Genomic DNA, 235,511 nt, shown 5'->3' with positions numbered 1-235,511 from the left:
TTCAGCGTATTTGTGCTTATTGAACACATCAACCCCACTACGTCCTACACTGAGAGAGCAGGCGATTTGTAGGCACTAGTATATTTTTATCTTATGAGTATATTTAATATAAACTAAAACTTCATTTCTCAGCCAGGCTATTCTTGGCCCTAGATCTGCCAGTCCCCTAAGAAAGTCTGCCCTTGAATTTGCTCCAAGGGTGAGGAAGAACAGATGTATGGGTGCTGGCTGATACCAAGCGGTCTGGAGGTGATTCCCAGCAGCCAGAAGCTTACCTACTTGCTACGGGAAGGCCAAACATGAGGGCTGGCATGAGAACCAAGAACAGGGCCCCTCCTGCCAGGATAGGGGGCTGCATTTCCTCCTCCCTGTCTTGGGTGGCATGAGACTGCTTCTACTTGTAGCAACTGAAAAGTCCTAAGTTCATAAAAACAATGAGCTAATGCAGGTGAGCCCTTGGAAGGAGCCATCTATTACTGTGGCTTTCTTTGACAGAAACTGATGCACGTCAGGAAATCTCCTCTGTTATCCCTCACTATCATCTGTTTGCTTGCTTGGGTTCTTCTTATGTCACCAATGAAGGGTGGCTTTAAAAACAACAAGGTGGATGGGACTGTCAGAGAAGTCTTTTCAGACACTGAGTTATTAGAGGTTATCTTGGCCTATAAGGCCACTGCAGTATGGGGTGCTGCGGCCACCCCGGTCCCTAATGAGTATCTACAATGCACAAGGTCATATCAAACAGTCACCTCTGTTTTGCTCGCTGTGCGGTAGTGATGGTGGTGTCCTGGAATATAATGCAGTTGTTCTACCGTGTTGTGCCGTCGGGAGGCAAATGCTTGGCGCTTGGCGGAGGTCGGGTTCATACCTAAGGTATTGTACAAGTTATTTGAGGCACTAGGATGGGAGTGCATTTTTGTCATCCTGTAGCGATCCAAGACGGGTGTTGATACAAAGACGTCTGTGTGTGACAATGCCCGTGACATAGACTGGTCGGGGTACCCCGACCGCTCCGGGGAGAGCAGGGGGTCTTGGGAGTGGAGGCGCTCGGCGGACAGAAGCTGCTCGTCTGAGAGGATCCGTTCATAGGACATGCTAAACTCCTCGGGCATGATCCTCTCAGGAGACAGCACCCTGTCCTGGGACATGGCCCGGATGGGACGGCGGGGCCTGTCCCTGTGGTTGGTTTGTTGAGACATTTTGATGACGTTGATAGGGAGCGTGCCCCGGGCTGCCAGGTCGGGCAGGTGTCTCCTCCTCATGTAGTATTCATCAGCCTCTTTGTCAGCTGTGGGAAAGGAAAGGAAACAGTCAGAAATGTCAGAGCGTTGTCCCGGGGGGTGAAAAGGGGCTGTTTGGAGCACACAGCCTTGGAGTGGCCTCCTGGTGAGACCAGCAGCTGGACCTGGGCATGGACACACACATCAGGGTGCTGTCTGCCGAGAGACACCAGCCCTGTGTGGGTTGTGTCGCCATGGGCTTATGGCAGAGCTATAAATTGCACGCAGACAGGTATGAGTCCCTGTGCAATGCATCGCACCTCACACCATGACACAACAGAGCTCATACACTGTTGAGTCCAGACTGCGGTTTCACATGATTTACACAAACGACGGGTTATGGAGAAACTATGTAATATCACCTTCACAATACACATACAAAGAAGGCACAGGGATAAAAAGAGCAAAAACTCTGCTGCAAGACAGCCTGGGCAATCATGAGGTGGGTCCCGCTTCCAGTCCTTAGAGTCTCTGTAGGCATTCAACAATAGTTAAACATGATGTGGAAATTTCCTATTTCCTCTGACATAGCCATAAATCTCAGGTTTTTTGTACCACATTGGCTGAAAAATGAAGAAAATTGGCTGACTGTCCCAGGAGGCAGAGTGCTTTTGGAGAAACCTTATGGTACGTGATTGGTGCTAACAACATCCCAGAGCTTTGCTCACAAGACAGCGGTTGCACATTGGTGCCTTCAGGTTCCAGCCAAACATGAGTGCTGCAAGCATCCTGTGCTGGATGGTCCCACTCACTAATTCCCTCGTCTCCTCTCCCACACATCCAGCACTCTATTCAGTGCCCCCTGGGCCCCACTTCTCATAGTCCTGTGAAGAGTGCACATAACCCAGAGGATCTGTAAGAAGGATGGTCGATCCCCTTGTCTTGGCATCCAAAAGTACAAGCTGAGAATGCGTGTGCTGAAATTCACAGCCTGTTGGCTCCCGCGCTGCTGCCAACCCCTTCTTCACAGCCTACACACCACTGAGGTGTGAGGATCACCCCAATCTCTCCTGTACTGACACGCTTGTTGCTGATGGGGTTTGCTCTCCAGAGTGTATATTGTAGGAATGAGTCTTTTTTTGACATCACAAACTTATTGGAAGAGCATCTCATTGCCAGTGTCAGATTGCAGCTCCTCTGGCCTCAAACTCGTGTCTACAAAATCACCTGCTAGGAAGCCTATGAAGGACAGAGGAAATTCCATATGGCCACAGTACTTTTAGAAATGTTTATTCTATAATCATAGACAGATTTGCCCACATGTAGTATGCACAGACTTGATAATGATGCTTGATGCTGACACTTGGTCTCTGCTCTGAGAAGTTCCACTGGATTCACCCAAGTGACTCAAAATACATGTAACTAAAGCAGAGAACATCCCAAATGGAGAAGTGCTTGGATGCTCACATTTGGCTGTGCTAATTGCCAGCGGAAGCTAAACCAGCTTATGTGAGATTCACTGTGGTCTGAGTCTGCTCGAGAGGTGGCAGAATCAGTTGATTAAAAGTGGTTTGATATTGGTCCTTGCTAATTTATAATTAAAAAATGCAGCATGCTCTGCACTTTTAAAAGTTTTGCCAATTAGGAACATTAAAAATAAGCTTCTCTTCCCTCTTCCATCCCTGCAAACAGTGTGGAAGTTTGCACAGCGTTTTGCTGGCAGTGGCTTAACCAGTCAGGGAACTGATTTCAACGGTGTTTCTAAGTCATTCAAGCCATCTCCTCCCATGATGCCGAGAGATGTGTAGATATTGGCACATGTATCACATACGTGCCTTCGTGCCGAGGAAGAAGCTCAGCACAGCTCTGTAACCGCAATATTTCTGCTCCCGGGGAAAGCAATGAAATGAATACAGCCCCAGGCTGTTGGGATTGGAGACACCAGGAGCTTCACCCACACGTGGGGGTGGGAAGTGTGGACATTTGGTTGCTAAAATCAAAATGTCTCCGGGGCCTGAAACCATCCACTCTGATTCATTTCGTCCTCATTGCACGGGCAGGCTTACTGGGACAGAGGGAGTCTGATACTGCTACCCCTTATCTTTGTATTGACACTCATGTGATAACTGACATTTGTAATTTTAGCCAAAATAAAACTAAAATCAAATATGTTTCTCCCTCATGGACATATTTAAAAGTTCAAAAATGTGTCCTAAGTGGATTCCAAAAGGCCAGAAATGATGAGTAGACAGAAAGAAATCACTAATGTATCGACTGACAGACCTTTTTTCACTAAGTCAATCTCCTACTTGTGGGGCTTCACTCATGCTTTAAAAAACTTGGAAGTAGAATTACTTGAAATTGCATAATATGGGCATTTTTCATTCATTTTTGTTTGTTTGTTTGGGTTTTTTTCCTTATTTTTAACCACCCTTTCTTTCCTCCTTTGGTAGTTTCTAAAAACATTGATCGGGGTTTGTGTCACCGAACTTCAGGAGTGTTTGAGTGCTCCATCTGACTTTAGGATAAGCCGATTTGCCCTCAGGCAGCTTTTCTGTTGTTTTCCCCATTTGGTGGCAGAGCACCAAATGAATCCTTCTGCTCCCACATCTCACCTCAACGTGTCTAAGCTGCTATTGCAGAAAGGCAGAGCACAGTTCACTGACACCGTAATTAGGGAAATGAGGTACATTTTCACTGTTTTGGGAAGAGACTGTGGAAAAGCCAAGGGTATTTTTATTCCCATGGCTGTATGTTACAATGGTTAAAAAATGTGCATACATGTAGGCATATAAGGCCATCCTAGTAATTTCTTTGCTTTTCTATCTCTGCAGTCCCAGTGCATTTCTTCATTGGGCTTGTCTCTCCTGTTTTAATGGGCTTTAGCATTTTCAAACTGCCCAGTCATTTGTGATGATTCTTTAGCCAACACCAAGTGGTTTAATAAGCCTGGAAATATTCACTTCCTTCCTGACTGACCTTTCTCACTTAGCTGGAAGCAGCAATTCCCTGGAGTGCTCGGTAGGACAGAATTAATACCACTGCTCTTGTTCAGCTGTGTGTCCCACATCCACCCACCAGTGCTTTGGCGCAGGGCTTCCCACAGAGGCGGCACCTGCCCATCAGAGATCTCCCCACCTGGCTTCTCAGGCAGCAAACCCAGATGGGCTTCCCGTTGGCTGTGCCTTCAGGCTCTACAGAGCGATTTAGGCTCTGCAGAGGGATCTGGACTGGCTGGATCGTTGGGCTGAGGTCTGTTGTACAAGGTTCAACAAGACCATGTGCCAGGTCCCACACTTGGGTCACAACAAACGCATGAACGCTACAGGCTCAGGGAAGAGCGGCTGGCAAGCTGCCTGGCAGAAAGGGATATGGGGGTGCTGGTCAACAGTGGCTGAACATGAGCCAGTGTGTGCCCAGGTGGCCAAGAGGCCACCAGCAACCTGTCTGGTACCAGCACTGTTGTGGCCATCAGGCCCAGGGCAGTGACCGTCCCTGTGCTGGGACCTGGGGAGCTATTACAAGTGCAAAAACCTAAGTTATTTGTCTAAATCAAGCAGTGTGATACATGGCTGCATCCTGAAAATGCTCACAGAAGCATACATACTACAAACCTATTTTCAGTCTGGAGAGAGCATTTGACCACACAAATATCACTTACTTCATAATCCCACCAAAGCTGAAGAATTTGCCATCAGCAAATGTGTTGGGCTGGAGCATTATGGGAAAGCTGGCAGAGCAAAGCAATACATAAAACAGCGAGGAAGAACAGATAGTAATTAGTGTGACCAGGGTAGTGAGCAACGTGCTGAAGTATCAGAGAGGCACCATGGATCAGTGATCGGCACGGGTCAGGACCAGATCCGGACACGTGCACCACGAGACACGGCAGATCCCAGCACCGCTCGGGGCAGGCACATTTGCTCCGACTGAAATAGATGCTCCCAACAATTTCAGCAGTTTTCTGTTGGCCTCAGTTTGTCAACTGGGTCCAGCTACCCCCATGGACGCTGAGATATCTGCCCTGGGTGTGCCAAGGTGAGCTCAGCCAGCTTGGCTCATCTCAGCTCAGGCAGAAGGAAAAAGGAGATACAAGGTGGAGTAGTGGGATGCAGCACAGCAAGGAGGTGTCAGTAAGCAAATAACATGTGCTCCCACAGTAATGAAGTGACTCTTCCTCTATACTCTTCCTTGATAAGAAGCGACAGCCAAAAGAATCATTACCACAGATGCCAACTTGGGTGGCACAACGACAGAGGGAAGAAGGTTATTGACTTAACGTTGTGCCCGCTGTGTCTTACAAGCAAATGAGATACAAAGGAAATGAAATGATCTGACACCTACTTAGTCTTTTCAGAGAAGAATATTTACTTGAGTTTGTCTTGACAGCAGACTCATAGGATGGTGGGAGGTGAGAGAGGTTCTGGAAGGACCGGGAGAAAGACAGATCATAGGGTTCGGTGGCAGAAGTAAGGATGTTGTTCATTCGTGGCTTGTCTGAAAAACAAACAAACAAACAAACAAAGAGAGAAAGACATGTCTACAGTGTGCATCAAACTGAGGTGAGATAGGCAAGCCATTCCTACGGTCTCCGGCAGGGAGAAGATCTGTATCATGTTGGACATGTTGAAGCAAAGCTAGAAGAGTGAAGCTTGCAGGGGTGATGGGACTGAGTTAGCTGAGTCAAAAGGCCAAGGAGGTGGCCAGTTCAGGTATAGTCTGAAAAGTAAATCAAAGGGCTAAGTTTTCTGATTCATCTGAGGAGCGGCAGACGCCCAGGCCTTGGGTTCACACATCCCTTTTGTACACACCTCTAAAGTGTGCTCATGGAGAGCAAAGCAACATGTGCTCAGTGTGCACTCGTGTGCCTCAAGACCCCTCTTACCTCCTTTGAACCGTGGACTTGTTGAGATCAAAGCACAGATTCTGCACAAAAGTAACAGAGCAGTAGGAGAATTTCACCTTGTCAAATGTGTTGTCTTTGTGCAGTGTCCAAACATTTGCTAACAACTTCTCCCAACTCAAAATTCATAACAAAATCCACCCAAGTAGAATGCAGATATTCCAGTAGACATTTTTCTAGACCTGAATCACAAAGTCAGCTCTTTAGCAAGAGTCAGGCCATTTCACCCCCTGTTGCCTTTCTCCTGCGTGGGGTCCTGTTTGCATTAGACAGCAGAACATCTTCCCCCTCTCCGAGTGCTCACATTTCACTGCGTTCTTGGTGCTCCCTGTTGCCTAGAAATGGACCCAGCAGTTCCCAAACGTGTCTGCACGTGGGGATGTAGACCTGCTTCCACAACTTTTCTCCCACTGTGACTTACCCTAGATATTTTAAACCTTCTGTCATCTACCCCTCATTGTACAACTTCTTCTCAAAGACAGGTAGGGACATTCTTGTCTTCTGACATAAACCTGCTCAAGATTTCCCAAAACCAGCACTCCTGTGCAGCTCTAGGCACAGTAATCTGCCCAGTGCTCAGTTCAGAGGCACCTGAGCCATTTGGGGTGTGACAGGGTATCTGAGACACAAAGAGCTGGAACAAGTGATGTGGGTCCTGCCAGAGACTTGATTCCACTCGTTTTTGGACACTTGAATTACAACCACCATGTAAAGAAAGCCCACAAGTGCTCCTTCCTGCCCCTGTCGTCACTGATTCTACACACTCTGCTGCTCCATGAGCTTCCCCACCATGAAGCCTCCTGCAGAACAAGCCACAGCAGTGTCCTCTTCCCCTGCTATGACCATGAGTGGAACAGCTGCCCCTCTCCTTGAGCACCTTCTGGTACCAGCCCTGGGTCCCCCATGCTGTGTGGTCCCCATCGCTGCCAGCACAGCCACTGAGGGCTGACACTGCCCAGCCAGGAGCAGGGACCGGCTCGGTTCAACCAACACCTCAGCTGGGCTCAGGGACTGGGTCAGTCACCCCACAGAGCAGGAACGGCCCCCACACTCCCACACAGCGGCATATTTTTTCCCCAGTTCTGAGAAATTATGAGACACTTTCTTACAGATTTTAACAATGGCGAAAATTTCCTCTTAACAATGCAATAACCATCTTGGTTAATAAACTGTTCTTTCCTATTTCGTATTTATGTCTCTGCACTCCTCAAATAGGGTTATTGTCTGGCTAAAAGAACATAGCCCCAAGTGAGCATATAGTTAATGTGTCATCTCTCTGAGAACATTATTTCCTTGCTGATGACTTCAATCCATGTCTAATAGACTGAATGCAGGATTAGGAAGTGCATGATATTCATCAGGGCGCTGGAAACAATTGATTAGATATTATCCAGTAAACAGAGACTATATCAGCATTGAAATTGTGTCCCCACTCGTATTTGTGCTTGTGTGGCAAGGACCCTGGGGTAACATCTCTCTGCAAATTTCTCAGCTAGAACCTGTATCTAATCTCCATTTTGCATGGAGGATTGGACATGCTGAAATAAGCCCAGTCATATGTATGGAATTTGTGTTCAGTGCCAAAGCGGGAACATTAATTGACTCTTTGCATGAGGTGTGTGAAATTAAGTGCCACACATTTATCTGCTGGGCTTGTGCAGAAGCAGTACACCTTCTTACTGCTTTTTCCATCCAGTCAGTCAGGAACAGACCATGATGATCTTGGTAAATGAGAAGTCACCTTGAAATCCACTGCCCATCATTCAGCAAAATAAGGGATAAACAGAAATGACCCAATATCATTTCAGATGTCTTTTTCATAATATACTTTGATGGTGAGATCAGAGAACTGAGAGTAAGGAGAAATATCTTGTACAATTTATATTTTGAGACCAGTTCAGAAGTTTCTTCGTAGTTCTTCATTCCTGCAATGTATTTGAGTTATGCTTTTATCTGGTCTCTCTACTTTTTGTTTGTTGGCTCCTGTGGAAGATGCAGGACACAATTAATTAACAAGACGTAAATGAAAAGGTTGTGTGCTGCTCTGTTCTCCAGCATTCCCACTCATTTCAGTCCAGCTCTACATTCTGCGCAGTGGGAGATGAGCACTGGAAAATGGACCATGTCTCCTGGTTACTAGGATTACCTTTGGAAGCCACTAACAGTTCACATTTGCCTCGCCACCTTCCTGCAACCCTGTGCCATTTTATACCCCTCCGATACCTCATGCATTCTGGGCACTATTTGCAAAGTTATTTGAAGAGGAACATGGAGGAGATAAGCTCACCCAGGGCACAGCACGTGCAGCAGATACGAGAACATCATCCAGCAAAGCAAGCACACCTTTTTACAGCCAAAGCAACATCTTAACATTCCGCCAGCGTCTCTTTGATGAACTGAGCAGGAGAGGGCTCAACTCTGCAGCATTTCTTCATCTCCTGAGCATCAGCGGTTTCATGGTTCTCCAACCGAGTGCAGTGTTGCTCCAGCCACGGGCAGGGCTGGTGGCTTGTGGCACAGCACTGCCAAAACTCACCACGCTGCACACTGTTGACACGATAAGCTCAGGAAGGGAGCGGGCATCTCTGTGGAGAGAGACTCATCCTTTGCAGCTCTAATGTCTCTTCTTGGACACCTACAAGCAAGAACTGTGCACTTCTTCTGCTTCATCAGCCAGAATTGTTGGGCCAGTCCAAACGCTGCTATATTTCCATGAGAACCAGTGAACTCATGGGCCAGGCTCAGAAAGGCTGCCCTGCTCCATTTGGACCAAACTCTTGCATGAAGACTGAAGAAGGTGGTGCCATGGGGTGGAGAGCTCTGCACCTGAGGAACCAGAGCACTGCCTGCCCTCCTGGGCAGCCAGAGGAACACGGTTCCAACCACCACCTTCTCAGGACATAAGGCCGGTGGCCAGCATGGCACCCACAGAACTTTACCCTGTGCACTGGGGATTGCGGTTACAACTGGTCTCTGGATGGACACACGGATTAACTTCTCTGCTTTGTGCAGGCGCTCGCCTGCTTTGGAATCTATGAAGGAAAGAAAGTCACTTTAAGTGGAGGGAGAGTCTCAATTCACTGTCAGCGCTTTGCAAACTCTCTGCAAGCACAGGGCTCAGAAACCGCCTCGGGATTACTGAAGTTGGAGGCTCGTGTTGTGGAGATGAGACCTGAAGTCTTCTTGAAGTGTCTTGTTCTTGGAAGACAGCTTATGTTTCAAAGTGTGTTTACATGAGGCATAGAACCTTTAATGTACAAGGACAGGAGCTGACGACACCCAAGACAGAATCACTGAATTTATGCAAAGTTTTAAACAAAGCTCGGGTGGCAAAAGAGATGTGCTCCATATTAGCATATGAGTCTGCACATATGTTGTGTGAATTTTGCAAGACATTTCAACAGATGCCTTTTAAAACATTCACCCAGAGAAAGCAAACAATGTCACCTAGGAGAAACTGATAGAACCGAGCCTTCTGCTGCTCAGCCGCAGCTCGGTGCAGCTCCAGCCCCTGTCACAGCACACACCGCCTTCTGCTCAGCCATTTGAAGGCCCAGACACAGTCTCCTCTGATTCCCATGCGAGCTCTTACCAAGGACCACATTCCGCAGGCAAATCTGGTTGTAGCTGATGACGTTTGGTAGCCTTCTCTGCCAATACTTAGCACCTCCTGAGCCATCCTGGAAGTGACATGCTGTTACACCAGGCAAAGAACTGATATTCACAGACTGAAATTAAAATTTATAACATAAATCTTCAGTGTTTGGGGGGGTAAAGTATTTGTGTTTTCATACTTATGTTTTTATGCTACAAACACTGATGTTAATAGTCCTTTGCATCTCTCATGAAGAGTCTCAGAGAGTTTTATACATTTCCAGGTCAGATTCTCTGTGGTGTAAATCAGCAGCTCTCCAGTGAACAGCTGCCCTCATTTATATGAGCTGGAGATGGGGGATTTTCAATGCAGTTAGTGATAAAAAACCTCTGCGTATCATTATGATGCTGGGATTAGGTCTTTCAGTGCTCCTGTCAGAGAACAGAACAGAAATCTGAAGGGGTAAGATGCAAAGAGGATGAGGCACAGCAGCACATTGCAAGGTGATGCTCTAAATGCTCCAATATACACATGCAGCATAATAATATACTTGAATTGTATCACCCAGGAGCTATTGACATGACGATGCTTCTGAGTACACAAAGTACTTAACTGCAGGTAGCACAGTCACACACTACAACATGGGATGAAAGGAATAATGTTGCCAATTAAAATCAAAGGAAAAAATACAGAAAGTCATATTGCACTTAGCAATCACAGCGAAAGGTAGATTAACTTCTCCTTGTGTTAGCTGCCTTTTCATGGGATGTAGAGAACACACGGCTCTGGCACCAGCATGTGGAACTGTGCAGAACCGGGACAAGGACTAATTTGTGCTGAACTTGAGATGATGTGATTGAAAACCATCAGCGTGCTAACTCCTTCCACCCGTTGGAAGCTGGCCAACGCATGCAGGGGAAGCTGTTTCAAAAAGGAAAATGAACCGGCGTGTTTCATCCCGGCACCAAACAACAAGGTGAGTAAGCCAAAACTAACTGAGAGACACAAATCATCCACCCTGAATGGGCTGGGTGACTGTCCCCCTCCAGCTCTTTGGGACGAGGGTGAGCCACAAGCCCCCCAGACAGGCTGAAGATGATGCAGGGACCACACAATGTTCTGGTGCAGCCATTGTGAGCTCCACAGCGATAGCACTTCTAGTAATGCCAACACCAAAACCCCCCTTCCTATCAGCAGTTTCACAGGCTCTGATTTTCATGGTGCTGTCATTTTGCCTCTTGAAATTTTGCTCTTTTTCACCAGTCTCACATGCACCAGGGATAAAGACGCTGCTTCCCTTTGCTTACGGGCCAAGATTTGCTTCTGCAAGAGGAACCTGAGGCCAATGTCAGAGCTTTTCAGCCCTTTGCTTCACACCTGCATTGCCACAGAGAGAATCTCCTTGGGTTCCTCATGGGCATGAGGCTGAAGACACAGTTACACAGCTGTGTTTTACTCCTCAAGCCTCAGCTTTTTATTTATGATAGTCACGTGCTGGGTGGAGCATGGGCCATGCCATGGGTGGCATAAGAGTATTAATCTGCAAATTAAGGCCTCCATAATCAGCAGGGTGGTTAACCCCGGAGCTGGGAGGCTATTTTAGCCCTGCCATAGTAAGGCCTTGAGAAAAGTGATTTCTTTGTCCAAACACACGATGTATTTAGTCTAAAAAGCAGACCAGTTGTTTCAACACTGAGTGCTTTAAAGGGAGGTACCACTGAAGTTGTTAATCTGCTCTCAGCCTCAGGGTTGCTCACTAAAGAAAGGTCGGTGCACGGTGACAAGTGACAAATGGCAACTTGTACGCGTGAAAAATCTGGCATTATGTTGTCCAGTCTGGTTCATCTCTCTCTCCACTTCCACCGAACCCCTGCTGCTCCACAGAAAGAGTCATGTATATAATGTGTCTGTTTGTTCTGTAGGTTGTATTTTGGAGGTCTGATTATCTTCTAATTTCCTTCCATATATTTCTACTGGGGATAAATCTAATTTAAACACTCCTTAATTGTTATAATTTTGTAAACAGTGTCTTAAACACAACAGACACAAAACTCTCAACAAATTGCTGGAGGAGATGTGACAGTATAGGGAATAATTTTCATATCTTCTGGGATTGTCCCAAATTGAAGCTTCTGGTCTGATGTTAGAAAATTGATGCAAGAAATATATCCCCCAAAGCCCTGTTACTGTGTGGGAGGAAGATGGCCTGGATTTCTGAAATGGAGAAAAAAAGAAAGAAGGCGGAAAAGAAGGAAAGAAGGAAAGAAGGAAAGAAAGAAGGAGGAGAGGAGAGAAAAAAAGAAGAAAAGAAGAAAAGAGAATAAGAGAAAAAAAAGAAGGGAAGGGAAGGGAAGGGAAGGGAAGGGAAGGGAAGAGAAGAGAAGAGAAGAGAAGAGAAGAGAAGAGAAGAGAAGAGAAGAGAAGAGAAGAGAAGAAGAGGAAAGGAAAAGAAAAAAGGAAAAAAAGAAAGAAATAAAGAGAAACAGGAAGGAAGGAAGGACGGAAGGGATATAAAAGAGACATGCACATACATGCATACATATGTAGCAGTTTGTTTGAAACTCACATGGGTACACCTATAAAAAGAAATTTGCCTCCATGAGAGCAAACCCAGACATCATCTATAGAAAACTGCCCGGACAAATGAAAAACTTGAGGCGAAGCCATTTGTTGTTTATGGTTGTTTACCAAGTATTTTCTGACATGACTATTAAATGCAATGAACTGACATAAAAATTATGATATGAACTTCCTACTAACTATATTATTTAGCAATGTGCTTGTTTTTTATATAGACATAAAAATGTTTATACAAGACTCTTTTGGTTAGCATAATTAAATATGCACTAAATGTAATGAGATTAAACTTCAGTAGCAGTAAAAAATAAAGTAATAAGCTTTATAGAAACTGAGCCCAGGTAGTCAACATGTATTTCTGTTATATCTAATGCTCCACTGTCCTAGTTCTTTTCTGTGCACAGTTTTTTCCCACATTTTAATGTTTTTATAGGAAAAGAAATTTATGTGTTTATTTTGTATAAAGACTGAATAGCTGAGCAAGATAAATTAATGTATCAGAAGGTTTACTTGCATTTCATAAGTTAAATTTAACTGTTCTTAGAAACTCGTACTTGAGCACTTACATTCACCTTTTAATTACAAAATCGCTACATTTACAAAATAGCTGTAGAATTCTTCATTTGCAGCTAAAATCTGCAGCTGATGTAAAACTGAAGCCTAGAGCTAAGGAAGCCTACACCAAAGTTCTGATTTCGGTGGAGCTGGGGTCTGAAGTCTGTCTCTGAAAGCAGAATTCAGGCTGAAGTTTCTAAGGAACTGTAGATACCTCTATAATGGGACATGCAGCATCCTAGAAGTGAATTGGCTGCACGAATAGACGGAAACCAGGAGAAAATCAATGACTTCTTTAAGATGTGGGATACTAAAAGTCACACGAGCTAATTCAACACCTCAGCACCAGCAGAGATTAAATCCTGGTGGTCCAGATGGCGGGTTGACAGACCTTCTTGCCTGTGGTCACTCCTCCTGATCGCCATTGGAAATTGTCTCCCCCAACACATCACACTTGCCAGCCAGGCAAGGAGAAAAGGGAGAGTTTCTTCTCACTCCCTGTTAACTGTGCAATGAACAGCTAATTAACTGATAACAGCCTGACAGAACGGATTATATGCGATCCCACCGCTAATTAGTGGTTATTGCTTCCTGCATCAGAAAGAGTTCGGTGTAATCACATCAGCAATCTCATGGCCTCACAATCCACTGCAATGGGCACGTCCTCTGCATGGACAAGAGTGGTGACCCCCAGGCCAGGTTAAAACAGAGTCTCAGGGTTTTAATTCTGGGAATCTGAAGTTGAAGCTGAACAGCTCAGAGACCTCAGGTCAAATCTGCTTTTTTTTCACGACCCCAACCTGACAGTGTTCAAGAAGAGACTGGACAACGTCCTCAGACACACGGGGTGACCTGTGGGGTGTCCTGTGCATGGACAGCAGTTGGACTCCATGATCCCTGTGAGTCCCAGCTCAGGACGTTCTATGGCTCTATGATTCTAGGTCTCCTGCAGAGCCCTGGGCCCCATGTCTGCACAGCCCGTGCTGCTCACATAGCGACGTGTGAGTTGGGAGACTCATTGTCATGGGAATTACAGGAGAAGGTAAGAAACCTACGAAGTTCCTGTGGTGGCAGGAGATGGGAGAGAGATCACCAGCCACAGCAGCCCCGTTCTCATCCGGACAGGTACTGCAGTCCGCAACAACTCACAATTCCCTTCACAAATGCGAGTCCGAGCGCATCCTCGCTGGGTGAGGCAGCCCCCGGGGAGCTGCTCCACGCATCGGAGGGATTTCTGCCCGTTGAGGCTCATGTGTGGCTTGTTTGGTGACAGGTCACCTACAACCCCTGCCCTGCTTGCTCTGTGCCAGTGGCCTGAGAACCTTTCTCTGCTTGTTTTGCTTCAGTTAACAGTGAACTGAACTCAGGCCACATGCAACATGGGGCAGCTCTGGAACCTCACACTGGCTTCTCGCCCTTCTTGGGCTCCTCGATGGTGTCACTGCATGGTGGGTGCAAGAGACAAGCTCACGGTCATGGTGCTCAGAAGGACAGCTCATGTCCACCTACAAATTTGCACAGTTACACACAAAAGGTGCACCATGTCACACCCAGGAAGAGAATTAAATTCAATCTGTGGATTTGCTGAATTATCTCAGAATTTCAGCAGTTAATTATGAATACTGCAGGCTCTTTTGATGCACTATTTGAAAGGTCCAAATATGTTTTTAGACTCACCAAGCAATGGCTCACCAGCAGCAGCACACATGAATATAATGAACATAAGTGCCTATGACCATATGGGTAACTTAGGAACAAAATATAACTCTGAATCATACAGTTCTTTATAGTCAGATCATTCAAGTCACTTTGTACCACCAAATTATTAAGATACAGTAAACACGAGCAATGAGTGGAGAAAAAAAGCAAAAGATCTGCTTTGATTTTTGTCTCTTGAGGACATAGAAAAGAAAAGCATCTGGCAGGTCCAGAAGGAAGTTCGATAACTGTTTTAGCAAATGTCGCTGCCTTAAGTTGTTGAATGCAATGGAGACCCAATGACGGAGCTACATTAAAGCTTCTGGGCAGAGACACAGTTACATGGGACTCATCTGGCTCTGCTGGGGTGGATCTCAGAACCCAGCACATGTTAGATTTGAAGAACAAGTAGACAGACCAGAAGACAATAAAATTTCAACCATATTACTTCACATTTTTTGTCTTTTTGTCATTGTTTCTCCTGTGTTTTTTGAGAGATGGAAAAAATAACCCTATTAATGTAGTCTTAGAAATAAAAGTAACTTGCGAGCTGAGGAGCTGCCGGATCCACCCCCTAGGAAGGACAAACACCAAAGATATGAGGTGACCTTTTCAAGGGCAGTCGTTCTCCCACCCTTCTTCATAGCAAAGCAGCATGGAAATTTCTATACTAGAACACACAACAGTCACAACTAATCAATTCCACAATAGTTATCAAGATGAAGTTTCAGAATTAAAAACAAACACCAAAACAAAAGGACTAACAAATACAGAGATTCAGAGCTGCAAGAAGAGAGGACGGATGTATGTTGAGATACACCCGTCACTTACTGGTTCCCCAGCAGAAAGAAGGTTCCAACTGCAATTGCTAGAGGAACATCTCACATTAAAAGGGCAAAGGGTGCAGGGAAGAGCAAGGACAAGACCAAGCAAGGTGGCAGCAGAAGGGGGAAGAAAGCAGAGAGGACCCGGAGGTTCATTCAGAGGCTGGACTGATTGCACAGAGACAGGGGGAACCACTGATTTGGGAGGCGGTGACTGGTCTGGATTCGGATGGGGCCGGGAGCTGCAGGTGATTTGGCTGGGTGGTCTGTGGTGGCTGCAATGCATGGGGACATGCTGCCCACAACCAACTGCTCCGCAAGGGCCAAGGCAATAGAAAAGAAGGGGGACATAGGGCAGAGGAGACAGAAGGGCTGGAGCAGAGAGGGGCAAGGTTTCTGGCCATGGAGAAGGTGAAGACACATCTCCAGGCTGGCATGAGATGGTGGAAACAAAGGGGGAAACAAAGGAGTGTCTTTTGAACTCTTAAAACTGGCTAAAGCATGACACGGGGCATCCCCAAGTTTATTAGGTTGAGAGGGCTGGATAGAGAGGTGCCAGTAAATGTGCTGAACCACGTAAGACAAATGAAAACCGTGGTCTTTCGGAGCCCTGCAAGAGCGCTGTCAGAAGGGGTATTAAGACTTATGAAGCTGTTTGGGTACGAAGACCAAACCCAGGGGAGCTTTGGAGGAGCTCTGGAGGGGCTGCTCGCACCCTTTAGAGGGGTGAGCAGACAGGTTTTATGGGGGGTGATAGGCTGCCCCAGACATCTCCTGAGATGTCACTGCTGAGGTTATGGGCATAGGTCAGTGCTGTATGACCCTGTGGTGGGTGTGGGGACATGGAGGTGCTCTGGGTTTCACACATTCCTAGGGTCAGAGAAACGTCACGTTTCCACAATAAAGGAGATTTGGAAGGGTGTGAGAGCAACCACTGGGACTGATTTAGAAAGAGGCACTATTGGTTATGGAAGTGGGCAGGGGGAGTCCTGAATCTCCCCATGGTCTCTACCTATCCTACATACTAGAAACTAGCGAGGCACCGTGCAGCTAATGAGGGGGTGCAGCAGGTTGTCCCGACCAGACCCAGGCGGGTTTGGGCTGGACAGCTTGGACTGAGCTGCCAACTCAGACTCTGCCCACATATCGTGACACCAACATCAAATAATCAGATTAGGAGCCCTTGCCCTGTGTTCACTGTTGTTCAGCCTACCCTAGAAACACGCACAAGCAGCACCATCGGTTGAGTGGCTTGGCCGACAAGATGCACTTATCCTTGGTTATCCTATGGCTAGTTAAATCTGAGAGCACCTTGCTGATGTGGAAGGGAGAAAGGAGCAATCAGACATGGGGAAACACAATTTTCATAGGTTGTTATACAAAACTGGGCCATATTTCATCGTGAGCACTTTTAAAAAATATGGTCCTATGTTTAATGTTAATGGAAACCACCATTCATGCATCATCACTATAGGAACATTTCTATTAACATTAAACATACTTTGATACCAGTAAATGTTACTGGCTAGCAGAGGAAAGTTACAACATGTGTAATTTTGCTCTTTGTTTTCTCTTACCATGTGTAGGTGTCTGGGTGGCACTGTTTAGTATCAGGTGATTATAATTTTGTTCTTGGTCATCTGAAATTCACAGAAAACAAAAAAAAATCCCTTTAAGAAACAGCTTAGCATACCCACTGATCTGCAGATGATAATTACAGCTCGCAGTATGCACAGGAAATCTCAGCATGATTAAAGAAAGGAGAAGAAAATGCTTAAGAAAGCAGAAGATTCTGTTATGTAGTTCACTTAAAATTCCAGATGCAAGAAGAACATGATAATGGGAAACGGTTCCGCTTCTGCTGAGCCTGCAAATTAGAGTTATCTGCCAAGGTAAGGAGCGTGTCCAGGCAGGAATAAAACCATAGCTGGTGCACCGACATCCCTGGGAGCTGCTGGAACCTCCACCGCTCCATCTCCATCCCATGGGGAGGTTTTCAGGACATCAGCCCCAACCACCTGAAAACAGACTCTCCCACCGTGACCGCAACCACAACAGCGACGTCCTGTGCGAGTACGGGGAAAGATCAAAGAAGTGGCCTCAGAAACGCAGGAGATAGAGTTAAATAGCTGCATGTCAACTGTATATCTCCCTCCCCTGAGATGTGAGAATCCTGTAAGACCTGATGCATTCGGCATTAAATGCACCACGCTGCAAAGTGGGAGGACAATCAACAGCAGAACGACTGCTACCACTGCCGTTAGTAACTACCCTTCGGGTTGGAAAACAACCTTCTTTCTTTCTCACTTTAATAAAAAACATTAGAAAAGTGACTGCGGGTAAACTTCTATCATCTTCAGTTCCCAGACAAGGCTTCAATACGGAAAGAACTCTTTGTCCGGATCTTTGTGACTCATCATGTAACTGTAGTATCGTAGGCTGAGAAGAGGTTTTTAAGAAATCTTCTTACACCTCATGCTCTCTCGGTGCAGGGTGGGCTAGGCTGATGTCTACTCTGCTATTCTTAAAAACCCCTCATTGACATTTCACTTTATTCCCAGAAGATCTGTCTCATTAGGTCCTTCTTACTGCTTTTTAGGCCAATTGCTTCTTTCCGGACTCCCAGGGATGTGGAGAAAAATCCCCTTTATTTCTGCAATTTCTTTATGACAAAGCTGTTCCTGCTCACTTAACTTCATTCTTCAAGCTAAACAACGCTGTTTCCTTTATGTTTCCCTAGAAAACTTGCTTTGCCTTGGGTGATTCTCATTCTAGCATCCTGTGTTTTCTCCAGTTAACCTAGAACCTTTCCAAGTCTGTAATGCGGTCTGGGACGTGTTTCCGAGCGGAGACCTCACCGGTACAGAGTGGAGCGGATGGATTTTTCTCAGCCATCTACTCTTGTTCACACAAACTCACATGATATTTTTCTTTTCATGGTTCATGCAAAGTTTGTGATCTTTTATGACTCTTCCAAAGAACTGCTACTTGTTCAATTGTTCTTCAACATACACAAGGCTTTTTAGTATTCCGGTTCAAGTCCAATACGCAGCATTTTTCTCCATTTAATCAATTTATTTTCAGTCTATTTCCCCAATTTGTCAAGAACATTTTAAATTCTAATCTCATCATCTAACAGACTTATGGTCGTCCAAGCTTCATATCATGTGCAAATTTAATAAGCAAATTCCTTTTCCACCAGGAACAACAAGACTAAATGCAGATCCATGTCAGTTCATCCCTCCACTGATGTCTATTCACTGTTTACGGCCAGCGAGCCATTATGGCATCTGCCCTACAGAAGTTCATTAAGGACATGCTTCTCTAATTAGTCTCACATTCCCAGAAACTGCTGAAAATCTTGCTAAGGTCATGATCCTTAACATAAGCCATTTCTCCCCGGCCACAAAACACAGTAAAACAAATAAAACTAAGATTAGCTTGACATGATTTGTTCCTGAGAAATCCATGTTGGCTGTTACTTTATCTCACTGACAACCCTGCACAGCCCGTGTACAGCCAGGATTCAAATCAGAGGTTATTCATTCCCATGAGAATAGACTGGGAACCTCCGTTTGGAAAACAGGCACTGATTACACACAGCCAGCTGAAAATATAGGAAGGATATTAGTCTGGCTACCAGTATGTGAGGAGCAAACCTTGAGAGGAGACCAGGTGCACATAGAAACCTCAAGTGCCCTTGAATAAGTGGCCCCCAAGAGCTCCTAAGTTCGAATGTTCCTGTGGATCAGCCACTGCTGTTTACCTGTAGCAGGCAAAAATCCTGCGGGAACTACTTTTGTAACCACTTTGGTTTCTCTTCCTCCATATAGTCTATTATCACTTTAACATGAAAAGCGGACCAAAGGATGGGTTGGACAAACTAAAAAATAGATATTTCTGGAATCCCCGCAACTGTCCAGAGGGATTTTCAGTGCTGTGGGATCAGATGGGACATTTTCCATCTAGTTTCCAACAAGCACAATACAAAATCCTGCTCACTCATTTCTGCATTAGGTTTTAACAGTTTCTGGAGTTCAAACAGGCCTTTTCAGTCATACGATATTAAAAGTGTGTGCGATGGTAAGTCTGATACACGCCTAAAAACACAATATACTTTCCAAAAAACACAATATACTTTACATCTTAGCTGAATCATCTGGATTCAACTCTTACAAGATTTCATATTTTTTGGTGGGACTAAGAAAACAATTTATTACTAGAAAATTCTTCCGCATGTAGATATTTCTGGATCTTGCGGCTTGTCAATCAGCAAATTGATTATTCTCTTTGATAATCTAAATATTCTGTGCTTCTGAAAAGTTGTGAGGTTAAGGCCTGGGGCAGTATGTACAGACTTAATCAGGTTCAATTCGTGACACTGTCAAGCAGAAATGTGGTTTGAATATTATTGCTAGCCTGGTGTTTGGTCGGTATGGCCAAGAACGGGGCTGCTGGGACAAAGAGCTTCGGAGCAGTCTCCTCTGCGGGGAATTTTTAGGCCTTTTGGTTGCAAGGGCAGCTGTTACGTATGGTGTATACCAGGGATGTCTGTGTCCTGAAACAAACATCTCTCTTACAGATGTTTTCCTGTTGTCAAGTTCATAAAATCACAGAATCGCTGAGGCTGGAGACACCTCTGGAGATCATCTGATCCAACCCTCTGCTCAACGCAGGGTCAGCGAGAACGGGATGCCCAGGACCATGTTCATTAGGGTTCTGAGTGTCTTGGAAGGATGGAGACTCCAAATCCTCTCTGCAAACCCTCTTCCAGTGTTCAGTCACATGCACAGTAAGAAAGCTTTTTCTTGTTTTTTAATTCAAATTTTCTGTGTTACAATTAGTGCTTATTGCCTCTTGTCCCATCACTGGGCACCGCTGGTAAGAGCCTCGCTCCATCTGCTTTCCTTACCTACCAGTTACTTACATACACTGGTCCCCTGAGCTTCTCCTCTCCAGGCTGAAAAGACCCAGCTCTCAGCCTCTCCTATTCCAACAGATGGTCTGGTCCCTTATACATCTTCCTGGCTCTTCACTGGCCCCACTCTAGTTTATCCATACCACTCCCATACTGGGGAGCCCATCACTGGTCCCAGCACTACAGAGGTTTCTCACCAGTACGAGCAGAGGGAAAGACCTGCTGGCAACATCCCTACAAATGCATCCAGGATGCTGGTGGCCTCCTTTGCCACAAGGACACACCAATAGCTCGTGTTCAGCTTGGTGTCCATCACGTATTTTATCAGTTATTTTACCCACCATTTATTACCTTATTTACAGGTTATTAGATCTCTTTTTGAAAGTTGCAAACTAGGCAGTGAGTAATGAGCCTGCTGTAGTTTTTGATGCCTCTCCTTGACATTTGCAGACGGTAAGTTCATTGCGCACGGGTGAATTGCTATACAAACACTTCTCTCCTGAAAGCCTCAGAAAGTGAGACATTTCCCCAGGAGGTCTCCATCCTTCCACGTGCTTTGTACAGCAGCCCGTGGTTCCTGTGCTGGTCCCTCTGGGTTTCAGCCTGGTGTAGCACCGCAGTCATGCAGAATAGCTAAGGACAGCAAGGACTGCCAGCCTGGTGACGGCAAAGATAATCTACAGATCGAATCACAGAAAACATCCAAACTGTTTGTCCTCTTCTCAACTTGTGTTGCTTACACATTACAGAGCTGGCAGATAAAAGGTTACACAGAGATGAAGACACTTGTGCGTGTGAAATGCAAGAATTTAAAACAGCAGCAGACGTAATTTAACACAGTAATTGTTCCAGAAGAGAAACAACAGAGGTTTCTCTCTCCTGAAAACACAGAGCACTCCAATTCAGTCATTTACTCTCACAACCCCACTACTGTGTGAAATTGTGTCTTCACTAAGGACAACTCCATCTGCATCTGCATGAATAGGAATATTGTCTTCTGATTCTGATCAGCTTTCCATTTCACCTGAAATACCTGATATACTTTATCTTTACCCTTCCCTTCCCTTCCCTTCCCTTCCCTCTTTTCCCTCTAAAAAACTCAGATGCTTTGAGGCTACTGCTTAAGAAATGGCATCCAAAATAGACTCTGAAATACTGGCATTTTCATGTGGCTGAGCTAATCAGGCATCTGAATGCAGCACTGGTCTTCATTTACCACTTCTGTAGCCTATTGTAAACACTTTCTAAGCAATAAAATGCTTTAAAATTATGGCTGAGCCTTCCTGTGGCTCTCCAGGTTTAACAAGATAATGCTGTTAATTGTGAAGTGCCAGTTAGGCAGCAGCATATCTATCAGAGAGACAAGGATCTGAGTTCAAATCTATTTACTAGGAAACTCCGTTAGGGAAATAAAGTATTCACAGTGCCCTGAACTGTCAGACCACAATGCAGAATTTCGGAGCACAGCTGGAGGAGTGATCAGATACAATAACCAGCAGAAAGAATGAGACATTTTACTGGCAGAAGGGCAACCAGTGCTCCCAGCCCTTTTGCATCCCAGAGAAGACACATGGACAGACAGGGGCTTTAAGAACTTCAGGTTTCTTTCCAAAGGAAATGAGTTCACATAGTAAGAACAGAACAAAACGCTGCATCCACCAGTAAGTATCTGTGTTAGCTTAGAGTAGAATGAAAACAACCCCCAGGCTGGCTGCAGCTCACAGAAGTAGGGCAGCCCCATCTCCCGCCCTGACCGTGTCCCTGCGGAGCTGGTACAGCTCCACGAGCCCTGGAGAAGTGGCCCAGCTGAACATGCAGCACACACAATCAGAGTGGTCCCCAACCAGGCTCCCTGCACCCCACAGCCACCAGAGCCAGCACCCATGGGCACTAGCACCCTATTTCTGCTGGTGGAAGGGACCCTGAAAAAGAGAAAACTTCCAAGTTCAGTGCCTAGGAAAGCAAATGAGCCCTTGCTGTCCCTCTTCTCCCTGTCACTTTGTCACATTCCTCCATGTCTCTCCATGGAGGTGACACTCAGATGGGCTGGAAGCCCAACACCGTCAGACCAGGTGTCTCCTGAAGGAAGAGGTGGTTTCTGCTGGACCTGGAGTCAGGCTTAGGCAGCTGTGTGAGACGGGTTCAGGTGATCTAAATTTCTCCAAAAATTTCTCTCCCTCGTGTTCCCAGCCTGTGTTTGAAGGCAGAGAGGAACCCAAGGGAATGGCAGAAGATGTGCCAGGGAGGGTCAGTGGGACATGAGGAAAAGGTTCTTCACCCAGAGGGGCTGGACACTGAACAGGCTCCCCAGGGAGGTGTCACGGCCCCAACCTGACAGTGTTCAAGAAGAGACTGGACAACGTCCTCAGACACACGGGGTGACCTGTGGGGTTGTCATTGCAGGGACAGGAGTTGGACTCCATGATCCTTAGGGGTCCCTTCCAGCTCAGGACATTCTGTGATTCTATGATCCCCCTAATAACTCCTGAAATTTCTCTGAGAGTGCACGTGCGTTTTTGAAAATACTTAGTCTAGTGTCAGTTGTGGCATCCACTGATTGATTTTGAGAAGCTCAAGCATCTTTTCCACAGAGGGTGATAAAACATGACGCTATAATCTTCCCAGTGAATATGGAGAGTGCTTTATGGTCCTGCAACACCTGAGTGACTTCGGTGCTGGGGCAACACCAGCTCTCTCAGAGGCCTCTGGGCAATGGTCACCGTGCGTGCCAGAGCGAGTCAGGATCTGGCGCTGGGGACCTCCAAACACCCCGATGGGCAACTGAGATCAGAGCTCTGCGGGTGGGATGGTGCTGGACAGCCCTTCATCCCGATCTCCGTGAGCCGGGTCTCCCCGTCTGCTGCGCTCTGTATCTCAGCATTGCAAGGAGCAATTCTTCCCGTGGTCAGAACAAACAGTGCCGATGTGCAGCACAAATCGCCACCTGAATCTTCTGTCTCAAGGTGCAAAAGCCAAGATAACTGGTGAAGAAAACTTTAAATACCCCCCAAGGGGTTCCCATTACACTTCTTATCCAGGAGATCCTTTCAAGAAACAATCTTTTTGTGTAAAGACTTAACCTTTCCTTTGGCACTTGGCTTTAGCCTTCTCTAGGGTATATTATTTTCAGTCTCAGGGATTTTGCATGCGTTTATTGTTAATAAAAACTAGATTTATTGTGTTCTATAATGGAAAAAAATATCAAGTGTCAGAACATTGAAAGAAAACACTGTATTTTCCAGGCTGTCTTTCCTAACAAAGTTCCTTATAAAAACTGCAAAGCAAGGGTATTTTTTATATATGCCAGCTATATTACAGATATATGTTAGTTCTGACAGTCATGCAATATTTCGCATGAGTTTTATTAAAGTACTGGGAACTGCTCTGAAATCTATAGTCAACAGGACAAAAGAAATGGACTAAACAGGAGCCTATGCAATACAATTCCTCGCCTCCTGCCCCTCTGCTGGTTCAGCACTCGCCTGCCTTCAGCCTTACTCCTCAGCTGAGATCTTCAGAGAAGGATGGAACAAGCAGTTTACTTTTCTGATGACAAGATAACTGTTTGGCATCCGCACTAATGAAGAGAAAATCCTTTTCAAGGGCTAATCTTCCAGAGTACTTAAATACGACAAAACCCTTTAGGCTTTAGGAACTGAAAGAAATGCAGATCCCGAAGGCAAGGAGGAAAGTAGACCAAAAACTGATGATGAGAACATAAACACTTTCGGCATAAAGCTACTCGTTTATCATCCGCCTGCCTCCCTCTGGCATTTTCCATTTGCAATTTGTAGTCAGAGGGGAAACCTTAAGCAAATGTCCTTTAACTGCTGCTCTGGTCAGCCAGAGCTGAGCAGGGGCCTGGGCGAGGGGAGCGGGCACCCACCCTTTGCTGTACAAAGCCTTTTCCCATCAGTTTGGGTGCGAGATGGTGGCAGATGGCAGCTCCCAGCTCCGGGACCATCCCAAGGAACCAGGGAGGCTGAAGCCACCATCCCCGTTCAGGGACGTCGGCCCAGCCGGTGCCTTATCGGAGGTGATGAGCGTCTGAGTCCTTAGCCTAATAGACTGTTAAATCCCAGCTGCCTTTCAAGTGCTCTAGCCAATAACTAATTATTTTATACTTTTATGCTGTGAATATCCTGCTTGCAGAATATTTCTGCACCTGGCTAACGATACCCAAACCAAGTGACCCCTAAAAAAGGGCCTGTAACAAGGGGCGCACAAGACAAAAATTAAGCTACTAGTAAAGTCAGTATGTCAGTCATTAAAGTGGTTGGAAATGCCAGATTAAAGGCTGTCTCCAAACCCTTAATTTGATATTCATTATGTCAGGTTTTTGTTCTAACATTCCAGCCTATTTTTCAACTGTAATCCTGTGAGTCATTCATTGAACAGGATGCTTGGGGAATAAGGCAGCTATTCAAGAGTTATTTTAATCCTCATTAAGCGGTGAATGGCCCTGTTCTTTAGTATCCCATGCCATCCAAATCCTGCGCTGATTATGGAACTGTTATTTTCCATGCAGGCTTTCCTCTCGCACTCGTCGAAGCCTCACAAACAGCTTCGAGACACCCATTGCAGGTAGGGTGGGTCTGTCAGCCCCAGCTGAGCCTGAGAGCCATTGCACTTGCATCTGCAAGGCTTTATTACTTTTGAGGAACAGCTGTGGAACACTCAGGTCAGATTTTTCAGATCACACAGGGGATTTTTTAATAGGATTTTGCAAGCATAAATCAGATGTTAATTAATTATACCGCTTTTGTGGGGAAGGTAAGGCAGGTGCAACTGTTCCTGGTTTACATGTTGGGAAGATGATGAAGGCGGGTGGAATCACTCCACTGTGGCCACACAGTAACATGAGGAGGACTGGAAATGCTCCCCCAGCCCAGCTGAACCCCAGGCTTGTCACTGTCCATCACAACCCTCCGGCCACCGCAGCCAGGGCACGTTCTGCCTGGTCTGGCTGCGGCAGCACTTCTGAAAATCACAGAATCACACAGGATCCCAGCAGGGTTGGGCTGAAGGGACCTTTGGAGATCCCCCAGTCCAACCCCCCTGCTAACACAGGGTCACCAGAGCAGATCACACAGGGTCACGTCCAGGAGGGTTTTGAATGTCTCCAGAGAAGCAGACTCCACAAGCTCTTGTTTCAAACACCTGCAACAATCACGTCACAGGTGTTTGAAACTTAAGAAATGAAGAAACCAAAACAGCTCTGAAAAGGTCTGACTGACTGACTGGCTCAGCTTCCTCCAGGCCCTATGAGGCAGACCCCGTTGTCTCACCCATGAGTGTAATGCGTACAAACTAGAGCACAGGAGGTTCCACTTGAATATGAGAAACAACTTCTTCCTGGTGAGGGTGGCAGAGCCTGGCCCAGGCTGCCCAGGGGGGTTGTGGAGTCTCCTTCTGTGCAGACATTCCAACCCGCCTGGACACCTTCCTGTGTAACCTCATCTGGGTGTTCCTGCTCCATGGGGGGATTGCACTGGATGAGCTTTCCAGGTCCCTTCTAACCCCTGACACTCTGGGATTCTGTGAGTGTCCCAGCATCCCCTGACAGAGGGTCTTCTCCTGCCCACCCCTCTGGGCAGCATCCCCGATGGCAGCCGCAGCCGTCACGGCTGGTCGGTGTGTGCTGGCTCAGCATGCTCAGGCAGGAGGCCGGTGCTTCCCGCAGCTGGAGCTGCTGCAGAGCTGCTGGCGGGATTCGCACTGTGGACCCGTCTGCAGGAGCTCCCGGCAGAGGCGAGAGACAGGTCTGGTTCACCTGCACACACTCCACTCCTGGAGCTGTCGCCGGCCGCCCCGGGCTCCTCTCACCGTGGGGTTACTACCAGAGTCCTCGCCGTGCAGCGGCTGACCCAGCGCTACGCTGGCCAAGGAGCGCTTAAGGCATCTATTTTATTTGGAACATATCCACTGATAAAACAAAAACTGTAAGAGTTAACATTTCACAGAAAACTTCAACTCAATCATTTGCTAGTTTTTGACCTCTTGTTTTTACAGCTTAAATTAAAGTTTTTCTAAATCCTAAGTACATGTATGGGCTCCCTATTAGTACATGGGGAGAGCTTAGTCTACCCAAGGAAGGAAGGAAATGGCAGAAACCATTGCTCTGGATTAAGTACTTGCTCTAACTGAGCAAGCTCCTGATGGAAACCATGATTTTACTGTTGGGTTGTTATGAACAGTGTTCCTTATCACTAGGGTTTTTTTTTTAATGTGAGTGTACATGTGTATCTACAGGACAGTAACATATGAGTGCATGTGCTGTATGTACATAGAAGGTGACGCATACATGTATGTACAACCTGGTCCTGATGGCAGGAAAGTAGAACATATGTGAGGACAGAGGTCATTTCACTTCTTTATCTTTGTGTGTTTGCAAAGGGCAGGTATGTGCATTGCAGCCGCTCCACAGCAATCGAGTACTGTTCATTTGTTATTTTAAGGCTGCAGGAGATGGGGATTGAAATGAACTGTAAGAAATCAAGGGGGAGGTGAATGTACAGCTGCAGGTGGAAAATAACTGCAATGGGTGTTAAAGTTCTGGAGGTTATGTCTGAGCGCTTCAGAAAACCAGCACGGCCCACAGAGCTATGCCAGGAAACAGGTGGAGGATAATCTTTCTCCACCAAACCTCTCAGTAAAAATAGGCAGCATGAGGAGGACTGTCCTGTGCAAGAGGGCTTCAAGTTCTCTCACAAAAACATACCTCCTCTTGAAAAACATGCACTAACTCACACACTCATCCACAGTGGATGCTCTCCCACCCACCCACACCTTCTATCCAGGGATGGAACAAGTACCATGTAAACCATGCCCAGTTAGACCTTCCTGCACACAAGGATATTCCTCCTCCACACTGTGTGTATGCAGCTACTCACTGACTCTTTGTGAAGCACCAATGTGCCAAACTGCAAACAAACTGTCTGCAAGAGCTTGGTACAAGGAAAATGCAGCTTTTGTTTTCAAGCAACGACAGCTGAAAAGTGCACCCACAGAAAGCCAAAACTACACCAAGAGTATTTCCCAGTCTTGGCTAAAATGTTATTTTAGAAAACAGCAACACCGCAGTGAAGATAAAGGTTACACCGACCTCCGAATATCTTTCTCCAAGGAAACTGATGCCTTTTGAGGCATCTTTGGAAAGGTTGCTTTATTGATGAAGAATTGGTTTTTCCTCCATGCACATAGCAGAGTACAAGGTCTATGAAAAGAGCAACTTTTCCGATGCTAACAGAACCCTGTCAGACTCACCAGCAGGAGGCTCTGGAAAAGCAGCATATTCTATATGGGCATTTCTTTAGAGATCAATAACTACAATGACCCCAACCCCAAGTGGGAATGTTTGAACTCACTGTTGATCTGGAGTTCAAAATCTCTTCATAGCATTTCATTCTTTTTTCACTCTGATTTTCATTGTTTAATTTACTTAATGCTGCACATTCTCACACATTCCAGCATAAATCAGGAAAAAATGAGGAGTGGTAAAATGAATAGAAGAAATGAAATGCAGATGAAGAGAAAGAGCAAGGACTTGGGAGAGAAAACTGTGCAGCTGGTGGCAAACCCCACAGGACAAACGTAGCCGGCACTGACAGTCGGTGCCGGGGATCCCCTCTGCGCTTGAGAACTCCACATTGACTCTCCAAACACAGAATAATGAGATAAGTACGGGCTGGTTGTGTCACAATTCAAACAGCTGAGCGGGCTGCGTGACTAACGTTAGCCCGCAATGCACAAACAGCATCTGGGGGAGCAGTCCTGGATGCTAACCTTCGCAAACACGTTTGAAATGCGCACATCACGGTGGAAACATATGGTCAGAATAGAACAAAATGTGTCCTTTAAAGGGCATTTCTGAAGATGAAGTTGATTTTGGAAGATAGAAATAGTATGGGTTTCCAAAGCAGGATTAGTTAAACGCAATCTTTTGTGGAACGCCGCCAGCTATTGCACATTCAGAGTGCAGAGATAATTATGCTAATACCTTCAGAGGAAACACATGGTCTTTTTAACCCCGTGGTACTCTCAGGAAGGGGAAGGAAAGGGAACACGAAGTCCTCCCCCTGTTCTTCCCTCTTTCATGAAGTATAAAGAGAAAGAAAAAGTGAGGATGAAATCACCCCAGTGAGTTTAGTGGGCAGAAGTGAAAGACCCTTATTCGCTGCTGTACCTTCTGGAACAGCCGGGGTGCCTGGCTGTCCCGTCTTACTCTCTTTTTATATGGAGGAGACACAGGATTTAGCAGAAAGCTAAAAGCAGAAGCCTCCTTGGTCATTACACTCCAAGCACAATTCACAGAAACAAATTATCCTCTGGATGCGAGTGGGCTGCGGAGCAGAACACAGTCCAGACCGGCTTCGCCAGCCTCTGCTCCAGCTCAGAGTGGTAAATGTGCCACTTTATAACCAACGTGGTGATCAAGATAAGCAGATTCATAACTTGTCAATGGAGTTTAAATCATCCTCAACTCACAGAAATTCACTTGCTCCGAATCTGAAACTGCTGGAGAGAGTCCAGCGCAGCCACCAAGACGCTGAAGGGAGTGGAGCATCTCCCGTGTGAGGAAAGGCTGAGGGAGCTGGGGCTCTGGAGCTGGACAAGAGGACACTGAGGGGGGACTCATTCCTGGGGATCAATATGGAAAGGGGAATGTCAGGAGGATGGAGCCAGGCTCTTCTGGTGACAACCAGTGATAGGACAAGGGGCAATGGGTTCAAACTGGAACACAAGAGGTTCCACTTAAATATGAGAAGAAACTTCTTCCCGGTGAGGGTGGCAGAGCCTGGCCCAGGCTGCCCAGGGAGGTTGTGGAGTCTCCTTCTGTGCAGACATTCCAACCCGCCTGGACACCTTCCTGTGTAACCTCATCTGGGTGTTCCTGCTCCATGGGGGGATTGCACTGGATGAGCTTTCCAGGTCCTTTCCAACCCCTGACATTCTGGGATTCTGTGGACCAGCCAGCAAGACGTGATCACCCTCAAGGCGTTTGGACAGAGAATCAGGGACTTGCTCTTTGTATCACACAGCTCTGCTGGGGGACGGGAGCAAGAACATGCATGTCACGATTGTTTGCAGTTTATGTCGTTCTTCTGCTGATTTCTGGCATTTTCTCTTCCTAGATGCAGGACTTGTTTGCATGCTTGTTAACTGCTAAACATGGCTTTGGGCCAGTACTTTATAGACAATTAAGATCCAGATATAAGCTAATGCTGATCATATTCTTAACTTTAAGCATATAAGTGAAGTCACTAGCACTAATCAAGCACTTAAAATGAACCATGGGCATAAGTGCTTTATTAAGGCAAAAAGAAAGTGGCACTACGTTAAGGAATAACTAAAAGCTCTATTTAAATCTATCCCTAATCCTAGATGCAATTAAGCAGATGGTTAACTTTAAGCATCTGATTAAGTCCAACTGAAGTCACATTAAACAGTGGCTTTCAAAATAGCACTTCTGTAGAAATAACTGCATATGACAGTGTCAAAATCTACCTTTTTACTATTAATGACCTCTTCTGTTCTTGCAGTGTTTCCATTCCAGCAGATTTGACGCTGGAGAAGGTGCCGCATCCTCTGCAGGAGCTGAGCACAGATGTACTGACTGACCCCCAGCAGCACTATGTTCCTCATATGAAACACAGATCCTTGGATACTTTATGCATGCTTATTATTTTATATATTTTTAAAATAAATATTTAATTAAGAAGCCCTTTTCCATATGTTGTAATTAGAAATTTTCTGCTTGGCCAATTCAAAACCAGCTGACGAACTACTAATTTATTTTCAATTTATTTTTTGGTATGTTTGTAAGTCTCAGAGCAACTAATTTCTCATTTTAAATGAGAAAAATCTGGATGTGTTTAGAAGAATATGCTTTTTTCTTTTGATTCTATTTCTGTATGTCTGACACTGGCCTTACACAGACTAGTCCAGGAAACCTGCCTTGATTTCAGTGTACCGAATTGCTTGGCACATCGAACAGTCTCTAAATATTTAATCTGCCTGTACTGACTATAAATCACAGTATTTATCATATATTTAGGTTTGCTCAAACAGGTCTTATTTTGGGAAAATCCCTGATAACTACCGAAGCAACATCTTCCAAACTAGCGCTGCTACTCCTGGTACATGTTGTCATAGAAAATGAGCACTCCCTGAAACAAATGCTTGTGTGGTCAATTGTCCCAGTTTTAGCAAGTGTAGTATTTTATTATAAACCTTTAAAGCCCCAGGTTCTTGAATCATCTGATTAGGTAGGAACTTCATCTGTCTTTTCATTAAAGGGAGATCACTGCCTCCTTTATTGTGAAGGAGAGGCAGCAACAGCACTTTGCACCTCGAAGGCCCTGAAGGCAAAAGGCAAACAAAAGACACCCACATTCATTTGTTTTGAATCTGTGCTTTTTAATCCAACCTCAGTTTTGTTTTCAGAGATTGATTGTAGTTTCTTTAACATGTGTAGCTGGCAATAGTGAAGCTCCCCTGATAACGTATGCAATATTTACTACCTTCCTGTGTTGAAACCTGGCAATATGGCAGAGTATAATATTTATAGCACTGTGAACTCCTCTCCTGTAGGTAAAGCAATTCCTGTTTATTTACTCACTCACTGCCTTCCATGGGAATATTAATGTTAGCAAATCTGATGCTCAGCTATGCTTGCAGGAACATAACATAAAATAATAATTAGAAAAAGCTATTTTGTAAATTTTATTTCTACACCAAACTCACCGAGGCCAAGCAAAGCAGTTCTGTGGTTCTATTAACTGGATGTTAGTGGGCGATGCCACTGCAGGAGGCGGCTTTGCTCCCTCCTCAGCCATGTGATGCTCCTGCCTCTCCTGTGCCTGCATTAATGTATAGGTGATTTTCCTTTCCAAGGCAGTTTCTAGCCAGATCAGGTTCCTGATCTCACTTTCTGTACAGATGGGAGGCAGGTGAGCAGGGGGAGATGGGAATAAGGATGCAACCGCCCTTTCGAGGTCAATGACGTTTACATCAGATTGAATGGACGGGGGCAATGTACTAAGTGACTGGTTTATTCAGGAGTTCAGGTCCAAATGTGAAGCTGCTATAGGAACAAATCCTCCACAAGCACATGACCTGTGTCTTCAGAGTAAAGATCACAACCACATTTCAATATGTAAAATTATGTTTGTCCAAGCAAGACAGTTTTCTCTGTAAAACCCTCCAGTTTGATAACTGCTCAAGAACCACCCTGTAGCTGGAGGAAAATCTGGACTCAGCTGGGCCAAAGCATTTCAGATAAAGCCAAGGAGTCCGGCTGCATCCTTCTGAATCCGGCAAGCAGTGCTGTCTGCAGCCTTTGGGTCAGATACCCCTGACATGGGCTCCCTGGCAACCGCTGACACTGCTCATTGCGAGGGCTGGGCCCGGACAGCGAAGACGTGAAACAGAAGACAAAGCAAGCTGAGCTACAGATGGAGTCAGTCAAGGTGTGAGGGATGGTAGGGGGGCTGGACTCAATGATCTTGAGGGTCTCTTCCAACCGAAATGATTCTACGATTCTATGACTGCAAAAGGCTGGTTACAAAATCACACTGACCACAGTTTCTCCCCGCTGTGCAAGCCCCTCTCTACAGCACTCATCCGAAAAAGTAGCATGCACTAAATTAAGGGTTGAATTCAAGTGAAATCATGCTTATCTGGAGTCATCCCATGGGCAGACATCTGGAGTGATATTTATCCAACAAATGTGGTTGTCTCCTCTGTGCTGGTCTGGACTCCTTGCAAGGTCCACAGAAGTGGCCACAGTAAGCCCATATTTCTCTGCATCCAAGATCCAAAGCAGGTCACCAAGCCAAGCCATAGGTATCTGGACAGCCCTCTCTCCCCCCGTTGACTCTTAAAGGCCTCTAGAGCTTGGGGGAAATCCCTTACCTATTTTTCAGTCCAAGAAACTGGCAGAAAGAAGTGGAGAAGTTCCCTGAATAGCAAAGTGGTTCCTGAAGGATATAATAATAGCGTGCAGGACATTTTCCCAATGCAGAGAAGGTGTTTTTCTTCTCCCTTGTCCCTGTTCTACTCTCCATCTGCTATCCCACTTCACCGCTGTGCTAAGTTGCTGTCCAGATGGTGCTGACACGCTGCGGTGTATGTAGCCCAGATGCAAAGCGTGTCCCTTGAGGAAGGTGACTCCCTCTGCACCAAGAGATCAGCTGCAAAACTTGCTGGGAGGCACTTCTGAAAGAGAACACAGGGCTCCTGGGCAGCCAGGGGGGAGCGGCCCAAGCAGGAGGGGTTGTTACCGAAAATCTCTGTACAGAATTGACAATCATTTTGAAACAATTCAAAAAAACTTTGAGCCAAATACTTGGTTATTACTCCAGGTCTTTGTCAAAGACCAGACAATTGTAGGTCACGAAAACCACGTGAGGGGGAAAGTGTGAGGTGCTCAGTGTGAACAGTGAGAGGAGGGGGACATCTCTTTGTCACCGATCACATGCAATATGCCATACAACGGTTGTGGATGCGCTCCAGTACAGCCCAGATGCCATTATTCTCTCCTCAGCTCTGCTGTCCAGGGCACTATCTGCTTATTCAGGCAGATCTCTCCAATGTACTGACACACAACTGATAACAAAACCACAGAACTGATAACAAAGCCGCGGACCTACCACCATGTTCCTCTGTGACCCTTCTCCCATCGCTTAGTTCTCATCATCCACCACTATCTCAGAGCTCGGAAAGCTCACGCTGCCCAAGCTTGTAACTCCAGCTGCTTTCCCTGTGCAAAACCTTTGAAAATCAGCGTGCTGGTGGCCAGTGCCACTTCACCTGCCATCTATAGGACACACCTGACTTGCTCACACCATGTGTTTTATGATGCCAACTTGACGCTGTCAAAAAGCGTTTTGAACATTCGCTGGGTGTTGAGTGCCCACCAGCCGGGCCCTCTCCATTCAACGGGCCAACAGCTACACTGGGGACAGCGCTCTTCCTTGCAGCTTTCTTTCCCAGGCTCTTTTCTGCACCATTTCCCTTTGGAGGAAAAGCTATATTTCTCCAAACTAGGGCAGGTAAAATTCTACCAAATACAAGGACAGCCTTGTTTCATGTGACCACTTGGCAATTCCATTCATAGCTTCTCCTCCCTTGAACGCTACTTTTGCTCAGCACCATATGTACTTATCCTGGTTTCTTTCACTCCGATCACCTCCAGATGCAGCTTCAGATGTAGGAAAGCCAGTTCCACTTGAGAAATGCAGTTTCTTGGGCTGAAACTCTGTGCTACAGCACGCCATTTATTATGTGAAACTCAGTGCTAAGGCAGCAGCTGGTGCAGGGGTGACCGATGTGGATTCTCTGTGTGTGGAGGGACTGAGCTGGTTCATGCTCTGATGGCACTCCTGGCTTTTTTCGCTCCTGCCGTCCTGTCTCCCTGCTCCTCCACACTGGCCCAGGCTGTGGGGAACGAGACCAGACTGGGGCACTGATCCACCAAAACCGGTTCTTTTTGTAGCTGGATGAGTCTGACATTTCATCTGACCATAGGACTGTGCAAAGGGGTGACAGGCAAGGCTGAAAGTGCATTTGTTTCATTAAGCATTGAAAACACACAGGTTTAGAAAAGTGAGGCTGCATAGATGGCTGTGAGCTGAAATCACCTGAACAATGGCCCTTCCTCAATTACAGGTCCACTTGACACAATCGGCTCTCATAAATACAAACATTTCCACTGTGATCATGTTTCATGGCTTCTGGATCAGGGTCCCAACACAGCCAGTGGCTGGTTTGCAGTGCAGAGCAGCCCTAATCCAGCTGCAGGTGCACAGCAAAGAAGTGTCCATTAGATGGCAAGCTCCTCTCTGCCGTGGACACACTCCAGCCATGTGTCTCTGCCCATCTGCTGCCTCAGGGCATCCTGGGGGAAGCAGAGCTGGTGGTACCATGAGCCAGGTGTGGCATGGCAAATTAGAAATAAAAAAACCCCAACAAAATAATAATAATAATTAAAAAAACACAACAAAAAAACAACAAACAAAACACCACCACACCAAATATTCCAAGGATTATATAGCAGTAAAACATTTGGACAGAAACGCAAAGTCAGCATCCTTGAAGGGAAGGAGCTGCCCCAGATCTGAGCCAACATCTGTTATAGGGGAGAGTATCTGGGCTCCAAGAGCCACTCCCCATCTGTTCCATGGTTTTCTTGCTCAGTTTTGTGCAGCGTTTCATCCGAGCTGTGATGGCCGAGAGCAGCTTCAGTGCAAACCCGCGGCCGGCCTGCTCCGTAAGGACCCTGCGAGGCCACCGCTGCCCCCTGCCATGGCCCTGCAGCCCTCCCTTGCAGGTGACACATCTTACATCGGCCATCTGACACCCAGAGCAATGCACTGACCATGCTCAGACCACCCCATGGCCAGACCTGGCCTGGCTGCCGGTTCCTGGGACATTCACACATTTCTACATTACTCTGCTGTGGCTGCTCCTCACCCATAAAACCCGGCGTGCTTTGCAAAGTAAACTGGGTATTGCTCCCCATGGGGTTACAAGCCCTGGGGGGGTCTGTGTTGTCCCCCAGCACTGGAATGCACTGAACACAGATGTTTCCTAGTGTTCTCCAGGCAGAGCAGCCCCACATTATTGTCCTCTCTGGGGCACCCCAAAACCCAGGAGGATGCTCTGGCAGCCTGCAGAGCAGTGGGCAGGATTCTCTGAGGACAGCCCTCAGATCAACGTCACCGACCCTGAAGTCCCTCCTAGGGAAAGGTGCCAGGGAGTTCTTTCAGCTGCGTTTAAAGAGGGTGACCTGTGTCCTCGTAAGCAGGAGCACAATTGAAAAGCACTGATGTAATTGCTGTCTTTTCCATCAGGGAAAGTTCATTGAAAGTCTGGTCTCGTCTCTCCCTCCTCCTCCCAAATCTTTCCCAAGAGGGATGTTGGGAGAGACATCTGCAGCCCTGACATCCAGGAATGAGAGTCCCCCGGTGCAGTGCAGTCCCTCCAAAACACTTCGGCTGTGCCGAAGTCCTACCGAGAAGGACTTTGAAGGACTTTGCACAAACCCTGGCTGTGGGCTGAGCTGGTGAACACGAGCAGAGCCCGGAGCACGCTGCGTGGCAGCAGCGTCACAGGAAAGGTTCTGCCTGGGGTCAGTGGTCAGAGCAAAGGGGTTACGTTGCGGATCAGGGGTTCTAGGACATGTGCTGTCCCCACAAAGTGGTCCTGGGACCCTGTGACTTGCTCTGCTGGGGTGCAGGTTGACCCCTGGGTCCTGCATGCTCTGCAAACCATCAGCACTGCTGCCTGCCTTGCGCAGGTTGAAAGAAGACGATTTTCTAAGCATCCTTGGGATCACAGCCCAGCCTCTGCATCCACAGACTTTGCAGCTTCTAATTCTTCTTACTTAAAATGTCACTGAGCTTTTTTGCAGTTTAATATTTTGATCAGGCTTATTTGCTTTGAAAGGCTACGGTGGTGACTCACTGCGATTTGGGAATCTCTCTTGCCAGTCCCCACCTGCGCACACGCAGCTAATAAGGATCCCGGTTTTCATTCCACCCTGCTCCTTCTGCCGCTCTCAGCTCTGCCAGCAGCCTGACAGCTGCCAGTGTTTCCCTTCGGAGAGACCCGCTCCCCGCCGAGCGCTGGCGGCAGGAGGGACAAGACAAGGACCGGGGGAACATCCTTCTGCAAACTTCCTCTTGGCAAGGCAACACGCAATTATCCACGAGTCAGCTTTCATTGCGCAGCAGCCCTCCTCCGAGCACAGAACCTGTATGTGGCAGGGAAAGACTCCGAGGGGGAAAGCTGCACTACCAGACCCAGACACCTTGAGAGACGGACAGCAGTGTCCCAACAGCCACCCTGCCGGTCCCTGTCCTGCTGAGTCAGCACCAGCTGCCCAGCTAGTAGCACAACCCCAAGGGGCTTTCCCTTCCACATATCATCTTCCCTGCTCTTAGGGAGTTGGGGGCTGCTTCTGAATTCCGAGCCCAAGATTTTAACACGCCTTCCAATTCTGGGTGGCAATTGTGGATTTATTAATTTAGAAAGTTATTACTATTTACTAATGGCAATAGACCCCAGTTCCTGCTGTTAGTGTAATTTTACTTTATTCTTTTTAAACTCCCCTGACTTTGGGCCTCACATGTATTTGGATAAAAAGAACTATAAGATTTGAACTATTTTCCTTTTAATGCTAATGAATACCTCTAGTGCGAAAGAACAATGAGAGAGGAACAGATACAAGATCAGACAGATCTGATCACAAATATGTTTGGGCTGGAAATTAGGAGAAGGTCCTGAACAAGCCACCAAGCGAGGTTCTGAAACCCACAAGATAAGAGGAAAATAGGTCTTTGAAGTGGGAGATGGCAGGAAAATGAGGTGGTTGCCTGTGATAGCCCCAGTGACCCCTCCCCACCCTGACAATCCTTTTGAGTCCCGTGACCTGGGACAGTGTCACAGAGGTGGGATCCCTGCACTGGGCCCCAGGGTGGGCTCTGGCACCTCTCAGGGCTGCTGGCTGGGGCAGGCTGAGAACAGACCCTTGGCTGAGACTCAGGATTCTTCCTATTTCTTCTCTCCTGTATATTTTGCATTCTGCAAGTGAAGCAATGAATCGTGATTCATTAGCTCCTGACCAGAATGCAAAGGCTGGGTCTGGCAGTAATAAAAGCACCATAATCCCGTTGAGATGCTCCTTCCCATGCCGGAGCGGTGCGGTGCTGGGGCCACGATGCTGCGCTCCTCCCCAGGATCACAGCGCAGCTCGGCTCTGTGCCACGGCCGGTTCAGACCCCTGAGCATGGCGGGTGCTGGTGAACAAGTGAATGAATGCAGCATCTTACAAGGAAATTTAGCACACTTGAAAAAAAAAATAAATCGCTTTAAATCTTTCACCTCCACCACCGACGTGCAGCTGCGCTGGGCTGGGACACCGCAGCCGTTCCACAGTTCATGACAATGCTAAAAACGGATGAGTGGGATTATAGTGACTGGGAGTACAGTTTGCTTCAGGACACAACTGCCGAGGTGTCGCTGCAGATGGCAACTCCCCAGACTCTTGGGAGGCAGGAGGGTGATATGGACTAAGAGCAGCATTTGCAAGTCTCACTATGAATGATGCTTGAGACAAGAATTTCTCATGCAGGAGCATAACCTGGCTCTAGAAGATTTTGTCTAGTCTTTCTCTCTTCTGTCTCCCCTCCCCCTGTTCTCATCTCTCTCCCACTTTGCAAAAGAGCCTTTTTTTCTCCAGTATAATGTGGATTGCAGGCAATAGAGAGAAAAGCAGCGAAGCAAAGCTGCAGGCTAACAAGTACCGGCTGGGCTGACGTGTGATCTGGCCCATGGTAGTAGGTGTCAGGACTTGTCCTCTCCACTCCATCATCTCCCCACCCCTGTGCATTGAGCAGCCGGGTAGATCATGGTATAGAGCTGCACCAGTGCTTAGGACAAAATCCTCATTTCATGGGGAGGTCAGGCTTGCTGGCTTGGGCAAGGCTGGTTAGGCTGAGCTTTAGGGAGCTGAGCTGCAAGGTGAAGTGAAGAGAGGTGATGGACCTAGGAGGGAGATCCAAGGGCTGAGTTCCACAGGGAACTCCTCAGGTGTTGGAGGGGATCAGGCTGGGGGTCCAGGCAGGGACTCCTTGGTGGAAAGTGGAGCACAGAACTAACAACACTAAGGGCAATTTTTCTGACAACAGAGGTGTAATAAGCTGCTTTCAAGAGGTAAGTTAGAAGTAGAGGTCAACATTCTCTGAGGAAAGGATCTGTGGACTGGGAACCAGTGTTCTGGGGAAGAAGAAGGGCCTGTGGAAAAGATAAGAGAAGGTGGTTGTCCTTGGACAAGGTTTCATGGTGCTGGGCCCATCAGCGCCAGCAAGTCTCCAGCTGCCCAGGAAAGCAGCGCAGCAACAGAACCAGCCTTGGGGGCTGCTGTGAATGGCACAAGTTGAGCCTGCTGCCTAGTAAACAGCACATAACCTGTGAATGCAGCATGAAGCCAGATCAGGAGCTATAAAAAAAAGTATAAATTGCATGTTCTCTGCCCTCAGCCATCCATCTCAGACCTCTGCCAGAAGTGCCTGCCCAACAGGGTAAAGGGATGTGCAGCCAGGTCATCACACGACATCTGCTTATGCTCGGAAAGCTTTGGGTTTTGCTGCCCCTCAACTTGCACGGCCATAGGGAACTGCCTAAGCATTTACAGCATCTCCGCTTAAAGCCGCTAGATGAAACAATTCATATTCACAGATACTCCCTGAGGCTGAGCAGAGAACAACCATCTTTTGAATTATTTGAGTTTTTCAAAATTGGATTTTGTTCCCTCATAGGGAAAGAGTTACCTACTGACAGAACCCTCAATACATGTCTGCAGCAATGATATAGGAAACAGGACAATGAAATATAGAATCTTAGATTGTCTTAGGTTGGAAGACACCTTAAAGATGACCTGATTCTGAACCCCCGCTACCATGGGCAGAGACACCTTCTACTAGAGCAGGTTGCTCAAAGCTCCGTCCAGCCTGGCCTTGAACATTTCCAGGGACAGGGCATCCACAGCTTCTCTGGGCAGCCTGTGCCAGGGCCTCACCACCCCCATAGGAAAGAATTTCTTTCTTATACCTAATCTAAATCTCCCCTCTTTCAGCTCAAGGCCATTACCATTGTCCTATCACTACATGCCCTTGTAAAAAGTCCCTCTCCAGCTTTCTTGTCAAAAGTCCCCATTAGGCAATGGAAGGCTGCTATAAGGTCTCCCCAGAGCCTTCTGTTCTCCAGGCTGAACAACCCCAAGTCTCTCAACCTACCTTAATTGGAGGGGTGCTCCAGCCCTCTAATCATCTTTGTGGTCTCCTCTGGACTCACTCCAACATGCCCATGTCCATCTTTACACTGGAGGTCTCAGAGCTGTACACAGCACTGCAGGGGGTCTCACTAGAGCAGAGCAAAAGGGCAGAATCCCCTCCCTTGGCCTACTGGTCACACTCCTTTTGACACAGCCCAGGACACAGCTGGCTTTCTAGGCAGCAAGTGCACATTGCTGGATATTGAGTTTCCCAACATCCAACACCACCAAGTCTTTCTCCTCAGGACTGCTCCAAATCCATTCTCCTCCCAGCCTGTATTTATGCTTGGGATTACCCTGACACAGGTGCAGGACCTTGCACTTGGCCTCGTTTAACTTCATGAGGTTCACATGGGCTGACCTCTCCAGCCTGTCAACAGCTGAAAGTAAAGCTCTCCCCCAGCTCCCAGTCCTGCCCAGCAAGCTGTCAAGGCTGCTCCCACCCTGCAGTGGGACATCAGGGGAGCAGAGCCCAAATCACCTCGAACTGGCTCCCAAAGGCCTTCCAGCTCATGGCAGTGCCAGTGGGTCACAGGAGCTGTGGCTCCCTCCTCAAGAATCTTTTTGCCCAGAGCCTCAGCTTCTCTCCATCTGGTATAGTGGAGGCCCCAGCTGGCTCTGTCTGCTCGCCTGGTCAGTCCATGGTTGTGCAGCAGGAACATTGCCTGCCCTTGGGGCCAGCGACGTGGCAGCCCTGCTGCTGTACTGCCATGTCCCCCAAAGAGTCGTTACTCGCTCTGTGCTAATGGGCCTGAGGACTCTGCAGCTGCCGTGTCCCGTCTGCTAGCATAGAGACACCAACAGTAGAAAAATGGGTTCTGGGGAGCAGAAAGGCTTAGGGTGTATCTATGGTGAAGGTAGATGTGACAATTCTCTTTCGGGAATCTTGAAAAAAGTCCTTCAGTTCCAGCAGGACAAAGAACTGCTGGAGAGAGTCCAGCGCGGCCACCAAGATGCTGAAGGGAGTGGAGCATCTCCCGTGTGAGGAAAGGCTGAGGGAGCTGGGGCTCTGGAGCTGGACAAGAGGAGACTGAGGGGTGACTCATTCATGGGGATCAATATGGAAAGGGTGAGTGTCAGGAGGATGGAGCCAGGCTCTTCTGGTGACAACCAATGGTAGGACAAAAGGCAATGGGTACAAACTAGAACACAGGAGGTTTCACTTAAATATGAGAAGAAACTTCTTCCTGGTGAGGGTGGCAGAGCCTGGCCCAGGCTGCCCAGGGGGGTTGTGGAGTCTCCTTCTGTGCAGACATTCCAACCCGCCTGGACACCTTCCTGTGTAACCTCATCTGGATGTTCCTGCTCCATGGGGGGATTGCACTGGATGAGCTTTCCAGGGCCCTTCCAACCCCTGACACTCTGGGATTCTTGGTTCTGTGAGCACTCTGGGAGGTTCAGTGGGGATGCAGCCACCAGCTCAGGAGGGCTCTGCCAGGGGCTCAGGCTTCCAGGGTCAAAGCAAGGGCTGTGATACCGTGTTCCCCCCACAGTGTCACACCATGGCTGTGGCTGCACCGCTGCAATGTCAGTACTGCTGGGGGGACAGAAATGAGGAGAGGAGGCAGCCTGCAAGCTCCACCATCAGCACTCACTGGCAACATAAAATGGAGGCAGGTGAAGTGTCCTCTTGACCAAACGGAGATGCAAACAGCTTTCTGGCAGCACCTGTTTCCTCTCCACCTCCCTAAAAGATTATTCACCATCCTGTTACGAGTACAAGGCAGTGTCCAGAAAGCTTAGCCATTTTACTGTAGCACAGCAGCAGCATGTGGCTCTGCACAGGGGACTTTATTCAGCAATGTCACCTCTGGACGCAGCCTGAGAGTGCAGAGAGGGGACATGATGAGGCAGGGCCTGGGGTCTGTTCTGCAGAGCAGCAGCCACCTGCAGGGAAAATGACTATGGAAGAGCTCTCTCAAGGGAGTGCCAGTGGCTTAAAAAAACAACCAACCAACCAAAAAAAACCCCACACTAAACCAAAACAAAACCCCACAAACAAAAAACCACAACTCACAGGGAGTCCTGAATATTTCCTGCTCACTTTCTGTCCTGCAGCATCCGTGCCAGGGGACTGTGCCTGCTCAGGAGCCTCTGCTCAGTGCTCGCTGTACAGCAGCAGCTCTGGTTTGCAGGAGAGATCTCAAGGGGTGGCTTCCTGGAGAGCAGAAGGTCCTCTCTGCAGCGGAGCTGCTCCTGGCGGGACATGGTCCAAAGCCATAAGGGACCATTGCAGTCAATGCTGAGCATCCAGGCCAGGGTCTCTGGGCCTGATCCAGAGTCTGGGATGAAGGAGGAAGGTCCCATCACTCATTGAAGAAAGCTGTAAAGCAGCAGTCCCCCTGAATATCTGCTTTGTGCTGAAGCCTCTGAAGACATGAACCTCCTCCTGTGAAGGGTCCTGAGATAACATGCGGTTTCTGACAGAGCTCACTCCCACTGGAGCTCAGTGAGTGTTTGGAAGACAAAACAGCTGTTTGGTGAGGCTGCTTGTTGAATCAAGACAAAGGCAGCTCTGTCCCAAGGGTGTGGATGAAGACACTAAGGACTATTTCAGTCTATACCATACAGTAAAATGCAGTCCTGTGTCTGGCTCTTCTCACTTTGCACAGCATTCCATGGAGCTCAGAACAACCCTTTCGTGTCAAGCCAAACTCCTGGCAGGCTCACAGGGGACTTCAGCATGGAAGATAGGGTTTCCATGCATGAGCATCTTCCCATGTAGAGCACGCTCCACTAGAGCTCATATAACTGTCACAGCACGGATCGACATCCCTGCTTGCACAGAGAAGCATCTTTGGGCACCTGTCATCTGTTTTCTCCTGTCGTTAACACCAGCTCTTTGCTGCACAGGCAAACTGTGCCACTGGCCCGCCAGCCCTGCCCAGCACGCTCCACAGGAGCGTGTCCCCTCATGGGAGCAACAAGACAGCCTGGGAAAACCAAAACTCTGTTCCTAACTGCTGTGCAAAGTGGCACAAGTGCCGCTGGAGGCTGCGGTGTGTGGCTGGATGTGACACTGCCAGGGGCCCGCAGTCCCCACCTGAGCTGGGCAGCCTCTGCTTCCCCGGGTGCTGCTGCTTTCAGCAGACCGGAGCTGGAGAATCGGGTCCCTGATGAGCTCTGCATTTCCGAGTCCTGTAGCAATTCCCATCTGTCAGCGACAGCCATGTCCTGTCTCTGCCTGTCTCTCTCTAGTCACTCGTGAATTAGAAGTCCTTTCTGCACTTTGCACACTGCAGTCGGGAGCTGCATCTGCCGAGCGCCGGTGCTGAGGCAGGTTCTGCTCACAGCGCTCCCCCAGCGGCTCTGGAGGAGGGACAGTTTATTCAGAGTGCAGAGACATCAATATTTCAAAGCTCCTAATGCAATCTCTCCATGAACTCTCTCTGCTGCTCTCCTGTGCAGACCTCTTGCTGGATGAATCATTAGCAGGGAAACCAGACAGGACTCTGCAGTGTTCTCTGACAGCAGAGACCAGTGACATGGTCTGTACTATGTGCTTCCCAGAGCCATATTGCCCCTTTTCCCTTGGTACCAGATCCCTTTCTGGAGTGCAGCACTGTGTCTAAAGCTCAGCAGTCCCACCGACACCTTTCATGATCTATTCACATCATTTCCTCAGTTCACACATTATGTTGCCCATGATATGTCCTTTCCCACACAACACGTACAAGGCTGCTGTCCGATGCACCCATCCTGCACACACCTTATGATCTACCACCTGTGACACAAAGTTCTTATCACCATCCACCAAGTGTCTTTGGCCCTTGACGCCCCCCCAGACATGCCCAGTTCACATCACCTGATGTCTTCTTCCTCCCCTTCCACACTATTTTTCACTGAATGTGCTTAGGAAGGTGTCTCTGCCTTTGGGCAAGTTGAAGGTGGTCAAAGCCAAAATATAAAGACATGCATTTCCAGCCAAGATATCTCCAGGACAGAGGGACAAAAGGTTCTTACAGCTCTGTCATTTGTAGCGTAGATGGCAGCATATGACTGTGCTTCCAGCAGGACTTTGGATGATGGGCAACTTGTTCTGACAATACTGGAGACAGGGTGACTCAACTGCTCTGCTGGGCATGGCCAAAGTTCAACTCCAGGATTTTGAAAGGAACCAAGACCTGCACATGCAGAGGATTCTGCTCAGCACGGACCAGGCTGGTCCTGACCACTGGGTATGAAGAGATGGGAACCAGGCAGCCCTTTGCCGAGCAGGTCCCCTTGTACTCCAGGAATAAGTGCACAGTTACGTCCCCGTTGCAATCTCGGTTTTGTCATAGGTTTTGTACAATTGTTTTATTTCCTGGTTATGCTGTGTTCTGAACACTAAAGGGTGCCAGCAGCTGCATCCCAGGACTCCGTGGCCACATCCTGCTTATGTTATTCTTACAGGCATCAGCAGATGGAGGCTGATTTCCGAGGCACACAGTCAATGTGGCAAAACATAGACAGATATTACTTCCATGTAAAAAATAGAGCTGTTGCTCAGCCCTGAGTACAGTTCTCTTCCTTTCTCCTTGTCCTCTTAGCTACTTGGACCTCTTGAACCAAACTTTCAAAGAAGAGAACAATTAGTCCCTGCTAAACTTCCCTGCAGCCTCAATATTACCCTGGTGGGAAATGCAGGGACGATATTGGGAGGGCAATCCCTGCACTCCTACCAACCCATTTAGGTTTGCAATCAGTGCCAGCGATCAGGGCCTCTTTCCCTGAGGACAGCAAGCCTCAGAGACATAATTTCATGCTCTTGCTGTCAGCTGCCTTGCACAATTTATCTTCTCATTACCTCTTTAACAGCACTGACTGATCGAGGAAAATAACTCTTGTGATGGAGACATTGGCTTTGGAAATAAAGCAGAAAGTAATATTACTTTGCAGCAATATATATGCTAAGTTTCTGTAGCCAGTGCCTAGAAGAGATTGGGAAGGTGGAGGACAACTGGTTCCCAGTGTCCAGTGAGCTGCTGGTATTCAAAGATATTTCTCTCTGGCTTGTATGATCTCACCATAAGGCAAGTGGCCTTTTCATAGGAGCAAAAGCTGGTTGGCTGGAGAGAAGGGCTGATCTGAAACCAGTACCAGGCAGCACTTGCATTCCACAGGTTGCCATGTTATGGCAAATATTTCTTAGAGGATTCTGGTCTTTTGGGTACTCCCTAGATACCCTGCAGCCCTCTAAGTGGGACTAGGGGCCCACTGTGACCTCCAAGGAAGAACTGAGAAGAAAAGACCCTAAGAGAAGAATATCAGATACAGATGACTTGGCAAAAGAAGCAAGCATATAGCTCACGCCATATGCAGAAAGACCACTCTAGGTGGGATGGCTTTCTCCACATTCATTTACAGCCGCAAGATTCATCTGGAAACCTGCAGTGATGGAGGGAGCTTAATGTGTTGCTTTCTCAATCGATTCTGCCACTACCAAAGTCCCTACTCAGCCTTGCAGTTTCTTCTCTTCGTAAACCCCCAGCTTTCCACAAACACACAGAAACTCCTGCAAAGGTCAGTTCTGAGCAGCGCTGTAGCGTGTCATGGTAACTCTGGCTGTAGTTGTGGGTTTTTGTGAGGGCTTTCCGGTTGGATTCCTTCTCCAAGGGTGCACTGCTTTCTCCCTCTTACTGAGCCAGCCTGCACACCACAGCAGGAACCAAAAACGCTTTGATTCTGCAGGCACTCTGGTTTCAGAAAAAGCCTCAGCATTTTCCCTGGGCATCAGACACTTCTTATGGTAAATTTGACTTACTTTGCTGTGAATTCAGCTGCCAATGAAAACAATTTTACAAGTATTTTGAACAACTCAGTGCACATCAGCCAGGGGGAGTCGGGCTCTGCTCCCCAGGAACAAGCGCCAGGACCAGAGGAAACGGCCTCAAGTTGAGCCAGGGGAGGGTGAGGTTGGATCTGGGGAACAATTTCTTCTCCAAAGGGTTGTGGGGCATTGGAACAGGCTGCCCAGGGCAGTGCTGGAGTCACCATCCCTGGAGGGTTGGACAGATGGATATGAGGTTCTCAGGGACATGGGGTAGTGCCAGAGCCAGGTTAAGGTTGGACTCGATGATCCTGAGGGTCTCTTCCAACCAAAATGGTTCTATGATCTAGAACTAAGCCATTTCTTTTTCAGGAGAGTGAGGTCTGTACCACTCGCTACTTTGTGCATTGAAACCTGGATTAGTTATTACCTTTGCATGATGTTAGTGTAAAGAACAGCCAGTCAATTCCAGGGCCCAGGGCTGTGCAATAACAACCTTCCAGGCTAAACAGGTGAGACAGATGATGGGTACTTTAGCAATGAGCACGTGAACAGCCTCCAAAATGTTTATGAGTCCTGAGTCCAGCAGGTGCTCTGCTAGGCCAGCATCTAGGCCACAGGAACGGAGAGCTTGAGAAGCACTCCTGCCAGGAGGGATAAGCCCAGCTGTTGTACTGCCCTGTGTCTGAAAAGGGCATTGCCTCGGTCCCTCCAGCTGCCTTTTTTTTTTAGGATGAAAAAACACACTGAATAAAATATAGGCACATCAGCAAAGATGCTGTTGGTGTAGGAGTTCCCCCATCCCCACTCGGTCCCAGCTCTCTGCGCTCGTTTGGCTATATTTGCTTCCACATGTTCCCCACACGCTGGTGTGTTTCTCTCCCTGCAGTAAGATGGGAGCTGTCACAAATCATAACAGCGTGCTCATCTCCATACCTCCCTGCATCCCTTGCGGGGCTGATGGCATTGCCTGTCACTCCACAGGAGTTCACCCAGGCAGACCCTTCGGATTTCCCTGCGCTGAGCCGCTGCGCAGCTGCTGAAGGCGCTGGGTGCTGTGGAGACCCCAGGGCTGGAAAAGGTTGGTGCAGTTTGTTCACTGGAGTGGAAAAGGTTGGTGCAGTGAAAAGTGTCTCAGCCTCCCCAGATGGCTGTGACAACAGCTAAGGGCTGATCCAAACATACTCACTGTCCCCACTGCTTTCACACTCCATATCTAGTCCCTGCACAGGAGACTGCAAGAGAAGAGGAGCTTTGCCACCTTGGCGTGGTCTCAGACTCTGGAGGGTTTAATGCAGGCTGGGCAAAGGTCTCCTCTGTCCAGTCTGCCAGCAGTTATCCCAAGCTCAGTTCCTCCCAAGTGTATCATAGTTGTTATCTGAGAGGCTGGTGCAGCCAGGGAGGTGGGCAGGGAATGCCCCCAACTCCCCACCCAGGGCAGAGTCCCCACATCTGGCTGGGGGGGCAGCCTCTGGAATAAGGAGACCACGCACAGCTGCCCTCCCTGAGCTGAGCTGCTGCTCCTTGGGACGGAACCATTACCGCTCTACTCCTTGCCTCAACTATCTTGAAAACAAAGTCTGCAGGGATCAAATGTAGCTTGTGCTAGAGGGTCTGGGGTGTCCTCCCAGGTCTGGTGACCCAGTTCAGCTCCTGGTGCAGGAGCTGGGTCTGAATCCTTGACCAGCGCCTCCAGCATGATCTTGCCCATTAACTCTGCGTAAACAAACAATCACTTATAACGTCAGGGAAAATAATCTCACTCATAATCACTGATTAGAGATGTTTGCTTATGGCTGGATATTTATAGCCTTCAAGAGGTAAATGTCACCCTCATTGCCTGCATGGGAGATACTGTTTAATTAGCAATCACAGCCTCTGGGCTGCTGCTGTTTGGAATGGGAGATGAGTGCTGCTGTGCTTTATTTACCCTTCCTCCTTCTTCTCCTGTTCCTGTTCAGGAGTGAGACGTGGACTTTCCTACCCGCAGTTGCTCTCGGACCCACAGAGCGAGCAGGGCACTGCTCTGAGATCCTCTCCGCCAGGATCTGTTTCTCACACATAACAACCACAGCCGTCTCGCTCAGTGTCTGGCTGGGATTTACTCTGCATTCACGACCACTGTGCCTCAAGTTGCTCAGCCACAGCACTCCAGCAATGTTATCCTTTCTAAGGACATTTTGGGAAGAGGGTGGAAGACATATGAAAAACAGTAAGTTCATACTGATGGCAACGCCTCAACCTTCCCAAATCTGGGGTAGAATTAAAGGCTATTAGTGCCTTAAAAAAGTCCAGCCTAAGCCATCTGAGACAAGTGGTTAGACCAGATTGCAGAGGAGAACGAACTGGAGCAAACTTTGCTCGAAGGAAACCAGTTTTGAGCTGGGCTCTGCAACCCCATGCTAATGTAGGGAGCACAGGGACTGAGGGAGTATGGTTTAAAGCCACAAACAAAAGCAGAGGTACCTGAGCTCCACACACATCTAGAGAGTTTGACAAGATCTACAAGGGTGGGTATGAAGGACCTTCAAAGTCCCAGGATAATCCCAGTTTGCAGGTGGGCACTTGCACTTTGCACTCGAGCTTTGGGTGGGATCAGTAGTGAACAGGACATGCTTATGGACCTTTTTCCAGCACACTTGATTTGCTGTCCTTGGTGTTTGTTGAACACCCTCAGAACTACTCAAATCATCCAGGAGCCTCCAAAGACACAGCCTGTGATTATCTCATCTCTGCGGACAGGGAGGTTGTCCATGCTCTGACAAACCAAACTCTGGAGCAGCGATCTGTCAGGAGGACTCTGCTTCACTCTCACACCATGGCAGGCCATTGCTTCCCTTGGTACTGCTGGGAGAAGATATTGGAGGCAAGCAAAAAGACACTCAAAGGGAGTGTGGTTTTGGTTGGTTGGTTTTGGTTGTTTTGTTTTGTTTTTCCTTTGGTCTAGAGTAACTAAATATGTCTTCCCATGCTTCTTCTGCCCAGACTGCAAGCTAGTGACAGAAGTGTCCTCACGGCATCCTTATTATTAGCAACGTCTCCTACGAGCCAGACCCAGAAAGGCCACAGTATGTGGCAGCGATGAATGGGAAGTCCATGCCACGCTGTTAGCCATCAGGACAACTGCGCTCAGCACCAAGGAGACTCTGCTCCTTCAGTGGAGAGGCGGTGAGCTCATTTGCAGGGGTGTGCAAGGGCCTTCTGCTGGGAAACAGGTTCGCGAGACAAGAGCATGGCTGTGCGGCACAAAGCAGCTGACCCGCCAACATCACCACGCTGCTGTAGCCCAAATCTGGGCTGAGCTGTGATTGCCACAGTACAGAGACACTGCTCCAACACACCTGCCTACAAAACCTTTGCTGAAGGAGCTGAGAGCTGTCCCACCTTTACAAGTGATGCACAGGCAGTGTGGCCATCATCCTGGCACTGTTTCTGTGGGACATCGCAGGGCTGCACAAGTGCGATGCACAGACCTTATATTTAGGTTCTGAGTTGCTAGAACAGCCCTTTAGTTGTACATTTTCTTCTGAGAAAAGCCTTTCTTGTCTATACCTTCCCAAGTAGCTGCTTTCAGTGTAACTTGAGTCACTGCCTCATTTGCTTTGCATTCCCAGACTACCTACCCAGGAGACTGGGAGGAGTGTATCTGAAACCATTTACACTGGATTGAGATTTATTAGGCAGTTTTATGAGGCTGTGAGTCCTGCACCCACCTCCTCAGCTAACACACGCTCTTCCGGCACACAGCACAGCCTTCCCCTGCTCAGATCAGGCTCTGACTTGACTACACAAAATGAATCTGCCCTCCGAGTGCTCTCATCCAGACCAAAACATGTAGGGAAAAGCACTGTTTCCTTCCTAGCAGTCACGCTCAGTGCTATAAAGCACGGAGATCTCATGTGGTATGGAAGTCCCAGGCCCTTTGTGGCAGGCACAAACATTATACATTGATATCTACCACTGATTGTTCTATGAATGGTCTGAAATTAATTTATTTCACAAACAGTTGACATTTAAGAATGTGCTGGGCAAAGATGTGCAAGGGAGAGCTGACTTTGAGCTTTTCCCATGGATTGTAAGTCTGGATATTTGCAGGATTTGCCTCCCATAACTTCAGCCATCTGGGAGCCAGGTGAGTTGCCTGGGCTCTGGGTTGTCAAAGGAGATGCCTGTTCTTCTTTCTGACACCATTTTGAAGAGCCAGGATGAAGAGAGGATGACATAGGCCTGGGAGAAGGGAGCAAGTGGAGCCTTTGTCTGGTCCGCATCGCGCTCTCCATCCCTGCAGCCGGGCATGCGAGCACTAGAACTGCACTTGGTTTGCACTACACATCTACTCTTTTGCTAGGCTGCAGCATATCTGAGAAAGTAATTCTACCTTTCTATGTAGAAAGTGTCTGTTACAATGTTGCACCTATTGAAAAACATGATCTTACTTCATGCATTTGCTGTGCTAATCCTGGACACAGATCATTTGACCTGGTGTGGTCACTTGTGCCAGCACTTCAGCTGGGGCGCTGCTCAGGATGTAACACCTGAGAAGGAAAGCAGCCAACGGGGAGATGAGCAGCAAGACTTGGGGAAGAGATCGATAGCATTCCAGCAGCTCACAAGTGGGTCAACAGCACAGCTAAACACAGACATATAGAACCTTCTCCAGGCGGGCTGGGGGCTATGGTTAACCTGCCAGGCTGTCCACTGGGGAAGGTCTCACTTATTTCTTTATGCAGACAATTAATTACAATCTATCAGAACAATACAGATCGAGACACCTGTAAGCCTGCATTGGTATGCGTAAAACACGCTTGGTACAACGCAGAGCGCTGCGGGTGAATTTGGGTGTAACGGCAGCTCCGTGCCCAGCTGTGCTTTTAGCAGGTTCGGGGTGGGAAGCAGCACAAAACTGTGCAGCGGATGCCCTACGAGACAGAGCACCAGAGAAGCGGGAGCTAAAAGCCACAGGGAGCTTTTGAGTGATACAGCCCTGAGTGCCAAAATGCCACTTCTCTCTATTTACTAATGCATTTGGGTGTCTCTCGGTAGACAACAGTTGCCTTGTGTCTCTTAAACATGCTCTATTAACTGCCATCACATTTTATCACTCCTCTGGCAATATCCAGCAACACCTCTATAATTTATTGTCATTAGTTTTATTCACAACCATCACAGAGGTCATAGCATGGGGGGAGAAGAGCACTTCATCCATTTCACCACTAAACACGCTGGAATAATAGCTTTTCAAATGGCTGATGTTAGATAGCTATGAAAAGATAACGAATAATGAGGAATAAGGGAACTGACCTTTTTTCAACAAGAGGTTCTTTCAGCATCATGATACTGGGAAGTTGGGTGAAATGAACCCTGACTTCCAAGACGGTGCTTTCTGACACCTCTGATGCAGAAATCTGTCCCCGAGCTGCTTCGCTCGGGCTCCCTGTACAGGCTGGAGGAGAAACGGGAAGCATTTCTTTCACATATATGTGTTGAATTGTACCTCAGAAATGCCCATTTCTTTCTGGTGATTCTGAAGAGAACCTGAAGGGATCATCTCAGGTGGAGGTACCTGCATGTGGCCAGATGTTTCCTATACAGACAGCCTGTACTTAGTGGCTCACAAGCTCAGAGGAACGGAAATGGGCTTTGCACACTCTTCCAGTTGCTTTACCACTCCGGTTGACTCAATTTAATCTGCAAAGGGGCCCTGCAGAACTCACTTTCCAACACGGGGACTGTGGAGTTTACTGTAGACATCTTTCCAGATCGTGGACTGAGTTTTTTATATAGAAAACAGGCCACAGAGGGGGATACGTAGGGAGCTGCATCCTAGGATATAGTCAGGATGCAGCTGGATTCACACCCAGACCTAACAGCCAAGCAACATGTCCAGGCCACACTGCTGAAATGATTGCTATGTGGTCCAGGTCAGAATAAAAATCCTAAAGGTCCTGCATGTGAGTAAAACCTGGAATTTCCATCACAGGCAAAATTCCAGATGGTGACTTCTTCTTTCTGTCCCCCCACCTCCTACCCTCCCACAAAGGCCTGGAGAAGACAGGAATATGCAGGACACAAAATTGTACAGATTTTTTCTACAGAATGTAAGAAAAGGTGAAGATAATGTTTCTGATAACCTTGATCATGCAATGGATATTTCTGAGGTTTGTATAGCTCTGTGAAACTTTCCCCTTCCCAAAGCTGACGGTGCTTCAACCGAAGGACTGGATCAAAAAATCTCAAGAATTGGTGTAGTTCACAAGCTGAGAAACAATAGGCATTTCAGCAAGACAGACTCAATGTTGCAATGGAAAACTCCAAAGTGGCCACCAGCAGTTACACCCAGAGAAGGACACAGAGAGTCCTGGGTCACCGAGGCTCCTCCACAAACAGCTTCTGCTGCAATTTGCTTTGGAAGAATGTTTCTTCCAATTTTGATTTCTCTGGTCCTCAAGATTGTCTGGTTCTTGCCACAATACACAGATTTTGGCTGGATTTACAGTGCTGCTCAAGCACTTGAGCTTTACATATTTTTATTGAGATTTGCAATAAAAATATTTAGTGGGATGGGTCTTAAACCTCGTCCTTTAGAAGGCCTGGCAACCTCCTTCCAGCCTGACTTTTCCTCTTTGACACAAGCCCTTTGCTGTCCTGTCATTATGCAGTTCCTCCTTTCCCTTCTAGTTCTTCTGTAATGCTCATTTTTTCTCTAGCATCACTAATCAGGTCCTCATGTGACACCATATCAAATGCTTTCTGAAAGTCCACAAAGATGGTATCTAGCATGCTGCTTTTGTCTAAAAGCTTCATTACCTTATCAGAGAAAGATATCGGATTAGCCTGCCATAATCTCCTTTGGATAAAGCCATGCTTCATTCTAGCCCATTTCCCACTTACATCCGTGCCTTTAATTGCTTCTGCCTTCAAAATATCTTTCAAAGCTTGCATCAAGCTGAGTGCATCTTTCAGGCTCCAAATCATGTTGTTTGCCCTTTCCATATCAGGACCCTATGACCACGGTGGACGACACCTGTTTTGTCCCCAGCAAGGGTACATCCGAGTGGAGTGTGTCACCTTCTGGGCTGTGGGGCTTGGGGTCAGGAGGGGGAATCAAACCTGCCAGAATTTAACCAGAGAGCACTGACTGCTGGGAACAGGCTCACAGACAGACCTGGGATATGGCACCGAGATATGAGCAGAGGGTCCCTTAGAGGGTCCCTTAGAGGGACTGTGTAAAGTTTGCCACTTCTTTCAGGCGACTGGACTGAATGGGTCTAACAGAATGGACCCATGTGCTGCTCAAAACCCCCCAATTTAGTTGTCTTGCAAGCTGTTTGTCTGATTTGGCCAAGGAAGGAAATGTCTAAGGAGACCCACCTCAGAGCTGTGGACGGGTAGGGGACACAACAGCAAACCGCCATTCTTCACACCTGTAGCAACTGGCCCGATGTGGGATATTTAGAACCCCCGCGGTCATCAGTGCTGCTGCTTGTTTCAGAACCTGCGGTGAAACGTCTGGTCCTTCCTTGGGTTGTGCATTAGCAACCTCTGCTTGGTGACACTTGCTCTGTCTCTGTCCTTGTGTTCCTCCTGTCCACCCTGCTTCTGATAACCTGGTCAACATCCGCCTCATTAAAAATGGAAGGCAAGCCCCCTTTTTATTATGGAGTCTTACTGAGTAAGGCTTTAATTTAGCACCCCCCTCATTTTGCAGTAGCCTCACATATTCCCTTCTCATCCTCATTTCATTTACATAACCAAAGAGATTTTTTCTCTTTGGGTTAGCATGTAACTCACTTTGACACTTGACAGTCCTTCCTTCATCATGATGCTTTTTGACCTCTAAGATGTGCTATTTTGCTGATCAATCTCTTTTAGCTTTTTCCCCTGGAAAAATAGAAAAAAAAAGGTTTTCATTCCCCTCCTTCTTCTCCTGCCGTAACTCTCAAACTCAATGGCCAGTTTCAACCCCACCTCACAGGATGGTAGAAGGACCTATGATAATTAAGATTCTGTGCGTATATGAGAGAGATTCAAATTAGTGTCTCTGCTGAGGGAAAAGGAGGCACCTCTCAGCTGTTATATCTTCCATTTGGCAGCTGCCTTCTTGTCAGCCAGCACGTGTCCCCAGCCAGCCCGCGTCCTGCAGAGCAGCACGTGTGAGCTGCAGAGCACCCAGTTATGCAGAGTCCTGCTGCGTGGGAATGGGATAAGTGGTCTGGGAGAGCTTGTTTGAGGCTTTGCGGCTGGGATTCCTGTTGTTGTTTTGTTGGTTTTATTTGGGTATCATAGAACCATACAATGTCCTGAGCTGGAAGGGACCCCCAAGGATCATGGAGTCCAACTCCTGTCCCTGCACAGGACACCCCACAGGTCACACTGTGTGTCTGAGGACGTTGTCCAGTCTCTTCTTGAACACTGTCAGGTTGGGGCCGTGACACCTCCCTGGGGAGCCTGTTCAGTGTCCAGCCCCTCTGGGTGAAGAACCTTTTCCTCATGTCCCACTGACCCTCCCTGGCACATCTTCTGCCATTCCCTGGGCTCTGTCACTGTCACAGAGAAGAGCTCAGTGCAGGAAACAGAACATATATCCACAAGCTACTACTCTTTCCTGGTTGCACTGCTTAGAGAATAAGTTCCTCTCCTTCCTTCCAGGCTTGGTTTATTCCTAATATGTCTTTTCTAAACTCAGTTCATTGTGGAGCCCTCTTCCCTGAAAACCTTGCCTGGATACAGCCTCCTAATGGTTTATTAGTGGAATTTGCTATCCTGCATCTGAACTGAAGTCTTAGGGCTCTTCAGGCCTTGCTAAATGCTGCCCTAAATTTATAAGAGATTTCCTTATTGAACTGAAGAATTTTACCCACAGATCCAACCTTTCTCCTATTATTTCATTTCAGTTGAAAACGTTCATGATCATTTCACGCAAGGTCATTTAGTTCAACCTGCTCTTTGTAACGCCTCACAACTGCACAGTATGTTTCCTCCTGCTTATGGAGTAACTATATGGTAAGGAAGCTTATGAATTACCATGTCCAAGATAGCAGAGATCTACCACTCTGAGTTGCTCTTGTTGAGTAAATTATTATCTAGGAAACTAAGATCCCTCTATGATGACAAAATTCCTCAACTAATACTCCATAAATTTTATCCATTTCCAGACCAAATCCTGCAAGCCTTCATCTCATTATAAACACTTCTCCAACAGAACTTCTTTCACCTTTCTGTCCCAGATTAGGAATGGCCACGCCAGACTCTGGTTGATGTGGTCTCCACACTATTCTCATCAATCCAAGCCCAAGAACCAGTTTCAATTACTGATCCACCATGTTTGTTAACCATCAGCTCCAATTTCACATCTTCACAATATCTAGGTTTTTGTTTTACTCTGTTGCTGCTCTCCCCACATTAACACTCCAGTCCTTTTATACTGATCCATTTTGGTGCTCTGACTACTACTCAGAGTCCTGCTGGCTTGTATTTGTCCTTTCCTCACTGCACATACTTTCCTAACTAGGATTCCTGCTGTCTCTGATCACCAGACCTCCCTCCCCTCGCCCAGATTTCTCCCTTCAGTTTTCCTCAATGATACCGGCTTTCTCCTCAAGTGAAGCCCATGCTATGCGCAGTATTTTCTTCTGGGAGTTCCTTCCAGGGGATGAACATCTTAGCACCATCTTTTACATCTTTTAACCATCATTCTTTTGTCCTTTTTTTGTTTCTCCCCTTAGGAGATCATACAAATCCCACAGAAGGTTACAGAAAGTTTTCCCTCATCTGGCAGCTGTCTCCTTTATGTATTTAATTGGATATGCACCAATCTCATTTGCCTTCATAAAAAGGGCGATCTGGCTACTTCATTACAGTCCCAGATGCTTTTCAGTGCTATATTTACATCACATTCCCTTCAACCAGAAGTTCTTAAGGAGTCCCTGACCACGTACACGTTTTTACTGTTCTTTGCATGTTTCCAGTCCTCTTCCTTTATCTTCTGTCTGAGAACACTCTCCTTTCTGCTTTCCTATTTCATTATCTGTTTCGCTTGGACTCCAACTCTTCTGGCTTTCACTGCCCTCTTTTATTTTTAAAGGGTGAGGTGCTCCTCCCCACTCCACAGTCACCCCATCTACATTTGTGCTGATTTCTTTTGCATATTCATTGCTGCTGTAAATCCACTCCTTAGATCTGTTTCTTTACCAGCATCTGGCCTCCTCCTCTGCTATTTGGCCCCAAATTCTCCGGATCACCTTATTTCAGCAAATTTTGGTTTTCTTGGACGGTCATTTCCACCCTGTATGTCATTCCCATTTAAAATTCATCATCCGGCCTGTTTGTTTTCAGCCCTGGTCTTTCACCAGCTCAGTATGTATCTGACCTAGAGAAGTACCCTTCAAGTGCAATATGTGTCCAGCCCTCCTTTGTAGTGCCTACCCTTCCTCTGAACACTGATTCTGCTTTAACCCATCACCATTGCCTCATCTCTTCTGCTTTAGTCTATGGGATACAGACTTCCCCAAGTCCTCTGAGTGTTTGACTTTCCACATTCTTTTTCCAGTGCCAACCTCAACCCAGCATTTTGGCTGGTCCGTAACTCAGTGTTCAGTGCTCCATGTAATACTTCGCCCACATCAATAACACATCCTTCACACTCATTAACTGATTATATAGTGGCCTTTTCCCATTAGGGACAATTTCAGTGCCAATATCTAGTTTTGGGGTCATGGTACAACCTTTTTAATTGCATTGTGTACAGATGACGGTCTATAAATTGAAGGCAGGACATAACAAGGTTGTGACAACAAAACAGCTGTGTTAACCTTAGCTTTACCACACGCTGTAAGCTACAGAGAAAAAGCTGAAAAAAGAGCTTCTATTAAAGGGTGTTGTCAAATATCATGGAATTCTGGCTTTGGAGGACTTCATCTGATTGGATTCGTCTCATTCTGGGCAACTGCTTGGACTTGACTGGCAATTAAACTGAAGTCCACTTCTACACCATATGGCAAATTACTTGGATCATTCTTCATCATTCTTCTATTTCTCAGAGTTGTATGGAGGACAATTCTCTCCAAACAGTGCCTCCAAAAAGCAACATTTTAAAGACTGCACCTGGAAGAGTGTAACTTGCACATCAAGTAGAAAAGGAATTTGTAGTAGGAAGTTTCTCCTTCCTGCAGCTATTCTGTATGAATGGCTTTCCAGCCTCCCTGGCAATCTGGGCTTGTTAACGTACGGACACATAGGAGAAAAGCACAGCGCACTCGGGAGAGTTAAAAGCCTCAGAGTACAAGTAACTGTCAGATATTTGCACCCTTAACTGTGGGCTAATGAAGTCCTTTGCCTGCAAAGGGAGCAAAAATCTGAGTCAGGCCTCGCTAATCGTTCCATTATCAGTGCACAGATCAGCAGCTGCTCTCTCCACCTCCCTTTTGATATCCAGCCAGCTATTTAGGGAGGCTCTGACACACTGAAATCAGGCCTGTCGTGCTGCTGTGGGATGAGCTGAACATCCTGCAAGAGCTGCCTCAGCTGACGGTGACTGTGCTGGCTGAAGGCCCCGGCGCACCCAGCAGCACCAGGCAGGGAGGCAGCGCCGGCTGCCAGGCTGAGAGCCGGGAAAGACAGAGACAAAGCAGAGACCACTGCACGGATTCATAGAATCATAGAATGGCCTGAGCTGGAAGGACCCCGAAGGAATGTTGAGTCCAACTCCTGTCCCTGCAATGACAACCCCACAGGTCACACCGTGTGTCTGAGGACGTTGTCCAGTCTCTTCTTGAACACTGTCAGGTTGGGGCCATGACACCTCCATGGGGAGCCTGTTCAGTGTCCAGCCCCTCTGGGTGAAGAACCTTTTCCTCATGTCCCACTGACCCTCCCTGGCACATCTTCTGCCATTCCCTGGGCTCTGTCACTGTCACAGAGAAGAGCTCAGCCCTGCCCCTCCTGCTCCTGCTGAGGAACCTGCAGCCCATGAGCTCTGCCCTCAGTCTGCTCTGCTCCAGCTGAACAAACCCAGGGACTTCAGCTGCTCCTCACACGGTTTCCCCTCCAAACCTTCACCAAGTTCATGTCCCTCCTCTGGATACTCTCCAGCAGCTTTATCTCCTTTTCTCCTGTGTCCCCAGCCCTGCACACAGTAAATGCTCCAGGTGAGGCTGCCCCTCCGCAGAGCAGAGTGAGACAGTCCCCTCCCTGCCTGGCTGGCCGTGCTGTGTATTTTCCATATATATCGGCCTAATTTACATTCAGGGTTTTCAGCCTGGGATCCCTTATGGGCACAAGTGTATGGATCTTTTGTGCAGAGGATCTGGTGCTCTGATCAGTGTTGTGCCAGTCATGCCTGTTGCAAGCAACTAGTTTCCTTCCTTTGCTTTAATTTTTTAAATAGGTGTCAAAATTGGTGAACAGAAGTTGGGCTTGTACCACCCAGCCTTCCATCAAAGCTTCAAATCCTCGCTTAAGGGGTAAGCAACATCAAATGATTATAAAATGCCTCTGGTTGATACCAGACAAGCCCTCAGAGAATGGATCTTACTATTTACTCCTTTGGCAAATACTTTCTTGATGTTTGGTGCATTTCAGCAAGCAAAGAAAGGTGAGAGATGTGCCAGCACCTGCAGCAAGCCTGCAGTTTGTGAAGAACTGGGAAGTTATGCAGATTCAAGAGGGAAGCTGAGGCCCTTGTGATGGAGACTTGTGGGCTGTAATTATTTCCCAATTGGTAATTCGGATGTGTTGCCTTGGAAAGCAGCAGATGGTAATTACGTTCCATTAGATGTTTGTATTTACTGTGGAGCTGTTTCAGTCCTTTCAGCATGGGGTGGAGCTGGGGCCTCGCTGAATGGGCTGGCTGACACGCTCACCAGGCGTCGGAGCCGTCGCAATGGTGGATGTTTTTTGGGGAAGCACATGAATGTTTCCAGCAGGCAAGACAGGCAGGGGCAGGAGCCACCCCCGAGACTGGTGTTCAGGGTCCAGTCGAGGGTTTCCTTGGGAGGAAAAGCAAAAAATCGCAGTGAAGCACAAAAAGGCTGAAGCATGAGAAGCCCTCCTTTCCGGCTGGGGACACGTGAAACCCTGTCTTGGGGAGTCTGCTCCTCTTGGCTCCCATATTAACATGCCCTTCCCATTCTTCATGAGCTTCACAGACCTGCATTCTTACCATCCTGGTTAATGTACCAGTGTAAGATACGGTCCTGTTCTATTGCTTCTCTCCATGGCACAGACTTTAGGTGTCTGGCACTTTCCAGGCAGCACTCAGCCTTTCCTGTGCTCTCAAAGTGGACTGTCTTGCTACAGGGGCAAGAGTTTTGTAGAGTTTCTGTTCTGGAAGTATAAAGTCTTTATGTCCTCATTTTCAGACATCTTCCAGCTGGAAGCCTAATGTGGCAGTGGAGCTTCTCAGATACCTTCTCACAATGCAGGGACTCCCCAAAAGAGCTTTCCTCAGTGTGGAAGGCTCTGCTTCAGAAGACACGTCAAAGTCTGTGTTTAAGGATCTGAACCTGTGAAAGGTTCAGTAGGACTTTCCTACCTTTCACACCCTTTCTTCTGCATCTTAGCCAGGGAAATTCAGCCCAGATTGACTATGACTACATCACAACTCTCAACTTCTGCTGTACCATGGTCCACTTGCCATTTAGCTGCAGATGTAACAACAGCCAGAAAGGGCAGGTCTATACTGACCTCAGCACGATCCAAAAGGTTCATTAAATAAGGCTAAGATTTTTATACAACATGCCTCTAATTGAATGAGTGACTGTTGTTCAGGCCTGAGAATGCAGCAGAGGGCATGTGAAGAGTCGAGGGCAGTGTCAGAGACAGTAGGAAACAGTGAGGGGGAGCACGCTTGGGAAAATACTCCAAGAACCTCAAAGGAAATAGCACAGATTGCAAACACTTGTTATGAAGGGAAAGATGGGCAGTGATTACAGGTGAGCAAAACTTAGAGTAGAAGGGGACAGCAAATTTGACACAAACCTGCATATAGACCCTGTGAAAGAATCGCCTATAGATCTGGAGGCAACAGAGACAGCAGGAGCCCTGCACATGCAGGGGAGAGCAGCAGGAGACCTGGGTATGTCATCCCCACAAGGTCATGGAGAAAGCAGAACAGAACAGCTATAAAATGATTGAAGGACAAGCTAAATAGGAAAGATTAAAGGAACTAAATTATGCATGGCTTGGCCAAACAGTGATTAAATAACCATGCAAGGAGCAGAACTGTCGAGTGTAGCCTGATGAGGGACAGCCTGAAGCTGAAAGGTGAGACTGAGAGTGGAAAATGGAGATTGTGCAACTTTTCTAAGGAAAGTTCTAATACTGCTTAATGCTATATTTCTGAAGGGTGGTGGAAATCCAGCTGTTTAAAACAGCACTTGACAAAATGCTGGAGGACATGCACAGCAGCAGAGAGAAACAACGCTGGTGGAGATTGGGTGGGCTGTGGCTTGGTCTGGCCTGATCTTGAATGCCTCCAGGGATGGAGAATTCTTTGTGAAACAGATATATAAACACCAATTTCTGATGGCTCACAGTGATCCCTACATTCTTGAATAAACTGCTGGAGTGGCAATGAAAGGTCCTTTTCCTAGGGAGACCTTTTGAGGGGCACTGGTCAGATGCAACATGTCCTGAGGTCCATTATCTTGAGTATTGTGTGTGGTATTCAGCCCCCATGAACAGAGTCATTGGTCTTTTTGGGATGTAGTCTAGAAATGAAGAGGACTGGAAGGCCTGTGGAGATCCTTTAACAATAAGCTTTCTAAGTGTAAAATATTATTTTCATCCACGATAATTATTAGAATAATAAAGATCTCATTACAGAACCAGCATGACTATTCTCAGGTAATGCATTGAGGCCTCCTTGGGAAATGCATCAGTATAAGATATGCTGATGTTGCCTTCTAGCAGATACATTTGAACAACCTGTGCTAATTAACATTAATAAATATACACTAAAAGCATAACTGCAAAGCAGGTTACAGCACTCAGTTTTGGCTACTGACTGAAAATTGTACCACCAGGTAGAATTTTCTGCTAACTTTCATTACAAATCTTCAAGGGACTTTTATTATTTATGTCTGCAATCAACATAATATTTGGCTTCTGCCATGGGCCGTACCTACCCAGCTCATGCAGTTATTGGTAACCATTAATGCAGCATCCAGAGGCCTCACAATCTGTTGTGTATACAAACATAAACCAGACATGAGTTGTTTTTCTGATGGACACAAAGGCCTAAATTCGATAGTATGTTTAGGTATTACTTCCTCACTAGAGATTTAGGCTGTATAATAGACAAGCATTGCTCACCCAATGCTAATCAAGAATGCTGCCTGATTTATACCTCTGCTGTCCCACCGCACATCACAGGTACTGGACATATCAGACCTAACTTGTGTCAAAGCCACCAAGCCCAGAGGAGCGCTCTTGGCGTCTCGCTCCAGCAGAGATTTTAATGGCTGAGGCTCTGTATGGATCAAAGCACAAATGTGCCCTGGGGTAGGTGCTCATTTCTAACCACATGGGTACAGATGTCCCATCAACATCCTTTTCTCACCCCTTTCTCTCTGTTTCAGCCCAAGCTGCCTGCTCAGGTTACAAGCTCTCCTGGGCTGTGGATACTGCCAGAAACATCCAAACCTGGGCTGCCCACAGGACCTGAGTGATGGGAATTAACAAATCAGGGGCATTCTGCTTTACTGAAGTTACACAAAACCTAATAATGGAAAAAAAGGCATGACCCACTGGCACACAGATGGCACTCTAGAAAGAAAGAGTTATTTCAAAGGCAGGATACATACTGGTTGCCACAAAAATACCAGTTCTCCCCTATAGAGTGACAATCCCCCTTAAGACCAACTCCTTTAACAGGCTGAGCATGAAGGTCACTCACATCCCAGATTATCTGCTCTTTCCAAGTGTCAGACCAGCACCAACTGTCCTGCATCAGCTCCACAGACCAGCTGCTCCAGCTCCCAGGGTGCTCCCAAACTGCTTGGTACTGGGCAGACACCGATGCCCTTTCCATCATGATCACAAAGAGCATATTTCCTATTTGAGCCAAAAAAACCCATTAGACTTTTGGGCAGTCTCAGCTTCTCTAATAAGCATCAGGAGTGGATGCTGAAGGGAGTGGAGCATCTCCCGTGTGAGGAAAGGCTGAGGGAGCTGGGGCTCTGGAGCTGGACAAGAGGAGACTGAGGGGGGACTCATTCATGGGGATCAATATGGAAAGGGTGAGTGTCAGGAGGATGGAGCCAGGCTCTGCTCGGTGACAACCAGTGACAGGACAAGGGGCAATGGGTTCAAACTGGAACACAGGAGGTTCCGCTTAAATATGAAAAGAAACTTCTTCATGGTGAGGGTGGCAGAGCCTGGCCCAGGCTGCCCAGGGGGGTTGTGGAGTCTCCTTCTCTGCAGACATTCCAACCCGCCTGGGCACCTTCCTGTGTAACCTCATCTGGGTGTTCCTGCTCCATGGGGGGATTGCACTGGATGAGCTTTCCAGGTCCCTTCAGCCCCTGACATTCTGGGATTCTGTGACTTCTCCGCACAGCATTTTGCAAAATTACCTTGGGAAATGATGTTTTCATAATTTGAAAAACAACCCAGCTACTCTTCCCTGTAGCTCTGGAAAGTATGAATTAAAATGTCTTCCCTTCCTCTCCAGCAGCATCACCTGTTGTAATGGTTTGGTGAAATGGGCATGGTGCTGAGCAATAAACCACCCCTCCGGCGCAGACCTCTCCATTCTACCTCACTTGCTCCAGCCCCACTGCTCTGGGATGCTCAGCAACGTCATCATGCCCACCTTGTGTCCTGACTGGTGGAATGAGCATGGATAGTCATGGCATCACAGCCCCATCGTGTCCTCACAGCTGGAATGAGCATGCACAGGCTCTGATGTGTTTACATTAAACCTTATTCCTCTGCAGTGACACTGTCACCTCCATATACAAAGACTGAGATGCAGGGGCTGATGCTGAGGATTAGCTAAACTGTGTGTGCCAGGAGACATAATCCAGGCCTGAGTCCTGGGCTGGCACTTGGATCTCTCCACAGCAGCAGAGAGTTATGCTTAGACAAACAGCTGTATGAAAAGAGATTTCTGGTTGAGGTGTCCAGCAGTGACAGTTCAAACTACAAGTGGCCCTTTATGCTCCCACTATTTTCTTGGGCCAAGATTGATGGCCATTTGCAGAACAAATTCATTGTTCTCCTGATAGTGCCAATTTCTCTTCACTGACTAAAGAGGGAGCCTCTGCACCTCACATCCAACATGCTCCTGAGTGAGACACTTCAAGTAAAAGCTTGAAATTGGTCTTGATGAACTTCTGACTCTCCGTGTGAACTTTTGTTGAATGAAGACCCAAGAGGTGAAACAGCACAGGAGAGCATCTGCCGGGGCAGTAACAGATCACTGGTGACAGGCTGAGCACCAGCACTGCAAAAGAACACCCAGCAATGAGAATACTTCACTAAGAGTCTCAACATCACCGCTTGAAAAGGTCAGCCAGGCGGTGACCAGGGCTCACCTGTGCCGCTGGTAGTTATAGACACACGAGTGATATAATGATGATGAGGGAGGATATTGAAGCTGCCACAGCCCCCAGTGAGGTTTTAGTGGTGACTTGCCAGAAAGCTGAAGGTTGTGGGGTACTGTACTGTCAGTGCTGGGTCCGGTATTATTCAATATATTCATCAATGATTTGGACGAGGGAATAAAGTGACTATCAGCAAGTTTGCTGATGACACCAAGCTGGGAGGAGTGGCTGACACTGGAGTGTGCTGCCATCAGAGACCTGGACAGGCTGGAGAGTTGGGCAGGGAAAAATTTAATGAAATAGAACAAGGGCAAGTGTAGAGTCTTGAATCTGGGCAGGAACAACCCCAGGTTCCAGTGTAAGTTGGGGAATGACCTATTAGAGAGCAACGTAGGGGAAGGGGACCTGGGGGTCCTGGGGACAGCAGGATGACCATGAGCCAGCACTGGGACCTTGTGGCCAGGAAGCCAATGGTACCTGGGGTGGGTTAGAAGGGGGTGGTCAGTAGGTCAGAGAGGTTCTCCTGCCCCTCTGCTCTGCCCTGGGGAGACCACACCTGGAATCTTGTGTCCAGTTGTGGCCCCTCAGTTCCAGCAGGACAGGGAACTGCTGGAGAGAGTCCAGCGCAGGGCAACAAAGATGATGGAGGGAGTGGAGCATCTCCCGTGTGAGGAAAGGCTGAGGGAGCTGGGGCTCTGGAGCTGGACAAGAGGACACTGAGGGGTGACTCATTCCTGGGGATCAATATGGAAAGGGGGAGTGTCGGGAGGATGGAGCCAGGCTCTGCTCGGTGACAACCAGTGACAGGACAAGGGGCAATGGGTTCAAACTGGAACAAAAGAGGTTCCACTTAATTTTGAGAAGAAACTTCCTCCTGGTGAGGGTGGCAGAGCCTGGCCCAGGCTGCCCAGGGAGGTTGTGGAGTCTCCTTCTCTGCAGACATTCCAACCCGCCTGGACACCTTCCTGTGTAACCTCATCTGGGTGTTCCTGCTCCATGGGGGGATTGCACTGGATGAGCTTTCCAGGTCCCTTCCAACCCCTGACATCCTGGGATTCTGTGATTCTGTGTTGGACTGATCTTCCCACCACAGGAGCACAACAGGACAGAGTTTTCCTCTCGTCTGCTGCTGAGCAAGCCGAGCATTCGAACGCAAGGGAGCGCTCAGAATTGTTTTAATTCATAAATATCACAACAAAAAAAAATATAATTCATGTTAGAATAAAATACATTTTTGACACATGCTTTTTGACATCGATATTAAATGAGACATACATGCCTAACAACAAACACCACAATATTTTTCTCTGGAACTATCCTTTTTGACATACTTTGGTTAAGAAATGAGAGGCAACTGCGTTTGGGGAGCAGCACGTCTCCTCCTGACACAGTGGCTCACTAGGAAAGCTGCCTTGAAGCGCTTTGGTATCAAACATGGAGAAAGGAAAACAAAAATATCACTGTGGAAACTAATGATGAACTAATTTATCCAAGTTAAAGCAAAAGACTGTAAACAGTTCTATGCAGCTTAATGACAAAATGCTCCAATCCAATGCTGGTGTTAGAGTTTCATTCACAGCATCTTTTATTACAGAAAATATCCCCATGGGAGTATGGATGTGAATAAAACATTTCATTTTATAGCCATGGAAAGAGGAAAAAAACCCCAAACCTTTGAGAGGTTTAAAAGCTCTTTTATCATTATGCAATTGTTGTGCAGAGCTTTGGAAATCCTCTAGATTTAGAACAACTTTTGAATCATATATCATATATATGCAAGTCTCTTTGGAAAGGCGGACGAGGGGTGTCAATGAGTCCGGGGCAGGGAGCTGCCTGTGTCAGGGTCCTACAGGACAAATCTCAGATGCTAATTTTCCAATGAGCAGATGAAATTGCTAAGGAACCTCAGAGACTTATCGTAGAGTTACGCATCACCTTATAGCTCATGGGTCTTATAGCCCAAAGGACTTTTGTGTTTGTGCACAGGCACAGGCCAGGCAGCTCAAGCCCTCCTCGGGTTTGACATCTCCTTTGGTAAAACTGCAATGTGTGATAACTGGTCCCAGGGAGAAACAAAGCCTGCTGACATATTTGTGATATGGTTCCGAACCCAGAGGATTTCACAAGGTAAGCAGATATGGGGACAAGTCAATTGCTTTCCTGAGGGGAAAAAAAAAGGTGAACAGAAATGAGGAGTCAACATTCCCCAAAACCTTTTACACATCAAAGGACAGTCAGCTCAGAGAAGCTTAAGGATGCTTCATCTGCAGTTTCAGGCAGCAAGAATTCACAAAAAGCTGAAGCCCGGCCAGATTCCCTCAAAGAGAGATGGGGAGGAGAGAGGCAGCTCTTCCGATGTGCTTTGAAACTTCATTTACATTCAACAGCAGCGAGGAAACTATGAATATAAGTGGGCAGGGAACAGAGCAGCTTTCAGAGCTGGCCTCACCTCCTACAACTCTGATTTCCAGAAACGCAAGGACAGCAGGGAAAGCAGTTTGAGTAGTGGGGGAATTCCAAGATTGCACTTTTCTTATTACTTTCCTCTTTTACAACTGCACTTCCAATTTTGTAACCAGGAGCTTAATCTTCTTCATAACACAGATAAACTCAGGCAAGACTTCACTTGCCGTTCTGAGCAAGTACAGCTGGAGGGACTGTGCTTGTCTGGAAGCAAGTAAACCCATATACAGGTAAATTCCTGGGCTGTTGGACCCCGGAATGAATTAAGACATTTCAGGATATTGGGATGTTTCTCGCCAAGCTGCAAGGAACATCTGGCAGACTGCTGATCGCCAGCTGCAGGTCGTAGGACGGCTCCTGGGAGACATCTGCTGCCAAGCACGTATTGAAGGGACAATCTGTGTCACTAAGTGCCACCGATCATCATACCCTCGCTGCAGCAATGCAGCCGGCCAGGTGGGAAGAGCACAGCGTTTGGAAGAAGAGGGGCTATGGGTTACCTGTAAATATCCAGGGGGCTACTCAGGCTTCCTCAGAGCCTGACTTTAGCAATTTCTCAGGTAGAAGGGCTGGGCTGAGTCCCTAAGATCACAGAATCCCAGAATGTCAGGGGTTGGAAGGGACTTGGAAAGCTCATCCAGTGCAATCCCCCCATGGAGCAGGAACACCCAGACGATGGGCAGAGAGCATTTCTGAGCCAGCATTTATTTTTTCCCCCATTTCCTCTGTTTCAAGAGCAATGACTGAGCCCCCACACTGTAACATAAGCTTCTTTACAAGGACCTGTCTTTAAATTGCCCTATCTTCTTTTCAGCACTGCATTGCATGTTTTCATATCGAGGATTTGGAAGGTAATGCTGTCTAAACACTGCTCGCACTTCAACAACACCTTGTGGTGGCATTTTCCACTCAGGGAGGTAAAGATTAACATCTGCCTGGTTTTGTTCCACAGGACTGAGGCCAAAATGGTGGTGAGCTGCTCACCACAGCCCTGGCAGCCTCAATAACAGGAGCTGAGGGGAGACCTTCTGATTTCTGATCTGCCTAAAAGGAGCTTGGAGCCAGGGGGGGTCGGGCTCTGCTCCCCAGGAACAAGCGCCAGGAGCAGAGGAAACGGCCTCAAGTTGCGCCAGGGGAGGTTGAGGTTGGATCTTGGGAACAATTTCTTCCCCAAAGGGCTGTGGGGCATTGGAACAGGCTGCCCAGGGCAGTGCTGGAGTCACCATCCCTGGAGGGTTGAACAGACAGAGAAGAGGTTCTCAGGACATGGGTTAGTGCCAGGGGTGGGTTAACAGTTGGACTTGATGATTTTGAGGGTCTCTTCCAACCAAAATGATTCTGTGATTCTGTTCTATGATTCTAAGGAGCAAGTCTTTGATCCTCAAATGCATCCACAGACGTGCAGCTGCAGAGGTCCAGTTGTACCCCGTGCCGTGTTATCACTGGGTGGATTTTACTCCACCTGCCTGGAACAAAACCAGTTCTGGGACAGATCTAGAGGATATTTCACAGGACATGTCTATGCCTTGTGGTGGTCACATTGATGTGGCCATACCAGTTTGGTCATTGCAGGCTGGTGTCACTGTGTTTAGTGGGGGAAAAATCCTGCTGCCGTTTCTTGCAGGGACACAGTGGAAGGTTTCCATCTTCTGCTGGGTGTCCCAGAGTAGACCCTCGGGGTGCTTCCTCCTCCTAGGTCTTTCCTCTGTTCCTGTTGTTACTCCCCTAATACAAAATGAATGTGAAGATTTGAGTTCATTCGCTAACAGGCACAAACTTCTTCTCCATAAAACTAGTCTAGAACAACAAGGGTGATACTTCCGAAGATCCCTAGTGCAGATGCTGCAAGCCCTGGATGCTTAGGTGCTCCCAGAGGGTCACTCCACATTTCAACCCTCATGTAACCAGGAGCAGAATGCTCAACAGCCTGGAAATATCTACCTTTAGATCGGGCACAGTTTGTTTCTGCAAGCTCAAAAATACAAGTCAGCTCAGGTCAGAAAGTACCCCTGAATCGGGCTCCTCAATGCTGAACCATTCACTTTACTCTGTGGAAAACAGTGGAAGTGCTATCTGGAAAACTAAGAGTAGGCTGAAAAAAAAGGATTCCTTTTGAAGTTGTTCCCTGCTGTTCACAAGATATAGTCTGAGTAAGAGGAGGCAGCAAGCAGGGACCTTGCTATAGCTGCCAAGAAACAGCTTCCCTGGGGAGAAAAAGAGCTTATGACAAGTGACTCCTCGGCAGGAGATGCTGGGCTGCCAGGAGGGAGGCACCAAACCCCTTCCCTCCCGAGCCGGGATCAGTCCCGTGGGCCGAGCTCCCTCCGTCCCTGCGCGCTCCCAGCACACTGTGGCACCTCCTGCCTTTCACATTAAGGACTCGTAAGCAGGTTTTGTGCAGGCTGCAGAAAAGCTGGTCAGTCCGCTCCCGTGCTGGCGAATTCCAAGCGTACCGGGTTTCTTTCAGACACAGAAGACTCAGCTCTGATTTTCGAGTGAACAAATAGCATTTGAATTTGCCAGAGACTGACAGATGCACAGACTAGACTGAAAGCAAAACACAGACCCCATGTCCAGAAATTCTTGATCACAACAACATGTGCAGAGATCTGGTCTGTAAAACGTCAGGAAGAGCAGCCACGAACCCACGATTTACACTTCACAGGAAGTGTTGTTTTTTGGAAATCTGGTTTCTGATGGAACTAACGTCTTCCAAATCAGAAATTCAGAGAAAATTTCACTTTGGCAACAATAATATACCCGGTTAACTGAGCAGTATTTGTTCCTGCTTGCTGCTCAGTGTAATCTAGACAAGCTGCAGTGAAGCAGACAGAAATATCTCTTCTTCCCTTGGGTTCCCTGCTCAGCATCTCCAGCTAAATTCAGGCTCCTGGACGTTCATGTCCCTCCTTGCACAGACACCCTTGCAGCCCCTGTGTTGCTGGTTATCCTGGAGACACGGACGCTGAGACCCAGTCCTGACCCACTGCTGTGGGGCTCAAGAGACACACACCCTGCAATAAAGCCTTCCAGCATCGCACTGGTTTCCTCGGGGGTCCACCCAGGCTCACAGCACCTGGGATGACACTGGGAGGAGAAGCATTACCTGAGTTCTCCCTGCCAAATACTCCCTGCTTTCTTTTTTCATTCTAAGTCCTGGAGCTGCAAACCTGTGCCGGACAGTCAGAATCCCTGGAAACATTTGATTTCTACGTAAGTTTATTTAGGTCAGAAGTATCAAATTAAATGCTGGTGGATCGGATAATTATTTGATTCCTTCTGCAAGGCTTTATTTTACTGGGACATTTAGAACAGGGACTGGGATACCTCGGTCCGGTTCAGATTAGCGAGCTCGGCTGCCCCATATTTTCCTTGAGCTCCTTTGATGACCCACAGAAACAATGACTATCATCGCCTTTTTGTTTCTTTTTGGTGCTTAAGAGTTCCCACCATAAGATGGACACCATGAACTAGAGATCAGGGCTGAGCTGTGTGAGCCTACCAGTATTTTGCTATTCCTTCTGTTAAATCTCTTCAGTCTTCACCACCTTCTCTTTGAGCTTTGATGCCTGTGCACTCAACAGGCTCTCACTGAACATGAGGTGTAAGACCAGCCCAACCCAATTATCATCTTCTGATTCTGTTACTTCCCATTATCTTTGACATCTGGAATAACTGAAGCTTAGATTGATGGAATTGGGCTATCGCTTTCTTACAGGTTTATAGACTTTTTCTGATTTTCCTTTAAAACCTTCTTAACCCTAATCTAAAAGAATGACCTTTCCTATGGCAGAACAAGAATGCTGTTGGCCAGGTCACACCAGGATAGCTGGAGAAAGATATACTGTGTGCCTGGTGTTTCCAACATACAGCCAAGAACCTGCCTGCTTACAAAGTGAATGGTCCACAGAGTCCCGCGGTAGCACTGTCCTGAGTCACTGAGTCCACACGGTGCAGCACAAACCCTCACACCGACAGCCCAGCCCCAGGAGATGGAGAATCCTCTTGTTAGAGATAATGGTGTGAATGCAGAGCCAGTCTGCTCCCACAATGGAGCAGTGCCAGATAGCATGGAATCATAAAATCCCTCTGGTTGGAAGAGACCCTCAGGATCATCGAGTGCAACCTTAAGCTGACTCTGGCACTAATTCACATTCCTGAACCTCATCTCTGTGACTGTCCAACCCTCCAGGGACGGTGACTCCAGCACTGCCCTGGGCAGCCTGTTCCAATGCCCCACAGCCCTTTGGGGAAGAAATTGTTCCCCAGATCCAACCTCAACCTCCCCTGGCACAACTTGAGGCCATTTCCTCTGCTCCCGTCGCTTGTTCCTGGGGAGCAGAGCCCGAACCCCCCCGGCTCCAAGCTCCTTTCAGGCAGTTCAGAGATCAGAAGGTCTCCCCATAGCTCCTGTTCTCCAGCTGAACCCCCCAGGTCCCTCAGCCGCTCCTCACAAGGCTCTTTCTCCAGACCCCTGACCAGCAGTGAGCCCCTTGGGTTGTACACACAGGAATGCTGTAATTTTTGCAGTATCTTCTCCTGCACGTTGCTCATTCCAAAAGTCAGTAGGTGACATCAAACCCACAACAGAACTGAACCACTTAAGCTACACCAGACCCGTTCCACAGGGAGATGAGGTCAAGGAATGTGCAGGGCACAGGGGGAAAGAGGAGGAGAAATGAATTAGATGGTGGGCACCCTAACACCTGCAGGTGATGTTCAGTCATTGCCGGTGTGAGAAGAGAGCCCTTAATTAGTGACAAAGGGCAGGGGCACAGGACCCACAGCCAGCCTGGCTTTGGCTTTTGCCACACTGTCCCTAAGTGACCTTCTCCTCCCATTTGTTTCCCTCAGCACTTGAAAGCTGCTGCCTCTGGGTGAGAGGAATAACTGGACCTCCTGAGCTTTTATTCCTCTCTAGTAATGCCATTTGAAATTGTTGTTATTTCTAGCGTCAGATTACCTGGTAATCCTGATTCAGAGAGCGGCTGAAAGGCAGTGGTGTCCTGGGATGCTGTCTGGTGTATTCACCTGATTTCAGCTAGATAACTTAGCTGTTAATTAGTACTCAGTGCTAAATCCTCCATAATATCCTTTATCCAGGTTGGCTGTCAGGACATTTCATATGTGACACCACAATTTCTGTTGATGTACCACAGTTTCTTAAAGCGGATGAATAAGAAGCAGTATGAGAGAGGGGAAACACGCTAGGATGATCAATATAATCAATCCTATGTTTTGTGCCCACTGTCAAACGGTTGTGCTCAAAAGCAGGAGTGGGGAGGGACCCAGTATCTCACACAGCAAGTGAACCGGTTATTTGCACTACTATTATCTACCTGGCTAATTTATGTTAGTTAGGATACTAATTAACGTCAGTAAGGTATGAATTACTTTTGTAATTCTGTGGGCTGCACTGAACCTGATGGATCTTCGGAAGGATCCAGTTTTGAGCAAGATCTCTGCAGTTCATCTTCCCTCAGTGCTGTTAGACACGTAACCACTGGTAGGACCTGAAATAGCTGTGCTGGATGGCACCGTCAGCACCAACACGGAAATATTGCCAAAAACGTCCTGCCTGTATTTTGGAGTCGGATACTGCTCTATGCGAGACATCTACATTTGCTCTATACATTGCCGTATTTTTGCACCCAGTTTCCAGTGATTCTTTCCATTCACAATCCACACAAATAATTACACATATACATTCACTCACAGGAGCCCATTTTGTTGAAAATGTCTACATGTGAGATTGCAGTTCTCCCACACTCTAAAACTCTATATTTGTTCCAGCGCCTCTATTTATTCCTAGATACTTTTCTGTCAATCTCTATTTACGCTGCTTTAGTATTTTTCAAAACATTTAATTAAGTTTGCAATAAAGTTTGGAGTGTGAAAGAGACCAATATAATTTTCAGCAACACATATAGAGCCATCATCTGTTATTGGTGCTCTTTGCATGGCTATGATTCTCATAAAAAGTCATCCTAAACTCTGTATTTATTTTTACATGAGGTTACAGTAGAAAGAGTTAAGAAAACAGAAATAAATTGGATAGGGTAGGCAATGGGAGCTGGAAAAAATGATGAGAAAAAGGGACACAATATGCTACATCTCAGATATATCTTCCAGCAGTCGGACTAGCAAAACAGCCTGCAGATGTTTTCATCAGCCCTTGGGCAAAGGGGCAAACAACAAAGATCACCTTTGCCCACAGTGTTTCTAGCACAAATATTCCAATTAAGGAAATAAGAAAACAATCTTAAATATAGATAAATCCAAACTTGTGTAAACACTGAAAGGAATAATGAGTGCATAGTGTGGCAGTGGACACACTGCTCTGAAAGCTACACGCTGTACTATTGTCCAGTTCCTAAAATCCCAATTTTACAAAGATTTGGGCACTGGAAATAGAACAACAGGTCTATGCTCAAATATGCTCTCCTGAAAGTCACCATTCAGGATTCCACTTAACTCTCAATGTACCCGTAGCTCAATGTTTGCAGCTTCCACGTTCCTTGGAGAGCTCTTCCCCTGCTCCGCCTGTGCCCAACATGAGCATCACTTTGTCCCCCAAACTGCACAGAGCCAGTGCTGGACCAAAGTGATGCCCGAGACCTGTGAGCAGCTCCATGCAACAGGACATTCAGAATAAGGTGCTGGTGCCCCCTTCCCAGTTGGTCTTCTGAATCCACCCAAACCATCAGATTACAGACAACACCGAGCAGACAGAGCCTCCAAGCCTCCTGCTGAAGCTGCTATGTAAAAGCAGGGAAAAGTCAGGTTGTGCTGCAAGAGTGGAAGAAGGTAAGAAATATTTTGGACCCTAGTAGGAACAGCCCACTCCTGGGAAAGAGAAACCCTAATTCCAGGCTTTTGATCCATGAGACATTTTTCTCTCCTTGTCCAATGACTCAATAATGTGAAATATAGTCTACCTAAGGAGTTGATTTCACTGGCATTAGACAAGAGTTGGCTTAGGCGATGCTGAAAATAACATTGGGCATCGCCTTGCACTTGGCCTTGCTGAACTTCGTGAGGTTCGCATGGGCCAAGTCCTGCAGCGGTGCAGGCCCTGTGATGACATGACATCTCCCAGACAACCCATCTGCACCACCCAGCTCGGTGGCATCTGCAAACTTGTCACTAGCTCTGACTCTCCACTTTGTTAAACCTTCATGTTTACTTTCTTCACCAACATCTAAAGCTTCCCAAGGAGTCTGTATTGAATAAGAAGTGCAACTAGAATCACCCAGCTTCTTCCAACCATCCAGGTAAAAGAGAAGAAACCCCATTAAGAACACAGGCTGCAGGAAGGCCCGGCTGCAGGATGAGGTCTGGTTTTGCAGGACTGTCACTCCATTCCTGCACCCCAGAAAGCGACCTGTAGTAAATCTACCAGGCTGTTCAGCATGTCCTTTGCCAAAGCGACTGTGAAAGGTGACTTTGCAGGTCTGCAATCCCCTCAACACTAATCACTAATAAGGATTAATTATGAGAATAGTGTGATAGCAGGCATTGGAGCTTTATCATTTCCAAGTGGTTACAATTGTCGTCTCACCGTTAGCAGCTGCTTTGGCATGAGTCATGCAGGAAATACCATATGAAAGCACATGGAGCAGGTGTCCCTGAGTAAAAAACATTGTTTGGCTCCTATTCCTCTGGGAAACCTGCACCAGCAACAAGTATAAATCAGACAAACTGCCTAATAGGTTGTGCTATCAACAGAGAGAGCTGGAAGGGTTAAGGGACGGAAAATGCCAATAGTCACACGGCAGAACAATGTGTTGGAGATGTGGGATTCCATGGCAGAGCTTTTATCTCAGGCAAAGTAGTTTGGTATGGGGAGGCTCAAAAAGACAATGAGGATTTCTGGCACTGGTGAAGCAAGTCCACTTTGTGCGGGTTTACATTAAGCTGCTTGATAGTGACACAGTGGCCTTGGTATAGTGGGTGTCTCATATGGGAAAGGCAGTCATGGGTGAAGCGGAAAAATTTAGGGGGACCAAGGAGGAGCGAAATAATGCCAAGAGCTCTCCTTGTGGAGCTGGACAGCACAGTGAAAAAGGGCCGTGGCTCTCTCATGGATTCTCCACCCCAAGACCAACATGAACAGGTTGGCAAGAGGTCAGGGAAGAGCATCCTCAGTGGTGGTGCCCAGGGGGTTTGCACTGTGGAGGGTGGGTGGAGAAGTCACTTGTGCTTAATGAGACTCCTTAGCAAGGTCAAGAGGCAGAACTGATGGTGAACTGAGAGCAAGGAAGTTTAAAGAAAAACACTGACATTTGAAGAGGTGTAGGGGCATGTGTCATGGAAACTGTGAAAGACTTTGGGCCGACTGCAGCAAAACATGAGAGCACTGAGTGTCTCAAGAAAAGCATTTTGGTAGAATTGAAGAGGAACAAAGGATTATGAATGGATTACGGGTCACAGCAGTGCCTGCACTAGGTATTACCTGGGCAGACTGTAGGAGACACTTGCAGCCTCTGAACAGACAGATCCCCAAGCTTGCCAGAGACTGCAGAGGAGGCTGCAGGGTGTTGTCGATGCTGCCCTGCTGAGCCACCGTGTTCGGGACGGACAGATGCCGCAGGGCAGCTGCTGCTGTTGCAGCAGACCACATACAGACACCCGATCTACAGACAGTCATCTCCAGAGATGGAAAGAACAGCAAACCATGGGCGCCTTGAGTGTTTACCACGCGTACATGCTGGGGAGTTATTGACCATCCAGACCACTCTATTAATAGATTTCTTTTGTTCGGTGTTAATGGCATTTTGATGCACCATGCTGTTATACAAATTGAAAGCACTGGAAGGCAAGTTATCCATCAGAGGGCTGCCTGGATGCAAAGAGATAAACAATCCTACAATAGCAAAGAGCAGTCATCTTCAATGACAGGCCATTCTAAGGAACTGATCCTCAGCTGAGCTCAATTAATAAACGGGGTAAAATATATTATAGCTCCTCAATACTAAAAAACCACATTAATCCGCTGATTAACAATAAAGGATTTTTCACAATTCTTGGTGACTGCTAAAAATTTCCAACCATTTTTGCCTTGATTTCAATTTCTAGTGTATGAATAGAAAAAATCAATTCCAGCTTAAGGCTTATTAAAGTATTATTTTATCTGAAGATGTGATTAGACTGAAATGCACAAAGCCAGGGTTAGTGGTCTTGCTCCAGTAATGTCACCAGTTAATTAGAACCCCTTGTGATCTCATGGCTGTGCTGTCCTTCACTCCCAGCAGGACACACCTGCACAGCAGGCTCCATGAAGCAGTCCACCCATTAGTGACGTGCGCCTCACACTTCAAACCGCTGCTTGACTCTACTCATTCATGCATATTGTCCCAAAGTCTTGATTGCTTTCCAAAGATGTATTTCAGACTTAACAGTGCAATAGTTTTCACTTAGAAGCATGTAGTCAGAAATTCATTTGAGTTTTCAGTGTTATGGTCGTTGTTCTTCATGGGCACAGAACACAGAAGAAGGGCGAGGTGTTATCAAAGGGGAAGATGTTGTCTTACAAATCCTGAGCTGTCTGTAGGGCAGGTTGTGGCCTCTGGGTATGATGAGCAGAAGGAAGAGTCTGTGCAGCCACCAACCATTCTGCAGGGAGGGCCAGGGTGGGCAGAGCACTGTGGGATGGTCCCCAGCTCAGACTCGACTCTGCTCCCAGTGTAGGACGCTGCTAGAATAATCCTACTGGATTCTGTGCTCCGGTCAACTGTATCTGCACCTGTGCCCTTATCACCTCCCATCATGAGAAGCTCTGAGCTCATATATTCTCACTGATGTCTCCTCCCACACCTCTTGGGAGGAGAGATAGGACAGAATCACACAGAATCACAGAATGTTAGGGATTGGAAGGGACCTTGAAAGGCCAATGGTACATGGGATGGATTAGAAGGGGGTGGTCAGTAGGTCAGAGAGGTTCTCCTGCCCCTCTACTCTGCCCTGGGGAGACCACACCTGGAATATTGTGTCCAGTTGTGGCCCCTCAGTTCCAGCAGGTCAGGGAACTGCTGGAGAGAGTCCAGCGCAGCCACCAAGATGCTGAAGGGAGTGGAGCATCTCCCGTGTGAGGAAAGGCTGAGGGAGCTGGGGCTCTGGAGCTGGACAAGAGGACACTGAGGGGTGACTCATTCCTGGGGATCAATATGGAAAGGGGGAGTGTCAGGAGGATGGAGCCAGGCTCTGCTCGGTGACAACCAGTGACAGGACAAGGGGCAATGAGTGCAAACTGGAACACAGGAGGTTCCACTTAAATACAAGAAGAAACTTCTTCCTGGTGAGGGTGGCAGAGCCTGGCCCAGGCTGCCCAGGGAGGTTGTGGAGTCTCCTTCTCCGCAGACATTCAAACCCTCAAATCACAGAATCATTTAGGTTGGAAAAGACCTTTCAGATCATCGAGTCCGACTGTAAACCTAACACTACAAAGTCCAACACTAAACCATAACCCTAAATGCCACATGCTGACAAATAAACATGCAAACAGAAATCTACACCTGTATAAATCCTTGGCAAAGATTTCTCCTAATTCCATGAGAAATCACAGAATCAATGGCCAGCTGAAAGCTGCTAAGACTTTAATGCTTGGATGACCACAGAATTATGGGTTGTAGAGCCAAGTCCATGTTCAGCGAAAGCAATTTCCTGAGAGACAGTTACACCCATCGGGTGTAGGTGATGACCCAATGTAGCTAGTCCAACCACAGCAGTCTAAATGAAGACCAGTGCTCACGCTGGCCTCACTTTACAGTGTCAATGCTCGATGCCTTTTCCCCAGGTGGCTTCACTCAATATCACACCAACGAGAGAATGGCAAAGGTTAAGGACACTTACGCTATAGACAAAACAGCTCGTCATTCTGTGAGTTGGAACACGAAGCTGAAATCAAGCTGCTCCTTGGGTCCTACCCCTTGTCTGAGTTCAGAGAGCCTGCTCTCATATCAGCACTAACAGTGGCATTGAAGCAAAGAGCTCTGACTCTGCTCACGTGCCAGGGTTTCTCTGGTTTCCATAGAATTACACATCATGTAGTCAAAGGGACTAAAACCTGAATCAGTCGTATCATTTGGGACCAAAATAAGGTTTGACTCGAGTCCTCCTCCTGTTGCTAAACACTGTAGTCAAGTTCATCTCGACTTCCTACGTGTTCTTCATAAGAAATGTTAAGCCGGCTAAACTTTGATAAAATCTACATCTAAATAACAGTCTCCTCTGAAGTAAGAAGACTTATGCTGATGTGTGGAACTGGAATAAGATTGACATTTGGAGGATATGAAATCTTTTGGGAAGCCCTAAAATATCCCCTAAGTAGGTCAGCTCAGTGACCTGGATCTGTACTTTTAATACAGGAGTAGCCTATATTTTCTCAAACTGTTTGCTGAGGAACGAATGTTTTTTGGGCTATAGATTTATTTTTAGTAGTTATATGTGACCTTTGTAGAAGATCCTATAATAAGAACAACAATGAAGCTGGTCAGGGTGAGTCACTCCACACACTTTGATTTAGAGGTGATGAACACTTATCATTTAACCCCTGGTCATGTCTGGATGAAACTACCCTACATGCAGTTTTCACTTCAGGAATCAAGTCAAAACGTCCAAAAAAGATGCTTTTGTTGATGGCACCGAATACTCCTTGTCTTACAGGGTAACTGATAAACATCACTCAAAACAAGTTCTCTTAAGGAATCCCCAAAAAACCCTAAAAAGCTGGGCAAGGCCAGAGGTTCCCAACTGCCTTTCCAGGCCCAGCTCAGTGTTCAGCAGCCACCACCTAGGGGTTCTTCAACTCAACCCCAAAAGAAGTTCCTTCATTTCTGAGCTTTCCCCTTTCTAAAATGGAACTTGGCCATCTAAGTGTAGAAAGGACAGACTTTTCCTCCTCCTTTGGGATGCTTCTTACCCTGAACTATAAACCCTGGGTGAGAACTCCAATTCACACAACTATGGTAGAAACCACAGCCTAGAGTGGCAAGAGAAAGCTCTTATCCCTGTTTCAGCACAGCAATAACACATCCACCCTTCCCTCGGAGTAAGTCTGAGTTACCATATGCATCACTTTGGCGATCTAAATTCACATGGGGTTCATGGAAAATGAATATACATTTGAATATTCTTCAGGCAAAGGATGACATTAGTCACAAGATATTAAATAACAAATATGTGTAATGATAAATGTAATGGCTTCCCAAAGGACATGGTGGGGGCCTTTTTGCCTTTGGGATAATAGGGGTTATCCCTTTGCTAAGATAAAATGAAACATGTTGAAATGAGATGGAGTCGATCAGAACTAGCTGATTCTTTGAATGACATGAGTGCACTGACAGCTGCTCCCTATGCAGTCAATGAAGAACGAGACGTGTCTGCAAAGGACAATTCAGGTTTTGGGTGAGACGAGTCTCCCCCAGGTGTCAAGAAACAAGAGTCTGGTGAAGAAGCATCAGATCGAGCAAGCCCTGTAGTGGCCCCGGCTACATTTCCAGAGTGGGTCCAGAACACCTGTAGCCCTGCACTGTTCCAGCGTGACTCCACTTTGTCCTCTTCTTCATAATGACTTTTAGATGGGCCATCAGTTATCTGGAAAATGTAATCCTTCCTTGACTTGGAGGAAAAATGCTAATGCATTGATGTTTGTTAATAGAATACATTCAAAAAATAAATCAGGATGTTAAAGAGATATTAAATGGGAGAATGGTTTCCCTAACATTTTTAATGAGCAGAAAATTCGGAGTCTCTTTAAATGTCAATAACATTATGCAACCATCTGTGTACTTGACTTAAAGAAAATAAATTTATTTGTGTATTTGATAGAAATCTATCTTAAGATACTGCAACCAAGACATGCTGGCATCTCGGCTCTCTTTTTGATTGATCTGTGGAAAGACTGACAATGCAGGACCTGACAGGGGTGATAAGGTGTTTCTTCTTTCCCCTCCCCACCATCCTTTTTTAAGCTTTGCCCTCAGACTGCTTTTATCTTCAAAGTGTTGTGTAAATCCAGGGCAATGTCAGAACAGACTGGGTCCCGGGTAAACAAATGCAGCCAGGAGCCTGACTTCACTTATTTATGGCTAGAATATGCAGTTCTTGTATTCACGTTGGCAAGTCCTAACTAGAATGCTCTTGCTGATTCCAACTCAGGGAACCCCAAGGTGAATTGTAAAACTGAACCTTTGATAATATCATAGGTGAGCAGGTCATATCCATCACCTTCCATATTAGGGATGTCTATGTGTGCAACTTTGCTATTTTATTGAATCTATATGCCTGAATGAGGAATAATTGGCTCCAACAAGCACCATTTTCTAAGTAAAATGTAATAGGTACCGTAATCTGAAGGTGTAACATAAATTCACATCCTTCCTTAATATAACATTTTATCCTTAGGTATATTTCCATCTCCTTATGCACTGAGAAAACATGGAATAACCCTGCAGCTGTGAGCTGAGCCCCATGCAAAATGACTTTTATTCAGAGTATTTCTTGTTGTTGGGTCTTCCTGAGCCACTTATCTTGTGACCTCTGGTAGGTGACATGAAATCAGCATGGACATGTATGCCATATGGTGGAAGAGCCATAAGGAGCCATGACGGTTGCTGAAGATCTTGGCGCAGCGGACAGCTGTGCTTCTGGGACGCGTAACACAAACCGTGTGTGGAAATGTCTTCATTATCTCTCTCTGCTGAATCTCCACAAGGAACAAATTTTAGGCACTTTGAATTCAAGAGTTTCAGGTAAATGACATCTATTTATTTAAGTACATGATAAAATTTTGGGAATGAACTCAGTATAAGGGGGTATTTGAATTTAGCTGTAGTAGTAAATAGTTCTAATAATGCCCCAATAGCAATAATTTTGTTATATATTTCACAAACTCAAGGTTAACTGCTTCAGAAGCGCTTCGAATGGACAATTTCTCCTGCAGTTACTGTTGTGACTGCCTCATAACTGTATTGATAGGTATAACAATTACTTATTAGTCTCGAAAGCGGTGAGCAGTTCGAGCAGTAAACAGCAAATCTCTCACAATAATCTGCTGACTATTACCCTGCTGGAACATCTGGGAAAGTTCCCTTGAAAACTAATGCTGAATTCCAAACCCGCACCGTTCACTATGGTAAATGTGACGTTCAGCGTGCTGGACTCAGCCTCTGGAACCTAATTAATGAAAGAATAAAGGAAACGATAACAGTGGAAGTGGGATTACTAGTGTGAGCTTCCACCCTTATTCCTCTATGGTCATCCTAGAGAAATAATCTATTATTGGAGCAAAATACATGATACAGGCTTTCCAAATATTTCACTTTTGAACTATAGGATTTGGAGTCTGCTACAAAGAAAACATCTGACCAAACAGCTGCCAAAATTGCTGGGGAGATGACTACCCGATGATATTCAGCATCCCAAGAGCTCGAAGCATTCAGGACATTCTCATCTTCCAAATGACAAGGTGTTTTCTTCCACAGAGGTGACTGGAGATCTTTTAATTAAAATGAGAAGCAGAGGAATTAAAGCCTTATGGAGTCGTAAACCTCGCAGCTGCAGATCCAACAGCTGGTACATGAGGGACAGAGACATCAGCTGCCCAGGTTTACACCCGCCAGTGTCCTACGGTGTTCAGAACCAGATCAGATGATCTGGGGATGAGGCACCATCCTGCCAGTTATGGTCCTTGAAAAGTTCTACAGTGACCGAGTGTATTTTATCTCCCCTCCCATCCAGGATGGGCAGACTGGTCACTGTGCTACATACAACCATGACTGTTTGTACAAGTGCTGCCTTTACAGAAGGACCTTAACACCCACCAGGCCTTCAAAACCGAGGTCCTGCAGTTCCTGAACACCTTCATACTATAATTCCCCCCACAGACGAGCAGAGATGGCTGTGCAACTGCCACGTTCTTCTGAAGAATGGCCACTATAGCAAAATGTTGTGAGCTCCTCTCACAATCTGGCACTTGTCAGTGCTGTCATCATCTGCAGAGCACCATGTACGAGTTAGATCACAGAATCATAGAATGGCCTGAGCTGGAAGGACCCCCAAGGCTCATGGAGTCCAACTCCTGTCCCTGCAATGACAACCCCACAGGTCACACCGTGTGTCTGAGGACGTTGTCCAGTCTCTTCTTGAACACTGTCAGGTTGGGGCCGTGACACCTCCCTGGGGAGCCTGTTCAGTGTCCAGCCCCTCTGGGTGAAGAACCTTTTCCTCATGTCCCACTGACCCTCCCTGGCACATCTTCTGCCATTCCCTGGGCTCTGTTACTGTCACAGAGAAGAGCTCAGCCCTGCCCCTCCTGCTCCTGCTGAGGAACCTGCAGCCCATGAGCTCTGTCCTCAGTCTGCTCTGCTCCAGCTCAACAAATCCAGGGACTTCAGCTGCTCCTCACACGGTTTCCCCTCCAAACCTTCACCAAGTTCATGTCTCTCCTCTGGACACTCTCCAGTCGCTTTATCTCCTTTTCTCCTGTGTCCCAGCCCTGCACACAGTGAATGCTCCAGGTGAGGCCACTCTAGCGCAGAGCAGAGCGGGACAATGCCCTCCCTGCCCGGCTGGCCGTGCTGTGCTGGATGCACCAGGACACGGGTCCTTCTTGGTCCCACCCTTTTGTGTATGAGCTGGTGAAAGCTGTAGAAAGGCTCCTGCTGCAATGGGCAGGCAAGTCAGCTGCCCTATAGTGACAGGGCACTCTCCAGAGCAAGGAGACCCTTCCAACCCGCACAATCAGGGCTGGGTGGCCCAAGTCCCCTTGTGTTGTCTTTCCCCACCTGACCTCCATAAACACTCTGCCACTTTGCCAAGGAACTCTCCCCCTTTGTCATTTCTGAGCCAAGGTTTTAGGTTTTGCAGGCTGGAGGTATCACCCGGGTCCTTTTTCAGCTTCAGCATCAATATGCAAAACTATGGGTACACTGACAAACAAACTGTCTGAAGACAAAACCTCCACCGTCTTGTTTCATATTGTCCTTTACAATTCTGAATGTCCTAAGTTCATGCCGCTTACCCACGCAGTGTGAGACATGTTTGCCTAATGCAAACATATCCAACCCTACAAGCTTCCCTATCCAGCCACAGTGACGGCTGGTGGTGAGGAAGATTTTCTTTCAAACTAGTGCAAAACTCATGAAAATGCAATGGATCAAATGCCATTACTACAGAATTATATCCACTTGCTAGAAATCAAATATTTGCCCAATAGGACAGACACAACACGGTGCACAGTAAGATTGTGAGCAACTACATGCACGGTTTGTATAGCACTTACAGCTCTATATAAAAATAATAATAATAGCATTCTTTTGCCTGCCTTATTATGTCTCAGCTATTATATATACTAATGAGGATTTTCAGTTATATAAATGTAACACTTTCTCTACTAAGTATTTTATTTGTAGATTCTCTAATAAATCAATATTTTATGCAAAAAGAACCCTGAAAGTTAATGTTAGCAAAAAGTGCCTTATCATCCTCAGCAGCTCCCAAACCCTGCAATGCAGACTTTTATTATTTCTGTAAAAGACAAAAAAGGAAATCAATAGAGATTCCTCGTGCGTAATCCTCAGCAAGATTAGCACTTTGTCAACCTCTGCTATAATCTCCTGGAACGCAAAAAGAAGGGGACGGGGAGGGTGGCATGGGGGGAAGAAAAGAGGTTATGGGGATGTCAAGAAATGGGAATTTGGGGGTGTTCACTATGCTTCTGTTGAAGAAAAATATTTAAAAGGCAACTCTGGTCTTCCTAGCTTGGTGCTCAGAAATTATGGAGCTGCTGCTCCCAGCTGTTGAAATCTTAATGCATGGAACTGGAAGAGAAACCTTCCAAAAGCTGAGGGTATTTGGGTAAAATTTGCCACAAAAACATTCACAAATAAAGGATCAAGGGCTGCAAGGGAAGGACAGGGAGGGACAGTAATAGTTAAAACTGTGCACACGCAGGATGGAGTCTGTTACTTCCCCTACCACTGCAATCACCCATTAATTAAATTCACAGATGAGCTGCATGGAGTGGTAATGCAAACATGAGAAAGGAGGAGAAATACTATTAAACGATCAAGAGAGGCCAGAAACATAGGCAGAAAATCAGCAAGGAAGGTTGGACTCACAACAAACAATTCACTGGAAATAATCATGTTTCAGTTCAGACCAAAATGAAAATACATTGCAAAATCATGGCAAGAGATATGGGTGGGTGGCAACGCTCCTCACAAAGAGCTGGAAGCTGAACGGAGTGAGGTGCGGGGGGCATGGAGAGCAGGTCGCTGGTTGTATTAGCACATCCCCACCAGCTCCTCGTTCGCGGGTGCCCGGACAGCCAGTCCTGCCACCAGGGACGGTCCCTTTTCCAGGCACCAACCCCTAGAAAGTGCAGCCAGAGACAACCAACCTGAAGCTTCAACAAGCAGTTCAGCAGCTGTTTTCTGTTCAGCCAACTGAGATTCTACTGGGTTGAGCAGTGTCGTGGCCATTTGGTCCTGTCTTCTTAATGAAACCATCCCTGGCTCTTCCTCAGTTCCGCCTGACAGCAAAGAGTCAGGGGTTTTAATGCAATGGCTGATTTCAAGGCATGTTTTATTGAGAAAAATGGAAATAAACCTTCAGATTTTCCTTGCAGTCCTTCTCATGTGAACTTGCTTTCACTTATCGCTATCAAAACGGCCATCCAATAAAACCGAGCAATCTATTCCGTGAAAAAGAACTGCACGTTACCAGCAACTTTTAAATCTCTGAAGCTGGAGAAGGTAAATGCTTTTCATGTAGTTCCCGTTTCACTTGAAAAATGTAAAGCTTGATGAAAAACACTCAGAGAAAACTGAGGATACTTCATGAAGAATTTGCATTCTTGAGATCTTCACGAGTCACCCATTAGTTACAGACAGAAGATAATAGGCACTTTGAGGTAATCACATATCCAAGCCTAAAACTTCATTCCACACGTAGCATTAAGCTACAGCTTACAGCTGACTAATAGTATTTAATAAACATGACTTTTATTGTTATATGGAACTCATTTGTTCCATATAATAATGATAAAATGGAAAAAAATATGTATATTGGTTTTGCTTCTAATGTCTCTGCTCCAAAGACAGAGCTCAAGGATTAATACACTCTAAGAACTGCTGAAGCAACAGAAAATAGTCTCTATTTGAGATCTGAATTGCCAAAGAGAGGAGCTTCTATCTCTTCGCGGACTGTACAGAAGAATAAGCTGCTGACTATTAGACAGCCTCATGTCAGAGTAAATTCTCTTGTAAGTTTTGCTCTAGATCCCTGGAATTCCCCAGACCAACAAACCTTATTTATTAAGCTCCCGACACTGGGATTCTGGACTCCTTACATAAAACCAGCAATAAAATCTTCTAAAATCTCATTAAAAGATTAGCCTCCTATCACAAGCAGCTGGGACATTGCGAAGGAGTCTGCTGAGCTCCCAGGATGAGAAGGTGGAGTAAAGCCTGGGCAAAATTCTGCTCTCAGCACATTCCTTCCATAAATATTGTGCGGTTAGGATGAGACTCAGGAGGGATACCTATCACCAAATATTGGCTATCTAAAACCAGGAGTCTGTTCTCCTACAACCCCCTTCAGGTGGTAATTCTGATCTTAGATAAGAGGAATTGTACTTAGAAAGGTCCCATCTTTATTTCAGGGCTGATGAAGTCACCTTGGCTCCAGACTGAGACTCGACTGGGACCTCGGGCACATTAAACACATTTCTGGAGTTGAGTTGCGGTCGGTCTGACCCTGGTCACTGTCAATCACTGCACGGCTGTAGCTACATCAGGACAACTTTGTCTTTCTTAGAATCATAGACTCATAGAATAGTTTGGGTTGGAAGGGACCTTCAGAAGTCATCTAGGCCAACCCAATCTAACCTTGTCTTGAAAGCCTCGAGGGATGGAGGACCTCCGGACTTTATTGGTCCTATCGCTTTTCCTATCCTGCTTTTTCTCTCCCTGCCTGGGCTTAGCTATAGAAGAAACAATTTATTAGATCTGTCATCTCATCTCAGTTTACCTGATATGCGTGTGCTGGCTTTATATTCGAGATACTCAGTGCTGTCTGAATCCCTGGTTTCTTTCTGGAACAAAAGCCAATTTTCTCAAATCAAGAAATTATTCAACTCTAATATTCACAATTTTCACTTACTTCATGGCTGATTGATTTAAACTCAGAGGAAGAGCTGAGCTCTTTCACTGTGCTTGTTTGCACACATCTCCTGACGCATCACTTCAAAACTGCCCAGGAACCAAGTATTTAGAACATTGCGGTGCCTCAAGCTCAGCGGGGCGTTTCTACACCTTTTCAAACACTGGAACTTCATTGTCCTGTTCCAATACTAAAAAAGAAAGTCTTAAAACTAACTTCCTGTAAATTCAGCTCATAAAAGGCAGGTGACAGGAACACTGTGAAATTGAAGGAAAAGTGTTGTCGTAAGTACAACCAAAGAAATTGAATTCTACAGTTCGAGTAAATATCTGCAGGCACTTTCTTGTCATCTCGCATTACTCTGAGCTAAGTGGCACCTTGTCCTTTACTCGATTGGGCTGACTGGACGTTCTCTGGGGAGATGTGGTCACGTTTTCCAAACACACCATCAAGTTAAAGCCAGCTTTTGAACCTTATATAAGAGGATAAATCTGCTGTATTTCCCTTATTCTTAGCTATTTCCGTAAATAAACCATATTAAGAGCATTATTCCAGCAGCATACATGTTATTGTCATCTTCTTGGTAGGATGAACCACTATATGGCTGTTAAGAAATCTTAAAGTCTTTCGGATCATCTACAAACCCTTCAGATACAACGAGATTCATCCAGAAACTTGCGTTAATCATTGAAGTGTGTTCTGGTTTTTAACTGGATCATGACAAAGGTCCTATGAGTCCCCTCAATGATTGCTGGGACACACTAAGGCCACCAGGCACTCCTGGTATCACAAATACCACTGGCTATTTGAAGAACTTTATTAAGATAAATGAAAGGCGACATTCATGTGCCAGGTAGCTGGTTCTAATGGAGAGGATATCAAAAGGCTTAAGATAAGTCTTATAAGATAACCTTATCTTAAGATAACCTTGAAAGGATTGCCTCAAACTACTTCTCTTTGTGGCAAGTTTTCCATTGAAGAAAAGCTAATTTCATTGAAATCTGCATTTTAAAAAAAATAACAACAACCAAAACCAACCAACCAAACCAAAACAAACCAACCAACCAACCAAATCCACTAAAACAAAAAAAAACCCCAAACTTGATTAAGACTAAACATTTCTAATGTGGATCAGAAGGGTTATTTTGGTGTGTCACGTTTCTGGGAAAAGGGAAAAGAGACTCTTTGTGCACCCCAAAGATACATTTTAAGCAACCTGGGTGTAAGGAAGGGGGAAGCTATTGCTGATGAGAACGGGGACACAAATCCCAAACCAGTGGAAAGGCTGAACACTGGAGTCACTGGTCATCAGCTCAGGTGGGAATGAGGGCTGAGAACCAGTCACGAAAGACAAAGACAAGACTATATTTAACTTTGGGGCCTTACTAATTGATAAGAGAGATGAAATCAAGTTCATCACTAATATATAGAGAAAATAACTTGATGAACAATGCTGTGAGTGACAATTCTGTCAAGCATGAATCAACGTCAATCAAAACCAATTTATTGAGATGGATAATAAGCCAGTGGTACTGTCTTGTGTGGGTTTAGTAGGGAGGAACACACTGAATCATTGGTTGAAATGATGATATAGAATCGGAAAAACATCTCTTATAGATGGAAGGGCCAGTCAGCATGGTGCTGAAAGCCGTCTCTGTTTGCAACACTAAGAACTGGTTTTTACCACTCCCTGCCCCAGCCAGCAAACTAAGGCAGGACAGAAGCCACTCCAGAACCTGTGTGAATCCCACTAAAGACTTAGATCATCGATAACCTTGGGCTAGACCACATCATGCACATGACCCTACAGAAAACAGCCCTGTTCTCATCTCATAGCCCAGCAAGGCCAGAGTGCCTGGTCTAATTCCTTTCTTTTAAAGGATTGCTTTGGGGATGGAGAACTGTCCTTTGGTAACTCAGATTTTGGCCTTGATTCTGGAAGATGCCAAAAGCCTTCCTAGGTCATGGAAAATTCCTGTCAGACATATGCAAATAATTAATTTTACAGCTTGTAGCAAAGTATTTTATTGCTTGGATCAAGTTGGACTCAATGACCCTTGTGGGTTCCTTCCAACTCAGGATATTGCATGATTCTTTCAACCTTGGAAGACAGAGAAGTTGTCATGATAATATTGCCCTCGTGTCTCCCTCTACAGAAAGTTGGAGTGTTCATGATACCCAACTATCACAGCAGTGAGTTTTTGCTTGTAATTTGTTACTTGGTGAGCAAGGACATGATCCTCCCTGAGCTCAAAACACAAAGGACGTCCCTTTGAGTCTTAGTGGTTCATTACCCATCCCTCGGCTATGTTAATTGTACCAGAAGGAGCTGCCTAACTTCAAATGCAAAACCTCGTGTCTTCTGATGCTCCCTGAGCATCACGGATCCTGGGAGCTGCAAGAGATTTTGCCTCTTTCTTTCTCTCCCAAATTGCAATCACCTTGCATGTTTTGACAGAGCTTTTTTCCAGTCCTGGTGTAATGTGCATCTGCAACCCTGAAGAAGTGGGAAAGAACATGACTCATGCAGAAACCAGCGATCTGAAAACTATTGTTTGACATTTAAGTAGTTGGAAGTATATCCTCAAAATGACAGCATGGGCTTAAAAATTACAACTATCAAATTGCCTGAGAGGGCTGGCATATACATTGGCAGGGTTAGGCTGGGTGAACGGCCGTCTGGCAAAGCCTGTGTCTCCACGATGCATTCACTGATCGGGGGAAGCCTACGCTTTTAACTCCTGTGCCTAAACACTGACAAAGGCAAGCTGAGATTTGCCCACAATCACAGGACAGAAAAACCTGCACACTCCTGAGGTCGGCACATCAGGCGCCTGGGCCCTGCTGCACCCTGCCAGGTCCTGGGGATGGTTCTCCAGATCACAGAATCCCAGAATGTCAGACGTTGGAAGGGACCTGGAAAGCTCATCCAGTGCAATCCCCCCATGGAGCAGGAACACCCAGATGAGATTACACAGGAAGGTGTCCAGGCGGGTTGGAATGTCTGCACAGAAGGAGACTCCACAACCTCCCTGGGCAGCCTGGGCCAGGCTCTGACACCCTCACCAGGAACAAGTTTCTTCTCATATTTAAGTGGAACCTCCTGTGTTCCAGTTTGAACCCATTACCCCTTGTCCTGTCACTGGTTGTCACCGAGCAGAGCCTGGCTCCATCCTCCTGACACTCCCCCTTTCCATATTGATCCCCATGAATGAGTCCCCCTCAGTCTCCTCTTGTCCAGCTCCAGAGCCCCAGCTCCCTCAGCCTTTCCTCACACGGGAGATGCTCCACTCCCTTCAGCATCTTGGTGGCTGCGCTGGACTCTGTCCAGCAGTTCCCTGTCCTGCTGGAACTGAGGGGCCACAACTGGACACAATATTCCAGGTGTGGTCTCCCTCCAGGGCAGAGCAGAGGGGCAAGAGAACCTCCCTCTGCCTGAACAAATGAGACTCGAATCAGCCTTAACATGTTTGAACATGTGAAACACGCTGTCTGAATCAACAACGCCGCTGCACGCTGTGGATGAATTCAACCTGCTGCAGCGCCCCCCGTGCAGCGTGTGTGCAAAGCAGAGGTGTGATTTCTTCCTTTCATCTTCTTTAGGTGTTATTTCCTTAAACGTGTTTGAATCGTTCAGCCTGTCCTTCTGAAGCCAGACTGGCTCCTTCTGGCTTTTCATTTTCCGTGTCCCGCTGGTGGAACTGAAGCGGGATTTTTCTCCCCCGGCTGCTGCGCAGTGTGGTCACTGGGTCAATGAATTTGTGAAGATCTTGCTGGCAAGACTCCTCAAGACTCAAGCAGGGTGCAGTGGTGTTCTGTTCTCCTGTTCTGTTTGTTTGTTTGTTTAGGTTTGGCTTTTTTAAACTATTTTCTGTCCTTCTACCAGAGAAAAGGTGATTTGCACTTCCCAGCTAGTCTATCCCAATCAGACAGTTCTGCTGCGGTGTCTAATTGTTACCGCATTCGTATTTGCTCTAGGAAGCTTTGAGTTCAAAATGTCATTCATGTGGAAAAGAAAAGGGAATGTATTTGCAATTCTGCAGGCCCATACATGTCTCCAGTAAGAATCTGACCTTAATATAAAATGATCTCGCAGCCTATGCAAATGTAATGGACAGACAGCAATTCCCTTCTCGTTTCCCTAATGTGGACAAATCATGTGTTGCCCGATTAATGAATCTTTGTCCGCAGATAGTTTGCAGTGACACTGTGGAAGACAAATTAAATAAAAGCCCTGATCCAAGTGGAACAGGCTGCACATCACCTTATGTCTTGCTGCATGTTCTGGCAAGGGAGCAGGATCACCTGCGGCATCTCGCAGACGTGCAAAGCACCTTCTGGCCAGAGACGGCTGCAGGGACCATGTGTGGAGGTAGAGGTAGGCGAGGGAAGGACCGGTGCTGGCCCAGCACATGGGAGGAAATGTCACCCAGATGGCTCACGGAACAGCGCGGGATCACATCAGCGAAGTGAGCCTTCCCAGAAGCAGCTTTTCCTCAAAAAACATAGATGTCTTCAAACTAATGCTCTCGTGCGAACGTACCAGTGTCAACACATTCTTAATTGGGAAACATGTCTTGGCACCTCGATGGAATTTCTAGTGAAAAATCAGAGGGAAGGAGAGAGCTGAGACTTGAGCAGAGACCTTTTCCTCGAGCCTTGTGGGGAGGGCATCCGCCTCCTGTAAGCACAGGGAAGTTCAGCCTGCAGGCTCCAGTGTTTAAGATGTTTTTGTGTTTAAGTGTTGTGTTTAGGTGTTTAAGATGGTTTTGCTTGCTCAAGTGCAGCCGCGTCGCTTCGATACAGCAGGAGCCCTGGCTGGTACTAACCTTCCTCCCCATGGTGTTCTCTATCCTGAAGGTCTTGGTTCTGTCCTGCCACAGAGTTTCTGGACCAATTCAGAGAAGCACAGAATCTAGTCAGACTGGATCTCATAGAAAGGTACAAAGAAAGGCTGGTTTTGCAGGGAATAAGGGGTAAAACTGATACAAACGATTAGCCAAATGGGTTGCAGAGGGGTTAGTTTATAGCAGAAATCCTTGCTCCATGGTTTCAGCTAATACCTGCACACCCGTGTCTGCATGCTCGGGGTAATTCTTTTTGTCCCTTTATGGATCGACTTAATATCAAGCAGCCTCATTTCTTAAGCAGAACACTGATTTTTCAAAAATGTGAGGTTTTTTATTATGTACAAGTTAATGACTTGGCTTTGCTTGGGGCATTTTTAGCTTCAAAGAGGTATTCAAAATAATAATACGAACTGATTTGACAGGTAAATCATTGGTGCTACATCTGGGATTAATAATACTGGGGTTTTTGCTTGTAACCTCTTGCTCAGCTCCATGATTTCTCTATTATCTACTTGAAATACCAATCTAAGAACCTCTTGAGTTAATTATTTGTTTTTGTGTCTTGTAGAAATGACATTTTTGTTATCTGCTATGGTCAGACATGGATGCAGAACACAAACTCTGCTGGTGAATTCACACCCTTTCCAAAGACCTAAGTAGCCCAGCACTGAGGATTTAATAGGAAGCTGTTTTCCACTGGGCCAGAGCATTAGTCCTAGCGTGGGGTTAGGTTTATTGTACCGGGTTGGCCAGAGAGGTGGTAGATGAACCATCCCTGGAGACATCCCAGACCAGGCTGGACGGGGCTCTGAGCAACCTGAGCTGGTGAAGATGTCCCTGCTCATGGCAGGGAGGGCACTGGGTGATTTTTAAGGTCCCTTCAACCCAAATCTTTCTATGATTCCACCTCTACCTTGAGCTAGGGGCTGTATGTATTTCTTTCACCTGCTACAACAAGCAGTTTTGTGTATTTGGGATAACATTTAATGTTTTAAGTAACAAGTCAGCCTCATGGGCTCTGTGCAACAGGGTGACCTTCTCGATGAGAACATCCAGTGTGTTAATGCATAGGTCAGTCTAATCAGGGGCTGAGCAGCAGCCTGCAAGCCCACCTGGAACCCCAGTAAGCAGGAACCCATCTCAGCTCTAGCACTGCTCCCTCACGGCCTCACGTTTCTGTCACAACTGAGAACAGTCCTTGCCAGCCTGTTCCATGTCTGAGGCCAGTGAGCTTGAGATGGGTCCATCAGGGGACACTGTTCAACATTCCTCATTTACATTTCCCTCCATTTGCAATGCAGCCTTCCCTCTATTCCAGTTTAGCATTCCAGAAATATTATCATTTATGCAACCACATTTCTTTGATCTTAACCAGCTCACAAGATGCTTTGCCTTTGCAGTCTGTGAGGGGGAGCTGCAGGAGACAAGTTCAGGGGATGGACGTGCAACTTTTAGCAAACTGTGACAGCGGGTTCCTTCGCTGCAGCCATTGCTGAGTAGGTTACTTGATTCCTCTGAATAAGAACACGTAAACACCGGGCTTTCTGTCACTGGAAATGTGTGGCCCCTGGGGGAGGCCACAAACTGGTTAGGCTGACCTGCAGCATTTGAGTATTGCTCACCACAGGAATAGCAATTTTTCAAGGAAGGAGTCATGTATGTTTAATGAAAAGCCCTGAAGGGATTTGGGGTCATTCCACAGAATAAGTCCCAACCTGAGAATAAAAGGATTAATTCACTGAGGAGGAAGTCAGAACCTTTCACTGTAAGAGAGGGACCCTGCATTACCCCTAGAATGCTAATTAATTTGTTATAACTAGCTTGTCAAAACAGCGCTGTTAGACAGATTTTCAGACCCAAGAGTGGGCCAAGGTCAAGCATCATGAGCCGGGAATTTTGCACTTTGTTTGTGCAGAAGCTGCAGTGCAATAGGATTTGGTTCTGTACTAGTGGTGCCACACGTGCCATGTGGCTGAGCTGCTGTTAACCATGAATAGTCTGATGGAAGGCTGAGGGAGCTGGGGCTCTGGAGCTGGACAAGAGGAGACTGAGGGGGACTCATTCATGGGGATCAATACGGAAAGGGGGAGTGTCAGGAGGATGGAGCCAGGCTCTGCTGGTGACAATCAGTGATAGTACAAGGGGCAATGGGTTCAAACCGGAACACAAAAGGTTCCACTTATATATGAGAAGAAACTTCTTGATGGTGAGGGTGGCAGAGCCTGGCCCAGGCTGCCCAGGGGGGTTGTGGAGTCTCCTTCTCTGCAGACATTCCAACCCGCCTGGACACCTTCCTGTGTAACCTCATCTGGGTGTTCCTGCTCCATGGGGGGATTGCACTGGATGAGCCTTCCAGGTCCCTTCCAACCCCTGACATTCTGGGATTCTGTGACCAGTTCATAAAATCATAGAATCATTTTGGTTGGAAGAGTCCAACCATAACCTACTCCTGGCACTGCCCCATGTTCTGACAACCTCATCTCCGTCTGTTCAATCCCTCCAGGGATAGTGCCTCCACCACTGCCCTGGGCAGCCTGTTCTAGGTCATCACATTAATTCCAAGTTTTAGATCTAGTTTTGTGACATTTAAGAAAAAAAAAATAAATATGCAAGGAGGTTCACCTGACTATTTAAACCTTCGTTTATTCTATGGCATGTTCAACCATCACCCGTCCTCAGCGGCTGTCAGCCAGGATTGAGGTGGGATCACAGACTTAGCAAGCCGAGTTTAAGCTTGTGTTGGAAGAAGGCAAGATCTGATGTCTCCTTTCTTCAAGGTGTGTCTGGTTCAACAGAAGCTTTATTTACAACCTGTGTCTCACTTGTGCATTACATGGTCCACAGGAGTTGAGAATGAACTGACCCATGTTTTACTATCTCAAAATTATGAGACAGGTATCTATTGAACTATCTAAATATGTTTTGCTTAAATCCTTCCAGTTCAAGGACATATTCTTACGGTGAACTTAGAGCTATACTTCATGGCGGCTTCAGGGTAAACGTGAACATCCAAAGAAATTATAGCAAGGGCAAGGAAACAATTAATATTTTACTACTTTCTATAAGCCGAACAATTGCAATGGCAAGCTGGACCTCCAGACTTCTGGGCTGACTAAAGGACAAAGCAACTTCCATATGCAAAGCCATCCATGTGGTTTGGAAAGGAAGGCATGATCTACCGCGACGCAGAATTCCTGTTTTCTAAACATTGACCAGTATTGGCTGAAGAAGAAATTTAAGCAGGAGGGGTCTGAATCCGCCCTCACTATGGGATTTGTCCTAGACAGGACGTCACTGGTAACAGAAAGATTTCACATCAGACTTACTAACAAGTGCGGGGAATAATAATTGGCAATAATGTGGGGAAGTTATAACAAAATAAATAAATACAATATTAATGTTAATAGCAATAGCAATGTACACCAGATGTGCTGAAACTGAGATTGCCTGTGAGTCTGATTTGTGCTGATGCTCCGACCCAGCAGGAATGAACACTGGGGCTCAAGCCCATTTCACTTCATGCTGATGGGGATTTGCTCGTTTCTTCCTTTTGGGGTCTTTTTTTCAGCCTGATACTTAATAATGTGCTTAAATATGATCCGGTACTTTCCTGAGCCAACCCTGCTTTTGAGAGAGAACCCTTCTGCTGTCAAACTATCTCCCTAGATTGCACCCACAAGCCCAGTTGTTTGCAAAATTAGTCTCCATGCCACCTCAACACAAAGCTAAGACTGTGGAAAACGAACAAAACTAAATGCAAAACATTCCAAAAACTAATAATTGAGGGATTCTGCTTCAGCAAGGAGGAAGTGGTTTATCTGCCAAGATACGTTTTAGCAATAATGAGACTGTTTCTGCCACTTCCTATATGAGCCTGGTAATATATTCTAAATCCAGACCACTCCTCCAGACAGTATAGAGTCAGAATATTACACAGCTCAGTGAGAATTTGAATCCTAGGAATAAGAGATGCTAAATATTCATCTGGTGCCATCTAACTACTGCTGTGATCTCTGTTCAAATCCTTGAAGTCTAATTTTAATTAATAGGAGTTATTGCTTAATATTCAGCCTGAAATTTCATTGTGTTTCCCTCTTTCCTTTTTTTGAGGTTGCTGAATATTTATTTTACTTCCTGAATTTGCGTTAATTCAGGAAATGTTTTTCTCTTGAAATGAGGATGGTTGGGAGCTATGAGCATCAGTAAGATGGTGGAGCTGCCTCGGGAAGCCAGGCAAGAAGTGTCCCGTATTTTCCTTCTTTAGCAGCCCCAGAGCCCCCAGACTTGAATACCTCTTGAGTATCTTCTTAAATATCTCTGCATAGGATTGTCTGACACCAGTGGCAAACAGATAGTGACAATCTATAACAGAAGGTGAAGGAAGGAGCCTGGGAGGGTTTCCATAGTGACTAGTCCATCATCAGAGTCTGTGGGTGGAAATGAAATACCTGACATAGGGAGAGTTCCCCCCACTGTGAATCTCCCACAGTTATGCATGTGTTCAGGGAGCTCCAATATTGGGTGACAGAGGGAGAACTGCTGTGCAAAACAAGAGATCTTGTTTGCTGTATCTCCTCACATTTGAGCTCAGTTCCACCTCTGTAGAAAGGAAACATTGTCAGCGAACCAAGAAACTCTTAGAAGACTGATATTTTGATAGGCAAGAAATGCATCTGAATGGGTGAGGGGTGCAGGAGGCTTTGAGGCTTGGTCTGAGCTAAGTCCCTCTGTTAAAATAGGAAAAGCCTGAATCAGGAGTGCCTGGAAAGAGTCACGGTGACAAGCGAGAATGTCTGCTTACAGGCTCCTCAGAAGAGGAAAGGCTTCAGGAAAGATGATAATGTAGGGCCCACAATAACTGAAATCACCAGACCTGATCACAACAGGAGTCCCTCCAGCTTGGCTTTGTGTCCAAACAGGGACCAGGAACAGATGAGGAACCCCATGGTGGATAATTATCAAATAAAGTGCCTGGGGAAAATGTTCTCTGTGAGCTGCATCAGTCATTGGTGGTTGGCTTGTGCTCTGAAAGATAACAGATTATGACCCAAAAAATACTTCCCATGTGTACACACAAGCAAAGTGTGAAGTGGAGCTCACATAAGCTTCCCAAAGCAGTGTATAAATAGATATATGAATGGACATGTACTATATTTGAAAAACATATGTATGTAATGGAGTGCAGGCTGCTGGGCTAATAAAGGTCAGCCAGGTTTTCCCAATTGCCACGTTAATCACAGTGTGTACATGCGCAGGAGTCTGAACGCGCTCGACTTTCCCTCTTTCAGCTCTCGGTCCTTCCTGATCTCTGTTACCTGCATTTGGGGGTTTGCATGGAGTTTGTCCACAGAATCATTTTCTTTGACAGTCTTTTATCATAACTGTCCTACTCAAAACGCATCACCTGCAGGTGCTGTGATGGTGGGTGATGGGGACGGGGCCCGGCAGCCCAGAGGGGGTGACATTGTCCCGGGAGCGGGGACGAGCTCTTTCCGCACAGATCTCCGGGCAGACATTTTCAGCTGGGGCAAGTGATAGGAGTCTGTATTGACAGCCTGTCTCATGAAACATGATTTGCTCTTTCTTCTAGGTCTGTAAACCTGGATAGCTGCTACACCTTGGTCAATAAACCTTGATGTTTACCTCAATGATTGTCAATATTTATGCTGTTATAGCATGATTCAGGGCTCAATAATCCCGCGTTCTTCTGCAGCAGGAAGCTTTAGGTCTAAAACCAAGCAGGCCTTTCATGACAGATTTGTGCAGCACTAAACTCTGCGGGAGGCTCAGTAATGTAATACAGATATAAGCATACTCTATTTTGCAAATTCTCTGTTTGTAAAAATATTGTGCTTTATTGTACTACATCGCCTTTAATTCTAAGTTCACATCTTATCTAAACTTAGAGTTTGTTTCAGGGAGAGATAAGCACAGCATTTTCAAGGATTCGTCTTCGAAGCAAGTAATAAGCTCTCATTGCCTGAACAGTCCTCGAGGGAAACCACGTGTGCACGGGTCCTTTGCACAGTCAGACAAGAGGGCTGGACCTGGCAATGGCAGCCTGGAGGGAACAAGTCCTGCGTTACCTACAAGCAGCCTCTTGTACTTCCTTGGATCCCTGCAGTGCACAGGGAACTGAACAAAGCAGCGACTGGCATGTAATGGCACGTTAAATGGTCACAATCATTGTATCTGAGTAGGTCATGGTGGCTGAAGAGGCAGAACAGCAGACCCTGAGCTCAGCGTCCCGCAGGAAGGCTCATCACGCTGGGATTCGCTCCTTTGGCCCTTGGAACGCAGGGTGGAAGCAAAGAAGCAACACGGGACCATGAACCATCTTTTCCCTTCAAAATGTGTTCTTATCGCCAATTTCAGTTTTCTGACAAAATGGGATGTTTACTTTTTTTGCCCAGAAAATAACTTTCAAACTAAAGTCCCATTTCCAGCAGGAATCCACAGTTCCTATTACCTGTCCCTCTTGCTTCCCCTGTTTCTGAGTGGGTCGAGACACAGCAGAGCAGTCACGCTGAGCTGGGACCAGACTTGCCACCAGACTGGGACACCGTCCTCCTCCGTGTACTGGGAGAGGGGGGAAGCCTGCATTTTTCCTGGGACCATTCATGTAGCTGCTCCTTGATCCACAACATCCTATACAGAGATATGAAGGATCCTTGTCACACTGCTCATCCCTGCAGGTGTGACACAGGGTGTCACCTCCAGGACATCTCTTTATCTTTGGTAACAGCCCGACTTGAACAGAAATTCAGGAGGGCCAACAGCAGTTTTCCTCAGCACAGTTTGGTCTCAGCAGCCCTGCAGACATCCCAAAGCTCCTGTTTGTCCCATTCTGGCGGACCCTTGGAATTTTGCTGTGTTTTTGCAACATTCCTTTTTAACGTGTCTTCTTTCATCCCCTGGCTAATGAGACCACGTTCAGCACAGCAGGTAAGGCCACTCTCACCAGACATCGCAAGGATCTTTAAGCCGATGTGCAGGACGCCGTCGTAGCTCAGCTTTGCCTCACTGTTTTCTAGGACACCGAATAGCTGATAAGGTCACACAGCATAAGCCCAGTCTGTGGGTAGCCAAGCATGGAACCGCAGGTTTCAGGGACATAACCTGTTTATTCCCTATCTCTTGCTATTCTCCCCTTGTTCCTTCTCTGTTTGTTTTGACCCAAGAGGACAAAGGAAAGCACTTTATCTAAACTTCAAAACCAAAACGTTTAATTCACTCCTTAAGTGCCCTTGTCTGTGTGTTTCTGTTTCAGAACTTGGGTTGGGAGGGGAAGAGAAAATTTAAAAAAAGAGAAGCATTTCATTCTGGATTGACCCAAAAAAACCATTTTTTCAGTTCAGTCAGCAAACTAGATCATCAATTATTCAGCATGTTTCACATCAGCATGAGGAAGCCGGTGAAGTGCGGGGTCTGGGGAGGGTGTGGGAGACCAGCAAGGTAACTGGGGTGAGAAGATGACACGGGGAGGTGTGATCCCGCTCCGCACTGGGACCAGGTGGTCTCGCACAGCTTTGCAACGGGACTATTTTTAACCACTCCTCTCCTAATCTGGGCCAGGTAGCAGGTGAAAGAGATGGGGCGGGTGTGAGGTTCATGACGCTTCTGTTTGTGCCGCGACATTGGTTTGCTGCTCAAGGAGAAATTAATCCTGTAGCTGGCCTCCATAGGTTGAGGTCTCCATCTGCTAAACTGGCTGGTTGGTTATATAGACATAGAGACATTCGATGTGCCAAAGGAGCCACAGAAATGATGCGAGGCTGGAACAGCTCTGCTGGGAGGACAGGCTGAGAGAGCTGGGGGGTTCAGCTGGAGAAGAGAAGCTCCAGGGAGACTTTATTACAGCCTTTCCGTATTTAAAAGGGGCCAATAAGAAAGATGGGGACAGACTTTTGAGCAGGGCCTGTTGTGACAGGACAAGGGGTGATGGTTTAAACTAAAGGAGGGAGATTCAGGCTGGACATGAGGAAGGAATTGTTGGCCCTGAGGGTGGTGAGAGCCTGGCCCAGGTTGTCCAGAGAGGTGGTGGATGAACCATCCCTGGAGACATCCCAGGCCAGGCTGGACGGGGCTCTGAGCAACCTGAGCTGGTGCAGATGTCCCTGCTCATGGCAGGGGGGGCACTGGGGGAGCTGGGAATGTCCCTTCAACCCAAACCAGTCTGTGGTTCTATGATTCTATGATGATCTGTCTTTTTATATTACATCGAATGAACACTTTCTTCAAAATATGAAGCTGGGAGCCAAATTTTATGTCAATTTTTGACTTGACAGAATGATCTGTGTCTGATTGGCAAAGGTGTCCAAGAATACTGTGTTACAGGGAAAACAGATTTTTCTTGCAGAAGATGAGTTTTCCATCAGGAAATATCAGGGAGCAGTGAAACAAAATTCAAATCCAAATAATTTCCAATAATTCTTTTTTCCAATTTCTGAAAATCTTTGCTGGTTGAAAATTCAATTTTCCCTCCACATACAGCTATGGTGGAAATGTGCTGACCATCTGCCACTGTGACACCTTTACATGTCACCATCTATCATTTACATTTTAGCTCTGCAACCTGGAAATTAAATCAGAGACTCTGAGCACAACATTATATCCCTCTCAGTCCAAACTGATGGTTGCTTTGGGGGTCCATACCCCAAATCAAGAATGATTCATATGTTTTATCAGATGGTTTCAAGTATTCTAGGGGAATAGGAATGCAATTATTGGTAAAAATTTATCAGTCATTGACTGCAAAGAAATGACAGTTCCAGTCATTGCTTGTGGGAGTTTCTACTATCAAGTATACACCAGAAAGCCAAGGGGTGGTGGATAGTCCACTGCACCTTATTCAGTAGGTGACACTTCATAAATCTCATGGCAAGAGTTCTAATAATGGGAGATGTTGCTTTTCAGAATAGTCTGGCACAGGAATAAAGCAAGTTTAAGTATGCAGAAGCGTCAAAGCTGTTCCCACAAACATATTATTGACAATCTTGGGCACTCAACTGATCTCATTTAGGCCTGGAGAACTGCAGGTTTTTCTGCAAACAGACGTCAGGAGGGGGCAGGATGAGGTGCCTTGTACAGCACCCAGATGCTGGCTCCTGCATGGGGGGCCATGAATCCCCAGGGAGCCCCCCGGGGCGTCCCCAGCGAGAGGCGGCTCCATGGAGGGCTGGGAGGAGGATGAAGCAGCAGCTCGGTGGGAGAGTCCTCGGCTCTTTAACACGTACACAGGCGTGTGCTCTCGGCACAGCACCCGTGGAGATGCTGAGGATCTCACGGGCTTTGCGTTGGGATGTCCAAGCTCTGGCCGGGTTCCACAGACAGCACAAGTCACTGTCCCCAAAGCGGGGACGGGAAATGACAAGTGACAGCTCTCGGCATTGGTCCGTCACCTACATACCGCCTTCCACTTTTCACAAGAGAAGAACAAAACCAAGACCTTTGAATTCAAACCCCAACTTCTTAGTACAGAAATTAGACTTTTTTTTTTTTTTTTAAACTGGAGAACATACAGACTGAATGGCTAAAAATATCTTCAAACTATCAAGAATCCCCATTTTGGCATCTCCAACAAGGCACCATTATGTATATTTTTTTTCCCCCAACTTAAATGGCTTGAGAGTCAAGAGGATTTTATATTTCTTGGGGTTTTTTTCTCCCAGATTCATTAAAGATCAAGCTTTTTACAAAGTCCTACTTCTCTAGAAAGGAAACAAGCACACACCAACACCAGGAGCTGATCTGGGAATCCAGTTGAACTGCTATTTCTCAGGCATTCCATAGCAAGCTGTGTTAGAAAAATGTGTTCACAGCATCCCTTCCATATGAAGCACTTTGGATTCCTGTGCACATTGCCAGTGCAAAATCAATTTAAGACAACTTGCTTGCTTTTCCCTCCTGGCTTTAGTAGATCCTTGGAGTTATCTGAGTGTTTGGGCCATGGTGATCCAAATGTCACCTTTGGGGCTGGGCAGGGACAGTCACAGCAGACTTGGCCACTTTGCTGGGACCAAAACTCTCTCTGACCACAGTACCGGCCGGACAAAAAGAACAGAACTAGGCAAGAAGCGCCTTCCCATCCAATAACTCGCTGTGAATAGTTTTTCAACAAAATGAGACGGAAAACCAAAACCTGACTAGATGAATGGGAATCACAGAAAGACTCTTTTTCTCATGATGGGTTGGGGTATTTTCAGTTTCATTAAAACCCAGATATTGAGTATTTGAAAACAGACAAGATCGTTTGGCCACGAAAAACCATGCACGACCTACCAGATTTTGCCAAGGTTTTAGAGAAATGTAAAATCACCCCTCTCCATCTTTCTTATTCTCCTATTACAGACCAGGTACTAAAATAACACCTGTCCCAGAGAGGGCCCAACCTGTGCATCCTCTGGCCAGGGCAGACAAGAGGAGACTCTGCTGCTGGCAAGAGGACGGTGACAGTGCCAAACATCACAGTCCATCTCCTGGGTGTTCCTTCCTCACGAATCTCGCCCCCAGGACCAGACCAGCCTCTCACCCAAGTGATGGCACCAGCAGAAATCGTCCGTTCCGAAACAGTGAATGCAACTGTTGTTTTCAGATCTCCAAAGAGAAATGTCTCTTGTCTGGAGCAGTTTTCCTCTGCTATCACCATTAATCCTGTTAATAGAAATTGCATCAATAAACCCAACTCCTTTTGATGTCTTCCTCCCTAATCTTCATGGTGGATTACTGCAGTAGGTCACCTTGTATCCTCCCTTATCCCTGTTAGAGCATCCTCCTCTGAAATCTGTAATTATCTCTCTGAGATAATTGCCAAAATAATTTTCAGTCCTGGAGAGATCTTCAAAACCTACTTGTTTATGAAAGCAAATAATTCAGGTTAATCAAATATTGTGAGATTTCCACTCTGCCTGTCTAGGTATTTGCACATTTAAATCTGCACCTTGGCTGTTACACAACCGGCCCGAAAGGCCGTTGTTACAGGAGGGCAACTCGCCCACTTCAGTGCAAATCTCCGTCTCGGGAAAAGGCCCTTGTCACTGCTGGGTGGCTCCTGGTGAATGGAGGGTGTTTCTAGAGGAGGACTGGAGACAAGCTGGGCAAAGGAGTGCTGAGCGTTTCCAGCGCCCACAGAAACCAATAGACACGGCAGGTGCAGGAGTAACTGAAAGGGGCCGATAAGAAAGATGGGGACAGACTTTTGAGCAGGGCCTGTTGTGACAGGACAAGGGGTGATGGTTTAAACTAAAGGAGGGAGATTCAAGCTGGACACGAGGAAGGAATTGTTGTCCCTGAGGGTGGTGAGAGCCTGGCCCAGGTTGGCCAGAGAGGTGGTGGATGAACCATCCCTGGAGACATCCCAGGCCAGGCTGGACGGGGCTCTGAGCAACCTGAGCTGGTGCAGATGTCCCTGCTCATGGCAGGGGGGCACTGGGGGAGCTGGGAAGGTCCCTTCAACACAAACCATTCTGTGATTCTATGGTTTCTGGGACTATTGGCACATAGAGGAAAGATCAGAACCCTCTTCACCACCAGGCTGCCAGTCCAGTCCCATCACTAACCCACTCTGGATCACGGCCATACCCCTGTTTGGCTCCTGGAAACAAACAATTCCAGTCTGAGCCCCGCAAGGCAGGAGCAGCAGGTGTGAGAAATCACCGATGGTCATGAAAACTCCTGCTTTCCTGAGTCCTAAAAGAAATACTTGTCTATTAATGTGGCACAGATCTTGCCATCTGACCCCACACACCACTATTTTCTACTATAACATCTCAGGGTAGTTGTAGGGTTAGAACTAGAAAAAAATAGATATAATTTTTCTTTTTAGGAAATGGCAATTGATTTCCAGCGGAGCTTAACGGTTTTGCAATGATCTACAAAGTATGGGTTCAAATTACAGATGAAGCATTCCACATGCGCTTATTGTATCTTGTTATTTTTTAACACTTCAGTGATGCTGTTCAGCCATCTCCAAATTCCTCTGCCATCATTTGCTGGAGGTGACAAATGATGGCTTATTGAAATAATAACTATTTATGAAATAACATAATTTTAGCAAACCTGAATCACACAGTTAGAAGCAAACAATAATAAATTCTTTAAATGTATCTTCAGATGTTGGAAAAGATCTGTGTTTTTTTCCTTTTCATTCTAAATAATATGTTTCTGTCAAGGTTTAAGGCAAGGCGGCAATAAACCGTGGCAGATGCTCCTTGTTATCCCCGCACTTCCCGCCACCCCTTTCCTTTAGATTGGAAAGATGATAGGGAAGATAAGGGGAAAGGAAGAGAGACTTAGACTTCAAGTTGGAGAGTTTTAAAGGGTTTTACTAATGCTACTAATAAATAGAGAATATATACAAAATATACAAACCAAATCTCACAGAATCACAGAATCCCAGAATGTCAGGAGTTGGAAGGGACCTGGAAGGCTCATCCAGTGCAATCCCCCCATGGAGCAGGAACACCCAGATGAGGTTACACAGGAAGGTGTCCAGGCGGGTTGGAATGTCTGCAGAGAAGGAGACTCCACAGCCCCCCTGTGCAGCCTGGGCCAGGCTCTGCCACCCTCACCAAGAAGAAGTTTCTTCTCAAATTTAAGTGGGACCTCCTGTGTTCCAGTTTGAACCCATTGCCCCTTGTCATCACTGGTTGTCACCGAGCAGAGCCTGGCTCCATCCTCCTGACACTCACCCTTTATATATCTGTAAACATTAACCTGGATGTGGAGCTGTGTCACTCAGCAGCAGAGCTGGGGCTGCGGGGCTGGCGGCTCCAGCAGCTGCAGCTCAGGCCCCGGCAGTCACGGGCAGGACTGCACAGCAAACCGGAACCTGGGTGTGGGATGCAGGGCCTGAGCCCTGTGGATCACAGACAGACAGACAGACAGGGTCCTCTCTAGATACCGGCCATGGTCGAAGAGACCATGATCACCCTCTTATATAGGGGGTATGATGATTATAGGATGGAATACTTCTGTTGGTCAGTTCTAGTCGCCTGTCCCATCCACCCCTCCTCAAACACGCCCCCTCACAACGGAATGGGGGAAAACTTATCAGTCTGCCTTAGCTACCATAGCAATAAATCTAAACACGAGCTTCTTCAGCATTCCATTGGTCTCTTATTTGTACCGAGTGCAGCATCCGAGGAAAAACATGCAGGCTAAACCTCAGGAAAGTACAGGCACCTAGGAGAACTGAGCTGAAAGAAGAATCACTAAAAGAGAACCGGTCTTGTTTTTAACAAAACCGGGACGGTTTCAAAATGTCACTTACAGTCATACTACAGGAGAAGGAAATATCTCCAAAAATTGGAAGTGGAATGGAAATGTTGCAAGATCTGTCCCAAATTTCTGTTATCAGCTCGAGTGAACATCTTTTAAAACATATTTTTGTTTTCAGAAAGGAAAAACCATCACAATCTCAGCATGTCTCATCTGAATTTTGCTCTCAGCTTCACTTTCCTGCCTCATCTTTTCTCAAACCAGCCAAAACTGCAAGCAGGCAGCTCTGTGGCTGTGGTACCAGCAAGAGCAGCGACTCCAGCCCGGCTGCCCCACCACAGAACCCCACAATCCACAGCAACACACAGCAGCACTGCAACTGCTGCTCTAATTAAGACGCAATCATATAAACTCTGTTTTTATAACGCCTATAAAATTCCTTCTGGGAGTGGACTTGGCATCAGCGTGGGACCAATCTGCTGCTGTTTGTTCATTTTTTTATTGATTTGTCAAGAAAGTAATATACATCGTGTTCTAATTCTGCAATACCCTCGCTGTATAACTGAAGGAGGCACTTCTGGTCTAAGTCCCTATTTGCAAGCAATTATCTGTTGCTTTAAAAAATACGCCTTGTGAAATTGATTTTTCATGTCTCTCATGAGTGATGAAATATAAGTTTCGATAAAAAACCAGCATAATGACCAGTTCTGAGAGTCCCCAGTTAAAACGTTTTCTCTGCTCTTAGGTAACGCCAGTTTGGTGTTGCCAGGTGCAGCGAGTGTGGCGCTGCCACAAAGCTGGGTAGTTCAATAGAACAAATTAATGGTATTGAATCCAATGATTCCACCCAGTGAAATGCAGCATTATTTCCTGCTGCTTTTTAATACTCCATCTTCTAGCCTCTATCTGCTCCCAGAGTAACCCAGCTTTATTAACAAATAAAAGTTTTCAGTCCTGCTGGTTGGGGAAGATTAACATACAATAGGCACAAATTTAGCAGATTTACACAGTAAAAAAAAACCCCAACTTTTAAAATTTCATGAGTTTTGGAGAACAACTTTTTTATGTTTTAATGCTGGGAAAAGCAGTAACAGAAAGGTGTAATAATTTCTCTTTTTCTCCTTTCATTCCTCTTGCTCTGGCACCCTACACTGCGCCAGCCCTGCAGACTGGCCTAGCTAAGCCAGAGAGTTTTAACCACCATCCTTCACAGGGGTCTAATACCAAGTCCAGAGTCAAGCTTGTCATTACCTGTGTGAGGAAAGAAGGGACAGAAGTGACGTGACTGTTCCTGCACCACTCAGGACACATTGTTGGGCAACTGACACTTAGGCCACCCAGGATTATGGCTAGCCAATATGATTCCATTTTATTTTGGGGGCAAGTCACAATGACGCTGTGACAAGATGGAAATCATCCCAACTACAGGGGGACAGATCGTAATGACAGTATTTTGCAGTCCAAAGTGATGAAGGCGAAACGTGAATCAGACAGTGAACACACACAGGTCAGTACACGAGGTGGCTCAGTTTCTCCTACAGACTTTGGGACTCCCAGTCTCTGTCCCACCCCTTCACAATTCTCTCTGTGATTAAGGTTTTCCTAATATCCAATCTGAACCTTCCCTGGCGCAACCACGGGTACCAGCACCTAGTGCCATAGGGCAATAAATAATATGAGAATCTGCCTCCTTGATGCTCAGTGTAACTATTCAGCTTCACCTTGTTTAATCTGGTGCACAGAGACAGGGCAGTACATCATCTATAAACTCAGAGTCTGTGTGACCGATGTGAACCATTCCCGGGAGGAAAGTTATTTATATTATTTATAATAATAATATATTATAAGTAAATATCTAAAATATATGTAAATGGGTTATAATACTATTATTTACGTTTTCTCAGCACAGTGCTACTGTATTTTCTTCACATGAATCTCTGTTCCATCGTGCCTTAGCTCTGTGATTTGCTTCTTTCTCCAGGAAGCTTTGGCTTTGTTTCATTGGTGTGCACACTGGCTCTGGGACACCAAGTATTTGTTCCCAGATCTATTACAGAAACCTCTTCTGAGGCATCTTGTCTCAAATATGCTATATAAATAATTGGAATATGGTCATTTCTAATTCAACTAACCTGACGCTTCTTTTTTCACTCGCAGTCCAGGAGGAGGTTTTCTTCCAGGTAAACAATCCAAATGCAACAGGGTTTCAATATTACACAGTCCAGATCTATTTTGCCAGATATTTCTATAGCCTTTGATAAGATTCCAACCTTTGTGCCGTTACAGAAACATATAAGGTGAAAAGGAAGGGCTGTTTTCTGATCCGCGCATCAAAACTAAGTCTCTAAGAAATGCCAAATGACATGTTCTGCTGAAACATGAAACACCTTTGCTCCAAAGGCCCACCAGGTTTCTGAATACACTTTATAAAACAGAGCACTGGCCGTGGCCAGAGTTAATCCAGATGTGACCTTCCTTGAATAAACCCTATTGCCCTCCTTGGTTGGATGCAGATTAGCAGGACGCCACTCGGGCACAGGCCTCCATTAGCGGGCTTCCTTTTCACGTCTGAGTTTCTCCAGGAGCTCCTTGTTCATCTATGCAGCCTCTTGGTGTTTTCCCCTGACTTGCTCTTTGTTGGGCTGCAGCACTCCTGAGTTTGGAGGAGCTGATCCTTGAATATCAACCAGTTTTCTTGGGCCCGTCTTCCCTCCAGGTTGTCATCCCATGGCAGATCTACCAAGCAGATCTCTGAAGAGGTCAGATCTGCTCTCCTGAAGTCCAGGGTATTGCTGTGTGGTCTACACGCTGCCTTAAGGATCTCAAACTCTACCATCTCATGATCATTGCAGCCAAGGCTGCCCCTGGGCTTCACATTCCCCACTAGCCCTTCCTTGTTGGTGAGAGAAGGATCCAGCACAGCACCTCTCCTCACTGGCTGCTCTATCATTTGGAGAAGGATGTTCTCATCAATGCATTCCAGGATCCTTCTGGATTTCTTTCAGATATCCATTTCATCCTTCCCCAGCTTCCCATCACCAACACACGTGTGGGACCCTTTGTCACTCCCAGCAGCTCTCCCTGATGCACATCATCATGACCCGGTTCAAATGGCACAGAGTTAAGAGATTATGGATATCGAATTTAGAGGCACTAGCAAACTGCCCTGCCATGGATGCTGAACAGGTTTTCTGTTTGTAAGCACAGTTGGGGGCAAAATATTAGCTGAATATTTCTAACTGAAGCTGAGTGAACCAGTTCCCGGGAAGCAAAGGTGGTTAAAACTAGTAAAGATCACAACAGGAGTGCATGATGGAGCATTTTTGAAAGGGAAACAGACACTACAGATAAAAGGATTTGTATAGTAGGATTTGGGTTTAACTTTTGCTTTATACAAGTTTTTTACTCATGCTAAATCGAGTTAGCAGGATGGCATGCATAATACGATAGAGCATGCAAAATCAGGGAGGCTTGCAGCAACTGCATATAAGGGAGAGTGTTTTGTTCCCTGCATCTAATGAAGCGTTACTCTTGGCACAGCAGCGAGCAATAAATGAATTAGCGATGCTACAATCACTTGTGAATGCGCCTATCAAACCCAGCAAATTGCCTCGCATTTGGAGAATTAGATGGGTGGGGCTATTCCACATTGTGCTGCAAAGATTTGGAGACCTTGGGAACGTGGCAGTGAGAGCAGAGCAGTCCCTACAGCACAGTACAGCCCAGCCCGGCTCTCCATTCAGCTTAGAACATCTGCAGTCTAAATACTGCTAAATGAGCCTGTCCCATCTCCCGCTTTAAAGGCAGCTGTTTCTGCCGCTCAAGAAATCTGAGATTTGAACATCCATCCACTGATAGCGTTCTCTGAGTGGGGGATTATATTTCCCTGATGGGCAGGAGCAGGATTACACCGCACGATGTGCAGCACCTGTAGGAACAGCTTCATTATTCATCCAAGGGCAGAAAAGGAGCTCCCTTACCCCAGAGGAGACGAGATGAGGCTGCTGTGGGTGAGGCAGGTATGTGCAGCAGATCCTGGGGGGTCTGGGGGTCTCCAGAGTGTAGGCAGGAGAGACAGGGGTTTAGGATAGAACCCAGGGGAGCAGACAAAAAAGGAAGAGGAAGAAAGCGTTTTGTTTGTCAATATGAGGCAAGTTCAGGCTGACCACATCCATCCTTTTTAGTTGGTTAGTTTTTGGTTGTTTGGGGTTTTTTGGTTGGTTTGGGGTTTGTTTGTTTGTGTGCTTGTTTTTAATTCAAAACAATGGGACCATTTTCCCCGATATCTTTAGAATAAAGTGTTTTAACATTTGCTTAATTTGATCGCTTTGGTTTAAAGACAATGAAAACGAAAATATCTGAAGGTAATGCAAGTAATTTCAGCTGTCAACAGCTTCACATCGCTTTCCACTTTGACTGGTGAACCGAAATGACAGAGCTGTATCTCTTGCCTCTGTAGACTGGTGGGACAACGACCAACTACAGCCATTATATTGCACCATAAGGTCACTGCTGGTCATTGTGGCCCCTGCAGGACTCCTCCATGGCTGTCCTATCGCTCAGGGACACCTTGAGTGTTCCTTTCCTTCTTGTTCTTGTATGGGAGGCAATGGAAAAGGGCCAGGCTGAGGTCCAGTTCATGGCTCGGTTTTAGGCACCAAGTGTGCAAAATTCTGGGTCCCTTAAGGAGTAACCTCAGACCACTGATGCTCCATTCTTTTGGGTTTTATCCCAAACCGACTTTCTTAGGGTCATGCAGGAAGCCTTTCAACACTTCTATGACTCCGTTTTTCCTAAGCAGGAAATCTAGAAATTAACTTTTCAGTTCTTTTTAATGAAAAGCCAAGATCAGAGATAAAACCTATAATCATTGCCCTCTAAGAACTGAGCCTAAAAGCATGTCAAGTGTAATGAACCTCTCAGTCCCACCCCAAAACAGCAGAAGACACATGGGACGTCTAGAGGATTCTCAGCACTTTCCTTCACTGCAGCTGCATTTTATCCCTCCCACCAAAACTACTGGGAGTTAAGAGCACTGTCCTTCAAAACAAAAGGAGTTTTAAGAGACATTCACAGCAAAGATGTGCAGTTTGTCACACAATTGTTACCATATGGTGACTCTGTAAATCCAACACCAGTATGTTTGCCTTGTGGAGAAGGACACATCTGTCCCTTTTGCATAAGTGACCCAATTCACTAAGAATTTACCTGAATTCTGCCAGGCTGGAGTTATTTCCCTCCCAAGACGGGATGTCCGTGAATAATGAAAGGGGATGTACAGTCCCACGTCCAGAAGAATTAAGCAGAAAGGTTCAGGGTGGCACTGCAGGACCATTGTAGTCTTTGCAATGACAACAGCTTTATATACCGTGTTGTCTTTCTTAACTGAACTGACAGGCTAAAAACACTGTGCAGAAAACAACAGGAAGTACTGAAAGAGAAACACCAAGCCTGAATTTCTTACTTCAGTCCTTATCTCCAGTGATGTGAACCCAGCACTGCTCTGCCCTTGGGTTGTACAGACTCCTCATGCCAGTTAAAAGCTTTCCTGTGGTTCTAGACAGCTGGATGTATCTGAAGGCACCAAAATCCCCCAAGTCTGCCCTTCTCCATAGAAGCATGACTTGTTTTTCACGTCTAACAAAACAACTGAGTGATGGGACGTGTCCTCCTAAGGGGTAGAAACCCATGGAGTGAGTGGTAGATGCTGGACATGCAGCAAGTCGGAGCAGGACAACCCAGCACCTCCACATCCACACCACGGCAAACGCCTTTCACAGAATCCCAGGATGTCAGGGGTCGGAAGGGACCTGGAAAGCTCATCCAGTGCAATCCCCCCATGGAGCAGGAACACCCAGATGAGGTTACACAGGAAGGTGTCCAGGCAGGTTGGAACGTCTGCAGAGAAGGAGACTCCACAACCCCCCTGGGCAGCCTGGGCCAGGCTCTGCCACCCTCACCAGGAAGAAGTTTCTTCTCAAGTTTAAGTGGGACCTCCTGTGTTCCAGTTTGAACCCATTACCCCTTGTCCTTCCTGGACAATTCCCTGTCCTTCTGGAACTGAGGGGCCACAACTGGACACAATATTCCAGGTGTGGTCTCACCAGGGCAGAGTAGAGGGGCAGGAGAACCTCTCTGACCTACTGACCACCCCTCTTCTAATGCACCCTTTGGTTTCTTTCTGCAGTTTGGAAAGAACTGCAGGACACAGCTGCTGGGTTTACCTGTCCTCATGGGTCTGGGGGGCTCCATTTCCCAGGTAGCAAAATCAAATTGCCTGTCTGTCTTCTGACTCAGAAAGGGGGAGCACAGCCCCACGGTGCTGCGGCGGGACCGGGGCTGCTCAGGGAGCACGACAGCATCCTGAGAGCTGGTGTCAGCAACATTCGAGTCTGCAACATTCCACCCGAATGGAAAGCTGCCCATCCCCACAGCACAGCCTCTTTTCTCACACAGGTACAGTTGATTAGACTGTAAAACAAGGCGTCCCAAAGCCCCTGTCCTGCTTTTAGGACAAAGAGGCTGGGACATGTAGAGCAGAAATGACCCAGGTTCGGCACAGGGTTGGGATCAGGGCTATCCAGGCTCGTGGAGCAAGGACTGGAGATAGAGTAACAGCAGCAAAGGAGCTATGAAGCCCATACACAGAGATCTGTATCTCTAAATGCAAGAGTGTCTTCTATTCACTCTGACCCGGTCAGTGGTAATGTGAACCTTGCAATGAGAGAGAAATCAGGGGCGGAAGAATGCACCACATCTATCTGTGACACGTCGCACTCACGAATGTAATGAGTTCTGGGACAAAGCTCGTCATTAACAACCTGACAATAATTTTCTCTTTCTGCAGTCTCAGCACTGAAATCTGTTTTCCAGAATATGTCTGTTATCTAAGAACTCTAATACCAGACCAAGGTGCACTCACAACCCTCACACAACCTCCTGTTCTCAAGTCATGTCCTCTGTAATAAATCTTCAGGTCTCTCCAAGACCCAAACTTTACTTAATCTTTATTGAAAAGAGCTGGAAAGCTCTGAAACACCTATGGATCCCCCTTTGGCCGTGCTGACCATGCATTAACACGCAGATCCACATCACATCGAATCCACAGGATGGCTTCCTGGGTTCAGTGGCCTCTGGATCAGCCTCTTAATGAACAAATGAAGCAAATACTCCTCCAAAACACATTCTAAAACCTGACTGCCTTCCTAATGTTCAATTGTGAAACTTGGGATACTATTTATGGCTGGGATTCTTCCCACATATAATCATACTTTATTGTTTTCTAATGAAATGCACGATCTAGTTAAATGAACATGAATGGAAGCAACAGTGCTGTAGACAAGAAAGCAAGAGAGATATATAACTAATGTGATCATTGGAAAAAAAAAAGCTATGTGATATCATTCCATCAGTTATCAGACTCTAATAATTCTGTCACCAAGTAAATGAAAGCATTTTATCAATTAGTGCCAATTGTTTCCCCACAGAAAGCACTGAATACTGCTGAAAACCAAATCATAACTGCAGCAATATAGAAAGAGAAGGAGAGAAACACAGGAAAAGTCTGCAGCCAGGTACCCTACTGCAATGACAGTCACCTCACTGGGTTCCATCAACGATTCGCAGGATAAAGACTAGCAATAAAGAGCTTTTGTTAGAGCGATCCCGTGATTTGGGTTCAGAAGACCAACCTTCATCTCCTAACTGGCTGAGGTTTCCAGGTTGGCCGGATCACGGTCCGGTCTGGACCATCCAGCTCCACGAGGCTTCACCCCTGGGTGGAGGGACATGGCACCAGAGCGCCCCAGTGGGACAGTCGTGTTCTCTGGCTCTGTGAGGCCGGCGACCTCTTTACAATTCATCACATAAACAGCATTTCAGGGGTGTGAAAACCTGCAGTGTACAGCGACAGTGAGAGAAGGATGCTTCTCTCCTCTTTCCAAATGATAACGGCACAGATATCTGACCCACCCATCTGGGCTTCTCCTGAGTAGGTGGAAAAAAACACTTCCCTGAAGTGGCTTATCCACCCAATAAGTGATGTTCTTTGCTTCCTCTGTTGTCTGCAACTAACTTGATGTAATAACTGAGTTGCAATGCTGCCTCATTTTGAACAGATGCCCATCATGGAGAAGTCCTTGGGACCTCTTGCTCTAATGACTCCAGCCTTGCAGGAGGCCATGGGGAGCAGGGTCAGTCTGGCCACAGAGGGCTGTGCACCTCCCAGGAGGGGCAGAAGGGGCTACAGACTGGAACTAAGATTTGGGAATCCGTAAGTGCATATCCAACCACTTTAGGTCCCCTAGCAGGCACAGAGGGGCTGCAGCTACTCTCCCATACAGCCTGGAGTCACCATTAAGGAACTGGAGGGATGTTTTAAGCTGCTGGTGGGACTGCTGCCCCTGCAGAGACTTTAAACCCTTCATGGAGATGTTTGTGAACACTCAGCAAGAATCTGTCTATTCAGAAGGATTTTCTTTCCTCCTCTCAGGATGGGAGGCTGGTATTTGACTTCATTATCTCCTAACTTAAAGTTCAGGCCATCTGGCATCCCAGTGTGCAAACAATCTTGTAAATTAAAAGGAAAAATATGGTCATGATTCCCTTGTGGCTGCAGACATGCAAGCTATCGAATGATGTGCAAAATGTACTTAGAAAGACATAAAGTGAGTTCTCAACATCCCACCCCAGCAGGTAAAGCAGCGCTTTATGAATGAAGGTGACTTGAAATATAGCCATCCTTCTTCCTTTACGGTGCGTTTCCTTCACTAACTTATTGCATGGGCTGCCAAACCTCCCTGAGCGGGACACAGTGCTGGTGACTTTATGTCAAATCGTCATCATTTTGTAGAACTGTCCTTAGAGTTTTATGCCAGTCTTCTGAGATCGTTTCCAACAGGTTCACTCTTCAAGAGCTGATTTTGCTCTCTGCTGAACCCACAAAACTTTCTCCACTTCATTTTCTTTAATCTGGAAAACTTTCCTCATAAAAGCTTTTAAATTATCACCCTCTGTGCTCCTTTCTTCGAAGTCCTGCCTAGTATATTTGGTGCCATGCTGCATTTTTCACGAGACTCCTATTTTATTTAAGAGCTTTAGCAATTTCAAAAGATATATAAAGATGAAAGATCCTTGCATGTTTTAATGAACCTCAAAATGAGCTTTAGAACAATTTGATTAGAAAGCTCTCAAAACCCCAAGCACTCCCTCGGGACTGAGCCATAAAGAAGGTAATAATTAGCAAGATCAAATTTTACGATTACGTATTCCATAAATATATGTTTTACCCCTGGTACTCGGAGCCAGAGTCGTATAGGTAAAGGTCTGGAGAAGTGGAACAAGGTGAAGAACACAGCAGAATAGTTCATAATTAGAGGCTGGGCTGTACAGGACAGCGATGTCTTCCTTAGGGCCTTCGGGATCTCCAACCCCTAGTTCTGCCATTGTTATTCTATGCTTAGCATGCAGACACAGAAAATTCCCCCAGCCCTTTGTTCCGCATCAATCGCTGTTCCAATAAGTGTAAGGATCTGCGATGCTTCTGTGGCACTGCCATGAACAAGAAGCCTTAAGGCCAGAGCAGCTCTACAGGACAAGCTCTCGTGTGACCCACTGGACCACGAGAGACACCTCCAGCAGATGCTCTGGGTGCCAGTGTGCCCGGAGGAGCTGCCACCTCTGCACCATGGGTGGCCTCAGAGCTCTGTGCTGAGCCTGCCTAAGTCCACTTGTTTCATAGAACTGTAGAATCATTTTGGTTGGAAGAGATCATCGAGTCCCACCATAACCTAACTCTGGCACTAACCCATGTCCCTGAGAACCTCATCTACATGTCTACATCTACATGAATCACCATCCCCACAGGGATGGTGATTCAATGACTTTTCCGGGCAGCCATCTGTATCATCCTTCCACATGCCCACCATCCAGACAATGTGGAGAGCCACGGCCTGTCCTGCTCGGGCGGACCCTGACACTGCCTGGCTCAAGGACTCAGGCGACTTTTAGGCTGAGTCCAGGCTCTATCAGTGAGCTCTCCAACAGCAGAACAACATTCATGCGTGTGGGCAGCAGAGGGAAAGCAGCTCGAGAAGAGGTTCTGACAATTCTGCTGGCCCAGCTGGAGCGGGGACAGACAGCGCAGCACGAGCATGCACGTGGGAATTTCACTTGATATTAGCTGTTCCTCTAAGTATTGAAATGTCTCTTTCTACCATGCTATTGAATGTGTCACCGATGACAGCAGGTACCAGGACTGCAATAATTGCTGCCTTGAGGGAACTGCAGTTTCACCTTTGCTTCCCATGGAAACCTCTGGTGCTTTACAAACGCAGACCTGCAGCCATCACGCTAAGATGCAGCCGGGAAGAGCTCCATCCCCTGTGCCTGAGGCTGCATCTCCACTGCTGGTCTGCAGCATCGTCCCTACCCGTTCTGCATGGGTTGCTAACAGTGCCACTACCCCGGCTGCATACAAACCACCTTCCTGAGAAACAGCAGCCAAACCTGACACTTGTGCTGGTTACTTGGAGATAAAGCCCACCAGAGTATGTGTTTGCTTCAGAGTTTCGTGATGCTCGGATAGAGATTAATCAATCATGCCAACTCTTCAGCTTGCTCTGTAATTTAACCCCTCGCAGTGTTCTGTACTACTGCTACGATTTTGTGCAGTCCAGGTCACCTGTGGTTTAATACCCTGCCTGAGCTTTGTGGCATCAATTATTAATATTTTTAACTAGCTTTTCAATGGTTTGCTGCCTTGCTGTTCAGCTGATGGTGCCAAATAGCCTGTTAATGACTTGCATGCCTCTAGACCAGAATGACTAGCCTGTGTTTCCAGGTGTTCAGCAATTCGTGTGGAGCTCCAGGCTGGGTTACATCATGTGGGCAGCGAGAAGGTTTTTCTGATACAGGAATTTCTGGGTGTTTCGAGTCCACAGCCACAGGAAGGAGGGAGCCAGCAGGGTGCACAGAAATCATAGAATCATAGACTCATTTCAGTTGGAAGAGACCCTCAGGATCATAGGGTCCAAACATAACCTAACTCTAGCACTAACCTATGTCCCTAAGAACCTCATCTAAACACCTTTCAAACCCCTCCAGGGCTGGTGACTCCAGCACTGCCCTGGGCAGCCTGTTCCAATGCCCAACAGCCCTTTGGGAAGAAATTGTTCCCAGATCCAACCTCAACCTCCCCTGGCGCAACTTGAGGCCGTTTCCTCTGCTCTTGGTGCTTGTTCCTGGGGAGCAGAGCCCGACCCCCCCTGGCTCCAAGCTCCTTTCAGGCAGTTCAGAGATCAGAAGGTCTCCCCTCAGCTCCTGTTCTCCAGCTGAACCCCCCAGGTCCCTCAGCCGCTCCCATCACACTTGTGCTCCAGCTCCTCACCAGTTTCATCACCTCCTCTGCACTCTCGCTGGTACCTCAATGTCCTTCATATGATGAGGGGCCCAAACCTGAACACAGGATTCAAGGTGGGGCCTCACCAGTGCAAAAGCAGAACGACTGCTGCTTCCTGGGGCCTAAGGGAATTTCTTGTTAGGAGCTTTTGGCACAAAGTTCTCATTTTCCTTCCCTATTGACTACACTGGCACCTGCACACTTATAGCACAGATCTGTGAGAAACTGGGACGGCTTCATGTAGACAAAAAAGAGGCACTATTTCAAAAATAGGATGATCATTTTTTGCCATAAAAAGGCACCCAGCTCCATCTTGGGTTGTGCATGAAATTATATATATATTTTTTTTTTTCACTACCCCTCCTCCTCATCAGAAAAATCTCACCTCAGGCTATTTCGAAGCTCCAATATGTTGCTTTTCATTCATATTTTTCAATGTACTACTCAAACATGTACACTTCTGAAACTGTATATCTGAGATGTGTGAACTGCTCTCCACTGAAAGGAAAGCGTGAGATCCTGAAGACCATTTCCATTCGTCCTGTTTTGAGGTAAAGCAGTAAGAAAAACGCCTAAGGCATTCACAAAATCGGGGAAATATCACAGAATTCAGCAGTGTGCATGGGTATGTCAGGATGAGCTCTTTGAACCGCCTTGCAGCAGTTCATGACTTCCCCTAAGAGCACTGGGCATGGATTTGTTAACCTGCCATGAACAGGGGCAGAAAATAGGAATGTGTACATCTTCATTCCTTGGGATGCCACAGCAAATGAAACCAGGTTGCAATCCGCGCAAAGGGGCAGGCTCTGGATGGTATTGCTTTGAAGACAACCATGAGGTCCTGCTTGCACAGAGCATCAAGGGCTTGAGCAAACAGCCCCATCTCCGCCACTGAGAAAGATTTGTGCTGCCGCATTTAAGAGGAATCTGATCCCTTGTGTCCAAGACATGCCCTCTTATATGGAGCTCTGCAGGACAGTAGAGGATCAAGTTGGCATTGGGGCTTCAGAGGACTAATATCATAAATGGGGATGTAAAGAAAAGAGGAAAGATGGAAAAGCTGCTGTTGAATCCCAAACCATCACTAAGAGCAGTCTGGGAGAGCACTGGGGACCTGAGTGGGAGACAGAAGTAAAACTGAGGAACGAAACCTGGGAAAGCTTTGAGAAGGAGCAAAAGATGAGAGCAAGAAAGGAGCTGCCATACAGAACTGCGAGACGTCAGGGTCAAAGATGGCACTGATCAAAGTCTTATTTCTGCAGCTGCAGAGCTTGGACAGGTTTCCCCAGCTCTCCTTGTGCTTCTTACCACCAGCTGTGTGTTTGGACTGTCTGTTCAGCAGCCTGGGGTGTCTCTTTGTGCTGTGCATGTTCAGTGCCCAGTCCAGGCCCAGGTGGGGCCCCTCCATGCTGCAGTGACCATAGTAATTCCCCTACACACATCTCACAGAATCACAGCATCCCAGACTGGTTGGGCTGAAGGGACCTCTGCAGATCCCCCAGCCCAACCCCTGCTCACGCAGGGTCACAGAGCAGATCACACAGGTGGGGCCAGGGGGTTTGAATGTCTCAGAGAAGGAGACTCCACACCCGCTCTGGGCAGCCTGGGCCAGGCTCTGGCACCTCCCAGCAAACAAGGTTCTCCTCCTGTTCACATGGAGCCTCCTGTGTTTCAGTCTGTGCCCGTTGCCCCTCACCCTGGCGTTGGGCACCACTGAACAGAGTCTGGTCCATCCTCTGACACCCACCCTGAGATACTGATCTCATTGATCAGATCCCTCTCAGCTTCTCTTCTCCAGCTCAACAGCCCCAGCTCTCTCAGTCTCCTCCGGGCTCAGCCTGCTGAGCACGTTTGGAGGTCGCCCACATGGGATTTCTTCTGATCTCTGCTTGTTTAATGAGCCATTCTAGTTTCATAGCAGTTTTTCTTTTGCTGAGGCCACATCAGTATGAGGAGGAACACAATGCCTTTGTTAGCAGGGGTTGAAATTTCAGCCTGCTGCTCTCTAGGTCTCCAAAACATTTGGGGGACATTTCTACACAGCGTGCTAAACAGCCAGGTGTGTGCTGGTCCCTGGCACCAATCCATCTCCTTAAACAGCGTCATTTTCCACCTAATGCATTAAAAATACTTTTCTTAGCAATTTAAAAAGAATAGTCTAAAATACAGAACTATTTCTGTTACAGTAACTATGGTCTAGAATGAGCAGTGTTGCAAAGAGATGCATAGATTATAAGGCATGTAATCATCTTTAACCTTTCCTGCCTGTTAAATTGGTTCATTTCCTTTCATTCATATATCTGAATTACTTTTATGTAAATATATACTTTTCTTGGCTTCTTTTCATGCTTATTTTTTTTTTAAAAAACAAAAGCAGCAATTAAAGGATAATAAAGACATTACTAAGTAGATCATATGATGGTTTCCCTTTAGAAAGTGTTATCACATTGTGAGTCAAGGGACTTCAGCTACAGCATCTCAGACAGCGAATTAAATGTTTTGTAAGCTACTCGTATTAAATTTCCTGAATCTCCTATTAAATCCCCAGCATTTCATCTTCAGGAAAGGGAGGTTTGTAAGTATGGCACAAGACAAGAGAAAGAGTTTGGCCCAGGGCTGTGTTATCATAGTGTGTTTGGAGCAGGCAGAGCCCAGGGAATCACAAGCAGTCAGTGTGAAGACAGGGAATTTCAATAACAAAAGCAAGAATTTGAGGACCTTCCTGATTTCCAGTAGCAGCCCCCAGGGGATGGAGCAATTTAAAACCTAGTTTGACTCAGGAAGGAAAGCATCAGGAAAAGCCGCTCAGCTCGGACTGGGGGAGTGTGGGGCTGCTAACATACCTGTTGGTGTGGTCAGAAACAAGCACTGGAGGGGCCTTGTGTCCACATCCAGCACATGGCAATAGGGCAAACTGGAGAAGGGACCGGAGGGGACCAGGAGCTGGGATGCCTCCTCTCCCCTCTTGAGATGCTCTTTGCTTGATACCAGCACTTGGAGTCTGACGGTGCTGTTCGGTACAAGCTCCAAAATCTCCTTCCCCAGCGTTGTCCCTCTGAGAGGGGCCTCCAGGAGCTGCTGTCTGGCAGTGGCTTTGCTGTGACCTGCGCCTGCAGTGGGTGCACGGGCCGCATGCTAAACCGGGCGCCCTGGTCATCTCCGCAGGCTGCAAACCACAGCCAGGGCTGCATTCATCCGCCTCCCAGAGACAACCCGGCTCCCTTTTACCAGCACCGATGACATTCAGATGACCAAGATTTCCTCAGAAAACCCTGTCTATGCTGCTGCTTTTCCTTGCTTTGAAGAACCATTTCCTAACATGAATGCAAATGTTTTTCTTCTCCTTACAGCTCTGAGGACTCAGACACCTTCCTTGCCTCTCCCTGGGGCTGCCATTGTTCTGGGCAGCTGCTGCTGCCGTGGGTGAGTGCTGGCATTTCTCGCAGGCCTACGCTGCACAGAGTTTGCTGAAAGAAACCTTGGTCCACATGTCGTTGAGGGCTCTGTGCACGTGAGTCACAATGCCATATGTACACTGACAGCTGCCTCTGCTGCTTTGTGTCCATCCTCTTCCACACCCATGTCCTCAGCACCTCTGGGGGAAGTGAATCCCTTGTGAGTTGTTAACTGTGATCAGAGATGCCCGGCTCTCCTCACCGCTTTCTGTTCTGCAGCTGGAGTGGCTCAGCCCACTGAGGCAGGAAGGGTTATACTGAAAAATGCCTGTACGCTAGTGCTGTGGGTACTAGGACATGTACGTGATGTCTCTGTGGCAAAACCATTTTCCTTTGCCTGAGCTTTGGGAAATATTCAAACGTTTCTCTTCCGAATGCAGACCCTGCTCCCTAGAGCTAGTGGAAGCTGGTGGGATGCTGCTCCGCCAAGCAATCTGCTAAGGTACCCTTGTGAAGACATAGAGGAAGGAGGGGGCTGTGAAGAAGAAAGAAAAGAGGTTTTCCCCAAGCTGGCCAGAAATGTGGTGTTTGCAGAGGCAGCAGCTGGGCACTAATTGTTCATTTGACTTCTTCAAGCAATGTTCCCCACCGACACAATGGAAAGGCTCCCGAGGATGAGACAGAAACAATCAAAAGCTTTACACTGTTCCTCAAACCTCCGCCCTACTGAACACTCATTTATCACTGACATTAGTGTCCAGGCTGCTTGTCAGCTGAGGATGAACCTGATGAATCCTGTGCTGGCCACACTCGGGATACATTGGGGATAGGGTTTGGTGTTGACTCTCAGAAGTATCTCAGGAAGCATCCTGTGATGTGTGGTGTTCAGTCTCACCTCTCACCTTCCTAACACCCTGCAGCCTTCTGACCAGCCTCCTCCACAGCTGGGACTGATCCAGCACCATCCCTCCTTTCCATGGCAAGAGCACCCAGAGCTGTCAGCTTCACCAGGGCTACCACTTATTGACACCAACAGGGCTGATGTGTCCTGGGTCTGCAGCAGCCTTTAAAAACAAGCAGTCATGAGTGTGGGCAGGGCACAACTATTTAGACTCCTAATTAAAGGCCCTGTTTATGGCTGACCAGAGTCTCTTCTGTGCAGATACACCCATTAGAAATGCTAAGATCGCAATCTAAGAGCAGGTCCTGGCACTTATTTCCAAGAGGTATCAGGAAGGGTTTGGTGAATGTCACCCACTCAGTGCTGGTCGGACCCTCAGGTCGGCAGGACCAGCCCTGATTATGTGTTATTATAACCGGGAGGGCTTGTGTTAAATCACTGACGATGCTCATATGGGAAGCTGGCGGTCAGTCCTAGTTTGCTCAGTTACCAGGACATATTAATCTACAATATGGAGTGCTCCTCAGGCTCAGAGCTGGTGCTACCAGGCTACATAGCACAGCAAGGCCAGTTGCTATCAAATGTTTCACCTGTTTCTGACTCCCATTATTTCAAGGCACAGATATTTTAAGGCACATTTCTCCCCATAGTCCAGCTAACTCTTCTTTTCCCACTCACTGTTGGCATTAGCAGATAACAGATGTTCTTCAGCTCCAATGTTCTGTCAATGCTGATTTATGGGTTTGATTGGGAGCTACAGTGCAAGAATTGCTTGCCCTGGGGAAGTGGGAATGCAGGGTCTCTAAAACGTGAATGACAAAGGAGAAAGTGAAGACAGATTATTCACACGTGTCAAAATGCCACCCAAGGAAGAGATCATTCTAGCAAGTTGAAAGAAAGCAGAAAGCAGCATTTCTTCATGTAGTGCCTAATTAAACTATGGAACTCACTGCCACGGGAAGGGAATAAAATAATTTAAAAAAAAAAAGGAAATTTAAAAGCAGGTTAGACATGCAAATAATGACACGACAGTCCAGGTACAATGCCAGCTGTGGAAATCTCCAAAAGTCTTGTTATTGGGAGGGGTAGGAGGACCGCAGAGACAGGTAAAAGATAACTCTGTGCTTCCATGAGCCTTACACTTTCTTTCCTAAGCCTGTCTAAAAGGAGATATGGGGCTGGTGGGACTGGATAGGTCTACAGTAGATTTCTGCCCAAGGGGAACCACTCCTGTGCTACTAGGAAGCGGGACATATGGTGAGTGTACAAAAAGGGAAATGCTTCCTGTAACACCTCAGGAAAGCTCCGGTCTCTGGGTAGGTGGTTTGTGCTGACAGCAAGAGATCTAAATTTGGTGATAATTTCTATATAGAAATCACAGACCTGAAATTACCTTATGCTCACATTCTGGCATATATATATGATCCACACTGCAGTCAGAAGACAGTTACCTACAGCAAGCTTGTGGAAATGGTAACATGATGATTGTGTCTTGACATCCATTTACGGGCTGGAGTGGAGACTTGCAGAGCTAAAGGCAGCCTGGATGAGCAGGGCCATGATGAGAACATGGGGAGCTGGAGATGCTGCTGAGGGACAGCAGGTCCTCAAGAGCCTCAAGAGCCCTGGCAGTCCCTCCCCATTTACTCCACTGGTAGCAGCACAGGCAGGTGGACAAAGTGCCATTTAGACAATATTGTCTGACCAGTTTTGGTTACTAAATTGCACCATCCAGGCACTACTGAAACAACAGAGCCCCTCTGGGCATTCAGGTCTCCTAACCAGATTGAAACCTGGAAAGACAAAACCCACTCAGCTATAGTACATGAAAGCTGATATTGTTCCAGAAATGTTAACGTGGAAATGGTTGAAGGGGCCACTGAATAGTGGTGCTGCTTTTCTACACAAGATTTGGCTTGCAATGCTCATTCACCCTCCTGAAGCCCCTGTTGTGTGCAACTTGCCCCCAGACCCACGAGCTCCCCACGTCCCCTGCACGTGGCATTCACACACCCAGGATAGGGCAAAATTGGGACGTTAACTCCACTTTTTCACATGATAGTTTGCTGTATGACACAAATCATCCTTGTCATATTTGCAATAAACAATTTTTGCTACTTTTCAATAGCTATGCCAAAACCACCTAATCAATATCTCCAGCTGGGACTTGCTTAACAGCTCATCAGGCCATGCATCGTTATTGTTGTACAAGCTAACATGGACAGTGTCACTTCGATAACAATAGCCACAGAATATGTATGAATGCTGCTGAAGCGCCCTACTAATGAATGTCTCCAGGTTGGAAAGCAAATCACAGAGAGGAGAGACAGACAAGTGGATATTTAAAATATTCCCCAAAGTACTTAACAGTCATTGAAACAGCCATTGAATGGATGGTTATAAAGAAAAAGAAGCAAGTAATTAGGGGCTGTCGTGATGGGCTGGAGAAACGAGAGCAGGCTCCAGCGGCTGGCCTGTCCTAGGTTGAGATATGTAGATTTAATTGATTTTGCACATATTGGTACAGATTCACTTTTTCTGATCACCAAGACACTTCCAATAGCGGCCGGTTGGGGACTCACGACTGTCAAGCCCCGCACAGATGGTGTTTGGCTGGACTTCATTTACCCAAACACCAAACCTCTGCCAGCAGCTTGTGCAGACAAAGAGAGCTGCTTTCTGTCTAATTTGTCATTGTCCATCTGTGTTTCTGACGGTCGGTGTTGGGAGGATGGCAAATGGGTGCAAAGCTAGACTTCCTGAACAACGGAGCCGAAATCCATTTCGATTTCCACCTGCGTTAGGGGAAACTGGCAGGGAGCAAATCCCTATGGTCGTAGCGACTCAGCAGCGATGGAGGCGAGTGAAGGAGATGGCACCAGACTCTACTCATCAGTGCGCAGAAAACTGAAATACCATTTAAATTCCATTTAAACACAAGAAAAGCTTTTCTTCTTGCCATATCCCAAACCCAGCTGGACATAGCCCAGGGGAATCTGCGCTGAGCCACGGGGTGGGACTGTGTGGGCTCCAGAGGTTCCTCTAGTCCTAGTGATGCTGTGATGCTGTGGCTGGCAGGAAGCAGATAGCTATTAACAAATAATAATTAACCCAGGGTGATGAGTTTACCTAGAGCTTCTGTCAGAGAAGCCACATTGGTTACTGGGGCTGGACTAGGATCAAACTCTCCATTCCCTCTTATCTCCCACCTCCATTTATCATCTGACGGATGAGATTCGGGATTTCCAAGCATGATGGCTCACGGTGGTGATGCCAGCGAACAGAGCTGTGGAATTTTCCTAGCGCTCTAAAGCCCTGCTTGGCAGCCCTGGGGAGGTGATCCAGACACACTCCCCGTGCTCTGGGCTTCTCTGTGCCCAGGTTCTGCGCCGTCTATACAAAAAGAAGAAAAAAATAAGAAAGAAAAGGGAATAAAATCCCAGAAGGAGATGGAGGTGGGGCTATGGAAAGCTTCACATGCTTACCAAGCTCAGCCCTTGCTTAGACGCAGAGATTCTAACCTAAATTAATAGATCCTCTGGGGTCTGCAAAACTGGGCTAATATTTTGCAAGAATAGCTCTCCCCTGCCTCTTGCCCTCCAGTATGATGAAGACAAAACGCGTTCATTATTGCAGCATTTAACAGTGTGCAGTGTTTATGAAGAGGCTGGAGGATGTGAAGGAATCCAAACCAATTACATTAATCTCACAGCAAATAAAGCTGCAAATATTTACCTTCACTATACTGCTTTATCTTATTGGACAAGCTCTTGAATTAATCTGAAGCCAGTCCTTTAACCTTGCTCAATGGATTGCTCTTTCTGACATCAGGAGGTCACCTAGACTTAACTGTTGGTCTCCACAGGATGACACCAACTCATCTGTAAATCGCGCTTTGGGCAAATGAGCCTCATTTAAATCTCCTTCATCTATCGCGGTGTTTGTAAGCGCCGTTCTCCTGCCTCCATCGAGTCCCTTGGTGCTTCAGCGTGATCCTGCAGAGCAAGAGGCATGCAGAGCAACCCAAGCAAATGATTAACGAACAACACAGCAATGATGAGATTTTTTGCAAGACCTTATTCCTGGAATAATGTCAGTTCCCCACTATGAAGCCTTTTCTCACAGGAACCCATTGATACAGGCAAAACTCTCCTTAAAACGTCGGCCTCAGGTAGGTGCCCAGTCTACTACAAATAAACCTGGTCTAGAAAGCTCCAGCGCTTTCTTTTTTCTTTCTTTTTTCTTTTCTCATGTGACAACAAATTCAGTATTTAGTGGCTTCATCAAATATAACAAATCAGCAAGCACTGGAGGGTGTTAGTAGCAAATGAACGTGTTGGTCCCCACAGACCACACTAGGGACAGACAGGGTTGGTCCGTTGTGTAAAACAGCCAACTTATTTCTTGTTTTACCTACACTTTTCCATCACAATCCCTCCTCAAACTGCAGCTCCTTCACTTTACCAATCCGTATAATCCCAGTTTTCCAAGCTCATTTTAACCCAGTGACCAGCAGTGACTTTCTGCTCTACCCAAAAAAGTGGTGCCGGGTGTGCTCAGTCCCAGCAGCGCTTGGCAGAACATGCACCATCAGATAAAGCTCTGCAGAAATCCAGCTGCGTGGGTTTGGAGCCCACCTGTAAGTAATATTCAGGAAAGGAGTTCTCTTATGTGAAGTTATTTCTATGTCTTTCCTAAATGGCAGATCAGTAACTATAATTTATCCCATTACCAGTGAATGTCCCCAGGCTTTCTTTTGATCTTAGACCAAGGAGTCTCAGGACTGGTCTGGATTTGCCTCCACCTGAGCTGGTTTTGTCTTATTCTAGCTGTTATAAAAGTGCAGAAACTATGACTTAGTAAACTTGGCCTGGGTAAGCTCTGCTCAGGGATCAGTCTGTGACAATGGCTTGATGAAGCCAAGTAGCCCATGGTGGCAGCCAACAGCTCTCTGTGTTACTGGAGCCTGGGGAGGCTCCTGGGCAACTGTCAAGAGTTAGCTGGGTGTGGGTGAGGAGGAATGAGGTTTTCATAAGAAAAATGTATAAAAATAGTCAGAAGCAGACCCAAAGCAAGGAGGGAAAAACTGCCAGCACCACCGAACTCCTCCCAGAAAAGGACTAAGGATGCTAAAGACTTCTCGCAACCTCTCCTGCTCTCTTGGGGAAAGCAGGACCTGTTGGTTTTAGGACCTAGAAGGACATGTGAAGGGTGAGCACAGCTCCAGAGGACAGAGGTATGTACAGTTTTAACTGTTCTATTTATTAGGCTTTTCTCTACTGTTTAGACATTTTTAACAAGTGGGTCCAGGCAGGTTTGAATGTCTCAGAGAAGGAGACTCCACACTCGCTCTGGGCAGCCTGGGCCAGGCTCTGGCACCTCCCAGCAAACAAGTTTCTCCTCCTGTTCACGTGGAGCCTCCTGTGTTTCAGTCTGTGCCTGTTGCCCCTCACCCTGGTGTTGGGCACCACTGAACAGAGTCTGGTCCATCCTTTTCACATCCACCCTTGAGCAACTTGTTGATGCTTGTTCCAAGCCTGATGACACTGGCTGCCACCTACCACTTCATAACATGGGCGAGAGGAGATACTGCATGAGCAGTATCCCTTCCCTTCCTACACCTCATTCTTCAACATCCTTTTAGAACTGCACTTGCACTTAATTTCCTTGCTCTTGCAGATGATCAGGCAATATAAAGAAAGAGAACCAGCTTTGCAAAAACCACTCCCCGGATTTGTTTCCGATCTTACTGACTTCAAGGATTGTCCAAGTGTGAAAACATCACCGCTGAGGAGATACTAGTGATTTATACTATTGAAAGAATGATCTCGTTCCCTCTGCCAGTGGGTCAGGGGAACCACTGGCCATGCCTCGCACATCACCCGTATCTCATGGTTCCGTGCTGAACCCCCACATGGATCCAGCTCAGCCTGAACGGGCACTGGCAAACCCACCGCTCCCCACAGCCGAGCGAGTCTGAAACGCTCCGCAACCCCAACACGCTCAGCGACTCCAACACGTGGCCAAGAAGGAGCTCTGAGAAGTGGCAAAGGAACAGGAGCTGGAGAGCTGAGGGGCAAGTGGGAGGAAATGCATTTGGGATTTAAAAAGCCCTAGGAAGGATCTTTGTTAAACCCAGAGGAGCTGGCAGGGTCCTGGCTATTTTCAACACCTTGCAAGTCCTTGAATTATTTGGAAAACACGCAGAATCAGAAATATTTTATTAACTCGCCTTAGTTTTGCTGAACTATCTGTTTAAGGAAACAAAAAGCAAACAAGCGATTCCCTCCACTCCACATGAAATGTTTCACTTTGACGTCTTTCAAGGGAAATCATTTATATTTTCACTCAGAGCCAGCTCGTTATGAAACATCTTTCAATTGTCATTTAAAGGCAAATCTTGAATTTGAAATGAAACACATTGTTGAACGCAAGACAAGAGACTTCCAGCTGGAAGGGAGCAGCCGATTGCTTGCCAGGGAGCAGGAGCCCCCAGCACAGGGTTGGCATCCTTGTTCTGCCCCCGCACACAGGGAAACGCCAGTTCGGAAGCAGCACCCGCGGCCCGACGAACAACCACAACGTGCATCTCGCTTCAACACCCGGACTTTACGGATGCATCAGTATCCGAGAAGAGATTAAATACAACAGGGAAATTGCACAAAGCAATAACAAAGGCGGGACACCGTAATAAGCCTGAGTTCTGGGTCATTAATTCCTTGTTATCTGGCTGCACTCAGATGCTCTGCGGATACACTTTGCTGCCCTTTATTTTACTGAACCCAAACCTTACCCTGAGGTTCCCTTTTGCTGTTTATATCAAAAGGCATGTTGGCGTGATATTCCCAGTGAGCTCTGTATTTGGTGGGATTCCTTATACGTCATATATGTTTGATGAGAACAAGACGTGGGCTCAGCTGCTTCCCTAAGCCAAGGGGTCAGCAGCACCTGCAACAGGCCGAGCCCCAACACGTCAGCCCGCGAGAGAGAAAAACACCAGCGGGATCCCAAGATCGCCCCTGGAAACAGAACTATAAAGCAAGAAGCAGAAATTCTGCATTATTCCATTTTAAAGAGCCTGTTGTATTTCAGGAGGTAAAACACCCTCGTAGGAGCGGGGGAAGAGAAATGCAACCGCATTTCTGCCACCAAGGCTTAAACAGACGCTAAGAAGCGGCTGATCATGCTGAACACCCACAGCAGCTCTTTCCCCACCTGGATCAGAGAAGACGCTGCTTCTTTAGTTTCAATTGCTGCATAAAGAGCCAACTCTAATTTCACCTCCTTCTTCAGAGATGTTGCTGTGCATTTCTGAGTCTGCGTTTTGCTGCACGGAGCCTGAGCAGCTCTGGAAACTCCTGATTCACACTTTAAAGAAAACATAATTTAAAAAAAAGAAAGAAAACAAAAGAGAAAAAAGGAGAAGAAATAAAAAAAAAAATGCAGCTTCTTTTTAGAATGACTTTACTTTTCAATTGTCCAATATCTGTATTTTATGTACTAAAAAATGCAATTCATTCAACCATCATAAAATTTCTCAAGAGCCCTTTGGGACCCCACTCGTTTGGATTTGGCCAGATCTAGCCAATGAATTTCGGTTCTACAATGCAGGCTTGTTTGTTTTGCTGTTCATTCGAGGAAGGACAACTGATCAATTGTTTTAATTTTAAATCAGAGAGCTAATATCTGACTTTGGCTTCCCTTGTGGTCTTCCAGTTAGTGCCTCTGAGCTGCAAAGATCCCTTTGGATTATTCTTTTCTGTAGCTAATTCGCTTACCCCATATGAAGAATATCAGCTCTCCTTTCCCCATTAGATTGGAGAAGATGCAGTTTTCTTATTTTTAATTATATTCCTTCAAAAAAAGCCCTAAAGAGTAACATGTAAGTCTATAGCGACTCCAAAGACTGAGGGCAGGCGAGCTGTTTTTGAGGTTTTGTGATCTTTACGCTTCCATTGACTTGCTCTCCCCGTTACCACAGTATTTCTATTTCAATGACCACACCAGCACAGATCGTGGAACCAAGATTGCGGAACGCGCTGTTTGCTGGAACCCTCTGCTCATCCATCCCTCCCCTTATCATTTTCCCGTTTTCTCCATATTTCTCGTTATGGTTGTGCTTCACCTGCTGTTGGAAGCCTTGGGTGTCCCTTCACCTCCTTCTCTTCCTCCTCCTGCTCTTTATCCCCATCTAAATCTCTTAGAAACCAGTCATCTCTGCATTCACACCCAGATTCTGCCCCAAATCTCACATACCTTTCACTAGCTACTCTACAGATAGGAAATTGGGGTCTGAGTTGAGGGTCACCTTCCCCTCCTTTTTCTTTTTCATGAGCCTCCAAATGGTATTTTTTGGAAATAAGGATGTTCTGCATAAATAAACTTGTTGAGGTTTGTTTGCCCTGTTCCTCCTTCAGAATCAATTATTTTTGCAGTTCTTATTTGTTCGCAGATTTATCGCTTCGATTTCTTACCACATATTGATATCCCCAATTCTGGTCTCTCCGGTTACCCCGAATGGTGCTAAATTACATTTGTACTTTGTGGGTCAGAGGCTCCAGCTCCGATCCCTGCGGCAGCCCCAGAAAGAACGACGTTGTGATTTCATTTTCAGTTCTGCAGATCAGCTCTGGTCCAGCCTGCCCTTCCCTCGCCGCTTTAGGTCTGGTCTAATTCCAGTTCCCGCAGCTCCGCTCTGTTCCCACTGACACGCTCATTTTGTGAGCTTAATTTAACTGGAGCTGATGCTCCATAGATCATTCTGCAGCCAGAGCACATTGTGCTCTGCAGGCCTGCTGATCCTCACCAGATAAACCAAGCAGGCTGGGCCGTGGCACACAAGACCATCAGGGATTCCAGATCCTCCAGAATATATAGCATGATATAAAAATAAGAATCTCCTGATGAATTTGTGAGTATGGCAGGATAAACAAAACGTTCCCTTCTCCCTGTAAAAATGCAATATTTCCTATTGTGATTTGCACGTGAAACTCTGGGGCCAAACTTAAACTTGAGGATGATTAGTCTCAATTAAAAATTCATTGGTAAGTGGAGATTGTTTTCAATGTTAACATATCAGGTGTTACTAAAATTTCTTCGGTCACAATCCCTGAAGGTGCTAAGAAGGCATATAGATAAGGTTCTTAGGGACATGTTTTAGTGCCAGCATTAGGTTATGGTTGGACTCGATGATCCTGAGGGTCTCTTCCAACCACAATGATTCTATGATCCACTCAATGGCCTGGGTTAAGTCATCGATGGCTCATAGGAAAATGCAGTGGCCCTCAGGAGGTCACCCAGATCACCCCCTGTGTCCATCCTGACACATCTGCTTAGCCTGGATTTAAACACTTCAGAAGGCTGAGGAACCTGTTAAACTGTGGGTTCGACTGCTTGTGGATGCAGCTATTGCCCCTGCCACCTGTGCCAAATGAAGGGTGACAGCCATTGTGGGCATGTGAGAGCTCCGTGATTTCCATTGCAAAGGCTGTTCCACCATTCTGAAATTTTCTTTAATTCCAGTTTAGAATAAAAAAGAAAAATTGAAATCACCTTATGTCTTTTTTCCCCTCAAAAATGTTCTGGTTTTGGGTAATAAAAACATTTACTGATGTCAACTTGAAGCTAAAATCAATAAAAACTTGCAAAAAAGTCATCAGTCCAAATGTTTTTTCTTCCTATGCTTGAAAAGCTTCCTTAGTAAATAAATAAATCACAGAATCCCAGAATGTCAGGGGTTGGAAGGACCTGGAAAGCTCATCCAGTGCAATCCCCCCATGGAGCAGGAACACCCAGATGAGGTTACACAGGAAGGTGTCCAGGCGGGTTGGAATGTCTGCACAGAAGGAGACTCCACAACCCCCCTGGAGTTGCCTCCCTCTGGGGACAACAGGAGTCCTGAGGGGTTTGGAAAGGTGCAGCTGACATTTGTTTTAAGCTGTGCTTGACCTGTCTGGGAGACTTAGGCCACATCCTAGTCTAACAAGGCTGGGAAGACACGTCTGGCCTTGTAAATATAATATTTAAATGAAGAATCCAGCACATCTGGCAAATGCACATCTGGGTCTCATGCCACTTCTGTCCCATTAATTGCTCCAGCTCATGTCAACCACTATCGCCATGAAAAGTTGAGGGGGGAGTGAAAATCTAGTTATCTAATGGATTGCAGGATAAAGGCAAGCTAATCGCATCCATCTTGCTACTCAAAAATTCAGTGAATACCTGGCAAACGGAAGGTGATTAGGACACGGTAGAGCAGCCTCCTGCAGTGATGTGAGCACTGAACACAATAGAGATGATGCTGAGGATGACAGTAGCTTTCCTCTAGCCTCAGAACCGAGAGCTTTTTACCCAAGTGTGTATTCACTATAAGCCCGGTGAGACACAGAGAAACAGCAAAGGGGCCTGGGGCAAGAGCTGGAGTATTTGGGTTGCTCTCCACTGCACTGTCCTGTAGGCAGGCAGGCGGGAAGGCAGAAGAGATTAGATAGAGAAGAGATGTATTGTCTTCTTGTCTCTCCCTTTCTATGTCATTAATCAGCTTCTCAGATAATTTGTATATGGCATAACTTAAAGCAAAACAAAGCCTGCAGAATGATTTGTGCCCTTATGAATTCTTAATTCGAGCAGGACAGCAGATAACGTCTCTCAAAATGCCGCTAGTGTGCTTTACAGCAGCAGCCAATTAATTACTGCAGGGATGGTGTTTCAGAGCCACCTCATCTCTTAAATAAATCTTCTGTGTCCAGTGACAGGGAGAGTTCTTATTCCACAAGCATAACACAGAGGGACAGCTCTGCACTGGAAAAATAGCTTTGTCTACTGTAGGGGAGGTTTTGGGTGCCGGGAACAACCCAGCCAGACTCTTGATGAACACTTTCTGCCCACAGAATGACTGAATCCCAGAATGTCAGGGGTTGGAAGGGCCCTGGAAAGCTCATCCAGTGCAATCCCCCCATGGAGCAGGAACACCCAGATGAGGTTACACAGGAAGGTGTCCAGGCGGGTTGGAATGTCTGCAGAGAAGGAGACTCCACAACCTCCCTGGGCAGCCTGGGCCAGGCTCTGCCACCCTCACCATGAAGAAGTTTCTTCTCCAATTTAAGTGGAACCTCCTGTGTTCCAGCTTGAACCCATTACCCCTTGTCCTGTCACTGGTTGTCACCGAGCAGAGCCTGGCTCCATCCTCCTGACACTGCCCCTTTCCATATTGATCCCCATGAATGAGTCCCCCCTCAGTGTCCTCTTGTCCAGCTCCAGAGCCCCAGCTCCCTCAGCCTTTCCTCACACGGGAGATGCTCCACTCCCTTCAGCATCTTGGTGGCTGCGCTACACTCTCTCCAGCAGTTCCCTGTCCTGCTGGAACTGAGGGGCCCCATTAGATTTGTGTTGCGTGTCGCCTTGTTGGCCTTGTCCAGCATCCCTCCTCCATGTGTCGGGCTATGGACGGAACGGAGTTTGGTACTTGGCGCCACCTGAATTATTCACTGCTTTGTCCTGATGGTTGGATGATTGGGATTGGATCAGTGGGAAATCCTGTGTCTGGCTCCTAGGGGACCAAACACTGCACATCCGCTGTTAGCAGGACTAGAGGAAAGCTCAGCTCCAACCGAAGCATCAAAATACTGAGTGTCCTATTGATGCGTAATAGTTACTCCATCAGTATCATCTTTGGGTTAATACATTTTCATCATCTCAACAGAAATTAAAATCTTTGTTTAGGTTGACATCTGTTTATTCCATACCAACACATTAAGAACGTTCTGCCCTTGGCAATGAATGAAGCAAAGTATGTCGTGGGGTTTGGCTCGATTTCTAATCTTTGAAGTTAAGACAGGTATAGAAATCTGCAGTTTCCTCTGTAACGGTTTGTTCTAGCAAAAAAAAAAAGGAAGTTTGAATGTTATGCTCTGATTCTAATACAAAATTCTCTCTAAACCTATTGTAGACCAAAAAAACCCTTACTGCTGAAAGAAATGCTCAGCTTGGGGATTTTATAGGTTTTTCTTTAAGATACATATAGGGATTAATGAATAACCTCGCAGTGCCCTCAATGGCAGCTGGGTGCCCAACTGTATGTGGCGCCTTTGAAATGTTTCAAATGAACTGAGGTCACTGCAGTCAGTGGGAGTTGATCCACCCAACACTGGGATTGGAGCCGCAAGAAGAAAGATGACCGTGAATAACAATACGTACCAGCCGAAAAATCCACAGCCTTTCACCGGTGTGTTCTCATCTCTGGTTCTTTGTGCTCTTAGATGAATTATGTAAGCCTCATGAAAATCTTAAGTGGTTTATCTCTGCACCCACTTTCCTACAGAGTAAATTGCGAAACAGTGAGGTCAAAGCTGTAAGTCTTCTCCAGAGAGGGGCACGGGTTCCTGGGAGGCACAAGAAAAGCGCCCAGGGGTCCTGACTCGCTTCCAAATAAGAAGAACACGATAATGAATGGAAAGAAACAAGATCATAATAAATCTTGTTCTGAAGTCTTGAATAATGAAGCTTTATTGTAAATCCATCACAAAGAAACGTTAATATGGAGCCACCAAATAGGTCAGGTTAATTACATCATCTGAAAATGGTGTGATACCTCCAGCCTTCATCAAAAAAGTAATCAAATCCCCTGGGAGCGTGAGAGATGACTTTTTTTTAATTAGTTGAGCATTAATATCTTTGTGCTAATATTTCACGGTATTCCTCTAGCTTAGCCAGGATGATACATTTTACCTCCTGTTTGTCAAAATATGCCATTTAGGGCTGTTTTTCTGTGTGCCAATTTGCATCCTACATGGTTAGGCCATCATAATGTCATGGAAAACCTCTTCGCTTTGCTGCGAAAAGACATTTGAGGGACTTGCAGTGAGCTCCTTCCCTCCCATGTTCACAGCTCAGCTTCTGTTTGGCTTCCAAACCCTCCCCAATCCTGCATTTCCAGCAACACCCCCAAACCTGCAGAACCCTTGTGCTTCCCAGATGCAGGAGAACATGGCGCGTGTCCCAAGCAGAGATGCACCAGACAAGTACCAATATTTTTGTACCCAGCTGATGCCGTTTTAACTTGAAAACCCACTGGGAACATACCCACATCTTGCTTGAAACAGAGACACCGATGGCACTGTGCGGAGGACCAGCCTCAGCTCCCCTTGCTGAGCCTCCTTTGGTTTTTGTTTCAGATACAACCACCCAAACCAGGGATGGCCAGGAACAGGTTTTGAAGGGAAAACGTCTTTTCAAAAGGAACAAACATTCCCCTTGAGCAACTGAATTCCTTTTGAAACAGCCTCCTGGTAGGTTTCGTGTTTTGAAAACTTGAAACATTTTTCGCTTCTCAAAACAGAGGGTTTTTTTTTCTCACTTCTCATCCAAAAATACACTTTTCCCAGGAACTTTCATTATATTATTACAATATATTATCCACCCTTGTCTGTAAAATTTCAGTAAAGATATGTATTATTTAGCTATATTAAAATATCTATTTATACTTATTCAAGCAAATGGTATTGTCACCAGCCCTGCCGCACCTTCTCCAGCAGAGATTCCAGCAGACCCACACTCCCCAATAAGACGCTAATAGTGCCACTGAGGCTCCTGCACCCAAAATCGTTTGTTTAAGGCTTCGGTAACTGCTTTCAGCTCCACAGACTAATAATTGCCAGGCAGGAGAGCTGTGAGTCACCCGCCACTCTAATCCTGTGACCTGCAAAAGCACCTGGAGGAGGCAAAGGTTATTTAAGAAAGAAACATTGTTTTCTTTCCGGTTAAATCCGATTTCTTTGTGTCGCTTTGCCAATCAATGTGCAGTTGACTAAGGAGCGCGGAGTGTGACATACAGAAGTGGTAGGTGTTATTAGTAAGCGTATTAAAGTGACAAGAAAAACACAGGGCTCGGAGGCAGCTGAAAGGCACTTTGAAGCCTCACCGAGAAGAATGAACTGGTGACATATTCCTGCTTGACCCAGGGTTGTACAAATGAACCTTGGAAGCGCAAGGAGGGATGAGGAGCACAAGTCTAAGGTGGTTAGAGAGGAAGGCTGGAAAACTGGCCAAAAGGCTTTGGAAAGGCAGTAGGAACCTAAAAGGTTCTGTGGGAGGGAAAAAATAAAGAAGAAGAAGAAAAAGATTGCTTTCTATAAATAAATACGGGCAGGGAAAATGCTGGGGAGGGAGAAGATCTAACAGAAAAACTTGGCACAAGAACAAAAAGTATACGCTAGGCATAAATAAATTCAGAATGGAAAACTGAAGGAAGTTTTGAGCCATCAAAGGAACAAAATCTTGGAATGGAAGGAGCAGCAGGAGGAAGAGAAGGGACGGGGTGTGAGCTGAAGGGCAAGAGGAAGGCGGGAGCGGGAAACAGCTGCCCAGGCCCGCGGAGCCACCACGTCCTGAGTGGCCCAGACCCACTGAGACCACAGAATCACAGAATCCCAGAGTGTCAGGGGTTGGAAGGGACCTGGAAAGCTCATCCAGTGCAATCCCCCCATGGAGCAGGAACACCCAGATGAGGTTACACAGGAAGGTGTCCAGGCGGGTTGGAATGTCTGCACAGAAGGAGACTCCACAACCCCCCTGGGCAGCCTGGGCCAGGCTCTGCCACCCTCACCGGGTAGAAGTTTCTTCTCATATTTAAGTGGAACCTCTTGTGTTCCACTTTGAACCCATTACCCCTTGTCCTATCACTGGTTGTCACCGAGAAGAGCCTGGCTCCATCCTCCTGACACTCACCCTTTATGTACCTGTAAACATTAATGAGGTCACCCCTCAGTGTCCTCCCAGAATCCCAGACTGGTTGGGCTGAAGGGACCTCTGCAGATCCCCCTGTCCAACCCCCCTGCTAACGCAGGGTCACCTAGAGTAGAAGCATTTCAAATGGAAACACATTTCAAGCACAAAAATTGAAATCCTTGCATTCAAATTTGGAAAAGGAAACATTTGGACCCATTTTTCTTCACACTTCTCTCCCTCCTGCCCCAGGCTCCCAGACTCTTCTACCTGACCAGTGCCATTTCTCTCCATTAAAACTGATTTGCACAAAGCAGTTTTCCCAGCTCCCCAAAATAATTTCAGGCAGCTTGAAGACATGTCCTCCATTCTGTACAAGAATCATGAGCAGAGAATGATCCTGGGTTTATTTTTTAATTCTTTTTATCCTGATTTAGCTGTTGCTTGCAACAGCAATGAACATGCAAAGATTTGTATGAGATCCTCTCAAGCAGGGTGCAAAGGGAGTTTTTTTAAGCTTTTTAAATCTTATTTTTTAAATGTAGCTGCTTATGATTCATCAGAAGAACACAGACACCCAAAAACATCCATTCAGAGCTTAGACAGACATGGAATATCACTGGGTCAGGCATCTGCAGTTTAGGATCAAGCTTCCAGGGACTTGCAGATTAGGGATGCTGTGGACCGGCCCTTTTAGCAATAGAGCAAAACCAAACTCCAAACCCGAACAAAATGTTCACAGATCAGAAATAAAACTAAGGCCACTACCAAATGAGTCTGGAGGTGGCTGATTCGTTCAATTTTAAATGATACCGAATGCATGCCTGGCACCTGAAGACTCTGTTATTTCAAGTGCGCTTTGCTTTGCCAATGAAAACGAAAGGAAAATATTTGGAAGAAGCAGCACAGAGAGCATCTCAAAAAAGACTGAAGGGAAGTTTGTGTAACACTCAGTGAGAGACACCACTTGGCTTTTTGCTCAACCACACTGTAAGACTCATGCAGAGCCCAATAGTAGAGACTAGGTTAAATAAACCCCAGAATAATGCTGGGTGTTTACCACGGGACTGGTAAAATGTGTTGCTGTTCTGCATAAGAAAAGCCTCCTCTCTAAATGCGCAGGCAGTCGTCAGCTCGATTTACTGATACAAATAGGGCAGCTCAGAGTCAGAGCGAATACAGAAAATGTTTTCTTATATGCAAATGCGAGATCACATTATTTCATAGAAGTAGCTCTAACAGTTGATATTACTGAGTGTTTCCAGATCCTTGTTAAAGGAAAAAAAATAGAAAAAAAAAAAAAGAAAAAAGCTCATCTAATATTCCCAGATAAAAATGACATTAATTGAAAGTTTGATTCTATCCCCTAATGAATTTTCCTGTTGCATTGTAATTAATAACTACTTACATCTAAAGAACTTGGTATCCCTTCAAATTAGGGCATTACTTATAAATATGCTAATGCTTTAAGATTAGTTCTTACGAATGCCATACGTTGCCCTTATAAGGGCTGTCAGGGTGAGGGATGTGAAGAAATGCTTCATGGATGTTACAGCAACTGTTATTCAGGATACTGCAGAGGCAGCCAAGAACCTGGATCCATCCCTGCCAGGAGCCTCAGAAACCAAAAACCTCCACACAGATACTCATGGGGACTCAAATACACCAGGTCTTGCAGTAACCATCCCTGGGGCATGTTCAGAACCACCCTGAAATTGGGTATTTGTCTGATACCTGCCCCACTTTATCCTTTCCAGGCCTGGCGGGATGGATGGGGGCGGCTGTTCCAACCGCAGGGCACCCAGGCCAGGCCATCTGGGTCACCCTCAAGTCACCCCAGAGATGCTCCAGAGGGCAACCGGGTGGACGCTCTTTGGCCGTACGTGACCTCTAAACTTGTCCTTGAGGCTGCTCCTACCACACAGCAGCCACATTGCTTGGATGCTGCTTGTGACTCTTTAAAAAAGGGCTTCCAGGATATATATATATATATATTGGTTTTTTTCCTTGTTCCCGGTGAAGAAAGAAAAGCGAGTAAATGAAAACATTGCAAGAAACAAGCGGACACGTGCCGGCGCCTTCCTGCGCAGCGCCGCTGCCGCTGTTCCTGCTAACGCCACGCACACCCACGGCCAGGCTGGGGATGCTGCTCGCAGCACCGAGTGCAGGATCCAGGCCAGTTCCCATCAAAGTCAAGCTGATTAGTTTAATTAGCTTTGTTTCCTTCCAGCCCCCTGTCTCTTTACTCCACTTATTACAGCAACCGATTCAAATGTTAAGTCGTTAACCTCCATCACAACCCAATTAAAAAGCCCACCATAAAATACCATGTTTTTGCCATCTTGACTTGAAATACTTAATGCGAGTGGTAGAAAAATAACGACCATTCCCACTCATCATGCCTGTCTGTGGAACGTGGCACAGAATGGGGAACACTTGCTGTTTCGGGGTTGTCACCTACTGGTGACAGCGACCCTTTCTGTGCCCAGCACAGGCAGTGTGGGTATCTGGGGAGCCCTGGAGAACAAAGGGAAGAAGGGTGCAGAGGAGGCATGGATGAGCGGTCCCATCATGCCATGAATTACGTTTTAGTTTAAAAAAGCATGATGGCACATTTTTTCTACTGTCACCTGTACTCTCACGGGTCACTCCCGTAACCCAGAGGATGAAGGTCTTTTCTGAAATACCACTTGCTGTGAGCCTTGGGCTGCATTTAGAACTGCTCCTGTCCACCAGTACCTCTGGATTAGCCTCCTTCTCCTTCCACCACCCAGAAACCTCCAGAAATATTCCTCTGACATCAGCTTTCCTCTCTGCGATAGCTCAGAAACCCATCAAAGAGCTTTTTACAGCTTGGATTGAAATCCTTATCCCCCACCAGCACACACACACTCTCACGCTCTTGTATTTACAGATTACAAATTTTCTTTACAGGCACGAACTGCATACGTGCACATACAGATCTCAGCACAGCAGAATCCCGAGTGCCGTTGCTGGAGCAGCACGAACTGCTGCTGGTAACCATCGGTGTGTCGCTAGCTAGGGCGAAACTGCATCTTGTTCACCAGGCTGCAAAATCTAGGCAGTGGTATCTATAACAAGCTGGGTATGGATGTGTGCCAAGAGGTAGTAAACAAACTGGGAGCTCTGTTTTTCCTCTGGCTTTCACTCCAGAGCCTTGTCTGTCTGTGGAGGAGACTGCCCGGCTGCGCTGAGCAGATTTTTTGGATTCTAAACCCAACACTTTTTTGGGGGGAGATGAGGAGAGGTTGTAATTAACCCCGCTTTCTAGAGTGCCCGGTGCGCAGCAGGGAGCTGCACCAACTCTGGATTCAGGCCAAAGACAGTAAATGACACAAGAGCAAAGTTCAGAGCTGCCTTCAAATCTCATTCATATAATGAAAGCATGAAAGCAGATTCAAACGATGGATGAACAAGAAAAGCCAAACATATCGATCACTCTGTACATCGCTGGCAACCAGCTGTTCTGGCATCAGTCTCACAAGGGCTCTGCTGCAGTCAGACAAAAGATAATGAGGAGGAAACAGAGGAGCCTGAACCGGGTGGGTTTTATTCCTAGGGAGAAACCGTGCTTGTCCCAGCGTCACCTATGCTGGTCTGATAGACACAGTGCCTGTGTTTTCTGAGTGGTGGCCCCCGTCCAGCAGACAGACACTCGGCCGTGTGTCTGCAACCTGCTGCTCAGAGGCAGTGACGCCGTGTCCGTGCTGCAGGAAGCACCGTGGCTCCGGAGCTGCCCTGGCTGAGGGGCCCAAACGTGCGCGGCCTCTGCTCCCCTTGGGCTCTGCTCCATGATCCATGAAGCATTTGGCGTGCAAGGTAAGACAACGTTTCACATTAATTATTGTCTGTGCAATTAGGCAGAATGAGGTGGCTTCTGTGCCAGGGACAGCGGAGGCCTCTGCACGCTGGGGCCAGGCTGCTCCGGGCAGGGAGGCGGCACGGGGCTCGTCGCACGGAGCGGTGCCGGCGTGGGCAGGGATGCTGAAAGCACAGTGGGGGATGCCAGACAATTTAACCTCCGCTGTTTCGTCAGCCTCTTCATGCTGTTCCCCATCTCAGCCCAAACTCCTCGGGGTTTGCAAGCCGCACCCGCCCTCCCAGCCCTGCGGCGCCCTTCACTCAGCCCCCACATCTGGATGCACCCAGGGATGCTCCCAAACCTCTGCCCCACCTGTCTGCCTGGATAAGAAGGCAAAGCCCCTGTCAGGAGGAGTTGGTGGGCCTCAGATTGCCCCTGCACACCGTGCTCTGGGAACCCGGCCACAAGTCCCAGCAGCACCACGATCAGGGGAGGGCAACGACAGCAGATATCCACCCCGAGACCCGCTGGTCAGGAGGTCCTTGGCCTACCGGTTGCCAAAAGCACCAAATCCCCCTCACCGTGTGCCACAGCCCTACAGATGGAGGGCTGAACAGGACAGCCGGCTCCTGGAGGCTGCCCACCAGCTTTTCCCCTTCCCAAAGCCCCCTTTCGCTTGTTTATGTGGGGATCTGTACAGAGAAGGGAAGGAGAAAGCAAATCATGATGCTGTGACACAGCACTGCTCCTGCCCGGGTGTCCAAGCCTGCCTTTAGAAACACCAAAATAGAGAGACAAATAAAATAAGACAATGCAGAGTATCCCATCTGTGCCTACAGCTCTGGCCAAGCCCCTGCGCCTCCACTGTCCTCAGAGCCTGTTTCTAGGGCTTCACAGGCTCCTCCAGCTACTCCTTTGACCTTCAATCTGCAGATGGAGAAATCTCCTTCAGGGTCCATCCTCATCCCTTTGATCTGGTTCCCTACTTGCAAGGATGCCTCACAGCTTGTCACCCACATCCTGCTGGCCTCCCTGGGCCTTCCAGTCCTCTCTCTTTCTCAAGTAAGGGTTAAATAGCTTCCTGGCTCTGAATCACCCTCCTCCTATTCTCATACAGTTTCATATAATTTCATCTTGGGGAAAATGTGTGAGCTGCTTGTCCAGGTCCTGGGGATTCTCTGCAGCTGCTATAGGAAGCATGTTTTCATTCCGTGGGCACATAATACCCTTTCATAGAACGCTCTTCTCCGTCCTCACACTGCTTGGGGTTAGCTGTGCTTGGAGATGTCGTTTTCATTTGCGGGGGAACTTTGAAGGAGGATAATAACAGACAGGGAGGGGATGACGGGTCTGTGTTTAAGGAGCTGTTCTGGGGACCCGGTGCCAGCCTTTCAATGGGATGTCAGATGAATCCTCACCGCATGGACACTTGTTTTCCCTTTCTTTCAGCTTTTGGTACCTACAGATTAATTTGCAAAGCCCTTAGTTCTCACAGCTCTATCTCCATTGTGTGAGGTTGTTTTTTCACCCTGACTATTCTCCATCCAGGACAGGATGACTTTTTTCTTGGAGGTGCTCATTTCTCCCCATTAATCATACAGGCTGCCTACCCAAGTCAAGCAACTACGCGACAGCTAAGGCAGCGAGATGAACTCCACCTCGTGTGTCAGCCTAGGGATGGAAATCTCTTACTTTCTATGCTCTGCAACCTTACTGTCCTTTCCTGTCACTAAATGATTATCCCTTCAATGCCAGGGTTTTTCATCTCGCTGAGTGCAAATCATTGAACAGCACAGAGCTCGAAAAAACCCTACAGCCCAAAACAACACACAAAAAAAAAACCAAACAGAAAAACAAACAAGCCAAAAACCCTGAACAAAAAGAATGTTCAGCATTCTGGTCCAGAGTTGGAAGATTTTTAAAGAGAACAGAAACGCAGCTCACGTGAGGAGTGTCCTGTGTTTGATGTATCTACCGCAGTGACACTGACACATCCTGCGGTGACCGGGGGCCCAGGGGCTCGGGGAAGGTGGGAGAAGAAGGGCAGTGCTGGAGTTTGCCATGATTTTCTACACCTGATTTCACAGTAGAAAAGGCTCTGCAGTTCAGAGCTGCCCACAGCACTACTGCTGTGCACGGGATCGGGACACAGCCTGCGCGAGGAGCCCAGCAACCAAGCTGTGGTCCACGGGGAACTATTACTGTACGAGAATACAGGATCGCCTTATTTTGTTTCCTTTGTTATACGTGTTTCATCTATAGAATCCACCAATTATTATTAGCATTGATTAATTTACCACAACATTGCACATTTCTAAATTTGTCCAGATATGCTTTTCATCTCTAGACGTGCAGAAAGAAGAGTATACAGACATAAAAAGTGGTAAAATAAAACGAATCCTGGGAGAAATGTCACATAAAGCTTTGGAAATCATGCTTTTAAAAACACGAAATGGAATTAAGATTGAGGCTGTGCCTCAGCTCTACCTCCTGATGCCTTAAAGGTCAATGTCTCATTATTTTGACATATTTCTGTGTTGGTTTAATGTGCTGCGCGACGCAACTTCCATTATTCATACCAGCTAATGTATGGTAAATTACAGCATCTTGCTTTGGGTTTGGTGTGACTTAAAGGAGCCCAAAAGAACAGGTGATGCTGGAAGAAAATAAATTCCTATAGACTTTCTAACGCCTCTATTGAGAGCGACAGTAAATCAAGAGCTATTTTGATTGTAAAGAAGTCCCATGCACCTGGTGCCATTTTGTAGCTTCGGTTATCTACATAAATGTGGAAAAGAACAAATACTGGAGATCTCTTTCTAAGACCTCAAGAGCTAAGGCTCCCAGAGTGATAGGCCTTATTTTATTATCAGGATTCAGGAATATGGAAGTAATCACAAATTATAAAACTCTGAAATGTACTTATTACCGTAGAAACAAGATTTGATAATTAAAGAAAAACTGTGCCTCTAGTCCACTAACAGGCCTGGAAATACTCAGCTAGGAAGCTCTGAGTGCTTCATTCCCAATGATTTGGGCATAGTTCTCATAGCACTATGAGGTAATGGGATGACTTTGAACACTTGATCTTGCTACATCTGGAAAAGCCGCCTCTGGCACCAGACTGTGTCTGCATTAGATAAAAGTGCGAAGGAAGGAGAGAAGATCAAAGGCTCTGGAGGAAACACCTCGGTCTTCTTTCAGTCTCACACGTGTGGGGCTCCTTGCAGCCCTAGATGGTTAAAATGGTTTTTGTGTGAGATGCAAAGAACAAAGACGAGGATCGCAAAGGTGTGTGATAGACTTTGTGACATGATTACGCATCACACAGCTCCACCTTATCCCTGTAACTTGCGCAGACGTCATTTGGAAGACTAGAGGAGGGAGCAGAAGAGGCCATAAACGTCATTCTTTTTCATGCTTATCCCCGGTAAAAAACACTCGGTAAATAAGTAATCGGTCATTTCCTCTCTCCAGAGAAATCTGCATAAGAGAAACAGTCACAAAATAATTATGCCATATGAGCTGATAGAATGTGTCTTTTCTGGCAGAGGCTTACGAGCAGCTTCTGAGCCCACATGGGAACCTCACTGGCTTTTCAAACTCAAAAGGGACTTTGCTTAAGTTCATTTCCAAAGGAAACTGCTTCAGCTCATTATTTGCAGACAGCACCTGTCACATTTCTACGCCAGTGGATGCTGATCGTCCTCAAAGAACGTTGTACACATGTGCAGACTGCTGTGTGTTGAGAAAGGACTGCTATTATATCAATTTTCCACTTGAAAGCAGCAATAACAGCAAATAAAGCCTGAGCCACATGACTCTGTCGGATCTGGGGCGTTCGCCCCGAGGGAAAGGCGAGAACCGCGAGGGGAACGTGTGGAGAGATGTGGCGTGGGCCGTGTGTTACTGAGCACTCCCTGGTAACCCTGTGTGGTGCAGAGACAGGCGGGCAAAGCAGATCCAAGGAGATCTCAGCTGTGTCCTCTCATGGACCTGCTGAAGGAGCTTCTGCTCACTGCAGGGCTTGAGAGCCACGACCTGGCTGCAGCTGCTCTGTCCTGGGACAAAACCTGGCACAAAGCGCAGCTTCTGTGCGAATACACGATGTAAAGGACGTTTGAGGTGCCGTCTCCTGCGAAATCTGGAGGAGTTGAGTACATCAGCTCCTTTTCTAGGTCGGGATGAGGGATGTTTGCTGTGCTGTGTGTTCCCATCAGCAAGAGCAGCAGATACGTGGAAGCTGCAAGGAGAAGGGGTGCTGTTGACATCTCTCCTTCCCTCCACTTATCCTGGCAAATACCGCTTGGTTAGCAAGGTTCTGCTGCTGTACAAGCCCATATGCCATTCTGACAGCTGATAACGCGTTAGCTCCTATCAGGGTTCCCTTTCCCAACCCAACGGACTCGTTCCTTCACCCAGCTTTGTCAAACGGGCAATGCACAGCTCTGTGGCAAGTCCAGCACAACGTGCTTTCATCTGCTGGTAAGTCTGGCCCGCGCAGACTTTTTTCTAGGTTACTACAACAAACATTTGCCTGTAACAAGTAGGAAAGTACGGAAGGAACAGCAGCTGGTTGGTGTCATCCAGCTCTGAACAGCGGTCCCAGGATGTACCCTGTGCTGGATGACAGGTATCTGAGGACACAGCATTGAACCACAGAATGACTGAATCCCAGAATGTCAGGGGTTGGAAGGGACCTGGAAAGCTGCAATCCCCCCATGGAGCAGGAACACCCAGATGAGGTTACACAGGAAGGTGTCCAGGCGGGTTGGAATGTCTGCAGAGAAGGAGACTCCACAACCCCCCTGGGCAGCCTGGGCCAGGCTCTGCCACCCTCACCAGGAAGAAGTTTCTTCTCAAATTTAAGTGGAACCTCCTCTGTTCCAGTTTGAACTCATTACACATTGTCTTACCTCCTGACACTCCCCCTTTCCATATTGATCCCCATGAATGAGTCCCCCCTCAGTCTCCTCTTGTCCAGCTCCAGAGCCCCAGCTCCCTCAGCCTTTCCTCACATGGGAGATGCTCCACTCCCTTCAGCATCTTGGTGGCTGCGCTGGACTCTCTGCAGCAGTTCCCTGTCCTGCTGGAACTGAGGGGCCACAACTGGACACAATATTCCAGGCGTGGTCTTGCAAGGGCAGAGTAGAGGGGCAGGAGAACCTTTGATTCTGCCCAAGATCAGCAGGAGTTTTGCTGTGGAAGATGGGCCAGGCTTTTCTGAGGGACGGGGACAGGCCATCCAGAGCCGTCTGTGTCACTCACACCATGTGAGGGGTCAGGATGGATCAAATGGCAGTTCTTTTTCATAAGCTTAGAGCAGGTCTCCGAAGCAATTATACAGAATGACGACTTCAAAATAACGAAATCAAGTATTTTGCTGCATCCACATTTCTTTCTGTGGCATTTTCACAGGGAATCTCCACCAAATGCTGTCAGAGCTCATGGCGATAGATAGTACTAGGGCAGCAAGGCACATCTGTCAACACCGGGTTTATTTCTGAAGCCACTGGTTGCTCTCAAGATTGAGTTCTGGGGCTCCAGCCATACAGACTTCCCACAACACAGCCAGGAAATGCTGCAGCATAGTCAAACTTACATCCTCCCTTCAAGTTTTCCAGCAGGTTGGTGACTCCGGCACATGAAGAGGCATTTATTGCACGGCTGCTGCCACGTTTGTGCCCTGAGGTTCCTGCAAACAGGAGCGCGAATCCTGACTAGCCAGGGATTAAATCAGATCACAACACATGCAGCTTCTTTTGGTTGTGAGCACTGGGATTATTTCATCTCTAACGTAAACCACACACAAGTTATGTGTCTGCACTCACCTAGTTGCCTGAACTCCCTTATTTGGAGGAGGGAGGAATCACTCGTAGTTCATTCCATGAATTTGCGGTGGCTTTATCCCAGTGACTCGCAAGGAGACTGGGTGACTCCTGGGTCACTGAGGTTCAGCGCTGTGTCCTCCCTCCCTCGAGTGCTACAGTGAACAGAGCGATAAGGGGAAAATGTCGAGCAGCAAGTATTTCTTAGGCATGTCCTGACTTCTCTTACTAAGACCACTTCACCACGTGCTCCACGTTCTCTGAAACCTCGCCAGACTACTTCGGAGCCTTAGAGTACAGCTGGAGTTCATGGCAAATTCCACCCTGATTTTGGGGGAAGAAGGTTTCACCCTTGGTAACTCAACCCATCGCATCTGCACGTCTGCCATTCCAAGTCAATTCTCCAACTAAGGGTTTTGAGAAGCTGTAAAACGGGCAACAATCATCATCTTGGCTGCTCCCGCTTTCCAGGCCTTGGCAAGGAGGCACTTGTAGACACTGTGGAGAGGAGGCTGAGCAGCATCACCATCCGACAAGCTCCACGGCCTCCTCTTCGCGCTTGTTTCCAAGAATCTGTTTGCTTCCCCACCAGACAGACAATACAGGGAGTCGCCTGCGCCAGTCCTGCATCTAAAGGAAGAACAAAATGAACCCGTCTGCTTCCCTGGAAAGGATGCTCAGTGGTGAAAGTCAAAGCAAATCTGGGTGAATTCTGACCCAGTCAACCCGCAGCGCTTGTGTGGCATGTGAAAAATCCCCATCTTCCCCAGAGCAAGCCACAGATTTCTCAGTACAATCTCTGCAATTCAGACGTGTTTTCCCTATATAAGAAAAATCGGAGCTTTCACATAGAAGAGACATTTCAATTTTCGTCCGTTAAAATTTGGATTGTTGAAATAATGGTCCTGCGACAGGAGGAATGAAGCTTCCTCCTCGACTGCAAAGCCCAAACAAGCGACAGTCTGTCTCCTGCCTTCTTATCAAACCACTCAAACTGGGGGTTTTTTTGCCTTGAAATGCAGCAAAATGAATTTTGAAGAGCTGTCGATGAGATTACATGAAATGCCCCCTTCACAAGAAGCAGCTTAGAAATGAGCAAGATGGAATAGCTAAGAAAATCCAGCTGAATTTTTCACTGTTACCCCAGCAACTGCTCAGAGGGTAAATGAGCTCGCACAGCAAAGCGAGAGGTGTGAGGTTATGAAGAAACATCTCCGGGAAGGTGGTTGTGAGGAGCAACTAATCCCCCACATCTTGTGAGAAGGAAAAGAAACCGGACTTGAGGGAGATGCGCGGAGTCCTCGCAGGGTTCACCAGCGCTGTCTATGAATGGATCATCTACAGAGACGAACTCTCAGCATTTTGCTGTCGGCCTCGGGAGCTACGAGCCAACAAAACTTTCCCAATGTTCATTCTGGAGAAGCGTTTTTCAGGCACAGCGAACACGCAATTTTGAAAATGCTCATAGAATATCTTGAAAAGGTGACTTCGCTTGAAATGTAAAAAGTGTATCTCGGCGTTCACATACCGACGTATTTCACAAAGCGTTTCGAGTTCATTCAAAAAGCCTTAAATATCTGGGCTTTTTTAAGAATTGAAAATGTCTGATTCAGTTCTGTCAAAGCTAATATTTTCCATTCATTATCTTTTGCTTAACTTTTTGGGTAAAAATGTCATAATTCTGCTGGATTCTAATAGGAAGTGGCAGATTTCGAGAGCATATATGTATTTAAGGGAACAATAACTCCTCCTATGCTTTATTAGAATGTAAACAGCCGCTCCATATGCTGGATCTCCTCTGAAAGGGTTCAGATTGGAAATTAGATGGTATCTTTCAAGAATTCAGCCCAATCCCACCCTCACTAAAGCCAGTAGCAACTCTATTGCTGACTTCAGCTGGAAAGAAATGGGACTCTAGTTACTAGGATCTCCCACCAGAGTGGGTGCACTTGAACATCAGCATCCGCAGATCAGAATGCTTTGTCCCAAAGTGGACACCTCTTAAGGACACCGTTTGTACAGCTGTCCATCAGATGTTGCCATTGCAGAGCCATGCAGCAGGTATTTACGGGTGATACTTTCAGGGGGAAATGACGGGTCTCTCCTAGCCGGTGTTTTCGTGGCCTTGTTGCCTGTCAGAATTTAATATTGAGCAGAACCATATCCTTTTGGGAACTTCACGTCTCGGAGCGGAGCGTCAGGTGGCGCAGACCGAGCAGTTACCACTCGCAGCCAATTTACTGCAGCGAGATTTTGAAATAACTTGGTGACAACCTCCTAATGAAACTGGGGACAGGGCGGTTGGGAGGAGTGTTATTGATTGCGATTGCCCACTGCTTCCCATACATCATTTTAAACATTCACCTTTTGGAAAGTATGGCAAACAGCAAAATAAATGGAGGCTCTAATTCTGGTGTTTGAACCACATTCGGGAACATGCAGAGAAATTAGAGAGCCCAGGCTGTGTCTGGGGAAAATTCCACATCTGGAATATTGTGTCCAGTTGTGGCCCCTCAGTTCCAGCAGGACAGGGAACTGCTGGAGAGAGTCCAGCGCAGCCACCAAGATGCTGAAGGGAGTGGAGCATCTCCCGTGTGAGGAAAGGCTGAGGGAGCTGGGGCTCTGGAGCTGGACAAGAGGACACTGAGGGGTGACTCATTCATGGGGATCAATATGGAAAGGGGGAGTGTCAGGAGGATGGAGCCAGGCTCTGCTCGGTGACAACCAGTGATAGGACAAGGGGTAATGGGTTCAAACTGGAACACAGGAGGTTCCGCTTAAATATGAGAAGAAACTTCTTCATGGTGAGGGTGGCAGAGCCTGGCCCAGGCTGCCCAGGGAGGTTGTGGAGTCTCCTTCTCTGCAGACATTCCAGCCCGCCTGGACACCTTCCTGTGTAACCTCATCTGGGTGTTCCTGCTCCGGTGGGGGATTGCACTGGATGAGTTTTCCAGGTCCCTTCCAACCCCTGACATTCTGGGATTCTGTGATTGCTGACAAATTTTAAAGCCTTTCTGGGTGAGCATGGCTGTGCTGTGAAGGTGAAATCATCCAGACGTGGTTAGAGGTACCACCAGAGCATCCTTGCTGCTGCTGCTCTGTATTGCTGTGCCGCTCTCGCTCCGGCACTCAAGCACTTCCCAGAAACTGTAATGCCAGTGACAGATTTTCATTTTCAGCAGTAGTTTAAGCCATTTTTTTACAGCTTGAGATCTTTAAAAATTGTTTTTATGTGAAAGAATACATCTTTCGGGGACACAACATGTTGAGTGTAAAGGACTAAGTGAGTCACGGTGAGTATCTGCACGGGTCTGTGTGTGGTTCAGGAGGGATGAGGAAAGCAATGATGAAATAGCATCATTTCTATAGCTGTGTAGGAGCTGGTGTTGGCACAGCCATCAAGAATATTGGGAGTTCTACCAGTTCCTCGGGAAGGCTGGTAAAGTGACCTTGAATATCCTGAAGAGTGGGGGTTTGCTACTGAAGCTTCTGACAGGCAAAGATAATGCTGGTATGTCTTCTCTAATTAGATTTTTAAGTGCTTCAGGGTGAGGACTGACTTTTGACAGGGGACACTATAGCATCCAGCACAATGAAGCTCTGAAGCACGTCAGAGCATCTGGCTTTATTATCTGAATAACAACCAAAACATCAATGACATAAGATGAAAATGATACGATGGAAGAAGAAGTAATACTAGCAATGTGATAACAGCAATAATTACAGCCATGCTATTAGTTATAATTATCTGACGGTGTTCAGCAGGTCTGAGCAGAGTGCAGAAGGGGAATGTGCCCAAACTTAATGGGTCACTTGGCTGTCCAGGGAGGTTGTGGAGTCTCCTACTCTGGAGGCATTCAAGACCTGCCTGGACACCTTCCTGTGTAACCTCAGCTGAGTGTTCCTGCTCCATGGGGGGATTGCACTGGATGAGCTTTCCAGGTCCCTTCCAACCCCTGATTGGATTCTGGGATTCTGGGATTCATGGAGTATTTATCGCCAGCAGCTTTCCCTGTACAAACGTCACTAGACATCAAGGATAAAGTTAGCGTAGTCATGACCTGTAGATTTATTTAAAAGGGGTTCTTTTCAGGGGCCAAATTCTCAATCATTTTTACCCAGAGGAACTTGCATAGGGTCAGTGTGATGGTTCTCTGAGCAGGGAATGGGACATAAATTGAACTGTGCTCCTTGCTGTCAATAACACATTTGTCCTCCACAAAGCAGCCACGAGTCTTCATTTACATCTGACTCCCCCATTAAGTAGCCCAAACACCCAATATTTACTGAGGAATAGATGCACATGTGGGTGCCCAGTAAACATCTTCCTCAGCCCGTCTCCCTCATCTGTTTGTGCCTTAGGTGAACTTCACTGCCTTGAGATCAATGCATCAAAGATTCACCTTTAACAGTTCAACTTACTGAAGCTCTGCTGGTATTTCTGACAGTCCCTTTCCTCCTTGGCTGCACAAGGAGAGAGGAATCGGGGTGAACTAACAGCTTGTGCTGGGGCTCTGTAAGATGAGCTCCCCTAGGAAATCAAAGCATTTATGGGACAGGAAATAATATGGAGAGAGGTTTTCTCCTCCAGCAGAAAACTGAGACTTAGATGAAAGCCACACATTTTTAATGCAAATTATACTTCCAATATACTCTGAACATGTTCCTATTTCAGTGGTTTTATTCTCCACATTTCCTGGCTTTGTATTTTTATTCAGAAAATTGTACTTTTTTGTGTATGTTTGCCTATGTGTGTGAGTGAGGATGTTTTCTAAGAGGGGTTGTTCATTACTGTCAACCTCCTTTGCAATCCTATAATTTTGGCATAAGTTTGTTTTCCTTCAACACTAAATTGGTTTGACCCCAAATGAATATGGACAAAGGGTAACTTTGGGACCAAACCAAATGATGTTTCTGGAAATGGAGAGTGTATTAGTTATGTTAGGGGACAGATTCCCTGACAGGGACTTAAACTGAGCACTTAAGAACCATCTTCAGCATCTTCTCGTCTCTGCTGAGATCATGATTCAGACCACTTGAGCAGTATCTCTAGTGTGCAAACCCTCGGGGAGCAGAACTGGCTCCAAGGACAGCGCTTTGATGCACAGGTTAGAAAAGAATTCAGGTTTAATGATCTTGTCTCTGCCAGCCTACAGAAAATTGTCAAATAAGGTGACAAATGGGGGACAAAGATGACCATAAAATGCTCAAGCCACAGACAGCAGTGACCACACAAACACTTCGGTCAGACGGGGTCAAGCCATGGATCTCCCATTAGATTCACTCAGTCGATCCTCCATGTGCCCAGCAGGGAGATGCCTGTTTCACCTGCAACGCAGAATGTTGCCGCAGCCACACTGTATTTACCACTGTGATAAATTAGCCAAGCTTTCCACAGCTCATATTTGGGTTTTTGGGGCTTCATATCCTTGTCTCCCACAACCCTGCTCTGGTTTTGGGTACCAACCACTGTCCAAGGGTCACCAATAACTTCAGGTTCTCCTTCCAGCCCACACTTGGCTGGTGTTCACATTCAGTTGGCAATTCTTTTATTTTCGAGAAAGTCAAGTAGTAATGATGAGTGTCCATGCTGCTGCTATCAGGAAAGAACAGGAAAAAATCAATAATGAGAAGCTTAGGCTGCTGCTGCTTCACTGCTTGCCACCTTTACTTAAATTGTCAGTGAGGATGGCACTTGGCATCAAATGGGATGCCTAATTATATAGCCCAGTTTCAGCGTTTTCCCCGGGTAGAAGGGAGAGCGTGTGTCTGGGTTTCCTTACCCTGACCCAGCAGTGTCTTCCAAGCATCTTGGCGTTCAGATCACCCTGCCTGTCACCTTACTGCTCATTTTGAATGATGATATTGGCAGAAATAACCCTAATTTAGACATAAAATGCAATCAAACTGAAATTTTGACAGCTCCTGAGTAACTAAAAAGCACCTAGTGAAATTTTCAATAGTGCTCCGAAAATGCAGCCGTATGCTCTTTCAGCTACCTATGTCTTGAAAATCTGAGTGCTTTAAGCCAACTATATGTATTGCCTTTAAGTCCAGATGTTTGACATTTCTGAAGCTGAGATGAGGGAGAAGACTGTTCCGCGCCCCCTGTGAGGCCATGACCAGCTCCAGGGACATGCTGACCACTTCAGCAGTGTTATGATTCATTTTTGCATGCACCCTGTCTTCTGCTGCACCCCTCAATCCAAAATAAAGGCCACCAACGCAGCGTGTGCCCCTAGGGGCTTCTCGCAGAGTGTAACACAGATTATAGAATGTTCAGAGCTGGAAGGGCCCACCAGGATCATGGAGTCCAACTCCTGTCCCTGCAATGACAACCCCACAGGTCACACCGTGGGTCTGAGGACGTTGTCCAGTCTCTTCTTGAACACTGTCAGGTTGGGGCCGTGACACCTCCCTGGGGAGCCTGTTCAGTGTCCAGCCCCTCTGGGTGAAGAACCTTTTCCTCATGTCCCACTGACCCTCCCTGGCACATCTTCTGCCGTTCCCTCTGTAACAAAGAGGACTTTCACACCTCCAACCTCCAAATCTGTCTCAGGTGAGTTGAACTGCTGAGCAAAGCTGCTGGGCTCAGGTGGCTCAGACAGTGGAGCGTACACTCCGACAGTGCGTATGGGTAAGGATTTTCATCTATTCTTTCATTTTTTTATACAGGGTGCACTGGAGCAGGTTTTCTTGCCTTGTGGCACTGCTGGCAGAAAGGGGCAGAGCACCTTTGGATGCCCATCTCCCCCAAAGGACGCTGCTGTTCCTCCCGCACTGCCCCACCACCAGGTTCTGCTGTCACCTGCACATCCAGCCACACGTAACTACTGAGTTTGCTTACAGGTTGCACTAAACAGATGGTCAGTGCCAGGTAACGCATGTTCTGCTGTAAGGCTAATGCAGAGTATTACAACTCGGGGATGGCTCAGGGTTGATTTTCATCCATACAGCTTTGTAGGTACTTGTGTAGCTAAGTGACATTGAGCTGAGAAATCCATAAAGTTGAATGTCTTTGTAATCCATCTCGTGGAAGTGTTAATGTCATCTTTAGCTCTCATTTGTGCCAATTAGCCAAAGCCCCATGGAGGAGGACTAGATAGATAATTCCAGCTGGAGCTGGTGCGTCATGTGTGGTTGGTGCTGCGGGTCCTCGGCTCAGATCATCACTCACCCGCCCAGTCACAGGGGAACTCTGGTGATCCCATACAGATGACGCTTATTTAGTACCTTTGGTCTGCTGAAACTGGTCATAAATCAACTCCTTAATGAGGTGAAGATGCTGTTGGAAGCTACACAGCCACTCCAATAGGCTTTATTAGCTGGTAATTTCGTTGGGAGCCTTTCTAACTGGTTTACTTAATGGATGACCTTGCATGATTTATATATGCAGAAGTTGATCTGAGACAATGGATTCAAGACATTGCTAAGAGTATTTGGTTAACAGTCCATGGCAGCACCCAGGATGGATCATCTTTGTTCTCCCAGGACAAGTGATACTTCATGAAAGGGATTCTGCACTCACACAATATTTTTAAAGCAAATCCCAAACTTACAGCATCAGTGCTACACAGTCCCTCTCCCCTCCAGGAAACTGGGCAGCCCCAATAATATAGCTGGTATCAATTTAGCTTAAAGGTCAGTAATTCCAGTGGCACCTAGGGGATTCAAACACCCTGGCTGCCAGTGACACCACTAGGATGCAAATAACAGAAATCTTTATACATTCCTCCACGCTGTTTTTGCTCACAGCATGCACTAACAATCCTTCGTCTCCCTGTCTTTCAACCCAACTTCTTCTTTCCTAATTTAATGTATATATATGTATAATAATGCTAATAATAATAGTAATAGTTATAATAATAATAATAATAATAGCAACAATAACAACAATGAGTAATAGCTTTCTTTGACTGTATTCCTAGGCCTCACAAGTAGAAAAAGATGCAGCTTGCTGGACCTCCTGCTGTGGCAAACGGAAGGATGAAATCAAAGGTAAGGGTGCTGCACACACATTGTACTGGCAGACTGATTTATCTATTGGTCTTTGCCTCCACTCCACAGTAACTGTTTGAATTCAGCCAGTATCAGCACATCGAGCAGGCTTCAGGTCCCAGCCCTACTCTGAGCTGTACAGATGTGTGTAAATATCTTTACTTCTCCATGTCTGTCTCCTTGCTATAAAGGGGGTGATCAAACCAGCTTTTGCACAGCTGTATAAAATTCCCAGATGCCAAGGCACTGTTAGATGTATATTGTATATAAACTGTTTGTAGTATCAGCTTGCTCTCTCCTCCTTTCTTCCTCCCACTCTAGTGATGCAGCCTCACACTGTCCTCAATGTTCACATGCTGGAGAAAATAAAAAGCTGATTTTTCCAGTGAGTGTCAGCATAGATCAGAGGCTACAGTAACATCGTTAGCATGGACAGACAATAAATGAAGTCTGAAAGTTCAAGTAATTAATATCTGTCATTTAAAAATGTACCAGGCTAAATCTCAAGTTTGAAGGAAAAGATCAGAGCAAAAACCCAAGCTACCAAAGTAGAACAAACTGCTAGTAACAACCAGGTTGGAGGTTTTGTTTTTAATTCAAATAAACTTCCTTGACTATTTTTTCTTTTTATTGCATGGCAGGTTTGGGGTTGGTTTTGTTTTGTTTGTTTTTAGGAGGAAAAAGAAACTTTTCTAAATATTCTCCTGCCTGGAAGTTCCATTTCACCCCCCAGTGTGCCCGGCGCGGGGGAGCCTGGTGAAGATCTTTACACCCTTGTGCATCGCGCTGTTTTCTGCAGGTGCTCCCAGCCACGAACGCGGACGGATCCTCCTCTGCTGCTGCCCCTCAGGCCGCGGTCCCGGCAGGAAGGGGAAAGCGCAGGGAGATATCTTCACAGGATTCATAAATCGCTGTAGCTCTGTTTGCACCGCGGGGGCCATCGAAGCCCAATGAAACGCAGATTCCCTGTGCTCACTGTGTGAGGAAACGAACACTTTCACATTCCCTTTTTATTCTCCTAGATAATAACTCTTTTGTTTTAACGAATCCTTCACTTTCAGGGGTGATTAGATACTTTATCTGAATGAATCCTATTATTTAAAGCCTTTCCTGCCTGCTTCTCAGTGTGCATTCTGACTCATGTACCTATTTTCATGTAGAGATTATTTAGAGAAGGTATTTTTTTTTTCCCTTTTAAAAATAGCAGCAAGCAGGTTTTTGGACCAAACCTTATCTGTGTGTACGGCTGGTCATTGGTGCCCAGCTTAGCGACAAGAACGGATGCGAAAACGCCATCGCTAACGCTTGCTGATGATGTTCGACTGCTGCAGAAGAGGCTGCAATGGAAATATGGAGCCTAACTATGATGTTCGCAGGGCTTTGAGTATTACAAGATGCTAAACCACAAAGATACAGCCAAAACGCAGTAGCGCGTTGCCGCGCATCCTCAAGCTGGGATCTGCCTGATCAGACCATGGGAAGGGAGGAGGCTGCAGTCACAGTTAACCAGGAGCAGCGTGCCACGTTCTTTAATATAAATACCACTAACGTATGTGCATAGGATGCATTTTCATTGAGCTCCCCATGTACTACACACCCACACGCTCCGTGTGAAGCCGTTACGTCCACCTCATTCTCCCCGTTCAGCCCACACTCCTACTTAGCATGGTGCTCCCTGGCCAAGGTAATTTTAAACTCCTTACTAATCATCTCCTACAGCGCGATCCTGCATCTTCCTGACATACCTTTCTTCAAACCAGAATGTCGAGGCTCCGCTGCAAAAATAGCCGCGTGAACCTGGAGTCAACATCCAAAGAGATCTATTAAAGAAGCCAGATACAAAGAGATCGGGGAAGGAGAAGGAACAGGAGATGGTAATTTGTGTTCCCCTGACTGAGGGGATTTATCTGCATTTCTAGTTAATAAAAGACATTAATTGATTCACATTTTCTATGGCTGCACATAGCTATTTCTGGCTGGAAGGAGACACTCTGAAATGGAATGAGTCAGACCAGACCTGTTATGTCACTCTGGGACCCTGAAAGAATTGTTAATAGTTCTGAAAAAATCGAGTTGCTTCACATGGCTATTTTCTCCTCAGACATCAAAAGCAGAAGGAAAGTACAGTAATTCTGAAGACTGACTACTATTTTTTTTACATGGTCCTTTGCGTTTGACAAGTAGCGACAGGATAATCAAAGAGCTTTGCTCTCCGTGAGGCACTTGCGTAGAAATCTCGGTCGGATTTATCAGCCCAGCTACACGTAATCTCCAGAGACTCAGCTCTAAGCTCAGGAGAGTCCGAGCAGGTCACAGCTCCTCAATTCACTTCCTACAATTTCTTCCAGATTGACTTCACGAATCAAAAGATAGCGCTGAGTTTTACAGGAAGGAAAGTCTGTATTTTTTTTCTCTGAAAAATACAGAGAAAAACATTGTCCTTTCACCAAAGCCTTTTTCCCCACAAAGGCACCTGTTTCCCAGCCAGGAATAAGGCTCTTTATTCTAAAATGAAGTTGCACTGGCGAACAAACTGTTTGAAGTTCCTTTGTGTTCAGCGGGGGTTTGAGCGGTCGCTCAGGTGTCCCGTGTTCCCCTCTGGGTCAGCGTGTCCTGTGGGGTGACACCTCGAGGAGACAACAGCTGCTGTGACACACATGGCGGCTGCTGTGACACACATGGCGGCTCTGCCCAAGGACAGGAGACAATAAATCATGGGATGGAGACCAGCCAAGAGGCTGAGACGGTGGCCCAAAGTGACAAGGGACATGTAAGGAAGCCCACCTGTGCCTCCAGCCCTCTGACAGCATTTCCACGGTCAGTTTGAAACCGAGCAATACGTATGCTTTGTTTTTCACCAGAAGACCAAAAAATATCTGCGGAAAATGTTGACAAATTGAAAGCATTTGTCATTTCTGCTTCTGTTTCCGTGGTGATTAAGAAAAAAACAACCACCAGTATTTCCAACTAAGACAACAAAGCCTCCAGCTCACAGCCGCGTCCAGTCTGTCCTGATATTCGCCCTTGCTCTCGCCCCCACGCTTCAAACCAGCACAACGGTGGCAGGAGCTGTAAACTGGGCCTCCTGCTCATCTACAAAGCTGGAGCTTCTTTGCCCTTTTAACTAACTGGCCAGGGCTGTTCACGACAGGATAAACGTCTGTAACTAGCCTCAGCCTATTTAAAAAGTGATAGTTATGCTCTGTTGTCATGTCAGCTTTTGACAGGGAAAAACCATCACTGTCAGTGGTGATGATGAGACGTGCTCTCTGTTGTTTTCTCCAACCTTTTTGTGGTGTTGACATCTTAAACATTTGCAGTTCCTGGACATTAGAGGAGCCCATCAAGGGATTCAGCTCTGTGTTACAGATATGCAAAGCAGAAGCCTGGGTTTCTTCTGAACTTTCCTCCTACTGGGTGCTGAGACTAATTTAGCAGCATAGGGTTTGCAAATCTACGTGCAGCCCCGGCACAATAGCGGTAGCTGGCTTAAGGTGTGTGTGGGGGTGTAGAAGTGCAGTCATGTTAAAATCCTTACAGTTCCGACAAATCTGCCTCCAGCCACACTCACATTGTTGTCTTGCTTAAGGAAAAAGTGTGCTAGAGAAAAAGGATGGTAAATGGGCACCCTCAAAGCCTCTGCTGCCATGGAGCCTGTAGCGATGCGGCTTTGTGAGCGCCGCTGGTCGGACGAGCTGCTGGGCTGCAGTGTTTCAGTCCTCCTTCTCTGTACCAGAAAGAGGATGAGGGGTATTTGGAGAAAACCACCTTTTTGTGAGAGTGTTGCGTGTTGACAGACACAGAGAAAGAAATCTCAGCCTCCGAGTGCTCTGGCATCAGCACCCCCCTAAGCCCCGGTCTCTGTAGCCTTCTGGCTCCCAAACCCGAGGTCTCCTGCTTGCACATAGCAACCAGTCATTTTGCTGTCTTTTTATTCTGTATCAGTGAAGACTTGTGTTAAAACATCTGAGAATCCTTAAAGACAAGAAATCACTGTGGCAGAGCAAGGATTAATGCAAGGAAGATAAATACAGCTTGTGCTAGCTGGAGCTCTTGTACTTCAGAACGCAAATCGCAAAATGCGATGCCAAGCTACAAATCCAGGGTAGTCCTTCCATAATGCCACGTTCTTTAACTGTGACGCGCTGTGTTGTGACTCTACAGAGTCAGCTTCAACTGACACTGAAGTTCCGAGTTCGTTTGAAGCAGCAATGCTGCTGAAACGGTCACACCTCTCCTCCCCTTGCTCCCATGCCTGTCCTCAAGCCACCACAGCATCCGTGAGGACACGCGGTGAACCGGCCTGGCTGCAAAGCAGTCGGGCTTTGGTTCTGTCCAACTTCAATTCTCTAATCTGGCTCGTTGTGTGCTCACACCAGCGCTTGTGCCGACGCAAAAGAAGATGCGTCGAAAGGAAGGGAATGAATGGGCAGCTCTGACCTTTAAACCTCTTGCACTAAACCCACCCATGACTCACTTTCACCCTCTTGTCTTTGTGCTGATATTGTCATTTAGTTTACACGTTATTTTTCCTCTCAGCTATTAAGCCACCACTGTGATGAAGGATGATCCCATGTCTCCCAGTCTTCCTTTTCTGAGCTAAACAAGTTAAACTCCAGTCTCATCTTGCCTAGCAGGACAACCCCTCCCTAGAAAACCCTCCTTAAAGCACAGTTCTGTACCTGCTCCTGTATGAATTGAACCTCCTCGGACAGAAAGGGCAAAGAGAAGCTGCTCAGTGGCTCCTGCACCTCCTGTGGGTGATTTCTTATCCAGAGAGGACTAGATAACAGCTCAAAGGCACCATTTTTTGGTGCCTTCTTTCTGTTCCCCAGTGGATAGCCCATACCTATCCTGAGGGCTGGAGGCTTTTGGCCCTGAGTCTCTGATCAACTCAAGGACTATGTATTTAGCAGAAGGTGAGAGCTTCACCAATACTGCTCCCCAGCCCCAGAGATCTGGAACAGAAGGCTTTCTGGATGAGTCTGTCCTAAAGCCTGAACAACATCTCAGCATCCTCCAGAAAGAAAAATGTTTACTCCCTCCTGCACGAGCAAGTGACCAAAGGAGCACCCAGACACCACCACGTCATGAGGATAAGCCAGAGCCTGTTGTTTGGCGCAAGGGTAGACTGAGCAGGTCCCATTTCTGACCGTCTCATCCATGCTGCCCGGGTCATCCTGAGGGTGCCACAGTTTGAAAGTCACCTCAGCTTGTACTGCGCTCACAACTAATGGCATAGTCCGAGGTACCTACACTCACTCTATCTTCTTCTCCCAGCTGGTCTCCAGATTATTTCTATCAAACTGCCCTCCTGATTTATGTGTCATGCTTGATCCATGTTCCAGTCCTGTTTCTGCCTTTCCTTCCCCAACTTCAAGTTAAGATATTCATCCCAATTAATTTGATGGCTTTCTTGGGAAATATTGGTGGAGGGAAAGGCTTTGAAAATGGTAAAAATTCTGTCTGTGATGATTGCCATCCTCAGTTCAGTGTCTCTTGTGCACTTCCTCCTAAATATTTCAGGGTACTTCCGTCTTATCTGCATATGAAAGAGAAGTCAGCAGCTCTGAAAGGCTTGTTTAGAAAATCCAACTGCAGATATCTGTTTTGTTTTCACTGGCTCTATACAAACCCTTATTCACATCCAAGGGGTGAAAGCTCTGTAACGAGCATGATGCTGACAGTGTACAGCACCCCTGGCACCGGCAGGAAGGGCTCTCCTCGGTGGCACGGTGGAGGGAGATGCGTGGCGTGGACACGCTGTCCCTGCGGCTGCTGCCTGGCTCCCTGTCCCTGCTCTTGCACACAAAGGGTTTCACAGGATCGTCAGCCACTTCGGGGATCTTGACAAATAAGTCACGAAGCTCAAGATCTTCCAGAAGGCTTGTTTTGTAACTGAAGGAACGGCAGGGAAACAGGAAGGTAAGGTCTCAATGCAGTGCACTTGAGCATGTAATTCTGTGAATGGATGAAACAAAATGCCACCGTACACGTGTCTGCGCTGCACACGAGGGAGGCTGTGGGGATCTCAGACACCTCACCAGGGGCAGAAAAAGCCACTGGAACATGGGGCACAATCATTTTGCACAACCTCTTCCTATCACTCACCAAAAGGCAAGTGAGAATCAACGATACTTGACGCTGGGTGTTGCCTTGATGAGCCAGGGGAGGATGTGTCAGCGTCACCAAGATCTGGAGTCATGGGGCTATGTGCATGTTTATGTGGCAGATGCTGTGTCAGGAGGTACCACAAGACACAGAAGGGGCCTGGAAGCTGCCAAGCTACTGACAGGACCTTTCTCACTCTCTGCTTTGCTTTTGGAGGGCAGGGGTGGGCAGGCAGCAGCCTGGTACACTGGCTACCATGCTCCTCCGTAAGATAATTCATTTGCAGCAGGCAGGGATCAGAGCCTGCACAGCGCTTAAACATTTGAGAGAGAGACAAACAGTGTGGCTGATGCAAGACAAAGTGCTGTGTCCTTGTGGGCTCAAATCACTCTAACTTCTGTTGCACCTCTCATTCCAAAACAAAGGCCAGCAACACAGCGTGTGCCCTTAGCAGGTTTCACGCAGAGTGTAACCACCAGAGGAAAGGCTGCAGTGTCACCAAGCACAGCATCAAAGCTGTGTCTCCTCGCCAGAGGCCACAATGAAGCTGTGAGGGTCAGCTGTGGTGCCCCACCTCGTGCCATCTGCAAACATACCACGGTGAGTTGACTTTTCAGTTGTCACCCAACCTGTTCCATGCAGTCATTAATCACTTCTCACTTCCCTTAGTTGGAGTGTCCTGTTATTCCCTCAGGTCACACCAAACTGGAACAAAGGGAGGGTATTTCTGGTGCTCTGGGTACACAGCATTAAATTCTACAAGATCAAGAGTCACCAAGAGTCATCATCCCTGGAGGCACTTAAAAGACATATAGATGAGGTTCTTAGGGACATGGGTCAGTGCCAGAGTAAGGTTATGGTTGGACTTGATGATCTTGGTCTCTTCCAACCAAAATGATTCTGTGACTCCCTGCCCTGGATACTTAGGGGACAGCACGAACTCGAGGAGGTTTCCTCCAGTTCCAGTCATTTGAGGCACTTGAGCTTCACACCTGAACATTCATATTCCTTCTCTCTCTCTCCTCTTTTAAAACTTACAGTAATTTTCCTGTCTCACTGACGACAAAAGTACCATGACCTGTGCTTGGTGTCCTGCACACTCTCGATCTCAACAGCACCTTGTGACAGGGAGATCCACAGGTGAGTACTCACACTGGGTCAAAAAGCATTTCTTGCTCTCTGTTCTAAATTCAACATTTTTAATTCAACGCCTGTGAGTTGCCACAGGGAGGATGCGCAGTACTCGCCAAAATACCTTCTCTGTCCCAAATTCACTTTACAAACTTTTACCTGCAGCTCCCTCCAAGCACAGACACTTTGCCAGGCACTTTTAAAGTCTTTATTCATATTATACCTCCTAATAGAAACCTCAGGTTATTCTCATTGCCTATATTTGAACAGGCTCTATTTTTAGTTTCCTGGTTTAAAATGAATATGAGGACATGCCTTTTATAGACTGTATGCTCTCGGTAACCAAGCATATCTTAAATTAATAACAGTAACATATACTTTGGAATAAAACTTGTGTTACATTTTAAACAACTGAGGCAGAGTGATGACATAAAAAGAACAGATAAGAGTACAGCACCTTAATAAAATTTTGAAGGGCTATGCCTCCAACAAGGAACCTGTGAGTTGTGTGCACAGATATGGCTCCACATAAAGAGGAGATCTGCTCAGAAATACGATTGTGTAGGATGAGGGCCTTTACTCAGCAGATCTGCATCTCACTGTTGGCACTTTTTCTTATCGTAGCCAGGAAGGCAACCCCCGAGCCCAAGCTTCTCCTGCATCCATCACAGCACTTGAGCAAACCCCACCAGCAAAATCAAGACTCCTGGAGTCAGGCTTCAGTTTCCATCCTGAATAGAACACTTCTTTTTGTTCACATTATAAGCATATTTATTCCATGAATATCAGCTACTTTTAAAGAAAAGGGCTCTGACGTGTGCTTAATTCATTCCTTGTTCAGAAGGGGAAATGCAAACTGGGAAAGTAAACCCACCATTTTCTCAAGGGGCAGGTGTGCAGCAGCACTATGGTATGGGCTGCACTGCCATACAGAAGTTAATCTTCTGCAGCAGAGCCAAGCCAATGCCATCAAAATCAATTTAAAAATACCAGTCATTGGCAGAAAGTGGGTTTGGAATCAGCCCTTTAGTAGAGGAACTAGGCTGTCATCCAGAAACTCTATGTCAGCTATATGAATTACTGGCAAAAACCCCGTTTATCTATTCATTCACTTTATGCTAGGACTATCCAAGAGTCTGAAAAACTGCCATGACGAGATCCGTTCCTGCACAAACGCCTCCCGCTCCACGCACCTTGCTAGGAGCATTGTCTCAGCCTTTGCCTCCAGCCAGAATGCTGCTCCCTGTTCTGCAGCCACTAATTTAGGAGGAAATTCAGCGAAAAAAAGGTGCTTCTTGCTTTTCACCTGTCAGGCAAAGAATCGCAGGCTCAATGTAACCAGCAGCCTCAGAAACTGTCCCAGGCCTGCGTCCTGGCAGCTGCGCCCATGGGAGCACCAGCAGCAGAAAGGCCCTGCATGGGAACCATATCCTCATTGAGGAGAACCTCTGGAGAAATCATCATGAATGTCTTTACACAAGGAAATAAGGGCACACCGCTACAAAAAGTCATAGTGAGCATTTGTTTTCAGGAGTGTCATGGCCCCCGCGTGAGGGATTCGCGGACCCTGGGAGTTGTAAAGTCACTGCCTGAAGAGCGCAGGTGGCAGAATGGGTTTACTCCAGTTCTGAGGAGAAATGGAGATGCAGTCAGAAAGAGCTGTCCTAGAAGCGTTACGACTGCATTCTTCTCAACAGATGACAACTTCTAGAGCGCTTGCTCATGCCCTAAAAGCGAGGCAGAAGGAGGAGTGCAGGACTTGCTCTGGAAAGTCCAAGCGAGGAGAAAATGCTCTACTCATTGTGGGGGACTACGGTGGGTCCGTGGATTCCCTGACGGAAGGTATGGGAACTTGAAGATATTATGGCCTACCCGTGAGAAAGATGGGAGTAAAGGAGTATCTGGAGATGCTACGGAGGTACCTGTGAGAGAGAAGGGAGTAGAAGAATAACAGTGATGATAGCAAAAATAGCCAATGATATGTTACTGCTGTAGCTTGTAACCAATAATGAAGAAACACATTAATTGGCAAAACTGTATAAAAATGCACTTGTGGCAATAAATGGAGACTGTTGTTTGTACTTAAGAGCCTGGTCTATGGCGTTTGTCTGTCTCAACCACAACAACTCATCCTTCAGCCCACAGCCTCACTTCCCCACACAATCTGCTGTTATCTTAGGGTTTCTTGGAGAACTTGCTGGTCCTACCATCTCCTGAGAAGCTCCAGATAGAGAGCAATGTCCATCCCGAGGACAATGCCAGATGAGGGCTGCCCGTTCCCTCTGCTCGAGTCCCGAGGGGACTGTGGCACTGTGACTCAAGGGCCTGCCCGCTGCCATGGCAGCAGAAGCAATTCCTGCCACGGGGGGTGGTGAATTCATTTCAGCCTCAGCGCGCTTACAAAGGACATTGTAATGCAGTTACTCCCCTGATCTCTACCCTGCTCCTTGGGAACCCGGCGCTTTTTGTTCCTGGAGAACAGTAGCTTCTGGAGAACTTCCCTCGCCTACACAGCACAACCTCATTTCATTACCTAAACTCAGTCATGGAAATGTCAGGAAATCGCTGAGCTCTGTCTCTCCCTGTGTGCCCAAAAAGTATCTCAACAGTCAGAAATATTTTCTGGCTAAAGCAAGACCTTTCAGGCAGATGCCAGAGAGAAACTGCTCTTTCTCTGGAGCAAAAAAGTAAGTCTGGGCTGAACTGTGTAAACTTCTTAGCAGTTGCTCCAGTATCTACTGCAACAACCTATGAAGGAAGAGGCCTTAGACTTGTGAGTGCCGTGTCTCCCACAAGCCCAGGACTACCAGCAGTTATCCTGGCACACAGGGAAGAACAGGAGCAAGGCAATGGGTGTCCCATTCCTGCTGGTGACCTCAGCCTGTGGCATCAGGATCGATGACACATGAAGGCTCTCTCCACTGAGTAGAGAAGGATTTTGGTGCCCAGCTGAAAGCACAAGCCTGACTTTAAGCCAGAGAGGGAAGGAATCATCTGGCTACACTACAGACCTCTCAAGTGTCCTTGCAGCCCCATGAATGGAAGATTAATGGCTCAGTGACAAACGTCACCAGCATTAGTCACTATGAGACAATCTAAACGGAAGGAGGTTCTCAGTCTACGGGATCTGCCCTGTCCTGGAGGAGTAAAGCAGCCCTGCTGGGATGCAGCTGCACCTGGTAGGACAAGAAAAGGATGAAAACTTCTACATCTGCTGCCTCTGAACCAACAGAGCAATATGCTAACAGGAGTAAGCCCTACGCAACAGCGTATTACAGTTCAGCTTCTGTTCAGCTAAGGCTGGATTAAGGGCCCAACACACTAGAAGTCATAGATTTTGTGCTTAGGCTAAGTGAATTTTATTATCCTTTTGACTGCAAAACAGCTGTCGTCAGAAAGCCCTCATTCAGCTGTTTTACTCTGCACCTCTTGGAGCATGGACACTAGATCTGCAGCAAAGTCCTGGCAGTATTAAACAAAACTCGCTTTGGAATAATATGAAGAATTTCTCCAGCTGAGCAACAGAACAGGAACAAAATGATGAGAGAACCACAGGTCTGGAAAAGTAGGTCTGGGACAACAAAATGATGCTGTAAACTACAAAACTTAACTTTCCTACTTCAACAGCTGCTGCACACCTGTAAATCCAATACAAGATGGAATAAGACATCTGAGGCATGTGTCCCTCTGGTCTGTCCCTGTCTAGGAATTACGGTTCCCATCTTCAACCTGGGGCCTTTAGACACCACCACAATATAAACTTGTCACAGTCAGGGGCCTGCATGCTGTCAAGAGATGGAGATTAATGTATTTTGAAGAGCAGAAAAAGTCAATCAGTAACTTCAAGTCTGTCTCTCAATGACTGTCTGCAATTGCTTTTGTTGTATAAACTCCCTACAATTGTCCACAGCTTTATACTGACTATTAAAGGATGAACTGAAGCACCTAAGACCAAATAATTTCCCTCTGAGTGAGTACCATATCTACAAAGGAAACTTGGAAAGCAAACCTGTGTCTCCAAAGCCACTTCTCTGATGATGAGTCAATGTTCCTCCCAATGAGCTGTAGAAGAAAAACTGTATATAACATGTTGGTTTTGCTACGGCAGTAGATTTTTGGACGTGTCCAAGCTCTTCATCTGCTGAACTCTGCCCACAGGATTTGGTTGTTCTAGTGAAATCACAGACTCGCTTCAGAATTACAGATCCCTCTGCAAAGTTCCCTGTCTGCACCCAGGAATTTCCAATTTTTTTCAAAATATTTACATTTTTCATCTACAATCTGCAAACACGATTAGGACTGAATGCTGCCCTCCTGAAGAAACAGTGTGCCAACTCTAAGGGCAATGCTTAACATCAGTTAAAATTCCTGCTTGTGGAGATAACCAGCCTGAGATGCTCAGTGACGCTGTAGCAGGAAATTATAAGGTTTTTTTATACATCAGTTCTTGATAATAAATATAGAAAAAGACATTCTTCAAAGAGAGGTTCGTGGCACACAGCTGAAGCTCCCTGCTTCTCCTCCCAGCTTTTTACCAGCCTTCAGCTCAGTTTTCAAAGGTATCTGCCAAAACATCACGGAGAGTTGACAGACTGTCTGTGACAGGGCACCCGACAATAGGCAGGGCTTTTTTCTTCTCCTCTCAGCTATCGTAATTTATTTGATACACTGTTAACATACAGGAGAAATTAGAGAAATCCATTCTAGAGTACTAGATTATTGAAAACCATCCATGGGAACTTGAGTGCTGGATGCAAAGGAGTTTGTAGGACAAGGAAGCGAGCGGCAAAATAATTCACTGACCACAGACAGAGAATGAGCTGAGTGATAACTTCTGTGATTCACATTGACATGGAAACATAAGGTCCTCAGCAGTGGCAGTGATGAAGGTTAATCCCGAACTCCCAGGTCCGTACAGGGGACCACATGCTGAAGCCAGAAGCCAGAGATGCCCCATGACATTTTGCAAAGCACCAGGTGCAACTTTAGCCCCAATACTGCATGTTGCAGTATTAGTTGCCAAAACACATTGCTAATCCCAGCCTGAATGTGCACATGCAGAAAGGCACAGAGTGGCCTTTCCCTGGCTTGGACACGAGATTCTGGGTTTAACTGTCCCTCAGTGAGAAAGAACAGGCAATCCAGCCTGGCTGGTGTCCTCTCCTCCCACCTCAGTCCTGTCTGTGTCCTCCAGGAAGCATGTTTGATCAGGTCAAGAAAAAATGCCATCGGTTGCCTGAGGTGGTGAACAATATGATCTCCAAGCGACAACAAGTGTCTATTCACACGGCCAGTGAGGCTCCCGCAGAGGAACGTGGCTGTCGAGCTGCAGGGCCCAGTCTCCATTTAATAGCTGGCGACGGAGCAACCGTGGGCATCTTGCCACAGGAGGCTGAACCTCCTGGCTTTACAGTGATATTTGTGCTCCGTGCCCAGCTTGTGGTCATTTGTCTGCTGTTTTCTTAATAAGCTTGAGGAAGGTGCCCAGATCAGCTGCCAATCCTCCTTCTGCTCACTGCTCATAGTGTAGGACACACCAGCTCAGAAAGCCACGTTCCAAAAGCCTCTCCAGGTCGTGCTTTAAGCCAGGTTTGTGGCCAGTTCGTCTGAACTGAGTTTTTCTGAGGCACTTTTTGCCTCAGTCTTTAATAACCAGACCAGTTGTGCTCCAGGTACCCAGAGCCCTGAGCTGGAAGACAGGGATGGGGAGCAGAATTAAGCCCCAATAATCCAAGGGGAAATGGTTGGTGACCTGCTACACCACTTGGACACACACACAGGTCTATGGGATCCACCCAGCGGTGCTGAGGGAGCTGGTGGAGGTGATCATCAAAACACTTTCAATTATTTATCAGCAGTCCTGGCTAACTGGGGAGGTTCCAGTCAACTGGATGGTGGTAAATGTGACACCCATCTACAAGAAGGGCCGGAAGGAGGATCTGGGGAATTACAGGCCAAGCAATCAGGCCCAGTCAGCATGGGATTATGAAAGGGAGGTTCTGCTTGACCAACCTGATCTCCTTCTATGACGAGGTGACCCACTCAGTGGATGTTGTATACTTGGACTTTATTAAAGCCTTTGACACCATATCCTACAGCATTCTCCTGGAGAACCTGCAGTTTCTGGATGGTGGACTCTGCGATGGGTAAAGAGCTGGCTGGATAGTCAGGTCCAAAGGGTTGTGGTGAACAAAGCCAAATCCAGTTGGTGGCCTGTCATGAGTGGTGTCCCCAGGCTGAGGCCAATTGTATGAGGTTTAACAAGGCCAAGTGCCAGGTCCTGCACTTGGGTCATAAGAAACCCATGAACGCTATGGGCTCGGGGAAGAGCGGCTGGAAAGGGACCTGGGGCTGTTGGTGACAGTGGCTGAACATGAGCCAGCGTGTGCCCAGGTGGCCAAAAAGGCCACCAGCATCCTGGCTGGTATCAAGAACAGTGTGGCCATGAGGAATAAGGAAGTGATCGTCCCCCTCTACTTGATTCCTGGGATCAGTTTTGGGCCCCTCACACCAAGAAATCCCTTGAGGTGCTGGAGTGAGTTGAGAGAAGGGAACGGAGCTGGTGAGGGGCTGGAGCACAAGTGTGATGGGAGCGGCTGAGGGACCTGGGGGGTTCAGCTGGAGAACAGGAGCTGAGGGGAGACCTTCTGATCTCTGAACTGCCTGAGAGGAGCTTGGAGCCAGGGGGGGTCGGGCTCTGCTCCCCAGGAACAAGCGCCAGGACCAGAGGAAACGGCCTCAAGTTGCACCAGGGGAGGTTGAGGTTGGATCTGGGGAACAATTTCTTCCCCAAAGGGCTGTGGGGCATTGGAACAGGCTGCCCAGGGCAGTGCTGGAGTCACCATCCCTGGAGGGGTTCAACAGATGGAGATGAGGTTCTCAGGGACATGGGCCAATACCAGGGTGGATTATGGTTGGATTTGATGATCTTGAGGGTCTCTTCCAACCGAAATGATTCTGTGATTCTCTGACAGAAGGGCATGAACCTGTCACCTTAGTTATTTCAATGTACTTTGTAGAAGGTGACCACAGGGATTGATGTGGTTTTCTCATGTTCACCCCCTTCCCTCCCTACAGCAGTGGCATGACGCACAACTGCTGCAGGCATGGGTAAGGTTTCCATGACCTCCCCCTCTCCTCCCACTCAGCAATTCAGAGGGCTATGAAAAAAAAAGACCTGTCCAGACTCTCCTGAGAAATGGACAGTCGTGTCTGAAATCGATTAAATAATTCAGAGGGGACTGAAATGCCTTATTGCGTAATGGAATCTTTCTGCAAAGCTGTGAAGCAGTTTTTACATCCCAATGATCCTATTTTCATGTCAATACAATTAAGTGTCAGAATATGCAACAGTTGAAATTAATCTAGAATCAGAATGCAAGTGATCTTTAGCACGCACATAGCAAGACACCATCAAAATCATTAGATATTATCCGGAATGAACATAAAATGATTCATTCTGATGCAGCAGGCTGTGGTTTGACATCTCTCCATTGATACAAAATGTCTAACAAGTGTTTGATGAGAAAAGGGACTCAACCTAACCCTCCATTTCTGCATAATCTATTCATGGCATGTCACAGAAGCAGGTATGAAACAAAATGACCCTTAAACTTCTCTTTTTCCCTGTATTAATGAGTCTACTGCAAGCGTGGATTATTAATGACGGGGGTAGGCAGTAAATCCCATCTTGGAGCTGATTCACAGCGTGTTTTGTAGCCAGGCTGATGCTGACTGTGACAGAGGTAATCCAAGACCCCAAAATAACATGAGTATGAAGCAGAACTTTGGGAAAGAAACGGGAACATGAAGCTGCCAGCCAAGCGACAGGGAAGCAGCCACGACAAGCAGGGAACCAGGGAATCAGAATCCGCAAACTGCTCATGATGATGACATTAATAAATCTCTTTCCTCCCTCTGAATCACATGTACATGCCAATGGATCAGCAAAACTGCTGGCTCCTGAGTTGATGTTTGTAAAAGGGGCTCAGTTCAGGGTCTCCAAAGGGAACAGTGATGTGTGTAGAAGGGGAATACACACAACACGTACCAGGAGAGAAAGTGGGGTCAGCCAGTGTGAACACCCGATCCTGTTTTACCACGTTGTAGCACCTTTAGTCTGTACGCAGAGCTTGCAGCATGCTGAATATTATAAATCCACTGAGGTGTCTGCATAAAGATTAGTTTGCATACGGACATGCCATCTATAAAATACAGAGCCTGTCACAGATATTCTTCAGCTTGCAGAAAAATCAATGAAGGCGGGAAGAATGTGCTAATGAGGGACCATAACGGATGGGTAGATCAAGACATTTCAGGAAGGAAGTGACCTGATCCTCATATTGACACGGGACGTCCCACAGCTCTGTGATCATCAGCAAGAGTCACACAAACACGAACCTGGCAATTCTGTCTTGGGCAAACACAGACGTAGTTGTGAGTCATTTACTCTGTGTGTCCTCTCTCCATACAGAGGGAAGGCATCACCTTCCAGCGGGAGAAGTAGAGACACAGTGCTGGGAAAGCTTTGAAGCTCCCAGGGCAGAAAAAGATGTGAAAGTGGAGCTGCCGCCCAGCTCAGCTGGCTGAGACACCAAAGCAGCTCGGGAAGATCTCAGTTGCTAAGTATAATCTAGAGCTGCATTTGTCCTCTTCCATGTTTGCCTTTGCAGGAGGTCCTCTTATCAACAAACACCAATGTTAAACTGCCAGATCAAGCAAGTTGTTGCTTTACTCTTGGAACTTGTCTTGCAATAAGCCTGAGTGACCGTATGGACATCAGGCTCCCCATCTCCTGGTACTGGCCCACAGGGTGACTGTGGGAGCCCAGTGTGGGACTGGGAGTGGTCTGGATCTCCAGGAGGTGATCACTGACGAGGTGAAGGTCAGTGCTGAGGTATCTCCCCCAGCTCGTCAGAGCCCACAGACAGACAAGCGAGTGGGAAGGAGCTAGGGGAGGCAGCTGTTCCCTCAAGCCCTGGAGCTCTCCCTCCATCCTCACATCACCTTGTCTCCTCTCAATCTCACAACCCCCCGCATCTTCTCAACCTCAAACCCATGCTGTAGACATCGTCCACTGCTCTGGCACCAAGGGGTGTATGCTCTGTCTGTCCTCAAAGCAGCTCATGCACATGGCCTGGGAGAGAAAGGTGACCATTTCCTAAGGTGGGACTACATCAAGAATAATTTGATCCCTCTGAATATGCACAAAGAAAAGCTGCTACGTAGGAGATATTATCAACTGTATGAAAGCAAGAAGTCAGCAACAGCTGACCTCTCACTTTCCCTTCTGCCTGTGTGTGGATGCTGTGCATCATTTCAGGTAACAGGGAGTGGGATATTTATCAGGAGATGGCACAGGGTGAGGCTGTATCTGGGGATATGGTGTCTAGTTGGGTGTAAGCTCCTGCTAGAAGACATACACTGTGTTCCCACACACCAGACACATGTTCAACTGAAACCAGCTCAGGCTGGACAGCTGTCCCACCAAAAGAGTGCCCTGAACCCCTCAGAGGATGCACGAGTTACAACTGTGCTGCACAACAGCGAGAACAGAGCCCCAGGCAGGCAAATCCCACACTCAGGCTGTAAATCTTGCCACATCTGCACCAAATATCACAAGACAAAACGTGACCACGGGCAGCTTCTGTTGCTCAGTCACTGGGCTGGCTTCTCTACACCAACATCATTTTCACATTGCCCACACTGCAGGATGCTGGTGCAGCTCCAGAGATGCCAGCGGCAACATCGTCAGGCTTTAACAGCCACTTTATATGGTTCTTTCTTTTTCCTGCCTATTGGCACTGCTGGAGAACATCCTTAGTGCAAATTTTAGTGCGGTACTTGAAGAAAAGAGACTCCCGCGGATGCCCTGACTCAGAGCACATCTCGCAGAGAATCCAGGAATGGAAAGGATTTTCAGCCTTGAACCAACAGCGAGAGGTTCCGTTTCTGACAGTGTTCTTGGCTGGGCTCTAGAGAGACTTGACTCGTCCTAAGTTTTCCACACACACTTTTCAAGCTGCAGCCCGACCTCTGCACCTCGTCAAGGACGTGGCACAAATTTACAAGAAACTAGCAGATTTTAGGGCAAGTCCTGCTTTTCCCTATGAGATGACCCTGGAGTAGAGAAGCTTAAAATCCCGTATTCCTTCCGACTCATTTCCCTGACCCCTCGCACTCAGTTCAACCGGGAAATTATGCTTTTCCAGTGAAGTTGTCACTATTTATAATAAAGTTTCAGAGTTACCAGGAAAACAAATAAGTTGTTAATGATGAAGTGAGCTTATCATCTGCTCTATAGATTTGCTACCGCTGTCAGGTGAAACGCAAAGGGCCCAATTCCATTCGGAAACTATGCTCAAGGTCTGAGGGTGGTATGAAAAACTAATATAAAAAAAAAATATCACATTTTTCCCCTGCAAATTCAACAATCGTGATCTGGAGTAGTTTCAAGACTAGTTCACTCACTGGGGCTGAACACCCACATGGGTGCTTGCTCCATGCTGTGTCTCCCAAGTGTCTCTACATAAAGCTGAAGGCTACTACCACAGAATAAGATATCTAATTTGTAGCTATCTAGTGTTAATTGAGATCAGCCCTGCTGTGTGTCTCATCATGAGGACTTTCCACGGCCTGAAGACTTTGGATTCATTCCTAGATCATCATGGCAGACTGACAGTGCAGTCTTTAGCCATGGTTTGAAGAACACACTACGTAGTGATTTTATAGACTTAAATGCCAGGCGGTGATGCATTACCCAATGGAGTGTCATGTAAGAATCATAAATCACAATCTTGCCGGGGCTCGCGGATGTCAGACATGTGAATATGCTGAATTGGTATCCATGGTAGTTCAGCATGTCTCGCATCTTTGTCTTCTGCCCAAAATAGATTAGCTCCTAAATATTACTCAGCACTTGGAGTTCTGCCACAGCCCAGAAGACAGTTGAGAAAACACCAAAAATGCGTCTCCCAGTGCAAAGAAATATTGAGATAAACTTCATTGGCTTTGTTCAGTCTAAAAGCAAAACCCTCTTCCACAGTGGCATAACAACAAGGCAGTACGAGGTTATCTGGCTAACGGTAGTTGAGGCAGAGATTTTCACACATGCACTGGAACTGAAACAGAACAAAATCTGAGCATGAAGCTGCTCAGATAAAGCTCAGGACTGTAACCCTTGCGGGAGCACTCATCTCTCCTGTCCACACGTACAGCTGGGTTGCCACTTCAAACTGAACGCAAGAAATATACTGTGCAATATGTCCAGAAATAATCACATTATAGAGGGTACAATCCTAATGATTGAGCCCCTAAGTCATTTGTGACATCTAAAGTCCCTGGTTTCACAGCACTAACAGGCCATCAAATCGTATCGCAGACAAAGACAAATCTCCATTTTTGCACAAGCAAACAAGGCAGTTTCCCTGCAGAATGTGTTGGGATGTTAATCACTTGCAACAGTCATGAGTGGGCGTGTGAATTTACCATTAAAAAGTTAGAAGCTAACATTATGGTACTGTTCAAATAAAATGTGAATTTACAGGCAGCTGAAAATCAAATTCGAAGGCAAATCCATTCCTTTATGTCCACAAACAGATATAATTTCTTCAGACAATAAAAGCCTTTTTATTCAGTCTGAAAAGCACCAGCCTACCCGCCGGTTGCTGGAAAAGGGGGTTTATGAACAGCCTGGACTCCCACTGCCCGTTCTCCCACCTTCCCAGGGACAGGAAACATTCTCTGCAGGGCTCCCAGCAAAGCCAGTGGAAAACGTGTGAAAACCACTGCCCCGTCTTCAGAAGAACTGAGCCCCCAAGACTCTTCAATTAAAGATGGAAAGAAGGTTTTATTCTTATCTGGGAAGGAAATGGGAAAAGAATATTGTACAGAAAACTGCTTGAAGAGAATTCAAATGTCCGAGGCAAAGAGGCAGGTTTTATGGCCCTGCCCAGGGTTGTCCATGTGCTTGCTGAAGGCTACGAGGACACATCACCCTGCAGACCACATCTCCACAGGGGTACTCTGGCTACCTCACCCTAAAGATACGATCAGGCCCGATGGGATATGGCGTGACTGTAAAACTCCTTTTGGATGGGGAGGAGAGAGGGAGACCTTGTGTGAAACACCATCCATGAGTCCTTCTTTGGACCAGTTCGGTTCCCAGCCCACCTGAAGGTTCATGGTGGTTTTCTCTGCTTCCCTTCCACCGGTGCAGTGCCAGGCTGGAATCACAGGATATTGTATTACAAGTCCCACGGGTGCTGCCTCAGTCTCAGTAAACTTTATTTAAGCACACACAGACATACACAGACAATATACATATATTTGTTTCTTCTCTGACAGTTCTACAGGACCAACACTGCTTCGGATGACACTTAACGGAGAATTTGAAAAAGTGCAGGAAGTGTACGAAATAAAGAAAGGTCTTTTAATAATTCGTGAGTCATGGTCATCCACAGAAACAACACAGGTGCATTCAACCAGGCGAGCACATGGACACGTCTCCACATACAGTACATTGTGTCTATATAGGTATCTCCACATACATTGCATCTATAGAAATGTACAACAGTCTCAGAAGTCAGCAGGACACAAAACCAGACGAGCACCGGGACGGCACATGCTTTGCACTCCCCATGTCACAACCCACTGCCAGGGGGTGGTGTCAACGGAAAGTTGCTCCAAACATCGTCTCACCGTACACTATAACAACTCACCAAACACGCAACAACGGCATAGAACGAACATTCAGCTGGGGTTCTGGTGACCAGCGACTTGGAGTCACATCTCACAGCTTTTGTGTCACCACAACTCCTGGGATATACGGTTACTTATCTAATATAGCTACAACTGTCTCTCAACATATATTTTATATACAGTACATATACACAGAACATACATAGAGTAGTATATGTATATTTTTGTGATTTCACGTTTGTACATTATATCACAGATTATATGAACACATAAAAGATATGTTTTAGGACCTAAAAAGAAATCATTTTATAAAATATTCATAATACCCCCCCAAAAAAAGCCCGGAAGTCAAACAAAAGAAATCCAGAAACGCACTCTCGCAGTGTTCGCTGCCTGCCCTCGGACAGCATTGCGCTCCCTCCCTTTCCCTTTGTAAGTACATCAGCACAATGGTGGTTTGCAACCATGCACCCAGGAAAACAAAAAGCAGTATAAATTGTTGAACTGCACAGTCAGAGTGGAGGCTGGAGCCCGGCTGTCTGACTCCCCGCTCTCCCTCTGTCTCCCTTGCTAGGATTTAAAAGGTTCTGCCAGGAGCACAGTATTTTACCTGCAGCAATATTTGCTAGACTAAACCCACTGACTGCAGTCCAATACTGTTACCTCATAGCACTTAGAACCCGGCTTCTGAGTTATAGCTTTTTTTTTTTATTTAAAACAATTTTTCTATTTAGCAAAAAATTGTTTCCACTGTACCCTTCGTGTGTCCTCTTCCTAATGTGACAAACCCGGAGGAGATGAAATTATGGAGATCTGGTCCTCCACTTCGGTAAATATCCTTTCCATAGTGACCTGCCAAGGAAAAGAAAACAAAGAAGCCTTTATTTGCTGTCTCTCTGTGTGCATATATATATATCAACACACATATATGTTATATAGCCCCGCTCTCACCCTCATTTATGGGTACCAAGGCCACACCACATGGTTCCATTATCACTGGCAAGAAGAGGGTATAACAGAACGTATCAGTTATAGCAGCATCAAACTCTCATTGCTTTATGGGCAAAGATTTATGAAGAAGAACAATTGCATCTTTTGATAAGTGCCAAGGAATGCTCAGATTCTGAGAGGGGAACCACTGACATGCCAAATCAAACACCCCAATCTCTGAGACTCAGGTTTGCTAGAGCAGCACGGCCCAGGAACTGGTCTCACTCAAACCCTCCAGACTAAGGAGCTAAAGGAAATCAGAAGAGATGTGGCTTTGATTCGTCCCAATTCCAAACAGACCCCTGACAGCATTTGTGTCCCGTTGGTAGAGATTTTGTCTTAGCACAAAAGCAAAGGTGCAAATATCACTCTTGTCCAGGCTGGACCCAAGTCCCTATTAACAGTATGACAGAAAACTTTGATTTGCTCTGGTCCTTAAGCAGCATTCCTGGATAGTTTCTCAAGTGCAAGTCCCCTGCAGAAGACTGCAGGAGCTTTATCAGACCATGACAAAAGAGTAGGTTCAGAAGACACCCAGCTTTTTAATATTTTAATCTATTAATAAAGAAAAAGGCCTTCTGCCTCCCTGTTACCATGCAAAGCTCTGAAATGAGTACATAGATAATTTTTCAGATACTCTTTATCATCTCCTCCCTTTTTCATGTTGTTAATTTTTCTATTCCTTTTATTTTAGAAAGAGGCAAAGATAAGGGAGGTGGGGGGGTAGGAGGAAGGCAGCCGCAGGGGCTGGGAATGCAGCTCCCTCCCTGTTAAGTCTCTAGCTCCTCGGTTCCTTTCTGCACAAGCAGATGCGTCGCGGTTTGAGCCGCAGTGGCTGGGGGTCCAGCACGGCAGATGGTTCTGAGCAGCAGAGCTGAGTCAGGAGGCGATGGGGAGGCCCAAATGGGCATCAGGGATGCAGGTGGAAATGCAGCCCCGGGCCACGTTCTGGCTGGCTGGCATTGCCCCTGACAGATGCTACAGCCCTTGACTGTTTTTCAAACACTGAGACCAAATGCCGTTTGTTCTCACACACTTTCAGGCTCCCTGGCAACGCTGTGAAAACTGATAGGAACAGAGACTTTGAAATCTCATCAGTCTGCGAAGTTTTCCTCTTTTCATCTGGTCATTCTCAGCACGGTATCCCAGCAGCTGCGACTGGTTTTGCAGGCCATTACTCCTGTCGTCACAGTCCACCTTGCAGGTGGGCAGACTGAGGGTAAACGCCACCCTGAGGTCTAAATTGTCCCCAAATGTCCGCCTGTTCTGCCCTGCGATGGGTCTGAGCAGGCTCTAAACTCCACTGCCCGCTCAGGGAGGACACCGGGAGAGCCTAAAACTGACTTTGGCGCCACAAGAGCACGTTGAAGATCCTCAAAGGGGGCTGACGTGTGGCAGGCAGAAGATGCTGAGACTTGTAACAATGTTTATTCCTCCCTAATAGAAAGAGCATCCCACTCCCTTCCATCACCTATTTTTAATGGTCACCATCCCTGAGGTATTCATAAGGCACATAGACGAGGTTCTTAGCGACACGGGTTAGTGCCAGAGTCAGGTTATGGTTGGACTCAATGATCTTGAGGGCCTCTTCCAACCAAAATGATTTCATGATTCTATGATTTTTTCTTTCCAGTAAGCCGATATTTGCTCATATGCTGCCGATTGCTACACTCTCAGGGCCAGCTGCTCTAGAGACTGACCCTCCATCAGTGCCATAAATGTACCGTTAAACTTTAAACAAGGGTAAAAGAAACACACAAGTATGTGCTATTACCTCTAGCTCAAATCAGCTGTCTTTTCTATGTCCCTTTGGAGAATGGGTTTAAGACAGAGATCAAGAAGAGGAAGTATATACAAGAAAGAAAATGCAAACATTTACTGGCAGATTGAAGTTGATTCATCAGCCACTTGCTCTCTGAACCTTGCTCTGCCCCTTCATATATTACACAGAAGTTAAATTAAAACATTCCTGTGATAACAACCCATTAGCATTTGAACAGGAGTTTTGTTTCCCCATGAGAAACCTGAATTTTTAGACTTCAAGTGGTGTGAGTTTCTCCTTTTTACAGATACATTACAGAATGGTACATTTGTTTTACAGACATTTTTTTTATTCCTGATGACTTGTGATCATTTCTCTCGGCTTTGTGGCATAGAAAGGCAGCTTTTACTTTTCAGAAGAGCCTTGGGCGCTGCTGCTGGGCCACGCTCAGGTGCTGTTTTCCAAACAGACCTTTTCATAGAAAATCACTTCTTGACTGAGATGTTTCACACTGGAAGGGAACGCTCCCTTCCCAAAACACATGTACCCAGTAGCCAGAGCAGAGCTGAAGAAGCTCAAGCACAAGCAGACGAGGCCGCAGAGCAGTGGGAGTGCAGACAGGGCTATACCAGACCCGAAAACATCCCTGTTTCAGTCTCCACGGGGGCTGTTTCCCTCCTTCCTCCCTCCAGCTGTGCAGGGAGTCCTTCTGCAGCTGGTGGAGAGGGACCGGCCCTCACCAAAGGGGGTTCAGCCACAGCTCGGCTGTAGATAGAGACGTCTGTCTTGTGGGCAAGAAGGAGCCCCTGGAGCTTACCCAAGGTGTTTGCTTTTCCCAGGCTGGAGCCGGGCGTTTTGCTCTGTAACAGGGGAGCTAAAAATGGCCTGATTTCTTAAAAAACAAGTGTAAATGGACAGATTTTCAGACTTCCATTCCAGACAGAAGGGGTCTCTGAAACCCCACGGGGTTCCCCTGAGCCGGTGCTGGAGGCTGCACCAGCCCCATGCGGTATGTTCATTGCCCTGCGGGGCTGGGTGGTGACATGGAGCTGTTGCAGAACCCCGAGCACACAAAAAACGGAGGTCTCTCTGAGCTAAATCTGCTGTGTAAATGAGGTGGGGACAGTTTGACAGCTATCTTGTCCCTGCTGTCTGCGGGCATTAGTCACATCGCTCTCCCTCCTCCCACACGGGAGATCGCATCAGAGCAAAGCTGCCTTGTGGTGTTGTATTCCCTGCGAGCACACACAAGACATTCCACGCCAGGGAGCTGAAACCCAGGACCCAGAGGCAGCATCTGAGACATAAAAGAAGTCAGATAGAGCAAGATCAGCGTGGCGAGCGAGGCAGCTCAGCCCAGCACACTCCTGTCCTCAGGCTTCCAGCACACACATTCCCTCTTTTGCAGCTCCCGCTTTGGGTGGAATTAGCTGCCGTCTGCCAGTTTTCCATATCCAGGTATCCTAGCACGTGTTAACTCTCTCCTGGGCTTGCTGGTCGCTAAGATCACAACCAGTGTCCCCTACGCACTCCCCTGCATCCTGTGCCTGTGAATGAAGCACGCCGCACAGAAGCCACATTTGATGGAGATGGGGTCTGACAACACGCGCTACTTCCAAAGCAAAGCGGCTACCCACCTGCCTGATCTCACGGCACGGAACGTGCTGTCTTTTAATACAGTATTTCTATGGAGATTTTGTATCTCTAAGGTCTGTTTCTCATGGCAAGGATAAGATTTAAAATGCTGCCTCGGAGCACCGTGTCTGACTCTCTCGGAGAGACTTTTCCCTCTTCCTCATACTACTCGTATCCATGTGGTCCAATGCATATAAACCCTCAGACGCACACAGGCTCGCAGGCTTTTTCATTAAAAGAAATGAACAGGACTCCAGCAAGGTTGTGTGTTACTAAAGCAAATGAAGACTAACACTCACACAACTTAAAATTTCCAAAAGAAATTGAAACAATGCAAAAGATGACTATTTTTTTCCCTCTCCTTCGCTTATAAGGCACAGCAGAGGCAGAGAGTAGATGCCTGTCACAAAATAAAGGCATATTCTTTAGGGCATACAGCTCAAAGAGGGAACATTTCATTACAATGGCATCCTGCATAACACACATATGGAACAAACTCAGTCACAAACAGCAATTACAACCCCAGCTCTGATTTAACAGAATTATTAGAGCTGAACTAAAATGCTGTTATCTACCTCTTGGAAATGTTATTACTGAGTACGGATTACATCATCCTGAGATGGGCGACAGGGACTGCCATGGACAGCCTGATACACTCTGGGATTCTGACCTCATCCTTGCCCCAAATTTCCTTGAAAACAACAACAAAAACAATAAAAACCACTACACCCTAGAGGAGTCCCCACATCCAAACTCCTCAGCAGGAAAATGCTCAGACAGATTTCTGTGGAAACACAAACAAAACCAAAAACCAAACAAACTTATTAGGGGGAAGAAAACCCCTCATGGCCTACCTGCCTCTGAAGCTGCTCATCTGTGCTGGCGGGATTATTTTCGGAGTTATTTTACACATAACAGCAAACCAAGACAAAGACTGTGAGCTGCCAAAATGGCTGTAAGGTGTTTGCTGAGCTGCTCTACATCAGCCTGTCCTGTCAGTCCAACACAACCATCTCTGATTGCAAGGGCAGGCACCACTCAGACCCAAACCAAGGAATTCTTGGGGCTGGAGCGGCACAGGGCAGCCAGCGAGCACACAAACCAACCCAACTTGAGGAAAGTCTAATTGCAGAAATTGGTGGGTATCAGACATGGCTGCCAGCGACCCCGCTGAAGGAGGCGCTTGCACACAGGCCGGGTATTTTACCACAACATAGGGTGCAGATTAACAGAGATCACAGTTATAAGAAAGGACACCCAAGGGATGCCACTGAAACACTACTGTTTTCTTTCTTAAAAAAGCCCCAAACAAACCGGAGCCAGCTGGCACTTGTCAGAATGAAGGCCCAGTAAGGGCCTCTCACACACAGACTGTGTTTTTTCTGGTTTAATACCATAGAACTGCGATCACTGTCTATCCTGAACCTGCAAACGTACATACAAAAATAAAGAGCAGCTGGGAAGTGCTGAGCGGTGCTCAGGCTGAGCTGTCAGCACTGCATGGACAGACATGGACACATAGTCCCCCACATCAGTGCAGGGAACAATAATTTTCTATGCCCTACAGATTCTCCTCAGCTCAAACCACAGTGGTGGGCTAAGGAGAGGCGAGTTGCACTCGCCCTGTCGTAATAATGCGATAACCTACCCATAATTACACCTGCTTTCAAAATAACTGTCTCTCTTTACCTCTCATTTCCTCACACCAGGCCCTTGTCACGTCCTTCCCTGCTTCATCCCTCTTGTTCTCCATCCCACGAGACTGCTGACTGCAGAGACCCTCCTTAAACCAGCCCCCATGGGGCCACCTGTGCTGAGGAGATGACAGGGGTGGCCTTGTCCACCTCCTCGCCCGCCTCAGTGTCCACAGCCCAGCAGGAACCCCCCCAGGTCCCCAAGTTTTTTGTGATATTTTATAAAGAGAACAGACACCTCACCTGAGCAGACAGAGCCAGGTTGTGACAGGATGAACTGCCCTCCCTTCTCCATCATGGAAGAAGTAGACACATCTCCCTCTCCCTCTGGTGCTTGAGGCTGATGGCTGCTTTTGTTTGGCCTCGGGAGCCCTCTGGCCAGGGCCCTTAGGAGAAGGGTTAGGGGAAGGGAGTGCTGAGGCACCAGGGAGCCGCTGGGCGCCAGCGACCAGTGTGGGGGATGTTTGGAGGCTTCAGGGGCACCCACAGCCAGGGTGGGGTGCAGAGAAGCTTCCGGAATGCCCAGTCAGATCTGATCAGCCAATAGAAAACAGGACTCTCGACCCATTGTGGCGGGTCTCTCGGAGCACAGGAGAGATCCTCCCGCTGAGAGCCCCCCCGGGATGGAGACTGCGCTTGCTTTGCTGCCATGGGTGTGAGGAAAATTAACCCTCGCAGAATTCCAAGTGTATTTATACTTTCCGTACACATGTGCACGCGTACTTTCCGTGCTCAATATGAGCACATGTATAAATTAATCCTCGCATAATCGCGGGTGTATTTTCCTCCCGTGCTTCCACATAAGCACGTGTAATATTCCGTGCACACTTGCACGTGTATTAACCCTTGCAGGACTGCGAGTGTATTATAAATTTAGCCTCACAGGATTGCGAGTGTACACTTTCCATACTCAATACAAGTACATGCAACTCTTTAAAATAATCCCACACTGTGTTCAGGCAAGTGTGGACTCTGCCCGGTATTGTTTTGGTGAAGCCATGTGCGTGCACTCTGTGGACCTCCTGAATTATTAGTTGCTGCCCCTTCAGAATTTTGCTCAACTGATATCCGAACCTGTATTCAAGTCACTTTTGGAGTGCTAAACCCCTGTTTCTCACCGGTTTAATACAAGTTGTTTTGGACCCTGTTGTCCCTTAAACCAACCTCGGGGTGCCTCCGTGACACACGTCTAACCCACCAAGAGCCGGGCAGGCCTGTGCCACTGGGACCAGTTTGATCAGCTGGTCCGGGCCCCAGCAAGCTCTTGCCAATCTGACCACGCAGCGCATCAGAAAATGTGGTAAAAACTCTCACCAGGATCACTCCCAAGCCAAGGGGGCCTTTGGGTTCAAAACAGAACAAGAGGATCGTTCCAACTTGAAAAGTGGGAGATCCTTATTTTTCCTTTTCGTTTGTTTTAGTGTGACTTCAGTCTGATGAGCGTTCAGAGGGCATCTGCAGCGCATCATCCAGCCTTCTTTACAACCATGAGGGGCAAAAGCTTGCTATTCCTGACTGAATACTGGAGCGCTCAAGTAAAACTACTGGCCCCAAACTGGGCTTTATGGACAATGACGCATACTGGAACATTTCCCACAACATCGCAAGAACGGGGAACAGTTTCCTGGCACTGAGTTTGTGTCAGTCCAAACTGGCAACCCTGCCAAAAACATGCCCACTTACCGCACAGCACACCAAGCCAAGCCCAGTGCAGTTTGCTGCATGAGTCCGGGTCGTACTCATGTATCTTTCTGGCATTGGAAAAGATGTAGAAAGCGAAGCTAAAACCTGTGCCGGTTTTCCTGATAAGTGGCCAAGGGAACATCTTTTGTTAATTGTTTACTCCGTTAACAATTGTCCTTGATTTTGCAACCCCCCTGCAAGCTGTAACAAGCTGTAAGAGACTTCTGGAAATATCATGTTTAGATTCTGTTAACTTAAAAAAATGACTACGTGCAAGTAAAATACAGGACTGCAGGTCTAAAAGGTCTCGCTGGCAACACGCATCGGGGATGACAGAAATACAGTGATGAGTTCATATCCTGCTGAGACATCTAAATAAAAAACACTTTCAAAGCGAGAGGATTAAATTGATAGGAAAATAAAATACAGCACCTCTCCAAGGCTCCGGCTGCACGTGGTGGTTAGCAGAAAAACCTAATTAAGTACCTGGTTTGTGCAGAAAACAGCTCTGCTCCTGTGATCTGCTCCTCATCAGTGCATAGCTGAACTGAGTTACACGCGTGTGTCTTGAAGATTCCTCTAAAGCCCCACAAAAAGCAAATGTTTCATTCCCCAAAAGCCAAGAAGGAACTATCCTTTGCAGTACAGCAGAATAAAGAGACCCCATGGATGTTCCCCTTCATGCAATCAGGGATGAGGGGCTCACACAAACAGGCTTTCAGATTTCTGCCCTCATCATTCCTGTGCTGAATCACAGAATCCCAGAATGTCACGGGTTGAAGGGCCCTGGAAAGCTCATCCAGTGCAATCCCCCCATGGAGCAGGAACACCCAGATGAGGTTACACAGGAAGGTGTCCAGGCAGGTTGGAATGTCTGCAGAGAAGGAGACTCCACAACCCCCCTGGGCAGCCTGGGCCGGGCTCTGGCACCCTTACCATGAAGAAATTTCTTCTCAAATTTAAGTGGAACCTCTTGTGTTCCAGTTTGAACCCATTACCTGGCTCCATCCTCCTGACACTCACCCTTTATATATCTGTAAACATTAATGAGGTCACCCCTCTGTCTCCTCCAAGCTGAAGAGACCCAGCTCCCTCAGCTTTTCCTCATAAGGGAGATGCTCCACCAAAGCTATTCCCCTTCACATGGAAGGAAAAAAGAATGAAAATGGACTCTGATTTTTTTTCCCTTGAGGATATAAGGACCCTTTTCCATCCTGTGTGCCACCTACAGCAAAAGGTAAAACACAGTGAATGCACAAGCAAATAAAGACTGAGAAATACCTCCATAGAAAACTCACCCGGTTACAATCCTTGCCCAGTAAATACAAAAAAGCCACTACCAAACATATGAGTAACCGAACAGGTCTGGGGCTCCCATTCAGAGCAGTCTTAGATGCATAAAAGCCCAGTGTAACTGAAAATCAGTTTTCTCCCACTGGTAATAGGGGAAAGGGAGAAAAAGGTTCTTTCTGTTTGGTGGGTTTTGTTGGCTTTTGTTTGTTGGTTTGTTTTGTTTTTTGCTTTTACCAGCTTGTGAATCAGTTCACTTATCCCTAGTCCTCACACATTGTTGCTTTCCACATAACACCCTCTCAGGGAAACATAATAGAGACCGAGGACTGTTTTATCATCCTGAATTCTGTAGCAAGGAAACAATTACTGTGGGTTGATTTAAACTATTCTATACAAAGAGTATCAGTCACAATTAAATGCTGAAGGTTTTCACAGTAATGTGTATACAGTTTTATCCAGTTTTGTGGTTCACTCGACCACCCAGCTCTCAAAAGAAGGAGTTTTAATTACTTTCCTTGCCAACAAGCACTTGAGGCCGCGCCTCTTCATTCCCGGCAAGCACCTAAACACCAGGCTATGGCTTTTCTGATCCCTGCCAGGTGGGTCTTATATGGTGTAATATAACACAGGGAGTGTACTTGACCCCAGATCCCTGCATGCTGGCAGGCCTGTGAACCAGGGGAATTTGGTGACAGAAGTATTTATTTGTATGTAAACCAAGTCCCGCCTGAGGAAGGACCGCGCATCTCTCAGGCTTCAGCTCCTGTTTCCACCTACTTAACAGCAGTAAAAAAAAATAAAGAAATAAAAGAGGAAAACACAGACCCACAGCACTTCCCTGGAAGAAACGTCCAGGGAGCAGCTGCAGGGTGTGACAGAGCAGACGATGGGAGATGCACCATCAAAGCAGCCACTGTCTCCATGGCATTTCCTGAGCATCACAGACCCCATGGTGGCTGCCAGGGGTTTGCCCTCCTGTGTTTCAATGGTGTCTCTGTGGCAGCCCAATAAATACGACTTCTGCTATCACCACTGAAAACCCGCAGGGTTTATACTGACCCGCCAGCGTGGGGTCATGGGGCTGGTCTGGGCTTGCCCGGACCCAAGCAGCTTCTGGCTTGTTTGAGCTGTGACAGCAACACCGTGTCTGTCACCTACCCTGGCTGACATAGCCACGTTGTCCCTGGTGACAAACTGATGACCCAACCAGAGAGACGTGGGAAGAGTGAGCACAACCCCAGAGACCTAAGGTGAATATTAGTTTTATAGATCCATTTTAAAGGCAGAATAAATGAGCCTTTCTGTATTAACTTGAACTACAAGCACAAGCACTGTTGCACCTATTTCTTGTATTTTGAGTGTTAAAATGTTAAATAACTAACAGTACACTTCCAGCTCCACATGGGAGGTGAGCTCCCTTTGGCTATACAGTATTCTGAGAGCAACGCTGCATCTATGAAGTGTGATCATAAATCTGTTTCCCATCTCCCAATACTAATTCCCAGATCGGTATGGAAGAAATTTAAAAGTATCCAGCCAGAGAAACTGTCAGCTTAGATGCACATAAAATCTTTCGCTTGACGCATTTAGAGAAACCATCTTAATTAATTATCTCATAAATATCGTCTGCTCTCCCTGCAACGGTGTTAAATTCCATGGCACATGTGTTCTCTCCAGCAACGTGAGGCAGGTAAGGGCTGGCTCCACAAACCCGGGCCGCACAGCCCGTCCCACCGTGTCACACTACCCAGGGTTTAGATTGCGGGGTGACAATAAAACCCTGGCAGATGTATTGTTAGCCCCCTCTCCCCCGCCTTCAGCCCCTCTCTCTCCCCGCTTCCCACTCAGCACAGGTGATCGGGAGGGAAAGAAGGACAGAGAGAAGAGAGCTGGAAAAATTAAACATGGTTTACTAATGCTACTGATAAAATAGAGAAAATAATGCAAAATATACAAAACCCATCTTGAAAGTCCCAGCAACTGCAGAGCCAGCACCCGAAGTCCTGGACTGGATCCTGCAGCCAACCGGAGCTGGATTCAGTCTGTCACTGGGCCTCAGTTCGCAGGGACGACTCGCAAGGTCCTCTGCTAATGTCGCCATAAGGAAAAGGGACGAGATCCTGGTGATCTCCCACTTTTATATGAAGTATTCACGTGAATGGGATGTTATACTCCGTTGGTCAGTTTCTTGGTCACCTATTTCTCGTTGCCCCTCTGGCGAGATGTGAATCTGTCCTTATCAATAACCTCGCATTCCATTGCTATGTTTACCAAAACATGGATCTGGTTCTCCAGGAAAATGCGGCTAATATGAAGCTTTAGCTGACAGGCAAATTCACTAAAAGAGAAACTTGTTTTTAACAAAAACAGGACACACACACACTCCAGCAAAGCAGCGCAGGGTGAGACGCGCTCACTTTCTTCTGCACAAGCCCAATTTCTTACTTGCTGCCAGAGCTAAAGCCTTCATTTGCCAGGACAAATTTAGTACTCCTCCTCTCCGAGTGTCTCCTGCCATATTCCTGACCAAAGCCACGTTGGATGTCAGTCTGTGCGGGTGCAGCACCAACCACTGAAGCTGTTATACCTTTAAGCTTCTCACAATAAACTGGCGTTACTAAGAAGTCATAGCTTCAAAGAATGCATCTTGTGCTCGGCTTTTAATTGAGGTGACCAACAGAGGCGGCAGAGCTGCTAACCCAGGGTACGTCAAGCGACCTGGATGCTGGGTGTACTCATGACTCAGACACTTGGCTGTGTTAAGAGAAAGGGATGAATCTTTGTTTCCTGAGGACAACTTGCACGGACTGTCAGTTTGTGTAGAAACTAGAAATAAAGGAGGACTGATGGCAACACCTGCAGTGGTTAATAAACAAGGGATGAAAGAGAAGATTGTGCACAGGTGGCCTGATCCAGGGTCCTATTCTGACCTGAGGTCACTGCTCCTGCACCATTATTATTATATAATTTATAAAATTATGTATATAATTTGCTTTTCACATTCCTTCTCTAGAGGGTTTTGGCTTGCTTCCACTGGCCAGGGTACAAAGAAGAGAAAGCTGAACATTTACTCAACAATGTGGATGTTTTCACTCATTTCAGCTTGGAGATGGCATGGGCACCTTCAGCCCCAGTCACAGCTACACAGCCAAGGCCTCTCCTGTTTGCTGCCTTTCCTACAGGCTCCCCTTCCTCAAACCACCTTTCCACAGCCTTCCCACGGCAACAGCAGCAATTACCTACATGGAAAAGTTACCTGGGGGAAGTGTCGAGTGCTTTTCCAATCCTCTGTAATCTGATTCAGCAAGTGGAAGCAGTAGGAAAGAGTTACTGCTCTGTTACAAGCACTCAGAAAATTATGTCAAGAACCCATACACTAGAGAAACCCACTTCTGCAAAGGAGATGACTATGTTGCTACAAAATCACACTGAAAACGGGAGGTCTCCAGAGGATAAGAGAGATGGCATGATCTTTGAATCAAACTGCAAGGCTTCCCAGCCTCCTGTTGGGATTTTGTGTTGCATGGACTTCTACAACTTCAGCCCTTAATTTCCAAGTAATTGCATCTCTTGAGAGAGCTAAGTGAAACTGGTTTGCGCGTGAATGCTTAACTGACTTTAAAACAGCGGCTTTAATTTGATGCGAAGATATTAATTCCAGGAATCTTGAAAACGTCTGCATTTACAATAATCTTCTTGAATAAAGAAGCTACAAAACTTCAGATACAATCCCCAAATGCACTTGGCTTATAAAGTTACTTCTCAACAAACAGAATGTTTAGAAATACATGGTCCACGTGCACATTAACACTGCAGCCCGCATGTTGCGCAATGACTTTCAGGGAAGAAGGATGACGACGACTCATTTTTCCTTCTGGGTAGGGCACTAAAGGGAATGTACCTGATGCTGTCTGAAGTCTGAAGAGCTGAGTCCTTAAAGCACACGATCTCAGGAAATCTCTGAGACCAGGGATAAAACGAGAGGAAAGAATTGTATTAGTGTATTAGTCACCTTCTGAAGGGCCCGGTCCTAGCACTAGGAACAGAAAAGGCAGAGGATGTAAAACACAGGTTTGTCATTAGAGAATTTGTTATTAAAGTTTGGGGGTTTTTTTCCTGGTTAAGATGGGGGAAAAGCCCCATTTGAAAGCGTACAACTTACTGAGGAACCATATTGGACATGGAAATGGGAAGAATTTATGAGGGGAGACAAAGTGCTTGACCCAGTGGCATGAGGGATGAAACACCTTGCCCAGGTACACAAGAAATGCAAAATGGTTTTGGGAGCTCCATGCTCGTGTGCTGAGCCTGTGAATTCACAGCAGCTGGGCTATCTCTGCCCCAAGGGTAAACATGCACACAGACAACACTCCGAAGATGCTCTGCTCTCCAAGCCACATCTTGTCTTCTCACACGGAGCCCCAGAGCTTATTTTCTCACTGGTGTTAAGCCATCTGCACTAAGGTAAGAATACCTTTAGTCTGTTCCTGTCCATTCAAGGTATGGATATAAACAGATGAACTCTCCATTTGCCCTGGATCTTCTCTGAATTCAGTCACACCTTTAAAGTTATAGAGAAAAACAGACTGGCTAAAAGGAGAATGGCAAATGGTACAGTACAATGAGGACAGCAAGTTCCTATAGACTCCTGGTCTAAAATGGTTCTGTCATGAAACTCTTCTGTTGGTGCTTTATTTTCTTTATAAAAGAAGGCAAGCAAGCTAGAGGATTCCATATGGGAATACATATGATTCCAAAGAAGGACAATGAAGCTGCTGAAGGGTCTACAGAACAAGTCCTTGTTTGAGGGAACTGGGGTTGTTTATCCTTGAGAAATAAAGGGTCAGGGGAGACCTTCTCACTCTCTACAATGACTGGAAAGGAGATTGTAGCAAGGGAGGTGTCAGCCTCTTCTCCCAAGTAACAAGTGATAAGACAAAAGGAAATGGCTTCTTGTCACGTAGATGTGGTGCTTAGGGACATGGCTTAGTGGTGGACTTGGCAATGTTGAGTTAATGGTTGGACCTGATGATCTTAAAGATCTTTTCCAACCTAAACGATTCTATGATTCTATGAATCATCACCAGTTGCCCGTTTATTAATCACTGAAATCGCAGGACCATGGCCATGTCCAACCACACGGGACAGAGTCACTGGGACACATCTCGAGCACTTGGCAGCGCATCCAGGGCTTCCCGGTGCAGACACGTGTAGAAAGCTCACAAGCTCAGCAGGTTCTCTCCAGCAGGGAAAATGGGGGGAAGTGAATGTTTGGTAGAGTTGCAGGTGCATTAACAACCAGACATTTCTACCACCACTGAGGGCAGGATACATGAGACTGGTTTTGTTTTTAAAACCTCTTCTTTGTATTGAACCAACACGCATTATTTCAGGAGACTCTATCTCCCTCCCACAAGCTCCTCCTTATCTCTACTGGATTTTTGTTTCCTCTACTTGGTCCTGCACCAGGGGTGAAAACGTGTGTTCCTGGAGCGTGGAGGCTGTTTGTGCGGGACCAGGAGCCTGGGGCACACACAGCGAGCTCCGCGCGGTGCCATCCCACAGCCACCAGCACCATCTGCATCCTCAGCTCGCTGTGTAACAGGTGGCTGTGTTGACAATTCCTCAAGATTGCACATTCCTAGAGGTAGCTGGAAGTCGTACCGGCGCTGTCTGTTTACTTTCGTAAATGCTCATAAAGAGTGGCTTCTGGGTATTTGATCTGGTTTTATATGATAATTCCAGCGCTTGCTCATAAAGACCCCCATAGCTAGGAGGAATGTTGGTAAATAGCACTATGCAGAGCTCTACACTCCAGTAATATCCGCTTTTATTGGGGTTAGATATGCAGGAATATGACAGGGCGACATTCCCAAAGTACAGCGAAGCAATCTAATGGCACAACTTGTACTGTCGTTAATGAGAGACACAAGGCCACCAATTCCCCGTGTTGTGCTTTGAGATTGTGCCCTGGAGTGCCTTTTAACATGGGTTGCTCCAAGCCTAATCCACTTTCTGGTGACACTGTGTCTCTGAACGCCGTACGCAACCTCTGGAACCGAGCAGCTGCTCAGGAAGGGAACAGCATCATCGCCAGCCCAGCCGCGCCGCTTCTGCTGGAGATTTGCTGATCTAATTTAGAGAGGGCCTAATATTCCCCTTCTAATTAATTTGTTCTGTTCGCCTGTGACTGAACTGGCTTTTGTTCTTTGGGAGCGCCTCAAAAATTAGATGCAATACCTGATGGAATTTAATTATATAGGCTGGGAGAAAGTGATTAAGGGCAAAGGGAGGGCTGATCACACCGCGCACAGGCTTCAAGGGTATTAGCAGAAGGGAAGGTAGAGGCTGCTTTTTCTCAGCTGGAGGGAGAATACTAAGGAGTGATTGTCTCCAGTAAGAACTTTAAGGCTAGAGATAAACATTCTTTGATATCTGAATGCCTTTGCAAGGGTCAGATATGTATTACTAGTGCTGTTCAGATCTGTCTCCGATACCATTCCAGTGAAATTAGGTCTGCACACCCCCCTTGGCCTTGTGCTGCAGATCTTGATTCTGATGCTCTTTAATCCCCTCGGGAGCTGTGTGCTTCCATAGCAGGGAGAGCAGATTGGAAAAGGATCTGCCAAGGAGCTGAACACAAAGGTGTTTGCTCCCAATCTCTGCCAGGACAAGCCTGACCCACAGCCTGGGAGCCCCTCGACCACATATTCCCGTTCTCAGTGGGAGAACTGAGTTACCTGAGATGCTAAATGTGAAGGGGATTAAGGAGTGGGGCTCTTAGGCCAAACTTCAAAAAAAATTCTATAAAAACTGCAAAATTCTCTGGTCACCACAGCCATGCCAAAGTCTGCTTCACGGCATACGTATCACTCTTATTCAGAGAAAAGTAGCGGAATTGCATGAAAGGCTGGCTAAGGAAAGAAATAGCTAAGTGCAGAGAGGAGTGAAAGAACTGGGGAAAATAAGAATTCCTGATCACAAGAAACCATTCAGTTACACTCCTGGAAACTACTTACAGACACACAGCTGAAAGTACTCACTACTAACAGGACTAACCTGTGAAAAGCACAAAGAGCACATCCTGCATTTCAAGGTACTCAGACAGCACTGGAGTTCAGGCACCATGAGCCAGCACGTCCTGCACGGAGCTGGGCTCTGGAATGGTGGGGAGAGAGGTGGTCGGGGACCCAAGGTGTCCAGAAAGCCAGAGGCACCCTGAGTAATAACCCCATCAGCAGGGGTGCAGCCCTCTCCTGGGGCTCCGTGCTGACCTGGACAGGCCAAGGCAGTGACTTCAAAGGAAAGTCAGCGGGCAGGAAGGTGACAGTGAATATGTCTCTGCTCCCAGATCAACAGGAACCTCTTGCGAAGGGATGTATGTACAGGGACCTCCTGGGCTGTGCGTTCTTACTCTAACATCACCATTCAGGTAAGTCATAAAATGACTGTAAATGGAAGAAAATTGTGTCAAACTATTTTGCCTTAAACAAGCTGGTTAAAGCACTGTTACTGATCAGCCTGCAACATCCTAGGAAAGATCTTCCATACCAAATGTTCTACTTAGGAAACACTTAACGCATCCTCACTTGGGAATCAGCAGCAAGGGGTCAGGAGGAGCAATTTAGAATCTGACTTTGTTCCCGGCTCTCGCTCTGGTGCCGCAGGAGACACCAGCTACAGGGACAGTGACAAGGAAGCTCATGAGACTACAATTAACACTTTGAGACCACATCTGCCGTGGTGGAGCATCCTGTCCCTGTCCTGTTTAATGATCATTAGCAGTGGCTGGTTGAGAACAGTCCCTGTGCTAATGAGCACCTGAGGGCAGTGGCAGAGAAAAAGGACTTTCCTGCTGTGTGAGGAGCCCTGAGCAGAACAGCAGCACTTCTGCAGCACACAGCAAACACCGGCCTGCTCAGTAATTTGTTTCACAAACACCAGCCCTATCAGACTGTCTTTGACTGCTGGTGATAATGTTTGTTTGATTGAGGAGATGATGGAGGTCACTCAGAGCCCATTCTACTGCAAACCAGAGGCCTGCCTCCCCAAAACACCTTTGACTTACCAATAAACTCTCTCTAGTGACTCCCACAGCCCTTCAGGAGCTTTCTGCTGCTGCAGCCATTCTGCTGCTCTTATCCCAACCGGCTGGACACAGCAAGAGGAGCTGCCATTCTGCATCTGAGCTGAAAAGTGGACCAGCCCAGGCACAGCCATGTCTGTACATTCCCACACAAACATCATCTCCCAGCCAACAGAGAGGTCAAAGCCACCCCACCTGCTGAGCTAATTAAGCACAGCCCCACGGTCCAGAAGCGCCTGCAGTAAACGCTCCCGGGTTTGTATGGGAGAGGATTAGAAGCTGCTATGAGAACAGCCACGAATCAGGGAAAGGAAAAACAAAGGGAAAGGGAAAAGGTAAAAAAGAAAATGAAGCTCAAGAAAGAATAGACACTGAGAAACATACAAAACTGCTGCTCTTAAAGAGATTGTCACTTTCTGGTCCTACTCTAAGGGCAGGAGCCAGCATGGACAAGTCACAGTGCTCCATAGCTGGGATGTGGAGAGAGCAGCAAGGAAAACTACCCTTGGGGGCCCAGAGTATCCCGATAATATTGGATGCTAACCAAAGACTTCAGAAGTACAGAAGAGCTTGTGCTTTATAAACTTTCACCATGGGACAGAGCCATGATCTTCCTAGGAGGGCAGATTACCACCCGTTTGGCACTGGTTGGCTCTACGTCTTCTTGTGAAGGAGAAGGTGGCCATTGCCAGAGCCAAATGGGAAAGCAGATCTGAGCAGGCCGGAGCTGCCAATGGTCCCGTTGTGCTTTGGGAATACAGAAAGGAAAACATAATTTGATCTATAACTCTGCCATAGGCTCCTCACAAGAATTTCATGACTATACAGGTGGCTCAGGAGGGAGATCACCAGATACACCCATAGCTCAGCCCCTGGCCGTTCATGTTTGAAGGGAAATTGGGTTGATGAACTGCTTAAATTTGTGTATCTTGATTTCTGTATGTTACTCAAAGGAGAAGAAAGTGGGTAATCCGGGCCTTAATATGCAAATGCTGCTCAGCTGTAAGTGACAAGAGAACAGGGACAGAGCCTGGCTTACACATATCACAAAGATTCATAGCATCAGACCCTGCAATATTGATATGCAGATGCTGCAGGCCATTGATTATCCCCTAAAGCATGGAATAATTAGAGCTGTAGATATTGCATCATCATCATCACCAGAATTGTGTCTGAAAAGCAAAGAAAGTGCTGAGAAATACAGGCAGCTGCCTCCCCTGCAGCGCTGCAGCCACTGCAACAGCCCGTGCAGCACTCACTGCCCCCGGCACGTTCTCCAGCCCTGCTGCTGTGGGAGAACGAGTCCCTGCGGAGCCTTGGTCCTTTAGTGAGAACCGGCCAGTCACAAAGTGTGCTGTTCTGGTGAAAAAATGTCCCTTTCCTTGGGACGAAGCTCCTCGGCCCCCTGGGCACTCTGCTTCCAGGAAGCACAGAATCATAGAATCCCAGAATGTCAGGGGTTGGAAGGGACCTGGAAAGCTCATCCAGTGCAATCCCCCCATGGAGCAGGAACACCCAGATGAGGTTACACAGGAAGGTGTCCAGGCGGGTTGGAATGTCTGTGGAGAAGGAGACTCCACAACCTCCCTGGGCAGCCTGGGCCAGGCTCTGACATCCTCACCATGAAGAAGTTTCTTCTCAAATTTAAGTGGAACCTCTTGTGTTCCAGTTTGAACCCATTACCTGGCTCCATCCTCCTGACACTCCCCCTTTCCATATTGATCCCCAGGAATGAGTCACCCCTCAGTCTCCTCTTGTCCAGCTCCAAAGCCCCAGCTCCCTCAGCCTTTCCTCACACGGGAGATGCTCCACTCCCTTCAGCATCTTTATTGCCCTAATCAGTTCCCAGAATCAGTTCATTCCAAGAGCGACAATGAACCCTGAAGGACATAGACTCAACCAGGAAAGCTGGATGCAGATGGAGAGGTGAATTCCTGGTGCTGGCAAGGTGACTCCAATGTCACTGTCCCAAGGCTCAGTACAATGGGGATGGCAACGTGGTGCTCTCTGGTCTGTGCTGAGACTGAGCGTTTCTGTTCTCTCCTAACTCATCCTTCCCTCTCTCCTCAGTTTCAGACCTAGATTGTAAAAAACAGCAGGCAGTTCCACTGACTTTTCAGACTTGATCTCAGCAGATCGAAGAGCAGATCTGAACGATTCCCTCCCGTTTCTATCGTATAGCCAGGGAGCAGCAGGAAAGACAGAATGGAGAGACAAAAGAAAGGACGTGAGAAAGGAGAATGGTCAAAAAGAGATGAAGGCAAGAAAGAGAAGGAGATTGGTATTTTAATCAAAACCCCTTAACAGGAGCACTAATATCCACTCCTAGCAGGTTACAGACTGCCCTGGGCAGCTCCTGAAGGTAACAAGCCATAGGGAAGGGACATCTTAGAGCTCACAGGTGTGAAAGGCCATCACTAACCAACAGGGCAAAGGTGACAGATTATGGGAAGCGTCACACACCAAAACTCTAACTTTCCCATCATTATCCTGAGCTTTGTGGCTGTGGAATTGGTTTGGGTTGGTCAGAAGGTCAGACTGCCAGAGAGTTTTTTCATGCTGGTAGGAGCAAGATACGAGCAGGTATTTTTCCAGAAGTACAGCATGGGTTAGCGCCAGAGCTGGGTTATGGTTGGACTTGATGATCTTAAGAGTCTCTTCCAAGCAAAATGATTCTATGATTCTGTTATTCTGTGATTCATTTCAAAGTCCATGTCTAACACACCAGGCTTTTTTCAAGCCCGTGGCAGGCCTGGCACTATTTTGCAGGTGTTTGGACCACCAAAGCTATTACATCTCAGACACAGTGATTATTTTTCCTTCTGTCTTTAGGAAACAACAGACTTTTCACAAGATGCTGGCAGTTTCTTCTAGCAATCCATTTTGGCACTGCATTTCTCTCAGTTTCACAGGCAAGACCAGCTCTGTTTGCAGTATTCATTTCTTTCAGCCACACACAAAGCTGGCACATCGAACCCCACAGGTGCCTCGCACCTGTGACACTGCCAACACTGACTGAGTCACATCATCTGCCTCTGGACACCCTGTGCTATCCTTCAAACCGCTTAGAATTCAACACAACTGCCTTTTGAAGTTCAGAAAGACAACTGACAATTTCTAAAGTATCCCAAAATGTCACCATGAAGGAAGAGTCACAGTTTCTGTTGTATTTCTGATGTGATGCTCACACCGCAGCCCAAACCTTGAGGAAGGGCAAACTATAAAACCTTGGCCAGGTCTCACCTCTGCAGTGTAACGTCACCTGCTGTGACAAGCGATCTAACCGAGCTCTGAAGGAACGACACACGAGGCAAGTGAGCCCTCCGACCAGCCAGCTGTGCGCTGAACATCCAGCCCTCGAGGAAAGCAGAATGGTTTATCATTTCCAAATGAACGCCATAGCTTGACAGATGCCAGCTGCTGTAGGTGCCTCTGGTAAAACGAATTTGCTATTAGAAACTTCAGATGTGCCTGGGTGGAACGTCCTCCTTGCACACCCTGCTGTGCCGTGTGAGGGAAGCCTCGCATGGCCCGAACCCCTGGCTGTGCCTGGGCTGTTTGGGCTCAGGGATTTTCCCTGTTACAGAATCACAGAATCCCAGCCTGGTTGGGTTGAAGGGACCTCTGCAGATCCCCCAGTGCAACCCCTGCTCACGCAGGGTCACAGAGCAGATCACACAGGTGCGTCCAGGGGGTTTGAATGTCTCAGAGAAGGAGACTCCACACCCGCTCTGGGCAGCCTGGGCCAGGCTCTGGCACCTCCTAGCAAACAAGTTTCTGCTCCTGTTCAGATGGAGCCTCCTGCGTTTCAATCTGTGCCCGTTGCCCCTCACCCTGGCGTTGGGCACCACTGAACAGAGTCTGGTCCATCCTCTGACACCCACCCTGAGATACTGATCCCATTGATCAGATCCCTACATGCTGAACACCAGAGTTGAACTGGGGGAAGATACCAAGTGACTGTAACTCCTGAGAGACGCCCTTTGTTTTTCTGGGCTGGAGAGGTTATTCTGGTTGAGTTAAATAGGGATAGATGGACGGCAAGAAGCCAGGATACTTTCAAGGCACGGTTTAACTCCTGAAAGAGTGGCACAAAAGCAGTTATGCCATCCAACCTGGAGCCTCTCTTGGGCTGAGTTACACAAGGGCTGTGTGCCTGGCACAGGAGGGAGCAAGGAAGCACTCAGCTCCTCAAATGAGGAGAAACTTGTTTGCTGGGAGGTACGAGAGCCATCAAATCCAGGACACTTCAGACATTTCCTACAAGGGAGAAGCTTAAAGTCGGTGCTACAAAGAGTTTGTTCATCCACGTGAGAACGGTGGGTGGAGACGCTGCTCAGTGGGGGAGTGTGATGGAAGAGGATGCAGCAGTGGTGGCTGTGATGGAAGGAAAGCTGACAGCCTGGACTGGGCTGTGATGTTAGCCTGCTTGGCCCCTTTGGGCAAGCTGTGTCTCTGCCTGTGCTTCAGTTTGACAACTGGTAAATGGTGATAATACTTACTTTCTCAGTTGGGCTTTGGGAGCTTCTTTATAAATATTTATGAGGTGCTCTGTTTGTAACTGCGAGTAAATAAATGGGTATATGGAACTGACAGTCTCAGGATGCAAGTTGTTCTGTTTCACACACTTAAGTGTAGTCATTTATTGTTTCTGCTTTCATTTGGAAGCAAAGAAGTTAGCAACAACAGCTTCAAAAACTCACATCTCAAACTGAGCCCCAATTAAGAAAGAAAAGTCAGGACTTAAGAGGAGAATCCTGCTGATATTAGGAAAGACTGGAAAAAGCTCTTGTAGGTACTTCATGTGCCTAAGGATGTAGATAGGCGCCTCTTGAAGTCTATAGAAGTGCTGAAGAGTCTAGATCCTTTCTTAAAACAATTTGAGAGGGGACATCATGCTCAAATACTCAAAAGCATTTGAGATCTTAGCACCCACTCACTTCCCTGTGACATCTGTAGCAGGGTACCTTTGGGGACTTTCAGAGAACCCCCTTAGTTGTCTTTTTGCATCTTCCCATCTCCCTTTACCCTGATCAGCCATTATCCTTGTCCTTGTTTCCGAGTCAGCAGGCAACTGCTAGTGCATGATTCTAATAAATCCCTGGCTCATGTAATGGTGGAAGCCCTTGAGCATCAAATGCCTCCTGCTGTCGTTGCCTCAACACTGAGTCCAGCGATGGCCCTTCCACGGCACCCCTCACTATTTCCTCTACCAAAGCTCTTGCCATTTCACAAGGACCAGAAGAATAACTCTTCTTTGAAGGGAGCTGACCCGAGCAGTGTTCTCCTGTTCGCTCCCTCGCCCATCTGCAGTAACTCATACAGAACGCAAGCACAGAATTAAACACGCTGCTTCTGAACACGCTGTCTCCTACAAGACAGAGATCAACGCCAGGGCTCAGAAGACCTCTCTACTGTTTCTTGGCTTGACTTCATGATGGCTGGCTGACTTTGGGGATAAGCTTCATACCTCATCGTGACTCAGTTTCCCCATAAATTGTGGCTGCTGATTCTCTCCATCCTTAAGTACCTGGAAACACACTGAAAACAGCACTTGAAAGCAAGGAAGGGTTGTTCTGGAGGGAAAGTCAAAACTGCTTTAAAAACAGCTTTGGAATAAGGGGATGTTGGTCCTGTGTGATTGTCAGATTCTTTTATTGACTATCAGTTGACTATATTTTCATGTTTCCCTGAATTCCTGGACCTGGTCTGCTCTGCAGCTGCCCCTTGATGGTGGCTCCATCCTTTACTGCGAGAGCCTGTACTGACAAGCGATGGGTGACCACGGCACAGCCACGCGTTGACACACACGCTGCAAACTGCAGTAGCCAAGATGCTTCCGAGAAGTGGGATCCTACCAGAATTCCGAATCCCTAAGGAATCCCCCAGCCCACGAGTGTGGGAGGCGGTTTTCCCAAAGCAACTTGCTGCCAGGCCTGCTGTGTATTTTAATTGCTAATGTGAATGTGCGGCGTGTATCCCGATGGAGAGCTGGTAACACACTTGAGAGCTCGAGTTTAATAGGCTGAATGTAACACTGATGTCTCATGTGCATTTCATGCTTGACATTAGTTGCTCCAACAGGGTTTGGAGGTGTAAGTAGAGCAGTCCAGATCAAGCTAGAAATGTCTGAGCAGAAACAAAGTGAACCAAGCTCTACAACCAAGCCTAAAGCATACGGGGGATGTTATAAATAACGTTTTAGTGCATAAGAAAGAGAAAAACAAATGTAAGTTAAAAGAACTACTTAGAAGAAGACAAAGGACTGGGAAAGCTTCCTGGAGGTGTTTTAACGTAGGCTGGTGCTGAAAAATGAGGCTGAAGAAAACTGACAGAGGGGTGTCTTCTACTTAAATAACAAAATACCAGTAAATCAGTATGCACGGACAGCTGGAGGAGTGCAGCACTTCAGGGGTGTTTCAAGGAGGCAAACCTGGGGGTCTCCTGCCCGGCTGTGATGGGCCAGCGTGCTGAGCCTTATCCTGAGCCTTATCCTGAGCCTCATCCTGCCGCTGCCAAGAGTGGGGTTAACGCTTGCAGGATGCTGGAGGACAGGCACCCTATGGCGCTCAGCTTGCCTTGAGGTATCGTAGATGCTCCTCCTCCAGGGATCTAAAAGCTCTTTTAGGAGGAGTGACATGACACAGCTATTAAATCTTTGCCTCTCTCTTGTCCTTCCTGAGCTGCAGCCCTCGGGCATGGACACAGAAGAGCTCACGTCCATTAAGCCAAGCGGGAACACGGGATTTCAGTACCAGATTTCTGCTCTGAGATCCCTGCAGGTCTCAGAGGAGTTGTTCTATATCCACACTGTCATAAGCCCAAGTTCATGAGTTAGGCTATGGCTGGACTCCATGATGTCGAGGGTCTCTTCCAACCAGAATGATTCTGTGATTCTCTGAGCTGCTGTCAGCAGGAGCACAGCTTTGCCCTTGCTTCAAGCAAGCAAGCTCTTCACTGCAAGTCCCCTCCACCCAGCAGAGCTCCCTTTCTCTGGCCAGCCGGGATCTCCCCCTCTGCAGTGCAGCAGGATCTGCCCATCTGCCCCATGCAATACCAAACTCCGTGAGGGTACTATCACAATTTAAAAACATCTAGTGCAGCATTAAATGAATCTCCTGCAGTGTTTACTCAAGGAGAACACATGGCACAGCTGTACAGGTAAGTGTCCTGGTTTTGCTAAAAACAAGTTTCTCTTTTAGTGAATTTGCCTGTCAGCTAAAGCTTCATATGAGCTGCATTTTCCTGGAGAACCAGATCCATGTTTTCGTAAACATAGTGATGGAATGCGAGGTTATTGATAAGGACAGATTCACATCTCGCCAGAGGGGCAACGAGAAACAGGTGACGAAGAAACTGACCAATGGAGTATAACATCCCATTCATGTGAATACTTCATATAAAAGCGGGAGATCACCAGGATCTCGTCCCTTTTCCTTATGGCAACATTAGCAGAGGACCTTGCAAGTCATCCCTGCGAACTGAGGCCAGTGACAGACTGAATCCAGCTCTGGTTGGCTGCGGAGTCCAGTCCAGGACTTTGGGTGCTGGCTCTGCAGTTGCTGGGACTTTCCAGATTGGTTTAGTATATTTTGTATTATTTTCTCTATTCTTATTAGTAGCATTAGTAAAACATGTTTAATTTTTCCAGCTCTCTTCTCTCTGTCCTTTCCCTCCTGATCGCCTGTCTTGAGTGGGAAAGGGGGAGAGGGAGGGGCTGAAGGGGGAAGCGGGAGGAGAGGAGGTTAACAATACATCTGCCACATCTTTATTGTCACCTTGCAATTATAAACCCTCAACAGTAAGCCAGGCTCCATTTATATGACTGACCCTTTTCTGGAGCACCGTGCCCAGCCCCCAGGCCATGCTGGCCAGAGCTGGGCATCCCCATAGCTCTTTGTGTACTGTGCAAATAGTGACATTTGCGCCTCTGACCACACACGGCAGCCACAGCGGTGACTGCACCGGTAACTTCTGTCTCCTAGATGGCCACGCTCCACAAACCCAGCCCATCCCACCACCTGCATCCTTCTGTTCGGCTTAATGGGCAGCTAACAAAGAATGCCCCAGCAACAGCCTGTTTTACATTGGTGCAGGAATGCTTTACTGCCCATGCTGTCAGGAGATGTCACAGAGCTAAACTGCACAAGACAGCCACTGATGGATTATGGCACCCAAAATTAACAAGAGGGATATTTATATTTTCACTGCCGAAGCCTTGGAACGAGTCCCTTTCCGTTTGGCAGCACTCCCCCAGAACTGCATTAGAAAGCTGCTGAATGCTGAGGCAGATGCTTGCAGAAAGTGAGTGCTGGCTTCGTTTCCCAGGTACTTACTCTCACAGAGAGGAATTCAGCCAGGTGTTTCGATCTTTAAGGTGACACCATTATTTTTCTGCCTTTCTTGAGTGGAAGGAAGCTCAGCTTCGGCCCCTTTTACAAGCAGTTTTACTTGGGGATGACAATCTGCTTGGGCTGAGTCACTCTGAGTGTGTCTTTTTCTAGTCCTGGGTCAGATTTGCACATGATTTTGGTTGTCTCCTGTCAGGAGAAACTCTCTCAGAGCTCCTCGATGGCAAACTCTTAACAGGAAAGCATGTGGTGGCACAGGGAGCTCATCGCAATGCCATATGCAGAAGGATGCCAAGGTCAGTTTGTAAAGCGGGGGCTGGTTTATCAGCTCCCTGAGTCAGGCTCTGTTCAGCAGCTCAGTCTGCGTGATGTACCCTGGGCAGGGATGTGACACGTGTGAGCTTGTCCCTTGTGAACCAGGCTGGGACATGCAACTGCCACCACGGAACCAGCTCCTTCTTCGTAAGGGACGTGTTATCTTTCTCTGCCGCTGCTCAAAACAGCTCAGCAGGCGTTTTAGTTTTAACAAAGAACTGCAAGCAAGAATGGATTTAACCTGCGAATCTGCAGTTGGTGTCAGAAGCTCATCACCTTTGGGCCCCTCATCATAAGAAAGGCCTTGAGGTGCTGGAGCGAGTTGAGAGAAAGGAACGGAGCTGGTGAGGGGCTGGAGCACAAGTGTGATGGGAGCAGCTGAGGGTCCTGGGGGGTTCAACTGGAGAACAGGAGCTGAGGGGAGACCTTCTGATCTCTGAACTGCCTGAAAGGAGCTTGGAGCCAGGGGGGGTCGGGCTCTGCTCCCCAGGAACAAGTGATGGGACAAGAGGAAACGGCCTCAAGTTGCACCAGGGGAGGTTGAGGTTGGATCTGGGAACAATTTCTTCCCCAAAGGGCTGTCGGGCATCGGAACAGGCTGCCCAGGGCAGTGCTGGAGTCACCGTCCCTGGAGGGGTTTAAAAGGCATTTAGACAAGGTTCTCAGGGACATTGGTTAGTGCCAGAGTCAGGTTATGGTTGGACTCTATGATCCTGGGGGTCTCTTCCCACTGAAACAATTCTATGTTTCTACGATTCTAACCTCCCCCTGGCTCCAGGGGAGCAGGATGATGAGCAGCAGAAGCCACACACAGACCTGGTACGTGACCAGGGGGACTCTGTGCCCTGGTGGGCAGGACGACACTGTATCCACCTGCCCCGCAGCACTGGCATCGCTGTCTCCCGGCAGCCCGCTGGCAGCTGGCGAGCTGGCCTTCCGGGCACATACCACGCCACGGTGCTTTTTGGACTGTTTTCTATTTGGCTGAATTGCTAATGCCACAGTAATTAGTTAGGAAAATTCCTTAATCAAAATCACATTTGGGGAGGTAATGAGCAAATAGGTCAAGGAGAGCAGCGTGCCTTCTAAGCAGGAGCTGCTTCCCTGAGCATCTGCAGAGCTGGCTGCCCCGAAGGAGCATCGGGAAGGCCTGGGGGGCCAGGGCTGTGGTCCAAGGCATGTGTGAAGTGCAAACAGACAAACCACGCCTGCCCTCTGGGTGCTGGGTGCCCGGGGACACTGCTGTTCACGCCTCCTGGGAGGACACAGCCCAGCACAGCCCTGGTTGCTCAGTCTCCCAGGACCATATTGCTTTTAGGGAGATGCCCTTAGTCTCTGAATGGTTATGACCATCAACTTCAGCACCCAAAAGTCACAGGGAAACCTGGTTGATAGAAGCTGTGCTGGATTCTTGGAAGGGTGAGATCGAACAGACACTCGGGAGTGCAAAACATCACAAGTGCAGAATACATTTTCTCTGAGACTTCATATTTTTAACAACTACACACAAAGATGAGGTGGGCACTACTGAAACCTAAAAGCCCAGCTAGGTGTTCAGTATCCCTGGCGAGCTCCCTGTCAAACGCACAGCTTGCTGGCCTCCCTCCCGCTGATGTTGGAAATCGTTTCACTAGATTATCTTCAGACAGTTAAGTCCCTGCTGTCAGCCTCAGAGTTCAGAATAATCGTAGAATCATAGACGTCTCATAGGCTGAGGTTGGAAGGGACCTCTGGAGGCCATCTGGTCCAACCCTCTGCTCATGCAGGGCCACCTACTAACGCAGGCTGCGTTATGTCCATATAATTCCATAATAATTCCATATTTCCATAATATTCCATAATTCCATATCGCAAAACCTTTTGTGACCTCACTGTACATCTTTTTTAGATCAGTCAAAAATACACAAAAATGTCCCAAAGCAGATCTTCTAGCACTCTAACAATTTGCCCACTACAAAACCTTACTGTTTGTTCCTATCCACTGCTTTCTGTCATTTAATCACAGAATCCCAGAATGTCAGGGGTTGGAAGGGACCTGGAAAGCTCATCCGGTGCAATCCCCCCATGGAGCAGGAACACCCAGATGAGGTTACACAGGAAGGTGTCCAGGTGGGTTGGAATGTCTGCACAGAAGGAGACTCCACAACCCCCCTGGGCAGCCTGGGCCAGGCTCTGCCACCCTCACCGGGAAGAAGTTTCTTCTCAAATTTAAGTCTGTTATTAATTCTCAGAAGACCTTTCATCTTATCCCACAGTATTCTCAAGCACTGTTGATGAAAGACCCCGCTCACAGTATCCAAAGAAAAATGACTACACAGAATCACTTCCCTCCACACGTCAGTCGATGCCTTCATGGAGCGCTGGCAAACCCACCTTCCTTTCACAAAAACCACCTTAACGCTTCTCCTTTGTTTTACTGTCACCCCTCACAGCGCAGCTGCTCTGCCAGCTCCTCTTCCACAGCCCAGCATCGCCTCCAAAGCCTTTCTGAAGAGAAGCACCGACACTGGCCAGGCACAAAGGCTGATCGAACCATAATTTTCTAGCAGCCTGCCTAAAAATGTTCTCTCCTTTAGATCAAGACATCAGATTATACAAGAAAAAGTATAAGCATTTTTTCTGCGGCAAAGTCTCCTTTCATCTAGCATGGGAGCAATTCCTGAAGCGCACGTAACACTTGTCTGTGAGATGGAGCCTCCTCAAGCTTAGTTTTGTCCCAAAAAATAAGCGTACTTCCAGATTTGAGCCTCTGCAACTCTGGCAGTAGGGAGGAAATTATTTAAAAAAAAATAAATCTTTCTTTAGCTATAATAAAGGAATTGACAAAACTCACCAACAGAAAACCAAGAGCAAAAGCAAAAAGAATCCCCAAACCTACTAAAGCCAGATAAACCATATGCTTCCTCCTGGGAGATTAGAAAAATACCTGCAAAACCAAACTGAAGCTGCTTGTGGCCTTAAATACATTTCTGGAAAGCACAGATACTCCTTTGGGAGAAAGATCTGCTCTCCCTTCCCACTTCATCTTTGTCTTGGGGACGATTCACCTTCTCCAAAGTCACGGTAATGTCTGGACTTTGTCCCGCGTCTCCTGCCGACCCCTGAGCTAAACCAACGGCCCCAGTCAGGCACTGACGCGCCAATAACAAAGGTGCCGAGACACCAGCGCTAGTGTGAAAGGAGTCACTCTTTGAGCCACAGGATAATTTTGGTTGGAAGAGACACTCAAGGTCATTGAGTCCAACCATAACCTGACTCTGGCACTAACCCGTGTCCCTGAGGACCTCATGTCTGCATCTATTCAAGGGATGGTGACTCCACCACCGCCTTGGCCAGCATGCCCCACCGCTTTACAACCCTTTCTGGGAAGGGATTTTTCCCAATACCCAATCTGAACCTCCTCATGCGCAACTTGAGGCCGTGTCCTCTCCTCCTATCACTTGCTTGGAAGAGACCAACCCCCCCCAATGCCAGCGGTGTCTCCAAGCTGCATGGAGAGCCCAAAAGGTGTGAGCCTGGCCACAGCAACCTGTGCCACCATGCTCTATGACTCCGTCATCCACCTCATTAGAGACCCCAGTACCCGCTGTGGGGATCTGGGAAGGCTTACAAAAGGTTAGTGCTTGTCCCAGCCTCCACCTCCTGGTTTCTTGCCACAGATGCCCCCACCAGCAGGGCAGAGCTGTTTTTTTTCCTAATTGAAAGTGCCCCAGAAAAGCCCAAGTCCCTGATTTACGAAGGGCAGTGCAATTAGCCTCAGAAACAATTCAAGAGTGTAAATCAGGAAAGGGCTGGTTGGCAGCAGACAGTGAAACATTAATGATCTTACAGCTGCTCAAAGGTAAATATTTCATTAGCTCCACCAAGTATCATTCTGACAATTACATTAAACTGATGTTCACAGGTGTCACCCCGCTACTTAATACAAGGCTGGGACCATGTCAGTGTGAGCAGAACTAAATCCCCACCCAAGCGCCTGGGCAGTATCCCAAGATACTCTACAAAATAAAGGTTTGTCCCTAGTTTAGATGTGTGACTCTTTGCATCACAAAAAAGTCCAGAATCCTTGGAGGAGCGACTGCTCTTTAGTTGAGAAGTTGCAACTGCGTTTGTAGCAGACTCGTGAGGATGCTTGGCTGCTGCCTTTATCTCTGCATGGACCGGCCCCCCGACCCACGCCAGGGGCTACAGAGCTGCAGAACTTAGTCTGGTGGGCAACTACGTGCCCTCTCCAGCCATGGGCAGACAGCGTTGGTTTCCTTTTTGTCAGTCAAGAAGTTATTGCCCTGCTCAGATGAGAACGATCCCATGGGCAAAGGGTACACAGGTTATCTGCAGAGTTGGTGCTGGCTCTTCAGGGCTGGCACAAAGCACTGTCCTGGGTTAGCGTCAGTCTCCTGAAGGACAACATGAGAGATCTCCATGTGATCTCATGGATGTCAAGTGACAGCCACAGCGCTACGCAATCGCTCTCTTGCATGTCAAAATGCATCACAAAACTCAGGACAACTTGTCTAAGCCCTCACTACAACTCTCTCATCCACAAGTCATGAGAACTGCAAGGCTTGACCAGAACTCATTCTTATCTACCTGAATCCTTTGGTGGACAAGCCCACTCAGAACCATGTCAAGCAACTGGAGAGTGGAGATGAGTGGAGAGATAAGTGGAGTCATCAGTCCAGCTCCTAGTGCTGCCCCTGCCACAGCAGAGGGACTGAGGACAAAAAAGAAAGGGCAGGAAGGCAGGTATGACAGGAAGGCTCCTCTTCCACCTTAGCTCCTCCGGCCATGTCACACCTGAAGTCCTCTGGGGTCATTTCTGTGCGTCTCAGATGCTCATCAAGGAGGACAAGCCAGGTTCAGAAGAGAGAGGACATCAGCTAACTCTGAGCTGTGTGATTGTGCCAGTGCCAGGCACTGAAGCGATGCAATGAGGGCAGTCAGAAACCTGGAAGCTCGGGATGAGAACCTCTGAGATCCACAACAACCAACCCCGAGGCAGAAGTGGGACGCTTCAGAGACTGAGGTAGCTGGAGCTACCTAATTGTATTCTGTACATCAAGGGCCCTTTCAACCTCCCCTCCCCTGCCCTGCTTCCTGAACACTCAATATATTAATATTTAAGTAGGATTTAACAAAAAAACTTGTTCTGCTGAGCTGTGCAACCTGGATGCCATACTCACTGTCTGTGATCTCAGGCAGACTGCAGCACTTCGGTTCACTTAACTCTGCACTTAACCTGCACCATGGACACATCTCCACACCTTTCTTGCGTCCTTCCTGTAAGAGCCATAGCACTGCTTGCTATGAGGAGGATGGATGTCTGTGTACCTGAACTGTCAGTGCAGAATGCCTACAGGAATCTGGCACGTGGCCCAAGGAAGGATTGGGATTTCGGGTCCCTCTGGCAAGCCTGATGTACCCAGCGTAACAGCACCCAGTCTGTGGAGCCGGCTGAGAAACGCTTTCTCCGTAGGAGAAGCTGCGGATCCAGGGAGGAGAGACGTGAAATGAAAGGAAGCGCCACAGAGGCTGCATTACTGCGGCTGGGAGACACTGGGGAGACACATACAGATTTGGGGATTAGTATTTCTCTTCCTGCCTATTCAGAGGGGTCATTCCGAGCACCGGGACACTGCCGTGTGACCGGCAGCAATTGAACGCCTTGTGTGGGGTTTGCTTTACAGAGCAACTGTTATCACAGAAGTGATTTGACACTAGAAGATAGAGGTGTTGGCACAGCTGGCAAACCAGGGGCAGTTCTGGGGAGAGAGCTGCAAAAGGCCATCCACATATATTAGAATTATTTCCCTGGGAAGGATTTGATGAGATGTGAACTACATTATTTGTTAATGTTGCGGTACAGGGCCTTGTCCAAAGCCCAGGAGAGTCAGAAGGAATCTTTCCATTAACTTCTTTGATTGTAAGTGAGATTGTGACAGATGTACTCCCTTCTCCTTCCTCCTTAAATATTTTAAATCAAACAGAAAGAGCACTTAGATTTGTCCTTTTGTGGAGGAGGGCATCGCTCCTTTTTAGGTACACTCATATAAACAGCCACACGGGAGTCTTTCCAGGTACCTGCAACAAGTAAGATGGTCTGAGAATAATAAAGCTTCGGAGAAGAGGAAATGAGGCAAGACCCACTAAATTCCCAAGCTACACACATGGCTGACGTGCCAGAAGGAACAGGGACGGCACCAATGATAAAGCTGTTTGCAGCCAACAATACAAGCTGTCTTCAGATCTTTAGCATAAGCCAAACCTTCCTTCTGTCCTCCAAGCTAGAAAAGAAATGTCTCTTGCTGAAAGCCACAAGAAAACACCCCTGGCATATCCCAGAAGGTGGGAACACCCTGAAGATACAAGCGCTGTGAAGGAGAAGCCAAGCTGGCTCATGGAGAGAAACGTTGCTGAAAGACATGGGAAGGAGCTGTGCAGACTGTGCCTCAATCCTGGCCAAGCAGGGCTTGAGATAAGACAGTAAGAGACAACTGGCTAAGCCTTGCAGGATTTAGATGCCTGAAACAGAACACTAATCAGCTGGGCTTCCAGAGACTTGAGCAACATCCTCTGCTGGTAACTGCTCTCACTTCCCCTAGCCAGGGTCTGGCAACACCTCTGGATGTCCGATGAGCTATTCATTACATCCTCAAGGACTGATTAATGAGAAGTTAACCATGACTTCCCCAGTATCACCTTTATTCTCACATGTCTGAAAGGTGAGCTGGTAGTTTTCCATGACAAATTTGCAGGAATTAATTAGAGCTTTGCAGGGCCTGCGTGCCACTGCTCTTCATGGAGGCCGTGACCAGCCGCCAGCTCTGGAGCTCGTTCCTCCTCTGAAAATGGCAGGAACAAAGTACTCAGCCTTTGTTTCAGTACACTTTTGTGTCATTTTTAAAGTCAGCAAAGTCAACTGGGAAGCAAAGAAAGGAACCTGACAGTGATGAGAGCAGAGCATAGATTGAGTTGCATTATTTGGGCAGAGGTCCAAAAAGAGAGGAAGAAAAGTTTACTGATTATGGCATATTCTTAATGGTGCATTGCTTCCAGCGTTTCACCTCGGTTTACGCTTCTGTAGAGTGTGATAGGATCAGCAGTCACGAAATGGGAGAAGCTCAACACGTAGAACGTCGTTATAAAGATTTCATTCCTCACAGTGTCAAAAGCAACTAGTTGCATTGCTTTCTGGAGGCCAATTTAATTGTTGTCAATACCAGTTGCAAATTGGCTTTAACATTTTAAATTGATGTTTTCTGTAAAGTGCTCTGATTAATGGAAGAAAACATTGCGTTTCTGCCTTTCATCTGAAGACCTAATGCATTTTACAAACAATAATTGATCTAGCAAGACACATAGAGGCAAACAGGGAGAAGCAAACCTGCTACAGAAATGATTTTCCCCTTCCGCAGCACTCAGCAGAGCCGCAGAACGGCACAGGACACAACAGCTGGTTAGAGAGTGGGCTTAGCTGCGGTTTTTCCCCAAGGAAACTACTGAGCAGCTTAAAACTAAAACACCTTCACTGCAGGCAGAATCGTTTTCATTGGAAACTGCCGCCCTGGTGTAACATTGGAGTTCTGGATAATCCCAGACCTGCTGGCCCAAAGCTCAGCCCACTCCATCTCAAAGTGCACGTGGCCTTGAAGGTGCTGATCATCAATCCCAGGTGGACACCAAGTTCTCAGAGCACCCAAGCACAGGCTGTCCTGCACGCTCACTCACAGGCAACCCCTAAAGATCCTGCTCAAGCCTTGGGTTACGTGGCACACGACACACAGCTCGGCGTTACAAATTCAGCTCTGCCTAAACAGGGTAATCGCTCTCAGCCCTGCTCTGGATTGCACTCCTACATTTCATCATATGACCTCTTCCTGAGCTGATTTTGCTGGGTTAATGAGTCAAACCAGCCGATGGAAGAGTGTAACAGTAGTGGAGTCTGTGTGGAGAGCGGTGGTCACGGCAGAGGATGGGGGCAGAGGACTGAGACCTCTGTTTCAATGGCAGAAGAGCCATTAGGCTGACTCCACCACCTGTGAAACTGGAGCTGGAGGGGAAGAATGGGCAAGTTTGTATGTTCAAATCAAGACACAGGTCAGGGCTCAAAAAAAACCCTGCCAGGAAACAAAGGGCAACAAAGATGCTGAAGGGAGTGGAGCATCTCCCGTGTGAGGAAAGGCTGAGGGAGCTGGGGCTCTGGAGCTGGACAAGAGGAGACTGAGGGGGGACTCATTCATGGGGATCAATGTGGAAAGGGGGAGTGTCAGGAGGATGGAGCCAGGCTCTGCTTGGTGACAACCAGTGATAGGACAAGGGGCAATGGGTTCAAACTGGAACACAAAAGGTTCCACTCAAATATGAGAAGAAACTTCTTCTCAGGGAGGGTGTCAGAGCCTGGCCCAGGCTGCCCAAGGAGTTTGTGGAGTCTCCTTCTCTGCAGACATTCCAACCTGCCTGGACACCTTCCTGTGTAACCTCATCTGGGTGTTCCTGCTCCATGGGTGGATTGCACTGGATGAGCTTTCCAGGTCCCTTCCAATCCATAACATTCTGTGATTCTGAGGAGCATGACTGTCCTTGCCTCCTGCAGCCACAACCCCAGGTGACCTGCTGCCCTCCCATTTCTGGGGCTGAGCTTGTGCTGCCTCACCCCAAACCCCCAGCCCTGTTTTCCAGGTGCTCCCAGAGGATCTGAGCCTGAGCAGCTGGTGAGCACTGAGCTGGCAACACCTTCAGCTCAGACACCCAGCGCTCTTCATGGAAGCGAAACTGAGAAGAAACTTGTTTGAGGGTTCCCGAGCCCTGGCCCAGGCTGCCCAGAGTGGGTGTGGAGTCTCCTTCTCTGAGACATTCAAACCCCCTGGACCCACCTGTGTGATCTGCTCTGTGACCCTGCGTGAGCAGGGGTTGCACTGGGGGATCTGCAAAGGTCCCTTCAGCCCCAAACAATCTGTGGTTCTGTGATTCTGTGAAAGGAGCATCTCCCGGTCCTGCCCTTTCCCAGAGCACCCCCAGTTCTCCAGCACACCTGTCCCACCTGCTGTGACAGCCCTCTGCTCCCAGTCCCTTCCCAGATCTGGAGAGAGGACAGAGCACAGGGTGAGAGGAGCCATCTGAAGTAAACACCGTTCCTTCCCATCACCCCCAACGCAGACCTTGTGTGAGCATCACGAGACGAGGGCATGAGCTGCCCTCTCCCCTTAGGTCTTATGCTTCAAAACTGTTTCCATCTCTGCTTTTTATGTTTTGAGAACAGTATTTTTTTGCCATTCTCAATCCAGCTGTACAGATTCCAGAACTGGGAAAGCATCCAAATGTATCGGGTTGGACCTCTCCCCACCACATACACACACACACACACACACACAGCCTCCGTCCTCCGTAACTCCTTCTCACTGCTCCTGGTGTTACTGTCACTCTCCTGCATCCATCAGCCCCACATCCTGGGACCCCACAATCCCACCAGCCCCGGCATTTGCTCTTAAACCCAGCGACCACTACAAATATCACAGCCCGGTTCTGGGAAGGAGGCCCGATGCCAGAAAAGCTCGCTTCACTTCATTTCCACCCCCTCCATATGTTTCGTTGTATTGTTTGCAGCAGGCTGAGTTTCACTGTGAAGCTTTGTTTCAAAGTAAATCTATATGCTTAATCCTCCCTCCTGCTCACAACTTGCATTAGTCTCTCTTAAAAAAAAATGCTGTTACCATAGTAACCTCCAGTTTCTAGATATCGCTGTGGATGATAAGCGCTGCCGTGCCTGGCCTTGTGGCTCTGGGACTGCACTCTGTCGAATGAATGCTAAATTCCACCAAAACACTTTTAGCAGGCATCTGATATTTATCCTACAGCTCTGGATGTTGCTACTCTGTTGTGGCGATATGGCTCATGTGAGTATCAAGACCTTATACATGTGTATATGCACGCCTTTTCCACCTACCCATTTCCTTCCCTGCAATAGCCAGACTTCTTCTTTTTCTTCTTTTTTTTTCAAATTTTTCACTTGTTACATGTTTTGCCACCTACAGCCCTGACATCAGTCATGGGAGATATTTGGGCATGAGGCAAAAGAAACTGTTGCAAATGTTGTTGCTTTTCATTCTCCAGTAAGTTCACCCGTAAATATATTTGCAGCGGGGATATTTTGTTGTCTCGTGTGTCCTGTTAGCGGGGCATAGTTTTCCCATAGGTTCTCTTTCCACAGATTACCCTAAAACTCAAGAGCTCAGTAAAGCACTAGGGAGACCAGAATAAATCAATAACTGGAGGCAGAAGTAGGTGCAGCCCCAGTCTCGCCGGGCTGGACGCTGCACGGGGACCATGGGCCGTGCTTGTCACTAGTACTGAGCAGCATGTGTTAAGCTGCTCATGACTGAATACCCCCACAGCACTGGGTCCTAAACCTCTGGCAGCAACACAAGAGGGAGGCTGGATATCCAAACTGATAAGATTAGGAAAGGATAAGCAAAGAAATGTTTAGCGGTTAAAAAGATCCATTTGGAAGCAGGGCAATTGCTTTGTAGCTCGCTCACCTGACTTTCCAACCCATCCTGCTTGGTGTTAGGATGCAGGATTGAAGAGTCACATCTGTGCCCATGTGAAGGTGCAGGAGGAATCATCCCTGTGCATTCCGAGAAGGACTAAAGCACACACTGCAGCACCATCCCACAGGATCCCAGCCTGGTTGGGCTGAAGGGACCTCTGCAGATCCCCCAGTGCAACCCCTGCTCACGCAGGGTCACAGAGCAGATCACACAGGTGGGTCCAGGGGGTTTGAATGTCTCAGAGAAGGAGACTCCACACCCGCTCTGGGCAGCCTGGGCCAGGCTCTGGCACCTCCCAGCAAACAAGTTTCTGCTCATGTTCAGATGGAGCCTCCTGTGTTTCAGCCCGTGCCCGTTGCCCCTCACCCTGGCGTTGGGCACCACTGAACAGAGTCTGGTCCATCCTCTGACACCCACCCTGAGATACTGATCCCATTGATCAGATCCCTCTCAGCTTCTCTTCTCCAGTTGAACAGCCCCAGCTCTCTCAGTCTCTCCTCACATGAAAGATGCTCCAGACTCCTCAGCATCTTTGTAGCTGGACTCCCTCCAGTAATTCCTTGCCCATCTTAAACTGGGGAACCCTCTGAGAGGTGCTGATCTGAAGGGAAAGTAGTAGCCCCAGGCCAAAACTGCTCTCTTAGTACCTGGGCAAAGCGTATAAATTACTCAGGGACAGATATTTAGAGGGCTTCTGGTATTTATTGTGAAGTCAAGGGAAGCTCGTAACCCAAGTACCTTTTGACAGAAGGCACTTGCTTCTCTGTGTCCCATTTCCCTGCCTGTAGAACAGCGACTGGCAATGCCACAGAGGGAGGGCTTTAAAGGGCATCGGCTGCTCTGGTACTAGGGGTGAGTGAATATCGATGATATCTAACACTGTACAGCCTGCCTTAGGTCCTGCGTAAGTGAGGAACCCGGATCCTTCGCACCAAAGACAGCAGCTCATGTCCTGCCTCAGCCACCCTGCACAATTCCAGCAGCACCCACCCGGCCCCACTCTGTGCTGGACCCACCTCCCTTTTCAGCAATGGTATTTTGAACACAACGACACCAAGTAACTCTAACGCTCTATGTGTTCTGAGACAGAAAAATCTGACATTTGCTGCTGGCTCAGAAAACATATTAACCCATTTGGGATTTTCCTGGGAGGGAAAGCTGTGGGAAGCGTTGGGGCTCACTGTAACAGGGGTGTGCTTGGAGAAAAAGGCAGATGAAGTGGCACTGTATTGTCTTATCTTCTACAGATTCTAGAGGCAAAGCTGGTCTTGTTTCTTTCTTTCAAATGTCAGCGAAAGGCAACAGGATCACGGAGAAAAGAAAAACCCTGCCCCTGGAACTCTCTGGGTGTTTTCCAAGTGGTTTCCCTAATTCTTCACCCGCCTGCACCTTAACTAGTTTCTTACAACAGAGCACAGGGGCTGTAAAATGCTACTGCGGGGACTGGGGGATCATTTTACACCTGCTTTGTATTCCCCTGAACAGCTGTAAATGACAACACAAACTGTGAAGCAGCAGGGAATTCGAACGCCTTCGACATATATTTCTACACTGATCCTCGGTAAATTAATTCAAATAGTTGCTGGGGATTTGGGGGAGAAGCTGGAGAATTCAATGAATGAATAAGGGAAGTGATTTGAAGCAGAGGCCTGCTGGAGACCTGGAGGAGAGGAGAGAGAGGAAAGGGAGAAGGATGGATGGGGTCAAGGCATATATGACCTGGAGGAAATCTGAAAAGCCGACTGCCCGGGATGCCCCTGGGCTTTGGGAAAGGGCCAGAGCTGAGCCCGCAGCCCAGCGAGAGCAGGGCCAGGTGCTGTGATCTCCTCCCCACGCACTGATTAGGATGCAAGTCCTCCCCATGATGCTCTGCCTATATTTGGCTAGACACGTTAGCTACGACTTCCATAAAGATTAAAGGCCTCTCCTGCACTTCTTCACATTCAGAACAAGCTCAGAATACGCCTCTGGGTGGAAGGCAGTGCTGAAAACAGCACTTTGAATATGTACATCTCTGGAACATCCTGACTCAAATGGCTTATTAAAAGCCTTCCCCAGATATATCAGGCTAATCAGAGCGCTCGCCGGTGTTGTTTGCTGCATGTGAAGTGGTAATCCTGTCAATGAGATGTTCCTCACACCTGCAGGTGCCCCTGTCCCTAGTGCAGGTGAACAGCAGAAGATTTTTCACACTGGAAAATTATCTCAGCCTATGGTCAGCTCCTTGCTGGCACATGTGGAGCTGGTTTCAGGACCAGCGTATTCTGTTGGTCCGTCGATTTGATATTCTCAGAATTAAGAGGCCAAAAGACCAAAAAACTAGGCCAGAGCCTTTTCTCCAGCAAGTACAATGAAAGAGTCTTGTCCTTGCTCTTACAGCCTCCTGATCCTGGCAGCAGTCAGAAGCTGCACAATTCCAGGCACAGAGTTTTCCTACCTGCCTCGTGCTCAAGTAGGTGACATCTGGGGACCCTTCACTGCTGACAGCATTGCTCAGAGGCAGCAACGACATCCTTGTCCTGAACATATTTGGAGACATTCTCCTCTCACATACCTTCCCACATCTGTCTAATGGTCCTGAGTATCCCTTCTCTTACAGGTCGGCAATACTATCAAGGTCAGTTGTTGAAGAAGAGCCACTGTGGAAGAGCTAGAATGAGACTGAGCGAACAACGGCTCAATTTAGACCATGCGATGTCCTGGAGCATCATAGATTTGTACCAGCTGTGAGTCTGGGACACAAACCTCCCTGACCCATAAGGATTTACCCAAACCAAACCCATGCCCCATTGCTATGACAGTACAACACTGATTCACACCAGCCAAAGATCTGTTTCCAATTCTGACTTGGAGTCTTTTTTGGTCTGGTGTCTGTAAAACAGTAATGAAATGGCTTCCTGCATGACTGCTGGTCCTGAGCTGGTTGCCTCTCTGTCACCAAGGCAGTCAGAAAACTCACATCTGACAATTTCTGTGGGGACTGAATGGTGCAGATACTTTGCTCAGCCACATTTTGGGAAAAGCAAACCAGCTATTTGCATCTGAGTTCTAGAAAGCCTTCAGATACCCAAGGATGGTATTGGAGATAGTCATCTGAGTCAAGAATCCAGTCTTAATTTTTCCACTAACGCTATTGTCCATCAGCATCACCGTCACAGGGACTGCCCTCATCTTTTCTGACACATCAGTTGACTGTGGACATTGTGGGTTTGCCTCCAGCTCAGACTCTGTCTCTTGTGCCAAATGCAGCACCTTCCTCTATGGGAGCACATTGCTGCTTCTGTGTGACGTTTTCCAAGCCCACAGCCCACAGGAACTATCGACCTTTCTCCCATCTGTGCTCGTTCTTGTCTATGTTTGCTGGCCATCCACTGAGCAAATGAATGGCACTGACCTTCACAGCAGATGTCAGGATAGATAATGTGGCCAAGGAGAAAAGACAAGGGAAATATTGCTAGAGTTTTCATTTCAATACCCCTAAAGGTGCTACTGTGATAGAGACATTAAAAATGCCAATAGATAACTAGATGAGATGGATTTCCTGTAATCTCAGATTCATCATATTCTACCTGTTACGATACCAAGCAGTGAACTAACAAGAGGTCTGTGTGGGCTGGAGGACCGTTCCTGGCTACAGAGTGCGCTGTAGCTCATACTAATGAGGTGGTGCACAGCTGGAGAGGTGTCCTCTGACCTAAGCAATCTGTAGGCACAGCTTTCAGCTCTTCCTACCTGCACAGAGCCTCCCACCACCAAACCAGCAGCGCTGCCTAAGAGCAATGAGCTGAAACGTCAGTGGAAGTGAGGGTGAACTATCCCCTGACATTGCAAAAGAGCTTGATTCTCAGAGGAAAGCAAAAGTGGCAATAACCTCTGGAGAGATGCTCTTCAGACACTTGGGAAATGCATTCTGCTTCTGGTAAATAGCCAGCTCCCCCACCACCTGGGGAAGGTGGCTGTTGTAAAGCAGCAGGGTGAAGCCTTCTTGAAACCAGCTCTCTTGTCTGAGGAATGACAATTGTCTCCACGTCTGGGACAGAGAGACCTACTTCTCTTTTTCCCTTAAACAAGTTAGACCTGAGTTCTTCCATCTCAAACCTCAACAGAGAAACACAGACTAAACCAAACAGCAGGCCCTCCCGTCCCACTGCAGAGCTCAGAATGTCCTGAGAGCACCTCCTGGAAAGTGCTCGGGCAAGCACAGCGGGGACTTGGCCGTGATCCTGAACTCTCCCCGGGGCACCTGCAACAGCTGGAGACAGCACCCATGGCTCGGGGCACTGCCCCAGCCAGCCGTATCTTCCCATCTTCTGTGACCACCTGAGGGCTGCCCGAGTGCTTGCAGGAGCACGCGGGCCATGCACTCATCTCTCCACCAGGACACACCATGCACCACCCAGAAAATCCAGTGCTGCAGATGTGTCCTCAGCAGCACCTGCACACGCTGCTCTGTTCGGACTCTGCTGCCTCCAACTCAGAACACCTCTCATTTGTCACTGTCACCCACAATCATTTTGTTCACCGGCACCAAACAAGCCTAATGGAAAAATGAAGCTATGGTTTATTTAGCAAGACTTAAGGGCACCCTTCTAGTTATAAGTTTGGAAACAAAAGTTTCAAGTAAAACAAATAGAAAACTCAATTTCAGCCTGTGTGTAACAGCTATAGTCCTTTCTGGTTGCTTAACCTCCCAGACTCTGGAGTCCTGAGACAAACCACAGCCAGCAGACCTGATGCTTTTCAGATCAAAACAGCAAAACCCTACAGCTGTGGTCTTCTCAAGGCAATTTGCAGCACCAGTGAGCAGTTCTTTGCCTGCAACTTGCTACTACATATTCCTGCCGCTATTATTTTCACCCAGCTGTCCCCATTCCCCTCTTTTTATTTCTTTTCTTCCTCCCCTCCCCACAAAGCAAGTATTGATGGTGATTCCTCTTCCACTTCCACACTGGGGCTTGCCAGCTTTATTCTACTTTAACGTGCTATAACTCATTCTTCTTTTCCAACTTTTACTTCCCTCCCAACCTAAAAGGATTTAGCATTCACTTACACAATTTCCTGATTACAATTTCCTAATACAATACAATTTCCTAATCTGCAGATTAGCTGAGTGACAGACTATAGTTACAACAGAGCATTGCCCTATTCTGCAAATGAAACGGTATAAAAAAACATTAACTGTATAGCTCTTTTATGAGCTCGTGATCTTTTGTAAGTGATTAGCTTTCTGTCTCATATGATAGATGAGGACATGTTAATAACGGACACAACAGAGCCAGGAACAAGTTCTTTTGGGCAAGCTACAAGAGCAAGTTTTCCCTTCCCAGCTTTGGCAAGGGCTTGGTGTGACATTCGGTCCAACTGGCTGCCCTGCGACAGAAGTGACCAGCCAGCCCACAGCTGCCAGCGCCCCTGGGGACCTGTGCTGGGGGTCGAGTGTCTCTGCCCGAGGGATCTGCACAAACTGGAGAACTGGGCAACCACCAGCCACGTGATGTTTAACAAGAGCAAGTGCTGGATTTTGCACCTGGGACACGGCAACCCTGGCTGTACAGACAGACTGGGGGATGAGGTGCTGGAGAGCAGCTCCATGGAGAGCTCTGGGGGTTCTGGTCAATGGCAAGTTGAACATAAGCCAACAGTGTCCCTGGAGCCAAGAGGGACCCGTGTCCTGGACATTATTTCATTCCCAGCAGCAGGGGAGGCCCTGGAGAACACAGAGAACACGGTCACCCAGCCCTGTCTCCACAGGGTGATGCACGTTGCAGCAAAACCCTTCTACTAGTCACCACAAGGATGCGACAGGAACTGAACAGTCACTGCCCTCGGTCATGGGCTCTTTCCACAGAGAGCAGAGCACGTCCAGCCCGTGGGCTGTGGGGCAGCCGGAGCTCCCGCTGGCTTCGCTCAGAAGCTCCCCCAGCAGGGACCATTAGCAAAACCTTCCCTGATCGCCGGGTGACACAGGTCAGGAAACGCCACCCGGAAACTCAGACATGAAGCTGAACAGCTTGTGACGGAATGAGGGCATCTCTATGAGGCACCACATCCAGTTGTGACTGAGATATGGCAAGTGATGGCAAGCCCCACTCAACAAAGGTGGCCAGCAAACAGCGAGACGCGGCTTGTACAATTACCAGCACCCGAAGCGTTAAATAAATCACGACAACACATTTAACTAAGAGGATGGCATCCACGCGCCTCCGGGCAAATCAAGGCAAAAAGTAGGCAAATGATTTGACCAAATTCACCCAGCCAGCAGAAGCCAGAAAAAACATAAATAAATGTGTGTCCCAATTCCCAGGCCAATGGTTCTGGAGAACCTTGGGCCAGGGCCTTGACGCTCCCAGGATGTCTCTATGTCACCTTCCACATTGTCCTCTCAGCACATGCACACAGCTCACCTGAATAAATAAAGTGTCCCCAGTTACGTGGGTTTCTTTCTTCTCAGCTGCTGTGTGCAGAGAGCCCAATTATGCTTTATAGCGTATGCGTTTTGTTGGAAATACACAGGGTTCTAAGCTTAACGCAAGCATTTTGGTATAAGCTGAATTTATACCTGATTCTGAATTTTTAAAATACCTGGAGACAACAGCTACTGTAAAAACCTCCAAGAACCATCAACACTGATCCTCGCACTATCTGATTGCCTTTTAAAGCCGTTTTTTATTACCCTAATTTTAGGTCTACAAAATCCACTATCGTCAAGTGTGACGTTCTGCTGACTTCTAACAGTTGGGCCACCCCTGAAGAGCGAGCAGGAAAGCAGCACTTACCTGGGTTACTTTTGGAGGTGCGCACAGGGGTGTAGTGGTTTTTGGAAGATGTCCTGACTGGGGTGTTTTCTTTGGGGGAGGTATCTATGGCCGAGATAGTCTCTCTTTCACAGTGTGCTATTGGGATTGGTCCCTGCTGTCTTAAGATGTCAGCCAGAGCCCTGCGGAGACAGAAAGAGGGAACGAAACATATTTTCACACAGTAGCTAGAATGGCATTCGGTATTTTCACTTCCACGGTCGCTGTGTGAATAGCAGTAGTTGGATTTCTACTATAAACAGGAAAAAAAAAGGCAACAATAACAAACCAAAAAATATACAGCTTAAAAGCTCAGTTTCTTTTTGTGTGTCTGCTGCCTGTATTTATAGGTTCGCCTGGCTATTGTTTAGTTTATCATAGGATTGCGCTAATTCACTTCACCCCAGGGTTATGCTTTCTCTCCACCGTTTTCCTTGCGGTCAGTGGCAGCACAGATGAACTGTTCTCAGTAGCACAAAGCGCTGCCTTCAGACAGAGCCACCGTGAACACGCCAGAGCCCCAAGTCTCGGGCACTGTGATCTTGTATTTACTCAGTTTTATACCAAAACCACCCTGCCCAAGCCAAACTTCTTTAAGATTGAATCAAAACAGGAGTCTGGTCTCCACACTCCTTAAATCCTTGGGGTTTCTGCAAGAAGCTTGATACACAGCAGAGGTGCAAGTGGGATTCCTAAAGGAGAACCAGCACTCCAGAAGAACACGATTAAACAGTTTTCATGGGTTAATGTCAACACAGCCTTTCAGCTTTTCATCCTTTAGGGGTTTCTTTAATGGTGCTGAGGTCTCTCTGCTATTCCCCAAGAACATGAAATGTCACACAGTTCAGCTGTATCCAATGTTTTCCCCTTGGATAAGTGGATACTCAAAGACTTTTTTCCTCTGTGAACACCATGGACACAGGGGCACAATGACAGCGTGAAATGCACGGATTTTCTTAGTGCAGCCACGAGCTCTCTCTTGAGCCACAGGAAAAGGAGGAAAGGGGGTGGCTTGTGTGGATTATAAGGGACAGTGGTGGTTCAAAGACTATACAGTTTGAAAGGTTCTTTTCTCTTTCACAGAGGGAATATGCCCAATGTCACCTTGGGTACCAAACAAGATGTAAGAAGGAAAAATTTCTTCATTGCCTATTGATGAGAATGACGCTGGTGTTGCTCATATCTACTAGCATTCCTTAAACACTATATATTTGGTCTTTCCTCTGAAAAATAGTTTGGGACCTGAGTTCATTCCATTTTCCAAATAATTTCCTCTACAGACTGCTATCCCTGTGAATAATGAATTGCAACACCAATGTGTTCTACAAAAGAAACTCTTGGGAGAGGCTCCAGAAGAATCACAGAATCCCAGAATATCAGGGGTTGAAGGGACCTGGAAAGCTCATCCAGTGCAATCCCCCCATGGAGCAGGAACACCCAGATGAGGTTACACAGGAAGGTGTCCAGGCAGGTTGGAATGTCTGCAGAGAAGGAGACTCCACAACCCCCTGGGCAGCCTGGGCCAGGCTCTGCCACCCTCACCAGGAACAAGTTTCTTCTCCAATTTAAGTGGAACCTCCTGTGTTCCAGTTTGAACCCATTACCCCTTGTCCTATCACTGGTTGTCACCGAGAAGAGCCTGGCTCCATCCTCCTGACACTCACCCTTTAGATATCTGTAAACATTAATGAGGTCATTAAGAGGATTACATCAGTTCACAAACACCTTGTACAGAATATTTTTAACCTTCTTTGACTGCTTATTGTTTGTAGAGAGAGCAGGCATAGAGGCTATAATCTACCATATGAGATGTATATGTGCACAGATACCGACACGCATGGAGTGAAGGGCTTGTCACATGCAGGGACATGAAAGGAGAGATTTTTTAATATATTTTTTTGTGCTAAGATAGGATCAGAGAGTGATGAAGGTGGCAGCAATAAGAGATACTCAACCCTGTCCAAGTCAGGGCTCCTGTTTGCTCCTATGGTCATTCCTGGCTGAAGAAGAGGAGCTAGTATTCGGTGTTCTCCACAAGATGCTGAATTCCCATCGACTGACACAGACCTGTGGGTGCTCACCATTTTTTACCATCATGCCTGAGGTATCTCACACTGGTCACCAACTCACCGGCCATGCTTGAAATGCGGCCCCTTGCCTGAGGTTGTACAGAACACAAGTGGCAGAAAAAGGACCCTACGCTGGGCCCTGAGGTCCCTGCCCTGCACGACACCGCTCGGCTCCTCCTGAGCAGAGGATTCGTTCAACCACCGGCGACCCTGATGGCTTTTCTAGGCAAATACCTCCCCACCGCATTATAGTACCTGCTGATTGAGGAGGACGTGGGAAGCTAATGAGGTTTATCTATTTGGCACCAGCATCCGGTACATCCCGCTGCAGACAACACATTTTCTCAAGACAGCAGGTTGGCAGAACTGAGCCCTCAGTACATATCTCCAAGATATATTAAGCATCAGACGACCATTTAATGGTATCTGCAGTACAGGAATGCTAAGAGTCATTTTTCAATCACAGAGATTGTATTAGGACCATTATTTACTAGCCCATAGCGGCTTGGGCTCATTTTGAACACTTGTTGAAGACACTTTAAGTGTCAAAAGTGCAATCACTCAGAGCACAGAGGAAGAAGACAGCGTGGATAACACTAAAACACCATATACTGCTTAGATGAATATAACAGAGACAGCTGGGCAGGAGAGGTCAGGTCGGGGATGGTGTGAGCTGGGATGCGGTACAGAGGAACATAAGGAACTCAAAGACGAGGAAGCGGAGCTGGAGGTGCTGGTGGGATGCAAATGGAAGAGTACAAACCAGTCCAACCCAAAGCTGAGTTTGTTTAAGCTGACAAAGAGATACTAGGAGAGGTCCTATGTCCCACTAATGGGGAGTTGCAAAGGACACAGAGATAAGGCAAAGATGCTGTGATAAGGGCAATTCCACTGGTTATAAAAGAAAAAAAAGTCATGGTTGAATAGCAAAACACTGAACCAGGGACCCAGAGAGGCCCAGGGGTCTCCTTCCTTGGAGGTCTTCAAATTCAGCTGGGTAAGGCCCCAAACAACCTCCTCTACCACTGGTCTTGCTTTAAGCAGATGGCAGGGCGAGGGACATCCAGAGGTCCCTTCCAACCTAAATTCTGCTCGATTCTGAGTCTAGGACCACCCTACACTGCAGGTCACTTTGTTTCTCCTGATACTCTTGTCCTTTCTCCTGCTATTATTACTCTCTGAAAAGGGTTTGATATAGTCCAAAGAACAGAACTTCCCGACCTCCTGGATGGACACTTTACCTCCATTCACTAAAAATAATTGAGGCAATTAAAGCAATTATACTCTGGAACGACTGGACACAGTGGGAAGCGCCTCATCCTCTCAGTCATTACCTACCCAAAACCAAACCCTGAGCCTGCTGCCCTCCACGAGGACAAAAACTCCAGGATAACGTTTCAATTTGTGAACAGTTTCTCTGTCCCTTGGTTACAGCCAGGACCTGAACTCACTGATCCTCACCACAAACAAAATACGGCTCAGGTGATAAGAACCATTTTAATCCCTTCTTTGTTTTGCATCCTGAAGGAACAGCAATAAGAGCTTTTCTCTGGGTTAGATGCTGGTCACAACATCACAAGGACGTGATTTCTAGTTGTCTGCCAGCCCCATGGAAGGGAGGAGACCGGTGCTCCCAGATGAGCCGTAGAAATCATAGGTGATACTCAGGAAAGCGATGTCTGCCGTGTCAGACTATACATGGGGTAAACAAAATAACTATCAAAAGTGGACCTAGCTCCTAAGTGTATGGGTCTAAACCTGAGTTCAGCAGTGCTGAAGGTGTAATCTTCTTATGTCCTAAACACACCGAACTGTGTGTCCTGAGCGCTCGCTCTTTGTCCTCTTCTTTATTGTCTGCGGAGAGGAAAAAAGACTGTTCAGCACCAGCAGAGGTGGAGGAGAAAGTCAAACTTGGATCAACCTGGTTAGTTCCTTGCCAATTCAATCACATTGCTGTGTGTGATCCACTTTATTTCCATAGAGCACAGAGGGCTGAGTCCCACGCTGCTGGAAGGTCAGTCACTCTTAACTGAGGAAGGATTTGGTGAGTGTAAATCTCTTGGGTACAACTGTCTAACTGTCCACTGCAAAAGCTTCAGTAATAATAGAGAAATAGAGTCACTTGAAATCTTTGGGTCTTGTGTGTGCAGCCATTTGGGCACGATTAGTCTCAGGGATGTCAGCAGCATCCTCAACACCTGCACGAGGCGATGAGGCACTTCAGAAATCTTTCTATGACGACACATCTCTTATCTCAGGAAAACAAACCTCACTCGCTGGAACGTGTTACCTGTGGCAGCGGATGGAGTAGCCAGAGTTGCGTAACTGCACAATCGTAGCCTGAGATAACGATTGGTGACAGCTTTTTCATTAACGTCATTTATGTGAGAACGCTAAAGCCTCTTTCCACGTAAACCCAGAACAGACACATTGACATCAGGGATGTTGTTTGAGACCAAGGCTGGATTAGCAGCATGGGAGAAAAACCTACTGATGTCTTGCATGGTAGGACATCCCAAAGCAAAGCAGGGCAGGTCCGGCTCCCATGTATGTCAGCAGGGAAGGGGCTCGTGCAACACTGGATGCGGAAAGATAAAATCAACAGGCTTTGCTAAAGAGCAAAGAGAGTGAAGACAAGGCCACCTGGGAGAGGGGCAATGGCAGGGAGTGACAGAAACAGAACAAGAAAGTGAGCAGAATGGTATAAAGTGGAGGAAACAGACAGGAACAAACTGAATAAAGACAAGGTAGGGTGGGAAGTCCAGCAGATACGTGGAGGGTGTTCATCTCTCCGTCTTAGCACAGAGATGTGGGAGGGGAGAGAGGAGCTTTCTTGGTGCAATAGGGAAGTAAATAATCATTAATGAGTTTTCAGGCTCAAAGGAGTGATCTTTCCTCTCTATGTAGCGCTAGTGAGACACATCTAGAGTGCTGTGCCCAGTGCTGGGCTCCTCATGCGCATCACAGAGCGGGTCCACATGAGGGTCACAAAAGGACTTAGAGCATCTCATATATGGAGAGAGGCTGAGACTGCTGGGACTGTTCAACCTCGAGAACAAAAAGCTCAGGGGGATCTTATCGATGTGTTTCAACAACAGACAGGATGGTGTAAGGCAGATGGAGCCAGGCCCTTCTCAGCAGTGTCCAGTGACAGAACAAGAGGCAATGGGCACAAACTGAAATATGGGAAGTGCCACTTAAGCACAAGAAGAAACTCTTTTACACTGAGAGTGCTCAAACACTGAAACAGTGTCCCAGAAGGTCACAGAGTCTCCATCGTTGGTGACATTTATAACTGGCCACAGTCCTGGGCAGCCTGATCGAGCTGCCTCTGCTTGGAGTCTAGACTGGTTGACCTCCAGAAGTGCCCCCAACCTCAGCAACCCTGTGATTCTGTAGAGTTTTGTATAGCCAAACCAGATTGTCCAAGGAAGCCAAGGAAGCTCCATCTGAAAAAACACATCCCTGGCTATTTGGTGGTTCTTTTCAGGACCTGTCTGTGGAAACGCAAAACTCACGTCAGTGCCCCAGGACTGGCAAGGACTTTATGGACTGTATTTGATGGGGATATCTCCAGTCCACATGACCCTCTCCTCCTGGGCTGGAGAGAAAAAACCAACCCAAAACACACAGATCCTGGGAATATAGGGAGATGAGATTTTCAGCTCTAATTGACGGTATGAGTGTGGGCACAGGGATCCCTTCTACTGAAAACAAGGGGAGCTTTGGTGACAGCTTCAACAGGCCGGAATGTGGCCTATGGGACATAACATTGGAGTAGAGAGGTGACGGGAAGCGCTGACTATTTGCACACATGCAGAACATCCACCAATTGCCTTCTGAAAATCACCTCTCTTTGACACCTCATGTATGGGGTGTCACAAAACATAACTGGATGTTCAAAGTCCCTGTGAATTTGGGGAAGAATGGAAAAAGAATGACCAAATGGAACTGGCAGAACACAATAAAAAGAGCAGCGTCGGGGTGAACTAAAAGCCTGCTAAAAGCATAGCTGTGATGGAGTTTGTGGCAGAGCTCCAACCAGCTTCAGCACAGCCAGGATTTCACTACAAGTCCTTAAAAAAACAGAGTGAGGTTAAAGACTCCCCTGTGCTCTGTTAGTAACCCGCAAAGAACGAGGCAGTTCGGCTGAGAGGGGCGAGTTATCGACCGCAGAGCCAGCTCCCCGAGAACGAACAGGTCTCTCCAGGGAGCGGGATTTGTCACCAGCACGGCCGTGCATTATCTGTGGGTTTTCCGGCGCCTGTCCCCAGACCTGCCGCGCCCCTTGTGACATTCCACACACTGACCAGGGCCACGTGCTGCCCCTGACCCAGCGGGGACTGTGCTGTGGGTCAGACGGGCCCCACGCTGCAGCTCCTGCCAGCAGAGGGATGAGCACCCGTGTTGTCCCTGCTATGCGAGCTCTGAAACAGCAGACGGGAAGACCAGTGTCCACCTCCTTTCAGCAGCTGTCCCCATCTCCGCTGCCTCCTTGGCATCACCCACAGGGCATGTGTCTGGCCTCATGCTCTGATGGGGTTTAACTGGGGAATCAGAATCCCAGCCTGGTTGTGTTGAAGGGACCTCTGCAGATCCCCCAGTGCAACCCCTGCTCACACAGGGTCACAGAGCAGATCACACAGGTGGGTCCAGGGGGTTTGAATGTCTCAGAGAAGGAGACTCCACACCCGCTCTGGGCAGCCTGGGCCAGGCTCTGGCACCTCCCAGCAAACAAGTTTCTCCTCCTGTTCAGATGGAGCCTCCTGTGTTTCAGTCTGTGCCCGTTGCCCCTCACCCTGGCATTGGGCACCACTGAACAGAGTCTGGTCCATCCTCTGACACCCACCCTGAGATATTGATCCCATTGATCAGATCCCTCTCAGCTTCTCTTCTCCAGCTCAACAGCCCCAGCTCTCTCAGTCTCTCCCCATAAGATGCTCCAGACACAGGGCTTTAATTGATTACACAAACACCACTGCAGACTGATACATGGAGGGAACATGGGGACGCTGCTACCAACAAACCCCTCTGGCCAGCAGCACCTTCACATGGAAGCAGCTCTGCCACATTAGAGCTTGTTTCTGAAAGTGCTGGCACTTAGCAGCACCCTAGAGACCAACCAGTCCCGACTGAGCAAAGGAGAGAACTGGTCTCTGCAGCGGCCAGAAACAAAAGCAGCTGGTGCTTAAGAGCAGGGGTTTTTGAGAGGGGAACACTGGAAACAGGTTTTCACAGTAACCCCAGTGGGCGTGTGGTGGACACCTGTATACGAGTGTATATAGAAGAAGAGGTGAATGCACCCATGGAGTTAAGAAGAGAAAACAGACTAAGCATTAGGACACCCTTCCAAGAGAGCAGCATTTGTGCACCCACACCCAGCAGAAGTGAGGAAATGGTCTTTCTCAAGGCTACAAGGAAAAATCAGATGTCTTCTGAAAAATCCTTATGTCAATTATGAGAATTATTTTTCAACTCCTGGCATCTAGTCCAGCTTTAATGACAAATATCACTGAAAGCTTAATTATGGACATACTAAGGACCAGATTGTTACCTCAGATGATGGCAGCAGGATGAGGCTTGGCAATTTCCTGACTCACTCTTCTTGGTGAACTCAAAACTAACACATAGGTGACAATTATATGCATGTATGTGGAAAACATATTTCAGCTGAAACAGAAGTAGTATAAGAGTTAATCTGTCGCTGTGAGCTCATCATCTCTCCCGTCTCTATAACATGAGGTGGAAGCAGCAACTGGAAAGTAAAGCTCTTGTCTTTGGGACAGGTTGTTTAGGTTATGTAGCAATAGTAAATACCAGCAGAGCTTAAAGTGCACATCTTACACAAGTACTTTATACATCTAACACTAATACACAAATTGAATGCTGTGATGTGCACAAGGAATTTACTACAATCACTAAACTCACAACAACTAATGCTATTCCTTTGAACAACTACACAGCAGGTCCAGAAGAGAAACTGTCACATAAAGATCCTGCAATTAAAAAGTTAAAATCAAGCTTTCCAACCGATGTTTCTTTGCAGAGAGTGGCCAGAGCAAAGGGTCAAGATCCACCTCTAAACCAGGATTTCAGGCGAGTGGCACGAAGCAGCAGCTCCAGGTCCCAGCACCCCGAGGTGCCGCAGCCCCGCAAGCCAAGGCCAGGCTGCCACCTGCTGTACTGTCACCACGGCTCCGCAGCAGCCGCGTCTCCCTCGCCCGCTCCCCCCAACCCGCCTGCGTGCCCTCGCGCTTGAGCCAGCGAAGGGAGGCTCTTCTCACAGTGACCCACCCCGCAAACAAAGCGCGAGCGCTGGGGAGATCTGGAGGCAGCGCTGCTGCGCAGAAAAGGAACCGAGCGCTGGTCTTGATCGTGGGAAGAAGATCAAATATAAATAGAAGGTCTTGCTAGGTATTTGACAGGCATGAAAGCCTGCAGGAATGAGGCTAAGAGCTCGGCTGGTACAGTTTTTTAGGCTGCTCTTGTTTGCGCTGGGGTATCTGCATGCGCAAAGCCTGAAACAGCGCTTGGAAACACACGAGTGCACGCAAAGTTTCACGTACGAGGTATCTATTTTGCACCAAATCCTATGTTGTGAACACAACTAAGAGACTTTAAACTTACTGAAGAAAATTATACTCTCTCTTGAAGAGCCCTGTGACTGCAACAAGGAGCTGAACTACTGCAAAATCTTTATTGTGAAAGGATTCCAGGCTTATCAGGCTGGGTAATGAGACATTTGAGACCTTCATGCAACACAGCACACACAGATCTAAGGAAATACAGATTGCCCATGCGAGTAGGGGCAAAGGCAAGAAAAAAGAACCATGATCTCATTTTCCTGCTAAGTTTCAGATCTTCTTGTGTGCAACAGAAGTTTTAAAAGATGTCTGATCTCCAAAGACATGCGGATCAACTGTTAGTTAAGGATATAAGAGCTTACAAAACTAAAAGAAACAGAAGTTCAGAGATAGACTGGATTCCCTTGACACCTTACGAAGGAGGGTTACTCATAGAAAAAGTTAATTAGAAAGAAGAAAAATATCAAATAAATGGGAATTAGAGACACTGAAATGATTTGGCGAGGGCAGGATGGTTTCTGAGAACAGGCTTTCTTACTGGGAGAAGTTCAAAAAGAACAGAGAAGACCTGGAAGCAGCCACTGGAAGTCAAGCAGCCTCTGTGGTGTTCGCAAAGCCAGTCTCTTTATAAAACAGATTCAGAGAGGAAAGCATGGCAAAAAAAGCAGTTACCAAAGCGTGCAGTGACCAGAGGTTCAGACTGAAGCTTCCCCACTACATGTAAGTGAAGCAAAAGGAGAAATCTTTTGTACAGGTACACGCACACAGACACAAACCCTGCCTTGGTCTGGCCAGCTGGGAATGGGCAATCCGTCCATGCAAACTGGACAGGGTCTGGGTCTCCTCCCTGCACTGGAGTTACCCCGCAGTACTGGTTTGAAAGAGAAGAACTAGTCATGAGTAACTTCCCTGAGGCCACAAAATTGTGCCCCCTTCTGTTTTACCTTAAGTGAGACACGTGCTTGTGGAGCTCTGTTCTGCGGCTACGAGAGGGACGGGGCACTTCAGAGAACAGACTCAGAAACTATCAGGAATAAACAACACAAAGCCGGGCAAAGAACAGATGGAAGGCACGTGAGTCAGATGAATGAGACAGAGTGGAGTAAAAAATAAATAATAAATAGAATAAAATGGCAAAGCATAAAAAATCCGTGGAAAGAGAAAGCAAGCAGTGACAGCAACCAAGAAAGCCAATCTTCTGCATGGTCCCTATGGGCAGGTGTGTGTTCGCAGCGCTCTCTCCCTGCCCTGGGGAGGGATGAGGTTGGATTGTTTGGCCCAAGGAGCACACACTAGCAGACAGCAGAATGGAATGGGCCAGCTGTAAGCGCAACCTGAGAAACACGGTCTAGAGAGGCAGTTTCCACAAGCTCCACCGAGAGCCGAGGGGCTGAACCAGCCGCCCTCCCCAGGGCCCCAGGGCTGCGAGAGATGCAGCCTGTAGGAACAGAAATCCTCCTCTGTTTTAAGCCAGCATCATGCAAAAAGCAGCGCACGCAGCCTTCCCAGAGCTGTGGACAAATAGATCCATTGCCTCTGATTTCTGTTGAAATTCAGAGCTGCAGAGTAAAAACAGCAAGAGGTTGAGCAGTTTAACTGTGGGCTCTATATGGGAAAAGGATGTTCATTTGTAAAAAAGAAAAAAAAGTCAGTTATTATTCACAGAGCAGAGGATGCAAAGGAAGAACCCAAAGAAAAGAGCAGCACAAATACCTTTCCTCTTTGTAGCAACAAAGACGCCCCAGGAGTTGGGCAACGTGAAACACTCTGAGCAAAAGGTGCTTGTTTCCCTTCTCCCTTTCAAAAGCCAAAATACTCCTCAGACACGCTCCATGCAGGGACGGGTACAGAAGGCGGACACAGAGCCCGTATGCTGGGAAAAATCACGGTGCTGCTTCTCGGCAGCTACACAAGACAAGCTGAGCTGCCCCGGGGCCGGCGCTGCCACCGTGTCCCTGTCTCGCGAGTCACGGTCCAGCTGCCCGTGCAGCAAACAATCCGTAACAGTCCAAACTATAAACAGTTCATTCCAATTTGTGCATTCCTGCCTCGGCAGACAGCGCAACGCTGACTGTTGCTGAGGGCTAAACAGAGGTCACAGAGCGATACTACCAGCAGTGAATTATTCATGTGCTGTAGCATGGGGGTCACACCCATGGGGAGAGAATATTCTGGGTCACCCCTCCTTGCTATGGAAAAACACACCCAGCTTCGAAAACAAACAGCTGATACTCCTTGTTCACTGTCAGATTCCCTAACTCACTCCCATCCTGAAAGAAAATACTCTGCCCACTTAAGAAATGCTTGAGCCAAAAAAGCCCTGACAAAGGGAAGAAAAGAACCCCCCCTCACAAAGGCAGTCAGAGAACAACAGCAGGCAAAACGCTGCTGGGTATAACGCTCAGAAATCAGCCCCAGTTTCTACCTGGAGCCCAGGGTTCATTAGTTCCAGCTGTGTAACTCACAGGCAAGATGCTGACAAGAGGTATTCATGTATGGTCAGGCTGAAAGCTCATATAATCATTTAAAAAAACCAGCTAAGTTTAAAACATTACAAATGTTTCTGTAAAATATATTTTAGCTCCTGTTTTTCTAAGCACTTCCACTTACTGCTCTTAGAAATGAACTTAAGCACCAGTTCCTGGCACTGCTCGGCTCAGGATCACAGCGCTGCCTCTGCCTTAAAGGTGCGTGGAAGTGCCTGAGAACAAGAGCGGATCCTCAGCTCTCAGATGCACACGCGTATCTCGGTGTGCAGACATCCCTTCATTCCACATGAGAGCCAGCGTTCTCCTGGGAATCTGTAAACCCTCCTTTCCATCAAAAGACATAAAATGAACCCTGCCTCTGTGAAAACGTTCTAAGTGAGTTAATAAGGATTTTCTGTAAAAGCTGGATGAGAATTTAACAGAGAAATAACATCTACACGTAGCACTGCTAACCGACCATTTACGACGAAATAAAATGTAAAGTGTGATCTTGTTTACGGTGAAGTGCAGGAAAGCCTTGCTCAATCTTCCCTGGGTGTGAGATATTGCTCACGATGGGCTGTTTCTAGCCTACCAGAATATTTCTGTTTATACTGTTGTTCTCCCCATCCCAGACGTTTTGGTGGGATGCACACTGAGATTTGTCATCACTATAGTGAATTATTCTGGATGCTACACTTAAGTCCAATTGACACAATCTGAAATAGATAGTAATATCTGACTACATTCTGATTTTCTCCTCCCTTGTTACTCAGCAGCAGTTTCAGAGAGGAAGACAAACCATTCCACTCCTCGTATTTACATTCTGCTTAGAGAGCTGATCGCATTTTTCCTCAGATCAATGCAGACCCCGTCTGCTGGAGATATACTTCACAATATTTAAACCACCATGCAACACTGATCAAGTTCAGGTAACACAGCTCTGAAAGGTATAATCTTTTACCAGCTACCATATTATAGAAGTCAATCAACTCCTTAAAACGCTCTGAAAGTCAAGCTTCCCAAGCACTCAATCTGCCATTCATACTTCTGCACACAGGTGAATCATTTTACCAGAACTTATCTAAATAAAGAAAAGCAAGCATCAAAGAAATGAAAACATCAGGAATAATTCAGACAAGTCTGGCAACACTGTCTGTGATTTCAAAGGGTGTAAGATCCAACCCCGTAGCACTCTGGAGCTGGAGAAAAAGTAACATCTGGGCACCCGAGCCAGATTATAAAATTCAGTGTAAAGACAAGGCCCAGAAAAAGTTGCCTTGAAGCCAAAAGATCTGGGGAGTTTGGGAGCCAGCCCTTAGTTAAGAAAATACTTTCAAAAGCCTATTTTCTGACTAAACTACTTGCAGGACCCTTCACTATACAGACACAAGTGACCTAAATGCTTTTAACACAGCGATTTTCCTGCAGAGACCGGGGGCAGGTGGGTTTGTGGTGGGATCCATGGGCCAGACCCTCAGCAAGTGCCAACCAGCGTCACCTCTCATCCTCAGGGAAGAGCCAGTAACTCACACCCACCAGCACCCCTGGGTGTCAAGTCTTATAAAGGGGGCAGTCTAAACAAAACCCATCTCCCCAAACAAATAACAACTGCGTCACTCATCTCTTATTCTTTGTAAAAAGCTAAAATTTCTTCCCTCAGATTCTCTTGACTGCGATTGAAGTTCAGCCTTAAAAACACGGGCAATAATTCTAATTGTTTTAAAATTTCTTAATTGAAATCATTTTTATGAAGCATTACCTCTAAAGATAAGGGCTTGCCCCACTCATGCTCACAACTGTTCTTATAAAGAAGCTCCTCATCGATTTTTATGTTCAAACATAGGAACCTCTCGGATTCATAGCACACAAGAAGTACACATCATTCGGGTGGACATTTTCACCGAAAAATGAGTATGAACCAAGAGAGTACATGCATTTGTCCAAAAGAATTGTCATGGAAGCCTAAGCTTTTGCTTTTAAAGAGGATTATCTCTGACACCTCGAGAGTGTTTCCTCTTATTAAAGCTGTTAAAACAGCAATGTGTAAAACCACTGAGAAAAACGGTATCAAATGGGAAGGACAGACTACTAGCTTGAGTTTTCTGGATTCAAAGGGGAAAATAAAGAAAGAAAAAAGGAAAGAAAAGGAACACCCCCCAATACCGCTGCTTTCCCAAACACCAAGCAAAGGCACCGGCTGGGAGGACGCAATTTCCTTCACACTTTAAAGTTCTCCCTGGCTGGGCAGGGCAGGACCCGCAGGGTCCTGAGCGCCCCTGCTGCCCCCGGGGCGGGCGGGGGGTCCTGGGGGGCAGGAGACCGCTCTGCATGGAGGGCACGGAGCCGGTGCTGAAGGAGGGACCGTGACCCTCTGCCCAGGGCTGTGCTGAGGAGGGGGAGCCCGGAGGGGATGGGGGAAGAGGTCCCACGGGGCTGGGAGGGCTGAGCGGGGCAGCAGGAGGGGTCCCTGAGTGGGAAGCGCGAGGGGGTCAGGAGGGATGGTCTGAGGGGTGGGGTTGTCCCTGGACAGAGTGTACAAAAGGGGAACCCTTGGAGAGATGGTGGAAATGGAAAATCCTTTGAAAGGTGGAACAAGGAGAGGACTCTTGGACAGCCCTTGCAAAGGAGAAAACCCTTGGATGAGCAGGTCTGGAGGGGGTGGCCCTTGAAGTGGTGGCACAATGAAAGATCATTTGGGCAGATGGCACAAAAGGGAAGCCCTCAGACAGCCATTGCAAAGGGGAAACCCTTGGACCTGTGGTGCAAGGGAGAAACTCATGGCTGACCAATGCAAAGGATAAAGACTTGAATAGGTTGTTCCCAGGGGGACTTTTTGGACAAGTAGAACAGCTGGGGAACCCTTGGACAGTTGGTGAAAAAAGGGAACCCTTGGACAGCCAGCTCAAAGGTGGAATTCTTGGATGGGTCATGCAATGGGGCAACTCTTGGACAGGCTGTACAAACGGGAAGCCCTTGGGTGGGTGGTTGAAAGGAGGATCCCTTGGATGGGTAGTGCAATGGGGAAACCCTTGGATAGGCAGTGCAAAGGAGGAATTCTTGAAAAGGAGGGTGTCCCTAGACAGAAGGAGTGCTGGAAGCAAGGGGAGGATCGCACCTGTGTATGTTCATCTCCCGGGGCGGGCGCCGCGCCTTGTCGTAGGCCACCTTGGCAAAGACACTGGCGATAAGCACGAAGGCGATGGCCCCGCACGAGATGTAGACGGTGGCGTTGGTGCTGTCCTTGTCCGGGTCGTACTTGTTGGCGTCCCCGTCGGCGCCGTTGCTGCCGTCGGCGGGCAGGGCGCCGCTGGCGGTGGTGGGGTGGGCCCACTCGGGGCTCTTGTAGTTGCGGCACAGGCTCTGGTTGAGCTTCTCGGCGCGCTTGTTGCAGCAGAAGCGGTAGAAGCAGGTGCCGCAGCAGTAGCGGAAGCCCGTCAGGCTGTTGTTGCACTCGAACTCCTTGTCCCACTGCCCGCTCACGTCGTAGTACCCCCAGCACGTCTCGTGTGCCGGGGCCGAGCCCCCGCTGCCGCCCCCGCCGCCGGAGGGCGTCCTGCCGCCCCCCGCGCCCTTTCCGCGCCCGGGCAGCGCCGTGGGGGCGGCAGCCGCCGGGCCCGCCAGCGTCTGGTTCAGGAGCTCCTTGCCCGGCTTGGGGGTCCGCCGCGGCGCCGCCGCCCCCTGGGTCCGGTTGCCCTTGGCGCGGGGGGGCCCGGCCGCCTGCGCGGCCAGCAGCAGGGCCAGGAGCTGCAGGGAGAGCAGGAGCAGCGGCAGCAGCAGGTGCCGCGGCCCCATGGCGGGGCGAGGCGGGGGCGCGGCGGGGCGCGGCGCGGGGTGGGGGCGGCGGGCGGAGGCGCGGGGGCTCAGCGGCCGCGGCGCTGCCCCATGGAGGGGGGGAGCGGGGAGGGGGTCCCGCTGCCGCCGCGCGGCTCTTCAGCGGCGGCTGCCCGGCGCCGGGCGCTTCATGCCGGCGCGCAGCGAGCGGCGGAGCCGGGCTGGAGGCGGCGGGGTCCCGTGCCGGCCGGTGCTCCTCCGGCGAGGGGCTGCGAGAGACGGGGAGAGGGTCAGAGAGCTCCGCGCCCCGGGCACCCCCGGCCCGCCCCCGCCTGCCCGCCCCCCGCCCACGGCCTTACCATGCCGGAGCGGGACTGCAGCGGGGCCGCGGAGCAGGCGGGCTGCCCGCGCTCCTGGCGGGGGCGGAGCGGCGCGGAGCCGGGCGCGGAGCAGGGGCGGGCGCCGAGCGGAGCCGAGCCGGGCGCTCCGGGTTAAGCCCGCCCACCGCTGCCGGGCCCGCTCCTTACATCACTCCGGGCCGGCGTCACCGAGCGCGGGGCGCCGCTTCGCGAACACGCCGGGCCGGCTCCGTAGCTGCCCGCCTGCCCGGGAGCGCTCGGGCCGCGGGGTCTGCCCGCCGCCGGGGGCGTGGGGAAGGTCCCTGTGGAGGCGTGCGGGGGGCGTGGTCCCCACTGGTGCGTGCGAGGAGCGGTGCATGGGGTTATGGTGCCGATAGACATGTGCGGGGCTGTGGTCCCTGTGGGGCTGTGTGGTCCCTATAGGGGTCTGTGGCCCCTTTACCTGCCCTTACAGGGATGCACTGGGGATGCAGTCCCGTTAGGTCAGCTGTCTGTTCGGTCCCTATAGGTGTGCATGGGATAACAGTGCCTACAGGGATATGATGCCCGTAGGTGTGCAGTCTGTATGGTCCCTCATAGTGTGTGCACTGGGTATTGTTCCTATAAGTGTGTGTGAGTTTATGGATTGATATTTGCAGGAAATATGGTCCCTGTGGATATCTGAGGGTTATGTAGACCCTACAGGTGTGTATGAGTGTGACATATGCAGTGATACGTGTGTGTGGGAGTTGTGATCCTTACAGACATGTGTGAGCAGGCCCTATAAATGTGCACAAGTTGTTTGGGTCAGGTACCCCAGAGACATGTGCAGGCTCCTGGGGTTCATGGAGCCTGGGTGTCCAAGCGGGTCTGTCCCATGTAGCTCATGAGCAGAGCTCCCTCGCCAGGAGGTTCCTGTCCAGTTCCCTTCCAGGGTGGCTGCAGAGTGCCGTAGGGATGGGCTAGCAATGCCCTGGGCCTGCCGGACCCGGTGACCCAGGCACAGCCACCACAGCTTGGTTTAAGGTATTTTTGGGCAAGCTTCCTCCAGGTACAGAAGGTTTCACTGCTGCGAGCCACTGGGTCCCCCATGACAGAATTTCCTCAAAGTCCTCGTGCTTCCCCCGTGTCCCCTTGCAAACTAATCTAAAGCCTTTACAAACATTTCCTGAAGACATACAAGGTATTGCCAGCTGTAAGGACACATAGAGGACAGAGAAGAATCACAGCAAAGAAACACACACGGTTGGGAACTGAAGCGATGCCCTGTAGCTACAGCAAGCAGTTTTCAGGAGAGTGGGGAGGGTGGTGAATTTGGGAGAGAGAGACAGCACTGGAGAAAAAGGGGGAGCCACCACTGAAAATCCTCTCCCCTGTACCTCTCAATCGTTTCCTCAAGCTACTGAGGCTTGAATGCCCACAGCTGATGGCTGGGGACATTTTATAACTGTCTTAGGAGACCCTACAGACTGTGAGATTGGCAAAGAAAGCTTTAGCTCTGGCATCTAAAGCTGCTCTGATGCTGGGAACACCCAGGGAAATGAGTCACTTCATTCCTTAAGAAGACCCACGCTGCAGTGGCTCTAGGAGAGCTGTGTTTAATGGAGATGCCCAGGTTTCCCTGGTAAATCAACACCATGGGGTCCCCAGGCCTCAGCAATAACTGACCCCCAACTCAAAACTGAGGCAGAAGGAGGCAAGTCTGGGAAAAATGTGACATGTCACCGCCCAGATGTGAGTTTGAGCTGGTTTAATGCACATACCTCCTGAACCCGGCCTATCTGTCCTCCCTTTGGAGATGATGCCACTATTATAGGTGTCCTCCAAAACCTTACATCAAAAATTGTAAAAGCAGATTGGGCTAACGTTGGGAGGCCATCTCCAGTCATTATGGGCCTTCCAGCTCCCCAGCATGGCTTCATCAAAGCCACCACAGCAAGCATCCTCAGCCCTGGGCTGTCTTGAAACTCTGCCCCTGCTTCTCCAAGGCAGGTGCTTTGCAAAATGTCAGAGGCATCAGGATGTAATAACCTGCATCTTCCTCTCATCAGGCTGTTCCGTCCTCACTTATACAAGAATGGAGGTCCCTGCAGAGGCACTGCTTGGGGGGGAACTATCACTCCAGAGGAAACCCAGCGTCCTCTCCCGTGTGGGCAAGGCTGCCTGCTGAAGGCAATCCTCAGGGACAACAGCTGTATTCTTGAGGCATAAGCTGTTGACGCTCCTCTGTCCTTATGCTGAATGTTCCAAGGGCACAGAAAATGTCTAGCAAAATGGTATCTCCCTGGAGAACAGCACTGAGTGTTAAGAATTCTGTCCCCTGGAATATTTGGGGTCTGAGAGTTTTTGTTGTGTCTGCGCAGCCTCCAGCACTGGCTGAGACTTGGGCTCCACCTGCTCCTGTGATGCCACTGTGGTTGTATCAGACCAAAGTAATGATGAAATATCCAGATGCCTCTGCCTCCTCCTGCTCCATTTATCAACACCAATAAGCATGCTAATGAAGGACAAAGTCACCATGGATCTCCTGTATAATCCCATTGCCTTTCCCAGAGCCAAATTAATGGGACATAAGGAGCTAAAAGTGAATGTGGAAAGAGGGAAACAGTCGCTGAGGAGCAGTAACTGATTTCTGGGACTGTCCTGGGGCTCGCAGCTGTGTCGCTGGCTGCAGAAGGACAATGGCCAAGATGTTTGTGGGAGAAAATAACTCTGCTCCACACCTGACGGTCCTCAGGAAAGATCACTCTGATGACACCTCCACTCCCTAATTTCTCCACCTGCAAGTCACTGTGAAACCTCCAGCACTTTCTCTTTTATCTCAAGTCCCATCCTCCCCAGGTTGTTTTTATCAGCGTGCCTGTTTCAGAACGGTTTTCTTGTTTATCTTCTTTGCTGGGTGCTTTCATCTCTCTCCTGGAAATGCCACGGCTGCCGGCAGTGAAGGGAAGTGCAGGTTCAGTAACTCCCGTTTAATCTAATTCGCACACAGAATCGCTCAACTTTAGCCCGTTTTCCCTGCCACCACCTGTCGGACTCTGATGACTTTGTGAGGAGTTTGTAATGAGTCTGATGTTCTCAAAAGCTGATTCTTCCTCGTCAGGGGATTAAATTGTGACAGTGAATCTTTATTAAAATGAGCGCAGCACTTTGGACCTAATTTTTCTTCTAAAATTAATGTAGCTACAAAAAGCTAATAACAGGAATTTAGGGGATTATTTCTATGAAGCTGAATTCTTTCTTGCTTGACTAGATATGGGCTTGCTCTATGAATGTAGCAAAGGTACAGGGTGGATCCCACGTTTGTTATAAGCAGAAGGCTTGTTACTCCAGATGGAAGACAGACAGTGAATGGAAACCAGACAGGGAAATGTGAGGAGAACAAGTGTGGTGACAACAGGCACCAAGGTGACAGGGGCCTCACCCACGGCCATATGGGCAGTGCCAGATGTGAACAGCTGCTTCTGCAGCTTCCTGAGCAGCTGCTTCAAAGGAAGGGACAAAAAATGCTCAGAAAAGGGACATTTCATCAGCTTTTAGTGGTTGGTTTATTCTCTGGTGCCTGAGAGAATACTGTGTTTTATATGGTTTTGTATAGTTTGAGGAACTGGTGCCTGAGAGAATACTGTGTTTTATATGGTTTTGTATAGTTTGAGGAACTGTCATTATCTTTACCCATGGAACATCTTTTTTCTTTCTCATTCTTCCTATCCACCGTGGCAGTGAATGTCACAGACTCCTCATGTCCTACAGCAGTGACGTCTGTTTCTGTCTTTGGGGCATTCCCAGCACTTAAGCCTCTGTTTTCCATCTCAGTCAGGGGGAGGAGGGGAAGAGACTGCCAGGGCCATTTACAGACGTGTACACAGCTTTCCAGACGACTCACCCATGGTGCAGCTCGGGGGATGGAGATGCTGCTGCTGCCTGCAGCAACGTCAGCAGCAGGAGCTGTGAGACTGGGCAGCTCAGCACCCCTGGAGATGTTCGGTGAGTTCACTGATGTGCCACCAGCAAGAGCTTTGGCTGGGCAGTTCATCAGTGCGCTCACTTGAAATGGCCGTGTAGGCCAACTGTAAACAGGAGACAAAGAAACTTCCCCAGGCAGTGATGGATTGCTCATTATTTATCCAGGTCTGCTCAGAGAGAAGGCTTCAGAAAGTGTTTTTACCACTGCACTTCTACAAATCCCAAAGTCCTGTGGTCAGGTGCATGGACATAGGTTCAATGTCTTCTCCTTTTGGAAGAAGCTCTGACACAAAGCTGACTGGCCAGACCCACAAAGTTCCTCCAATAATGCTTGGTGGTGTGGAGGGGAACAGTCCTGATGCCTGCACAGCTCACACATTTGTATTATGCAGCTTTTGCTTCTTATTCTTGTTTGAACTCCTCTAAAATATACTTATATGGCAAACACTGGTGTGGAGGTACCAGAGGTATTTTGCTCCTTCATGCATGAAAGAATATCTGCATGCAGAAAGACAGCTCTCAGGTCACTGTTACGGTCCCTTCTTAGCTGATAGAGCCTTGCTTCACCCAAAGAGAATTCACCTGGTAATGTCTCTAAACTTTGTGAAATCTTGTGATGCATTCTTGATAGTAACAGAAAATCTTGCACATGGGAGACCTTCCAACTACTCACTGCAATATGTGGCATCCCCTGGGGATCCGGACGGTGTGAAGGCAATACAGAGATCTCAGCATGGGCTGCTTCGCCTTCACTGGTATCTGCTGGGCAGTGGTTCCTCCAGGCCTGCCCATCAGTTTGTGAAAGACACTCTTACCTTCATCAGCTTTCTGCCTTTGTCACCGCAAACTGGGACTTCGCTACAGATGGGGTCTTTCCCAGTCTGTGAAGGGCAATGTGCTGGTTAAGTGTAACATATGGCTGATGTAGGTATTATATTGGATATTGGTCTTAGTCTCCTTTATCTTGCTATAAGTACACAGAAGGAAAAACAGTGAGAGCTTTGCTTTTATGTATTACTACTGTTGTTTTTCCCATCACCGTGGTGGCACCAGCCTGTCTCACTAGAACAAGGGCAGATTCCTCTCCCCAGCACCCAGCCAAGCACCGCACAGGAGTGCCCAACAGATCTGACTTTCCCATGGGATCTGGCAGTCCCAGCAGTCACTCTTCCATTCACATTGTCCTGCAGCTCAACTCACTTCATCACCAGCCAGTCTGAGCCAGGAGAAGCCGTCCAAGTCAGCAGAGAAGCAGATGGAAGGAACCAGATTGCCCGCATCCAACACCTTGCACAGTCATTACCCAGCCACGGGCTTGATGGAGATGATAACGTGAAATGAGAGATATTAGCATTGGTGTTGATGATCACAGGCTGGCCTCCAAGCCCAGCCATATGACGAGGCACTGGGACAGCTTCCTCTGCTGAGATGCTCCTGGCTCTGTCGCTCAAACCCCATGTCCATACCCACTTTACCCAGGCTACCAAGGACAACACACACTCAGATACCTTGAGGTGATGTGAACAAGTTTCTTTCTTTTCCCCAAACATCACATCCACGGGTGGTTCTTCAGCTGTGAGTTTCATCCAGGTGTATTAACCAGGCACTGAAATGCCACAGAAAGGTGTATTTGCAGCCTGCCACAGCTGAGGACATTGTGTGACCTCAGAGCTCATCTCCTCACAGACCACCATTTTTACAGGACTGTAACAATTTGTCGCTACCTGTCGCACACGTCTGTCTCATCCTCGCGGGAAGGCTTCAGCCCGTATCTTAAGACCAGGAACAATCCAGACGTGTTGGGCTAACAGCAACTCAGGAAAGCTGTGGTTATGGTACTCCCAGCCCACACAAACAAAATACTCCTTCTTTTATTGCAAACCTAAAGATTCTTGGGCTCCAGCAAGTTCAGCCCGTATTCCTGCAACCATATAACAGCTAGTCATCACTTTAAATGATTATGTTCAAGTGCTCATCCATTGGACCTAAGCAGCATGCAGCAAGATCCTTGGTTTTCTGATATCTGTGTTGAAAGCGCAAAGAGGATGGAAGCCAGAACATGAGGGTCATACAGTCACAGTTAGGACATGCAGGCAGAACACAATGAATCGCTCACAGCTGCCTCTGCGGCTGTCCTACAGACCAAGAGCAGTTCTCTATCATCCTTCTTTTCTGCTGCCACACTTCTGAAACCTTTGTGTCACTACAAGTCATTGCACAGCTCTAGGTACCCAGCACCCTCTATGGACCTGAACGTCACTCCTGGAGAGAACCGTCTACCTGCTCCACTGACAATGTCACCCTGTTTGGGGGGCCCTTTTGAGGTCACCTTTCCTCAACTTCTCTGCACTCCTGCACTTCAGTAGAGACCTTGGGAATACATCAACTCACAACTGGTAAAATCAGACCTAAACACTTGACAGAGAAATCCAGGGATTCTTTCAGAGAAGGAATTTCTCTGGCCTTTTTAAACCATCCAACAGTCTGTTAAAGATGAAGAAGTGATTCAGCTCAACCTGAGCAGAGCTGATGCTGAGCAGAGGGAAGCAGCTGAGTGTTTCACAGAGAAGGTTCAGTTCACGTGTACAAACAGTGCGCACCTTCTGCAGGTTAGGGTTGCCATTGCTTTCTCTACTCAGTTTTCTTATTGCAGAGGTCACAATTCAGACCATCTATCACTTCTCATCAGTAACAAGTCTCTCTTCCCTCTTGGTGGATCAGTGGATAGTCAGGTACTTAGAATGACCTCCTGCCAGCGGTTAAAAATCACCACCTCCCTGCTGCTGCTCCGGGGTTCTCATTAACACAAACATGGAAGATAAAACAGAATGTACCAAATAAAAAGCTTAACTGCATGAGCATTTCCTGAAGAGGGAGCAGACACTCTGCTTGTTGCACTTCTGAAGGATGCACAGGAGAGATAGTGATGGGCATAGTGTGGGATCCTACACAGGAGAGACAGGATGGGATGGGATGGGATAGAAAACAGAACTGTTCAGCAGAAGTAGGCCAGGCTGTAGACATTGTGGGGCCAGA

At 47.3% G+C, this 235,511-nt stretch overlaps 1 protein-coding gene across 1 annotated transcript; it reads right to left on the bottom strand.

Annotated features, from left to right (window-relative positions):
• Nucleotides 1-737: 737 nt before the first annotated feature.
• On the bottom strand, nt 738-228,192 carry SHISA6 (shisa family member 6; the record flags this gene model as incomplete). The annotated part of the gene is made up of 5 exons (XM_080356403.1): nt 738-1,288; nt 5,565-5,717; nt 170,883-170,978; nt 213,259-213,419; nt 227,516-228,192. The coding sequence occupies 5 exons, from the start codon at nt 228,190-228,192 to the stop codon at nt 738-740; spliced, it is 1,638 nt and encodes a 545-aa protein (XP_080212529.1).
• Nucleotides 228,193-235,511: the final 7,319 nt, after the last annotated feature.

The sequence above is a fragment of the Nesoenas mayeri genome (assembly GCF_963082525.1).
Source record: "Nesoenas mayeri genome assembly, chromosome: 19".
Classification (NCBI taxonomy): Eukaryota; Metazoa; Chordata; class Aves; order Columbiformes; family Columbidae; genus Nesoenas; species Nesoenas mayeri.
Note: the sequence above shows the minus strand (reverse complement) of the source record. Positions and strands in the feature narration are given on the sequence as shown.